At 41.0% G+C, this 249,809-nt stretch overlaps 2 protein-coding genes across 2 annotated transcripts; one reads left to right on the top strand and one right to left on the bottom strand.

Moving 5' to 3' along the window:
* The first annotated feature begins 110,177 nt into the window (after window positions 1-110,177).
* LOC130145064 (pinopsin-like) lies at window positions 110,178-202,687 on the top strand. Its single transcript, XM_056329520.1, has 5 exons — window positions 110,178-110,348; window positions 115,350-116,123; window positions 139,665-139,990; window positions 175,164-175,397; window positions 198,350-202,687. The coding sequence occupies exons 2-5, from the start codon at window positions 115,772-115,774 to the stop codon at window positions 198,575-198,577; spliced, it is 1,140 nt and encodes a 379-aa protein (XP_056185495.1). The 5' UTR covers window positions 110,178-110,348; window positions 115,350-115,771; the 3' UTR covers window positions 198,578-202,687.
* ST6GAL2 (ST6 beta-galactoside alpha-2,6-sialyltransferase 2) lies at window positions 190,995-244,878 on the bottom strand. The gene is made up of 6 exons (XM_056329519.1): window positions 244,668-244,878; window positions 218,237-219,239; window positions 213,527-213,624; window positions 210,270-210,371; window positions 208,985-209,159; window positions 190,995-196,073 (listed from the first exon to the last, which is right to left on the bottom strand). Exons 2-6 carry the CDS (start codon window positions 219,180-219,182, stop codon window positions 195,805-195,807), a joined length of 1,590 nt encoding a protein of 529 aa, XP_056185494.1. The 5' UTR covers window positions 219,183-219,239; window positions 244,668-244,878; the 3' UTR covers window positions 190,995-195,804.
* Window positions 244,879-249,809: the final 4,931 nt, after the last annotated feature.

Below are 249,809 nucleotides of genomic sequence, written 5' to 3'. Positions count from 1 at the left end.
TTCCTTCACAACCCAACCTTCCCCTTTGGTATGGCCTTCACACAGTTTCTGAGAGAGATTCTTTCTCACACTCGTCTCCCACAGGAGAAATCTGCAAGAACAAGTGTTATCGAATTAAATGACTAGATTTGATCATTTAGTTTTCTTATAGAAATACAGCTTGTTTATATCAAAGAAACTATGACCTCAGTCCAAGAGACCCACACAGTTAGCCAGAGTTAACGCTTCCTTATTGTGAGGAGTGGTCAGTCAAATGGGTGAGTTTTGGAGGGCTAAGTGCAGTAAAATGCTGTTTGGAGTGATTAAGAATATCCTCCTCCAGCCCAGAAAGTCAAAGTGACTTTAGTCAGGAAACCTTGACAATTGAAATTTCCTCACTCCTAACCCTGTCCTTTGATTATAAAGCCACTCCTTTCCTCTTGACTTTTGTTTCCTTTGATTTGTATTTTATATACTTTTACTTGCCTGTTAATTCCACTGCTTCTAGCTCTGTGGAGAAAAGGGAATGAAAATATCACCATTTAAAACACAATCTAGCATCATATTCATCTGCATAGTAATCACTGAGGTAGTAAGGGTTTTATACCGGGAGTAAATTTGGCCATCAAAAAGCTACAGCTGAACAGTACTACATGAAAGCTAGAGAATTTTACAGGAGTATTATTCCCTCCCTGCACCTCAAACTGCTATTGTTTCCAGTCAGAATTTTCCATAATGGTGTCTGCGTGCACAATACCAATTCCACAAGCCATTAGCAGTAGGCAAGACACTTTTAATAGTTGCCCTGCCCTAAGCTAGGCTGCACAATCCATGATTTGATCAAGCTGCCTACGTTAAGCACCTTGCTTGGCACCATGCTCAGTGTTCAGACAAATTTGGCTGCAGAAACATGTTGAGACAGGCTGCAATCTGCAAAGATGGGAAAAGGAGAGCAAAGGAGCAGGATACTTTATGGAGCTTCATGGTGGAGGAGACTGGAACCATGTGGTAAGCAGCCTGACCGTGCTTTCTACAAGGCCAGCTCTTTGTCACGCATGACACCAGGGCCAGCTCTGTCCACGCTGTTCTCCAAGTTAGCCAGAACATGTCTGACTTCACCACAGGGGGGTGAGCGTTAAGTCCATCATATCTCAACTATAACTATAGGCACGTACCTTTTCAGGACTACATAGTTCTCCAGGCATGTGATGGCCAGCAGTGGGGACACTTATTTCAGGATACAGCTGGTCACATTCACAACCTTGTGCAAAGGACTGGCACCAATAGCAGGAGTTCTGGTATGCAGTGCCTGCTAAATGTGCCAAGAGAAAGGCTGAGGGATGATACAGTTTTGAGTGCTGACTCTTAGGAGTGCGCTACAGACCAGGAAGCAGGAATCCATCTGCCTTCAGGTCTTTATCTTAATCAGGCTGATTGTGTGACTTCAGCTAATGGCAGCCCTCTCTGGGCTGATATGCAGGCAATGTGTCCTGTCTCCTGTACTGCAGTTTGCAACTTTAGTTCTCAAAGTGCTTTGTGAGAGAATTTTGATTATTTTTTTTTTCCACTAAACTGCGGTCTATAAAATTATGGGGGTTTTTAAATGATGGACTTTTTTTAATGATTAAAAATGTCGATGTGCAGGTGTATCAACTTGAACGACCAGTATGAACTTAGAATTCAGAGCACCCCTGCAACGTACTTTTCCTTGATACCAGATCAGAACCATGCAATTATCCAGCTGTCATTGCAGAATCAGGAAAAAAAAACCAAACCAAATGCTGCAATTTGCACAATTTCCATATGGTGCTGCATGAGGGAGACTCTTCTGCCATGTGGAAATACAGGGAAGATCGTGTCTTTCTGTCCCAGTTATGTTTTTGCAGGAGATGACATTCCACCATTTAATCTGGGAGACAGAAGTGGATGCTGGGCACTGAGACCAGAGCAGAGAGAACTGCTGTGCATGAGATAAAATGAGTTGCAAAGCACTGAAAAAATGCAAAACCCAAACCAAGCCATTTACCACCACACTACTATGATCACTTTTAAGGTTGGTCTCTAAGTTAGTTAAGGCTGGATGTAGCCAAGAAAGTAATAGAGTTGCACGGCTGTATGTGCATCCTACAGCTGGTGATACTTACCTGGGAGGATTTGTTCTGGTACCCTTCTCCTCTTCTAGTAAATCTACAGATGATTCTGTGGAGTAACCTTGTTGTACTGCATAAGCACACTGACTCAGTCATACAAAGCCCTAGATAATCTTGAAAAACTAATGGCATTCATGTATGCACAGATAGTAAAAAAGCCATTTTTTTTTTCCAAAAGGATTGGAATGTGAATCTTTTTTTTTGGTTAATTCTGCTTTTAATGACAGATCATTGTGAGGAGGGGAACTCAGTCAAAAATGAGTTAAAACTAGCAGTGTTTCTTTTCAGGGAAAGTTAGAAGTTTGAGGGTTTGTGTTTTTTTAATAAGACTAATGAAAAGAGAACATGCAGTTCTGGGAACAGAATCAATTCTTTTAGTATTAACTTCTCAAAAGAAAAAGAAAGCTGCTAAGTGCTTCAGACAGTTATTATTTATTATTTGGATGGTGATGGCAATAAACAGTTTCAAATACAGCTGGATCACAACTGTCCTAAGTATTACATGAATGCAGAATTGAGACAATCCCAGAACTTGAAAACATAAAAATTAAGAGACAGATCATCCAGTGAATGTGAACAAACAAGCAGGTGTCAAAGCATAATATGAAAATGACTACTTAAATATGGATTTGCAGAAATTAGGTGAATCATTTAATGATTTAGACAGCTATTTGCAAAGAATAAATTAAAACATATTAGGAAATAATTGTGTTTCAGACTACAGTACAGCTCATCTATTTTTTTAACTGTTTTTGTTAGATATCATGTGGGAGTAGTCCTAAGATTTCATTCTGTAAAAGTTGAGGCTATGTGCTTTACATCAACCACATAGAAACCCAACACACAATGCTACACAGAGAAGTTGCTTCAGGCTCTAGGCTTGAGATTGATACACTGACTAGATTAAAAAAAAAAAAAAGTCAAACTATGTTCCTAAATTGACTTGTAGCATTACCTACATAAAGTACTTGCTTTTCATGATGCATTTTTCCCCTGAGGTAACTGAAGACGGCCCTTTACATTTTCAAAGTTGGGAAAAGATTTTAAGGTGCTGTATCTATTCCAGAAATGCAGAATGCCACATGCAGGATTCTCTGGTAATTGGGTCAGAATGAAATAGCAGAGATAGAGGCTAAATTACCGATTATAAAAACTTGTGAGCAGTTGAAGGCACTGTTCCTCAAAGTTCTTTCATTATCCATCAAAGAAGCTAGTTTATTAGCCTAGGTCAGCACGTTATTAGTTCACTGCTGTTTTACTGCTGTTTTCCCAAGCCCTTCAGAGCCTTTTAATTGGCATCATTCTACCCGACAGCATTTGGGAAGTAGTAACTGAACAGATTTATTTTGGGCTGGATTCAGTCCAGATTATGCTGGAACTGGTACCAAAGAAGCCCATGGCTTCTTTGTCTGGTGGTACAGAGCAATCATAACTACATTCCTCTGTTTCCCAGTTTATCACTGGCCCAGAAAGTGAACAAGAATAAACCTGTCTTGGAGTGGGCCAGGGATGTATATGCATATAATATGCATGTGACCCAGTGGCTGAGGACTGCTCTGTTAAGAAAACCCATCTGGGGCTTACGCTGGAAGTCTGTGCTGGCCACTGCAGCGCTAGGAACAGGGAAGCCATTTTTCTTCTGCATCTTTACTTGCTGTAATACTAGCTGGATATGACTTTAGCTATTTTAGCAGCATGCTATATAAAAAGTCTGCTTCTGCTTTCCTCATGCAAGCCTCAGGCAGATGGTTTACAAGTCACCTCCCTGATAGTGTTTCTCTGTACACTAATATGAAGTTTATCAGCTTAATTGTGAATAAGGGGCTGATACTGAGTAACTGGACTGCAAGGTACTAGAAAACACATCAGCTCTGCAGTCTAGATACATCTATTGGTGTTCTATCCTCAGAGGTAGAAAAAACCTTAGCCCAGTTCAACTACTCTAATGCTGTCAATAAAGCAGAAAGTAAACAAGGTCATTAAAGGTGTTAGACAACTTTTACCATTGAATTTATAGAAAGACACTATAGGGAAGTGCCCATGTCACACCCTGTTGCAGCACAAACAAACTAGTATGCTGCAACAGGACTTTTATCATGACACACCAGGTTAACTTCAGTAAGTAGACCCTGCGCCTTGCCCCAGCACAACCACCAACATCCCACAAGGTTTCAAAAGTTCATCTACTGTCCATGCTGCTTCTCCTTCCTCCAGAGACCAGACCAGACCAGACCAGACCAGACCAGACCAGACCAGACCAGACCAGACCAGACCAGACCAGACCAGACCAGACCAGACCAGACCAGACCAGACCAGACCAGACCAGACCAGACCAGACCAGACCAGACCAGACCAGACCAGACCAGACCAGACCAGACCAGACCAGACCAGACCAGACCAGACCAGACCAGACCTCCCCCATCCAACCACCCCCTCTCCCCCACGCCTCAGTGCTATTTAACTACTTAGCAGGAAGGAGCTACAGCTGCACATCATCCATGTCAATCAACCCACTGCCTTCGGGGCAAGGCCACAGCTGCATATTGTCAATGTTAATTAACCCACTGCCTGCATCCCTCTACAACAGCCCAGCTGAAAACTATTTGAAGCGCACAAATTTCTACTGATGTTTGATATTATTCCTCTTCCACAAATTTCCCTGGCTGTAGTATCACAGAAGTTAGAAGGATGGCAGAGAGAACACATACGCTCACACATTTCTGGAAATGTAACACACAAGCATTATTAAGTTTATGTGGTCCATAGCTCTGATGGTCCATGGCCTTATGAAAGGTGATCTAGGACAACTGCAAATAGAAAAGCCTCATGTAGCAGGCTCATTTGAATGATAGGGCAGAGTGTACCCTCAGCAAGTTTGCAGGTAACACCAAACTGGGAGGAGTGGCTGGCATGCTAGAGGGTCATGCTGTCATCCAGAGAGATCTTGACAGGATAGAGAAATGAACTGACATGAACCTTTCAAAGTTCAACAAGGAGAAGTGCAAAGCCCTGCATCTGGGGAGGAACAAACCCAGGCACTAGTACAGGCTGGGGACCACCTCCTTGAAAAGGACTTGGAGGTCCTGGACACCAAGCTGAACAAACCAGCCATGTGCCCATGTGGCAAATACCGTGTGTCTAATGATATCTTGGGCTGCATTAGGAGAAGTGCTGCTAGCAGGTCAAGGGAGGTGATTCTCCCCCTCTGCTCAGTGATGGCAAGGCTGGGTACAGTTCTGGGCTGTCCAGTACAAGAGAGGCATACTGGAGAGAGTACGATGAACAGCTACTAAGATGATTAAAGGACTGGAGCATCTCTCCTATGAGGAAAATCTGCCTGGAGAAGAGAAGGCTCAGGATGGATCTCATCCATAAGTATAAATACCTGAAATGAGGGTGTAAAGAGGACAGAGCCAGGCTTTTTTCAGTGGTGCCCAGTGATAGGCCAGAGACAGTGGGCACAAACTGAAACACAGAAGGTATGCTCTGAACATCAGTAAATGTTTTTTTACTGTGAGGGTGACTGAGCACTGGCATGGGTTGCCTGGTGAGGTTGTAAAGTATCCAGCCCTGGTGGTCCGGCTTGAAGCAGGAGGGTTGGACCAGATGACCGCCAGAGGTGCCTGCCAACCTCAACCATTCTGTGATTCGGTGTCTACAAAGCAAAAGCACAGATCCACATATTTTACTTAGGTGTGGGCTTTTTTTCTTTTCCTGGATACAGTTGAACAGATACAAAACCAGGTGAGTGCCTGCCTTTATATAAATTTGCTTTAGTTTTCTCAATAGAAATATTAATGTGAGTAAAGACATTAATGAACTGCCTCCTGTGTAACCTTACACAGGTTTGCAATTACAGGTTTTAGAATTATAGCCTATGGTCAAGGTAACTTACCGTATCAAATTTCTGTTTTGAAGTAAGGATGATGAAGAATTTCCATATAAGTTTTCTAGTAGCTAATGAGATTTAACCAAATAAACCTTCATTGTTTCCTTCCAAAGTTAAATCATGGTCTTACATATACAGTAAATTTCCCTAGTGAATACCAGTTTAATGAATTTGGAAACTGTGTTGCAGCCCAACAACCAACCAACCAAATCTAACAAAAGAACACTTGAATTTTCTTGTTATACAGAGTATAAACTCAGTGCTGGTGAAAGCAATAGCCCATAGATTTCCAAATCACATAAAAGCAATGGGAACTTTTGAGTATGAAACTTATTCATAAAAAAAAATGTGACAGTTCTTATGTGCACACTTTTACCTTGTACCTTTCATTGGTACTGAAGATTTATTGCTGCAGTGCTTATTAAAAATAACCAACAAAAGACAGTGAAGGTCTAACACATACAGCAGTTGCATTATTAGATCCAAAATAATTATAAGAAATTTATCTTTTCATGTTATGCAAATGCTTCTATGGGAAGGTTTTATAAATGGGCAAGTTTACATTTATTATGGGCTCCACACTTAGGGACTTAAGCTGACTAGGCCAGGCTTGGGCAATGCAATATGACCTTAGTGGCTCATGCAACCTTCTCTTTTTAGCTATGGAAACAATACTGCAAGGTGAATGGTGAATTGAGAAGGAATGCAATGAAGACAAAGCTGGAACATACACCTGGACTATGTCTGGGAAGTATTCCTAGATCTTGAAGTTTCAACACGTGGACTGCTTTGAAGCATTCTGCAAAAGGTTCTGGAAAAAAGAAGTAATCCTATCATCAAACTTACATGTGAAGTTGGGGGGAGACTAGATAAAAAAGGTTTGGAAACTTTTCTTCTATGCATACATGATAGGCTGACTAGATATGGACAGGATCTCAAGGTCTAGCACCTGTTAAAAAGAAAATCAGATTCAGTATGTTAACTCAAGTTATTGGTAATTTCAACAAATATATGGTTTAGATCAGGGGTCCTCAAACTTTAACCAGGGGGCCGGCGCGCAGATGAAGTGGCAGGCAGTCATCTGCGGCTGCTTGGTTTCCCCCCCTCAACCCCTGGGGGGGTGGGGGTGTCTGTAAATACCGGGGGCCGGATTGAGGACCCTGGGGGGGTGATCCGGCCCACGAGCCATAGTTTGAGGACCCCTGGTTTAGATGATTGTCTATTGTACATACAGAAGCATTTCCCAATGTAGTTGTGCTGGATTCACTTCCAGATATTGCAAATGTGCCCACATAGATTATATTGGAAAAATTAGTCTTTTGGCAGGAACCTAAACTAGTTCCCTGAAAAGAATCAAACAATATCAGTAAGATGAGTTCTTGCTAGATATTTTGGCCTAATGTCTGTGCTGGTGATGGCTGCTAATTTTTTTTTTTAGCCTGAGTACATACCTGTATAAATGTATGTAACCATTCCTGTGTCTCTTTATGTCTCTCTCCCTGCTCTTCTGTCTTTCTGGTCCTTTTTTAATCACCAGCTTGTTTCATGTGAAATAGCATAGGTCTCAGAGATGTTAATTTCCCTATGCATTTATTGGTGGTAAGCAGGTGGAAAATACATAGGTTTTGCTTAAGTCTTATTAAACAGCAAAGAGTCCATGCAGGAGAAAGACATATGAACACTGTGACTATGAGAATTTTGGTCAGAGCTCACAATTTATTAGATATGAAACAACCCAACCACAAGACACAAATGCTTTGGAAATCGGGCTTAATTAGCTCTTCTGTTCCTGGAATTACTAATTGTTGTAGCAAACCTGAAGAGAAAAACTTGCAGTGCCAGCTTCCTGGGAGAAATGAATGGGGCCCCAGGAGGAGAGAAATCTGCAGGAGAAGATGGAAAGTAGTATGGAAAGGGGAAAGGAAGAGAAAATAGTCTGTTGAAACTAAGAAGCTATGCCCAAATATCTTGAAGCAGAAGCTTTAATTATCCATGTTTCTCTCAAGAAGTTTGAGAGCAATCCCAGGTGATAACAATCTAAAGTAGATTTCTGATCCCTTTTTCTCCCCACACCCAGTACTCCATGGCATTTAAAAAAAAAAAAAAAAAAAGAGGTTGTTTGTGTGAGGAGAGAAGAAGGAAGTATGTCATCCATGGTACTTGGTAGCCCTTGGCTCAGCCCACCCACTCTCACCCAAAATGAACTTAGCTGTAGAGACCGATTACTCACGCATCTCAAGCAGCCTTCATTTGCTAAATCCAGCCAACTGGAGAGCAAGTACAAGTAAACCCAGTTTTGTACTCCATCTGTCAGGCCATTTATTTGTCTTCTGTATGACTTTGTCACATCAACGGACATTTCAAAAGAAAATGCATTTGAAAGGCATTGTTTTCCCTTTTTGTTTTTTAAAGAAAATGACCCTACTGAAAGACTACATCAGCAAGCCTTGTGTAAAGATCAGTGTGGTCTTCTACAGAAGTTCCAGCAAGACATTCCTGACTTCCTGTATTACTTATTTCAATGTTTACAGCCATGCAGACTTACAATTTATAGCACCTAAGTTAATCTTATGAGACGATAAAATCTGAAATATTCTTACAAGTGACACCCTTTGTATTTGTCTATCTTGAGTAAAGACTGTGTTTATGAGCTAAGGTACCCTGGTTGCTGAATAGAAAGAGCTATGCCTAAACAAAAACTGTTATTAAAAACCTAGCTGTTAAGGCCCTCTGATGCCCTTCAACATGGTCATGCACTTTGGGAAATAGTTAACAGTTTATTACCAGGGACAAAGAAAACTCTTTTTTTCACGGTAGTTGCTATCTATATTGCATTCTGCTATTGGTTAAGATGCTGTCTATAGGGTCATTGTTCTTCACTGAGAGCTGAAGGACACTGTAATACCAAATTCCTGATGTTCCTCACCATTTTGGTCTCAGACCACCCATAAAGGCACCATTAGAGTGCTACAGCTGACACAACAGCAAAAAAATCTTTGTATTTCCCAGCTTTCACATGCCATCTAGTATGTTCCACTGCCAGTCTCGATGACTCCTGTAGGTTCAAATGTTAACAGCTCCTATTGGGAGCTGCCAAGTGCAGGTCCTGGAAACACCATAGTCAAGCCATAGAGAATGGCAGTAGTCCAGAGATGTGGACACCTGGCCTAAATTTTCATCTTCCCCACATACAGCTAAGGTAATATGTTGGGCAAAGTGAGTAAAATGGAAGGGTCTTTATGTAAGAGAGAGATACAGAGCTGGTGTGTTGTGGGTTAACCCCAGCAGGCAGCTCGGTCCCATGAAGCCGCTTGCTCTGCCTCACCCCTGCTGGGAAGGGGTAGCTAATCAGAAAGGTAAAAGTGGGACAGATCATAGGTTGAGATAAAGACAGTTTAATAGGTAAAGGAAAAGCTGCACGTAAGCAAAGAGAAATAAGGAATTAATTCACTACTTCCCATCAGCAGGCAGCTGTTCAGCCATCTCCAGGAGAGCAGGGCTCCATCACAGGTTACTTGGGAAGATAAAATGCCATCACTCCAAATGTCCCCCCCTTCCTTCTTCTTCCCCCAGTTTTATAAGCTGAGCATGATGATATGGTGCAGGATACCCCTTGGGTCAGTTGGGGCCAGCTGTCCCAGCTGTGTCCCCTCCCAGCTTCTTGTGCCCCCCCGGCCTGCTCACTGGTGGGGTGGGGTGAGAACCAGAAAAGGCCTTGATGCTGTGCAAGCACTACTCAGCAATAACTAAAGCATGAGCATGTTATTAACACTGTTTTGGTCACAAATCCCAAAGACAGCACCATATGAGCTACTGTGAAGAAAATTAACTCGGTCCCAGCCAAAACCAGCACATGTGTGCAAACAATTGAAGGGAGAAGGGCCCTGGAAAGATGTGGCATATTGTTTGGGTTTGTAGCACAGGCATCACAACCCAGCACATTCCACGCTGTGTAGATATGGCTACACCACTGAGAGAAAGGAGCTGAAAGCATGCTCTGTGGCCCTGAAGGGGGCTTTCCAGCTGGTGCTTGTTCATAGACACGCACTGCAGCCATTGCTACAATGTCTGGCTGGAAGTAGGGGCTGGTCAGGCTTTCTGTATGCTCACATGAAATGGCTCACTGCTCTTGCAAATGCTTCCTTCCCCTCTGTTGCTCCACTTGACTTGGAGACTCAGAAGGCCATTGATATTCATTAATCAAACAGGAAAAATGCAGGCTGAGAGGAGAAGGAGAGGGTGCTAGGATGAGTTTTGGTGTAATGACTTTTTATAATTAGTAATTTGTATTTCCAATGACTTTTTCTGCAAAATACTACTTAAAAACTACTTAAAAACTATGCTGAGCCTGTTTCTGGGTATTGCTTCTGCTTGAGATGATTTTTATTTTTTTACTTTTCAGCTTTTCAAGAAATAATTTTCCCCAAATACATAGACACTTCCTTCCTCAAAAGTCTTTCCTTTTGATACCCCTGGACAGAGTGGAAAGGTAGACTCTGAATATAGGGAAGTAACCAGTGCAGAATTTATGCCTCCCTGCAGTAAAGCCAGAGCAAGCACTCTACAACTCAGATCTTCAATTTATCCATTGAAATACTTTGCCTTGAACCTGCTCAGGTTTATTATTTGAAATCAATCATTGCAAGTGAGGCAGCAAAGGGATTTTTTTCATCCTTTTGATGTATATAGTACTTCCATTAGCATCACGCAAAAGATCTTCCCAGTTTACAGATCAGACTATTTCAAGAAGGTAAGTAAAGCCTTCAGAGCAATTAATGCAAGTCACTGAAAAAGTGTTCATGCCTGCATTATTTTTTTTTTTTAGACTTCAGTGCTTTAATTGCCTCTTGAGCCTGATGAGGTGTTGATCTCTGCTAGATTGCAATAGTTGAGCCTCCTCTGGCAATAACTTAGAAATGTAAATAGGCTAATTATCGTCTGACCAGCCAGTTTTCCTAATAAAACCTGGAGAAAAGTTATTTAAAATCTCTTCCATCAGCAGAAATGATCATACAGTTTATATAATTCTGCTTCAATCTGACAAAATTAAGAAAGATTTATTTGTAATCCACCTACTCACTGCTTGGTTTAGATAGAGGAATCATTTTATGTTTATGTTAGCACTGTCTCCCGCCAGTCCTGCAGGAGCAAGCAATTCAGCAAGAGGGAAGACAGGAGCTAAGGGGCTGCTTTTAAGTCAGACACTTCAATGTTTAATACGTTGCCCCTCTTCCAGAGTACACTTTTTAACAGTCTTTCTACTCCCTGTGAATTTAATGTGAGCTGTACATACAAAACATGCCTTTTAAGAATGTGGGTCACTGCCAAGCCAGTAAAGAGCCTCGTACAAGAAATTGGGTGAATTCCTTGAGGTACAAGTTAAAAGCAATGGAAGTAAGGAAAGTAAATTTCACAGGAATGAATCACTAGAAGTGTTGTAAGGAAAGTGTTAAGCCACATGTTTAATGAGCAGGTCATAGAAGCACAGAATCATTTAGGTTGGAAAAGACCTTTGAGATCAAGTCCAACTGTTAATCCAGCACTGCCAAGTGCATCACTAAACCATGTCCCTCAGCATCACATCTACATGTCTTTTAAATACCTCTAGGGATGGTGACTCAGCCACTTCCCCAGGCAGCGTGTTCCAGCTTGACCAGCCTTTCAGTAGCGACGTTTTTCCTAATATCCAACCCAAACATCCCCTGGTACAACTTGAGGCCATTTCCCATTGCCTGTTACTTGGGAGAAGAGACTGACACCCACCTCGCTACAACCTCCTTTTTGGGTAGTTGTACCAAGCAATAAGGTCTCCCCTGAGACTCCTTTTCTCAAAGCTAAAAAAACCTTAGTTCCCTCAGTTGCTTCTCACAGGACTTGTTGTCTAGACCCTTCACCAGCTTTGTTGCTCTTTCGATGCGGTGTAGGTCCCAAACTAAACTCTGGATTGGGGGTTGATAATGAAGGATCCATGAATGCTGAAGCAGAATCTTGTCTGGCTGTTCTAAGGCAAACTGCATCACTTCTGTGCAAACTTTTTCCTGTTTAAAATAAATATTAAAGCACTAATTCCAGACTCTAGTCCCACTACCAAACACCAATCCAGAAACCCCTAACCCTCCGTATTTTCCACTGAAAAATGCATTTGCTAAATGCTACTTGTATCCTATTTGCTAAAGGCTGTATCTGCAATTCATATGTAAGCACGCTTTGAAGCTGTCTGGTGACCCTGCTTTAGCTATAACTGTGTTGCAGGATAGAATGGCATCTAGTAAGTTGAAAAAGGTGAGTGGAATCTTCACCCACCCTACAGCATTATAGCAGAACAGTTAGTATGACATAAGGGAACTCCTTGAAGGTCCTGAATCTACTAGGACCACAACTTACCTGATGCCAGGACCACAGGAGACAATTTATACTTCATTGTTCAGATGGATTTTACCCTGAACTAGCTGATTCTCCTCATATATTATGCAAAGAACTCAAGGCACAGGGGTATAGCTTCAGCTTTGGAGTCAGACGTCTAAATATTGGACTCTGTGGTATTCACTTTTTAGATGATTACATCATTCATCATAATCTAGTTCTTTTTTGAACGTCTTTCATTCTGGCTGTCCCTCTCTTGCACCAGTTATCATCATGGGACTAGATCAAAACTATCTTCCCCCTTGTTTCATGAAAAAGAGGAAAACAATGGAGCAACCTATTGGAAAACAACTGCCTAAAGCTAAATCTGCATCAGACCTTATTTGGAAAAGACACAGCAGTGATCCATCAGCAGTTACTGGATTGCACTTACACACAAGATTATTCATAAAGAGGGAGTTTTACTGATAGCAACTTCCCAGCAATATCCAAAACTCACACAGACAGCAAATTAAAAAACAAAAAATAACAAATTACTGCAAGCAAATCAGCTCCACAGTGGAAATCTTGCTGTCAGACATTCACTCTACATTATGTATTCTTTGTGTTCTGCATACAGAGCTGATGTTGACCAGTTGGAAATAAAAGCATCAACACATTTGAGGCAAAAGCAGAAAGTGTGTGGAAAGAAAGAGACATCTTCCTTTGCATTATCTGTTCTGGAAACAGTGTAATTTTTGCAAGATTTTACAAGACTACCCAGAAAGCTCACTTATGTGTTGCAACCCTTACCTATCTGCTAAGAGGCTTCTGTCTCTGGGACTGTATTACACTAGGGCATTGGCTTACTCAGTGTGTGCACATTTTTCTGGAGGGTTTCCCACGACTACCTCAGCTCACTACTCATAACTACTGCTAATAGTCTGTCTTCACAGCAGAGTGAACTCAGTTGCTAACATAGTGAAAGTACGATATCAGACCACTCAGATGAAGAGTCTGATTAGGTCTGGAGGTCTTATCCTTGAGAGGCTGTAGTCCAGACCAATATGACTGTGTCCATAGAAACGCTGTCCAAGCCTAGTTGCTTTAAAAAACTACTGTTCAATGAACTCATTTACAAGGTGCACTCCTGTCTGCCCAGAGATGTCATCTATGGCAGTGACGTGAAAACAATGCTTTATGTAAGTAGCTTCCAAGCAGTTACTCATTATTAATGTAGACATTTCTGACAGCAAAAGCAAACAACATTTGGCAGCAAGAACTTAATAAGAATATCATTAAGGAATTCAGTCTGCCAACCAGCAAGTGCTTTGTAGTGCAGTGAGCTGACTTCCCCGCCTCTTTTTTTTTTTTTTTTTGGGTGCTAAACATAAAAAATGTCATTGTAAGTATATTTTCCTTCTTGATGTGTTTTACTGGTACCATACCACATCTTACCAGAAGACTGATGTTGGCTTCTGGCAATCTGCCCTCTCTGTTGTTGTCACAGAGATGGAACAGCAATAAATGAAAAATGCAGAACATGAGAGAAATACAGCAAAGAAATACAATCCCAGTAATGCAGGTGTTGAAACTCGAGGGCTAGCAGTATCAGCATTTAATTTCCCTGCATATTCATTGAATGTATTTGCAAACACAGGCTGTTACTTGTGTAGGAGCTTTGTCAAGTATTAACAAGTGGCAAAGAATAGCCGATACGGATGAGCCCTGATGAAAATTCCTGGTATTTCCATTACTCATGCTTATTCAGTGTCACAGAAATGAAACATGTGTAAGATTAAGGGAACTAAGTAATGTTTAAACCCTCATTGATTTAACTTGGCCTGGACATAGTAAAACATTTTTATCAAATGGCTGGAAAGAATTGATGTATCAATTGCTTTGGAAAGGTTAATCAACAAAATTGGCATGTGGCACTGAGTCTTGGAATGCCAAATAGCACCCTATGTGTCTGTACAGAGAGAAAATAATGTAGTGCTCTGGTCTTGGTCCAGATTCAGCTGCCTTTGGATCAGCAAGTGAGCATGTACCTACTGTTTCACTACAGATGACCTGCAAAGAAGAATAATCTTTATCAGTTCTCTTTAAAAAAAACCCACAAGAAAACAAAGTACAGAACCATAAATGGCCTCATGTTTGGAGAATGAGCAGCACTGCCCAGACTTTTTTCCTGCTTCACTTTCCAATGTTAGCAATATCAGGAGCAGAAATCTTGTCTCTTAGTTGAAAGCTTTATTCAGAATTTAGTTAAAAGAGCAGAAGTTTTGATTCATTCACACAGATAGTATTTATTGTGGATAGTTTAATTAAATGAATGTAAACTAAAAAACCCACAATGAATCACACAACTGAAGTGTTTCAAACAGTCTGAATAATGATCTCATTTACTTTACTTAATCAGTCTGAGTTCCTTGGTAGGTGTCTTATCATAGCTCTGCCATTTCTCTAGCTCTCCATTGAAACAGGGGGAAAACAAGCCCTGAAAGTGTTTGGTTTTTTACAACCCAAATAGTCAAAACTATTTTTTTTTTTTTCTTTCTCCCAGAGGAAGTCTTTCAGACCATCAACTTCACTATACTTTAACCCTCTCCCTAGGAATCATGCCAACTTGTGTTCATAGGATCATCATCAGCTACCTCTATTTGAAGTACAGAATGATAATTCACAAGATCAGAAATTGGTAGCTTCTTTCACAACCACCCTTTCTGATCAATACATACGCAATCAAAGTAAAGGAGCTGGGATGAGTAAACATGGCACACAGAACAACTAGGGAGTCACTGTATTCAGAGCTTGAGTGTCTCTGAGAGTATTCTTAAATACTGAATAGGTAATTGCTTCTGCTATGTTTTGTATTCTCCTAAGACTGAGAGTTTTTTCCATAGTTACAGAAAGAAAAATCAGTAGTACTTTGACCCCAAGAGAATTTGATGTTTGGTGGTGGTGATTCGTGTGCTTCTGCATCTTACTAGGTGGAGAATTCAACTCTATTCCTCACCATCCTTACACCACAGGATATTTGTTTTGGAATGTGACCTATCCTAGCTAAAGATGATTTTAAACAAGCAGAAGATCTGCTTTTTTTAGGCAGTCACTATCTGTAAAGATCCCTACCTAGATCAAGAATGCACAGGGATCCATATTAGTAGGCATCTCTTTAGAGTTGCTTGTGGTGTAGCAGAGTTCTTCTTAAGACAATATCCAAATGTTGATTCAGACTTGTCCCACATGCTTCCCTTTATCAAGCCCTCAGGCTTGGTAGCACTCATTTTGCACTGGTGCCAATGATTTTACAAGCTGCCTCAGATGCTGAACGCCCCACAGACACTGGCAGCCTACATTAAGGCCCACAACTGCTCTTACTCTACGAGCACGGGACTGAAGCAAAAAGAACAAAGAATGCCATAGCCTACTTCTCTGTGCAGGTTACCAAGTACTTCCTTCCATGGTGGCTGTCCCTGGCTACTCACCGGGTACTCAGCTCAAGTAAGGGAAGTAGAGCTTGACTGTAAGTGGCCTACCTAGCTTTGGACAGCTGAGCTGTTTAATTTTTGTTGTATACTCTAAAGCACCATACATGTGCTAAAAGTAGCAATCCTGCCTTTCATGCAGCTGCAGTGAACCAGACTGGGAACTGATCTGGTTGAAAATGCACTGATTTTTTTAGTGTGTTTTGGGGGTTTGCAGACAGCTGGGCTGATTATTCTGGCAGAGGAGCTGCCTTATGCAGGCCTCGCCTGTTAAACTGTGTGCTCAGTTTCTGGATACTGTAACATCTTCCAGGGACAGCCACAACCAGAGAAAAATCAGTTGTGCTGATTCCTTGGCTTTCTATTCTTGTTCAGTCTATATTTATAAATACATCTCGTTTAAAACCCATGGGTCCATCAGAACTGTGAACTTCCGCAGTTTCATCATTTTAGTTCTATAAATCTTTCTATGTCTACATGTTGAACAATTAGAATTAATAAATTACCAGCTAAACATGGCAAAGCTCAATTTAGATAACCAATGTCCAATTGGTACAGAAAGGATACATGTTTTCTTCTGGATTATTCTGCCTGTGCTGCTGCTGCTTTAGATGTTGTAATTGAGCTAACTAGTTTATTTTGCACTTCTTTCAAGGATTCCTTATGGGCAACTGAATTTTAACAATGCTAATTAGAAGCTTCAGAAGTGACCACTACCAGCACCTTTGACACTTTACACATCACCTGTGACTTTTTTTTGCTATTACTGAAAAAGTAAGGTACATAATTTTTAAACTCCCCCCTGTTGCCTTTTTTTTTTTTTTTGTCGTTGTTGTTTTCTATAGTCCTTCCTTCACTAAATTTCCCATCTTTGGAATTAATGTAGTTTGAAGAATTGTTGTTTAGTAGCCCAGTTCCAATCCCACTGAAGGGCAGAGCAGCTCTGTAGGAAAGCAGTGATACCTATACTATTAAGCATTAGTGACACTCAGGAAAACTGGGTCTTCTGAGCAGACTCTGCATGTTGCCAGTTCTCTCTACCATTCAGTACTAACGAAAGAGTTGATGCCATTGCTGCAGCTAACAGTTGCTGCAGGAAAGGTTGCAAGGTTATTAATTAGGAAGGCAAATACAGTGTATTAAGACTAATTGAGCATGCTGATTCCTGTTGCGACTGTGATGTTGCTGGTTTGAGAATGACACCTCTGCTGAGTTTCTGAAGACCTTCCAGAGTTCTGGCATAGGAGCAGATGAAAATTTCAGGATAGCAGCAATTTCTCATGTTAATGGCAGCACCAACAGTTCTCAAGACAATTAAACAGGGAAGAACAGTCTGCTAGAGTACCAAAATCTCCAGGTCTGCTCCACTGTGGAGAATGCTGAATTGCCGTCAGAGTAGCATGGCAGAGTTGGTTGGAAGGAGCCTTCAGGGTTCAACTATCAGCTTCCCCTACCCTGCATTCCTGGGAATTGTTTGCTGAGCAGCTAATGGGGACTCTTAGAGCTCTTAGGCAGTCTATTTAAGTGCTGCACAAGTCCCATTTCTTCAAATGGAAAGGGAAAGCTGTTATCTCCAGTACATTTAGTTCTTCAAAACAGTTTTTATTTCTAGACCAGATTACATCAGGAAAAATATTGTTTGCCTTGAACCAGCTGCTTTCCATCCAAGAGTGCTTTTTGGAGAGGAAAAACTGGTTCAGAAGCTTCACAAATGGCAGCAATTCTATCAGCAGTGAGGCACACTAGGACAGCATACCTAAGCTCACAGCATCTTGTGGTCTTATGCTTTTGGAAAGAAGAAGCAAAAATAACAAACCCTACAAGTCCCTAGTGGCAAGAATTTCAGAGAGGAGGAACTGTTCTCTTTCATAGCCTGTTTGAGTTTTTCTGCAGAGAAAGGCTTGAAAGCTGTTGCTGGGTCCTCTCTCCATAGTCTCTTCTATGGGCAAATTAGAAATACCCAATCTCTAAGAAGTACTCATTCCTGAGAGGCCCAGAAAGGTGAACACGGGTCTTCAGGACCATGGAAAAAAACGGCTTAGTACAGCATGACTCCTGTCTGCCCTTTGCCCTCACCTGAACTCTCTCTCTAAGACATCCAGAACATAGACAGCTGTTGCGTATATTGCAACTTGGCAATTATTTCTTATTTACTGACTTTGTCCAGGCATTACAGTCTGGAGGAGGACTCGCAGCTGGGTGGCACTTAAGTCTTGTCTTTTTCAGAATGGGGTGCTGTACAGCGATTTTTAAATTATTTTGATATTAGAACTTCTTTGCCAGAGGGATTTACTATTTCTTTTAAAAAAGGACAAAGGTTGATTTTTAACAAATTCTACCAGCACAGGTAATCATATGTCTGTTTCACAGATTGCAGCTCTGTATTTCTCAAAACTTTTAAAACTTAAGCATGAGTGGACAAGGTCAGTCACAAATTATGGAGAAGATAACATTCAAATGTTGAATCACCACATCCTTTTACAGGTTGTCCACCACCTCTTCTCCACCATAAGGCACTTCCCACAGCAGATGTCTTCTCCTTTGCAGCCATAACTGGCAGAAAATGTAGTATAAGTGTCAACAAATGCAGGTCTTGTAGCAGGCCCTGGAATTTACCAGAATCTAAGCTACTGTCCTCACAACAGAAGGAAAGGGAATATTTTTCAAGGAAAATGGTTATTGTGCTGCAGAACATCCACATTTTTCATGTGTTGTGTACTTTGGGATTTGTTGTATCTCTTTTAAACTCCACTATGGAACTATACCACTGAAAACTAAAAAACATGGTAGATTTACTTCTCTGGAATTGGTGTGCATCTCCTTGATACTGTGAAGTGAATGACTTCTTTGGAACCTTCAGCTTTGGTTTCTATTATTTTATACCAATGTTTTTATTAGTTTGGGTTTTTTCTAACCTATGGAGGAATTAGATGAAAATTCAGAAATTAAAAAAATACTACAAATAAAAGATCTAAGATTACCTTAGAGGTACTCATGAGAACTGATGTTTGGGTTTCTCCTGGCATGCTTTTCTGTATAGGTGAGACTCCTTAATTCAAATAAAACCCATCTGTGTTGTATGGTTTCCCATCTTGATAAATCATCTGAGGTTGCATCGAGAGTACAGGCATGAAATCCATACCAGGTAATGGAATCAAGCCTGGGATTTTGACCTAAGAAAGACAAGGACAATTGAGGCAATGAATTTTCATGAGGTTTTACATTAGGGCTTCTTGAAGAAGATCTTTCTGATTACTGAAATATTTAATTTCTCTAAAGATAAATTCTTTTTTGCTTTTCAGAATTTTTATTTTTACAGAAAAAATTGAGATTTGCTGCTGTTCATGATTCTGGCCACTTTGAATTGAAAATTTTAAAAATTATTTTTGTTCAAAATTTTCACACAGTTCTTTTAGCCAGCAGAGAGTATGTATGATGATTAGAGCACTAGTTTCTTAATATTTCCTAGAACACTGTCTTCCGTGCTTCCATGGTCTTAATACAAGACTGTGATGGTAAGTGATGCTGAGTCTTTGTGTAGTCTGTTAGTTAAACTGAAAGGTTATCTTGCATTCATAGACAGATAGTTGGAAAACACACTGACCAAGAATAAGCTTGAAAAATTTGTAACGCCTAATTTTTCACATTGCAAGTGATACGAAAAAATTAATACTGAAGCAAAGACTTGCTTAGTCATTATTTTTCACTTTCCACCTCAGCCTCATTTGGTTTGGCATCAGTTGCTCAGCATATTTGCCATGCTGAATCAGAAAGGAAACAGAAAGCAGTTAATTCCACTTGCTGATGCATCTTTCCTATTCTGCCCAGTTTTCCAGGCAGCGTTCAATCCACTGTTTACAAAGCAAATTTATTCTAGGGCTTTGCAGATAATGATGCAGAAAGTTTGAATATATATTTTAAACTGTACTTGTGTGGGACTGATTATTCAAATTGAAGCAGAAATTATGAAACCAGGTGTGTATGTGTCTAACTCCAGTACTGTAGTCTGGTTAAGACCGAAATTAATGGATTTTTTTATATAATCTAAAAAGGTCCAAAAGCCCTATATTGAATATGAAAGGCAACATGACTCCACAAGTCTAGTAATACATTTTAGTCCCAAACACATACAAAAAAAACAAGGGGCTCACAAATTTGAACTTCAAAATGCTGTCTCCAAAAAGGAAACTGAAATTCTACAAGCTCTACTTAGAAATTGAGATTTTTTATTTTATTCATACATTATCTTAATAATGCACAACAGCCCTCTGGAGGTGTCCCAGGAGAAGTTAAACAAGAACATAGTTTGTAGCATCAGTAACAGGAAGAGTGGATCACAGTTTGGATTTTGTTTCCAAGCTGAGAACATGTTGTGGAGACAGAAAGTTAATTCTAGAAAAAGTTCTCATGGTTGAAAAGTGATTTATTTATTTTGTAATGTGATAGACAATACTGGTGACATGCACAGTGAATAACCTTTAAAGCTTTTCAACCTGGAGAAAATGATTGAAGAATTATGCCGTTCCTCACAGATTCTGTTTATTCTGCTTTTAAAGAAAATTTCTGGCAAGCTGAGTTTTTATTCAGTGTGACTTATATGATTTGATGTCTGTCCAAAAATTAATAGGAAATCATAAAGTTGTATTAGTTTTATTGTGATTTTAAATTTAAGTAGTAGGACTCATTTTCACAAGCCCCTCCTCCCCACAAAAGCTCCTCATTTTCATGAATATTTTACATGGCTACCAGATATGAAAAAAGACTAACATTCACACCAAAATGTTATGTTTCAATCTCCAATTTTTCAGTGGTTCCATACTAATTCTCCCAGCATAAAGACAAGCAGTTCATACAAGACATTACTTGACATTTGCTCTAGCATGTTATGGGAATCTATAGCTGCATCTACATTATACTTTGCTTTGATATAGTATTGAAGCTATGTAGTGAATTCCTCTAATTGTCCCCAGCTGTGCACTGATTGATTTGGCTTGTAGAGCAGATGGATGTGTGCAGACCCAATATTCTTTTGATGAATATTAAACCAGAAGCTGTGCTCCTGCTGCGCATCTGTTGCACCCCAACCCATAACAGACCTAAGGGTCTGAATCAACTTCAGTCCACAGCCAAGAGGAAGGATAAAAGTAAAATTCCGGTATCATCTTGTCTAGCTATATAAGACAAGCATTGATTGCTTCCCTGCTGAGCCACTTCACACCCAAGTACTTGCTAAAGTTGATGTTGCCTCTGATTCTTAACTTCCTATGATGTATTTTAATCTCCTTGCACTTTCATCTCTTGCATGCCTCTTTGTTTCCCTTTTTTTATTAATATATACACTAGCCCCTTGCCACAGTATGACATACCTTTTCTGATTTGTTCTTGGAAACAAACCAGTGGCCTGAACAAGTTCTCCAGTTTCCAGTTTATACGTGCTCTTTAAATATAATTTATCACTTTCCTTTTTTTCTTTTTATCCTTCCTAGAAGGTTTTGCTTATCACTTTTGTGTCTTTGAAGTGCCCGTGCCCCTGTTAAGTGGAGTGGCACAGAGTGAAGAAGTTGCTTGCTTATAAATTACCTACTTCCCTTGACTTACATTTCTAGCACATTTTGCAATAGCTGGTGTTTAAAAATTCTTTGGTAGCAGCACTGTTACAGGGGACTCTCAGCAGATTGCTCACAGAGCTTAACATATTACATATTACAGTGTAGCAAAAGCATAACAAAGGCATAATTCAGGAAATGTTATTAAATTTTAATATGCTTGAAATAAAACTGCAGCAAGCTTTCATCTCTGCTCTTGACTGGATTTTGTTTAAATGTCACTCATACATGGCTATGGTTTGTGTAAGAAGTTTGTTTTTAGATCTTTTGTACTGTTTTTTCTTCAGTCTCCGTCCCGCACTGTCTTTAGATTGCCAGGCAGTGTAAGCAGGTGTTAAAACTTTACATGGGTTCAAGAGAGGGTTGTACAAATGGCCAGAAGCCACGTGCAGATTCCAGGATGCAGAGTGATAGTTGGCAGAGGTATTGTATGTGTTCAGCCTGCTACTGTCCACTCTCAGGAATCTGATTCTTATCACCCAAGAGCACTTCAGACACCTTTGCTGTCCTGTGGATGCCCTAGCTGCTGTGACATCGCTGGGCCCTGACAGCGGTTATCAGCTGCAGTTCCAGCCCCCTAAGCTTGTGCTTCCTCACAAAGTGAGCGAGTGACTTTTTTACTCCCTTTCCATCCTTCAGAGTATCTCTAAGGAAACCCTTCTACCCTTTCCCCTGCATCTTCAGAAGCAGGTAAACAAAATCCCCTTAGGGAAGAGATATTCCTTGAACAGGAGGAGGTGTCCTACATTTAGCAGTGGATGGCAGATTTTTTAATTATGTACTGTGTGGCTACTTTTAAATTTCTTGCAACTATTTTTCCCCTCAGATGCTCTGGAGCTTTTGTATTTATTTTTATATGCAAAAGTTGCAGTTTTGTGGATAGTGGTTATATAGAGGTACCAGCCACAACACACTCGGGTACTGGTACAGCCCAGCGAGAGACAGGTTGCATCTGATACTGTTTTGCAAATTACTTTGGAAGTTTGCAATAAAGTTACTTTGTAAGTTTTAGATTGGTCTTGCAGCAATAGCTGGAAAGAGAGGAGTGTATTTTCAGACATGCTGGGGCCTCCCTGCTCTAGGAATTTAGAAATATGCTGAAGTTAGAAGAAAACTCTTCCCTCCTGCTGTTTTGGAATGCAGAAAAAAACAACCAAACAAAAACCAACTCAAAAAGCCCCCAAAGCCTTCACTATTTTTAGTGCAGGACCAAGCTAAACATGCTGGCTACAAATCCATATAGATTATGTGCAGGATTTTTTGAAGGTGAGCTTGTGTCCTTTCCATCGCTTGGTCCTTGGGGTTTTTCTTTTAGGTAAATGGGAAGCTGTAGCCCTGAGTGCAGATGTTGGTATGGCAGCAGTAGCCAGTCACTTGCTCTACTAAGTGCTTGTTGTCCTCCTGAGCACCAGCAAGGAACAACAGGAACTCCTGAGAGCATTGCCTGCCTCTACTGAGTACGCTGATCTGACACCAGTCTGCTCATGATATGAGTTAGAAGAACTACGTTAGACCCAGTCAGGCCCACAAAGTGGTAATCTTCTCAGCTAACCTTACCAATCCAAATGTGAAATTTTTTGTCTTTTTTACCAGTTCCCCTGGTATGCCAGGGTATGAGATCACTTCCAGCTGGGGATGTATTCCACCTGCAGGTGCCTCTTTCCCTCTGCTTGCACAGAGGACCTTGAAAGACTGCCTTCCATGCTTAAATTCCCACCAATCCCAATGACAACAGAAATGCTCACCCTTATTAAGCTGGGGGGATGACAATACTTTAAATCAACTTTATTCTAGAGGTGTCTAGGACAATCCTGTTATTACTGAGGTGGTGACTGTGTACCCATAGTTACATCTCATTTTGGGTGCTCAGTTTAGACACAGCAGCTAGTATGATGCCAATTCAAGAGCCTGAGACCCATCTGATCACTGCTGTCTGGTGCTGCCAGGCCCAACCTCTCTGTGAAGAGAATCAGCTGCTAATGTGAACATTTAGAAACAGCAATTTCTGTCATCTCAGCAGCACCAGGCATAATTCCAGGGTTTCTTTGAAAAAATAGTTGAGTTCAGAGATAATACATCCACACCCAAATTAAACACTGTCAAGAGTTTTGGGGTTCAGCCCTGCAGCAAATTGAGTAACTTGTCCTCACGTAAGCAAAATGCCTCAGAAAGACGTCAAAACCCACAGGATTGCCTGACCTAGTAAGTGCTTTGCTCAATCAGTGCAAAACCTTCATATATTGACAACTTGTTCAGATATATAGCATTCCAATTATCTAGAACAATATTACCGTAATCTTTAAGATGAAAGCAGATGATTTCATCATAGTGTTTTAAAAACCTACTGTCAATAACCATGCTGAGAGGGAGTGCAGTAATTTAGCATTTACTTAAAAGGCTATTGCTGGGCCAGGTCAATGTGACATATTTATTCCCTTTAACCACATTAGTGTTATGTTGACAATTAACCTTTGATGATACAAAAGCCTTTTGAAATAACTAGTGGCACTATGATTCTATATTTAGATCTAATTAAAACTTTTGTTCTGAAGGTGATTTTCCCTGTAATGCCAGCTGCATTACTCTATGTATTACGAATGCAATCAGAATTGAATGGATTTGAAGTAGTAGCTTAAAAATAAATGGACATCTGAGTGAGGAAACACTTCAGGAAAAAATGAAATGGTAATTAGCCAATTAGTTGGCTAGCACAGTGTTTTTGTGTTGTTTTATGAAAAGTAGAATGTTGCCACATTCTGCATTTTATTTTCATAATGTCACCTCTGGCTTTTCCTATTTATGCTCCTTTGCTCCTTGGATTAATCTAAATCTAACTCTTAATCTAATTTTTTTTCTTCCCAAGGAAGATTTTTTTAATGCATATGGCTGCCACTCTCTTTGGAGTGCAAGTGACTGTTGGGTTGGAGACAGTTCTAATTGAAAGCAATGAAATGCTCACTTTGGCATCAGTGTTTTCAAGATATGCAGAAGGCTTAGCTATTATTCTGAATTGTTACCATTGTTAATTGTTTCCTGTGTTCTAATCTTACCAATTCTCTTTCTTTCTAAGTGAGAGAAATTCAATTCAACGACTCAGATGGACAATGTGGTTCATTTACATATTGTATTTACTCATACACATGTAAAAAACACATATATACTTATATACACACCTTTCCACTTCCTGACCTACCCACCCCCCCCGCCCCCAGTAATCTACATCATGAACAAATGAATGCTTCATCTGGTAACTATAAATTAGCAGTGGTTTTAGGATATTTTTGGAACGTGTGTTCATTAGAAAACATTAGCAAAAATAATTTTTCAACGTACGTTTGTTAGCAAACACCAGCACCCACATTTCATTTAAGAGAGCTAGGCTAACAACAAATTAATGGAGCAGTTGCTTCAATTTAATTGCTTCCCTCTCACACTCTGGTCTGACCGGAGGGGTCAGTAAGTAACCATGGGCACCTTATAACATAATACATGTCACTAGGTGCGTCATTCCCTCCACCTCCCACTGCCTGGGGCAGGGTCACACTGCCCCTGTCTCCTGGCCGACTGGCCTAAGCTGGATGGTGGAGGTGGCTTGGTCTGAGTGCCTTCCCCTGCCAAAGGTAATGGCACCCGAGTCAAAAGGGCAGACAGGTGAGAGAGAAAATGGGGCCAAGTGGTGATGTGCTTTCCTTCCTTTCATTGCAATGGGCAAGGGATGGAGTCAAAATTACCATAAAGGTGAGAGCATAATTTTTCACTTCTTTTTCCTATGTTGATGCTGTCCCATTTGCCTTTCTCTGTCTTTTGTGCAGATTTGGTACTTGCAGACAGGGAATTTCTGCCTCAGAATGGTACCCCAAAGAGGGACTGAGTTATTCCTTATTCCCATGTTTTTGAGTGGGGGTTCATTGGGATTTGCAAGAGCAAAATACAACAGGAAGCATGCCAGTGTTCCTGGCATTGGCCCGAAGGCTGCCCAGTTGTTTCTAAGTGAACTACCTTGAGTTTTTTTCATTAATAATTCTGTTTTTCTGAGGGAGGCAGAGTGCTTGTAGAGCAGAGGAATGAGGCAACTACTTTTGAGTCACCATCATAAGAAACCATCTTTCTCTTTCACTCAGATACTAGTTGTGTAGGTCTCTTGTGGACTAAAAACATCCACATGAAGGCCTCCCAGATTTTTCCTCTAAAAGGACACATCTCTGCGTCTGGTCAGGAGGCAGGGAGCGTGGCTGGTGAATGGTGCCATGCGAGGGGACAGATCTAAGCACCCACTGGCCAGCCGTATGTGGCATGCCAGGTGACAGCAGGAGAGTCTGCAGCACTGCATTGCCTAGCCATAGCGAGCCTGCCTCTCTGTGGGGCAGAGGAGGGAAAAGCCTGTCTGTTCCCTACTGAGCAGGAATCTTGACAGGCATGATATGCCTGGCAGGCCACCTTCACACTGGCTGGAAAGAGGCACGAGAGGGTATCTTTAGTGCCATAGACGTCCTACTCAGTGCCCACAGCTCAGGGGTTCCCTTGCTGGGAATTAATGGGGTACAGTCTTGCAAGTAGTCAGTGTTTTTAAATGAAGTACCTCTGTGCCTCTGCAGTCAGTCAGAGGGGCTGTTGCAAAAGCAAGAAACACGGATCCCTCTCAGATGGCCAACTCTTGTAAGCGTGGTTTAGGCAATGAGAACTGTCATACCAACCAGCAAGAAATAAATCTCTCTGTTCTGCCGCGTGGAGAAATAAGTATTTGCTCCTGGAGTGCGGTCTTTCTGCCAGTGACTGGCAGCAGCAAAGCTGCTCTGAATAGAGGGCCCCGGTGTATCAGTGATAAGCATTATAAAAAGGTGTTACTGCTAAGGACTATGCTAAGTACACCTTTACTGCACAAGGAAAGATAAGCGTAGGTTGTGAGGTGGCACATAGCACAGTTGTCACATAGTATTTTGAGTAAACTTGGAAGGGCTTGGGCCATGATAGAGGATAAGAGGATTAAAGAGTGTGTCTTTCTTTAGTGAACTACATTTTGCATAAAACTAGTGACTGATTGAATAAACAAGTTGTGTAAAAAGATGACTGCACAAATGTGATGTGAAGTTTAAATAATTCTCTTACAGGAGGTTCAAGCCTTCATATGACATCAACTATTCCAGGCAGATTTTGGGGACACAGCCTGATAGAAAGGTACCCACTTGTCCCCCAGATTGCACATAACAATTTGTTTCTCTGAGGTGTCAGAAATAGGCTTAGGGGACTGATAGTCTTGCTTTGACTCATACGGCGGTGACTTTGCTTTAACTCGGCTTGTAATTTCTGGAGAATGTAGCAGCTTCAGGATGATTTGGAGGTGTAGAAAGCCTCAAGGAGAGAAACCCAGGGACATGGTCCAAGGCCAGCCTTAGTCATTCACTTCCTGAAGGGGCACAGGAAAAGGTACTTTTCAGTGATGTAGTTGTAATTAACTCTTCAAAGGCACAAGTGCTACAGTCATAGAATCATAGAATCATTTAAGTTGAAAAAGACCTTTGAGATCATCAAGTCCAGCTGTTAGCCTAGCACTGCCAAGTCCATCACTAAACCATGCTGCTAAGCACCACATCTATGTGTTTTTTAGACACCTCCTCCCCAGGCAGCCTGTTCAATACTTGACCACCCTTTCAGTGAAGAAATTTTTCCTAATCAGTAATCTTATTCAGGATGAAAACTGTGTCTAATAAGACCGTCTGTCAATGAAAACATGAGAAACAAGTAATTCTGTGCACAACAGAACTGAAGTAGCCCTGTTTCCAGTGTCTGTTTCTCCTCATCCTTTCCCTGCCTCCTTACCCCTACTAGGGGAATTTTTGGTGTCTAATAGTCAGTAAACCTGGCCCTTAATGGGAGCACCAAATACAGAACATGACTCCATGACCTTTATTTCCTTTTATGACCACACTAAAAATAGGTAATTTTTTCTTTTTTTTTTCTAAATTAATTTAGAAAAAAAAATTCCTAATTTAAAAAGTTGATTACATGCTATTAACAAGGGGAGTGATGAGGGAGGAAGAAATACTGCAGGAACATTAATCTTTGTGAATATACAACAGTGGAAGACTAGAATTGCGCTTGCATCTGAAGGGACCTTCAGATTGGAGCTTACCTGCCTAAAGACTTTATGGTTTAACTCATTGTACATTTCATTTTGGTTTTGTTCCTGATCTTGCTGAAACTGGATAATTAGGTACTAAACTGAGTGCCCTCAGGGAGCCTAAAATGAACAGAGCTCTGCCCACATGACCTTGGTTACAAAATTCTAACACTCTAATGCAGGGGTCCTCAAACTACAGCCCGCGGGCTGGATATGGCCCCCCAGGGTCCTCAATCCAGCCCCCGGTATTTGCAGACACCCCGCCGGGGGTTGGGGGGCGAAACTAAGCAGCTGCAGATGACTGCCTGCCACTGCATCCGTGCACCGGCCCCCTGTTTAAAAACTTTGAGGACCCCTGCTCTAATGCAATAAGGTATCTCAGAACCATGTCACAACAATCTGTTCTGGTTTTATGTATGCTTACAATACAAAATTGAAATTCTTAAAAGATTCAGTTGTGGTATTTCTTTCTCCCTGTGAAAAACTTTATGTACAGTGAAACCATAAAAAGATCTAAATGTGAAGGCAAATAGAATTTGCAATTCAATATTTCTCAGCATCAGTCAGGAAGGAAATGTATGAACCCATCAGTGTGCTGAAAAAATATGTTTCAGTTTGTTTTTCATTTGATTCACTTCACATAGTTTAGTAATGTCAAAATTCTTGGGCTTTGTGGAGCTGTAGTTTTAGCGTGAATTTTGTACAGTATCTTGTATTGCAAGCTTTGCATATACTATCTCAGATACACTATCTACTGCTAGACAAGGGTCCAAAGGGAGAAGGGAAGAGAAGAGACCATTTTCTACAAGACCAGAGACAGAATGTTTGTGGTTATGCTTTATGAGATTTATTCTTTCACATGGCTTCACTTCTCCAGTGTTAGTGCTGTGGTATTTTGCTGTACATTGCTGTATTTCATTGCATAAGACTTTTGCAGTCCGTCCTTCTTGCAAATTCACTGCTCATGCTGTTACCCTAACTAAAATTGTTTTGTGAACCATGGGAGGAAATCTGTGTTATTTCATTCACAAACCCAAGTCCAAAAAACATCTTTCAGGGAAGCCCAAGGATTGTCATGTTACAGTCCATCTCCTATCCGGTCCCTTTTCCCAACTGAGAGAACGCAGGTCAAAGTGGCTGGACAGGAGGCAGAAATTTAGTGTCAGACAGTGACCAGAATTTGCATTATGTGTATAAAAGTGAAGAGTGGATAAAAAGCAGCACATACTCTTAAGCCAGAATGTATCAGTGAGGATATGGAATGGAAGACGTGTACCAGCTATTCCTAAGATACTGTTCAGTGTTCAGCATCAGCCACCGAGGTCTGCCTGATATAGTAATTCACACTGCACTGAAGTTATTTAAATCAATCTTTTGAAATTCTTTTGCATAAGTACCAGAGTGAATTCTGGCTAAAGATTTTGGGGCTTCTCCTAATGATAATTTCTAATTTATTTACATTTTCAAATGAGTCTGCTTAATATCTGCAGGGTGAACTTAAAAATTGCTTGAGCATTTATGGTTGATTTGAATGTGTATTATTCTGAGGTATTTGCACAGCATCCTGAAAGCTGTAGAAAGTACTTTATAACTCAGCAACATATCATCAAAATCTATTTTTGACTGAGGTCTTGAGTGCATTTTCAAAATTCCTACCCGAGTGAATCAGTTGCAGTCACCCAGAGTACACATGAATGATTGATTTTGACATCTGGAATGCTAAGTTTATTATAATAGAGAATAAAGCACCTGTGCCATTTCTGCCTTGAATGGCTGTTAGGGTAATAACATAAAGTAATTAACTGTCTAGCACAAATGGTTAATGAAAACAGTTAAGCTTTCACAGCCCAAACAGAATGCTTTGTGAGGAGCCAGATTTATAAAAAAACTGTCTCACAATGCAGAGCATCATCATTTTATATGAAAACCTACATAATCATGATTCTCACTTTCAGCTCACAGTACCCAGTACTGTATTTTGCATAATTAAGAGAGCATAGGCTGTTATTTAATATTGCTCAGCTGGCATACACACATACTAGTTACAGAAAGGCTTGCTATAGTAAGATTTCCAATGTTTTTGTAAATAACAAAAAGAAAGTGGTCCAAATCTTGGAGCATAAATAGTTCTGGTCAAGTCAGCGGAGCTGTACCCCACTGCCATCAGCTCAGCATATAGCCCATCACATCAGTATTTCTGATCAGTATCAATAAAGAAGCAATTAAGTTTTTCTGAAAAATATGTCAGCCTTTTTAGCAAGTGAATTGAGCATTTTCAGAGTTGTTTTTTCTTGTTCTTAGCTTATTAGGAAACTGGGTGTGTTTCTTACTGGTTTTGTAAGTCTGTGTCTTAGGATTAGGGAAAATCAGTCCTAGCCTTTATAATGGTTATTCCTGTTTGTTTATAGCTCCCCAAATTTCCAGACTAAATCTAGAAATACAAAAGCACTTATTCTATATCAGATTAATTCCACTTGTTTCCCTTGTTGTCTTTGCCCTTAGATGCTAGAGCAACATCTTGCTGGGCTTATATTTCTAATCATTTGCAACTTAATTCTTCACGTTCCTGCATGGTCCTATCTGTGACAGGTATTTTAAAAACAACAGCATTCTCCTAGGAGAAAGACCCAACGTTGCAGCCAAAAGACATTGGAATACTATGGGCCTGAAAAAGTTGGTGGTGTTTGAATCAGATTGTGGTTTTCTTGCTGTTTCAGCCAGTTTTGTCTGTTGCAAGTTATGTTCTTCAGAATAGCTAAAATATTGGCTGTTTTCAGTTAATCCATTTTGCTAGCTGTGCCATAATCTTCATTCTGTACTCAGGCATTTCAGAGAGGAAGAAATATTAAAAGTTTTAATAATGCTACTCAATAAAAATATAGGGAAAAAAGAGACATTCACATAAGCAAGAGTGGCTTAAAGATGTAGAAACTTGGTTCTGCAGAAGCAACTGGAAAGCTTGTAGTGTAATCTCTCTAACAAAACACTTCCATCCAAGACTGATTAGTGCACCAGAGCTGCCTAAAAAGACAGCCCCTTAATTCCCATTTGTTTGTTTAGAGTTTGAATGGAAATGGTACTGATGCAAAATACAACGGTACTGTAGAGGAATGAAGCTAGTTTAATTATCATTGATAATATATAGCTGTGGGCTGGCTTCAGGGGCGGTGGGTTGGCCGATGTAGATAAGGTGCAGCTGTGGCTGGTTCCTGCTAAGTGGTTAAATAGCTCTAAGTGGAATGGAAGAGGAGCAGTCAATGAAGAGAGAGTGGGAAGAAGCAAAGGGAGGAGTGTGAGTGTTACCTGGGTGTGGAGAGACAAGGAGAAGACAGCAGAGGTGAGAAGCAGAGGGACTGGCCAGAAGAGTATGAAGAAATGGCACCAACAGTAGATGAACCTTTGAGACCTTGTGGGGGATTGGTGGTCGTGCTGGGGCAAGATGTTCTAGCTACTTACTGAAGCTAACTTGGTATGTGATGGTAAAAGACCTTGTTGCAGCTGGCTAGTTTTGAGAGTGCTGCAACATGGTTCAACTCCAAGCAGGCTTCTTCTTGAAGTTTTCTAGCTTCACTTCCCACTTCACCAGTCTGTGTACTCTGAATCCACCCAAAAGAGAGCTTTTTTGGGGGGGAGCTCCAGGTATAATTGACTGTTATATAAGTTTTGAGACTTAACCTGGATAAAATCTTGAAATACAGACTTTGCTAGGACCATCTGTGCTTAAAATTGAGTATATGCTCTCTAATGGGTCATTTTCCAAGGATGGTTCCAGATAGTGAGGACAATATGTATAGGACTTGTTATTTATCTTGGTGAGTCTCCACTGTGAGTTACACTAAGAGTGAAGAAAAATCTGGTTTAGGAGTTTGCAAAGCATGTGTGAGTATTAGCATTTGCATGTGAAAGAACAAGATATTTATCCTCTGAAGAGTTAGTGTGAACCCTGGCCACCTGTTGTGAAGAAAGCCAGAAGCAAGGACCTGCCCTGGCTTTCTCTTGAGAGATGCTTTTAAGCTCAGGCTTTATTGCTGGCACTTGTGCTGCTGTGTCTGTGCCTGGGCTCAGATCAGCTTGCTTCTGACCTGGACCTGCTGGCTTGGCTTCCTGGCTTCACCTTGGACTTGCTGGATGATCACTGGAGGTGTCTGACACTAGACAGTGTCTTCTGACCTGATCCTGACTTGCACTTGCTGGCTTGGCTTCCTGGCTCCTTGCTGGCCAGGTTGCTGCTCTTGCTGACCTGCTGTCATACTTGGCTCATGGCTTCCCTTCCTCTGTGGAGTGCTGGCCTTTGCCACTCCATGACACTGACCAAGTCCTCCAAATGGAAATTCAGTATTTACCACCCAAGAGGAAAAGAAATCTTATTCAAATGAACTGAACAGCATTCAGATGACTGCACCAGAACTTGCTGGGTTTCACCCTAGCTGGGGATAGGTGGGAGCCTGCCAGAAAGATGCTATCCCTCACCACTTACTGTGTCTGAACTATTTTTTTCCCAGATAAAAGCAGCACATCCAGTTATCTATGTGACTGGGTATAATCTCTCCGCACTGGACTCAGTAAGGTCTTCATAGGGTTTAGCCTGACTGTGCCAGGGTCTGTTTCTCTTCTGCAAGTAAAATCAGAACAAACATGGGGCACAGTTTCATCAAGCTTTGTCTCTGCGTGGGCTGACTGGTGGTTTACATTCCCTGTACAGGATTTCCTTCCTACCCCTCTCCTTCCAAAGGCAGCCTTTCTCCTCTCATGAGGCTCCTCTGTCTTGCTGACAGGCAGACTGAGCAAAATTCCCTTTGCATCTTCACCTAATGCTCTTCTCACAGTTTGCTAGAGCACCACCAACACTGTAAAACACTCACTGTCAAGTGGGAGATTTCATTTTAACAGGCTATTTGCTTGTTAGAGTGACTCTTTCAGGAGAGGTCACACAGTTGGGGGAACTGTTTGTCATTTTCTTTCCTCAGACAGCAGGCCCTCAACAAAAGTGTTATCTCAGTAGACAAGGGCTTGGCAAAAAGCTCCAAACTCCATGGACAGGCTGTCTGGCAAGGCTGCCCTGCCAGCACCTATTGCAGCATGTAACCATGAAGCTGCCTCTCCTGTTTCAGTGCATGAAAAAGGGAGGCATCCATCACATCTGGACTTGGGCTGCTAAATCTTAGTCATCACAGCAATTCTTAATAATCTCGAGACAAGTATCTAAAATAACTAGAAGGAGTTGCCCTGCGGAGGTGCCAGTTGCTCTCTCTTGACTAGAGAAAGTCTTTAGACTGCCAGCTCAGACTGGAATCCTACCTTTTAGACAAGAAAGTTGAGTGATAGCCCACTAATAGCTTCTTGTATCATCCCATGTTCAGTTACTTCAGCTGCTTCACTGTGTTTTAGTCTTCCACTGCCTTCTTCAGCAGGTCACCTCAGCTTTGGAGCCACCCCTGCACTTGCCTGTGGCTGCAAATGCCTGGCCTTACCATAACTGTTATCCTCACAGTTGTTCTTGAGCATCACGAGGAATGAGCAGCAGAGGTGTGCGGGAAACCTTGTGAAACACATTAACTATTGTGCCATTCTCTGTCACAAAAAGGGGTGTTAATGGAGATCTATATGGCACAGCAATCTTCCCTCAAATGTGGACCCACTTTTCATCTCCTGTCAAAGACTGTTGGATCTGTTGTTTTCTTCATGGGATATCAAACTTTATTTTTATTCAGACTCTGGCCCTATCTCCAAAAAGGAAAGAAAAAACTTCTCATATGTAACAGAAAACATAATATGTCAGGTACCATGAAGTATGATGAAAGTTAATTCATAGGAAGGTGGTAGGAGAACCTATACTTTTAAACTGGCTTCAGTTACGAAAACAGGAACTACCTACACAGCCTGCTGCCACAAGGCTTGACACAAGAAGGTTCTGCCAACCTATAAATGAATTGTCTCTGTAAATTTTTTTTTTTCTGAGCTTTCTTTTTCATGGACCACACAAGTCTGCCATGACTGCAAAATATAAAAGGATTATGTAAGCCAGAATGGACTAATCTTAGTGATGGCTGGACATAAATATAGGGAATACTAACACAGATCAAGCAAAAAAACCCCACAGATATTTTTGCCATTGCCTTTGTAAATTCTTTCAACGCTTCAGCTTTCTATGTTTTCATTTGAATAATTTCCATTTGAAATTACTTTTATTGTTTCTTCTCCATTCCTAGCATCTCTGGCCAATGTGCTGTGCAATTATTGAAGGGTCATTGGGGTCTAGGCCACTTTCGTGGTAGCTATCCTAAACCCTGCCTCTAGTTCAGTTTTCCACAGAAGACACAGAACTTCTAAAAAATGAAACATGAATTTTCAAGAGTTCCTGAGGGATTTGCATACTGAATACTCTGAAATACTGTGTAAATTGGGCATCTAGTGTCTGTAAGAATTGCAGGCCACTTTCATCATTACTTGGTGACAAAGAGCAGGTACTGCAGGAGGCACACCTGTTCTACTTTGTTAGGTATTGTACTTTTTAATGATACCTACATATAATTATGTATTTATCCCTGTTTAGAAGTGTGCAGGAGAACTATGACTTGCTTCATGACAGAGTACAAAAGATGTTAAATAGAATAATTTCATCATTCATCTGAAAGGAAATGGAATGTCGTATTTCAATATAATGTTTTTAAAACAGGATGACTGAATAGATTTTGTCAGCAATGATGTGATAAAGGGCTGCCAAATTTCTGCTGCTGCCACTTCATAAATATTAGTAAGTCTATCTCTTTATGTACTGAAAAGTCATCTTTTAGAGACGTGACAGGTATATGTTATTAAACTTGTTTTTTACAGGTTTTGCTTTGCCAAAAATATACCGCTAGCTGAAAGCTGCAGAACTCAGTTGTGCTGTCATACAAAATGATGTAATGTCATTAATTCCAGGGCCTTTAAAAATATATTTTCTTTAAAAGAAGATATGTATCTCAAATGAGGCACATCTTTGACCAGTTTTTTCCTAAGAATTGATTCTAGTTATGACTAGAAACATTCTTTGTTTTATTTCTTATGTCTTCAGTTTTTATTTCCCTTTTCAGTCACTTAGAATTTTGCTTTGGTTCCATTTTACGTTAGCATATGAAGTATTTCTATTCATAGTTTTCTACAATAGTGATTTAATTTAATTTTTTTTCCTTTAAAAAACATGCAGTTGGTGTGTCCAGCACTGGGGCAGAAGCTGAAGAAAATCTTGGCCAATATTGTTTATTTTCTTAGGTTAAAAGCAAAATCTTTTCTTCATTTATCTGTATTCAGATGCTCTCTGATGTATTACTGCAAGTCTTGTATTTTCCCAGTATGTAGAACACTTGCATATTTGTATTTCCTCTCCAATGCTTTTCAGGCATGACAGAGTTGTGTTTCCAGCATTTACCTTGCATAGTAGCTGGCAATTTTCCAGATCCTCTTCTTGTTTTCCTGTGCACAGAAGCTTCTATAGAAGCACAGAGTCACCAAATATTTTAGTTTGGAAGGGACCTCTGGAGGTCATCTAGCACAATCCTCTTCTCAGAGGTCCACTCAGATGAGGTTGCTCAGGGCTGTGTGAGCCCTGATCACCTCCAGGGATGAAGATGCCATAGCCTCTGTGGGCACCTGTTCCAGTATTTTGCTACCTTCATGGAAATTTTTTCCCCTAATATCTGTTCAGAATTTCCCATGTTCCAACTTGTGCCTGATGTCTCTCATCCTATCACTGTGCTCCTCTGAGAAGAGTTTGACTTCATCTTTTCTCTGTCTTCTGATCAGGTAGTTGCAGACAGCAATAAAGTCTCTGCTGAGCCATCGTTTCTGTTGGCTGAGCAGAGCCAGCTGTCTCAGCCTCTTCTCATATGTCCAGTGTCTCAGCCTGTGACCAGCTTGGTGGTCTCCACCAGAATTGCTTCTGAACATCCTTGTCTTATTAGGCAACCCCAAACTGGACACAGCAGTGTGGTCTCACAAGTGCTGCATATAGGAAGCATCACTTCCTTGGTCCAGCTGGCTACTTGCTCATACAGCCAGGGATATGGCTGACCTTCTTCACCACAAGGGCACAGTGCTGGCTCATGTTCAGCTTGTTGTCCACCAGGACCCCTGCACCCTTTTGTGTAGAGCTGCTCTCCAGACAGTTGTCCCCCCAGCCTGCAGCAGTCCATAGGGTTGTTCCATCCCAGATGCAAGACCTTGCATTTGGTGCTGTTGCACTTCATGAGATTCCAGGCAGCCCATTTCTTCATCCTGTCCAGGTAGGTGAAGGACTGTTTCCCTTCCAATATGCAGCCTACAAGAGGCTAAAAGAGATCTTTGGCTATTTGTTACTTAGCCACAGAAAGTTTTAAAGGGATCTTGAAGACATTAACAAGAGTTACGGTTAGATTTTTACACACAGTTTAACCCAGGCATGAAGTCTAACGTTGCTTGTGTTCACTGACAGGCTTTGGGGAGAGCTAAATGCCTCTAGGTGATTCCTGCTATCTTCCCATCCAAAAATATGCATATTGTCCTCTGAAAACATCTCTTGTGATTTCTTGCTCTGTCCACTTAGTGCAGAGGGTAAGCTCAATAACAAGCCTCACCATTAGCGCTGGACAAAAGTGTAGGAAATACTGCAGGACCATTGCAGCCCAATGTCCTGAGCTGGCCAAATGCTTAAGCTGGGCGTTTCTAGGTGGAGAAGAGAGCACATCTCTTACGGTTATACGTTTTGGTCTACTCTGGTTTAATGTGTGACAGAGAACATACTGCCTGAAAAAAAAACCCTTCAGAGGTATCTGACAACTTGTCAGTAAAGTTTGCCTTGAGAAAGCAAAGTTTTTACCTAAGGGTTCAAGCAAAAGAGGCATCACATTCATTGTGCTCTGGGCAGCAGCTGGTTGCATTGCAGGCTTTTGTGTAACTTCTACCTGTATCCACAAGCAAGATACAGACTCTTATCAGTTTAAAGAATGTATCCAGCAGTCAACCTCAGAGCCCCACAGCCCTCTCCTGCAGACCTGCCATGACATGAGATATTAGGAGGAAATTCTTTTCTGTGAGGGTGGTGAGATTCTGGAACAGGTTGCTCAGATAAGTTATGGATGTCCCATCCCTGGACGAGTTCAAGGCCAGGTGGGATGTGGTTTTAAGCAACCTGGTGTAGTGGAAGGTGTCCCTGGCCATGGCAGGGGGGTTGGAACTAGATGATCTTTGAGGTTCCTTCCAACCCAAACCATCCTATGGTTCTGTGATTCGGTATTATAGCAGAGATGGCGTATTAACTGGGCTACTGCCACACTCATGGAATTCAGAGTATGTGTTTTATTTCTTTTTAAAAATATGTTGATCACTAATACTCCTGCTTTTTGAAACAAGCTGAGAAATGGCAAATCAGCAAGTAACTTGTTTGGTTTAATCTTATCCACAGTGACACTCTGCCCTAGATTCTTGCTCCTTATCCTGCTGTTCAGTTTTAGCTGAGAAAACTATTCATGGTCAGATTCCCTATGGAGCAGTAATGATAAGTACAGTGAGAAGCAGAAGAGCTGAATGCCATACAGAAAATAGCTGTTGAGCTGTTTCTTAGCTGGGGTGGTAACTCCTTAATTTTATTAAGAGTATTAATTTTGTAAGCACAGGGAGACTGTATTTATCAGAGGATAGATTCCTGTAGTCATAGCTGCATTCACTTTGACCCATGTGTGTTCACCCTCTGTAGTTTACTTGGATTTTTAAAAGTGTTTGGGTACCTCCTGAGATTGCCAGGGTGCCTGTTTGGGCTGCATTAGCCATTGATGTGCTTTTGAGTATCTGTGTCTGAGAGGCATGGAATATGAAATAAAAGATGTGTTCTAGCGTAATTGCCCTCTTCCCCAGTGCCAGAAGAGCTGAGCTGAGAAAGAGCGTGATGCAGTCCTAAAAAAACCAACTGCCTACCTGAGGGTTCCCAAAGCTGCTAGCAGAGATGGAGTTTAAAGAGTTGTAACAACAAAGGGCAACTTTTGGCCCATTTCTCCCCCAGGTGAGCAAGGTCACTGTGAGTACTCATCAAAAACATAAAAGCCATGCCTGGGCTTTTCTGTCTGACACTTTGGTACCAGGAAGGTCACAGAGGCTGAGCACTGCTGCAGCACAGGGAATATAATTAAAATATAAAATGACAATAGATAGTATTATTGTCAGTGGAAACGACTGCTGCCTGGAATTTGCTCTGAATCACATCAGAAATGGTAACATCAATGTGAATGTTCCCAGCAGCAAGAGCCACTGTGGAAAATGTTTATATCTTTGCTTAATTTGTGACAGTTAATGAGACCTACAGGGAATATTCACAGAGCAAAAAGCACCTTGTTTTGGCTTGTTTGCTTTCTAATGCAGAATATTTATTGGTCTCCAGTCACTCCCTGGTGACATTTCCCTCTTTCAATCTTTGGCCTCTGCCATTCCGGCTATAAATAAATAAGAAGAGAGCAACTTTGCAAAGCACTTTGAAACACTGTTTTTAAAACCTGTTTCTCCTGTGGGACCTGTTTGCTTCCATTTGTTAGGTATTTGGAGCTGTTCACCTTCCTGATCTCTGGCACAGGCTTGGGTCCTGAGCCAGCTTCTTCTGCTTCCATGCAGGAAAAAAGGCCTTAGGTCTGTGGCCTCACAAGTGCACCACAGCTCGACATGGATGGTTACACCAAGGCAGCATCGTGGTGCCTGGGACAGGACGTCAGCGTGAGAGCTCTGCCTCATAAGCTTGTTTGAAAGAAAGGCTGTGTTCAGTGAGAGGTGATACAGAGAATCCTTCCTGCAGAGCCCCTTGTGCAAACACAGATTAAGGAGGAAGATTTTGTTCTGCAAATAAATTTGCCCTCTTTTGCTACCTTCTCAGGACAGGCATCCTTCTCAGGCTGCCCTAGCTATGGCATGTACACACAGACACTGCCAGTGGCATAAACACTCACACACACACGGCTACCAAACAACCCGGGGGTCTAACAGGGTAGCATGACCACCCACATGCACAGAAAAAAGGAAATAGCTCTAAGTAGATACGCAAAGTTGAATCTCTCTTTGCTCAGAAAGGAGTGAATGTGACAGAAGCCATTTCACTTAGATGTCACATGGTTTCCCTTGGTCAGAGGCCTGACAATGATGTGCCAGGAGGTAAACGTGCTCTGTCTTCAGCTGTCTGTCCACAGATAAACCTGTCAAAAGGCGAAGTGGTATATACAAAATTCTTCTGTCTACAGTACTGCAGCTAGTGAGCACTGGTGCTCGGTGTCCCTTCCATTGCTTCAGACTATGAGGAGAGGAACCACTCCATTGTAAGGAAGATCATAAATGCTAATGCGCATTATTGGCTTGACCAGTGGAAATATATACAGAGGTCATTATGGCTTTGCCTGCCTGGTACTAACTTCAGTTTTCACAGCTGGTTGTGAAGGCTTAAGTGTACAAAACAACGAGCTGGTATAGCATTCATTGGCTTTTGTAACAGATATAGTTAAGCTACTGAAAAGGGACCGTATTGTACACAGTCTTATTTTGATGAGAAAGCAGATGGTTACTTCAGTTAGTAAGGATTGTGAGGGAATGGTTGGCAAGTGAGACAAACAGGAGTTACAAGACTTAGGTTCTTGTCTGCAAGGGGAAAGAGTGTGAAAGGAGAATGAAGAGGGTTGGTTGGGGAGCTGGAGGTTACGATAGAATGTCAGTACTGTGTGTGTGAAAGCCCAGCAAAGGGGAAAAAAAAATATCTTTTAACTTTCCCCATTTGTTCGAATTTTTTGTAGTTATCAAATTGAGTTTCATACCTCCTTTTGAACTAGTTCAGCTATGCCTAAATTCACTCCTTGAACTGTATTGGTGTGATTCACTATTTTGTTTGTTTTGCAGATCAGATACTCAGCAAATCTTAAGAAAAACAGTATGATGCTCTAGGGATACTAGGTCAACAGGCCTTCACAGACAAAGCTGTGTGAAGTTTAGCAGTTTCAGTTGGATAGAATTTCTTGAATCTTTTTTGTTCCTTATCTAAATGGTTTAAATTAGAAAACAGCTTATTTCTTAATGGAGAATTTCAGAGAAAAGTTCTTTGCAAATGTCACTTTTGACAGCTTTAGCTAAAAAGTTAATTAAAACAGTAATGCTATTTTGATTCCAAACTGAAGGCCTGAAGTTTTTATCCCAAAGTTGCTCTGTACTAAACTTATTTTTCTTTTTATAAAGCTCTGCAATACACTTGAGAGGAAAGACTACAGTGAAGTTTGAAGTGAAATGAATGTTGTTTGGCTTTGAATTGCATTGTAAAAGCTTTTCTTATCCTGTAACAGCTTCTTCTCCATAGAGAATAGCTTCCTATTCCTCCCAATTGTTAAAAGCTTTTCAGTTGTTCTTGCTTCATAAAATCTTCAGTGTAATATGAAAATCTGCATTCCATCTTTGTGAAATTATTACCCAAAAAGCAAGCATATTCAAGGAAGATCATGTCTTTTGAGCTGAAGGTGTACCTCTCTTTCTCGAGCTATTCTATATCTTTCTTACTTTGGGGGAGCAGGGGAAGATGAACCTAATTCTTTGAGTACAAGAGGCTGCAGAGAAAATCCATAGGCATAGGACTAATTCCATGACACACAGAGGACATTCAGATTCTCTGGTAGGATCAGAGGATAGGATAAGGCTCTGATACATTTTCTCATCTCCCATTTTGGCAGGTTGCAAAAACTGAAGATCTCTTCAGATCATCATAGTAGAGCTTATTCATCTTTTGTTGACACTCTTGAGGAAAATAATAAATTATTTATAAACAACATCAATGAATTCTCTGAGTGCATTTCCACTTTCAAATGAGAATATTTCTTGCTCCTTTGGATACAGCAGAGTTACAGATAAAGCAAGAAATGTATAATAAAGTCACAAAAAGAACATTTTTTCAATACAGGAATGCATAGCTTTTCAGATCTCCAAACACTACGTATATTGCAAGAGAAGAAATCTAATCATCTGAACCACTGCATCATGGAATCATTCAGGTTGAAAGCTTGGGGCTTGTTAGTCCAGCCACTTGGTTAAAGCAGAGTCAGCTATCTAATAAGATGAGGTTTGTTAGGACTTAGTTGTCAGGTCTTGAAAACCTCTAAGGACAGAGATTTTACAGCCTCTGCCACTCTTCAGGGTATTTCTCCATTGCAAATTACAGTAGAAATACCCAAGAAAACATACAGAAAGCATTGTTGTGTGTCATGGGAAGTGATTATTTCCTTTTACTTAGTGCATGTTGCACCATATCTGTATCCAGCTGATACACTGATCCCCAGGGAAAGAAAGATATTTCTGATCATATTTAGAGTTTTATCATTTTATTTCAACTAATTAAATTTATTTGGCTTATCTAGATCAAACAACTTCAGAAATACACTGGGGAAACTGAGCCGAGTTTTGTTTCTTGATGACTGACTTTTTTCTTAAGTTGTATAATCTTAGGCACTATAAATAGCTTAGACTATCAGGTTTGACTTCTATGAGATACTGCTGTCTAAAGATAACTGGGACTTGTGTGTTTTCCCAGTTGCTCCAAGACAAAGGATCTTTGTTACTGAGGAGACTGGATTTTTCTTTAAGCTGTACATTCCTGAGCAGAGGTCGTCTTTTATTTGGATTTTGTTATATAACTGTTGTGTACGTAGACAGTTGATTTTCCTGTGTAAAAAGTCAAATGCGTGTGAAGACACAGAGGTTTTGAACAGCTTCTGCAGGATGTTAATACTGTAAATATTAGAAAGTTGTACGATAGTTCCAGCATCCTGGGGTCCACTGGGAAGGGCATTGCCAGCAGATTTAGGAGGTGATTCTTCCCCTCTAGTTGATACTAGTGAAACACATCTGGAGTTTTAGGCTCCCCGGTAAAAGAAAGACATGGACTTACTGGAGTGAGTCCAACAAAGGGCCACTAAGATGATTAAAGTATTGGGGCATCTCTTGTGTGAGGAGAGGCTGAGAAAGCTGGGTCTGTTCAGCCTGGAGAAAAGAAGGCTCAAGGAGATCTTGTTCAAGTGTATAAATATCTGAGGGAGGGAATAAAGCAGTCAGGGCCAGACTGTTCTTAGTGGTGGCCAGTGACAGGACAAGGGGAATGGACAAAAACTGAAACACAGGAAATTACATTTAAACATAAGAAAACCTTTTTTTTTTCTGTGAAGGTTATGAAACATTGGCACAAGTTTCTCTGAGAGGTTTTGGAGTGTCCATCCATGGAGATTTTCAAACACTTCCTGGTCAGTGTTTAGCTTTGCTTTAGTTGACCCTGCTTTGAGCAAGAACTTGGACTAGTTGGTCTCCAGCAATGACTTCCAGCCTTAAAAATTCTATGGTTTTGTGTTCAGATTCTTTAACTTAACCCATTATTATAATTGACTACATTTCATATTTGCTATAAAAGAGGCACTTCCTGTGATCAGGCTATACTTCTAAGGATTGCTCTGTCTATGGATGTTTAGCGCATGTATGGATATGCTGAACAAGATAAAGCAGTGGGGGCATGTGCATAGGCTAAGGCCATGAAGCTACCTCTCTTCAGCAGAACACTTCAAAACAAGTCTATCTTCTAGTGTTGTCCGATATTTTGTTCAACATGTATTCAACTGGGCTCAAAGAACATAATTTGGAGTAAGAGTGTGGAACTTCCACCAATATTAAGAATGAAAGATCAAACCCTTGATTATCAGATTGCTATTTTTGAGTGTCTGGCATTCTGTCTTGGTTATAGTCTGACAATAGATTGCTATAGAAAAACATCACTAATTGCCATTATTTTTTTTTTTAATTAAGAGTAGAGTGGAAAAATTAAGTTTCTCCTCTAGCATAGCTATATTGTTTTTTCTGTCTTTTGGCAGCTATGAATGAAAGACAGCCAAATTTTGAAGATGAAACTTGGTATGTCACTTCCCTGTTGAGTTGACCTGAGTAAACCTGTTTGAATTGTGGGAAACAAGATTGTGAAATAAATCCACATATGTGCCAGTGAGTTTGTCCAAGACAAAATGTCTATCTCCTTTTATGTGATAGGAGAACTTGTGCCTTATTTCTTTTGTAGCTGGACCTTCTTAATGAAGTCTACAAAACAAGACAAGTCTGAGTTCATTTCTTTAACAGCCATAGAAATACAGTAATGGCTAGATCAGTAATCATAAGAACTACCACAGGTACAAAACCATAAATATTTACCTGTAACTTTTGTATGAGTTTTTGCTTTTCTTCTGACTGATTGCTTATTGTTATAGTTCAAAGTTTCTGTTTAATGTAGCAGCTTTTGATATTTGTAGGTGGAAACATATGACTGGGAGGTATCTGGACCATTGCATCGACAGATCCAAATGGGACTCATCTATAACCTTTCACTTTCCACCAGTGGGCTCTGGGCTGTGAGGAAGTTCAAGTATTTCCTGGTGGCTGCTTGCACTGAGATCAGTGTAAGCTCCATACTTGGTGAAGGGGAACTGAAAGAACCAAAATCCTGGTTCCTAGGATTAAAAACTACCAAATGCTGGATTTGAGGCTGAAATTTCATCCTGAATATACCACAAATCTCCCTCAGCCTCAGCTCTGCTCAGAACAGCTAACCATCAGGCATCTAGGGCAGCTTGGCAAGTGGCATGCTTAAGTGCAATGTTACAAATGGACTGTCAGGCTGGTCTTCTGGGCACTACCAGTACAGAACTGGAAGTCCTGGCTTTTTCTGAAAGGACGACCAATGTCTTCTTCCAGACAGTCAGACACATAGACCAGGAATCTTGTCCTCACACATGCGCCTGCTTGTAGCCTAGTCTCAGGTGCATGCATTAGCCTGAAAAACCTAGGAGGTTTTGGACAGGTTTTCCTGTTCTCTAGCTGGGGTAGCTCCTGCCTCTGTATCCGATTGATGTAATACCACGTGAGACCAAGGTTGTGGCTTAGGGCCAGCTAGAGACAGATAGCCACAAGTTTGCTATTAATCTGCTCAGCACGGCATTAATGATGGCATAAGAAATCACAAGTCCTTCTTAAGGACCTTGTCTTTATTTTTATTTTGGATTTCTTTGGATTCCCCCTTTCTTTATATTGAGATTCTACCTCTAGCCTTGACTGCACCCTGAGATTGGGTGTATGCTGTCAATCTGTGAGCACAAGTAGCTCAGATCACCAAGGTGTTCATTTAAGAAATCAGTGAGCCCTTTAAATCTTCAACGATAAGAAACCTGTCTCCCTTCTTATTTTTTTATATGCATGTATGTTTATATGTATGTGTAGAGCTACATACATACAAAATAATGTGTATCTATAATTTCCTTCAATAGTCTAACAAAGTTCTGCACGCCTAATTATTGCGTGCTACTGATACACCAGTGGAAATCACTGACCCCAAAGTTCCCAGGGTTTTATTCTTCTATTAAAACCCCCATATTCTACAGTCCTAGAATTTAGTATATAAATACTACTAGAATAAACATTCCTAGCTGTAGAGGAATGAAGCTGGGCTAATTAGCATTGATAATATACAGCTGTGGGCTGGCTTCAGGGGCGGCGGGTTGGCCGATGTAGATAAGGTGCAGCTGTGGCTGGTTCTGTTAAGGGGTTGGGAGCCAGTGAAGGGAAGGCAGCTGGGGAAGAAGCAGAGAGAAGAGAGAGAGTGTACGTGCTTGTGCCCTGGGTGAGGCAAGATGAGGAGAAGGCAGCAGAGGGACCGGCATGAAAAGTATGCTGGTATGTGATAGTAAAAGACTCTGTTGCAGCCAGCTAGTTTGGAGAGTGCTGCAACACCTAGTCTTTTATGTCCAGATTTTTGCAAACATTTAAATATACCCTCGAGTCTGCTACCTTAAATGAGACTTGCGATGCTGGCCTGAATGAAAATGCTTCCTTCAATTAGTACTGCAGCAATTTAAATTATCACCATGTTTACATTTTAAATCATTCTCTGATTCTTTTTTCATGAGCTATGTAGTAGCAAGTGAAAAAATTACTTACCCTGTGCAAGTCCATTCTTATCTCAAAACATCCATCAACAGAGATGGAAACATCCTTCACACTTGGATCATTCTATAAATTTTAAGGGTGAGTCCTCCTCTTTTAGGAAAGGAAGGCTTTGATAAAATTTGCGTGAGCTGGAAGCCCTGTTCCTTCAGGCTAATTAATGAGATCTGGCTCACATTGTTTAGGCTGGGGCTGAATCCTCAGAGGGAGTGAGTGGAGCTTGGTGTCCAAGAGCTTGTATGGGCAGCTCGAGTATCAGGACCTAAGACTGAAATAGGGATCAAGCCAAACCGATGGTGCATATGCACCCTCTGATGGTTGCTTCGATGCACTCTTTAATTTTTATATTTTAGAGAGAAAGGATAATCAGAGAGCTGTGGTAGGGAGTACTTACTGTGTCTCTATTATATCCTTGAAAACCAAACCAAAATGTTTTCCAAGCACAGGTTTACTTGAAAACTAATCTAAATTAACCTTCTTTCAAGTGTGAGTTCAATGTACTGCAGCTATTGCTGATTAGCTGTATGTGGGGACACGCTTTCCCGGAGACATATGCCTGTCTGTGTTTATCTTCATTCATTCTGAAAAGAAAAGGTCAGGAAGAGAGGAGTGGAATTGATTTGGATGGCAACATGAAATGTTATGATAGGAAAAGTGCTAAACCCAGCAAAAACAGCTAAAAGGATTGAGGCACTGGTAGAAGCATAATGTGCAAAGTGTGAAAAGAGACAAAAGAAACCATGGCTGGATGGTTCCTGTCATGGTGCTTTTATGGTCACCTATGTCCCTCTTCTATGCTGGTTGTGACCCCACCACAGCGTAATGCAGGAGAACTCACAGCATTCCTTCTGGAGGGGTAGGGTTTTGTCTTGATCCCAGCTGTTAGCTTCTTTCTGCCCACCAATACACCTGTCATTTTTACATGTCTTTTTATTCTTTTGAGATATTCTAGATTGAGAATAGAAATTTCTTTAGTAAAATTTTTTTGAAATAAGGAAATTAATGTTTCCTTTATAAGCTCACTCCACAAAATCAGTCTACTTTACTACCTGATACGGGTGTTCAAGCCACGTCTGTCCTGTGAGTGCTGGCTGAATTCAACTTGCCTATTAGTTTTGTTCAAAGATAATCAAATTCTGCTTGTTTATTTTGGTTCACTAAAATATTTAAGACCTTCAGTGCCAAAAGTACACTGAAGATAGTCATTAATAGTAATAGCTTTCAAGCCCAGAAATCTGCAAAATATTTGTCTCTTTGTTTGAGACAAAGAAATATTTACTCTGTGAGTAGTGTGTCAAAATAGCATTCTACAGCTGGTTAAATGTGCCATCATATACAAACGCCATAACGCTTCCAAAACCCTTAGCTTGCTACTGAAGACCAGCAATTTCCTTGCATACATCTGCATATATTATAAAAGTCATTCTCTGCTGCCATCTTTCCGAGGAGTCCACTTTTTGCTTGTAGAAAGCACATATTCAGTGTCTATAGCTCTAAAGTGTGGATGTAAAAGCAGAGAAATACATGAGAAATAAACAAAACCAACCCCTCCAGCTTGCTGAGGGAAGGGCTAGCCCTATTTTGAATGCAATTACTGCATCCAAATCACTAGTCCAGCTGTTGGGACTCACCTGAGGAGTGATGTCTTTGATGAGACCCTTCACCAGTCTTACTTGCAGCACGTCCTCTGTCTTGTAGAGCTTTAAGTCAGGAGTTTCTAGCAGTCACCACTTAGTTTCTATGTCATATCAGAGTTTCCCTGAACTTAGGAAAGCTAATGGAAAACTAACATTGTTAGACCAAAATGCTTACCTGACTTCAGCCCTTTGGTAATGAGTTAAAGAGATTTATTCATATCCCCACTGGAATCCAAAGCCACGTTGGGTCTCCTTCCTGGAAAACCTGCAGCTTCTTCTGTCCTTTGCTCTGCAGTCTTGCTTGGTAACTCCCACATAGCTGGCTTCAGCTTCTTCAGGAAATACATCTTGTTTGTTCCATGTGTCCATGTCACTGCCTCGTGGGAAACACAACTTATAAGTTAGGTTTGCAAGATGCGTAAAACTGTTTATGTGCTGGTCTGTAACATGGAGTTGGTATGTAAAATGGAGTTTTGGAAAGGGTAAGTCTATTCAATGAACCAAGCAGATAACTGGGATAAACTGACCCATAATGCAGCAAGAATAAAACAAGACAAGGTAATACACCTAATCACTACTACATATGAGTATAGTGGTTAAGAAAGTTGTATCACCAATTGCCTTAATACTTTGCCATCACCGAGATCTGCAGTTGGTGGAGAACCCCGGTTACAGCAAGGATTTGGAGAGCCTTTCCTGGCAACTGGGAGGGCCCACACAGTGCATCCACTTATAGGTGATGTCTTCAGAGCTGCAGTAATAGGGTCCAGCTTTTATACTGTTGAATAAACAAGCTCACCTCGTTTCAAATGCAGAAACATTTGGTTTCACTCTCCGCTTAGGTCATGCTGAAGCCTGGTCAGGGAGGAACCAAGGGAATCTCTCTTATCTGCTTGATTTTAACTACCAGTTTGCAAACAAGACCATGCATCTGGTCTCATAGCCTTGCCTGTCTGCCTTTAAAGCAAGGAAGGATGCACTATATCTTTGCTAATGATTATATTCTATCTAAGCTTTCTTTCATGAATGATCATGTATATTTTGCTAATGATTGGAAACTAAATAAATATATATAACATTTGGTTGGCAGGTTCATCTAGAGGTCAACTTTGGCTCAGGGCCTGTTGCTCAGGTATCAGTACTTCCGTTAGTTAGATGAGCAATACAGGAATTGTAAGCATTTTCTACACACTATGACCATTTGCTTTTGGGGAGCTGCAACAAGTCAGCTAAAAATTAGAAATTCATTAAAGCTGATTGCAGATCAAGACCCCTGGTGTCCTTCGTGGTGTAGCTCATCACAGAATCACAGAACAGTTGAGGCTGGAAGGCACCTCTTGAGGTCATTTAGTTCAACCACCCTGCTCCAGCAGGGTCACCTGCAGCCAGTGGCCCAGAACCATATTGAGATGTCTTGAATATCCACAGGGTTGGAGACTCCACAACCTCCCCAGGTGACTTGTACCAGTGCTGGGTCACCCTCACAGGGAAAAAGTGTTTGCTGATGTTCAGAGGGAACCTCCTGTGTTTCATTTTGTACCCGTTGTCTCTGGTCCTGTCACCAGGCACCACGGAAAAGAACCTGTCTCCATCCTTTTTTTACCATCCCTTTAGGTATTTATACACCTGGATGAGATCCTTTCTGAGCCTTTTCTTCTTCAGGTTAAAGAGTCCCAGGTCTCTCAGCTTCTCCTCAGAGGAGAGATGACCCAGTCCCTGAATCATCTTAGTAGCCATTCATTGTACTCTTTCCAGTATGTCCATGTCTTTCTTGTGCTGGGGAGCCCAGAACTGGACCCAGCCCTCCAGGTGTGGCCTCAGCAGTGCTGAGTAGAGAGGAAGGATCACCTCCCTCGACCTGATGGCAAAAATTTGTCTAATGCAGCCCAGGATGCCATTTGCCTCTTTTGTGGCAAAGGCAGCCGGCTCATCTTGGTGTCCACTAGGACCACCAGGTCCTTTTCTGAAAATCGTGTATCACAGGAGGATTTGGCTCTTGGGGACATGTACGAAACACACTTCACCAGGACAAGTCTAGTGCAGAGGTGGGCTGGCAGAGGCTTTCATCCTCTCTTGATAAAATGCAGTTATCGATTAATTAACATTTTAGAATACCAATTTTTACTCACTTGTGTCTTCTGCTCCACAACAAAAGGACCTTTGATTTATTCCTTCTATTGCTACTGCAATCATTTATGTAGTTTACTGATTCAGTCACAGCATGTCATTCACTGCAAACAAAAATCTCTTCTCACACTTTATTATCAATTATTTCCTGCCGGCAGGGGTCACACGACGCCCACAGCTTCCCATCGCTGCTGCTGCCCTAGTCACTGATGCCAGCACATCACTTCTGGGTAAGAGGCGCTTGGAAATGCCTTTCACAGTCATAGAAAAGAGAGCGGGGAATGAAGATCTTATTGCATGTGTGGTTTCTGGGAAAGATCCCATTGTATCTGTAGCATATTTTTTTAAGGTCTTTTATTAATTTATAATACTACCACATAATAATAATAAATTAATTTTAATATTAAATGTTGTAATAGTTAAGGTAAATCTTTCCATGCTGCACTTCACTGTGTTTGCAGGCACTGTTCTCTCTCAGTGTTGAACTTGGCTTAACAATTCCTGCTACAAATGAGTGTAAAACTCCCTCTAGGAAAGGAACAAAGAAGCAGTTGACTGTTGGAACCCCACTAGGAAAAGCAAATTGACAGTTTGGAATGGAAATAAAAAGTATTAATATTTTATGCTTTCATATGATATGCCTGTTAGAATTTTCTCCATAGTGAATTTTGCTTCAAGGAAAAAAGCAGTGAAAACAGAGCAGCTAAAGAATGAAAAGCTGTTACGGCATTTGAAAAAAACACTAGTAAGATGTTGTGTGAAATCTTTAGCTCACTTGTGCATAGTATTAGTATTTCAACTGTAAAAAAAAAATCAGGGATTCCACTGAGGGACCAGGGCTCCTTTGCACAGACACTGTGCACACAAATACCAGAGTGACAGTTTTTTTCCAAGGCAGCCAGAATCCTGAATGGATAGATAGAAACAGTGACTAGAAAAAAAATTGTTCTTGTTACTGTTAGTTATTTAAGGGATTCATAGCTGCTTCTTTTACAAAGATACCTGAATGTTGATACTCCGGGATGTTGCCTGCAGAATGACTGATAACGCTTAGGCTCCAGAGGGCACAAAGTGCTGCTCTCACCTACCTCTATACCTTGCATCATAAAATCTATGAGAACAGCATATTTGACAACAGTGCTGAAGTTTGGGTTTAAATTTGCAGGGGGAAATGGTTCAAGCTGTGGCTGTGGCAATACTGCAGAGGAGGGCAGGATCTCAGGGGTGGGCATTATCCTGCCATGCCAGGAAAGCTTCATGGCTCCATTCTCCAGCTTCAGTCGGGAAAGCTGGACTCACATGCAGGTCTGAGCTACAGGTAGCTTGGTGGTGCTGGGCCTGTGCTCCCACCACCATGTTTCTGCAGGCTGCAGGGTGTGTCTGAAGCCAATTTCCAGCCCTTAGCTGCATGAGGACTTACTCACTTAGATTTAGTTTCAAATAAACAGCATGCCAATATCTCACAAAGAAAAAGGGAAAGGAGAAAGAAGATTCCAATTTAGGACTGTGAAGATACTCTGAACTGTAATTTCTACTACTTGATTGCCCACTAATATTTGCTTATCTTATTCTTGGTAGTGAACTGAAGTGATTAAGATCAAAAAGTGCCGGGAGAAGGAAAATCAGGATTGTCAAAGGGTCAGTCTTTTAGCCAACTTTGAAAAGAGACAAGAAATGAGAGAATGAGTGGGCAGATCTGAAAAGAAAGAACAGAAGAGGGGTCAGTAGAACGGTGAGACAGACATGCTTAGTAATTACTGTAATGGCAGTACTAAGCAGAGATGTGGCAACTTGTCTGTAACAGAAAGCATGAGCTCACTAAATGAAGTTAAGGCTAAAACCTGCCTTACTTTATCTGCATACAACCCTACTTCTTCGAAAGAATTGCAAATGAGTAAATCATTACCGGATTAGACCAATAGTTTTAAAATTCACATTGTAGTAATTTCTGTGAAAGTTCTCATAACCTTCAATTATTCCCATGAAAAAGGCCTGAGAGGTATTAAAACAAATGGAGAGATGCTCTCAGCATTTCTCATTTTGAGACTTTTAAGACTCCATGCATTACTTTTTACAAACACTGAGACACTGAAGTGAGAACAACTGGTGAGCTTTAAACATAGACTTGAAATTGTAAGATGATTGTAACTAAAGAGGTGACACCTACAGAGCTCATTATCTAACTTCCTGTGATCTTATTGATGTTATTAATATCCTTCTGTCAAATAGCCAAAGATAATGTGAGATGCTGAATGACCAGATCATTCCAAGAAGAAATAATTAAACATCTCCAGCTGCAGATGCTGCTTCTTTATATGAAAAATGATGGCCTTTTCATGGTACAAGATTACACTACAAATGATGTTAATGTGAGATATGTTCTAATTCTGTCCTAAGCTGCAGGATACCCATGTTGGGGAAATTATCCATTTACCCAGAAAAATTACGCAGCACATAGCCTAAGAAAAAAGGCGTCAAACATCCTCCCAAGGGAGGTACCCGTTAACATTGTGAATCCTCTTCTATCTGATGAGAAGTCTCAAGCAGGAGGTCTGTCAAGATGAGAGTGTGAGAAAAAACTCATAAACACCGTAAGTGTAGTACCTCAGAAGACATTAAGATGAAGAGATGCAAGGGAGGCAAAGGACTCTGGGTGGCAAGTCTCAGAGAAATGTTTTCTACTGGTTGTGACCTTACTCACATTCAGATGGAGATAAAACTGCTTCTCCTGCAGGAAGCCTCAATGTGGCAACACCTCAGAGATGCTGAGCAACACAAAGTGAATAGGAAGGACAAATTGGTGTCATCTCCTCACCAGTGTTCATAAGGCTGGACCCTTAAAACTAAGACAGCTTTTGCAGAAAAGCATAGATAGAAATCAGAGTGGCTTGGTTCTTCAAGTGCTTTGACAGAAGTTACGTCACCATTTCTGGAGATGAGCTTGAAGTAGTAGCAAGGCACTGTTCAGCACTGTGTGGCAGCATGAGTTTATAATCCAACATCAACCAGTACCACACCTTGGTTCACAAAGCAGCTTCTCAAAATCTGGTTCTAAAGCTGTCTCTTGGGCTCTTCGCATCTACTGCATTACACCGTGAAGATCTGACCTCACTGTCCTGCGTACTTTTGATCTTTTGATAAGAGAAGCTGATATGAAGTTGGGTATGCGACAGACATCCTGAGATATCTGGTGTCCATGAGCCTCTGAGACTACCCAGCCCCCTGAAAGTTTTTGTGGCTGCTTTGTCCCTGTGGAATTTCCAAATTCTTTCTGTAGAGCTGTGAATGCAGAGACTAAAACCACCCTGTGCCCCATAAATTTCGAGTGAGTTTTCCTCTTTCCTTGCTTTGAAACATGTCTTCTGGACACAGTGAATCTCTTTCAAAGGCTAAGTGGGCGATGGTAATGAGCTGTAAAGTTTTTTTTCAGTGCATCTTAATGGTTTGTTTGTGTTTGACCACCACTTGAGGGAATGCTTTATGTGTCTATAAACATCATGCTATCCAGAAGATGCTAAGAAGATAGTACTTCCAGGCAAAATCTTTGAGAACCTGGGTGAAGTTACCTGGCAAATTGCGTTTTAGCACAGTGATGTTAATCCTACTGGGCACAATAATGTCTTTGCTGCTTGTATGTCATTTTGCAAAAGGAGGTCTTTAGACCTCTGCTTTTTTCTCCTCCCTTCTACTTTTATTTTTCTATTCTTAGAAGGAAAATAACTTCAACCCCTTGTGTTGTCCCAAATCTGGGTTCTTCACCCAGTGTGTAATAAGCCAATCGACACACAGAGTGAAGATATTTGTTTTATTTCAGTTCTGCAGAATTGAGTGTTAGGCATCTAAGACAGCCAGCACACCTTTTAGGAAACATGCAGTGTCTTTTATACAAAATGGTAACAAAAAGAAATTACATCGAAATAGTTGATGGGACACTTGTATAAAAGCTCATTTGTGCATGTCCTAATTTCTGTCTGGCTTATTATACTAAGGTGGTCCTACATTTTCATATAAAGTCTCCTCCTAGAGGTGTGGCTTTTTAGTATTATAATTACCTAAGGTAACTAAAAGTTCTATTTTTATCTTTATCCTACCAGCTATTGCTAAGTTACTGGTTAATGTTATATCCTGTTGTGGCTTCTGTTCAGATGATAGCTGACCACAAAGTAGGTACTGGCAGCATCTTATTTCTAAGGACTTTCTGCTCCTGTGCTCCTGTTGGTATGGTCTCAGGACATTCCATTATAATTACTAACTTTATAAAGTTTTAACCCCTTTCAACATCACTTGTGTGGAATAGAGCTGCTTAACTGGCATAAATGCTGACCTAGACTGACAGTGCTCATTACAAAGTTCAAAAATTGATTATTTTTTCTTCTGTTGTTGTAAAAGTAGTCATATTTACCACCCAGTTTTTTATACATCTGACAGACAAATTCTCTGCAAACCTTCCACAACAGCAACATCTTTTGTGAGGATTTATTGGCTGCCAACAGGAAAACAAATGAGCCTGTGTTGACTACTGAAATGCATTGTGGAAATATATACCATTCAGCTCTTCATAGTGTATGTCCACAATCAAGCATCTTGACTAATTTACAGTATACGGCAGAGTAGAATTATATTGCCTTTATCACCATGACAGTAATTCAGTGAAAGCAAGGCATTTTTTTGCATATGCATTTTTGTAGTTCTTGTGAATGTTTACAGAAAAAAAGGACTGTGAAAACAGTGCAGAGATATAAGATTTCAGAATACAGTTTACACCTTCTAGTGCTGCTCGTTGTACTGTGTGTTTTACAAGCTGCCAGGAAAAACAGAACATGGTGGGTACAGCTTGGCCTTTTGTACTTGTTTGTAGGTATTAACAACATGTTTTTTAAGAAACCAAATAGCATCAGTTCTCATTTTGTTCAGAGAAATGAGCAATTGATAACTACCAAGAAAGTTCTGTCTTGATTTCTGAAAAGCTCATTATATTCCAGAGGAAAACCCAAGCACCACCTAAAATTAAATCACCCTTCTCCTCAGGTTTGAAATATCAGCTTTCACAGATATACATGCTTTTGCAAAAAGAAAACATTAAGTGCATCTGAAGAAGAAAAAAACAGCAAGTGGGAACAAGTTATATGACAGTACTGGTAAATTAGATGAATGATAGTTCACAGACAAGTAGCACAGGAAAAAAGCAAACTGTGTTTGAAAAAAACCATGTAAGTGTCAAAAACGGCACCACTGCGAAGTTTTATCTGCACAAACAAAGTTAATACAAAGCTCAAGACAGTGAATGTATTCATATATATTTAATATACACCTGACATTACTGGCACCAAACCCACTTTATGGAAAAAAACTGAGATTCTTGGAATTTTGCTGTAGAGACATAAAGTCGTATACAAGCAATGCCCAGACCGGCAGCTTGTAGTGTCGTGAAGTCTCTTGTACGGAGAATTAACAGAGGAGGAAAAGGATATTACATTAGGTTAGTCAACACAATTAATCTTATGCTACCCTCCATTTGAGTCCAGTGTTAGGTTTTATCTCACAGTTTATTAAACACCAGGCAGTGAAGCTTTAAAGAAGACTCTGGCCATGGTTTAATTGTGTGGTGGTTTTGGCATAAGTACCACCACCTTGAGTCCTGCTCCTCCTCCCCGCCCATGGGCAGCTTTTTCTCTGCACAGAGGATGAAAGGGCAGTTTCTTCCGGTAAGAATAAATTGCAGTGGGACATTAGTGGGAGTCCTTATCCAGCCTTCACACCCTGATTAATGTAATAATGGAAAATAGTTTTGAAGGTTTTCCATTTGAAAGCAGCATTAAAAAATGGGATTTCCTGGGAAAAATATTTTCTGTTTCTAAAGGTGTCCATTATTTGGAAATCTTTTCCTGAATGGAAGAAAGCCATTCCTTAATGTTCTGTGTGATACAAAATTTCTTTATAGGCCATTTAAAGTATTATATTCTTTCAACTCTTTTGAGCTTTTTATAGTTTCACTCAGTGTTGAAAGTTAGAACATCTCAAGAGGGTGACCGAACCTTTTCAGTTTAGACACCTATCTTAGAATGAGATGAACCGCTCTTGGAAGTATTTATCTGTTCCTACTGATTCTAGAAAGGTAGTTCAGTTCACGTGTAATTTTGTAGTGGTTAAAGTCATCAGAGAGAAAACTCAGCCATTGCTATAACTTCGTAAGAATTATGGGATGCCGTAAACTCTAACAATTAGAAATCTTCCAAAGCAAGCATCCATCTGTAGTTGTCTCATGGCCTTGAATGGAAGTGATTCTGAAGAGGTCCTTCTTGTTTCCTTTTTTTCATTCAGATTTTCTGTTGGTAAACATCCATTGGTCACTCAGAAATTTAGACTTTCCAATGGCAAACATATAATAAGCAAAACAATTATTTCCCTAGTTTAGTAAGACTTAACAATGTATCAGAAGGAGAAATTATATCAGACTAAACAGCTGGAGAGAAAGGCAAGAAATCATTATTTCACTGTTTGTGGTGGCACCCAAAGCTAAGAAAAGTGCTTAGCAAAGCACTTTCCAAGCAAAAGAAAGCATAACCTTTGTTGTCTGTAGTTCACAGCAAACTATTATCCAATACAGAAGAAAAGGGGTTTATAGAACGTACGTAATGGCATGCTAACTGTAGATAAACCACAAAACCCATTGTCTAGTGCATTTTAGATCAGAACCACAGAAACTAAATAGCCATATTCAAATATGCATCTTCTAAACTACAGTACCTAATTAAAGTAAAGCAACGATTGTTCAGGTAAATAAGAAAAAGTGAGATATGAAAATCTGGACAAAGAAGTGTCCTTATGCCATTTTCATCCATCATCCCAGTTTCTTTGTGATAATGGTTTTCCTTTTTTCTCAACATATTATCAGTTTCAAAAAGAAAGACATATAATGAATTGTGTAAAAAAAAAACCAACCAGAGATAGAAAGCGTGCATAGGGGAATCAGATGTGTGACATTACGAATATATGAAAATACATTTAGAGAAGATCACTAACTTCCTAAGAATTCTGTTAGTAAAAAAATACATGCGTTGAAGAAGCCAGATTAAAAAAAAAAAAAAAAAAAAAAAAGGACTGAGAAGGATCTCTTTTAAGAATAAAGTTATCTGGAAAATGATTCCTCAACTAAGTTAAAAACAGAGAGAAGATGGACCCTGAAACGTTATGAAAAGGCTCTCCACATCTCCACAGCAGTAGGTCATGTAGACCTGTTTTCAGTGACAGGAAAAGCTATGTCATATATTTTTCAGGGTAAATCCTTCTAAAAAGTTCATGCTCCAGCTTCTCTATGAAGGAGAGTTTATTTTTTCACTTTAAAAATCACACTGCAGATAAGAGAGCCAGGGAAACACAGAAGTAGGAGGATAGAAGCTAGGGTTCAGCAGTAGCAATGCTTTGAAAGTAAGTTTCATATGAAGGTAGACTACAGGCTAGGACAGAAATGCGAATGCCTCTCTCCTCTTTCCCCCAAAAGCTAGCTTTCGTGCAAATGAATGATGGTTACAGTGATTAACTTTCACTCCTTGAATACTAGGGTACATAAGTGCATCATGGGCTTACTTCAGGCTGTTGACATTTCGATGGCAGAAGCAGACTTGCAGGAAGCAAATGCCTTGCTTTTCCCCAACTTCTGGCCACCTACCAGCTCACCTATGGCCAGGAAATTTCCTTCGTATTCTACATTGTTATGGATAACCTCAAATCTACTTAGAGAATGAGAATGAGCCTATTAGCAGTCCTACGACATTATGGGGTTTAGTTCCCAGCCTTGTCTTTTTGTTGACATTGGTAACTAGCGGTCTGAATTCTTTCTTAAGGAGTACTACACTGGACAGACAGCTTTCTGAATGTAGAGAAAACAGCAAAATCTTTAAAATGCCTAGCTTTAAAAGTTAAATTGAAATCCACTGCAGCACTCTATGCTTTTCTGGCTTATTAACACACATTTTCAGCTCTCATTATTGTTAGATAAGTTCAGCCTCAGTGTAAGTTATTTTGACTTAAAGGGATCTTTCCCTGGAATGTATTTAACCCTACCTGTCTCTGCTGTGGCTGAGATTTTCTGCAGGAAGCTTGAGCTGGATTCAGTGATGATATCTATGAATATGTTGTGCTTACACCAGAAGGAAATCAATTATTCTCAGAAGGAAGCTGCTTGGAAGAAGAAAAGATGTATGGGAAAAGGAGAAGGGGAAGCCTGGAGCAAATGTGAGGAATAATGGAATTTGGGAAGGTAGTTCTCCTTGATGAATTATTGCAGTGCCTTTAAATCAAGTGAGACAGCCTTCAGGATGACCTGCTTTGGAATATGGCAGCATGACGGCAGAGTAAAATGTCTCAGCAGGAGCATGTAAGACTCACATTTTCTGCCAGATGTGAATTGAAATTCAGAATAACACTTTTTCATGTTGGAAGAAAATCTTTGGTGTTTTGGATAGTGCTTCTGCCATTTTGTAAACTCACTGCCAGACTGAAGTGCCAGACCTCAGCCCAAGCAGAAGGGCAAGTGGATGGATGCTTTCAGGCAGGAGTCTATGGAATCTGTTCTGCATCATGGTTCGGGATCTTCACCCTTCATTTATTGTCCTGTGCCGGGTTTTGAAGCATGGAAATTCCATCGCCTACGGATTTAATTATCATGTCTCCACTTTTTGGATACTCAGCCGTATTTACCCCTATTACACAGACATCTATAAGAAGGACCCCATTTCTGTAGTTTATATTCATTATCTGTTCCTACATAAAATTGTTTCCTGCTGTTGACAATTCACAACTCACTTTCTAATCTTCCCTTAAGCTAACCCTTACTCTTTCCATTCACCTAGCAGTAAGAGACACACAGGTGCTGGAAGACTAAACCACAGTGATATAACCTGATAAAGGTGATTTTGTGAAGCTCTGAATTAAAGAAGATTGAATTTTGTGCTTCCCCCTGTGGATATATGTTTTTTTCTCCACATTTCCTTATAATACCTAGAGTTGCATTCAGTTGAGTTATGACTATGTTCAGAAGACTACAATGAAGGCATTGGGACTGTGCGGCAATTTTTCTGAAAAGAGCAAAGGTTTTCTGCCTTGAAAAAACTGTAATGTCTTCATACAGCTCCTGGTATTCAGGCACAGAGGGTGTCTTCTCTGGATTTCTCCACTGATGCTGGATCAATCTCCTTTCCCCTGTTTGGCTTCTCTGGTGGAACACGGGGAATGGTTTGCAGAATGCACCCAGCATGACACTAGATTGTAAGCCAGGTACAGAGATACTGTTATGACTTCTCTAAATTTTATCATCAACACTGTGAGGTAGAAAAATAGAACTTTCCTCCAGAAATACAGTTTCTTTCCTCAGCTCTTGCCCCTAATCCTTCTTTTTGGAGGAGCTATGGTTGAGCTGGTGTTGCTGTTTTCAAAGGGACCGTTGGGTCAGCTGTGATGGGAACCGGTCAGGGAATGGTTGGGGACCCAGGCGCTGTGTGTGGGGATGTGATAGGCAGGGCGGGGGCTCAGCATGTAGGAAGCTATGATCACTTGTGCTGGCACAGTGCATCCTTTACAGCTGTGCACCAGGTGTGCCCAAAAGCTGGATCCTGGACACTCTGCCAGAGAATGTGTGTTTGGGGGGGTCATAGGTCATAACTGAGTGAGAAAGGGGAGTCTTGTTACCACTTGTCCTGGGAAGGGACCAGGGGTGACGATGTGCTGTGAAGTGGCAGTCTTGGCTCCTGTTGATTATTTTGCAGCTCTCTGTGCTTGCCTCAGTCTCTTCTGTTGAAATCCTTTTGTGCAAACTTGTTGCTTGTGAACAGACAGGAACTTCTCAAAACACCTTAATACTGTCATTCATATTCTCAGCTATCAACTTCTCTTCCTGGGCAGTTCAGCCCCACCATGGCCCTTGGGCTGTGCTGGCACCAACATTTGTGGTGTTGGTCAATGGACTGGGTCAAGAAGCTCAACTGTTAGAGGCAGGGAATAAAACCTTCTTTCTGAAGAGCTTTTCTTCAGCTCATCCATTCTCCTGCTGTAGTTTATCACACAGCCCAGAGCAGGAGGTGCCATGGGGCTGTGCAGAAGGGTGATGGTGAATATGGTTGTGACATTACAGCTGTGGTATTTTTGTTACAACCTGTAAAAGTGGAACACATTCTTTCAGCTACCAGACAGCATCTAACAGAGTAACTGCACACACAAGATCTCTGCAGGGCACCGTCGATTGAGCACCAAGGGTCCTCACAGCCTGGCTTCCCATGGGCCACCCTGTGGTGCAGCTGGATGTGTGATTGCTGCCCAGAAATGTGCACTTGGGCTGTTTTTAATGCAGTGAGTTCTGGCTGGCAGTGGTGCTTTGTGCCTGATGCACTGCTGCCTTATTTAGCTGAAGCTGAAGTCTACACAGATATGATTTCTTTCCTAGTGGGATTAAAACAAGGTCATATTGCATGTTCAGATCTTCCTGGGGTGAGAAGGAAGATAAGGAGTGTTTTTGTGCTTCTCCGGAGCAGAAAGTGGTTTCAGGCCAACCTAAATGCTAAATATAACGAAGGCCACATGAATTGCTTTCAAAAGAAAACAATTGAATGGATAACATTAGCATAAGTGTAATGAGTGTCTAAGCTAAGGAGGAGCTAGAAGTTGTATCCTATTGGGAGCAGAAGGGTCAAGAGACCTTGCTAGTTTTAATGAGATCCTCTTCAGTGAGTGATTTGAATAGCTTGCAAAAGCAGGGAGCAGATGACATCCTTTCTGGATCTGACTGCGGGGAAACTGATTCACCTCCTCAGCTGTAATGTGCAGGTAAAAAGCAAATCCAGAGCAAAGCCAGAGAATCAGACCGGGGTGATTCTCTTTTATTAGGGCACGCACCAAAGGTAAGTGTTTCTGTAGTTAATGGGACAGAAGAACAACTTCTGTTTTGCTTTCACATCCTCATAAGCCTTTTAGGCTTAAATTCACTGTACTCGCATAGCTTCTCTATGAAATGATTACCATTTTTAAAGCTTAGAAGAAGGTTTGCTGAGCCATCTCTTGGTGTCAGGAAGTTTTCTCCACCCCTGGAGTGGGTGGACTGGCAAAATTTGCAGAACCAAGTGTATTATCATACAGTTGGTGTCAACAATGGTTACAGTTGGCTCCCTTCCCCTTCCCCCCAATTTTGCTTTCATAAATTAGGTCCCTGATCTTAGGCACTGGTAATCTTTTGATTATTCTTGAGAGGAGGGAAACAGCTAGTATGCATATTGAGCCATTACACTGAGCACTGTGTAGTATTGATAAACAATACGGTCAATGATTAGACAACTGTGTGGCACACGTGCAACCTTTGTGCTGCTGCTTCTGAGTGCAATTCATTGTTGTTATGCTTCTTTGTGAGGAGAAAAAGAAAACCCAGGAATCTCCAGCTTTCTCAGAATCTTTTAGATCACAGTTGTAAATATGGATGCAAAATCCATTTACAAATGTATATTCATAAATAAAGTGTTATTTAGGAATTAATTTACCTTCATGTTTATGTTACTGCGTGTGTGAATTACAGTACTATAACAAAACCAGTGAAAAAATATGTAGTCCTAATTATGAATAATATAGCAGCATCTGGGAGGCTTGGGTAGATGCCAACATGAAAGCTGATGTCATTTTGGTTTAAGTGCTGGAAAAGTGGTTTCTGAATACCGAACATCTCTCCTGCATGTTTTATAGCTCTGGGAACTAGTTATGTCAAACCCATTCAAGGCTTATGACTTGCATAAATGTTCATGGCATGAATTGGAAGGTAAGATTTTTAAGAACATGTTTAAAGTTAATTGCTTTAGGTTAGATAGCTCTGTACAGGATATTTAGCAATAAAAGGGAAGACATATTTTAGTGGCAGAAGGAGCGTAATCACAAAAGACAGACTGTTGTCAGAGTGGTGGATCAGTTATGCAAGGTGATTCTGAACCATCATATCAACTGCCTTGGTCTTTGCCAGGCAAAAATGTAAATTTTGATCATAGCAAAACCAAACAGAATAATATAACCCTATTTCGATTACACAAAAGGCTACATCTGCTCATGAAAGATCATTGAATGTCTTTTTTTGCAAACTAGTCTGAAAGAAATAACACAGAAGAAGATTTTTCAAGGATGTTAATACAGTTTAGTACTGTTTTTGTTGAAATAACAAACTGTTACCTCATCATACATGATCCATTTCATAAAAAGTATAGTTTTTTTAGTCATATGAATTTCCAGGCATATGCACAAAAATCACAACTTTGTAATAGTTTACGAAGTGCCTAATCATAGAGATTAGAAGTCCTAACAATCTGTATGTCTGTGCAGTTTTGAAACAGTAAGAGAAAGCAAAGCATAGTGCAGAATAGATAACTTGGTTACAGATCGTAACATGGAACAGTGAAAGCCAAGTCAAACTATTCTTTGTGCTTCCTTTAGGAGATGTGTCTTCCCTTCTGTGCACTTAGTGGGAAACAGCGATCTGTTAGTGTTGATTACTTCAGGGGAAGTCCCACCGCTTCATGTCCTTCCTCAGCCTTCATCTCCCAGAATAGCTATCAGCTATTTAATCACAGTTAAACCCGTGCCTGAAAAGTACGGAGAGAACACGTGTCCTTCTCATCTGGCACTTTCTCCAGAGCAGAAAAGATACTTCCTTTCTAGCCAGGGCATGATGGCAATGGCAGAGGAAAGCACCAAGCTGCTGCTCATGCCCAAGCATGCAGCCACGGGGTCCTGGAGGGGTCTGTGCTGACCAAGGGGAGCAGCATCAGAGGGCAGAGCCAAGGCACCAGCAGGAATACCCCCACTGGCCTTCCAGGCTGCAGCCTGTGCAGTGAAAACAGAAGATTTGGATAGGTGTTTTGTCATTTGTCTGTGCTTCAACAGGTCTGACTTTTCACTGTAGTGGAGGTCTGCTTATATTAGCAGTGTTAGATGGTATAACGTACCTGTCAATAATAAAAACGGTTTTTAAATATTGCACGAGAATGTGTAAGTAGAAATTGTGAGGACTTTACAAACAACTTAAAACACAGCATCAACAAGAGCATTTTAGTTCCGTTAGTATTACCAAGTCAGCACCATCATAAAGCCAAGAAATCATGCTAGATTTTTGGAGGTGCAGATCTGTGCAAAAATGCAAAATATCAATTTAATTTAAATAATTTTAATCCTGACTGCATATAGGCCAAAAATACTGCAGCTTGACTTTCTAATCCTGTGCTGAGTTTGTAGGTTTGGTAGTTAGAAAGCAGATTTGTACTTGTAAACTGCGAAGTTGGTAAGAAATCATTGAGAATATTCAAAGACAAAAGGAACATTTTCACTTGCACTTTCTGGCTAGAATCTTATGTTTATCCAACTCTTCTTATCATGATCTGTCCATAAAATTAAGCCAACTCCTCTCTATGTCTCCATACCAGCAGACATCTTTTTTGGATCTACCCAAACTATTTTGGCCTTGTTTATCACATTTCATCTTCACAGAGTAAATGCAGCAGTTTATAAATTTGAACTATGATCTTTTTATTAGTCAAGAAAACCAGGAAATGCTATTTAAAAAAAAAAATACCCATAACTGGACTATAATTATAATGATTAATTAAATCAAGTACAGAGAGTACTTAGCTCTGACTCTTGGTAGCAGACATCTCAGGCTAAAACACATTCCTTCAGAGAACCTCATTCTAGTAAAATCAGCTCTCAGTTCCTTTCCTTTCCACTCAGTTACAGAGAGTCCTTCTGAATTCTGGGCACGTTCTCCCTGAAAAGGAGGACAGGGCTTCTGCTCACAATAAAGGGGATTTCAGACACATAGCTAAGAAAAATCTAGTTTTCAAAAAAACTGAAAATGATACATTGTTGATTGAAAATGTTATTCATTGCATCTGCTGACCAAGGTAACACAGTGAAATAAGGAAATGTATTTGGTTAGGTACAGTACAGATGAAGTGTAGAATACAACTGGCCCAACTGATAGGTAATACATATTTTTTTTTAATATTAATAAAAATTTGAAATTGACTCTGTCCCTCACCATGTTTCCTTTTCCTTTTTGTACTGCCAGAAAGGCTAGATGCAAGATGTTGTAATTTTTCAAAATTTCAATAACAATGGCACTGTTCCACTCAGGCTATGACCCAGGTCAGGAACATTCCAGGGCTGTCAGGGAACAGCTGGTTGTTTCCACTCTTGTTCCCCACTTCAACCAGTCAGAAGGAGTTCTTGGTATGGACAGTGCCATTACCCACCTTAGCCATTCAAGAGTTTCTGGTATGACCAATGGGTGCTTAACAGCCCAACTCATTACTCAAAATGCCAAGGCCTAGCAGGAATTCCTGAGGTCATAGAAGAGGCCCAGACAAGAGGGAGAGATGCATCACCACGTATGTGGATACTAGTAAAACCACATCTTATCATAAAATACAATTATGTATCTGGGATTAAATGTCGTACAGAAGTATGCATAGAACAGAGGATAGAGAATCAAAGAGAATAGGATTCCTAAACATGATAAATTCTGTATCTGCAACCAAAATAGTCTTCTAAATATTTTTTGCTTATGAAAAAATTGACCAAATACTCCCGATGGCAATGGAGCTTTTTAGATACTCCATTGCACCCTTTACCAGAAGATGCAGTCCACTCAAAAGAAAGCATCACTGTTCTTTGTTTGATTATTGAGACATCTACTGTGTATTTAGTTATACAACAACAAAGACAGCCATTCTTGAAAAACAAATCTAGTTTTTCCATGACTTTCTGAAGCTGATGAACAACTTTTGCCTTTCTCTTCTTTAATTACATTTTTGTATTACTTTTAGTTTGTGTGTGTGTGTGTAGCAGCAATGTTATTCTTGCTTACTCCTTGCATAGAATTTCCTCCTTACTTGAGGAACAACAGCAGCTGACTTACCGTCACTCTTAGTGTTTATGTCCAAGAGATTAAAAGTCTCTGTGGATCAGGGATAGTACAGAGCTATAGGCAAGCATAAGGACTGAAATCGGTGTGCAGAGATTGAAGTTATTTTAGTTCCTAGAGGGTTTGCATGTCTTTTCAAATATAAAATAATTTCTCTGCAGAAGCATGACAGTTCATGACTAATTAAAATGCATTCTGCAGGCCCCTAGAGAGTATATCTGTCAGTTTACTTACCTATCTTCAAATTAAAAAATCCTTTAAAAATACAACCTCCTAATGGATTTTAAAAGCCAAGAATATTCCAGATATATTTTTCAGATGTGTAATATCTGATCACCTTAAAAAGCCCCTGACATCCCTTATAAAACTGAGGACTGCATAATATACAGTCAGGGATATCTTATAACGTTCTTATAGCCTGGGTAAAGGACCCAGTGAACACATCTGTAACATGAAGGGAAAATAAAAGAATTATTTGTATTTGTGCTTGCAAGGGGGAAAAATAAAGTCACATCATACCTCGTTGAATAATGTGTACCTATATAAGTCATGCAGTGGCTTTAAATGCTGCATGTATTATATATGTATTTATGTAACTTAAAAGAACAGTTGGATAAATTAAACTCCTAGTGAAACTAAGGAGAGATAAGAAGAATGGGAGGAGGTAGAAATAAAAGAGAGGGGAAAACAACGCTTGGGGTACTGTTCTAAGAAACTGTACTGCTCTGAGGGCATGATGGATCAGGGAAGTCCTGCCACTCTGCTATTGCCAGCCAGGGTGGAGGGAGCTGCCACATGCTGGTGTCCTGGCTCAGGTTCAAGCTCAGGTATGGGAGCTAAGGCTGGAGGCAGAATTGTTCCTGCATGACCACCATCAGATTATTGGGCTGCAAAGAGGATCCTGAAGCCAAGAAGAAGTTTATCCGAGGTGTGAACATTATTCATGGTGGAGGGCTGAGGCAGTGGGAGAGGGAAAATGTAGGAATGGGAAGTGTTTGCTGAAGGGCAGCTTGTGTATCCCTCCTGTCCCTGGCATGTGTCACAGTTGCTGTGTCCCGTTGCATCAACAACTGCAGTGCTACAGGACCTCAGAAAGTGGGATACACACGTGCTGTCTGTGGGAGAGGTGCAGACAGTCCTCAGCTGAGGTGGCCAAGTGCTATTTTGGTTCTTTGTGGTCAGAGGAGGAAAAAATTCCATGTAATCTGTAAGAGTGTCTGTTTATATTGCTTCTCCCCTTCTTCTTGGAGACATCTCAGTGCTGTATGTGGAGAGAGCAGAGCTGCCTTCTCCGGGTGTTGAAATGATTTACAGGAATGCCACCACTCAGCCCAGCAGCTCTGTGACCGCAGCGGATGCCTGCAGCAGGGACAGAACACTGTAGATGTTTAGTGAAGGAAAAACCAGACTCAGTGCAGATTTTATCTTCTTGAGTGAATAAATAGCCCTTTCAGGAGCAAAATATTACCAGTTCATGAAGCCTCTCCAGGAGCAGGCTTCCATTTTAGCACAAGATACAGACTTGACCCTAGGGAAGCAGTTTTTTACTTGATATCTGATTAATCTTATTTCCAATTTTTCAGCTGCCATTATGACCATATTCTGTCAGGCCATGGCTTTAGTATCAACACTTACATTTATAAGAATAATTTTGCTTTACATTGATACTTTTAAGCCAGACACAGAAAGGACTTTTTCAGATATTTGGATGGTGGAGCAACCTTTGCTGACATCCACAGAAGGTGTCTTGTTGGCTACAACAGGCTTAGATATTGACATTTTAGCTGGGATTAATCCCACTCACCTGAAAAGCAGGCTGCTTTTACAAGCTAGTCATGTAGAGAAAGGCTACTTTGCAGAGTAATTCATCCCATCCCAAGACAAGTAGCTGAACCCCGTTGGAGGTATTGTCTTTCCCAAGTACTATGAAGGTAGCTGGATTGAAAAATGGAGCTGAGGATGTAACTTGGATGGTCGAAGAAAAATGAGATAAAAGCCTTCCCTTAAGTGAAAAGATGTCCAGATACAGAAGTGTGTGTGCGACACTGAAACTCAGCCTCCTTCTGAATCAAATCTTTCATGCTTTGTGGTTTTATACCTTTTCCTGTAACCACAAAACTCGCACAACCTCAGTGTGGTGAAGTATCAGATCAAAAGACATCCAGCTCTCTAATGAATTAGGATGAACAATGCAATGTCTGACACATCTACTGAATTCCACCAGCCTTATTTTAGATCTGCACTATTTTCCACTTACAGCTTCTGAGTGCAGGCTGCACAAGATGAAGATATCTAATTGCCTATCTGCAGCAGAGAAGCAACTGAGACAAAACTATGCTGTCTTATATTCCCCAGGACAAAAGCCATCATCCTGCCTCATCTAAAAGCCATTGGTATTGTTCTTGTAATCATGTCAGCATGGACAATATCTCATGGATTCAGCAGTTCCTCCTTTCTACCCCTCCTTTGTGCCATTGGTCTCTGATCCTGTGCACACAGAGACTGGATGAAGGTTACTTGAGAAAAAAGAAAACCCTGCACCTACCCAGACCTTCATCTAGATTGTTCAGTGGAGCAGAGTAAACAGGAACTAGTAAACTCTTCTGGAATAACTTTTTTGAAAGGAAGCTTCAGATATTTCACACCTCTGCCCTCCTACGATATTATTAAATCCAGGTCAGCATAGTGGGGACCTCAGACTCTCTTGGGTAGCTCCCTAAAGAAGAAATTAGCCCCCTTTTCTCTGCATCACCCTTGGCAGGGATGAGGTTGATCCTCTTGCTGCCGCACAGGTCCCCTCCTGCTGCCTGCCTGCACCATGCTCCTCCTGGCCTCATGAAAGCTCTCACACCCCATGGGGCAAGGCCAGCTGGACCTCTCTCTATCAGGGCCTCCCTGCAGAAGGGCCAGTAGTTGCTTCTTTGCTCCTCAGGGAGTGGTAGCACCTCATCCTCACCCAACCCTTTGGGGACTCCCAGAGATTGCAGTGTTGCTGTTGGTATCATTTCCAAGAACTGGGCAAACTTTGATCATAGAATCATAGAATCATTTAGGTTGGAAAAGACCTTTGAGATCATCAAGTCCAACATGGTCTTTACCTGTGGTGGAGAGGTGATCACAAAGAACGCAGGCTCTGAAGGAATGTCTCGTCTTTGATCTTGCGCTCTGCTCTGCTGCTGAGTGTGATGATATCTGAAACTCAGGCAAGGAAGAGGGAGCTGGCTGAGAGCACACTGGACTGCTTCTGAAAGAGCCCACAGAGCAGAACATAGTGTTATATAGGATGAGAACAATAAGAAGTTTGTTTAATCAGGCAGGAGTTTTATTACACCTCAGGTAATGATAATAACTTGAACAAAACAACATTGTTTCTGTTTGGCGGATTAAGTTAATTATGTGAAAAATAGCTTATTTGTACTAAAATGGTTATAGGGGTTCTCTTATGAAATGAAGTTTACTTTCCTTTTTTTTTTTTTCATGTATGGAAAATATTTCTAAGAATTCACATACCAACAAGAAACTGTCACTGTATGCTTGAATCAGGATGAGACAGAAAACAAGCTGAGTCCTCTGGCAAGAATTTCATGGCAGAGACTGTATTTCTCCCAGTTAAGATTATGAATTGCTTGGACGAGTAAATTAACCTGGGAGAGCATCGAGGAGGTTTGTACTTGGTTTTGGAAGATGGGTTTACTTCAAAGCCAATAGAGTAGGGACTGTATAGGGGTGGCTATTCATATAGCAAAGCCTGAAGGATCACTGAGCCAGAGGGATCCATGGTTAGATAATATTTAGATCCCACACCTCAATAATATAGTTTTTAAATGAAAGTATGTTCTGTACTGTTTGAATACTATTACAAATGAAAGCCAGAGCTCTTCAATAGCTCAACAGCAAGGAGTTTGCTAAGTTTTGGATTTAGACTTAGCTGTGTTTCCATAGCACTCAGACACTCCAGTGAAGACAGACACCTCATTACTTGGTGTTATGTACACACAGACCAAGAATGAGAATGAAAATTGATGGGGAATTAGGCACCCAGTGAAAACAGGGTGTTGACACAAGGGAGTCCTCCCACCAAATTTGGTAATTTGGATTGCTGTCTGATACATTTTTGCTTCTTGCATGGGACACTGTAGTCAGTATTGATCTTAATTGATTTTTGCTGTCCTGTTGCATCCTGCTAGCTATTCACACTACTATAGCGGTAAGTTCCCCCTTCACGGGCCACTGACAAGGTCAATAGACAGAAACTGCTGCCAGTGTACATGTGGCAGGGCTGATGGTACCTGTGTGAAGGATCCCCATCCTCAGGGGCTGGATCCACTGTCCAGGAGATTGTTCTTTGTACAAGTACCTATGCGGCAGGTGACACTAGGGCTTTTTGATCTCCTGAGATGACCCAGATCATAAGACATTGAATATAAACATTATCGACTAGGTGGGCTTGTATTGCTTCTTGAAGTCCCAATAACTGCCTGCATACTATAATCCCTATCAGCCTCAAAATGCTGATTGTGATTGTTCTCATGGAAAACCATGTCCAAAAGTTTTGACAATTTTGTGAAAAGTGAAATACAGGAAAATTGTATTCAGCTACTAATTCCAAAACACTTTCTCATGGAGACACAAGTCCTTTCCCAGACTAACATCCACTTGCAATTAGAATGAGCAGTCAGAAATACAAAGCACACTCCTGAACTCATCATTCCTGAACTCAGCATCCTTCTAGCATGACAGAAATATATTCTATATATATCTCTCTATCTCATCTTGTGGTTCACACATTTATATAGGATCTGGATCAAAATGTCTTGCGTAAAGTAAGCCTTAGACTATCAGCATCACATGGCTGAACAAATGCATTATGAGCTTATCCCATCAAATGTAGGTCCCCAAATCAGGGGGATTATAGACAAAATTTTTATGAGTGCTGTTAGACAGAGAGGAAATAAATCCTTTGACTGTTACAGTGTACATCACTGTTTCATTGCCACAGGTAATAGATTTTTTTTTTCCTTAGCTTTACAGACTTGCAATTTGCAATTGAAATATGGTTTACAGCACTTGTACGGATAGTTCAAAGGAGACCATCCCCAAAGTTGTTCAAGTTTCTAATATGGAAGGACTTTTGTTTGTGGTCCTGATTGCATGAAAATACTGTACATGGAAGGTAACTCCCTGTCATGAGCTGAATTTCTATTAATTTAGTTCATCATTCACCCTTTATAAAAAATAACTTTTAATATTCTTATTAAGTGTTATAATGCCAGGTATTGATGGTGTCAGTTTTGTCATCCTGAAACACCTGAAAGCTAATATAAGATTTGATGGTTATTTCCCCAAGTGACATTATGATTTTATTTAGAATCATACTATTGTTCTGCATTGTATAAAACAGTATCTATGTTCCATTCTTGCACTATGCACCATACGTGAGTTGTCTCATTTCCTAGCTAACACTTGTGTCATGCACAGCAAATAAAACTGAAGCTATACAAGAATGCACATGCTAAAAATTTACTTCTGGAGCCTAGAGTCACCTATCTCATCCTGATCCCAGCAGTATGCATAGCTGATGGCATCACTAGTATTGGTAGAGCTAGCAAAGTCAAGTAAATTACCTTGTGCCTCACAACTGAATAGTTTATCTCAAGGTATAAGGGTATGAAGCCTAAAGCTGTGATGAAAGTTGAAAACAGCTGTTAAGTGACATAACTTTTGTGCTTGCTTGACTTCCAAAGGACTGCATCACATCTCTGCATAGTGCCACTGCTGGGACAGCCATGGGGCCACAGCACACTATAGGATGTGACATGTTCAGCTATGGGACTGTGCTGTCCCAGCTCAAAGCATAGCTGTAGGCAGCACAATTTTCGAGGCCCCTTTGGTGGAATTTGGTTTGAGATTAATACATTTGTCTGTAGTAACCTCTGTTCAGCGTACCTGCAAGCACACTGTTCTGGATCTCTCCTTACAGGCAATGGAGAGGTGGTCAATGCAGCCAGTGGAGCCTGGAGCACAACTCAACTCACCCTGAAGTAGACACCTCATGTTTACTCATCTGCTGTCTTCTCTATTGACTGTAGTGATTAGGGTCTTAGTTTGGTTGGCAACATGTAGGAACTGGAGTCATCTAAGGTGCCCTAGGATGTGACACGGGACATACAGGAAACCTGTAGTCTTCTAGATGGGCTGCTATGGCATGAGCTACGCATAGAAGCAATGGAACTGATCCCCTAGTTTGCCATGACACCACTCGTGTAGTCCTGGGTTAGGTCTTAACCTTGATGGATTCCTACCCTTCAAGCAACACCTATATTCAAGTTATGCATTTGGTGCCCACCTGCCTGTCCAGAACTTTCTCTTGGGCTCTAGCTCATGAACCCCAGCTTCCTACCCGTGTCCACAAACTGCAGACAGCAGATAGTAATGAGTGGGAGTTTGCAATCCGGGGGCACAGCTAGCACAAGCCACAGGCTGCAGGACTCGCTGGTGGATAACCAGACTGGGAAGAAGAACTGGTCACAGGCCTGCCAGCAGGAGTGGCTGGCAAAATGTATGATTCAGGTGCAGCAGTTTTCAGGGATGGCATCATCCAAGTCAGCATCTGGGTTACAGAAGCTGAGTGTTCTCAGCCATGTATAAGAAACTGCTGTGGGCTGCGCGGTGGCTACTCCACCTGCCAGTCACAGGGAGACAAAGGCTGTGTGCTGCAGGTTTTGCCTGGCGAAACTTCACATTCACAGATTGACTTCTCCTTGAGTTTTCTTTTTCCTTCTTCTGTTCTGTTTCAATGAGTTCAAATGCTCCTTCCACAGCACAGCTACCACTGTGAGAGTTTGTTTCCTAGGCTTAGTGGGGGTGCAGAAAAAGAAAAGAAGTGGAGAGGCTAGGCAGAACTCAAGCTGCCCTGCCCAAACGTTTCTTAAATACATCTAAAGAGAGGACTTAGTCCTGAGTGCCAGCAGCCACTGTCTGGAAAAAGGTTTCCACACATGAAGGAGCTGGGGCATCCTTAGCAGCTGTCCACAAACCTGGAACAATCTCATAGCAGCAAAGCACAGAGAAATGCAGTATACACTCCTTTTCCCACATATGCCTCTTCCAGAAACATCATGCATTAAAATCTCCGAAAACAGAAACCGCATCCACTGAACAAAATCAAGACCTTATTGTGTATTTGGAGGCCAGTGACAATATGCTGACCATCACTTATTATCTCCTGTTAGTCCCCACAAGGCAAGACTTCTCCATGCAAAAATATTAACCAAAATTTTAAACATCCATTTAAATTATAGTCTTTAGATTGTGAGTTCTCCCAGGCTTATATTGTAGACTTGAGGGTTAAAAGAACGGTATGTCCATCACTGCCAATGAAGCAGTCATTGCACTGTATTATTGCTTAGTTTGGGGGCTGTAATTAAACCATCCAAGTTCTCTGCTGTGCTGTTCTTTGGATCTCTATCTACTTGGTAGCAGTTGTAAAATTGTGGTCTCACATGCCATTGCAAAACTCTCTGGTTGCCAGGGGAAACACAGGACTTCCCACCTGAACTTCACTAGTGTCATGTCAACAAATACATTTATGTGAGAAATGTTATTTCTAAATGAGATGAAATGACATTTATATCAGTTTAAAACAGGTCAAACTCCATGGATTTCAATAGGCTTGCTCTTACACTGTGCTATTAACTCCAGATGAGTGTTCTTACATTTGGGTAGTGGTATTTAAAGTTGACTTGAATCATTAGATAAAAAATTATAAAATTAAAGAACATCTGTGTGGAAGGCAGAGCTGAAAATACCGAAAAGAAAATGGCTCTAAAGGTTTGTAAATCATTCTTCTCTCAGGAAAAATTGCACGTCAACTGTTGGTGACCCTACACTGCTTCTGCTTTCCCCAGTCAATAACTAGAGCAATGCACTAGAGCCTTTAAAAGAAAAAGGTATTTTAAGCTGAAAGTGCTTATGGTCCGTACAAATGCCTACAATGGAGCTGCCTAGACTGGGGCAGAGAGATGAGCTTGTGCATCTGGGGCAACGTACTTGCCCCATAAGGATAAGCAACACAGAAGACACTATGCATGGATTCAGAGGGTGAACCTGGGCTGGCCTGAGCCTTGGATGTCAGTGTGTGAGGGAACAGAGGCACTGCTCTCCCACAGCCGGTGGTAGTGGATATTTATTCAGCCTAGGAACCAACATACTCAGTTTTATTCATTGCACCCAGCTTGTTGAAAGTTGCTTCCTCTTTGCCCTGAAAAACTATCAATGCTCTATAAAGCTTAAAAGGTAATGAGTGGCAATAAAATCTTAAAATATTGCTTGTTGTATCTGAGTAACCAGTTAAAACACACATTTAGTTTTAAGTCTGAAAACCAGTGGTGGCTTCAGCAGATGAAAGATATGCATATGAAGATGTATGGCATTAAGGATTGTTTTCCCCGGTGAATAACCTCTGAAGCAAATGAACCATAAGATAATGCCATGTTGTTGGTCTGTTACTGGTATTTGCATCAAAACAATTAGTACTTAAGTAAATAAATGTCTTTTGCTATAGAGACGTCCTCTACCTGATAGGCTTTCGAATGTATAAAAATGGACCAATCATTTATTATAAACTGTGGTGTAATAACAATAATCTCTATAATGTTTTTTGCAGTTGCAGCCATTGTAGATGACAGATGTGTTACAGCAGGGTCGTTCTGAGAGAGTAATACATTAGATAGTCATTGCTCTGCAGGAAATTGCTCAGGTAATTATTATCAAGCTAATTAATGCAGACTTTGGGGGGTGGGGGAAAGGAAAAAAGGAAAAAAAAAACAGAACAAAGGGTAAAATACAGTACTTTGAGATAGGGAAAATCGTAATACATTCTTGGATATTAAGTTTTCCTTCAGCACTCCCTAGTGGTTCATTATAATGTAGCCACATTTTCAGCTGTTGCATACCAACGAAATAAACATTTACCATTTCTGAGTACTTTTCTGATACAACTGTGTATCATTAGGAAACATGGGGCGATGTATAGCCATGGCACATCTCTTTCCTTTTCTTCCCAGTCATCTCCCTGTGACAAGATCCTCCTGGATATGCTTTTAACTTTAATTCATTTCAAAGTGTCTGAGAGCTGAAACTACAAGGCATAAACTTTTCTAATTCCATTAAGTTATAAGGAATGTTATAAGCAACAAACATGGGCAATAAAAAAATGCAGCCTTATTTTGAAAGAGTTGCAGAGGATTTTTTTACATAATATCCATCAAGTGCAGCTGGCTTTACGTAAGCAGTTTTAAGTAGAACTGCCTCCAAATGTGCCACACGAGCAGAAACAATGGATTAAACTTCCTGTACCTCAGAGAATGTGTATGCATTTAGCCTATGTGCTCATTCAAGCAGGCAGCTATGAGAGCAGGGGAGCGCCCAACGTAACAACCATTCTGCTCCCGGATTTTGCTGCAAATCCTGCTGGGCAGGTACCTTTCTTCCCACCTCCCATAATCCCAGTGATTACAAGATCTTTGTCTGGGTTCTGCTCTGCCCTTGTGACCTGCCTTGCACTTTGCAGGCAGGGACTTCCAGCCCTTGCTGTGCCACCCTCTTCTTCTTGGTGAAAGAAGAAAGAAGAATCTCTGTGAAAAGAATTCAAGTATTTGTGTCTGTCATTATCTTTTTCAAATGCAGAAGCCACTGAGATCTGGAAAGCAGAGCCGGTCAGCCAGCTAGTTCAACTGTTTCCTTCCTTCTACAACCAGAGGAGGAGGGCAGCAAACCAACCAAACCCTGTTTGAGGAACTCAGGTGGGGCTGTACACGGGAAGAGGGAAAATCTGCCTTGGGAGGAAAGAAATCTCAGCTCCTTGAAAATATACGAACGGCTACATCATGTCATTTTAGTTGTGACGCTTATTCAGGGAAGTATGGATGTATGTAACTGCAGTCACCAGGAGAGCAGTGGAGCAGGTGCTCTGTGGAGCCCAGAGCTGGCAGATTCATTATACCGTGCATTCCTTTGCGAATCTGCTGTCTATTCCGGTCTGTCCATGGTCAAATCTATTTCCTTGTGTCAGGATCTGAGGGCAGAGTCAGAGCTCTAGCATGCATTTACCTCTGTGCACAGATAGGGAATGTTTCTTATGATCTGCACAGCTCCAGGATTACTATTTTGGGATGAGCGTTGTGGGTATTTGGCAACGAGAGCATGCAAAGAAGATTTTCTTCAAGTACCACCTTATCTCCAGTTGCTCAGACCCAATCAAATTCTTTCTGTGACCGCAGCACTAAAATGCCATGGTTCCTACAGGAGGTTGGAGGCCCAGTTAGTGCCTCAGTTTTCAGTACTACTGGGCTTTTCTCTGTTTGCTTCAGGTTGCTGCACTTCTTGTCTGAGGAAATCGGTGGGGTTTTAAGGATGATTTCTTGTCCTGCTATACTGATGCTCTACTGAGAGCTGGCTTAAACAAGAACAGGCTTTCCAAGAAATGAAAATTCCTCATTCAGTAACATTTCAGGCAGCCCACAGAAGCACTACATACTGGAGTATTTGGCAGGGGAAAGGTGGCCAAAGTGGCAGCTTCAGTTCCTGGCTGTATTTCTCAGATACATATGCCTCTGTCTGGGGTACATGCCATTTGCCAACATTTTAGGGGCATACCTCCTCATGCAGTCACTAGATATCAAAGGTCTTCAGCATCTGTCTTTGCCTTCAGTTCATTTTACATATTTTAAGGCAGAACTGTGTTATAAAGAGTACATCCCTTGCAGCATATTCCTAAATTGAACAAGCAGCACAGGCACACAAACAACCCCTTGCAGATATTTATCTCTAGTCTTTGATGGGATGCCTTGCCATTGACATGTTGTGTTTTTTCAGGCATTGTGCACACTGTCAAGTTGTATCACATTAAGTCTGCATATGACAAAATAAGGCCTGGAAAATATGTGACAGGACTTGAAAATATAGTAATTGTGGATCTTTTTTTAAAGAAAAAGGACGCTGAAGTTTGTGAGATGTGGTCGCAGCTTCCCATAATTTTCTTCAATTGCTTGCCAGGTTACATCTATGGCAGACAATTCTCTGTCAAGTCTGTTAAACCCTTATTGTTGTATGTGTGGTTTATCTTGTATGTCGCATTGATTCCCTTGCAATAATGACATTTCCTTGGTTCAGTTAATCTCATCTCAGGAATCTTGCTTTTTTCGAGCAGAGAAAAAACCTGCCTGGTCTCTGCACCAGTTCCTGTATATTTAAAATCAATTAGTTCCGAGACAAAATAGCTCTTTAAGAGAAGTCTGATGTAGTCTACAACTTTGTATTAATTCACCAGGAATTAAATGCGCAGACTGTGTTCTGTATAACAACAGGAGAGGATATAAAAAAAGTACCTCCACTCCTGCCTCAAGTATCTGTTGCACACTACAAAAAACCTTTCTTTCTTTCAGCTGCAGTAGATCATAAATCATCTGACAGAAAACCTGCATCATCAGCCTCTTTTATAGGATAAAAATTAAGTTATTTATATTTTTTCTTGGGAATTTTGATCTCAGACAGAGGATTTTCATCTGCCTGGAGGCTTGATCCAAAGACTGGGCCATTTTCACCATCACAAGACATGCACCCTCACAGTAAAGATGCAGAGTTTTTTGGACCTAGTGTGGAAACATGTTATTTTATGGCAGAATATATTCCAATAATCTTCCCAGAATGTGTTGGGAAATCAAGGCTTCCCTGTTTTGAAGTATTGTCAGATACAGTGTGCTTATGAGAGAATACAAATCCCCCATGACTGGACACTGGAATGACACTGGTCACGTGCAAATGCTCAGACACAACTGCCTTCTTTCTTCCGAGTAGCAGGATCTGCATGCAGAATTACTGGTTGTTGCTCCTTCTGATTTGCTTTCACCATCCTTCTGTAACTCTTTAGAATAGTTATTTTCCATATATCAATAGCATGTATTTCCTTAACTGTGACCTACTCTTTCCTTCCCTCCTGACACTGCCAACAAGTATCCCAGAGCCCGCCAAAATCAGCTGTATCTCAAAAGCACAGGGAGTGGGATTAGCCTTATTTAGCTTTAGGCATTCACAACATTGGTGTCAAACGGTTGGTGAAGAGAGCACTTCGCTTATATCACAGCTCCTGAGCCTAGGCTCCCTTCATCATTAGTGCGCAAGAAAGATACTTGGACCTATTTTAGGTGCCTACCTTAGGATAAGAAGTTTTGTGTCCCAGAAGGGCCTCCTTCTGTCAATGAGTGCAAAGGGATTCTACAGTGAATGAGGATAACGTTGATTTCTTAATAGATATTTGTTTCACCAGAAACTTTAATAAATGGTATCTCTGACCATGATAATTACTGATGAAACTTCATTGTTTTTAATCCCAGTGTGAGTCCCCCACTGAATTTTACTCGGTCTTGGAATTCACTGTTCCATTGATTTCATTTCATTGTAGCAATTTTCACGTTATTTGGTCAATCAAGATCATCTTTGGTGACATCTGATGAACTGTTTGCCTGGTGTTCCACTGTGGCAGTTTTCTTAATAACAGTGAAAGAAACAGTGTCATGCTGCTAAATGTTCACTGCTGCCCATACTTCTGCCAGTCTCTGCACAGGGTGTGTGATGGTCCATTGCCACAAACAGCTCAGGGCACTGGATCAAAATACTGTCCCTGCTGGCTTACTTTCTGTTGTATGCAGAGACTGCAGCATGCTGACCTTCTCTCTGGAGGTGACAATCCCATATTTTGCTGGTCAGGCTTTGGTAGCTGAGCATGCCTGGAAGCTGCCAAGCCTATGCAGGGAGCAGTGCCTTCACTAATGTCCTCCCTGCTCAGTTCACCCTGTTGATCACACGGTATTTGTCTGGCCACTCAGTTGGTTGGACTTTGTTACAATTCCTGGTGGGAACGTACCTTTAGGAAAGGTTTTTCCTCTCCTTTTATCTTATATCTCTCATATCAACTTGTAGTTCATCATTACACCTTGTATCTTAATCATGCTATTCTGCACACTGTAACCTGCTCTGAAACATCAACCCAAATGCAGCTATGGAGCACCTACATTTCATTACATCAACACTGTTCATTGCTGGCTACAGAAACAACAATCTCAGCACAGGTGACTGTTTCCTATTATGCTATTTAGTTCAGCAGTGAAACACTGAAATACACTTGGCAACAATATTCATGTCTCATTGCACGTTTTAAGACTATAGGTCTAGAATCAAATAGCAGAGTGCATGTTAAGGCTGTGGTTTTACCAGTATATAAAACAGAGTGCAGCTTGCATTCATCTTACTGAGCTGTTTCTTCCATACTCTCCACTGGGAACAGATGGTGGTCCACGCTTTCCCCAAGACCAGCTTATTTATTAATTCCTTGTACATTAAATGTAGGCAGGTATCCCACAGTATACTTCAAGGATTTTATTGTTCTGTTAGAACAGGATTCATATCACTTCTATATGAACAGCAACTCTACGGTGATAATAATATCAGAATCTGACTGAATCAGTATGTTAAAATACCGACATCAAAGTTAACTGATCCCATAGTTGCGTTCTCAGTATGCTTGCTGACAGGGTAACTCTGTTTTTGGTTCCACACACACCTTGCAACATATCCAGGTATTGCTGAATTATGCTTTTATTGCTAAATAGTAACTGTAGTAATAAAAATAAAATTATCTTAATTTTATGTCCAAGAATATTTATTAATCTTATTCTCATGTATCTCACAGGAAAGCTGTTGTTGTTTATATTCTTCGGAAATGAAATACTTCCCTATTTCCACACACATTGTTATACGTACTATCCAAGATACATTTCTGTAAGTGCAACTTACAAAACCACTACTTAGGCAGATCCCTCGGACACTGACCTGCATCTACTCCATGTTTAACAGTGCTTAAAAACTTAATAAATGCAGTGGGGACATTTTTCATTTCACACGTGACTGGATTTTTTGTCTCCTCAGAGCCTGTTCTCAAATAGTAACTGCATTGATCCTCCCTTTGGGTGTGATCTTAGGGCTCCACAGAAGCTGGTAAACATCCTCAGATGTCTAAAATTGTTCTCCTAGGGCACAAAAATAACTTCTTCTGACATCTGATGCCCTTACTGCCACTTCCTGGCATGTTGGTAAGTCTGTTTTCAGTGTCAGCAAAACAAAGACTTGAAGGAACTTCAACTTCTAACCTGTGGGTCTTGCCTTCAGCTTGACTCCTCACACTGCACAGCACAATAGCCTGTGACTCTCAGCTGCAGATTTTCATTCACATCTGTTTCCTCCTCTGCTTTCCTCTCCTTTTAGTTATTTCTCCCATTTCTCTCACAAGAAAGCTGCTATTGCTTATATTCTTTTGATTTTTAACACTTTCCAAAGCTTGATGACATTTAGTGAGTATATTTTAACAAGTTTTATTTCCTCGAGAAACCTCCCAATGCTCTTGTTTTAGATAAGTCCATCTATTTGTTTTTCTTCCACCCCTAGTTCAAGCTCATTGCTTTATAAAGCATACCTAACGGTGAAATGGTCCAGGGTGAAAAAAAAAAAAGTCATCTGAGGCAGTTACATCTTTCTTAAGTCCTTTCCCAAGTACCATGGAGTTCCGAGGCAGTATTAGGAAGTATTTCATCATTACTGTACATATAGAATAAATAAATCATACAACTGTCTATTATTTAAAAAAGCATCATTTTTAGTGAGAATCTATGCAATATATGGTAATAGTGGAACAAGTGAAAGTTGTATGTCAAGAGCAGAAATGAGTCCATGCAAGAATGTGACAGATGTAAGATCATACCTGGTTCTGGCCAATCAATGAGTTAATTGCTCTGCTTCTACTCACAAGCCCCAAGCCCCCACTGTTCAAAATGTTCAGGGTCTTCCCTTTCTTTTCTGCATGAGCACTGACAAAGGATCAAGTACAAATCCAGTCTTGCCTTTTACCAGCAGGTTTGTATGTTGGACTCAATGGAGGGAATGCTGGTCTAGATTAAAATTTCTATTGATACTTTTTTTTAATAAATATTTTATACCAGCAGGAAAAAAAAAAAGAATTTTTTACAGAATAAAGATAACAGTCATTTGGGGGAAAAAACTCTTGAAACGTATCTTGAATAACCAATATTCATTGTCTTGCAATTATCTTTTAATAGCCTCAGTACAAGGGACGTCGAAAGTCATGGTGGCCACATGTGGCGAACTCATACAACATGTACAGAACACATTTAAAGCACTCTGTTTCCAGAGAAACACCAAGCATGAAAGACTGTGTTCGTCCCTCAGATTCTTTATACAGCAGAGGTAAGAATTAGCTTTCGTAATTCTTGAAAGACATGTTCTACTAGAAGGAAGCAGCTTTGGGTTTTTTTCCCAGCAGGGATCCTGGAGTCTCTGTTGCAATCAGGGTCCAGAAGACATGTGCAGAAGGTGATGGACACATTTGTATTCAACAGTTGTGTCACCCATGCCAGCAGAGCCGTGTAATGCCTTTCTGTGTTAGCACAGGCAGGACATGATGGGAATCGTCTCTGCTTACTTTTGCAATTGACTTCACTGTCAGAAAGTGGTTGCAAAGCCTGCCCAGCTGGATTCTGTTAAAAATTATCGTTTCTGCCTGATTTAGCCTGGGCTGATTGATCTGATGTTGAGAAAAGGCTGGGCACAAAAAGGAAACAGTGGCTGCTTATGAGTGGTTGCTGAGACTGTTCCTCCAGGTTATCCATTGAATTCCTACCATTTTTAATGACATGATGAGCTAAGTGTGTCTGGAAAGTGCTTCAGGCTCAGAGTTTACCTTTTCTTGGGGAGCCACTGTGCAAGAGCTTAAACTGCATTTGCTTGCAGGGACCGCTGTTGCTGAGCTCATTTCTCATTGCCTCCACAGCCTTTATCACACAGGGATGAACTGTCTAAAGTTCTGTGGCTATAGCCTGCTTACAGCTCAGTCAGCATCCAAGATGCCACTTAATGTCTAATTTGAGACAGCAGGTACTGAGCTCTTGTCTAAATCAAAATCTTCCAATGTTAAAAGATTGCTCCTCTGAGTAGCCAGGAAGTAACTAAAAGAGATGCACCTGGGTGGTTTTGCATGCTCTATGGTTATTTGTTCCTCTGAGGAGCACTCAGGAGCTTTGTTGACTGTGATCCAAGTGGCTCGAATAATATGTTCCTTTCAGAGCTTCTTATCACAACGACTTTCAACTCATTCACTGAATCTACCGATCCTTTAAAAACTGTGTTCTACTTTTGGGTTTAAATGAGGTAGCTAAACACCAGCAGGGACCAGCTGCATAAGAATGCAGTTTGGATGCTGTGAACACACTCCTTTGTGCTTTTAAGCTGATGCACCGAGGTGTAGCTGAATTCTGTGTTTAAAAGCAATCTAAATTAAAAGTATATTTTTCACTTTGAGTTTCTTCAAAAATGTAGTACTCATGTCAGCCCTTCCTTGGATCTGGTTGAACTAAGCAGGGTGAAACCTGATCACTATGAATGTTCTATATACTTTCCATAATTATGAAATGAACATTTGACATAACAAATTTCAGCACATAGCACATTTACAGGCTCTGTATTTTGACTGTTGGCTGTTCATTGTGTACAAATGCCTATACAAATAACGTGAAGTAAAATCTGAATTCTGAAATCAGTTAAATACAGATCTGACAGAAACCAAACTCCTTCATAAGGTGTCCTGATATGTCGCCCGAGCACTGAATAAGGCAAGGCTTCTCCAATGAAAATAGCGTAGAAAGATACAGTTAACATTTTCTTCACAATATAAGGGGCTCAAAATGGGTTTTCATGAGTGACACTCATTGTGTCATAACATTACACAAAGATATTTGACTTGGTCATAACAATAGTGTTCTCAGAAAAAAAACAGTGATTTTTACTTCTTTCTAAGTTTTTCTATTCACTTGTGCCACCAGCACAGTTTTGAGCCTTCAGACTGACAACACATATTTTGGTCATTTGACCTTACAGAGGCAGCATTTAAATTGTGGATCTGGGAATACTTCCAAATGCCTGGATCCAGGTGTTCACCCAGCTAAACTGTAACCTCCTGTTGGACATGGCTTTGCCCTGATTGCTCCATCACATCTTGGCTTCCAGTGAAGAGAACCCACCCGTGAACTCACCAGACAGGACATGCTCCAGTCACAGCCCAGCTCTAGATTTTGCCTGATGGTGCTCTGGTGTCCAGATATTCCTCTGCTGATTCCTTTCCTTTCCGTACATTCCTTTCTATCTTTCTGATGTGGTATTTCCTTTTATTAACCTGTGGTTTTTTCCTTGCCCCTTTTTTCCGATGTCCATACTGCTCTTCTCATCCATCTAGCTGCAGTCTTATCTCCTCTAGCTCCCCTACTCTTTTCTGCCCAGCTGTGGTCTCCTCATGTAGCCAGTTACCTTCCAGGCGCCCTATCACTTCTCAGGCTCCTTCTGCTCCCTTTATTTCTCCCAGACCCATTTTGTTATATCACTTTTTCTTCCTTTCACCAACACCTTCAGAGGCTGACACCCTCTTTCCTTTCCTCTCCTTGTCTAGATTGTCGTCTCAGTCGGTCCCATTTCTTCCTGCTGTTGGCTCTTTAGCCCCTCATCACTATTATTCCTCACCTCTTCTCCCTCTTTTGCAATCCCAGCTTTTTCCTCTGTCCATTTAACCTCTACAGAGCCCCAGTTCTCTCACTGGGATTGGTATGACGCGCAGTTCTCACCTCCTTGTCCAACTAGTCCATCTCCCTTCTCCACCTCCATTCCATAACTACATGATACATCTTTTACCTCTGTGGACAGTGATCCTGCCTTCTCCAGGATATGTGTTCTTCTCCTTCAATGAGAAAAGTGCAGCACCTTTCTCAGCCTTGCCCATGCACTAGCAAGGAGCTGATGAAGACCCATTCTCGGCTTTTCCCCTGGTCGCTTGCTTCCCACCAGCCATGAGAGCTATCAGTCATGCTTCTAAGACAGGAATGCACTAACAGTTCCTCAGCATTCCTTTATACTTCGATAGTCTGTCCATGTAAGAAAAATTGCAGTTCTTGGCAACTCATATAAAGGCTTAATTTCCATAGCAAATGGATGGGTAACATTTATTTCTTCTTTTTGTGTTGAAGAAGGTTCTCTGTAATGTTATCCCTTTCCCCTCCGTCATAATTCCTATACCTTTTCCCCCAATAAGTACTACACTATGAAAAATAAAATAGCAGTTTTCTAGCTACTGCTGGACTTTTAGCTAACTAGGTCCAAGCCATGCCCCACGGACTTCAGAAATTTATCTGAAGCTCTTGTTTCATTCATTTTTTTCCCAACTAAAATTGTAAAGTGAAAGTTGCCCATGACAGGGAAAGGCCGGTATCTCTTATTGCCTCAAGTTATTCATTGAAGTCAGCAGATATAAAAGGTAGAAATATATAATTTGGTCGGAAAAAAAAGCAGATCCGCCAATACTATTCCATGATGGTGAGACAGCAGAGGAGAAAAGAATGGGATCAGTGTTCACATGTTATAGAGAAGTCCCATTTGGTGAACACAGTCAGGGCAGGATGGACACTGCGATTCCACTGACCCTTCTGGGATCCTTAATCTTTTTAAATATGGAAGCCATCTTCTACTTAGTTATTTTAAACACAGCCTACTCTAGGCCATAGTTTTAGGGAATTCCTGTGGGATTGTATCCATGAAGTCCTTTGTTAGCAGTTGTAAGAATACCAGGAAAGAGGGCTGCAAAGTTCTGCCTTCTGGACATGAAAAGGTTGGGGTTTTGACAATTATTTCCTAGCAAGGACTCCCTGTTTTAAGAGTACTGTTTTAGATCTCCAAGGAGTTGCCAAATTCAGTACTGTGAAATTCTCTCTGAATTAGGCACAGAGGTGTGCAGTATATATTTAATAGTTCAAGATACTGATTCCATAAAAAACATAGCAAGATCACAAGTTTGCAACCTGAGTTCTTAAATTTGTGTTGATAGCAGATGATGAAAGGGAAGTACAAATTAAAGTTTTTACCGATGTTTTGCAAATACACAGGAATGAATTTTAGATGAGCTCAGCACAAATGGCTGATCAAATGCCATACTCTACAACTCCAAAGATAAGTCCAAAGACTCACTTGAAGGTCAACATCTCTTTAAACCCTGCAAAAAGCGATTTAATGTGACAGCAAATCTTCTTGTGATGTACAGCAGAATTATACAAATATGTGATACAACTTTATTTGTCTGGCGTATTGAGATAGCATGTCATGTTTACAGCTTAGTTGAAACTGAGGGGGGATTGGGAAGCACGTCCTATTCCTGAGGGTAATATGTAATTTTCTAATAAGTAAGGAGCGAGGATGGATGAAAATGTAAATCCCTCAGACATTCTGAATTCCGTCATGACTTTGATAGATAATTGTTTAATGATTTCCAGAGGGAAAAATGTCACCTTGTATTTAGAAAATAGTAATCTGGAAAATTTGGTGAAGGAGATGTCCTAGAAAAATTTTGTAGGAATGCAGTGGTTCTTCAGGAGATGTAGCTGCTTTTTGTAAGGTAGCCTGTCTCTCAGGTCTCCTTTTTTATTTCAGGAATAATGCAGCCTTCACAATTAAACATTAGTACACCATAGGTTTTTGAGCTGTTAAATCTACATAGCACTAGGGGAAAAATACTTGGGGATCAGGAATCTGCTAGAATACCTCTAAGCACCTCTAGATAGCTGGGTTACAGCCCAGCTGAAATGGAAGCACTGATCCAGATTCTCCTCCGAGAGGCGCCGTTGTTCCTTGGTGCCTCCACAGAAATCATAGTTATCCCACACGCTTATCGATAAAAATAAAAGATGTGTAAGAAGATTTATAATACTTGACTTGATTTTTCTATTCTCATTTTTTTCCAAATCAGCCATGAACTTAATTATCACATGCAGAAAGCATTACAAAAGCAAGCGGATTTTTTATTTTGTTCCATATGTTATTATCAGCAATATCAGTGTGAGATGGCCAGGTCTGTTTGCTACGGCTGTAATCTCAAGTGTGTTGCATGTGAGTCACTAAAAATCTAGATATTTTGCACTGGAAGTGGCGCATCATTATAACGTGAATATCTGTTGATTTTTGGAGGCCTTGTCGTGCCAGGAATCCAGCCTTCGGTGCACCCATAATGATGTTTCACTTTGGATCAGCAGCGCACTCCTGAAGCAAGCCTCTCACTGCCCGCCCTGCTGTGCCCCGGCTCCCGTTGCAGCCTGACCTCCGCCTGTACAACCTGGATCCCTTGTCAGCCAAGCCAAGTACAAGGCATCCTCCAGCAGACAGCCCATAACCAACTGCAGCTGCAGGTGGGCATTCAGCTCCCCAGCTTGGATGAGCATGAGTTGAAAGTAAACTCCCCCGAGCATGTACCATGCGCTCTGTTTCAGCTCTTTTGGTCTACAGAGCCATTCCCGTTGTGCTGCTCTACTTGCTTGCGGAGGAGTAGCAGGGCACTCAGCAGGTTACCAAATGGAGGTGTCTTTTGAAGTGATAACTTACTAGGGCTCAGGCAGTTACTCAGTCTTCCACCTGTCACTAAGTCACCCCTGGCTTTAGGTTTTCATTAAACAATTGACCTTCTTCCTCCAGTCGTGAGCGAGTAAAAAGGAATAGCCACGAGACTATCTGGAAATAAAGAGTATGAGAACTTTGAAAGTATACACTACTCTTTCTACCAGAAACTACAAGGGAAGAGCAAAACCTTCATATGTGTCATTTAACTCATTCTGTGGCTTGCAGGCCTTGGTATGCAAATAGGGGGAGGAAAAGAATGGGAAACAGATGTACCCAGAAGGTACTGGGCTTTCTTAGGAGACTGGAAAAGGATACCATACTAGATTTTTTTAGAAGCAAAATAGAGAACAGAAACATTCAAATGGAAGTAAATAAGTATTAGTAATGGGGTCGTTACTTCCTTTGAAATGAATAGGTAGAAAATGCTAAGCTGAAAAGATTACAGTAGGGCTAGGGTTTCCACATGGAATGTTTCAGGATTTTAGCAGGAAAGGTGAAATATAATGTTTTGTTTTGAATAAGTGAACTTTACCTCAAGGTATTTGAGTTTACTGAGTAGAACAGAAACCGCATTATGGTGTTATGCTGCCACAGTGCCACCGGGAAATTGTGCTTGGAAGGCTGGCTTCTGGGCAGGCTCAGCTCTGGACTTCATGCCGCACTCTTTTCTCTCTCTCTGACAGTACAGGGTGGGAAGCATAGGTAATTCAGGCAGCATGCTCTGTAGGAATGTAAAAATGAAGAATTCCATGTGGAAGCTTTGCTTTCACAATACTTACTACGTTTTCTTTCATGAGAGTGTCATACTGTAAGAGAAAATTTTTAACCATTTAAAATGTTGGCTGATATTTGGATTGTATTTAATTGTCATTGTCCGAATTTCCAAAATTGAAATTCTAAATTTCACTCAAGATTAATCATGAATGTATGGCAAAGCACCCTGTGAAAACATCTTTTACTGTCAAAACAAGACTCTGACAGCCTCAGATTACATGCGTCTGTAGCATATCTGGCATGGGTAGTAGCAACGAAGCATACCATGCTTGCTGTTCTTTGCGGTCATTCTGGAGGGTGACAGCTGTGAAAGGCAGTCCGAGCTTATTTCTTAGCCCTTCACAGAAGTTGCCATTAAGCCACCAGCTTCTGAGGAGGGAGGTGGTGCAGACCTCTTTGTGCAAAGTAGCGTTAGGAAGACTCACAAGTTTCACACTCGCCAGTGAAGAATTACAGAAGTGGCAACTTCTAACTGCGTAGGTGCAAGCTATTGACATTTGTTGGTACAGGCTAATGAATTAATCCAGTCCCACAAAGCATAACTGAAGTGTCACTGGTACCAGAGAAGGGTGAAAGGGTGGGTTGTTCTTGATAATTAAATATTATGAGAAAACATCATCCTGAATCTGGGCTCCTGCAGCTCATGGATACTTGCCAACTTTGGCCACTCTCTGCCTGTAACTCCTTTCCTCCATTTTAAATGAGGAAAAATATAATTGAAACAAGATTAAGGCTTATGACGCTCTCGGTTACTATGGTGGGAACATCACAGGTTCATCAAGTACAAACTTTTGTGTTCAGTTTGGGTGAAATGTGCTAAACTAGTCCCCTCTGAATGACACGAAGAGAAACACTGAATATCCAGCTACTGCCCAAGACAAAGTTCAGTGAAAAACAGCATATGAGCATGTAATTAAAGATTTATAGTGGTTTATGTGTAGAAGGGGCCATAAGGATACTTTAGAGATTTCTTAAGTGTGCAGCTTTGCAACTTGCACATTTTTAATACAACTCTTTTTTTTTTGTTGTTATTTTTCAAGTCATCCTGTATTTCAGCACAGTAGCAGGGAAAGAAAATGAGCAAATGCTGCTCCTGACAAGACTGTCCATCTGGCATAGTTTTTCCATGTAATAGTGTTAGGAAATGTCAGCTGTCACTTGTAAGTGAATGTGTGCAGGTTCAGCTGCCTAAATTTATCATCGTGGGTGACAGACCTAGAGAAATTTGTCCAAGGCTTCATTTCCAACAGCTGCCACAGCTTAGGATGCAGCATCTATTGTCTATGGGACTCACCACCCACAGTTAGGCAGCTGCTAAACTTCAGCCAGACCCACTGCTGTGGTACAGCTCTCCCCAGCCAGCTGGGCAATTCCCCTTTGTGCCCACGGGGCCACTTCGACGTGGGGAGGTTGCACCCCAGCTGAAACCAAGGCATTTTGGCCTGACCTGGCCAGTAAGGCAGCCTTGTGACAACCAGCCATCTACAGCACACGTCCAGTGCCATGTCCTTGTTTTTCTCTGCTATTCTGTGCAGGTGACTGAAGATTGGGGTGGTGGGTAAAACCCTCTGACCTCCTGGGACAGGGGGGGAAAGGGCTGGGGGAGGCAGTTAGACCATGCTGCCTGCTCTCTCGCATCTCTGTTTTTGACAAGACACCGGGATCCAGCAACATCTTTAGCCACGCCAAGACAGTCCTACTCACAGCTGCCTCCTACCAGGTGCAGCCTTGGGAGTGAGCATGGGCTCTGCTGCACATGGGGGAGGCTCCCTGGTCCTGGGGCTGCCTCTGGGTTGTAGTCCCACCCTGCCCAGCCCATGATTTAACACCTGGGGGATGATCATCCTCCTCAGTGCCTCCCACATCTTTCTCTCATCTTTTCTGACAGCTGGGAGTGGCAAACATGAGCTTTCTTTTCCTGGAGGGCTGCGCTAACACAGAGCAGGCTGCTTGCTGGGATGAGCCCCTGCAAAGGACAGGACTGGACTGGGGGAGAGCTGCCCAGCTTGGGCCAAATCCAGGCAGCGTCTGCACCACAGGAGCAGGGGCTTGCAGGACTGCCCCAGTTCATAGCACAGCACTGCTGAGCTTACCAGTACAGCTGGTGAGGCTGCTGCTGGCAGGCAGGGTGAGCTGTCACTTTGGGAGGAGGGGGCAAAGATGCTCGCCCAGAACTCAACCATTATGCTTGTTCATAGACTGAAGATGCAGAGCACATGCTGACCTAGAGCCAAGTGCTAGAATTGTATTTAGTAAGTTGTGAAATAGGAAAAAATGGACCAAACCCAGCAAGTTTGCAGAGGATGCCAAATCTATTTAAACACAATGCATGAATGCACAGTCTTAAGTTTAGTATAAAAACCTTAATCACAAGAAGCCTGAGACCGAGGTCTGAGGAAATTAAGCATAAAAGTGTGAAGAAAAGGAGCAAAAGAAAAGTGATATCCACCACAGAATATGTTTTATTACTACTCCAAGTTGAAAACTACAACCGTTTGGGGGTTCTAATATCTGTTCTTATTCTGAGAAATGGCTTCCCTATTGAGTCTGCAGGTAAATCTAATAGCAAATTCAACAGCATGATAATTCCTGTATTCCACAGCATCAGTAAGAATTTATTGCTGTATTCAACAGAATTTCTGTCCCTGAGGGCCATTGCATCTTCATTGCAGGCATTTATTGAACAACATCCCTGCTTTGCTTAATGGCTCACACAAAGCAAGATGGATTACAGCATTTCTGAGGTGAAAGCTATGGGGGTTAAGGTGTGATACAAACAAATAAAAGGAAATCCCAGACTTGTTCCCAACAGCTTGCATAAGTGCCACTGACAGGAAAGTAGAAAATCAGCTATTGCTTAAAAATACCACCTAAACATACGTGTGAATCATATCACAAGACTAAATACTTGCGCAAAAAGACCTCAAAGGTATTCCTACAAGAAAGCTCCTTGCTGCACAGGTGCAATGGAAGTAGCCAGCATATTTTTGGAACTGGGCTTTTAATTGCAGATTATCTGTTTCACATGGGGTTAAGATTAGGGAACAATGTGAAACTGCTCGGAAATGCAAAGCTCTAGTGGAAGAAGTTGATATTTGGCTCTTTCAACCAAAGCCCTCTAAAAAGCAGAATCAAGCATGAAAATCTGGATTTGCAGCATAGGAATCTGTAACCCTGTTGTTTCCTTAGCTGGAACTGATTTTTCTTCAGAACGAAAAGATGTGAATATCCCAGAGCAGGGCTGGGGAGGAACAAAAGCTTGTAACATGGAGGAATTTCCAGTTCTGGATGTATTTGATAGTGGAATAATAAATATAAAACAAGAACTCTCAATGAAACCTTGGCATGTTAAATAAATGGCTACTGAATACAAATATAAAAATTGAACAGACACCAACACTTTGAAGTCCCTACCGTGTCAGACAGTGTTCCTGACTCAGATGATGGTTGGCTGTGCATTGTTTCATTTAGAGATGCTTAAGAGTTTTCCATCAGAACAATTTTCTGGAAGAAAAGTAAAATTTACCTTGGGGAATTTTCTATTTTCAGTTTGAAAACAACAGAAACAAAAATAATTTTCCAACTAGAAAGAAGCTTCTCCTTCTTAGGGGCCATGCACTTTTTACTTAAAACTAGTAAAATCAGTAAATTGCATTTTATTGCTAAAATCTTCTAAAAAACCCAGCAAAATCTTTCCAACCATACAGCTCACAAACTCCAAAATTTCCAGTTCAGGGCTGAACCATGCTTTTTAAATATGTAGATTTTCAATAGGATTAAATTCTATTTTTCCACAAGCTCTAGACAGAACAAAATGTTATCAAAACTTCACAGAGTAACAAAGCAATTCTCACATCAGTTCTAAACATGCAGACTTTATGGATACTACCACTTCTAAACTGCTTCTGATACTTCTGTGGTGCTGCAGCACACACTGCAAGATGCAGAGAATTATCTTGCCATTTAAATGAGCCGGCCAAAGATTTCAAAGCTTTTCTTAAAAACTGAGTTGTACTTACAGTAACTTTGAAAAGTACATCTTGCGTTTCAAATTATATTTTTAATGCAGCAAAAGTGATTAAATCTACTTATTATCAGCCTTGCCTGCAGTGAAAAAGTATGCATTAGCCAAACTTGGTTGCTTATTCAGCTGTTTCAAAAAATCAGAAACCAGGAGGGTGACTTTTGGTTTAAAATGGTGTAATTAATTGGCTCACATTTACCTTGATATGAGAAAAATACCTTCAAAGCCATCAGATAGAAACCAGTGCAGACCATTAGTAAGAGCTTTGTAAGGCTAGTGGCTGAACTAAATGCCATGCGAGATCAGATCTGAAATAAGATCAAGGCAGTCCCAGGAGAAAATCAGAAAGAATTATCAGATGTCTAGACAAAAGGGATAAGGACTGGGAATACTAGTCTGGAGAGGAGTTGATAATACATGGGATGAGACTCACCTTACTTCGTCCCAGGAGTTCACTGTGTTGACAACCTCATCTGGGCATACTCCCCATGATAAATGGAGAGAAAGGCTTTTCTGGGACATCATTTTTCCACTGTAGGTACATCTCAGTCTGAAATGAGCAATTACCTACAACTACATCTACTACTATTGCTTTTATTGTAGATGTCTAAAGTGGGACGAGATACATCCTACCATGGGTATTCATATTAAAGATGCTTTATAGAAGAAATAGAAAATACTTTTTCTTCAAGCACTACAGAGAGTACTAGGCTATTTATGAGTATAGGAGTTTCTCAAGATGCTTTGCTGAGCTGGGCATGATTACTTGTAAGACTTTTTTTTAAACTTCCCTGTAAAAGTTTTCCTTAGATGAGGTGTGCCACCATTTCTGGGTACACTTGTGTAGATGATCATGTTGATAACCCTAGACTTCCTAGTTAAAGTGATGGTTTTCAGGTGCTGCAAGAAAGGTAGCCAGGTGTCTCAGGGGAAGCTGAGCATAAATAGCCAATATGCTTACAGTCAATCTGAGTTTTGTGTGGTCCCAGCTATGCTATAAAGCAACCAAGAAAAACATACTTGAAGGAGAAGCAAAGGATACAAATAGCCTTTAGAAGATGTGTTCTTCATGCTACTGTTTACATGTGAGTTAGCATCTGTTTTTCTTTATTTCAGCTGCATGTAGATCCCTTTGGGTATGAGTATCCAGATGAATTAGAGTATGGCTTTTCTGATGACAGAAAGAGTAGCCTGAATTTAAGAATGCTTTATAGGCTTTTATGTTCTATTTTACATTTCTGGAATTGTCTCTACAAGTTATTTTTCATCCTGCTCTCTCTTCTGTGCACTTAATTTAGTACCAGAAGGTAAAACTTTGCAGAAAGTTCTTTGCAACAGGTGACACCAATGAATGATCTTACCTTTCATGAGATTTTATACACTGACTTTGCTCTGACAAGGTCTGAATGCCCACTGGCTTTTGACTTCCTGATGAACCTTCCTAATGAGCTTGTCCTTTGAAGAGAGGACTATAGAGGAAAGAAAATGGATAAAAAAAAATGAGTGAAAAGGAAGGTATGATTAAAAATAGTAAAATGTTTTGATTTTTTTCCTGAATGTATTCTGAATAGTTTTTAGCTGAAAATGTTGTCTTTTTTTTTTTCTTTGCCTATGCCACTTTGAGGGTTTGTTTTTTTTGGCTTAATGTATGTTTGTCCAAAGTTTGGCAGAAAGCAATCTCATGAGATGGAGATCCAAGCAGCTTCCCAAATTTGTTTCTATAATAAAGCTCTCTAAAGCTCCAGCCTTACACAGCTCCCTCTTAACTGGGGTTGTGTTGCTAACATATAATCCCAAATGATGACTGATGCATGCGTGTGTGAGACTCTGAAATCTACCTCAGCTGAGTTCATGGCTTTGTTTATCACTGCTCAAAAGCAGATCAATATGCAGCTTACTGCTGTTAGGTAACAAGATGTGCACTACAACCTCCTCTCTCTTTCCTGACTCCAGGCTTTTATAACTCTTACAAAAATTACTTTCAAGCAACCTCTTCTCCAGTTACCATTTATTATATTCTAAAGTGTATATGGTCCTGTTAGAGCCTATAAGGTACAGTTTCATGAGTCCCATGTGCCTTTCTACTAAGGAAAGACTGTTTTCTCTGTTCCTCTTCCTTCCTTCTTCCTCAGGGACACGCAACCTGAATACTTCAATCCCCCACCTCATTCAAGGTCATATCTACACACCCTCTTCTACAATGCTTCATTGTTTGAAAAAGACAAAAACTGCAAAACCTGACCACAAATAATGTTAGTACAAAGAAGTCAAGACTGCTTTTCTGTGTTCTTTTCTCATTTTTCTACAACGCAAGAACTGTTCTTTGGTATGTTTATTGGAATGACAAATTTTGGTGTTGCATTTGCATGTTAATTAAGTTGTCTTGAAGGAAGGTACCTAATACTCTAAACACACACAGCTACTTGAAAAAAATACACATAATTTCATGTGTGTGTGTCTTTGTCTGAGAGAGACGAGACATGTTACAGAAAGTTATGATTCTTTTGTGAGAACAGCTGACAATCAGAAAGGGACTTGTGAATTTCAAGCATCAAAGCCCTGCTGTTGGTGTGCTCGTGGACAGACCCTACCCTCTCAAGAGCCACTAAACACCACACATCTCAGCACAAAGCAGGGAACTTGGTAATAACGCTTAAAGCCCAGGTCTGCTCTCCAAGATGGCAATTTTCCAGCTTACATCAGTAACAAGGCAAATTGGAACCAGACAGATTTATTTATATGGGTTAGTAAAGACTTCTTATGTGTGATAACTTTCCCATAGGAACAGCTTTTGAGATAGCTGCCAAATGAAAATTGAATGCCATGATACCATGTTTATTTATGCATCTGTTATCACTGCTCTTATTTACATGCTCCTGGTAAATTTTTGTGTTTTACAGTGCAGACACATCTTTATTGCATGTTTGAAGCATTAAGTTCATATTGATGGAGCTAAGTGATAAAAAAGCCTTCTGTTCAGCCTTTTTGAACAGAATATGTGTGTTCACACGTTTCCCATGGGAGCTGAGAGTTCACACAACTTCACAAGCTCCTTGTGCTCTTCTAATCTCATCTCAGAGATCATTTTCATGAAATCCCATTCTGATTCCCACCCATATCTACAGCTATATTCCACCTCCGGATGGTGCCAGGAAGGTGGATGGGAGTGAGATATCAAAGCTATCATGTCAATACTGCAAATCGTTTATGATGAAAGCTTGAAAACTCTTTGAAAGTTGTTATGTCAAAAGAACATGGCAGAAATCCAACAAGGGCAATAATGCCAGCTGAGGGACATATTGGGTCAGGCAGAGCAATCCATGAATGCATCTATAGTGCTCTTAGGTTCCAGCAGTTCAATCTTTGTCCTAAACTGTTTGTGCATTTACTTATTGCAATTGGTACTAGAAGTCATCCATGATAAGCTCCACTGAAAGGATAGATATCCTTTAAATATCCACAGTTTAGATAGTCTAGCAAAGCAAATGCTGAGGGAGGATACACTTGCTCTGTTAAAATACCTCATTGGCGTAGATACCATGGGAAGATGAAATATTTATATAAAAGAGGAAATAAGATCAAATGCACAGTTGCCTAGTAATGAAGTTGGTTTCTATTCTGCCCTCTTGAAAGGGGCAAAACAGTTTGAAGGTGGAGTTATACCAGATTATGAGAGAACCCAAAATAACAGGTTTTCAGAGGAAAGCAGGGAATGGATTCAACAACCTAATAGGTTCCTTCCAGAATTGTGCTTTTAGATGGTTCTGTGCTAGTAATTAATTTTCTCTGTCTCTCTGGCATTATTTGTCATCTTGTGTTCTAAATGGTTCCCATGGCTTAGTGGGAAAACATCATGACTCAATCAAAGGAAGCTTATTTTAGACAAATGAAATTAACAGCAGTATTGCACTGGTTGAAACCCCCAACCTTTTGGCTACAACATAGACGAGAGAGAAAAAATGTCTACAGTTTATCAGATTTTCACAGATGCATTTTTTTTCCTGTGTTTTAGAACAACAAGCCATAAAAAATTAGCACACCTTATTTCAACAAGTAGTATGAGATTGGCTATTTAGATTAAAATGAACTCTAAATTTAAAGACTAAACAAGGCTCCTAAACAGATGTTTGCCTCTTCTGTACAAACCTGGAAAATCCCAAGGCTTAGTTGATAGATAAAATGTTGGGTGTTGAAGTGTAGTATGCATCAGATGACTGGTTCCTACACAGATTGTAATCCATACAGAGCTCCTTCCTGGTTTGGGAATTTTTTTTTTTATTAAAGAGTTTGTAACTTTTATACTGTATTTTTTAATGGCTGTAGATGATCCTCATGCAGAGCTAGCTCCAGCAGAATCCAGGTATGAAGTCCCCGTCCAGTACTTGTTTTGCACACTCAGAGGCAGAGCTGGGTTGCAGGAGACTGAGCCCAGGGAAGGATGAGGACTCCGTGCTCCAGGTGCCCAGGTCAGGGCTGGGAGCAGGCACATTTGGCTTTGTGTTAGCAAGGATATTGTGTGGCACAACAAGGAGAGTCCTGTAGAATGAAACAGCTGGATCTGAGTATCTCATATTCACACTATTTGCATTTGGGGGGGTGTGTGTGTGTGTGCTACTGTGGACTAGGCATGCTAGGTGTGCTCTGGCTGTGTGTCTACTGGCTTCATGTCATCTGCAAGAGTTCATTTTGAGAGACCCCTCTGCAATGCAAACCAAAGTGCAGTTAAATAGTGACAATTGAGATTTCCTTGAAAAGTGTACCCCTGATGTGAAATGAAACACAAATGCAGACCTCCTGCAGACTGTCACCTATTGCTGTCACCTATTAGTGTCATTTGAAGAAACTGAGGGCTGTCTAAAGCTTTCTTCTCAAATTCAGGAAAGAGACAGTGTTGGTATCCCATTTCTTTTTGCCCCATATTCTGCAAGTTATCCATGTTCTGAAGGTCTGTATTATGCCAGAGGTGTGGAGGTTTGCAAGCAGGAGCACATGTTTCTCTGCTGTGCCTTGGAGTAAGCATCAGGCGTATAGGAGGGCGTACAGCAGGAGCTGCTTTTTCACAGTGGCTGGATGCTGCCAAATAGGTGATGTTGCCAGCAGGGAGGAAGGTGATGTGAAAGCAGACCAGAGTGCCTCTACCTGAAGCAACAGCAACAGCTCATGCAACAAAAGGTAGTGGTACACACTTAAGAACCATTTGCCCTTCATCACCTGCTTCAGACATGACCTCATTCAATTTATGTGTGTATTTAACAAAACCTATTTATTTAATAGAAAGGAATCACAGAGAAGGTGTAAGAAGCTCCAGCTTAACTTGAAGCCCTCCACCACCAAGGAGATTGACAACTGCCACACAATGCCCCTTCACCTTCCCAGTGAAGGTCTGCCTCTGTGCCAAGGGATTACAAGGATCATGGCGTGCGAAGAGAGGACCCCCGAATGACTTGCATTTCATGGGGGAAGGGTTGGAAGTTTCTGCTTTTGTTTTACACCACGCTCCATTCAATGTCAAAGGCAAAGATGCCATCAAGGATAAATCCAGGAATCCAAGGATGGATCCAGCATGGATGAAGACTCCTCCAGTTGAGTTTGTTCAGGTGGGAACCACCGTCTCATGCTGAGGCAAATGGGATTTGGCTTCTACGTGAATGTCTCCATTGCAGTGAGGAGTTAACATGGCTCGCTCACTCTGGTGCTAATATGCTGTAATACTGCTGCTGGTGTGAGAACTAGCTCGGGTATCTCTGCCCTGCTCTTCACTGCACTCTCTCAAGTTACTGCTAGCTTCTGAGACACCAGCCAGTGTGAGCCACTTACTGTTTGACCAGCACCATTCTGGATGGATGCATAAACAGCCACAGACTGCTTGGTAACTTCACATCAAACACAGACCTCTAAGATCCTCTTTGGAAATCTTCTGAGTTTGGTGGATATGGAGCAAAAGTCTCAGATTCATGCATTTGGATGTTGCAGCCAAGTCCTGCCAAACCTTTCTTTGGATGGGAAACTTATTTTTTTTTAAAGCTTAGTCAACTTCCCCCATCCAGTTCAATGGCAGTGGCAGCACTGACTCGAACAGAGACTTGGCACAGCAAAGTCCTTCAGGAGGACAACATCAATTGTTACAGGTGACGTGAGCTACCCTGCCCTGCTGGCCAGCACAATTTTTAATTAGCAGCTAGAGTCACACAAAATCCTTGAGTACATCTGACTAATTTATAGAAAATGTCTTAATAGAAATGTATGACTGCAGTATATAATTGGGTTTAGTGCCCATTTTAGCTGTACCGGGAAGAAAGCTTTATGCAGAGAGACAGCAAAAGAAAATGTAATCTGCTAATCAGAGGGATTTAACGATCTATGGTAGATCTTTACCAGCTTTTACTTCTCAGCTACTTAACTGGAGTGGTATTCTTTCACTTTTTATTAAGAATTGCAGACATCTTTCTGACAGGCCTCTTGAGAAAACCAAGGGAAAGCAACTATTATTCTTTATGATAAATGGAAATCTTGGAAATCTTATCCTTGATGGATAATCAAGGATGCTAATGAAGTCAGTAGAACTTTCAGGTGGAATTTTAACATTTTTGGTAGCCCAAATATAATTAGGGGTGAAGTAATGGAGAAATGAACGCAAACAGTGAAATTCTGTAATGCGTAAGACACCCAGTACACTAATTTTCACACATATAAAAAATGGTTTGCCTTCTGTTCTGGTGGTGGAAAAATTTTAGGTGCAATAGGCTACAAATGAGGAACAAACTATGGCAAGTATTGAAAAATTTAAACCTACTAAACGTCATGAACTTTCAAAACTATCAGTCACTTTTCTCCAGTACTTCTGGGACTGTATATATAAAAGAAACACCTGTGACAAAATGACCAATTGGAACATACTCTAAAACTTTGGGAATGAGGAAAACTACATCAACCTATTCGCTTGTCCAAATGGAAGAAAATCAGGGTCTTAAATCAACACCTGAGTAACACAAAAATTATGGAAGGAGGAGGTTGTTCGTTCATTTTTCTGCCCAGATACTGTGGTGTCAGAACTGCATAAAAAATACAAGTTTTTCTTATAAGTGACACTTTTTAGGACTTTGGGTCCCAATCAAAGTGATACAACTCAGTAGAAATATGCAAACACAGAACTGTGGCATACAAAAATCTTTCAGAATAATTTTATTTTCCATTTTTACCTTCTCAGATTGCTGCCCCTGCCTTCCTAGGGGAAGGTTCCCAATAACTATGGGGTAGAAGCATGGGGGAAAACTGCATCCAGTGTGTATGTGTTCTCCATCAGCTCTGGTGTGGTCCATATTCAGAACAGGGTGGAATTTAGGTTACAAATAGTAGAAAAACTACATTGGAGAAGAACAGCTCTGCAGTCTCCAGGAAGAGTAACCATGTCTTCAAACTGGCTTTGCAGAAAGAGGTGGACCCACAGCTTTGCTTTCTTTCCAGCTGCTTGCCATTGGAGATCTAACAGTTGTAACCTACAGCTTCTTTTCCGTTCCCAGTGGAAGCTATGGCTGGCAGAACAGACAGGCTCTATGTGCTCACTGGCCATAAACTAATCTCTAGACAATATTTGCTGTGTTGAGAATTATTTTCAAATGGATTAACTCACTCTGTGTGCCAAGACCTTATTTCATGAGATTGTGATTTCAGCTGCTCTCAACTTTCCTTTGACAATAAAAAAAATCTCAAATTAAAAGCAATGGATGGCTTATAAAACTGCATAACAACTCTTGTATTGATTCTGATTTATTAACCCTTTTGAAACTTGTAATCTTGTTCATTTTCCTCAGCAGCCCACAGCTTGACTATTTAACCTCACATGGCCAAAGCTCAGCACATCAGTGACGTTATTCCCCATTGCTTCAAAGACAAGTGAGTGTGCAGTTTGGCCTCCAAGGAGCAAAGAGGAGACTTATCTCATGTTAACTAAGTCACAGGATCAACATTGAGGACTTCCAGCTCCCCTTCATTTCTTTTGTCCCACAGGGCAGTGGTTGCTCACACCCTCAGTCCCATCTGCCTTAATGATACCTCTTTTCAGTTTCCCTATAGCAAAGATGTAAAGATCACATGAACTTACAGGGGTTGAACTGTCCTTTACACACAACACTAATTGTTAATGAAGTTCAGCCATAAATAAAGTATGAAAAGCCTTTTTGGTAGCATGAGCTGTCTTTGTAACATCTTGTGAAATGATTTCCTGAAAACCTTGAAACCCATTGCTAGTTCATGTCAGCAACTTCAGCTGCTCTCTCACCCTCCGGCTGGATTTGCTGACCATCTTTAAACTTCCACACAGCATGTTTTTTTGTAGGGTTTTTTTTTTTTCCTGTGCTGCAAAACAGCTTGTCATTAGCTGGGAAAAATGTTTTCAGCTTTACACAAAAGTGTTAAAAGTTGATGAAAACCAGCAAACAAAAGGACTGCACAGTGCTGGTGAAAGCCTTTTACTCACAGTCCCTGTGGGGATTCCAGGCATAGTGAAGGATAACCTATTGCTGCCAGGCTCCATGAACAGTTTGCAGCTGAGTGCCACTGCTGCAAGCACAGACACATACTCACACGAGCTGAGAGGGCACTGGTGCGCTGATCCAACAGTAGCAGGTGCAGACATCTTCCAGGCATCAGAGATGGAGTATTCAGCATGCATCACCCAGGCTGCATTTGCAAATTGAAATTTCAGCCCTTCTAATTAGGCTGATAGGCCTCAAAATGTCAACTAGTGCCCAGGAGGCTTTTTGAGCATAAAGACAAACAGACAGCAGATTTAAGAATGCTTTCTGTTCCTTCATCTGAATTAGCTGAGTGACTGGGAAAGGTTTTAAGACAAAGTGTCAGTAATGTTACTGCTATTGCACACCAATACGCTTAAATCCAGGTAAACTTAATCAAGTGTATGTATTACAGGTGCTGATCAGCTATGTTGCCTATGTGAGGTTGCAAATATCATCTGGGTATTAACTGCAAGCACTTCAGCAAATCCATTAGCGTTCGTAAGTGTGTGGGAGAAAAACTAAAAAAAAAACAAACCAAAAACCAAACCAAAAGTTAATTATTTTTTAAAACTTAAGATATAAATAACCTGATGTTTTTAATAGTGACAGCTAAGCTACCTATTTTTTTAAAGCTACTTGTATTTTTGAGAGGTCCCTTTATAATGTGGTCCAGAAGCAAAGGCAATTATGTGCATAAACTCATAGTACAACATCATGAGTCACCTCAGGCTGAGTTTTCAAGCCTGTTTCACACCTGCAGATGCAGAAGTGTTTTGTGGCATTTGTAATAATGTCTGCAGATACCCAAGAAGAGTGCCAAGAAGATACCTGTTAAGAAGCCAGATAACCTTATTTGCCTCGCTTTCCACATGCCTGTGACTGAAATAATGCTGATCTGCATCCACATGAATGGAAAGTTTGCTAGAAGTCATAAATATTAAACAAAAAGTCTTTATAGGTTTCACTGCAGAGAAAGCTCTTATGGAATTGTCAAAATTTCCCATGTCCCTCCTTTCACATGTCCAAATTTAACAAAACTGAATTTTAGGTCTGACTGCAGCTGTGAGTTGGTGAGCAACACAAAGGTACGCAGAAAATAAATCTGACCACACTAAAAAAACCCTCCACGCCATTGTGTTCCCAGTCTCCCACAACAATGGTTCAACAGTTTTAAGTAAAATTGTTGAAAATATACTTTTCCATTCTTATGGTATAAAAGCATTGTGGAATGGTTTATATTTAGCAGGGATCATGAGAAAATCCTGACTACCCCATTAGAAGCTGCATTTTTTCAGTCAGCCTGTAAGCAGTTGCAAGGTTCACACACTAATGCCGCGTAAAATGCTGCCATCTTTTGGCTGCACTCGGCAGAAACGGGTAGAAAAGACCAACGAGATTTTATCTTGGAAAAGACAAGCAGCAGTTGCTACCTCCACAGTAGTTGCTCCTAAGACTGTTGTCAGCAGCTGTAATCCCATTATCCTTGTCCTTGGTCAGGGACTGTAACTCCATAGGTGCTGTACGACCCCTGAACAAAGAGCAGTCGTGTTCCCAAATAACGGAAAATACCCACCAAAAAACCCAATACCAAAACCAAAAAAAAAAAAGCAAAGGAAAGGCAGATACAGGCCGATGTGGAAGCACAGCAAAACTGTGAAGCAAATGTAGGGATAAGAGGTGGTGGTTTCAGTATACCTGCAGGGCTGAGGAAAGGTTTCTAGACACTAAATGGATTCTCTCAGCTCTAAAACCAAGGTCCATGGAACCTGCTTTTTCATGACCTTTAAAAAAAATAAAGGTTTACATTAAATAAGTGGTGGGAGAAGCCTAACTCATTTTGATAGGAATCATTCTGAGGAAAGCATGTCTTGAAATTCTAAATACCACCACTGTTAGGTTAAACTTTTTTATCCCTGGCTTTGCTTTAGTGGTAAAGCAAGACTAGCACAGACACAGGCCTTGCCTTGGAAAGGAAATTCCCTGAAAATAGATTTTTTTTCCCCACCTGAAGGCACCAGGAAGACTGAGCCCTGGAGCCACTAAAAGCAGCTCTCTGCTCAGGGCCGCTTCTGCAGGTGAAGCCACTCGTGTGCACTTGCTCTAATGACTTATTTCAGTCATTTATAGTTTAACACCTTTCCTCTTTCAGGAAATTACCTTCTGCTACTTTAGTTTATATGACACGACATTACTTTTCACAGGAGAATCCATCTAATGACAGAAAATCCTAGGATACAAGCAAAAATGCAAGGCTGTTTTTCCTCTCCTTCCATTCTGGAATTCAACATTTTTGTTTTTCATGTTGACTACAGCCCCAGGCCCTTCCCCTTTCCTACTGTACACAGATGACACCTCTCACTTGCAGACAACTGCAGCATGCTACAGCAAAATTATCTGGTTTTAAAACACAACAATCCATAAATCCAGCTGATGATTAAGCGCTACTGTTAAAATATTTGTTATCCTTCCGCATACTAATGAATAGAAAATATTAATTGCCTATTCTCTTGTTAAAATGTAATTGCCAGTCGTACACCCAGCAGCAGTTAGCATCTGCCCAGCACATAAATATTTCCCAAGTCTCCTTTTATATTCTAATACTGTCCAGGGACTCACTCTGTCAGAAAAAATTAATGGCTATGCTTTGCCTGGATCATTGCTTATTAGGTTGAGGACTACTCATGCATGCATACACCTGTATTTAAGGCTTTTGTAGAATTTAGCTTGCTAGTGGTTGAGTTGCATGCATTACACATTGGAAAATGATCACTGATCGGCCTCCTGCAAGCATTCAGGGATCCTGTAACACAGACTGGTATTTTCTGAGACAAACTCAAAACAATATTCACCTAGAAAAAGTACTCATTTCAAACATATATAACTCAGATTAAATATATGAATTGTTAACACAAGTATTATTCCACAGGTATATATTTGTTTTGTCCACATTTTTACTGAACTCAGCCTAATGTTAATCATAAGGGCTAAAGCTTAACTTTCCCACCACTGAATCTGTAAGTCAGAGACAGATGTTTGCTTTTAGCCCATGGGAGCAGCTGCATCCAAGGTAAGACTTGTTCCAGGGGGAAACAGCTACCTCCAGGTTGTGGCACTTCCAGGTTGCTGGCAGAAACCTGGCTGAGAGAAGCTCTTTGTTGAGCCCACAGCCTGATCCCATTTGCATCCCTGAGCACAGGTCAGTTTCTAGGGTAACAGCAAACAGGAGATGAAGTCAGTTCTGGGAAAATGGTTCAAAATTAAACCCCGAAGAAGTCTCTTCTCTTTGACTCTCAAAGCCCAAAGACACCAACGTTTTAATGCTCTGCTGCACTGGAGTCATGTCATTGAAATGAGTCACAGAAGCTGTAGTGGTCTGCATTGTAGTAGTACCTCCTCCTTACACAGTCCTCTTCTCTCAGTCTCTATAGCCCATTGACGGTCAGAACTTAAAGACACATTGATTTCCACCACAGCTGGAACACAAGAAAGCAGCATCAGCAGATCTGACCTTCAGAAACATCCAAGTCCCAAGGCCAGGTACCTGAGCACTCATTAATGCTTGCTATCTGGATCATTACTCTGGATTAGGAGAGGAAATAGTGTCTGAGGACACATCCTGAAATGTCACAGTGATCCTGCTGTCACATCTTCCAGCAGATCCCAGTGCAAGGAAAGCATGCCACAGCCTCCCACTGATTCACTGAGGAGAGAAGGAAGTAAAACCCAGGCATTTGCTATTTTCACACATACCCCTGTAAAACAAACTTCTGCATAATGAAAGTGAACACCTCAGTAGCCCTGGCTGTATTGTCCACCTCCATCATTGCGTTCGGCACAGAACTCCACCTGATGTTTACCATACGGGTATTCACCCAGCTGGTTTCCTATCAGCCAGCTAGTTCTACTATGGATTTGCTGGTTACATGCCCAGCAACTATCTGACCGAGTTGTCTGTTCCTGTTTTCAGGAGGAGGTAATGCTAACTATGGAACATGACAACTATTTGGCAAGTTGTTTTTTGCAGAATGTGAATGTTGATCTCCTCATTCAATTACATTTTTGGCCGGGATTGTCATACAGCCTTCAAAGGGTTCTTTTAGGGATTTGTAATCATGAATGCCAAGAAAAAACAGCTGTCATGTTGCTAAAAAAAGTGCTGAATTTTGTAAGGAACCTTGCTCTTGTATAACATGGCTGCTCTTGTTGGCACCATGTATTACATCCGTTGCAAAATCTTGTTCTACAACTAGATCTAAAATAGGAAATAGAAAACATATATTCTAAAATGATTCCTGCCTAAAACTTGCATCTGAGCATACATACTTCCAGAGCGTAACAGTCTTAAATCCCTCTAATACCTGAAACATGGGAATTCAAAATCTTTTTAAAATATAATTTAAGTACAAATGATGCCTTGGATACATCTGAGTGTCAGATGTGAACTGTATGGGCAAATGTTGATGGGCAATTCAAGTCAAAAGATGAATGTGATGCATGGATGTATTGTTCATGAAGAATGTTAGTGAAAGCCAATGTCAGTTTTTTGTAGGCAATTAATGAAATTGTGGGAGGTTATAGATTCCTAATTCTGGAATCAAAGGAACAATAGCTATCTCAGCTTCTCATAGAACAAAATGCATACTTAGCATTGACTTGTAATTTAATTAAAGAGGCCATCAGTGTCACTGCTGGACATGTCTCCACAGACCAGCTTCAGCACTGTCATCTTCTACAGGTTCACAAATGAGTAATCCAGAAGTACGGCAAACACTGTTTTTCCCAAGTGGTGAAAAATGCCATGGAGCTGATATTTTTTGTGGGACATCATCTGATACATTTTTCAGAGAGAAACATTATGAGAATGAAACCATCTTCCTGCACCATTTGTACCAACTTTATTTTTTAACCGCTAAACTTTTGGAGAAAAAAAACTTCAAAAGATTTGTTTTTAATTCAGCTGAATTGAAATCTTACCCTGAAAATGGAAAGCCATATTTTAGTACCGCTCTATCGTGACAGGCTTAGAAGATTTGAGATTTTACCTGCCAAAAGGTTATACAGGAAGACTAAGAAAATGGAACTTTGGGGGAGGTCCTAGGGAAAAAAAAAAAAGTGGAGCTAAAGCAACAGAAAGACATATGAGAGATGCATTATCCATTCTCCACCTATATTTTTGACAAGAATAGAATCTACCTCCAACTAGGATACAACATTTCTCTAGCTGAGAAACATTTTGCTGGAGGGACCTGTGAGCACGGGAAAAAGATGATCTTTTTCCCTAAGGATAGGCTGGAGTGCTAAGTACAGGGATTGGAGTTGAAAGTATTCTTTTTAAATTCGCTGAGATGCCTGCTCTTAAGAAGTTCAGTTTGTGTTTTATGGGAAATCTTGTTACTATGTTTTGACAGATTGTGCTTTGCTTTGAAACGGATGGAAATAATTTTTGTCCTCCAGAAAACAGAATATGTTGATGGAAAAACTACTCCTCCAGGACCAATTGCTAAGAAAAAGGAAAGAACGGGACAGCACTTTGAGAAATATAGATTCCACTCCTGACTTATGCAGACACAAAAATTCACTAGCTAGTAATTTTGAGTCCCTACCCAGATTCTTTGAATATTAATGAAACCCTGAGAATGACACAAAATGTGTCTTTTTTTATGTGTGTATAAACCAAAAGAGTATATCCACTGTTGGGGTTGTTGCATATTATTCCATTTTAAAACCAATAGTTGCTTCAGCTTCATTTAACTTCTGAGTTTCCCAGATTTACTTACATTGTTTGACATTTTCTAAATTACCTTTTCAGAACTAAATATATATATAAAGCCAGTAACTTTGAAGTTCTTTTCCTGTACTTTTCATCAGCCAGTTTTAACTGAAGTCATGTTTGAAACATCTTTAAATAAGCAAAAGCTTTTGTAAGATATATTTTTGATTCTCACAGAACTAAATTAATATAGATACTAGAGATTTAAGTAAAGAAAAAAAAAAGGGGGGGGGGAACCCCCAACAATAAGCCTCTCCTTTCACCAAGGAAATCATGACAAAAAATACAGTACTCATCATCAGGAACATAAGGAAAAAAGCTGTACCTCTGTCACAGCACTCTCCAGACTAGCCAGCTGGAACAAGGTCTTCTACCACCACATACCAACATACTCTTCATACTAGTCCCTCTGCTGTCTTCTCCTAGTCTCTTCTCATCCAGGGTATGTGTTCTCTCTGCTTCTTCCCCAGCTGCCCTCCCTTCACTGGCTCCCAACCCCTTAACAGAACCAGCCACAGCTGCACCTTATCTACATCGGCCAACCCGCCGCCCCTGAAGCCAGCCCACAGCTGTATATTAACAATGCTAATTAACCCAGCTTCGTTCCTCTACATACCTCTACTCTAGCTTAAGTCCTGATTCGTGGGGATGACCCTTTATATCACCCAGAACATAAGCAGTAGGAGCAGGTAGATTCTTAGGGAGAGATCCAAAACCCTTTGTGCCCTTGTTCCCACCATTTCTATTACACAAAACCCCTTGTGCCTTTGTTCCCACAATTTGTATTACACAAGTACTACTCAGTCATGATGTTGACATGCAGCAGTCTGTGTCTCAGCTGATCATTGCTTGCCTTGCAGCTCCTGGTTGACCATCTCAGAGATGTGGATGGGGTCACTTGGGACAAGCAGCTGATTTATACCCTCAATTCTCCTCTTAAACCAGGAAGTCAAAAGAGCTGTGGGCTGACTCTTACCCTTGAGGGGATCTAGGACTTGAACAAGGTATGTTCTGGATCTCACAGCATGGAAGGTCTCTGTAGCTATGACAAACCCAAAAAGTCCTATATATGTGAGAAAACTTAAAGAAATTGGAGCGGGCAACCATCTGCTGTAAAATGCACCTGATCAGTGTTGGGAAGTAATGGACCTGGTTGTAAGCGCATTAGTGTGGGTAGCTTTAGCAGCGAAACCATGGAAGCAAATATTTCAGGGTTTGTATAGAACCAGCCAGGCCCAGATGGTTGATGGCCAAGTCAGCGTCGCTTACAAAAAGCTGTTACCCAGAACAGCTAGGATGACAGGAACAAAAGCAAGTGTCCACAGGGTAGAACTAAATTTCCCACTGTAGTGTAGACATAACCTTCTAGCTACTAGATAATCTCTATGCTGCAAAACAAATTTAAGACTTGTGTCAATCTTTTAAGACATGTTTTCATCCTCCTCTGATCCTTTTCTTCTTCATAGTCCATTCTTCTTCTGTACATCTAATTCTGATCTTGGTGAGCTCTACAGCTGCCTGCCTCCTGCTGAAAACAGATTATCGGTTGAAGGAAGCATCAGCCTCACATCCAGTATGGAAGGTAACTGCTGTAAAAAAAAAAATAAAATCATTTTTCATTCAAAGGAACTGCTAAGTGGTTGCTAAGAAAACTTTGGCAAGTTCAGAAATATGAAACAGCTCAGTGCTCTGCCTTCTCCCTGTGGCAGATCTGACCTTTGTGTGCGTTGCTGTCTTGGACTGACAAATTACCCAGTATTTTCCATTAACGTGTGCGCTGCCAGGTCTTTTAATAAGTAGAGAGATACTGGACTTCAGCTGAGCTGGAGATGATGTTAGACAGTAAACTACCCCAGCCATCTACCAAATTACAAACAAGCTCTGACTGCTACCCAGGTTGTCTCAGCTGCTGGTGTGGGTTAGGGTGGCCAGACAGGACAAAAGAGAGAAAAATAGCACTAGCACTTCCCCATCCTCATCTCAAGAGATGGTCTCTGAATAGGAATCAGGAAGCGTAGAAGTTTTGTTATTTTTCTATTTCCCAGGAGAAAACTTTTCCTCAAAGGAAAATCAGAGCAGAAAATGGTGCAAGGGTGAAAGGTTCTGTGTCTTCGCCTCCTGCAGCCCCTAGGACTTTGATAAAGTGGATGCAAAACTCCTTGAGGTGCAAGAAGGACTGACATAAGAATCTGGGACGCAGACGTGGTTGGTGAGGAGAACTGTTGGGCTGTAGCATCACTCTGAAGAAGCAGATGTAGGGGAGGCTGTTTAGAGATAGCGTTAGTTCCTGGGTACACAGTGAACAGAACGGATACGTTTGCAGCAGCTAAATATGTAACAGTGAGCATTGCAAATACCCCTTTCTCTCTGCCACTTGCACACGTACACAGGCACACGCCTACCTCCAGAAGGGCAATGCAAGCTGAAGGCTCAAATAACCAAGCCTTTGTTTAAAAAGTCCTTTTTGTTGGAGGGAGTCTGATGTGATTTTTGAGCCTTTATTATTTGGCATATTGCAAAATACAATCCAATATCCTGCTTGTCTCTGAGCCACCTTTATTGTGGCCAGGCAACAAGGGAAACAGAAGGTGTCTCTGGGTGAGGCTGTGGCCCATCTGATTTCCAGCAGAAGCACTGGGAGTGATGGAGCTGACAGAGTGTGGATGGAGAGAGAAATGCCTATAATCTGTTTTTCAAGGGTACACCCCGGCAATGAGGCAGGATGAAGAATATCTCCGAGGGACTTCTGTTGGGGAAAGGCTCTGCCAGCCAAATGGAAATACACAGAGTGCCTGACCTGTATTCTGTAGTCCTTTGACCTTTTTTTCTCTGCTGTCTTTTATCTTCAACCAGCAGCTGCACTGAACATCTGCCTTCCCTGGACCACTGTCAGCAATGTATGCAGTGCTCTCCCTTGGCTACCCAAGGAGGAGAGAGATGCCACTAATGGTTTGGAGGCTGAAACTTGTGCCGTATATGTTGTGCCATACACTCAGGACCAGCTGTGTGGCTTTGCCACCCCTGGTTTGGCTTTGGTCAGCCCTGTTCTGAGTGACAGCAGGTCAGAGAAACACATGATCGTCAGAGGGAACAAGAATATAAGCTAACTCCCATATTGCACAAAAGTAAGGGAAGTTGGATAAAGCCCAAGTAAGAGCTTCCTCCATAGTTCCCACTCTGCCTTTTTGAACAAAAAGTTCCTTCTGCTGCCTTTGTTTCCCCTTTAGTGCAGCAAAGAAAGGCACTCCTCATATGTCCCCCACTACAACAGTGGAGTGAGGCGCAGACGTCTGTGTTACCTGAAGTCTCATGCCTTCTGAGGGCAGTTCTAACTTTGTGCCTGGATTTCTGAAAGCTTTCCTGTTGCCTTCCCCTTACCTGCTGATGGCAGGGGAATCTGGGCTTGAGTTGTAAATAGAAAAGATCATCTTTGGCAACTTCAAAATAATCTGAAGTAAGCATTTATTGAAGTGCAAAGCTACAGAATAAAATGGTTTAAATGTACTATAACCTTCAGAAAGAACGCTGCTGGAAAGAGAAAAATTCTAATACTGCTGCCTGCCTAGATATGCTGTGTGGTGCCCCTGAAGCTGGAGTATCCCTCAGGCACCCGAAGGAGGGGCTCACTGAGGTGGCTGGATAAAGAAGAGGGGACATGACCACAACCGGTGTTCCCCCACTATGGAGTCAGGGAGCAGCTGGGATCTGCTGTACAGATCCAGACCCTGGGAAATGCTTCTCTGTCTCACAGCTTAGATGCATCTTCAACATCTGTAGGTAAATTAAGCACCAGCTAGTTGTGGTTTAGACTTTCAGATGAAGTACAAAAACAAAAAAAGTTTTTGTAGGCATTTCAGAGCCTTGCAGAAGCCTAAGCAAAATCATCCCCCAGAAACAAGACACAGCTGAAAGAACTGGCTCACTGAACTGTTGTGTTTCTCTTGCTGTGATAGTCAAAGGCCAGGTAAAGCAAGGTTTCTAGAAAGAGGTAGTGTCTTTTATTGGGCCAGATATTACACTTGGAAAATCAGATAAGCCTTACACACACATGTTCTTGTCTCAAGTACAGGTAATGTCTTTTATTAGACCATCTCTGGAGACCCACACTCCTCTGGTTTAGCAGAAGAGGGTTGGACAGGATTCTCAAGGATGTCTCAAAACACATAGGTACCTCTGTGTGAGTAACAGAACCTAAAGATTGTTTCTAAGTAAAGAACATTGAGTTTGACTCACAAATTCTCTCAGTTTACAACAAATAATATTCCTCCACCATGTTCAGAAAGCATTTAAAAATCTTCTGATGGTGGTTTTATTATGATGCAATATACTCTTCTCTCTTAATTCCAAAAGAGGAATGACTAAATTTTTGTATCTAAATTTTAGTAGCTGCTTTCAGGGCCTTGTCATCATAACCTTTGTGCAGAATAAGAACATGAGCAATTTCAGTCTTGGACCCATATCAACTGTTCTCTTTCCAGACTCACCAACTGTGAAATCTGTGCCACCCAAACCATCTAAATCTGGAATTGAGGCCAATGCATTTGTTATCTGATGCCATTTTTTTATAAGTAATCAAGTAGTTGGGTTTCAAAGTATAGGCTATGGGATATTGTGATAAATCTGAGGATACTTTGGGTTTGCTTCCAGTATTCATTGGTACATACCATTGCAGTAAAGATCTTAAGAATTGTAAGTGTTTGCAGCTGTGGACAGGCAGAAGGGAAGAGTTTCCCTCCCTTTCCCTTATGTTTCCACCTTATTTTATCACTGTAATGCAAAACAAAGTTGTTGCAGTGTTAATGAAACAACTACTTGGCAAAACCATGCAATGTGCCACAACTCTAGTATCTCAGGGTACACACAATATGTCACGGAGCTAAGCAGCTGCTCATCATATATTAAGCCAATGGAATTATGATGACTGATGCAAATTTGACGTGTCTTTAATAAAACCAGGGAAAGAGTCAGGAAATTCTTTTTTTTTCTTTTGAGAACATCATAATGGATGTTACTCCTCAGACTAAGCTGGAATAACTGGGTCTTTCTCAAAGAGTAATGGGAAAGTTAGAGAGATAACATGCGAGGACACTAAAAGCAGTTCCCATAGGAACGTAAGAAAGTAACTTAAACATCTCTTGGGTTCTTTCTAGTTTAAGGGCAGTTTCTGAAAGCAGGATATTACTAGCACATGGACACAATCTCAATTTCACATGTGAATCCTTATCCGTTGCCTGCCCACCTGGCTTACACGTTGGTGTCCCCCCAGTTCTCCACCTTGCTATGCATCTCCAGCTGCTGCAGCCGGGGAACTGGGGCGGTGAGCTCTTGGGCATCACTGTGAAGGACAGTGCAGGCACAGCTATTGACTGCTGCACTGAGGGAGCACAACAGCAGGTGTTCTCAGTATTGCTCCCCACTCGATTCATTTACTGTCCCTTCTTCTGTACGATATTAGACACTTTACTAAAACAAAATTTGTTTGGAAGCAGGAGGTAAGCAGGAAATTCATGGGAGATGCTGGAATTCCCTAGCAACTTCTATTTTTTTGTTAAACGAAACAAAGGATTCAAATAAAATGCCCCAGTTTAACTTCTGAAGCTCCACCAGGTCCTCGGAATTGCAAACCCAAATGGACACCCCCCAGTGCATGGCAGCCTGCCCGCCCTTCACTGACACGCACTGGCAGTTCCTAATGCTGCCAAAGGGCTCTGAGTCTGTACTGGGTGAAACAAAAGGAGTTTCAATGAATCAGGTAGGTAAACTGCCTGACGATTTGTTTGTGTTGACAAGTTTTTTGACAGCCCACTTTTGAAAGCTTCAAAGTTCATAACAGGTAAGTGAGCTTCGAGCCATTTTTTAAGCCAGCTATCTTTAGTAAGTGGTTTCATTTGACTTTGCACCAGGCAATGAAGTACAGTTTAACATCTACGGAAGCACGTTTTCATGCTGCCGAAAAATTAGTAGAAGGATATGCGTTTGGTAACTGTGGCTGGTTTTGTAACTAAGTGCCACAATGGAGGATTTCAGAGGTACACATTTCATGAGTGACATTGAAAAAATGACCCTTTACATTTTTGTTTTTAGTTAGGCATCTCTAAAGTACACTTCTGTGCTCTCTCTGAATGTGACATTAGCACGTCATTTTTGGTTTTGTTTTTGTGTTCTGGGAGAAGCAGTTCTTGTTTACAGTGGAGGTCTAACCAGCAAAATTATGATACTGTGTATTTTCTGAAAGTGATGATATCAGATGTATTCCTCATTTATTTCTTTTGAAGAGTCTTACTTTTATTTAATGAAATAGATTTACTTAAGCTGAATTTCGGAACAAAATTTTGATGTTAATACAACAAATAACACCTAGGAGGTCTGCCTTTAGGCTTCCAGTGGGGAAGAGATTTTATGAAGAGACTCCACATCACCTTTGTTGCTGGGCTGTTTTTCTATAATGATAGGTGCATCCGTTTGAAGGTTAAATCTAGCTGAGGTAGAATGATCAGACTATGAATATCACTTTGTAGGCTTTAACTGTGATCTACCAATTTAAAAGACTTTTTAGAAGTTCAGCAAGAACCAGAACTAAGAGATGTTCAACAAAGCAAGGTATGCTCCAGAATGTGCTTCCTTTAGTGGATTTATCCAGCAATTCACTCCTCATACTCTCTTTTTTTTTTTTTTTCTCCTGTAGAAAGACCAGAGCAGTAGAAGTCTAAGGGACTAGTAGTAAGGAGTAGTAGTAACAGAAAGACATATCATTACGATTTTCAAGCCGTGTGCTATTTCGGTGACACACATAGCTCTGAAAGCACAGATTTCAGCATGCAGTCACTAGTGCTTGTTCGGTCTGCAAATGCTTAATGTGTAAAGACACACGTGGAAAATATAGACAAAGCAGACAACTGGTAAATTAGATGCAAGACGTGTCTGTTAACGTTTTTGACACATTTTTAAATTGCATTCCTGATCGGCTGCTGAACAGGTATTTACACCTGCTTGCTGACAAAAAAAAACCAAACAAAAAAACAAAACCAAAAAAGTCTTTCATAGCAGTAAGCCTGCCAAGAGCGCACGACCCAGACCTACCGAGCAGACTGCCCCTCGGCCAGCGATGCAGGCCCCGCGGGGAGTGCGGGAGGGGGCAGCCCGAGGGTCCCGGCGCCCGCTGTCCCGGTGCCCGCTGTCCCGAGCGGGGGCGGCCCCGGCGGCAGCACCGCCCCGGTGCGGGCGGGGCGCGGCGGCGGCCGGGGCTGCGCGGGGAGCCCGCGGGCGGGAGGGTGCGAGCCGTGCCTCCGCATTCTTACTTTTTTATTTATTTTAAATTTATCTCCAACATCGGTTTATTCTCCCCCCGTGCCATCCCGATCGGAGGTCCTCTCACCCCGCCGGGAGGGGAGCAGAGGGAAGCGGGCGGGCAGGGCGAGCCCGCCGCCGCCGTCCCGCGGAAGGTAAGCGGCGCTGCCGGCGGGCAGCCCGGGGAGCCGCGGCCCCGCGGGCGCGGAGGGAGGGCGCGGGGGATCCGCGGTGTGTGTGTGTGTGTGTCGGGACGGCTTTTCCGGAGACTTGGGTGGCTTTTCCCCCTTGGGTTGCCCTAAATGATAGATGTAGGTGGGTTTTTCTTCCAGTTTTCTGTGCCAGCTCCCCCTTCCCCCATCCCCTCCCTCCAAATAAGTGTGAAAAAAAGTTTGTGAGGGAGAAATCCTCAGCTGAGATGGGCGGCAGAGGGTTTTGCTTGGTGTGATGTTTAAGGGCTTGGGAGACCCGGGGCGCTGGGTATCAGATGCTCCTTGTTCCCTCTGCTGCAGCCGTCCCGGCCGAGACTCCGAGAGGCGCTTCCCATCCCCGCAGCGCCGCGCAGGAGCGGGTCCGGCTCCGCGGTGGGCGCAGACACCTCGGTGCGAAAAATCCCTCCTCGCACATAGGAGGGGTTGCCTCAACTTTTTAAAATCCTAAATAAAAGCAGCTTTTATTTCAAAAGCGACGGCTTAGGGTTTTCTCGCACTTTCACCACGCCGTTAGAATTTGCCCTCGAGGAAATGAACAGCACGGCTTTCCAAAGTGGCAGACTTCACATGCATTCTGCGCTTCTGTTATTCTCGTTTTCATGTCTGTCTTTTTCATGGATGTGAGTCCCTAAAAGTAAGGCTTTAGGTCTGAATGCAAAAGGTTCTCCCGCAGGCAGCAGGTTTTGGGGAGCTGGGAGATACCTAAACATCTGGACCATAGAGCCTCCTCTCGGTCTTCCAGCTCACTTCTGCAGACCTGCCTCTGGGTCTCCAGACATCTTGCAGTGTGACTAAGGACATGGAAAAAATAGTCCAGAACAGATGGGAAATTTGCCTTCAGTGTTGTGAAGCCCCATGCAGTCCCCTGCCTACCAACTGTGCCTGCAAGTTTTACTTTTTTATTTTATTATTTATTTATTATTTTAGGTAATACCACTGGTTTTTGGATGCTTCCTGTTAAAAAATAATTCAGTTTCTCATCTGGAAGACATGGTTTAATGTATGAAAATTTAAAAATATAGTATTCCTGCTATAATTCTGGCATCAGGCCAAAAAAATTGATTCCTCCTGCATAAAATTTCATCTGGGATTGTCTTTGAAATATTAGGAATTTTTTTAAATTTTAACTTTTCAGTAGAAAGCTGAGTTCATAAATTAAGGACTAATCACTATTTAAAAATTGATTTTAATATGAACTGAACAGCAGATTGATTAAGGCTCTGTGGATATGTTTTTTATAGCTCCTATATATCACAAGAGAATAATGTAAGTACAATGTAAGAGAGTAATGTAAATTTTATAGCAATATGATTTTGAAGTTTTATTTATTTTATGCAATTTCATCAGCTATCAAATATTTAAAGCAAATTAAGCATCATCTTTGGCATGTTGCACAACTCTGCAAGGGAAGATGGTAAAGAATCTGCCAATTAGAAATAATGAATGAGTTCATTTAAGAAAAAAACCAAAACAATCTGAAACCCTTAAAGCTAATGTGTTCAGTAAGTTAGTACTAATTTGGGGGCAAAGTGAGAAAGAAAAAACAGCTTCAGTGGCGCAGGGTACTGCTCAAACTAATGTATGGTGGCAAGTGCAAAAAGAAGCCTTACACTCTCAGTATTAATGCCTGTGTTCCCAGAAGCTGATATAACATCTTTTGAAATCTATTTTTCCAACAGACTGCTTCAGAGAAAAGTGCAAGCAGTGATGGGTGTCTGTTTTGCTGTATCTTTAGCTTACTACTGTCAGAACCAGTTAACAGATGAAGCATTTAATAACTGGTGACGTCAAATGAACTTTTGGCCTGTTTCACCTGGCCATATGTTTTGTATCACTTTGGGTACGTTTTCCCTTCCATGTCAACTCAAACAAATTCAAGGAGACAAACTGGATGCTCATTGATTTGTTTTGAATGCAATTGTATGTTTTATTGGTTGGGGTTTTTTAACATTTTTTGAGAAGAAGAATTGGCAGAATGAGGTGGAATTCAGTTCCACAAGCTCCTGAGTTTGCTAGAAATTAGGAGGGTTCAGGATGTCCTGCTAGATCATGGAGACCTGGAGAGTGCAGTGTCACCTGTAAGACAGATTTGTCAGAGTTGCAGAGTAACCTCTATTAAACCAAGATAGCTGTCTGGAGGAAAAAAGTAATCAAGTGAACCTTCAAGCACACAAGCCCATCTTTGGCTGTTTTTCAGCAATAATGTTTATTATTCATTTAAATGATAACATCAGGTAAGAATGAGACACATTCTTCAAGGGATTTGTATGGGAGTTTAGAAGTTTTATTGAAATCTGAAAGTGGCTTGTACTTCATCCAAAGGTGTAAAAAACTTAGCACTTTATACATGAACTGCTAATAAAAGTTACTCCCACACAGACTGGATCTTCAGATGTTTTCCTGTCTCTTCAGTTCACCTCAAACTTTTTCAAGCACATCTTTGTGCGTCCTTTTTGTCATCTTTTGATTGCAGGCAGCTGCATGGCTTGACCTTTGCAGTCCGCTTACAAGCTTTTAAAAGTGTATCTTACATTGGATTGCCAGGGACTGCTCCTCTTGCCTGGGCATGAAGGTATCAGTCACCTGCGCACCAGGGCAGAACTTGTCCTGCTGAAGTTGGCTGGGTGGCAGTTGGTGGAGAAGTGACCTGGGCTGTGCCTGCACACTTGGTGTCAGACTGCTCAGTTTTAGTCAGTTGAATTTCATCCAGGGGGTAAACATCATCTTATAAGCACTGTCAATATGAACTCTTAGTACATCTTTAAGAATGCATGATGTATGTGACTGTGTATAAAAGATCTACATTTTGTTATTTGTATTTTGAGCTTAATAGGGATACATGGGTAAAGTTATTCATATTTACTAAGGGGATTATAACCTTTGGCTTTGTTTCACATCAAGGCTGTGATTCTTTAACGATAATATTATTCAAACCCTTTGCCTGTGATTATTCTGGCAAAGTTAATTCCCATGTAGAAACATTTATGATGGCATACTATAATCTTTGCAACAGGTTATCTAGATGTAACCAGTTCAGCTGGGGAAAAAAAAAAAGCATCTGTAACTGAAATTAATCAGCATATATATCAGACTTCTGTCTCTTCAGATTTTGAAGCCAGATTCTGCAATATGCTTTGCAGAAGGGAGGAGCAGATAGGACTACCTTACTTGCATTCCGTCAATAAACAGTCACATGTAAACGGATTAGACAAAACTGCCTTTGAAGTGGTGGAAAAAAGATTAGTTTGGTAGAAGCTAGGTGTAAGCAGACTTATTAAAAAAAAATCTAGAAATGATTACTTATTGAGTTTATTTCACTGTACATCTTGTTTTCCTGTGAGTTCTTCTTTCTGAAGCTTTCCGTCAGCACGATGCCATGATGCTTTTTGCCTACCAAAATAAGGTACAGCTATTTGCCTTTTCAGTCATGCAATTGGTGACTGAGGTATGCTCAGCATCATATTTTTTATTCGGTTGTTAGATTATTTGGGTTTTATTCCACTAAACTTTAACTCTGTTCCTTTAAAAACAGTTATGAGTAAATATAAAATATATTGACAGTTACTCCTAGTTAGTTTTCTTCTATAACCTGCAACCAGAATTGGAAAGGGGTTAATTTTTTTTCAAAATGGTAGAAAGAGGATTTCAAATGTTCTTTCTCTTAGATATGCTGCCCGAGACCCTTACCAATCTAAATTACCGTGTACCTCCCCCCTAAATGGGGAAAAAACCAGTAAGCATCAGCCTTTCAGATTGTCAATGACCAAACAGTTGAACATCTGCAAAGTGTACATAATTTACTCATCAGAAGAGAAAGTAAAGACAGACTGTATACATTAGAGCTCAAAATCACCACACTAATGAGATGTATTTAGCACAGTGAGTTTGTGAAAGTAAGGAAATAGTAACAAGAAATACTTACAAATGTTTACCATGACAAAAAGATATGATAAAGGAAAAAAACCCAAACAACCTCTGTCTTCAGTAAACTCTGAGCTCCCATTTTTCCAGTTGGTTAACACATCTTTTCCTACAAGTTCCAAAAAGAAGTGGTTAGGAGTAACACAGAGGATGCTCCATTTTAAAATGTGCATAATCATTCTAGGGATGCATGAGTCATGAAATAAAAGTTTTCATATTTTGTAGTTCAGCAGACTATGGGTGTCATGTATTTTGCACCAAGGAGTTGAAATTCCTACACATATATATCCATCTCCGTTTTTATTGAAATGTCTGTGCAGAATTTGCCCGCAACCATGAAAGCTGGCTAAGCGGTTACACATCCACATTAAGCACTCTGCTGTTGCTTCACAAAATATACACGGAGTCTATTCACTGTGTGCAGATACACAAATTCATGTCTGTGGTGAGAGATGTGAGGCTTTGGGTGTTTGGCTGCTTTATAAATAATGAAGGGGAACATCTGTCTGCTGGTAAATGTGGCAGCAGTGAAACTGGTATCACAGCCCTGCCAACCTTCGTAAGCATGAGGGCTTCAGGGTCGGTACTTGAAATTATTCTTTGTGGGTAAAGAAATACTTTCTCCTTCTAACATATCCATCATTTTAATTAAGGTCTAGCCAAGACTGAAGTTTTTGCTTTGTATGGATTGACTTAATGTGGAGGAAGATAGAGTTCTTCCTCTGGAAGCTACTGCAAGAATTATGTCTTACCATGCATTGTCTCACCTGAGGAACTTTGCTAGGAAGGTACAAATAACCTTCTCCATGCTAAACTGTGAACCAGGGAACAACTTTAGAACAGCCAAGGAAATTCAACAAACTGAATTTTCTGTTGAAAATCAGAGAGAAAACTGAAAAGACAGAAATATTTGTCACAGTTCGAAAAGGGAAGAACTGTTAGTAAATAGTGTACCTACTTTTTGGTCTTGGTATGGAAGGAGTTGTTTTGTTTTTTACCATTTGTTTTCTTCTGTGCTTTCAGAAAGACACCCACTGTCAGAGGAAACAACAGTAGCTGCCCGTTGATGAAAGGACTGCCCATTTGCTCTGAAGGAAGAGACCATGCTGAAGCACATTTTTAAGATGCCTTTCATTCTGAGCCTCAAAAAAGATCATCTAATATGATCCTGAGTTTAAATTGCAAAGATGAATTTGAGGTGATTGTTTACTTGCTTCTGCTGCCTTGGAGTTAGCTGCAGAGTGAGCACTGGAAAGGCACAGTGCAGGAAAATATTCCTGTGCTGCAATACAGTATTTCGTACCTGCATAACCATCTAAGAGGTATCAGCTGAGTGAAGATCACAAGGCTGCTGAGATGATTTGACCTGTGATGGAGGGACGCCTCTGGTAAACTACTGGAGAACATCAGCACAGGGCACCTGGTGTCTCTGCCCTCACTGATCCATGTCAAAGTCCAAAATGAACCGCACTTGGACATACAACCTGAGCTTTGGTGCACCTACAGATCCTGTTGAGCCAAGGGCTGGACTCGCACGAAGTGGGTACACAGTAGTGGCTGTTTTTCTTGGATTTATCTTGTTTTTTGGTTTCGTGAATAACTTGATTGTCCTCATCCTCTTCTGCAAGTTTAAAACTCTCCGTAACCCGGTCAACATGCTCCTCCTGAACATCAGTATCAGTGACATGTTAGTGTGCATCTCAGGCACTACCCTCAGTTTTGCATCTAACATCCATGGCAAATGGATCGGAGGGGAGCATGGTTGTAGGTGGTATGGCTTTGTCAACTCCTGCTTTGGTAAGAGTTCAGAGATAATTCTCTTATCTTACTCTTTTGAACACTGGCGTGTGAAGCAACTTGGATCAGTGAGCTCATTGCTGCTCTATAGCAAACGGATGCTTTGATTACCTTGTTACGGTCAAAGACAAGTGAAATATCTCGTTTAAAATGTTTCAACAGAAAATTTTGTGGAAGAGTAGCACAGATCTGATAAGTGTTTCTTAACATACCCATTTTTTTGAAATTGCTTGTTTTTAAAAGCTAAAAATGGCATCTAGAAAGAGGCAAGCCACTGGAAGGAGCTTGCCTGTTATGAACATATATAATACTGCCCTCTTTTTCAGGAAAATCTGTGCCAACGCTGAGCTACAGGCCCTGTAGTGCTGCTTCTGCCTTGAACAGAGCCTCTTGAATGTACTCCATTTACCATTTGTAATTATCTATCAATCTATAATATGAATTCTCTCGTGTCCCAAATAATGACAGTTTTCATCATTAGATTCTTTCTGTTCTCCCCCCAAGCAAAATCTTTAGTCTAAAATTACATGTTTGCAGATTCAATAGTGAATTAAGTCATAGGACTTAGTTGGAAATATTCAGTGTGCATAAGCCGTGATAAAGAAGTGTTCAGTGTTCTTCTGTCCAAACAAAACTTATCCTGCATCAAGCTTTTGAACTGCTAGATTTGAGTGTTTTAACTGAAAATTATTTTAATTATTAAAAAAAAGATAAAGGAAAAAGCACAGTCAGAGGGCAACCTTCATCCCTCCAAGGTAACCCATTGTTTTAAGAATTACATTACCAAGCACTGACCCTTTCTGCACTTATTACTACATTCAAATAAAGGTCTACTAAAGCATAAACCAGCCTGTGGGTGCACATCTAGATGTGATCCTTATCTCATCCAGACTGGGGGACCTGGCTCGCTCCCTCTTGCTGTATGTCCTTGCTTTGGTGCCTCGAGGCCACCAGGCCAGGACAGAGTGCATCGCTGGCTGTTCTCCCACGCTGGAATTGTGGTGTGTCTTGTGCAGGCACTTTGGCCCAAGAAGTGCTCCCACAGCTCTTGGTGTAGAGTCGGGCTGCAGATCCAAATCCACATTTTCTGCCTGAATTATAAGCTCTTGATGTTTGCAGTGATGTAGCTGTTGGTACCCTTCCCTTCCTTAGATGTGTGCTCCACTGATGACAGTTAGCGCAGCCTGGTACCTTCCCCCGGGGAACTGCTGCTTTGCCCCAGGGGAGCTCTCAGGAGTTAGCAGTGTTCTACAATATGAAAGCACTCACTTCGGCCACCCCAAAAGAGACCCCATTATCAACAATATATTGGCTGGTTTTGGCTTGGTTTGTGCAGAGCACAATGATGTGCCTTCTCCCACGGTTCATTTCTATTTTTGTGAATTTCATGAATTTGAATACTTCAGTAACTAGTCTTCTCAGGGAGAAACAGGTTAAGACTGCTTTTTCTCCATCCTTTGATTTAGCTTCCTTTTTGTTATTTAGGGCTGGGCTGGGCTAATAACATTTTAAGGGACGAGAAAAAAAAGTATATGTTTAAGGGATTAGAACAAAACTATGTTGAAGGTGCCCTTTGAGCCCGCTGGCTTCTGTCAGATACAGTAACTGGAATTAAACCAGTAAACAGGTAAGTTTCTCCTGGGGTGACTTGCTTATGGAATAATTCTCCTAAGTCAGATCTTTTGTCTACATTAGACGGATTGTGGGAGTGCAGATTTCTGTGCTATAATGATACCTGTGTTCATGTGAGAGTTTCTGCTATCATCATAAAATTGATTAGATCATTAAGGAACAAGCAAGCAAACAAAACCACAAAACCCAGAAAGCCAAAGGTGACCTCAGCTCCTCTGAGTGGTGGTGGTGCTGTCAGCAGTGTTCTGGGCAGCTGAGGCAGCCTAAATGCAGGTAGTTATTGAACCGTGCCCATGGAAAATTCTCATTATAGTGTTAAAAAAATTATTTCTCAGTTTTTTTCTTGAAGTCTTGCAACATTCAGAACATTTTTTCTTTCACTAGTGTGTATAAAGGGCATGCTGAAGAAGTTTGCTTGCAGTTGTAATTAAAAAATGTTTAGTGGAAAATGACATAAGTAAAAGCAAATAAGAGTAGCAGGTTGCCTAACATTTCTATGTCTCTGTGGACAGATTATATCTGCTGATCAATACCATTATTAATCAGGTTGAATTTTTGTACTCCAAAGTGTGCTAAAAAAGAGCTACTGTAGGTGTGTAGTGTGTTGATGGCTTCTCCAGGTCTTCATAGCACTTGAAAACAAAATGCTCAGGTATACAAATTGGTGGTTTTGCATTTAGCGTGTGCTGAAAACATCACAGACTCAACAAGGCTCCATTGAGTAGAATGGTTTATTCTTTTTTTTATGGCGACTGGAAAGTGACATGAGAGAGTTGTGAGCTTTTTTTTGAGACTTGCAGGTATTCTTGCTAAAAGAAAAAGCAAATGGCATCTCATTCATTGTAGGATTACTTGTTTTCTGTGAACTTTGGAAAAATTGTATAGAACTTATCAAAGTGATTCAGAAACTCAAGAGGCAGAAAATCAAGTATATTCTGTGTCACAAGCAGGTATCTTAAGACCTCACTGATCTGTGCAGTGTATTTACTGAGGATAAGGAAGCTTTTTGTCAACAAGAGGAGTGTTTGACACCTGAGCAGTCCAATTTGGGTTATAGCCTTTGGCCTGTTCACAGTGACTACCTTGTGAGTGGCACAGCTGACTAGCTTTACAAACATAAGAGCAAAAGCTTCAAAGACTACAAAATACTGTATGAGACTGTGGTATCAAAGGAGCATGTAAGAACACAAAAATGGCAAAACTGTATAGGCTGGGAGGAGAACATTTATTTGTGTTATTTAAACTTTCTTAGCTGTTCTTAAAACAAATATATATACTTTCTATTTGCTAAAAATTAGCTTACCGTCCTTTGTGCCTTATGTCTGATTTTGGCCCGTCAAGGCTAAGAGGGATGGTCCTAATAGTAGGAAAGGTAATTAAGAAGAACTGAAGTTCAACATCAAGCTTTGTAAGAATAAACATTTCAATATTCTTTTCCTTTTTTTCTCATGGGGTAGATCCTATCCTACTTGGATAAACATCAGTATAGGCCAGGATTTCAGATGATGTTACGGTAAGTTCACTGGCTGCAGTAGAACTGCACTCTCATGTACCAAGTGGAAGTATGTACCTTTTTTTTTTAACTGCAGTGTTTTCCTAAATCATGAAGAAATTGTGAGTGTGCAACTAAAGTTCATAATTTGGTGAGTATTTGGTGATGTGTAAAACACACCTAGGCCAACTGTTTAACCAACATGTAAACTGGTTACCAACAGGTAAACTGTTAAAATATTTTTAAATACAAGTAATTTCTAAAAGGCTTCTGAGAAGCACTGTATCTTCATGGGTTTAGTAGTTATTTTTTCCCCTCCCACTTTGTTTTGTGATGCTGTGAGAGCCTCTTTCCTCCTGTTTAAAACCAAATTGAGCATGAAGGTATTATCCCCCAGGTCTGTGACCTGGATGAAACCTGAGCCAGTGAAAGTAGGAAGCTGAGATTTGTTTCAAATGGAAATGCATGATAAGACATCACTTTTTTTTTTTTTTTTTTTTTTTTAATCTAAAGTGTCTTACCTTTTTTAAAATCACATAACTGTTACCCTGGGAGGTGATCTGGAAAGCAGATCTGATTCTCCTCCCAGCAATATCAACAGGGCAATGTACGTTCATGGTGCTTTCTGTGGAATTGAGCTATAAGTTCTTTACTGGGCAATCCATTGCCTACCCCAGGCACTTAAAAACCATGATCCAATAACCAGCACCAGGGGGTTGCTATGGGCACAGTGGAAAAAAATATGGACAATGTATGGGTGGAAAAAAATATGGGCAAAGTATAGGTGTTCATTTTATTTGCTGCTTTCCACATGTCTGCTTTGTGGTTTCAAACCACTTGCAGAAAGCAGAAGTTTCAGAAGCTAATGGGAAGTACAGATGCTGATCAAGAAACAGGTAATAGGGATTTTAAGGAGAACATTAGATACCATGAGACCTGCTATGGAAGCATTAAAGCTGTTTGGTCTTGAGCTGGGGGGGCATTAGGGATGGAGCTAAGAGGAGGAACAGCATGGGCTGTTCCCAGCGTAAATGATTTTACCCTGATGCTTGTGCATGTTTGCAGCTCTGTCAAGTAGGTCACTGCAGTGGAAAGTGCACATGTCACTGAGCTGGGGAATGGATGGATTTGCAAAATTTGCTCCCATTACCCACTACTTAGCCATGGTTTGACAGGCTCATGGTTATACTTTTAAGCAAACATGGAAAGGGACACAGGGACAGGACACATTTTCCCTGCTGAACTCTGAATAAACTTTGCAAGCAAGCTGAAACACAAACTGATAAATATATCATGAAATGATTAAGCATTAGATTTTAATTTAGGAGAAAATACATTATTTACTAACACACTCCCATAGAGATCATATATACGCAAAGAGATACGCTATCCTAAGACGAAGTTCGTTATGCAGCTTTGGCTATCTCACACATAATGTCTCCAGTGCCTTATTAAATACTTCAAATCTCTGATGAGATGAAAACTTTCAGAAACATTTCAGCTTTTCCCAAGATACTTGAACTAATGTAGACTTCCCAGACATGTAGGACAGGAAGAATTTGGGCTCAGATGACTTCTGGAGTTCATTTTCAGAATTGCTACTTTATGCTATGCCACATCAGGATTAAATATTAAATAGATTAATACATATGGGAAAGACAAAGTTTTCTTTAGCTCAGGAAATCCAATACTAGATTCTAATGCTGGAAAAGTTTCAAGGCACATCACTAGCAAGGATATTTTTGTGATTGTTGAATTCTTAGCTCATGTTTTCAGATGTCTGCAGTTGTTTTCTGTTCCTCAACCTTCACAGTAGTTAAAATTACCTGGCAGTTTGCCCAAGAGGTTGATTCCAATATTTCATTGTAAAAATAAATTAAATCAGATTAGTGTTATGTAAGTGAATATCACTATTCTGGAGGACACAGAGATTTCTATGCCATGTGAAAGCTGTGCGATTCGAGGCATGCTTTCCTGCACAGCATCCTGGCTGTCCTGGATGCAGGAGAGGGCTACGATCTGAAACCTCTTCTAACTGAAGTAAAGCATGTATATGTGTCTTAATGTCTGTTGATGAACCAAGGTCCTATCTAAACGAGGACTTTAAAACTAATCTTTTTAGAAACCCCATGGAATGCAACTATATGGGTAGGTAATCTTTTTGGTCACATTAAAGCAGTTTTTGATTTATTCCCTTGGAAACTGCCAGAGAACACACTGAATAAGGCATGGAGCTGTTCATGATTTTGTGACCTTAAGCTGCCTTGTGACTTTAAACAAATGATTCTCTTCTTGATCTTTTACCTCGATTTTATGTGCTGTGGCTTAGACTCACTGCACTAAACTAAGGTACCTAAATTTAGAGTACAGACTTCTAATGTACTGGAAACACACTGTTTATGAAGATGCAGTTGAGACCTCAGGTGAAATGAATGGCTGTTCTGTGAGAAGGCACTTGTATTTCTGGGAGTAAAGACATCATCCCCCTTGGCTCGATCCTGCAAAAGCTCAAGCCTGAAGTTTTCTGAGCTCTGATACAGCAAGTACTCACCTCCCACTGCAAAACCACTCTTAGCAGCTTCTCACCTGCCCGCTGAACATGGGTAGCTCCTTTTCCAGTGGACTTCGGATGGGTTTAAAAGCATTGTATTTATTTTAATACAATGCCATAACCGATGTTTTGTCCTTAATTTACCCCCTTAATATCAAGCACCTGGTATGCGTTAGAATGGTTAGTAAATGGAAACACAAAAGTACTTATTCAGGAGATATATAATCTGAATTCCTCTTTGGCAACCCCTCTCTAGGGAAGCTGCAGTTAACCTGCTGTTCTTTTCATTTAAATAATTAATCAGTGGGGCAGTGGTGTATTATTAAATACATTTCTGAGGGCCATATTTACATGGGAAAACGAAATGCTGAACGCCTTAGAGACAGATGGGAATCATCTGACTAAAACCAGACTTTTTCCAGTCCCCCAGGCTTCTTTTATAATCAATAGAAAAACAAATTTGTACTGCCAGCATGCAAATTTTCTGACATATTTGAGATGTTCTCTTCAGGGTGATATGAGCTGTGCTCTACAAGCACCAGTTTATCTCCATCGGCTATGAAAGGAGCCCAGGCTCAGGGGTAGATATTTGCTCTGTTCCTCTGGAGTCAGGAGGTGACCCTCACAAATGGGTGCTTATTGCTTCTTTTGTCTTTCTGTCATTTTCTTGCTTTTGCTTATAATTCCCTCCCCACTTCAGTGTCCTTTTCCGGAGTGTTTGGTTTATTTCTTAGTTTATTTCTAGTTCCTATAGGCATTAAACACTGTGCAATGTTGAAATCACTTGGAATAGTTGTCCAAGAGTGAGTATATGGAAGACATCTTTTGTGTTTCCATGAAGAGGTGCCCAAGTCCTCTTTCAGAGCTTAGGATCCCACATTCATCATGTAGGGAAAACGCTGTCTGCTCCTCATACAGATAACTTGTAGAGCACAAGTATTGGGCTTCTGTGTTCAAGAGCTTGAAGCAGGAAGTCAGCATGGGCAAAAGTTTTGGAAAACCTGACAAAGAGGGAATCACGCCATATAGAGACAGTGGAAATGGAAGACCTAATGTCGTACTTTGAGAGACCTCACTCTGGCAGGTGCTTTAACACCAGTTTAGGGTAACAGAAGGTTTTGCCTGCATTACAACAGAGCATCACCTAAGGTATCACCGTTTGCCTGTGTTTTTGAGTCATTACAGGCTATGGGCGTCAATGCTAACACTATTAGGTTGGACCTTGTGGTGTGCAGTCACTGTCTGTATTAGCAGGCATGGTTACTTCTCTTCCCTGGTCGAGGCAGCCCCAGATGAGCCCCATCTCCATGACACACCGCAGTGGGACTGTGGGGTGCACTGCTCCCTAACACCCACTTTCCTCATCCTCGCCCCTCACAGCTTCCAGCACAGCTGAAATGCAAGCATGTGGCTCAAACAGGAGCTGGAGTGTGCTCTGAACAGGTCATTTACCCCCAGGTGCCCTCAGCTTGCCCATGCAGCCATGTGTAGGTTGAGTCATCATTTTTCCCTTGGCCGCCACCCTTAATGTGTTATGCTGTGTTTTGTTGTGTGATAACCTAGAGTCTATTTTCCTAATGCCTGACCAAAAGAAAAGAGCAAAAAGCATGCAGAGGTACCAACAGCGAAGGGTGGACAGCAACTTGTGAGAGTGTCCCTGGAAAGAGGAACAGGACAGAATGCTGTTCTTGTCAAGGAAATCAGTAACTTCTTTGCCACTTTTTGTGCATAGTTGTCAGCTGTCCATGTAGAAAAATGCTCTGCCCATGCCCAAAGTCTGTTTCTGTGCGTGTGCAAGTGACCAAGTGACTACAAATTTCTGCCGGTGTTGGACCCTTCCTTACTGAGCAGCCATGCTCACTGTTTGGTTGTGTACCTTTGGTTTTGGAACATTCCTTTACGTTATGGCCACATGTTGCAGAGCCCTAAGGACTTTATGCAAGGAAGTACACAAATAGCATCACTTTATATAGAGACCTGGAATAAGAGCTTTAAGGCAAAGACCACATCAGATTTCCTGCAAAATTTTCCTGATGGTGGATGAGTCTAAAAGGTCATGGCTGTAAGCTGTGTTGGAGATGATGGAACTGCATTTCTGTCAGAGTTAAGTTTAATCATTTGCAGGCCCTTTTCCCTAATCCTGCATCTTGATATTATCCCAGGCAACACTATGCTTGATGTCAGTTTTCTATTACTTTAGGAAAAAGCAGAAACCAGCTGTGCTGGTAGTCAGGCCACACACTGAAGAAATGTGTTATTAAAATGTAGCTGGGTTTCTGGTCCCTCGGTGGGTAAAATTAAATAAAATAGAGCACAGTAAATAAGCAACGTTCAATCAAAGAAAGTATATTAAAGAGCGATGGACTTTGCTTGTGAAAGGCTATTAGATTATTTTCTATTTAACTACGTGTTTAACAGTCTCTAGTATCTCTTAATATTATCTGCGTGTTCCCACACCTGAACAGAATTCATAATCTTTTGAAAACACTTAAACTTCTCGTGTAGTCCCAGAAGTATACTAGAGAGAGGATATTACCTCTGGCTATTTAAATCCAAGTTTTATATTTAGTGGCTCTCTCTTAACTGATGACGTTCATTTTCTATGTCCATTTCTTTTTAGGAAGCATTTAAGCAGAACGCTACATCTTCCAGTTTAGTAAGCAAATGAATACTTACAGGCTTTTCAGTGATAAAAGGGATACAGGACCATTGGCATAGTTCCAGATAATGACATAATAACAGGTAATAACGATCAACTTCATTTTGCTTCCTTTTTCACAGCTGTGGCCAATACTTCACTCCTAAAGTAATCACTAGGAGGTTTTAGTTTGAGGTGGGTTTTTTTTCCTGTTAGTGTGTTTGCCACTTTTCTGATCAGCAAAGTCTATTAAGATGAGAAAATAATTTGCAGTCGTTTGTTAGAAGAGTGTGCTGACATGGAAAAGTAAGCTTCTTTGAAAGCTGGAGCCATCCTGTTTACATCTATATTTTTCTAGGTATCAACACTAGCTGAGAAACTGTTTCTGAAACTAGAAATTCAGTAAATGTCTATTAAGTTAATAAACTACAGCCTCTATTGATGTGCAGACCATTGCTTCTGTTGATTTCACAACTAACGATTCACTGCTCAAATAATCCAAATGCCTCCTATTATTGCAAGGTTTGTGGGTTTGGTTTTGTTGCGGTTTCTTTGTTTTGTTTTTTAATACTAAGCCAAAATGACCTCTGGCTGCTGTAAGTTTTTCCACAGTGGTTAGAGGCAGGGGGAACATTCGATACCTGCAGAGAGAGAATAGAAGGGAGCCCCACTTCAGGTAGCCACTTCTCCCCCTGGGATCCCACCGTTACTGTTCTGTGATGTGGCCTTGTACTTTGACTCCCAGGTGGCTGGGACCTCGTTGCCCCTCTCTCCCCCCATGCTGTGCTGGCCCAGCACGGATCAGGGGAGGCAGATAAACGACGGGTCACCCCATGCAAGGATGAAGCCTTGGGTTCCCTGGGGCTGCTCAACTCCCCTCTCACCCTTCAGTGGTCCAGGTGGCAATGCTTCTCCTCAAGGTCATGCGGGCACCAGCTTTAAAACTGCTGTGTTATAACGGTGCCAGACTTCTCGTGCTTCAGCTGAGGGTTTCTCATGCCAGCTGTCAGCATCAGGCTCAATTGCTCTGGGCAATTTCAGCCAGCAAGTCTTTCCAAATTGTGGTAAAGTTGTGTTACTTCACCTGTTTGCAGTTTCTTAAACCTGTTTCACAGACAGATGCCAATATGTTGGAAGTACAATCTCATCCTGTGGCCAGAAACAAACTCCTACTGTTTCTTATGAAAGCATAGCAGCCAAAATGCAGAAGGCTAGTGAGTCACTGGGGTAAGCTGTACATCTTTACATATATTTTTCAGTGTAATATATAATATTTTCAGTCTAATAAATAAATATATTTATTAGAAGCAGACATTCACTACGTGCTAATTTTCTAGTGCTGTTTTTCAGTTGTATTTTCCATTCTGTTTCTTTCTCCCCGCATTGTTCTATTGTATCTATTGGTTTCAATAATGCAATCCAGAGCAAAAATAGTAGATAACTGTGGGAAGAAGGGATCACATTAAACAGGTTTCAAGTGAGTCAATAGATGGAAACTGGTTTATGCTGAATTATTTTTGTAGAGATTTATAACGATAAAAGTTTGTTCAGGACCAAACAACCATCAGAAAAAAAAAAGGTAGAAAAAAGCAGACTTGATTGTGAAAATGTTTCATAAGGAATAGCTGGATCATCTTTAAAAATCAAAAGCAATGTAAAACTTTGCTTAGATTTGGACCCTTAAAAATTTTTAAGATTCAAGACCATTAGTTAATTCAGAATGTGGCATTTTATTGCTTGAATCTAGGTGTTGCCCGAGTGTAGTACAGAACTCTGAGATAGTACTGAAATAGCACACTAATCTGGCAAGATTTGCTTTGAGCTAAGAAATGGTACGAATTTTACAAAATCATACATAATCCCCTTTAACTTTTCATTACAAAAATATGAGAACACACAATGGTTGAATGCAGTTGGGTCTGCATTAGACTTAATTCTTACATGCATATGCACGCTGAAGCATCATTTTTTGCCAAATTTACAGTTGGTGGGTAATTTCTGTTCCGCATTCAAGCTGTTTATAAAGTTACCGGGGGACCTTTTTACACTGACACATTTAATCACCCTAATGAAATTATGCAAGCTGTTAGCACACGGCGCAGCAGGCAGCACAAGGCAGAGTATCCTAGAGCAGGGATCTCGTGGGGTGGTCGGGAGCACTGCCTTCCCCTCTGCCACATGGGAGGCTGATGGCCATCAGCATGAGTTAATTAGAAACAGTTCTAGGGTAGGAAGTAATATCGTAGGGATGAGGAGTTACAAATTCATCAAATGAAAGGGTGGAGTATCTACATGGTATTTGGATGCGTATGATGGTGTTCCATACGCTGACTATGACGCACAAAGCAGCTCTTCTCCATGCAGTCTTTTAACAAATCCCAGCAGTTTGCCCTAATTTATCCACATGGCCAAATTTTGTTCTGGTTTTGGTCTGCTCAGTTTTCAGAGAAAGAGTGTGTGGCAGCAAAAAGGGCCAAGGTCCAGTAAAGGCGGTGTGAGGATGTTGAGGATTGTTCTACTGTATATACTTCTTAAAACTGAAAGCGTATTCCTATTTAATATCCTTGTGAGAGGGAAAGACTGCATCAGAGGAGTAAGATAAAAGGCTGCTAGATAAATATGCCAGTCAGGATTTAAATGGTCTTTTTCTAATGGGTAGAAAGCAGGTTATGAAGCAAGACAAAGCCATAGTTTAATATTCTTTGTGAGAACAGCAATACCCATTCCACCTTATGGTTTGCTCCATGTAACAGCTTTTCTCTTGTGGTCAGTGCATCAAGGGGTGTTTAACAAGGAATTTGAGGATGAGAATAAGTAGGAAGTTTACAAGTGTTAATATATTTTTTGGAGTTGGGGGCACTCAGACCATTGGGAAAGAAATATTAATAGCAGATACAAGCAGGTAATGGCCTCTTACTGTGCGGTAATTGTTTCTTCTTGTCATTTCAGTAACTAAATAATAGTTGCACCTTGCAAAGGGTTGTGTATATACATACTAAGTATTTGCCATTCAAAAATGTGCTGCCCAGCTATGCTTCCAGAACACTAAACTTAAAGTTAGGATAACTTTCAGCATCTAATGATATTTTCCCAGTATATAGTCCCAGTAGCCTGTGATTTGTGGTGTAGGGACTTCATCCCTGAAGTAGTACTTTTGAGTCTGATGGGTCTCCCTGCATTTTTCTCCCAGGCCGCTTGCTTTCAAGAACCCAGCAAAATTTTTGTATGCATAATATAATATGTCAAAGAATTCCACTTACTAACCATGTACTATGCAAAGAAAAGAACCTTCTCCTGTTCCTTAATTCTGAGTCTGCAACATGATGATCTTGTTTGAACACCCAATTCTTGTATTATGAGAAACACTAAATAATCTTCCCCCATCTACCTTTTCACATTTTCTCTTCTTTTCTCTGTTTTCCTTTTCTAATAAGCCCTGGTGTTTGCTTTTCTAAATGCTGCTTTGAGCACTGCTGCTTAGTGAAGTGGTTTGCATAAAGCTATCTATCAAAACTCTCTTTGCAGAGCAGTAAATCAGTCAGAAACAATCACTGTGTATTTAAAGCTAGGACTGTTTTCCTCCACATATGGCAATTTACATCAGTATTGCATTTCGTCTGCTCAGTGACTCAGTTTCATGTGGTTGTTCTGCAGTACTTCGCAGTCAGCTTTTGTTGATTTTGAGTTATTCAGTGCCGTATAATCAGCAAACTTCACTCTTTACCATCTTTTCCAGATCATTTATTAATGTGATGGATAACCCAGGGCCTAGCACAGATCCATAGGGGGCTTTGCTGGCCAGAGTTTCCACTGAGAAAACTAATTATTTTCTCCTTTATTTCCTGCCTCTGATCAATTATTTATCCACGTGAAGATTTCTGTTATTGCAGGGTGGCTTAGTATCCTCAACAGCCTTTGGGCTAGTCAGAGTTGTTTGGAAATCCAAGTAGGCTTTATTGAATGTATCAACCCTGTCTGCACAGCACTGCCAAGGACCTGTAATGAATTAGTAAGGCATGGCTTCCCTCCAAGCCACGCTGGCTTGTCCCAGTATGTCATACCTCCTTATACATCTGCTGCTATATTCTCTAGTGCAATTTCCACCAATCTACCCAGGGTTGCAGACTAGACTCATCAGTTGGGTGAAATTTACTGCAAAGGATTTCTGTCTGCATCAGTTACAAATCATCTCTTAATGGATGTATCAAAAGATCTCCTCTTCTGAGGTCCTTCTGAGGGGTTAAGGAATGGACAATACTGCTTTTCCTCCCTGCACATCCTTTAGCCAACAAAGTGATCTTGGATGGAGATAGGAGCAGCCTTCTCTAGTTTTTCATCCCGTCTCCATAGCACTTCAGGTTGTTGGGCTGTAAAACTGCACAAGAAATTCTTGGCCCAAGGGCAGTGTGAAGGCTGGTCAGCGTATTTTGACCCTACATTTATATTATCAGATATGACTAGTTATTTACCGGTTAATAGCTAGTTATTATAAAAAACCAAATTTGACCACTAGATTTTATGACAGAAACTTGACTGAGAACAGTAATTATTTGTAGTATTCCCTCTCTAGGAATGGTAACTGCTGAAGAACACAGATTATAAAATAATTTTCAAAACTTTAGAAATATACCGTTATTATTAAAATGAGCAGTTGCATTCAGTGAAAAAGCAGAGGCTCATAGGAAGGACATTAACTAGGTGTGCTCCGGTGGAAACGTGGCTCCCTGACTGGTAGATGATAATACTCTGTAATTTCACCTCTTGGCTTACTTGGTGCTATATCCCATATGTAGAAAACCCCTGAGATTACATGCTATGTGTTACATCTGTGCAGATGCTCAATTTGAAGGCAGGTCCTTGGGATCCTACTGTTTGGAAAGCAAAGGAGCAGTCCTGGCAGGAGATGGGGGGTCCTTCAGAACAGTGTGGGCATGGACATAGGGATGCTGCAGTGAACCTGACTGCCTTGAGAGCATCCTCCTACTGCGCCAGCCCTGTACACCCATTCCTACTTTCCACATGTGCACAAGCCCCAGATTTCTCCCGAGATGTTGCTGTACAGGAGCTCCATCTAGTGCTGACATTATTTCTTATTTTGATTTCCTAAGGCAACTGGATTAATACATTGATATGGAAGCAGCCAGTTTAGAAGGCTGAATTTGCAAGTGCTATCCTGCTTTCCAGAATGCAAAGGGATCCTGCATAACATATGGAAAGTGGGACTGAAATTAATATTCGTTGGGGTTTTTTTTTGGTTTTTGTTTTATTTTGTTTTGTTTTTTGTACTGTGCTGTTATCACTGAGATCCAAAAGGGAATTCTTTGCTATGTTTATGCCACTAGGAGTAGTTGTTAGTTGGTTGATGGATAGGCATATTAATAACATAGCAGAAAAGCATAGTACTACTACTAAGTGATGCACATCAAATCACAAGATACAGCTAAGAAATAAGGTCACCCTTAAAGCACAACAAATACACATTTAAAAATTCAGCAAGGGGGGAAAAAAAGAAAAAAACAGAGTTCCTTACTATTAAAGGTAATACGTACTGTCTGTATTGAAGGTATCACCAAACACGAAAGGAAGAGTATGTCATACGAAGGAGGAAACAGAGAAATCACTGTTGGGAAAAGAGCAGGGAAGATTTACTGAACAGGACCTGGAATGTTTGCTGTCAGATTTGTCCCAGCAGGCTTAGTTCCAACAGTGATTTCACAGTGATTTCTTTCAAGCACAGAGTTAAACTGTGACTCTCATTAGAATTAAGCAGGAAGAGAATTTTTCTGGGAAAGGAATGACTGCCTGCTCAAACGGACTCCTGACTACAAGTTATCTAAGCAAAAGAAAACAAATAATTGCAGGCATTAGCTAAGTAGCAACTGGTGTATTAATTTCTATTCAGAGTGAATTGTTGGTATTTGAAGTAGCCTGTATTTTGAAAGCCTAGACTGCCAGCATTTATAACCTGGTTGTAACTGCTAATGTGTAACAAATGATTGTGAGAAATACTTTCTTAATTTTAAATAAGTAGAAGTTCTTTTAATGCCTTAAAAATCAAAAGGAAATGGTGAGCTGATCACTAATACATGGGAGCATTCAAGGAGAATATGAGTCACCAAATGCAAGAATATTTAGATTTTTTTAACAATTGATTGTGTGTTTATTGCATAAATATTTAATAGGATTATCCAAATACAGCCAATAGTGTTTTGGAAGCATGTCCCATTCTCAGCTGCTTCTGTCAGTTATTGAGCCATCCATGCACTCCTCTGCATTCGTATCATTTATATACTAGCACTGAACTTACCAGGAGTTGTTATATTCACATTGTGATTTTGCTATATTGTAAAACAATTATGATTTGTTAACGTGCTGAAGTGTAAATACTGAGCTGTGAAGTTCAAGAAAGTCAGGCTAGTACTGGTTGGTTGTCCACCAAGGCCAGTGCTCACTTTGAGTCTGTTAATCTTAACTCTGGAAAGTCTTCTTAGTTGAGTGGGCTTTCTTTTTAACTCTGGAAATGTTTGGGGTCTTTTGCCAACATCTGTTGGCAGCTGGATTTTGGCCCAGAAAATATGTATCTCTTTTTTTGTTTGGGAGGGAAAAGGAAAAATGGATAATATTGTGGGGGCTGGCGAGGAAGGAGCAGCAATTGCATGTCTACCACTCTCCAGACCTGTTTATGTCCCCTCTAGCTATTAATTTCTGCTTCTGAGCTCAAAAAATGCCCAAAACCCTTGATAAAAATGATTTTGTGAAATTCCATATTCACAGTCTGTCACTTGTTCCTCTCTCAGATTTGCTCATGTGATGCGACCTTTCCGCTAGCACCAGTGGCTGTGGAAGTCATTAACTAACTTAACTGTGTTCTATTAGTTTAGCTGTGTTTGTTTCATTGGGGGCTGCCTACCCCAGATTTTGCAGGACAGTCAACATCCTCATTGCCACTCGTGGCAATTCCAGTATCATGCAAGAAGATTATGTACCCTGCAGAACTTCACCAGAGACTGTGTATGAGACAGGTTTCTCTCTGTCTTGACTGTAGGAATGAAGTGTGTGCTTTAAGGCTTGGAGCTAGAAAGCAAAATGGACTAAGGTTGGGTGTTTTTTTTAACAATTAACAAGTTTTGTTCTTTCTTCCTCCGTGATGCTGTGCCTCAATAGTTCCTGATTTTTTACAAAAGGGCATATGCTGTGAGGAGGTCAGGGATCAGGTCAACAAAGCATAGAAATGCTCCTCTGCTTCTGCCTGGTGAGTCAGCTTTTGAAAGTTTCTGCTTTTATCTTTATAGTATTTTTATCTCCTCACTTGCAAGGAAATATCTGATGACAGCACCTGCTGTCGTGGGAATTATTGTATTTTTATGGAAGAAATGTTTTGACTTTAATGTAAGCAGAGCCCAGTAGTTTCATTTATTAGTATTTACAATAACTAGTACTTAAAAGATAGAAACAGAGCTGATGGTATGATGGCCTGCTCCATGTGCATGCTGATAAAGTCTCCGATGTCGTGGCAGGTGTTAGGTAAGGTGCTTTGGCCCAGACCTGACAACGTTTCACCTGAAAATTAAGGTACTATTAGAAAGAGAGCTGGTTGCTTTTCTCCCTCTTGCTGCTTCCAAATGTCTCATGTGAGTACTAGACCTACAAACTGTATCTCATTCACAGTCCCTGAGGAATGATACTAGGGTATGTTTACAGAGAAGCTTCTAAGGAGATATGAAAGTGCAAATATGTTGGAAAGGTCACGTCTTTTAAGTTGCTTAAATTGTTTATGTTTCATTTCCATGTGTGCAGTATTTTATTTCTCTAGAGAACTAATAGAAATTCTCTTATTTAAATCCAGGAAAGTTATCTCCCTTGAAAACAGCACTGAATCACTGATCAAGCTAGTTTTGTATAACTCAATAACATATTTATGTCATACCATTTGGTAGCACAACTTGGAATTAAACTAGAAACCTTACAATTGAGGTAGTAAGAGCCTTCATTTGAAGGCTGTTTCTTACTGCTGTTCTGTGTTTACCTCTAAGTCCTCGGGCAAGTGTGATGAAAGATGACAGCCAGAAGAAACAGTAGAAGAATTCCCCAATATTCCCAACTTGGTGTGCATTTAGTCACAAAAACCTTTTCTTCCTTTTACATCTCATCTCTGACTCATAGTGCCACAGAGCATTTTAGCATATTCTCCAGCTAATGGAGCAGCAGATTTAGCAGCTGAAACCCCAGGGACTAGAGAGAAGGGAACGTAGCTGTGTTAAGACACATAACATTTCTGAGAAACCTACCTGCTGCTTATGTTGGGTATTTACCAACACAGCATTTCTGAGTGGAGAGCAGGGCATGCTTCTTCTAGCCCTGCAAATGTCCTTGCAGCACTGTGCTTTCTTGCTCGCTGTGTTCCCGAGTGCACTGTCCTCCACTGCATGGTAGCCTGGCTTCAAAAAGAGAAAAAGAGAGGTGCAAGGGATAACTTCTGGCGAGTCCTAGCCCACTGGCTCTCAGTTCATGCTCCTCTCCCACTTCCAGGTACATGTGGTCCTTACCAGCACATTATGTTAAAGCTGCCTCATGGGAATAGGTATTATGTACACGCATGTGTATGTATGGAGTCTCGTGAATATATGAAACACCGTTTTCTCTTCCTTCAGCAAAACATGTAAGCGGTGGTGGCTGGAGTTGCTGTTGGTTAACCTTTGCTGTTGGCAGGTCCCTCTGGGATTAGCACAGAGTCTGTAGGTGGCGCGTGGGAACCCCAGCACTCAGCGTCCCCCCGATTTCCCCTTTGCACTTTACACCTTGCTGGCAGAGAGTCTGATGCATGTCCAGGGGTGTTCAGTGGGCTCTGCCACGCTTTAGGGCAGCAGCGCGGCCAGGCAGACTCTGGTTCCCTGCCTTGGAGCAGCCTCACAGCTGGGTCTTGCCCTGGCTTGGTCTCAGCAGCTGGGTTTGGGCTGGCCGTGGGCTGCAGTGATGCGGGGAGGTGTAGGGACCTGCCGTGGAGATTGATACAGCCACTGTGTGAAGGGAGAGAGGTGTAAACACTTGAAGAAACCACAGAAGAGTGAGAACAGCCTGCGGAGGTGATGAAGAATGCTGATCCCAGCGGTAAAACTGAGCGTGTTGACTCGGGCAAACCTGAAGGACTGTGTGCTGATAAGAGCGCACAACAACTCATCAGTGGAAGACCCTGCGCCTCACTGAGAGGAGCATGGCATGAAGGGTACAGCACATCACACCTGCCATTTCTTTCCCTGGCAGCTTGCCATGACAGAGATAATGCTCATGCAGGTGGCTGTTCTAGGCAGAGGTACCTTCCAAATGAGGAAATGCAAACAGGGAACAGCAGCCCTGCCTGGCACATACCAAGGTTCACGTGGGCAGGATTCGTAAGCAACGGATCGCTTCATAATGACAGTGGACTCCTAAAATGTGTAAAAGCTCTATCCAAAACCCACTTTGTTGCCAGGGAGGTACCTGTAAGCAAGAGGTTTGACAAACTGATAGCCAGAGTCCCTCGTTCTCCCTGTTGCACAAGAGATCCTGGACAGACCTCTTGAGCACAGATCCTCGTGCTTGTGGGTTTGTGGGTGTCTGTGACTGAATGAAGGCTGTGAGAGAGCAACTGTGAGTGGGTAAAATCAGCCTGCATGGAGACTGGGTGCGATAAAATCATCTTGGCCTTAGATTTAGTGAGCGCTTGGATTTAGTTTTGTTCTATTAATGTCTTGTCAAAGATGATGCTATTGCATTTCTCCAAGCTCAATCTGCCTAAGCTTACCTGTGGCTTCTTTTCATTGCCCCTGGTCCTTGCTAAGCAGAATACTGTGCAGGATATACATTACATCATGCAACTGTGATGCTTCAGGACTCTAATCGTGATGTAGGATAATGACCTTTGGGAGCTTTAAGAGGGCAAATATACATAAATTAGTAGTCACAATGTTTACCCAGTGTAGGCTGAATCTCTGGGACTCTCAGTTTTTCATAACCTACAAACCATCAGCAAGCAGCATCCCATTTCCAATTACTACATCGGTGATCAGCATAAACCAGCAAAAACTAATATGAAAATGTAATGCTCTTAGCTGGGACTCATAGGAACAAAGCATAATGATTTGCTGTGTCCTTCACAGCATACTCTGTGCTGTGCTGCCAGGAAGAAATGTACAGGTCTTTAAATAAAAGTAAATAATAGATAATGTCTCAGATGATAGTCTTATAAATGAGTGCCTGTCTTGGTTTATGGCTTGAAATTGAATTTCTTGCACTCTACTCACTGCAACTAATTGCTGTGTAGAAAAGGTTTGTGCCTCACACCCAGCTTGTCTCAAAGTAATTTATTTCCATGGTTAATTTTTGAATAATTATTTGTTCCTGTAATGCAGTCCGCTGTGGATTTTTATGTCATCTTTCAGTACTGTTCAGTGAGAACCTCAGCTTTATTCCTGTATATGCATGAAATGGTGGGGAAACAAATTATATTTCTCACTGTGATTGACTCCTATGGAGCTACTTGCCTATGTACCAGCTTGAGGCCCTAAATATTTGTTGCAGTCAAAGTCTATTTAGATTTGCAATTCCTGAACTTAATTTTGTTGCAATTTTAGAAAACATGACTCATCTGAAATTAATATCCGCAGTCTACCCGGTCATAAATGTTAGTGCAAAATAAGAATGAAATGTTGGCATTAAGTGTTGTGATTAGCTTTAAAATTATAATTATTTTCTTCTTTTTATAACTTACATTATTTTTTTTACTTGTTTTCTGGTTATTAAGACTATGGAGATTACATTGAAGTCTCTTCCTCAGCCATAATTCCAAAGTATTTAATTGCTTTTTGTTTTATAGCTGAGATTCTCACTAATTCCTGTGACTGCAATAGATAGGGCGTGAAATAGAATATGAGATAACTGCAGGATTTCTGGCAAAGACCACAACAGTTAAATGCATATGACATTGAGAAAACTCTGATGAACAAAAATAGGTAGCACAATGAAAAGTGAGAAGCTTTATTCTATTTTATCCAAACTGTATTACAAGAAGGGCATGAGGAAAGACTGAGGAAACAACAGACCTCTTAGTCTAACCTCAATACCTGGAAAAATTATTGAGACTATCATACTGGGCGTTATTGAAAGGCATGCAGAGGACAAGGCAATAATCACTTTACTGGCAGCTCATTCACTGTTACACACTGATCCCTGTTTTTCACTTCCACCCGCTGACAAACTAAATACTGAACACACAACCTGTTTTTGCCTTTGTTATGAAATTATGTTGGGTTTAGTCCAATAAATTAGCTCTGTGTATCTAGTAAAATTGATCAGATGATAGTGCTATCTTCCCAAGTTTCAGCTATTGAATTGATAAAGGAGTGAGATTAAAACCTCCCCACTTTTCAAATTAAAAAGTTGAGGATATTCTTAGCAAACAGAGGAACTGAAGCTGATAATCTACTGCAATATCAGAGCATGGTTATTCCTTGGTGTGCATCCTGCTTTGGTTTTGTCCAGTCTTTGTTTCTGTGTTAAAGTGAAAGGCCCATCATCAGCAAGGTTGGATGGAGCTGCAGTGTTGGGTCCTAGAGGGTCAGGACATATCACGTGACTTTGTGTATACTGCGCAAGGTCACACAAAGTAGACAGAAAGGGTTGCCATGGCCTTTGTGGCTTCTGGTTTTTCCTGACCTGGGTATTAGATGTTTTGATTACTCTCAGATAATTCAATCAAATGTATCTCACTGTTGGAAAAAGCTTTCTTTTATTTAAAAAAAAAAATTGTTTATTTTTAGTTTTGACTCTTAATTTCATCCTTCTGTATCTTGCAAAACATCAGTTTCATTCTTTCTAAGTACTTCTAATTTTTCTAAAAAGTTATTCTGGCTTAGTAAATTTTAGCCACGTGAAGAACATTGAATTCTTTTAATATCTCCTATGAACTACCCCTTCAGTGCTTTCCTCTTTTTCCCTTGTTGTATTGAAAACATTAGAAATCAATGCAGAGTAGTGTTAATCTCAATGCTATTAAAAGATTCAGGTATAGCACAGACCTTGAAGTCTTACTGTGGCAAAAAAATACTGGGTTTTTTTCTGAACTTTTGTTGTCTGGGGTTCCATACATCACAGTTCTTGTCCTCCAGAGAAAAACGTTGTGTGTCATGCCAGGGGAACTCAATAATAAAAGGTGAGTGAGGATGAAATGGCTCCTGCCAAGATGCGTAGTTAAGAGTCTCCAATTTTCTTCTGTACAGAGAAGAAAAATTATTTGCTATAATTTAAAAGCAACTTTTGTGGTTCTGTCTGATTGGTAATATTTGGTTTATTCTTGACTGACATCACCATAGTCCTAATTTAATAACTGAGCATTAATTCTGTGCCAGTTAAAGACAAGACTTTTCTTCAGCTCAAAGCAAGCAATATTGCATTCATGGCCAGTTATCTTCGGATCTGCTCCATAAAGCCATCCATCATAAATAACAGTGTGAGATAAGCTGAGCATCTTTCTCCTGTCAGGCAACAGGCAAAAATACGAGGAAGTGTACATGAGTGCTATAAATCCTGACAATACACACCCTAAGAAGCTGCTGGGCAGCAGTATGGCCACAGGGACGAGCAGGCAGAGCTGGCAGCCAGACTTGACCACAGACCCTGATGGCTACAGCAGCTACGCAGGAAGCAAGGCCCTGAGCTGGCAAGGTTTGAACACCCCATTTGGGTTTTCTAGGTACCACCCCCCCCAGGACTGTAGGATATTCTCAACAAAAGTACATCTCACCTACCACCTGGTCAAAATTGGGATGTTGTGCCCTCAGAGGTAGAGCAACAATAATACAGCCTTGCTGCAAGGTACTCACCTGGGAAGGGAGGGATTTCTTGTTCTCAAGCCTGTTTTCTGTTAGTACATGATGGTCTCATCTAAAAACGCAGAAATGGATCTATATCACCATACTGAGGCCTAAGTTTCAAATACAGAAACTGGATTTTTGCCTTAGACACCTATATGAGGTAAATGTTTTTGATAGCAAGAAGCTCTATAGTCAAGCAGATAAAAGCGTGGAAAGAGGCAATGCTATGAAAATGAAGATAAGTAAGTGTGGGCTGAAGGCAAGGAGAAAGCAGAACATTCTTTGCTCTTGAGCCTGTAATTGAAGAACTCGCTGGTTTTTTTTTCTATGTTGAGATATGTATTTAATGCAGGAATTATGGCCAAGGGCTTTCAAGAGCTGTGTTATGCAAGAAATCAGATTAGCTGGGAGATGATCAGAAAGTCTCCACTGCCACTAAAATAGTGTAGCCTTAAAGCAGGTTTAAAGTTAGACTCTTAAGCAGTATCATCCAGTAAAATTTGGTGGAGCTGTGTCATTTTACAGCCATAAGCATATCTACTTTTTAGGTCTGACTTTGCAGTAATATACAGAAAACAATTTAGTAGGCTTTTGTAACAAGAAAGATGTTTTTTTCATCAGAAGTTGCCTTCTCCTCACACATTTTCACCTTCTCTTCCCCTGAGAAATAAGACATACTACTGCAGCAAATAATTCTTGCTTTGCCCCTGGGTCCTTTGCGATACCCAGCCCTACACAAAGCAAATTGTCAGGATGGCCAGAATAGCTGCACCTGCATCCAGCTAAACAGGAACCGAGTCACTGATTTGTAGTGGAAAGAGAAGAAAAATGCTGTGCCTGGGGAGAACATCCTACTGTGCCCTGTGTGGGTATGCGCTACAACACAAGCAAGCTATCAGGCTGTAACAAGGCTTTACCTTTGGCCAGATTCTACTGTCCATGCTGTTTCTCCTTCCTCCAGAGGTCAGACCACACTGCTCCTCCCCCACACGCCTCGGGACTATTTAACTACTTAGCAGGAAGGAGCTACAGCTGCACATCATCCATGTCAATCAACCCACTGCCTTCAGGGCAAGGCCACAGCTGCATATTGTCAATGTTAATTAACCCACTGCCTGCATCCCTCTACAAGTATCTAGATACAGGATAGGTAAGTGCTATCCCCAGGGCAGTCTCTGACTCACCTTTATTCCACACCTGCAAAGGGCCTATAGGAGAAGCTGACAGTTAAATAGGGAAAAATGGATCACAGCTGTGGATTCTTCTGGAGGTCATCTTTCCTGCTAACAGATTTGCTGGAAGTAGGTACTACTCAAAATCAAAGAATCTGGCAGTGTAGATCTCAATGCTACTACATAGTTGGCTGTTACTAATGGCAAATATCATGGAAAAAAATATCCTGCAAAGAGGTGGACTGACATTGGTCTATTTAGGTTTTTCATCTTACAGGACCAAAAGAAGGGGCCTGGAAACCATGGGAAAAGATGGTGTTAAATTCTTCCAAGTTCCTTTGGTCATAAATCCTGGGAAGTGATATCCAGTGGCATCCAGTGTTGCATCACCAAGAACTGTAAGGAAGCTGCAAGGAGAACAAAAACATAGGAAACAGCCAAAAAAACCCCCCATTGAGTCATGACTAAGAATCTGCCATGCAAATCCATAAGGATTTGTAGAGGTGGATGGGACCCTGAACCTTGAAAAAGAGAGTGGAAATGTCTTATGACCCAGATTTTTGAACCTTCCACTGGGAGATATAACTGGTCTCTGACATCTAGATCTCTAATATTAACCTAAATAATTTTTAAACTTGATTATATGATGTATGTGTAAATAAAGTTATGACCTGCAATATCACGTCATGTCAAGGGTTGTCTGTTGTTTCCATATATGAGTGGTCAGAACTGAAGATATATCTGGCTGATGGGGCAGAAGTACAAAGCTTCTCTTATTTTGGGGCTCTTACTTGAATATAAAGCCTTTTACATGTATAAAAGTCAATGTAATATTTGAAAATGCTCGCAGATGTTAAAAATTGAATACTTCATAGCAAGGAAACCTTTCAACATTTTATTAGTTCATGTAGAAAATAGATTTTCCTTGGGTAATACTAAGACCAGCTAAATATGAAAACCTGCCTAGAAGAAGAATATCTCTCAAGTATAAAAATCTTCCAATATAAGATAAATATGAGTTAAACAAAATTTGATATGGCAGAGAGAGCATCCAGGTCCAGTGAGGATTTAAGAGTAGAGAATAATGAAAATTTTCACTGTTGCTTCAAATATGTAATAACCAGAAAAGCATCTTGGTTCTTGGGGTTTCAAATGGATACCGTGCAAAATAATGAAAGTAAGCGTTTAAATTGCTTGGTCCATTGCAGGCATTGTGTCCCTGATCTCCCTGGCTGTCCTGTCCTATGAACGCTACAGCACTCTCACCCTGTGCAACAAGCGCAGCGCTGACTACCGCAAGGCTTTGCTGGCAGTTGGTGGTTCGTGGATTTATTCCCTGGTCTGGACTGTTCCACCTCTGATCGGCTGGAGCAGTTACGGGGTAGAAGGTGCGGGCACAAGCTGTTCGGTACGTTGGTCCTCGGAGTCAGCTGAGTCCACATCCTATATCATCTGTCTCTTCATATTCTGCTTGGTTATCCCTGTGATGGTCATGATGTACTGCTACGGCCGCCTCCTGTACGCTGTTAAACAGGTAAGCAGCTACGTGCTATTGATAGTGCAAACTGCTCTGAGGCACATGTTGTATTTCTCTTCTGTCAAATTTGGAAGTACTGACGGATGATAGAGAGCAAAACAACAAAGCAAAATGAAACTAAAAAGACCACAAAAGGCCTCAAGGAAGGGGCAGGAGGACTTCACCAATCTTTTTCATTCTCCTGAATGAAAGTGCCAGTCAGAACAACCAGATAACATCCATGTAGATACTGATTTTGCAGTTTGGAAATACTGTGTTCTAGGAAAACCAGCATATCTGGGTGAAGGTTGCATTTGTAATGAAGCCAACACACACCTGTCTATAAATAAGACATCTGTGCAAACATTTTTTCTTGGTTCTTCCTGGATGGTGACATATTGCTTCTCAGTCTGTGCAGACCTAACTCTACAGTAATGCAGTTCCACTGCAATTTGCAGTTATCCCAAGGATCAGCTTCTCCTTGTAATTCTAGGCCACATTTAAAACTACTACTGCTGCTGCTACAATGATGCTCCCCTGACTGGTAAGGGGTACTGCATCCAAAATGAATGTTCCAAAAGACACTGCCAAGGGTGTGGTATTGTGAAGTTTGGATACTCTTAGGACAGTAGCAAAATGGTTTAATGATGGATAATGCGAAAGGAATGAGTGTATAGGTGTTCTCTAAGAAGCAGTTCTCTAAAATACTCAGATGAATTAACTAAAGGTGTTAAATTAACAAAGGGAAAAAAGGCAGTAAATCCCTGAGTAGAGACTTTCATACAGAATTAAAATGGACGTAGTTTACTTTTGATTAGTCATAAAGAATTAAGGTTGTGTGTTTCACATGATTTGTCAAAACTTTCAGAACATTTGAAGCCCAAGTGGGAAATCTTTTCCCGCTTGAGTACTGAGTGGGTCAGTAAAATCCTTTGATGAGTCACACATTAGTACTCCTCTTAATGCTATGCAGTAGTAATACAGAAAAAAATTTCCTTTGATTATAAACCATTAAAGTGAAATTGCAGATCATATCTGGTCCCTGGGCAGCAGTATTCTTTGCCATCACCTTGAAGAAAGGAGCAGGATCTTGGAACATGTGCTACTAATAATATGCAGAAGAAACAACTTAAACTTTTGTCTCTTCTTTCCTTCAGCCCTCACTGCTCTTCCTGACAACAGCCATCACCCACAACACACAAATACTTGTATGGCTGAAGTTTCTTTAGCATGTGCTTTTAGCTTCCAGTTCTACATGTAGGTGTGGTTTTTTATTCAACTTTTTTTTTTTTAATTCGGTTAGATTAAAAGTAATCTCACTGATCTGCTTGATGGGTCTCAAGAAGTTGTGGCAAATATGCTGAAGGAACAAATTATTATAGAAAAGATATGTGCAATCTATAGCCATTTTGTATTTAGACATAAAGACTGGGTCGACTAGGGGGAAAACTAGGTTGATTGATTTGATTTACTGCCCAGAGGAAAAAATGGGAGAAGGAATAGCATTTTCCACAGTTGTCTCTCCTCCATCCTCTGTATGCCTTCCAGAGTGATTAGGAAGCTTCTGGGGTGCTGAGGTTAGAGGTTCCTGGGAAATTACTTTGTAAACGGTGAAAATGAAAAAAAGCTGAACCTTGCCTTGCATGACCTGTTGGAGGACAGGTCTGAAGAAACAAAGGCTTGTTAAATGCAAAGGAACTGCAGTGAGGATTAAATCATATCTCCTCTCTAAAGTTGTTATGACTAAGGGTCACAACAGCTGCCTGAGCATTTCTGAAGTCTTGGAATAGCTAAACCTTAATTTTTTACACAAAACATCTAATGCTTGCCAGGTGTTTGTTAAATATTTCCTTGATAAGTTGTATTTCAGCAAAAAGAAATCAGAAAAATCATCAGTCCTCAACTTTCTGTGATGTATCAGAAACTGTTTCCAGTACTATAATCCTGAAATCTTGCACTTCATAAATTTCCTGTGACATATATACATAAATTTCCAAAGAATGTATCATGACACGGTTGCTGAAACACAGACTGTTTTCCCTTTGATCTGAGGTCCTGTAGCTATTCTGCAATAAACAGGTTTAATTATGAAATGCTAAAGTACGTAATGTTTCAAACTGAAGGAAGAGATGAGAAATACACAAATAAAAATACAGTAGCTCTTACATAAAACTACAAAAAGCAGGTAGGGTAATAAAAAAAAAGTTAAGAGAGGTTGCTACATCCACTGTAATGCTGTTAATTTCTCATGTGGGCAAAAAATTATCTTGCAATGTTCTGGCCTCATAGATTAAAGTCCTTCTGTGACCCTCTATGTAATGCATTAGAAGAAATGTGGGAGCATTGCAAACACAGTAAGTGCATCATCCCAGCTTCAGCTGCTTGGTAACATTTCTAAAATATGCATTTCATATTTTTGCAAGACATATAGAAGTTTTTATGTTAGAGCATTGTAGCGTTAATGGTATTGCAACCTGAGATCAAGAGTGCAGGAGTTATGCCATTATTAATAGCGCAATGTAAATTAATTGAGGTGAAAGAAATATCTTAAAAGATCTGAGATAGTTAATGCAAGAATTGGCACACTGCCTGCATTTTCCCTTTGCAGGGACAGTAATTATAGGTCTGCCTCTCTCTTTTTCTACTCTAAATTTACTCAGGTGCTGTAGCATTCTGTCACTCAAGGCATTAGTAGATCCTACGAGATCATCTGCAATCCGTGTAATAGTGAAAGACGCAAGGATTGCAGTAATACAGGTTTTATAAAAGACAATCTTTTCAAGGAGTTACAGGCCGATAGCATCCTGGTATGAATAATGTTAACAGCAAATGCCATTAAACAGTATTACAACGTGGCTGCACTATTATCTCAGAGCTCTTGCCATTTATCAAGCTCAAAGGCCCTTAGGAATTGCTCAAGTTATTTTCTTTAAAGGTATGGGGTTTTTTCCAGAATGGCTTTATTATCTGGAGAGTTGAGTGTGGTTCTGCAGATAGTCTTTGCTGCCATCCTTGTGCACCTCGCTCAGAGGAGGAAAATACTAACTCTGGATAGTGAGAGCATTTCAGAGATGCTAAGCAAAATAATGCTCAAAACAGAGAGCTGAAGAAAACAACTATGGTTTCAGAAGCTGTTAGGGAACTTGACAGTGCATCTGATTTTAAGACATAGAGAAACACAAATATTTTATTAGACTTTTCTTCCCCCTGAGTCCATATTTTCACTCATGCTGATCTCGTTTCCTATGTTTGAAACCTGTTCTTCTATTTCTGCAGATGCAGAAATTCAGGTTTTTGTTTAAGTTTTCCTGTAGAGGTGATGTGCCTGATACTTGTAAGTAGACAGGGGCAAAGTTTTCTCCCTCAAAAAATAGACACATACATTTCATTGATGCACATTCTAAAGAACAAGGGAAAGAAAGTGAGAATGGTTTATTTCTCCTAGTGCAGTTAGGTTTTGGGGTTTTTTTCCTAGTTTTTGGCTTATGATGCTTCTCTGTGACTCTATCATTGCATTCCCTCTGGAAAAATGTTCCTTATAAAGTCAGTGTCAGTTGTTTACACTTTGAAAAGTGAGCTCCCAAACGTGGAATTATAGAGATTAGCATTGTGATCACTGTAGTGCAGAAGGCACAATATGATTAAAATCCTCCACTGAGGGGCCCAGCGAACTCATATGAACCAGCCTAATGAAAATTAGTAAAAATTTTAAAAGAGATCTCTTCAGTCTGCATCTCCCATTTGCACACAGAAATCCTCCCCAAGGACAATAAAGGTCCCAGAATGTTGTTTCAAGAAAAGTTTTCAGATTGATTTTGTGGAGACACTCATCTTGGCTCAGCTCATTGCCAGTCTCCTTTCATCAAAAGCTGTGCCTGAACAAAGCTCAGCAACTATGTATGGAATGTAGCTAGGACATGGAAAACGATAAAAAAGACTGTAAGCAGAGCACAACAACTTAAACACGTAGTGTAATACACATCTGACCGTGCAATTCTTGCTCAGTGCCACAAATAGTGTGTTAAAAGTGGGCAAAGGGCCGGCCAGTGGTCACACTGTCTCGTATGGACTAGATGGACTTGTGACCCCTGACCTGATAGTACTACTTTGTAGGATTTTTTCTTTTCACTTGAGCACAGTGAGGAAAAATAAGAGATGAATAACATTTATTACACCCTTTCACATCATCACCCCAGTTCTACTTTTACTTTGTTTTTTGACAAAAAAAAAAAAAAAAAAGTTCAAGGCAGATTCTAAGACTAGCCCATATGAGGCAGAAGTTGGCCTTACCAGTATGCCTTGTGCTCCACCCTTTGGTCCACCTCATAAACTGCTAGTTTAACTGGTAACCAAAATGTGGGTTCAGGTAATGGAATTACCTGACTATTTCCCTTTAGAGCAACTTTTGTTGTTTCTTCTGAAAAGTGCCACATGATTTCTGACTTCCATGTGTCACAGGAGAACCAGATCACCTTTTTTTATCCCATCCCCTAACCTTCCTGAGTCTTGTCACCTTGTAGGGGAATGGAAGCAGTAAAGGTTGCACTCTAGAGCTGCCTGGTCCTTTCTTACTTCTCTTCCAGACCTCAGAGTACCAAAATTAGTGGAGGTAAAAGGCTTCTGTCTCTTATTTAAGAAGTAATGCCCCAAAGAGTGAAACTGAGACTCAATTACCTGAAGAAACTAATTTTGAATTCTGCATGGTGAGATTTTGACTCTAGTATATTTTTTAAAGCGCTGGATATCAACAACAGTGGTGGTTTCAAAATCTCCTGTGCCCACAAAGAAAGTCTGAGAGAAAAAGGAAAGAGTAGATTTTTATGACTTCTGATTCCTTAATACTTTTTTATGTCTGTACTATTTTGTACAGTTAAAAGTATCTGTAAAAGCAATTATTGCATCATTGTTCATCAAAGTAGTCAGGAAAGCATTATAAAGTAGAAGGAACGCTTCTGTGACTGTTTCCAGTTCTCCAGCTCATTTGGAAATGATTGTAGGAAGACAAAACATTAGGGCAGAATGCTCAGCGATTTAAACTGAAATTAACATAATACAAAGAGTAGGATGGAAAAGTAATAATTTTTCCATCATCCCTTCATATGCTTCATATGTCTATTTATAGAGAAACTTGATTTTCAGAAACTTTATTTTTGATAGCACTGAAGTTATGACTTATGTTGAGAAAACCAATAAAGCAATTATGTACCATTAACTCTTATCTTCTAAAAGCCCTAAATAAAAACAGATTTGTAGTCATAGGCCTTATTTTAGAAGCAAAGCTCAAAATCTTTCCAGTTATTTAATGAAACAAAGAAGTCTTGTGAAATGTAATTCAGGTGCAGATGATGTAGACTTGATCCTTTGGTTCCTGTAGCTCATCCCGTTCAAATGTGATTAAGTACATTTGGGATTTGACTTAATTCCAAGTATTCTTGACCCTTAACTACATCAATGCTCAGTCAGACAGCTATACTCATTAGACAGCCATATCTCATTATTTTTTACTCTGTGTTCATAAATTTTATTTCTTGCATTTGGGTCTTCATGTATACTTTCTGTCCTAGCTTCTGGTGGTATAGAGGAAGAATGATAAATAACTTTGCCTTTCCTTTTTCAACCTTGCCATAAAGATATAATGATTACATATAAATCACAAGCAAAAAGAGATTTAATTTGCATATGAATAGATAGATGTCATATCGTCATGAGGATATTGGAACTTCATTGAAATAAGTCTCAAGTTAGGCTGAGAGAATTGGAATAAAACTTAGCAAAACGTAAAGAAAAGGGTCTGCTGGATTATCAAAATTTATAAAATAATTTAATCATATAGCCTATAGCTGGCTTCATCAACAAAAGCATCAAAACCAGTATTTCCAGATTTTCTGTACAGCCTTCAACTGGCACACAGCAATCAATATTCAACATCTGACTAGGAAGTTGTTTGACCTTTGCAAAATTCTGCACGTACAAGCTATTGCACAGCTAAACAAATCTGGCAACAGGGCATTTTTTAGATTCTGTGATGACAGGAACATCCTGTTATACCAACACTCAGGACATGCATTTTTATTGTTTGGTCTGGGATTTCGGTATAAGAATGAGCTTTAAATTATGAGAGCAATTGACATTCCTATACAATAGTATTTTTTCTCTGAGTTTCTAAATAATTTCTCAGGTTGGAAGGCAAAGCAGCTGAGGAGTGCAGAGAAGCACTGAAATCCATTAGGTTGCACATAGTATGTATCAGTGATCAGTTCTTTGAAGATCTGGTTATCCTCAAGTCTTCTTGGCTTCTGCCATGAAGAAATTTCTCAGAGTCCTGTAGGTGAGGTGATATCTAGGACAGCTATTTTGAAAATTATTAAAAAAAAGTCATAGAATACTTGAGAAAAAAAGGCAAAAAATCATTGCTCTTGCCTTTTCTTGAGGAGCTAATTAATTCTGTTGATTATGTAATTTGTTTAGAATCAGGTCACTATCTGTAAATCATCTTACATAAATATAAACATCTTTGCATATCAACTCTTCCTGTTTAAATTTTTTTCTGATCTTTGTGTAACCACTGCCATCTTTTGTAGACCATGAGTCCCATTGCTTCCTTTTTCTCTTTTACCCTGATGCCATTTTTTGCATACATAGATCTTATTTCTGTCAGTGGAGAGATTTTCACAGAATTTTTCCTTTGATGGCTTGAAAATGCTATGAATGTACATAGATCTTCCAGTGCTTCATACAGCTGATCCTACAATTCCTATTCTACAGAAGGAAAGCATGTGGTATTGAAAATTTGACTCTGAGAATTCAAGGCATTTTTAGCATCTATCTAGCTTAATTTTATTCTTTTTTCTACATTCCGTCTTTAGACAATAGAGAAAGAAAGTCACATCCAAGGAGGTTACTCTCAAAACAGGCAACTTTTATCAGCCAGGGACATGTAAGATGAGTCCCACTAAAAGAAGCAAATTGTGTAATAACAAAACAAGGAGACTCTTTGACCTTGAAAAGAGGATACAGTGTATTAGTCATTTATTTTTTTAAAAATAGTACACGTTTTCAGTGATTTTCAAAACAATGGTATGGTAGTTAAGTGATTATGCCATTATGTTGTTGTTACTTTGTGTCAGGTCGTAATATAAAATACAAGCAATACATAACTTTTGAAACAAAATCCATAGCATTTTGACATTGGATTTTGGCATTCATTGGATGAGGATTTTATGAATACTGGTTTTCACTTTCATAAAGAACAATTCTTAGATGTTAGCATTTCACATTTCAGACCGTTCTATTGTTACATTTCTGTTCAAGTATATTATAATGAAGCAAGCACTGAATATTCCTGTTAGCTGATTTTTTTTATTTTTTTTTTTTTTAATGGAAAGCCTGATGGAATAAAAAGTTGATTTGATTAGCTCAGAGAAAGATTTACTAGCATGCTTAATTTTTAAAGACCTACCTTATTCTTGTATTCTTTCATAACTCTTAGGGCTTGCCCAGCAGGTGAACAGATTGCTATGTAGCTATCATGAAGACACTATTAATATAACATTGACTTTTGGGGTTCACTGCTTTCAACTGTAAAAAGATTTCAGTTTTGCTCGCTACATTAACACCAGCTTTTATTGAAAGAGTCTGTCTCAAGGGCATAAAATTCAGTGTTTTCTGTACCAATGAAGAAAAATGGGAAACCCAGAGAAATAAAGGAGACAGCTAACATTTTTTCCTTGTGTGTAACTGTGAGGCTTGTAAGTTCACTGTCTCAGCTTTTCAGAGAGTAAAAGTACGGTGAGTCAATCCAATGTAAAATACCTTTCAAAGTGTCTAGTGAGTTCAGCTGCTGTCAGATCTTGCATAGACACGTTGAACACACGGGTAACAGGTATGTTCACTTGGGGCCGTCCCCTGTATTTCTAGTTAAAAAGTGTCAACTGACTGTTGAAGCACATGTGACAAGATTAGTCTTCATTTCTTGAGGTCTGAGCATGCTGGAAGGGGAACAGGCGTGAGCAAAGATTATGATGTTCTTTCCCCTGTGCTTGCATAAGCATAAATCATTAGCTAATTGTTTGTATTTTGCAGAGAAACAGTGATACAATGTTGGCATAAATCAGGCACTGTACAAATTCATTGTAAATCAAGTTAATGGCTGGTCAGAAAATAGGATTTCATTGGGTTTGCCATTTTTCATTCTTTAGATAAACTAGGAAGGAAATAAGCCTGTCACAATCTTTAATAACAGGCTAATAGAAATTTAAGATCTGATGCGTTAATCCCTGGAGTCATTATGTCCATAAAGAACAGGCTGCAGCCTCACAACTCTTTCGGTTTACAGCAAATGGTGTACAGCAGGACTAAGCACTCACTTTGTCTCAGTTCAGGTGGTAGTTTAGTAAAGTTTTTTCCTGATAGGTAAAAGCATAAGATGTTTTGTTTTGCTCCCCAGTTATAAAACTGGAAAGGTTAAATGCAGGGTAAAGAATGTGGGGGTTTTTGTACTTATATTTCAGCATGGAGAACTGAGCCACACTTACTCACCCGTAGTTTAACTCCATTTCAGAGACTAACTTGTGACCTCAGGCACAATCCCTGGCAGAAGACTTGGAGCAAAATAAATTGTCCTACATGTAGCACTGCAGCATTGTCCCCCAGAGTAACACTTCTGAGGGTGTACCTGCAAAGGAACACTGCTGTGCAGTGAAGAAAGAACAAATATGCACTGCCCAAGAGCTTCCCTCGCTGGCGACTGTCATGCGCTTGGTATCACATTAACCGTGCCATGTGTGAGAGTCCTTATGCCGGTCCCCAGTCAGTGCACTCTGGGTGTGTGTGTGTGTGTGTGTGCCAAAGCAGAGGGCTATCACTGCATGTAAACCATAATGTATATAGGGAAGCCTTCAGTCACAATCGAAAATGCAGTTCTGCTTTTTCCTGGTGGAGCAAAGAAGGTTAACAAGGATGTTTGCTCTGACTTTTCCCACCCTTATTCCACCTCCATGTTAGTCCCATGTTACTTACAACTACAGGGTTTGCCCACAGACATTTGTAGTAGCTATTACCATTCATTGGTTCCTTGATTTTACCCCTCTTCCACTGCTGAAAATCCTGAGAGCTCAAGATACATTGCCTGAGGCAGTATATGTTGGCAGTAACAGAGGGAAAGAATTTTACCTGAGAACTTAGTCATGTAGTGAAGAACAATGGCATGCCAGTTTGACATGACAAATCGACATGGTACAGCGATATGAAATGGATGTGAATGATGATTATACACTTACAGAATGAAAAGCAAAAGCACCTAAAAGAAGAAAGGTGAATATGTAAAGTTTTGATCAAACATTTTTTCAAAATTCTAATCCATTGTTTCATTAGTTTCTAATACTACCAGCTAGGTAGGATTTTTTTGCTAACTCGAATAACTTTCACAACTGCATAGGAACCTATGCATAAAGACAGATTCAAGGTTTATGGCTGGAGGAATGCAACTGAACTGTCAGGCTTTTTTAATCTTCATAATAAAATCTATTAAACTATATAAAGTTATGAGATTGATCATTCTTTTCGGCCACAATTAAAAGAAGGTAAAATTTAGATTCCCTGGCTACTTGGCACTAAAGCTGTTTCATCCACAAACAAAAGGTGAAAAAGGCCAGTTCATCTCTGTCTTACATCTCCAATGTTTTCTGATCCTATAGCTTCAGCTTAACCTGACTAAAGCTAAGGTGGCCTAACCTGTCCGTAATCGATACTTATTTTGTTCAACTACTACTCATATTCTTACATTTTTATCACCTACCATCCGTTTTTTTTTGTGGTGAACATTATACCCTGCTAAGACTTAAACTTAAATGGTACGTGCATGCTTCTTCTATGAAACCTACCTTTATTTTCAGTGGAGGCAAACCCAGGTGTAATAGAAATATAACAGATTAAATGAGAATAAGTACAAAATTTTGGTAGTGATGTGAGGTTATGTTGTCTTCACAGTTTATACTTCAATACTTAACATTTATGTGAAGTGGGCAGGTCGCTCTTTCAGATCATACACACTCTAGAAGCTGAACAAGTTTCTTTTTGTACTTGTGTGGGCTCCATATGCAGGAGCATGCATGCAGGTAGCCAAGGAAGGTTCCTGACTGTGTAGAAATGTGTCAACATTGCCCTGAATAAAATAGCTCTGTGAGGTAACTAGGCACCAAAAGCCCAGGCATTTTAGATCTCTGTAAGGCATATTGTCAAGGAACAAGAGAAGCCAGGGAAACTTGGGTACCACCAGAAATGTCTCAATTTGCGTGTTCCCACAGGATGTTTTCATTTTTGTGAATCAGTTTCCCAGCACAAAAATGTCACACTAGGAATAATTTTGACCTTAACTGATCTGTAATTTGGCTCTTTTCAAATGAAACACTTCTGTTGTTGCAGAGCAGCCAGCTTATAAAATGCCAAGAGGGTTTCTGTGGTTCTACCTAAACCTTTTTCCACCTTCTCCTTCTTCACCACCTTGTTCAGTATGCATGACATGATACAGTAATAAATGTGCAGCTCTCACATTCATGTAATAGTTCATGGCCCTTGGGGATTAACAAAGGTAGAGGTGCAAATACTGGTATTCAGCTTTCTGAGATCAGTATGACAAAGTGTTGGAAAGTCACACTAATTTTGATGTTCTAATTATGCATTCTGTTATGTTCATACAGTCAATCCAAATCAGTATTGTTACAGTGTGGTTTATTTGGGGTTTTTTTGGTCTAGACTTTTTTCCTTTGTTATTGAAATAAACAGCCAGGGTATTTTACGGAATTCTTCCCTTTTACTAAATCATCACTGCTTTGCACACTACTTGGCTCTGTCTCGTGGTGAGTCAGTAGAAATTAGCTTCTGTGTTCTGTAGTAGATTAAAACTGCAGTCATACTTGAATTTACAAGTATCTTACTATGCATCTGGCTCTTAGTTATTTCAGCGGGCCTGATGGTAAAGTGAGGGCCACTGTGACAAGTGAAAAATGATGGCAGAAATACCACCAATAATATTTTAAAGACAGAGACTTTTTTATTTTGTTATTCTGAGTCAATGAAAATTAATTGGAAATACTCTGAGTGCCTTTAATTACTAGCCTTGATAGAATGTAATCCTACAGGACTCAATACCTTGTGTAACTCAGTTGGATGATACACTGAGGCAATCAGCTGGCTGAAATTTTTTGTTTGTTTGTTTTTGCACATATGGCAAGGGGATAAGGTGGGAAGTGGAGTGGGAGGAACGGAGTGGTGCCACTGCCTTGACAGCAGCAAAGCCTCCAAGCAGCTTGTGCGGGTCGGGCAGCTGCACCTGGGCAGGTCTGGGGCGAACACACTGTGCCCTGACAGAGAGCCGCTTCCAGCAGGATGAGAACCACCCTCAGAAATACCTAGAGTAGAGGCTTTTTTTTTTTTTTTAATTAGGTACTAACATATGGCTCTTCAAAACATTTGGTCCTGCTGAAAGAAAAAAAATACTGTTCAGGCACTTTCCAGTTTGCACCTGATACTTGTTTTACTGGGAGCCTCCTTTGCTGAAGGAGAATCTGTCCGAACCTTCCCAAGAGAAATAATACCAGTCTATCCCACCACACACAGAGTTTTACATCTCTTATCAGGTATGTGTTTCATCTGAATTTCTCTTCCCTAGTAATGTGGTTGTCAGATGAACTCTTCAGCTGTTTAATCGTAAGATCTTCATAACTCAATATCCCTCTGGACATGAGGATATGAGAGAAAAAAATGTGATTGTATCTTTTTAACAGCCCAGGTTTCCTTCAGAGAAATAGGCATAAGGTTTATTACTCTATTTCTCAAGTTACTTCAAGAAAATTGTGCCTAATCTGTTGACGCTTTAACTTTTCTGTTTCATACAGTTTTCATTGTAACTGAACCACTGTCCCCTTTGTGGCCTTAATTAATTCTTCCTTGTTATTAAAGATATAAAGCTGAAAAGAATGAACATTCACTGTTAGTTTTTAAGATTTAGAGGTCTGAGGCTTCATTTTCCTGTTTGTTAAGCATCAAAACGTCTGCACTGTATGCATCTTAAAACAACAGTCTCTAGACTTGAGTCTAGACTTGAGTCAGTCATCTGAGTTTACAGTGAATGAGTGATTATTTGACTTTTAGCAGTACAACTGACCTGCTAAACTGCTAGCTTAATCACAGCTGAGTATGTGCTGGGGCTGCCTTTGGGGTCTATTCCAGGCCTGAAGTATTGAAGTGTGGTAATCTAAATCCAAATGGGAGATCTCTCTGCTAAGAAGCTTCTCAGCTAATAAAAGGCACATAAGGTGTTTACTAAGGGAATCTGTAATACTGGACTGTTTTGTTTCTAGTCACATAGGAGGCAGAAGAGGCACAATATTGCAGTGTTTGAGAAAGCCATAACATCCATTTTATCTGGTAATGTAACACTTTGCCTAAAACTGCCCCAAACATGTGGAAAGAGAAATTTCCATTTACCTGAGATCTTGTCACTTATATCTTATATATCACCTATTAAAGATGAGATATAAACAAAGTGTGAATAAAACCAAGTTATAGCATATATAAAACCAAATTATATTTCAGCAGAGAAGTAGAAGAAAAATAAATCCATAAAAATTCTGAGCATAAATTAAAAAGAAAAAAATTAGGCAAACAATTCTGTGATGGAGGTTTCCCTACCTAGCAAACACTGAAGTATATGCATTTTTTTATTCCTATTAGTAATCCCTTTGAAAACGCTTAAAGGTTGGTTATGTCTATAAAACACTGCATACAAGCCATTGGCTTGCACAGAAAATAGAATGAGCGCTGCCACTAGTTTCTGATAGCAGCTATTGTCAGTGAAACACCAGTAGCACTCTGCTCTCGTGCCTTTGGTAGGAGCTGAGCCTTTAAAAACACTTATCACTGGGGAAGTTTAGTAATTCACCTGGGTATTGCTTTCTAGTTTCTCTGTTGGCATAGCTTGAAAGCGCTCACTAAAAGCCTTTAAAGGCCTTACCTGATACTTTTCTCTCTCGCTTGCTGAGCAAGGTCAGTTTATCAGTTCAGTTTAAATGTCAAGCTGAAAGAACTGACTTTCACATCGTTTCAGCCTGGCCTTTCTGCATCAGTCTTTGAGCTCTTTATGAAGAAAATTTGTAACTGTGGTTAGCAATCTGGCCTTGGCCTTTTATTAATTGCACACTACTCTTGGGAGCCTTTTCTTTCTGCATGTTTTCTTTCACTATTCAGCAGTGAAAAAGCTCTTCTACTCTGCTACTGCTTCTGCATTCCAGGATGGTCAAGGCTTAGTAGGTGTTACTCATGTCAGCCTGGCACATTTTGGATTTTCTTGATATAAAACTAAATGGATTTGCTTTGAGCTCCATTGCTTGCTGAGTAAGTTCAGGTTGTTAATTCAGTCTAAATGTCAAGTTAAAAGAAATACAATTCCAGCCTGCTGAATCATCTTGTTAACTCAGTATTCTTTTTAGTTTGACCTTTCCTTAGGGAGGTGCAGGTATTGCTCGATTAGTTTCAGTCTTTCCAGAAGAATGGTGGAATTTTATAAGACTACGTCATCCTTTTCCCTCTGAAGTGATAAAATTCATACTGAACCGGCTTTATACTGGCTCTGACTATATCCATCCCTACTTAGACTATATCCATCCCTACTTACTCATTGAACTCTGAAGGATTCTTCTGTCATAAAACTCAGAAATGAAAGTGTTGCTCAAAAGTGAGCTGAATTTGCAATATCTGTATTTAACAAAGACTGACTTGAAGGGGCTTGGGCTAATTAGTGAATCATTGCTAGAGTAGCTTGTATCTTGGTACTAACTGTCCCAGACATGTGTTGGGCCCCTTGAAATTGGAATTAGAAGGAAAACTAGAGAATTATTTAAAATACCTGTGTCACTTTTCCTGGGTGTAAATATCAAAACCAACATATCTAATGCAGAATTAGCTGTAGAAGAATGTTACAGTAGTGCCAACCTCTTCTTTGGAAGATAAAGGACATTTTTTGCAACTGGGAGTTGTACCAATTTGCAGACTGAGAAAGTGAAACAAGGATCTGACCAGTTGCCATGTGCAGGGATGCAGAACCTCCATCCCCAGTGTGACATTCCCAGTAGTTCTGTTACACCTTTAGCAGATGTGAAAACAAACAGTTATTTTAGCGAACATCCATGGAGACCATCAGATGGGAAATGAGTGCAGTTGATCATGAAAACAAGGAACAGTGGCCAACAACGATTGTCTGAAGCAAGAAACCTGGGAACAAGGGAAGTAGCTTTGGCAACGGTGTTACAGATTAAGGGTGGGGTGGGCAACACCAGCAGTGGTACTGCTGGGAGGAGAAGAACCAAGTTGGCAAAGCCTACAAGGGCAGTAGGTGCTAACAGCACCTGAGGGGCAATTATTTGTGGAAAAGTAACTGTAGCATATATCATACATCATACATACACGTACATATACGATGAAGGGCTCTCTGTTACCACTCTTCAAAGAGATCGTGAAGTTAGTGTGAGTAATTTCATGGAAAAATTCAGTTTTCTGTTAAGGAAACTCAAAAGAATAAGTAAGAGATTAGAAAGTACAAGGAAAGGGATTGAGAGAAACATCCACAGTGTTATATCATTGTATAAACTTGAATATTGCAAAGAATTCTTGTCATCTATTTGAGAAGGATATAGAAGAAACGAAAAAGGCAGAAGAAAGGGTAACAAGTGCAATCAGAGCTACAGAAGTAGCTTTAAAGGAGAGATTAAAGTGAGAGAAACATCCTTAGAAACCAGTGTTCAAAAATTATCATCTTTCAGTTGTGGTGCTACATTTCAGAGTAGTTCCATGTTTTGACCCTGTCCTTCATTTTGGTGCTTGTGACACAGTTGTACACATAAAGAGGAAACACACACAAAAAAAGGTTGAATCATAGCAATTAACTAGTGTTTATAATTGGCTGTATTTGTGATTCTAAACATAATCACTTCTTTTCACTTAAATTGCCTTCAGTTTCAGAAAACTAACCTGTAAAGGAAAATGAAGCTCCAAAAGTCCTGTTTCTTTAAGATGGGTTTTCTACATTGTTTTTGTTGTTGTTTTGTTTGCTTATTGTTCATATCACGCTCACACATTTGGTTTATTTTAGGAATCTTATTTACAGTTTACAAGAATTCAACTCCAGAAAGGATTCTTAGATTATCTAGTCTTCCAACCTGTGGCCAAAATGCTTCTCCGAGTTCCTCCACATTCAAACTGATACATGTTTGACAAAGCACAAATTCATCATCCTGAAGTGCATCCATACTTGATGTAAGGAAATCACAAAATTTTCTACAGCTTTCCTGGAAAGCCTGTTTCAGAGGTTAACCACACCAGCTGATAAAAAGAACAACCTTTATTTTGAAAATGTTTTTTTTCTCACTTCAGTTTCATAGCATTGGATACCAAGTAGTGTATGAAATCCTTCAGTTTTGGCATTTTCTGTGGCCAACTGGAAAATTACAACACTGTTAAGCAGCAATGTGATTCCAGATTAAATATAATGGAAAACTATTTATTTACTCAAACTTACTATTTATTTTATAATTGGTTCTTTATGACCAAGCTTATTTATAAAAATATTTACATGAAAAGATTTGTCTGTGAAGGATGTAATGCACTGACCCTTTCATCTCAGCAGAGAAAATTCATTCCAAAACGAATTTAGGCAACTGATTAAGAAAACAGCAGAAATGTGGCTCAGCATTTCCTTTATCTTTAAAGTAAAACCTGTGATTAATTTTTCAGACCTTTTTAATAAATAAAAAATAATCAACAAGTAAAAAGGATACAGGTCATACTGCTACATTGCTTCTTTTTCAGTATGCCCTTTGTAGAGGAAAAGAACAGACGTAACTGCTGTTGAGAAACTGATCACTGAGCTGGCCAGTCACTTCATCACTGAGAATAACTAACCAGGACCAAAAAAATTTATTTTTTTTTCTGAAAGAGACAGTCAGCTTCTTCAAGCTGAAATCCCAGACTCCAAGATTATAATACGATCTAAGCTGGAAAGCAGCCTAATGTCTATACAGTCCCACTGAGTTCCCTACATATATAGATAATGTTATAGAAGCATGGCATCAGCTCTGAATTTCCATGTACACCTCTATAAATGATCAAAAGCTGTGTCACACCAAATCCTTTCTTCCACTTCCCTTTCCTTTGTTCCTTTTCTTCCCTTTTCCTTTCCCTTTTCTCCTCCTTTCCCCCTCCTCCCCCTCTATTTTCCCCTTCTCTTCCATCCTCTCCTATCATTTGCCCTCCTCTTTCCTGTTCATGTTAGTGTCAGTCAACAGAAAGCTTGCTGGTAACAATTTTTTTCATCTAAATTAATGCAGATGTTAAGGTATAACTACCTGATCATGTTTGCTGACTGAATCATTCTAATGGCACTGTATCTTTAACCCCTGTATTACTCTTACATTGCTCCTGAACAAAACCTGGCAGCTGTATGAACTGATACCTTCTTAGGTATAGTCAGTGGTCTCACTGGTAGAAGACCAGTTTGTTATCTGCTAAACTGCCACTTCACTCTTACAAGGCTTTAACGACCACACAGAAATATTAAAATATGCTAAAGCATACCCATCATCTAGTTTTAATTCATAGAAGTCTGCTACTGCGCTCTTGTGTTTATCCCCTCAGGGTATGTGAGGATGTGTGGCAAAGAGCTTAAATGAACCTTTACAGTATGCTAGCAATTTTTCTGCTTGGATACAAAATTTGGAATCTGTATTGATTGTTTTCACTTGCCATCAGTGCTGTGTTATTCTTGTTCCCTTATAACCCACAAATCCATGCTGCCTGCAGAAGTCATTTACAAAAGTGCTACCTTTTGTACAGCAGCAGAGTAACAACAGTATAGTGAAGCACAGCATACTCATCCCCCTCCACAAACTAGAAACAAATCTGAGGGAAAACCAGTATTATTTAGAACTAAAGTTCCAGTAACAGCTGTCTTACATCCCCATCATCTTTCAGTCTTTTTCTTACTGAAATTGGGGTTTTGCCTTAATAATGCTAATTTACAAGCTCAGAGCACTTGGATCTGTCAAGATTCAAAAGAATGAGTAGTATCAAAGATATAAAATGTGATGGGCTATTGGTGTTTTTCATTGTTTTTGTCTGAAGTGAGTCTGCCTATCAGTAGCCAGTCATCTTGTATGTTTTACTTTACATATGATTACAGTTCACAGATAAAACTGAAATGGAGTTTGCCAACTAACCAGTTTTTGCAAAGTTGCACATTCTAGTTTTAACATGTAATATGTTTCTTTTCCCTATCAACACCATCATTCAGTATCAGCATACTTTACAACTGTGCTTCAGCCCTAACTGTATCATGCTCTTTCTGCAGAGGAATGGCAAGGTTTTATCTAAGTATGGTAAAGTTAACGCAGCTCATCACTTTTACAAATGCTTGGCTCTCTCCTAGAAATGCCAGTAGGTCTCTAGCTGGGCTATTAGTGCTATAAAACTGCCACTTCTTCCCTAAGTGATGATGGTGTCTCTACAGAAATTACTGACCTGCCTTAAAGCGAGCTGGGGGAACTTTGTTTCAGTGAAGACCAGTAGCAGCCTGTTGCAAAGTCAGTTGCAAATGTTCTGTAGGTACCCCCTTCTCGAATGAATGCTCTGTGCTATGGGCAATTGTAACAATTACCTGGCAGTGATAAGCATAGGAGCTGTCTAGCCTCTTGTTCAAGTTACTTCCACAAAAGTATCTTTGAGAGGAAAAAAATAATCTTCTGGTTTTGTCTGTCTTCTTCATTGTGTGTCCACAAGATGAAATAGTTGTGGCTGTTGCCTTCAGAGGAGGATTAATTTATTTCCTTGATGTCAATAGCATACATGTAAAAAAGAGTTATTGCAAGAACAAGCAACGATGGTGAAGTAAATTATGAAGTTAGGAGTGCCTCTTCAGCGTAAAATGACACATATAACATCTGTTATTCTGGAATACAAGTAGATCATGGATGGGGATTCGTCTTAAAGATCCAGAAAAACTTTAGACACAACAGCTGAATTGTTCATGATCTCTAGCTTATTTTTTTTTCATACAAACATAGCAAGGCAAAGTCTACAATGAGACCATTGTGCTCTATGTTGAATTCTGTATGCAGATTCCCTGGTCATCCCTCTGATACATAGGAGTGCCTAACCAGTGGTCCATCACCTTGGTATTCCACTCCTGACAGTGACTATGGCAGATGCTACCTAGGAAGTGTGTACAAACCTGTCCCCTCTCTGCAACCCATTCCCCTCTGGTTCCCAGCATTCACTAACGTATTTATTTGGTCTAATACTTCTTGCATTTTTACTGGAAATTGATCTAGGTCCTCTATTATATCTATTACGAAGAATTCACAGGATCTGCCCAAGATCTTTGGCAGTGAAGACTGATACAAGGAATACATTAGACTTCTGCCCTAGCGCCTTCTCAGCCCTAAGTATATCCTTTTTACCATGATTGTCATACAATTCCACCAGTTTTCTATCTGACTTCCTGTTTTTCTTGTATTCAAAGAACCTCTTAATGCTTAGACGGATCACATCACTTTTATAAAGAGAGTTGGAGACGATATGCACTCACGAGAAGAAAGAGCAATTTTACCCGTTGTGGAAAATAAGGATTTATAAGAGAAGACCATCTTTGCTATCCAGCAGTCTGGGCATTTACTGCAGAAATGTCTGCCAAGGAGTTTTGTTTCCCAAAGATTCATTACCTAGACGTTTTCAGCTACCTCTTTTCTATAGATACCCCATGAAGTAATGGTTGGGCTATACTGAACAGGAGGTAGAGGTTTGTTTTCCTTTTTTAAGTTTGTTCTTTCTCTCACAACTCTTAACAAAGGCTTCAGACTGTTTGCAGTTGAATATTCTGTGTCAAAACTGCCAGCATGGGTTGATCAAAAGTTGGCCAAAATAAACAGTACTCATTTCCATTTTGACAGATCTAGTGGATAGAGGGCAAACTGTAGTTGTGATATAACTCAAGTTCTTGATACATGACATGCTCTTAGCAACGAGGGAAATACTGTCTTAAAAGAGTCCCTATAAGGTGCCATATCATGGAGTTCTGTCAAGTGCTTTCAGCATTTTCATTACCAGTTTGCACGATGGAGTAGGAATCTATGTCCAAAGCTGTCAGTGGACAATCACGGTTGATGATGGCAAGTGCAGTTTTGCTTAGATGGCAGAAATCTTACAGGATGGATAAACACAGGTTGGGAATCACTAGAGTCTAAAGGATCTAATTGGAATGGTGAGTCACAAATGGTATGTGGGTTTGGGAACACAATACCTTTGCAAACAGAATAGATCTTATGGTGGGACACTTGAGCTTGGATGTGCTCTTTTCTGTGTGCTGGTTTTGTTAAACCAAGATATATAAATATTGAGAACAGACGTGAACCGTTTTCAAATGTAAAAATGTGGCTACTAAAGGAAAGCAGTTGTGATTAATTGTGTTTGCGGACCCTTACACTAATGGAAAGAAAAATGAAACAATTTCTAGAAATGAAGGTTTAGATCACATGCTACTGAAAGGTTTGTAGGATGTAAGTATCTAAATCATGGAGCAGGTGGTTCAGAGATATGAAATGTCTATTAGACAGCAACTATCAGGCTGGTTGAGGCGTACTTGTCCTGCATTTAGTGCGTACTGTGGACAGGGGGGTGATGGACACTGCTGAATCTCCTAAGAATCCTTCCAGCCCTCTGGCTGTATGATTTTAAATGCATTAAAAAAATCATGGCATTCCCAACATTTATTTGCGAAATTGTAAAACAAGCTCATTAAAGTAGCAGGAAATTCAGAGTACTAGAGTATTTTATGGCAATATGAAAATGAAATGGTAGAAAAAGCAGATAAATTCAATCCTTTGCCTTCACCAGCTGCTATTTATTTTAATGTGCATCTGACAAAGTAAAACAAACTTTCAGAATGTCAGATTTTTGAATATGTAATAACGGCTATAACCCAAAATTTTGCAGAAAGAGCTGACTGTCATGCTTGGCATTCATTTTCAGTTAGAGAATACTTTATGACACAGTTATTATACTTTGTGATGCATTTTTCAGTGTTTCTGTTGCATTTGAAAACCTGTATTTCCTTCTTTCTTCAAATATTATTTCCAACTTTAGAAGATAGACAAAGGAAAAAATCTGGCTTAATCTAGAGGCAAAAAATCACATTGACTGGCAAAAATATAACTCAGACACATTTTACTAAAAAACATCCCCACGTACATATGTTTTCTCATACTCCTTTGCTCTATTTTGTTTCTGACTCTGCAGGAAAGACATCTAGATGGCTCCACTTTCAGTCATGATTTGGTGTAAAACTGAAACAAAGCAAAACATGGCATATGTATCTATAACTTACAAGATTTCTTGCATCATTTCTTCCACAGACTCCATCAGAGGGGATACATGGGGTAGAAACTGCAAGTTTGTCAGCAAACCAATCCTTTTAAGTTGTAAGCAACTGGAAAACTAGAAGGTTTTGACCCATACCATGAAGCATCTTGGTTTTGTTGGTCTTGTTCATAATTCTAACAAGGAATAGTAAAACCCAGCTTCCCATCTTTTCTGTATTTTGTGGGACCCATAGTCTGTTTTTACCCATCTTGTATTGTATATCACAAGCCTGTGGTAAGAACATCTAAATGAGCTATGCCACGTCTCCAAGTCAACCGGCCATGGATAGACTCCTTTGTATTTGGCACTACGACACTTGTTTTTTCTGCTCGCCTTCTTTGCATGTCATATTGCTGCCCTCCAGCTGCCTTACGCTGTATCTGACACCTTCAAAATCCTTCCCATCATTTACATATGTTTTCCTGGTGGCTTCTTGTCCCTTTTTGGAGTAGCATGTCTTAAAAAGCCTGTAAAAGCTGTTGAAGTTTATGGGTTTCTGCAAATAGTGAAGCTTGCCTTTGTGAAGGCCTAATGATCATGAGTGTCGCAAGCTTGGACAAGTCACACCCACAATTTCCTACGTCTTTTTTCATGCAGAGTGATGGCTGGCTGCCCACAGTGAACAGGATTCTTCCCTCTTAGGGAAGGTTTCTGGCTATGTGTGTATATTCAAGACTGAGAGATTTAAGAGGGCCGCTACCTTCCCTTTTTGTTGGGATGTAAAGATGCCCTGATGTGAAGAAGAATGCTGCTTCATGGAGGTGGTCCTCAAAGCAGTGTTAGAGGGATAGTCAGAGTAGATGTTTCAAGACTGAAGACCTGATGGTTCTCCTGCAAGGGCGCAAACACCATTGGGAAGGGCAGCATTACAAGTGTGGGGCCTGTAGCATCAGAGTAGGAAAACCTCTATGGAGGAATCACTAGAAGAGGCCACATACTATGTGCTAGAGAATGGATGTTGCTTCCTCCATGTCTATTCAAACATTCTTTCCTTCCTTACTCTGTGATCTGTTCCTCACAGCTTTTTATGCTATCTTCCCCTTGTAGCATCAAATCTTTGGTCTAATATTGGTCTGTTATTATTAATATCCCAATTCCAGTATTAACTGTTTATTTTGTGGGGACAGAAATTAAACTTTTAACTTAAAAAGCAATTGCTTGAGTGCTTTTGTTTGGTTGTTGGTTTTTGTTTAGGTTTTTGTTTTGTTTGTTTGTTTGGTGGTGGGTTTTTTTGTTAAATAACTATATTTATTCAAGGTAGATTTTAAAATCAGCCAAAATACCTCATACTCAGTTTATTTAACATAGCCACTGAAGATACAGCTTCTGAACTCACAAGGCAGGAACAATTAGTTTACTGAATGTTTTTTCATAAAAGAGATTTGTTTTACTTGTGTAGGAGCCTCTTCATGAGTAATAATTCAAGAACTGAACACTATTTTTCCATCTTTGTTATACCTGTACCATCTTTATTAATAATAAACGGGTTTGGGGCCATCTCTATATATGCAATTCTACCATACCTATACATATATCCAACATAGCATCAGCTTGTGCAAACTGACCAGATTCAGAGGACTATTTGTAATGTACTGCATAACCTTAACTCTCTTCTAAAAAAAAGCCTCCTCACCATGCTGTTCATTTTCTTGCAGCTTAGGTGTGCCTAGCAGGTGGTGGGACTGGTTTGTATCTGCATGCGGACTGTGTTCTGGAGACACCCTGCCCTCCTCACCTGTCTAACGGGTAGGGGGGGTTGGAGAGAGGATTACAGAGTATTTAGTATGGGTTTCAGTCTTGCTTAGTCCTGGATTATTTTGTGTTTAATCACAAGCACAGATTGCTGCACAGTCAAAGACTGCCTTATGGGGTAATGTATCAAACTCATAAATTTTTAACAGTTTGGTTTTGCTTACCTTGCCTTTTTAGTAATGTAAAACAAATATGATGCTTTACCACATTTTAAGTATAATTTTCCTAACTGAAAGTCTTGAAACAATACATAATTTATAGAGGGCTGTCTGTAACACACCAGCTACAGAAAAGGAATTTATCTTCATTTTCTGTGAACTAACATAAATATTTATAAACACCCATGCCGGGTACAACTCACTAAGCCAGTTTCCTCTTGCTTACCCTCTCTGGCATATCAGTGAGGGCTAGAGAGACTTAACTTCTTCAGGTACAACACAGTCCCGGGTACACAGTCTTCTGAGGGGAAAAAAATATTTACACCTGACCTTCAGTCTTACTGCTTAAATCTAATTCATCTAACTTAGCAGTTTACATGTTATTTCTCCCTCCTACTTGTCATTCTGTGTTGCAAAAAGGATGACGTACTGTAGAGTAAGGTTAAAATTCAGGAAGGTGTCAAGGCTCCTATTGAGAGGAGAGGGACTGAAGATTTCCAGACTTTGCAGGGTTTGGTTTGTTTCGGTTTGGCTTGTTTTTTATCAAGTACACCTGTGCCACGATAAGTGTGTAATAATTTGAGGGAAAGGGTCTGTCATGAGCATGGAGGAGAATGCTTTCAGGCCAGTTCCAGCTTAATTGCTATATTTTTAGAGATGCCAAATGAGACAAGAGCTTTGAAACCACTTTGGATTTATATTCTGTGTAGAGTCTACAGAATTTGACAGGCAGATTCTGAGCACATATGTTAGGCTTATTTAAATATAAATAGCTACAAATCAAAGGCGTACCTGCATGTCCTTAATGGTGCCTTGCTTCATCTTATATGTCAGTAGAAATTTTTAGGAGGGTGGGATGGGATTCCTCAGTAAAGTGTAGGAAAACTTGATCTCTTCCTAGGAAAAGGGGTAATTGTGGTTAGGTGCTGAAAGACTGATGCCTGGGATTTTAACATCTAATTTCAGTGCAAGGAGAGCAGCTACCAATCCAAAGGAAAGTAAAGCTCAAGTTCTCACCCACATGTGCTAGCCTGGTGAAAAGTAGCGTAAATGCGAGTGAGAGCTTTATACATGCATGCAAAAATGGATTTAAGTGAATACCCAAGCTCCAGTTTTAGGGAAAACATCCTGACACTTCTTTTTTTTAAAAAAATTCACACCCCAGATTCAGAGGAGGTATTGGTATTAGTGTGGAAAAGGTTGTTGTTAATCTAATCCGAGAGATAACGGGGGCAGTGAGTCATACTTGCATCACAGCTTTCTCCTCTAACCTTGGATGACCCCTGTGAAAGACTTCTCACACAATTACGGACATATATAATGTACAGTGTGTGTGTATCATGTATAGTGTATAGATATGTATATAAAGCATATACAGTATGTGGTATGTATACATTTTTTACATATATGCATATATATATTCATACATACACTGCCTTTTTCATTAAGAAGGTGGAGTGTGTGCAAACACACCTGAAGGATGGGGAGAAGGTTTTCATGTGTTCTGGTTCCAGCTGAATAAGTTTTCCGATCTCGGCTGGCATTGACTCTTACATTTATTGTCCTTGCCAATTACAACACACAGGCTGTTATTTCCTACTTTAGCTACATCAGTGTTCAGTCTTTCGAAGCATCACTTTTTTTCACCTTTGATTGAAAACACTTTTCCTTTAGATGCGGGCCAATGCGTACTCCATTTCCTATGTAAATGGTACCATTTTATTGCTTAGCATCAAGTAATAACTTTGAAACCTGGAAAGAAATTTTACACCTGCCAGTTCCTCTCTTTTGAAGAGTTCAACCATATTCACAATTTTTTGCAGATACAGACTCTGCATGGTCCTGTCTGTGGAAGAAAGTACAGGGAAATCAAGAAGGAATTGACATCTGATGTTTTCTCCTGCACCAGAAATTCTTCAGTGCAAAACACACTGAAGTCAGCTTTAAAAAACAGAAATATGTTTTCATTTTTCCATTCCCTTAACTTCAGCTGGGCTGTGGGTTAGTCATAGCCATTTCAAAAGTTATTAAAAAAAACCCAACAAAAAAAAAAACCCAACAAACAAACCCACCCAAACCCAGAAGTGGGTTATTGGAAAAGTAAATCTTTTAAAGATATAATTTGTTGGCAAGCTTTTCAAAAGGAGGGGTCTTAAACTAAATTACTGGCTTGATTTTCTGAAAGTGATCTCAGCACCTTCCACCTTTATAATAGCAAGTTGTGTTGCTAAGCAGCAACATATATAGTAGTATTCTTACATGTTATCTTTACGAAACTAGCAGCATTTTTATTCTTGTATTGGAGAATATCCTTCAGACCTTCAGCTTTTCTCTCCCCAAGGTGGAATTCCTCAGTTTCACCCCCACAGGCAAACCTAGTATTCTGTGCCATGGGTACAGGGTCATTCTGACTTGGCTCAGCAGCTGCTGAATCTCCTTCAGGAGTCTGTGTTGTATTTGCTGACAAAACATCCCTTTTATTACCTAATTATGGTTTAATTCAACCACGTAAAAAAACCTACTTTTTTAAAAAATACCTACTCCACACTGTTACAATAAAAGCAGCCTACACTTATTGATGTCTTACCATGAAAATCCTCTAACCATGGGATAGATAAATTTGGACACCAACAAGCTTAGTTCCCCAGAGCCTGTCCAGTGCCAGTCTTTTGCCAAGTCTCCAATTTTCCTTCTGTCCCCCTGAAAACCACATGATTTTCTGTTTTTTAATACTTGTTTTGGCGATGTTATCACTTTCTGGACCTATACTAGTGTAAAATCTCAGGTTTGCTGGGTACTATGCAATGGCAAGAGGAGTAGCTGCCTCTCTGTCCCCTTCCTGCTCTTTTCTGGGTGAGGTTCAGCTTGCATAACCTGAGCCACCAGGAGATCAGGCCAAATTAGTCTTCTAGGCTTCTTCTGCAGTCTAAAGGAGGAGAGCAGATTTGCTCAAGCCTTGTAGTTCTTGCTGCCAAGTGACTGACAGTTGCAGTCTGGATGCTCAGCACCAGGTCAGAAAGGATTCTGGCTTTTGGCCATCAGAATATGTACTAAAACTCCCTTTCCTGAAAAAGGTGCAGATAGACCTACATCCAGATAGCTGCAACACTACCTGGGACTGACTTTCAGCTACTTTGAATGAAAGGACCAGAAAAAAACAACTGGATTTGCTATCAGAGAGGGCCCTTCTACATTCAGTTCTTCCAGGGCTCTAAACTTTTAATGCTAATCCCTACATAGGGTCCATTGCACCTTTCACAACCCCCAGAACCAGAGACAGCTTTGGTTTGTCAGGCCAAAATCGGCATCTTCCTTGATCAAGGAGGACTCATCCTCTTTGTAGCGCATGCTGGAAGCAGAGTAGTGAATCTTGCCTTTAAAGCTTCAAAGTTTCTTTATCATCCATAGGATATAATCTGGTTTTAGGTGAATTCAGGCCAACATGATCTTCCTGAGCCCATCGATAGGTTGGTGTGAGTCAGGGCTGGTTATAACATGCTTGCTAGAACTGGACTCAGACAAGCAATCAAATACAAGCAAATAATACAGTTTGTGATTGCTATCAGTTTGGGAAAATTAGACCTGATGGCTTCAAGGGAATGACTTACTACCTATTACAGTCTCTCAAATGATCTAGGGAATTCATAAAATAGAGTAAGTCATGTTACACACATGAAACTCCAACAACCTTAATATTTTATAGCAGACAATTTCTTTTGATCATCTGTTTGATACAAAATTAATTAGAGTTTAAGTAACTTTGGACATAACATTTGATGCTTCTTACATCCCCAGTTTTTTTCAACTAACTGTATCTTCCAGATAGCAAACACGCTTCACTGCCCTTTCAGTTTCCATTTTCCACATATCTTATTTTCTACACATTTGATTTGTTTCAGCCAGTAAGTGCCATAGAAGTGTCACTGCCAATATCAGAGAGAGCAGCTCTGTGCAGTCCCACAATTACTGAAGGACATACATACAAATAACATTTTTGAGAAATGCATATCATCACGTACAATGTATCTGCTTAAATGAGCTTCCAGGGCTGGTGGCTCTTCAGTGGTATGGTGATTCTATTTCACCTCAGAAGCATTTTTTTTCTTTATTGGGCATAGTTCCAGATTGCTATACTTGTCGCTGTTGTATCCATTCAATGAGTCAGTTCCTTCGCATGAGTCACTTTCTTGGTGTAGGCTCCCTAGAGCATGCCGGAGGCAGTGTTTCTCCTGGCTCTGTGCTTGCCATACCAGAAACAGCAGCCTCAGCTGCTGGGGGCAGCTGCTTGGGTCTGTCTGTCCTGGCTGCTGCAGGGGGAAGCGCACTTTGCCTGTATCCCACGTTGGTGAGATATAAGGCAGCTGCAGACCTCCCATGTCTGTGTTAGTCCACTGCTGAGCCCAGGGCACAGGCTGACTCGGGCAGGCCAGGCTTGTTACTCATGGCCAAGTGCAGTGCATGCTCAGCTCTTGCATGGGAATTGGCTTGTGTCCTGGCAGCTGAGTGCATGGGTACTCTGTCTGTAGCTAGAGAGAAAAAAGAGATAAGCCCCCACTTGTGGAAGGTATGAGTATCTAATGTACTTCTCTTTCTACAACCAAATTGTTAATGCTGATTGAATGACAGCTGTGCATAATGCACCTTTAATTTTCTCATGCACACTGATGCTAGAAAATCCACAGACGGGAAAGAAGGTCAGGATAAAACATGAGTTGTGTATGATGGAAGTGACACCACGAGCTGCTTCTTTAGTGCATGGGAGTGTGTTCACTGTGTAAGTCAAATTGCTGCTAAAAGCCCTTCAGCTAATGCAGTGAAAGAGTTCCTGCAACTAAGAGGATTATAGTGTTCCTTAGGTCCACAACAGAACTCCGCTGATATTAACAGCAATAGCAGTTATGCTTCAAGGGCAGTGTACAAAGCCATAAGTTTTGTATTTAAAACATAGCTTCACTTCACCTTGAGGCAGTAAGATGACTATTCCCATTTCAATAACAAAAATCCCAATAAAGCCGGAGTTCAGTTGATAAAATATACTTCCCATAGACTTCAATTCCTAAACTTAATAGTGACATCAAAATAATTAACTATAAAGCCACTTGTGTAATTTTATGGCATCCTCCCTCTGTACTTGCTGTTCTTAACTCATTATGTGGCTGCAACTGAGCAAAGTGCTCATGTGCATGTTTAAATCTCAGTACAGTCAGCGAACTATAAATGTAAATGTTTTGTAGAGTGAGGGCCCATTGGATTCTAAGATGACCCAAAGCAGATGGTTCTGCTTAGTCCCTGTTTCCACAGAGACTATACATCTCTTCAGTGTTCACTCTTGTTTTGGACTTAGCCACCTAAATGCTGATAAAGAAGGCATTTATTTTTAAGCAAGTGAGCTCTCTTCTCCCATGGTTGTATATCTTAAACAACAAACAAATTATTTCATCTATCTTAGTATTAATCCATAAAGTTATAGTTCTGGGGTAGCGCACATTGAAAAGAAGATTACTTGGAGCTTCCATTTCCAATAGCTTTTCAGAGCTTTTCGTGCTTTGGAGTGAGTGGTTTTGGCTTTTTTTCCTTGTTTTCGCTTGAGAACAGAATCCATAGAGATGGGAGAGGAGAAAGCTCATCATAACTGACATCTGAGTCACTGCTTAGTTTGAGACACTCATGGGTTTGGTAGAGGGTTATTCATGCCAATAAATGGAGGAACAAATTTTCTTTTGTTAGAAATGTAACAGAGGAGACTGTCTTACTTGACTGGTTCATGAAGGAAGAAGAATGAAGTTTTCCCAGCTTCTTCCTCTACTGCAGTTTTTGCATTAAAAAGACTGTCTCCTTTCTGTTCATTTCAAGAAGCTGTAGCAGACTAAATGTTCAAAGATTGGCAGACTTCCCTCAGGTGATTATGAATATTTCGTTTGTCTCTGATTTTGGTAATACTGTTGAATATTTGATCGTGTCAAAACAAACACTTACAACAGACACCTTGGCAACAAACACTGCTACTCATAAATAGCCTTCTCTTTACTGTGTAGTTCTGAAGTAGTGAAGAAAACATGGTTATTTGAGTGTAAAATGTACAAAGACAGATCCAGGAATAATGCATCAGTCATTATTAAAAAAACCTTTTGCACCCTGTTTCAATATTGCTTGTTTAGAGTGGGCTAGGTAAAGGATGGTTACAGCATCCACTATTTAGATACAGAATATAATAATTGGCATTATTTTCCATCTTAATAAATAGCTGGAGAAAGAGGAACTGAAGTGACTGACAAAATGCATAAACAGCCCCCTTGATGTTTAAGATGCTGTGGTGCGCATCCTCTACTTGAAGTGGCTCTGGATGCTGGATTCTCACTGTGTAGTCTCTCCATCTAGTGGTTACATGGATGGGATGCCATATATCCTTTCTAACCTTTTGAGGTGTTCACAGCTGAAGATGACTGGGAGCTCTTAAAATGTGAAGCAAATGCCTTATGAGAGAAAGCACATAGCTACATTAAGGAAGGAGGAGAGACTAGGGTAAATGCTAAAAAAAAGGAAACAGGAATTCACTGAAAACAATCAGATTAGATCTTCATCACTGAAGCTTTGCCTTCTTAGTAGCTAGCTTTAGTCCAACTCCCTTACCTTACATATATATATATATATATTAAAACCCAGCTTGCCCATTGGTGTAGTTGTACAACGTAACAGTTCTACATGTTAATGCCTTACAGAGGTAACCTGGATATGTGCCTCTGGCACTGTGGGCCTCACAGTTGCTGCAAGATTCAGCAACACAGCTGCTGTGTACAAGTATCCTTCAGGTCTTTCCTCACACCTGTGCCTTCTGAGCTGGTGAAGTGCCACCGGTACTCCCTTGGTCCCACAACTCATGGCTAGCTAAATCCAGAGGGAGCTGAGCAGCAGCTACAGTAGGTCAAACTTTTGGGTCTGGAGCACAGGAGGGGTCGTCTTGGGCAGGGCACTGCCCAGGGCTCTTCTCCCATACGGAGCCATGTGGTGGCTAAGAAAAACATTAAAAGCAATCAATGCTTCACCAGATGCAGGGAGCTGCTGCCCTCTTCTGTATGGACTGGAAAGCTCCAGTGTTCAGCCTGACAAAAGCCCGTGGGCTGGCTCATCTATTGTTGCCACCTGGCTGCTCCCTCCAGTAAGGGGCTGACTAGACTGGTTGACTTGGCCAGTGGTGAGGTCTGGACCAACCCCTGCATGCCTAAATTGGGTAACCTGTTACCCTAAAGTCATTTCATATGGCCCATAGCTATATTCTTTCCCATACCATTGTACAACAACGTTCATGTGTTTGGAAGGTGCTGGCTTAGCTTTCTGGAAGGAGAAGGACAGACCCATTCTCTTTTCCCTTTAAGGAAATGACAGACCCGTTCTCTTTAGGGGGAAGATGAGTTTCCTCTAGGCCAGGGGTCCTCAAACTATGGCCCGCGGGCCAGATACAGCCCCCCAGGGTCCTCAGTCCGGCCCCCGGTATTTACAGACACCCCCCCTGCCAGGGGTTGGGCAGGGAACCAAGCAGCCGCAGATGACTGCCTGCCATTGCATCCGCACGCCGGCCCCCTGTTCAAAAAGTTTGAGGACCCCTGCTCTAGGCTGTGGCTTTTCCCCAGGTCCTTGTGAAGACAGGCCCACATGTTTGCCTGCTCCCAGTCTAAGTCTGTTCTCTGAGGTTCCTGGCAGAGTACCTGGCTTGGCAGATACCTGGGGTCCTTTTCTTGAACCTCCAACCTAACAAGCTTCTCAGTTACAGCAAAAACTGTCTGCATCCCTTTACTAACCCCCTTCATTTTCTATTGTAAGGTCCCATTTTCATTGATTTATGACCCCGCCAGTCTTTGACCAGTGCTGTTGAAATTTTCCATGCTCTTCCCAGAGCTCCCCAGTTTCTTCTTTTCCAGTGCATGAAATAGCACTGCAGCCCATCACTTGGTAAGTGAGGTGTCTGCTACATTGGGGGATGCAGCTTTTGAGGTCAACCAAACAACACGTCACTCAGGTTCTTTTTGAGGAAACTTCTGCCACTGCCATCCTCCTTACTGAATACCACTCTGCCTTCTCCCATGCTCCATGGTCCGTCACATACAATGTCCCTGCTCAGCACACTGCCATAGTCATCTAGCTAGTGGTGTCTTGCATGTCAGATTGAGTGGAAAAAAAGAGTATTGGATATGCACATGGGATGCATGTTGGCTGCAATCCAGATGAGGGCTAATTGGGCCAGTTTTACACTGAGTCCTGAGATTAGACAAGCTTGCCTGTTCTTGCCTCCAGCTGAGTTCTGAAAAAACAAAACACTTCTGCTGCTTTCCAGGATGAAAGTAGGGGAGACGCATAATTTTCTCATTAATGAATGAAACCTCAACAACACACCCCTTCCTTATTTTCTTTAAATATAGTGCTTTCCCCACATTTAGACTACCAAATTTGGCAGGTTGTGATCTTAGTTCCAGAGAAAACAGCTGAGTTTACAGCAAAGACATGTATTTTGCAGCCATCCTAAATAAATACCTTTTGATCCCAATGGGCCAGTATTTCTCATGCCATTTTAAAGATGTGGTTTAGATCTCCTGTGTGTTTTAAATGCATATTGTATATATCCTATATGTTTACATTTAGACTGGATTTACAAACTTGGCTATTCTAGAAAATTATTTGAATCTATTTTTTCTCATCACCATCTGACGCTTCTCTATCAGCTGGCTGTCCAGACACTAGGCATTTCTGAGAGGCGCTTCCATTTGACTGCTGAAAATACAGTGTAGCAGTTGCATTGAAATGTCCAGTAGTTTTAAAATAAGAAATATCATAATTTTAATGTTTTTCATAATGCTTTTTCACCTGCAAAACTGTAATCTTTCTGTAGGTTACATCAGCTATGTTTTGCTGGAGGCCTTCCAGCACCTATAAACAGAGAATTATTAAAGATAACACCTTAAAGGCAGGCAGCAAAGCTGTGAAGGCAATGAAACCAAGAGTGTGTAGATAAATGTAGTACGTAGTTTCAAAAACAAAACTCTGGGGGCACTTCCTACAGAGTAGCCTAACACTTCTTGAAATCGTCTGGCATTTCTTGCATTGTTAACATATCCCAGAATGTACCAGTGTGATACCACAGCCACGCTGAGATTCTGCTGCTTGCCTTCACCACTATCAAAACATCCATGTTTGTGCTGCCATGTCTTGGAGAGACAGAAGGAGCACAGCAAACAAGATCACGCAGTTCAGCCACTCCCCAAGATATGGCACAAGGCTAGTCACACAACAGCCCAGCAGCATGCTCAGAGGTATCAGGCAATACAACTGTTCTCCCACCCCTTCAATTGTGCAAGCACAGCTCCAGCACCTCATGTGTCCTACAATTTACTGAGATTAGAACACCAAGAAAAAGTGAGATTACTGACACAGAGGGAGCAGATTAGTTACTTAAGCATAAAATATAGTTAACAGCTATAGCAAATTTGAACATCAAATAAAGTCAGAGAGAAGCATCAAGTACATTAGGGGTTCATTGCAAGAGATGCCTAGAAGTCATTTGTCCTTTGGACTTTTACTGTCCTTGTCCTCTCTGGAAAGCTGGGACTTCCAGGTCACCTGGGATTTAGGAAGGACATACTTAGGATCTTTCCTCAATTCTGCTCCTTTGTATTTCTTACTGCAATTCTGTGCTTTTAATCTCCTTTCTGCAACAGTGGGAACAGAAATTACTTCTGGGGAAAAAAAAATCCTCAAACCCAACAACTTTCAAAAAACCCTAAAGTTCTAATTTGCTTGTCCCCAGGATCTGGACTGTAAATAAATCATATTATAGAGTTATAATATGAGGCATATAAAAATCAAAACAACTGGCTGTGTTGGTGTAAACATGGAAGTGAAAGACTCTGAGCACAAGAGCTAACTAAGTTTGCTTTCCAATAGGTTTGTCTCATGACAAATGAGTTTTTAAACTCAATTATAGAAGACTGCAGCGGAAGGTCATCCTTAATAGATACTGGGGACACATTAAGGATGTCCTGTTTCAGGAACAGCTGTGATCAGAGCTTTCTCCTTTTTAATTATCAGAAGATGATGAGAGGAAAAAAATACACACAAAACAGAACTTAAATTAGAGTGGATACTCTGGTGTCTAGTTTGAGTTCATTTCACATTGCATTAATAATGATACTTGTCCTCAAGTGACATGTGAAATACTCGGTGTCAGAGACCTCTCTCCACCTAATAAGTTTCAAAACCTCAGTCAAATTTACAAGGCAGATATTGGGACCAACGGACAGAGCTGACTGATGCCTCTGCCTTTATTGAAGATCTTTAGCTGTGGGTGCCATGGCTAGATGGGGCTTTGCGTTCCTTAGTTAATATTAAACATGTTACATAGCTGAAGCTAACATGGTATCCTGTATCCTTCAGTCAGAGAAAATTCCCATTAGTCATGAAAAATTTAGTTCAAATAAGCAATACAGGATTGGACCATTATCTATTATTAATCCTTTTTTTCAAGCTAAAGTAATTATGAGATAAACAAGTTCTGTTCTCGCCAAAAAAAAAAAAAAAAAGTCCCTAGTGTTTTCAAAAAGGATGGGTTTTATTTTCCAATTGCCTTTTTGCAGAAAATCATGAGACTAGGCAGGAAGAATACTTGTTATTTTTTGGCAGATTAAGTTTATGTGTGTTTTATTTACTCTCAACAGGAACATTTCTACTGAACTTCAGGTAGATCTAGAAGGCTAGAATCATAATTAACTAAAAAAACCCCCAGTGTCACCATCTTATTTTCCCTTCCAGATGTAAGTAACTGTATTTACACCGGTACTAATATGTTTTTAACTCACAGTCCAATACATAAACACGTATGTTATGCAAAAGCACCCACACCAGAAAGAAGCAGGTAAAGCTCTATTTTCCACTGCAGTAACATGTGCAAGTTGTCCTGCAGGCAACAGGAGATGTCATTTGACTGGGGTGATTAGTGGCTTCCACCTTTAACTGTGTTCTATTCATTTACAGTTACACATATCAGTGTTCTCCTGCATCAGCTTAAACCCATTAGTTTCATACTTTTTTTTCTTAGGTAAAGTTCGGATGGATTGCATTCCAGGGAGTTGCCTTTTTGCTCATTTATATTTGTAGCTTTACAGGGCTTAGTTTCCTCGGATGCAGTTTACTCTCAAGTATCGCATTCAGGAGGCAAAAAGACCTTGAAGTGGATGTAAATTACATTTGACTGAGTACAACACTCAATTAATATAGTTTAAATATTTGAATACTTCCTGAAATCCTGCTGGCACATGTGGGTTTGCTAAGCAGATGCTGGGGAGAACCTGAGGAATTAACCATAACCTCGGGAAACCAGTGTGCTGGGGCTCCATCTAGTCAGTGGAGAGAGAGTGGCTCCAAAGTTAGCCTCCTTGCAGAGTCTGCTTATCCTTGCTGGCCGCAAAGATACTTAGAGAGAAGAGACCAGCTTTGCTATTCTGGAGTTAATCTTTCTGAATGTTTCCTAAGAACTTTTTCATAATCCCTATAAAATCAGTCTAAGTGCCCAAATCCGATCTGTACCCCACCCAAGCTTGTGCTGACTTCTATGGGCTTTGGATCAAACTTAATGGCCATCTCACAGAACTACTGCATGGGAAGCTTGCTTTTAAATGATTGTGCATAGCACTGAATGTGCATTCTGTGTAGGAAATGAAGCTTGTTCCCCACAGTCATCACCAATACACTCAGCAGTACAAACACACGGGGAAAGTGTTCTGTAGCTGCAGAAAAATGCTTTCACACCAAAGTTTAAAAATAAAAATTGGCTGCTATTTTAATATTTGACCTCCATCTTAGAGCTCTAGACTCCAAAAGGGCATGATGCTTCAGACCAGAACAGGTCAAAGGTGAATACATTTTGAAGCACAGACTATAAATACTTCCATAGTGGAGTTGGGTTTGTCCACAGACTGTAAATATTGGTAAATTCATGATAGCAGGATGGGCTGTTGTACCATCACTTTGAAACTGATCATTTAAATCTGTGCTTCCTGTTTACCCAGTTCTACTCCATTTCCCCAAAACCCCCAAGGCAATAGCTGAACTATGTCAGTATTAGGCACACTTTTAAAGAGCACAAAATCCTGGTTTTGGTGATTATCAGGAGTGAGGTCTTTTTATCAGAATTATAAAATACCTGGAAGAAATAGTGTAGAAAGGGTGAATCCTACAACTTAAAACTTCATAAAGTGTTGTTTGCAAGGCTTCTCTAGCGTCCCGCTCCAAATGCAACCATTGCCAACACTACACCAGGCCAGCTGAGGCTTTATCTAGCCAAGCCATGTAAACATCCAAGGACACAGGTACTAAGCACAGTCCTAGATTTGCTGTGCTCTTTCCACACCCCTAACAGAAAATGCTTCCGTTGGTTCACTTGTGCTTTGTAATGCTTCTCAATCTCAAGCAAGCCCACTGTACTAGAATAACCTGAGTGAAAATGTACAATTATACAAAATGCCATACCTGAAGAGCAAGCGGAGGTGACCTACCAGCCATTAAGGACTTTGTCACCTTTCTGCTTTTCCTCCAGCCTCCACTGGGGCTCTGGTTTATGCTGGCATACAGCCTGATGCCTGCAGGCCTTCCCCTAGTGCCTGATGAGGACAATGAAGCCTTCCCACTGCATTCACTCACTTTTGGGTTTGTGTTTATTATGCTTCTGGAACTACAATGTTGATTATCATTGCTGACCCAAGACCAATAGCTGATAAAGCAATCAATCCAACAGCTCAGTTTCTTAAATTCTATCTTTTATCACATTTCCTTAGGTTGGAAAAATCCACAAGAACGCTGCCCGCAAAAGAGAATTCCACGTACTGTTCATGGTGATCACTACAGTTATCTGTTATCTCGTGTGTTGGATTCCCTATGGAGTTATAGCTTTACTTGCAACATTTGGTAAGCCAGGTGTGGTGACGCCAGTTGCAAGCGTCATACCTTCCATCCTGGCAAAAAGCAGCACTGTTTGCAATCCCATTATCTACATACTTATGAATAAGCAGGTAAGACTTCTATTATTTTTGTGTTTTCGTCAGGGTCTGTCCGGCATACTTGACCGCTGTGACTACCAGTCCTAAGGTGTGTCTTTACGGGAAGGACATTCAAGGCTTGTCCAAATGATATTACTGGAGGCTTGGGGTGGAAGTGTTTGCAATCAACAATCTATTGCTAGATAGGAATAACAGATAAACATTTGCTTACTGAAATTGCTTGTGTTCTTGTGAGGGCACAGCGGGTGTTAATTTGTATGCTGCAGAGTTAGTTGCCAAAGGCAGGCATCTATTTACAGGAATACTGAAAACATTGTGTGTATGTGTCGGGGAGGGGAACAGAGATGAGAAGAAGAAGAGATTTCATTACCTTGAAAACAATATAAAGGAGGAGACCATTTGCATGACAGATCACCTTGAAAACAAATGGTCATTGCAATTACAGTTCTTGTGGACTTCTACATCCTTCCTGTTAAATTCCCAGTTCACCTATATGCCAAAATAGTTAATTAATTTTGTCTCATGAGGACCAAGGCCAATTCTAACACTTTGAAAATGCTTACATCCAGTTCAGGTCCCTCATTCCTGTAAATGGCTTTTCAGTACATGAAAGTGAACTTCCTAATGTTTCTGTGTTGACAGTTCTAAAGTTTGATAATGGCAGATCTGGAAGGTTTAAAAGTGTTTTGCAGTGAGGAATCTGGAAAATATGCATGTTCTGTAAGAACACCTTATCTTTTTATTACATTGTGTTTTAGAGGTTGTTCTCAATTTCCTTTCTTCATTATCTCCATTACACTATTATAAACAAATAAACCTCCTTTATCCTTTCTTGTTCAGTGTATGCTGGAGCTTGCCCATAGTATTTATCAACAGCAGTATTATATTACTATGGAGCTGAGACAAGGGAAAAGCTGAATCTAACAGCCAAGTACATTCCAATTTTGCCACAGCCTGAGATCATTCTTGGTCTGGTTCATGTAACCTAAAGTTCTTAAACAAGGAATGAATCTACTCCTGGAGTTCAATGGAGAGATCTCAGGCAAGCTGTGAAACCTCTCTGAAATTAGAAGGAAAAAGTACTATTGCCTTCCCCAAGACCAATACTTCATTTCCAAAGTTTAGTTTGAGCTGATGTTGAAAAAGATAGAGAGCTCCATTTGAAAAGTGCTAATGCTGAAGCAAAACAGTAACTTTTTCTCCGTCCTCTTACCTTTTATTGTATTTCATATGGAAACTTCTCAACAGCAGCATCTGTCTTGCTTCTTTATTCTCCTTGCATTTTGACTGAGGTCCTTGACTTCCGTGAGATCATCTGACTGTGCTGTGGTCAACTGGAGCAGGCTATAACAGGGATCACAAGGACATTTTGGTATTGTCTACACATGGAACACATCCCAAATAGCAAGAGCATGGATGCCAGGGTAAAGAGATGCATCCTAAAACACATGAACTCAGCACAGAGCCTTGGGTGTCTTCATATGTCTCAAGAACAGTCACATGCACAATTACCTGTGCTGACAACCGTGCAGCCACAGATAATACACAATTAAGGCTGGTTTTATATTCTCAAAATGCTCCTTGCAGATATTGAGAACTGTGTTTTCTGCAGCATCAAAATCATACGAGACAGTCATGCTGCTGTGGGTGTGCTGAGACAATAAGCAAAGGCTCACTTGTTAAGAAAAAGTTCATTAGCAAGAATAAAACCAGGGTGCTTGCACATCACAGGAATGTAGCACGCTGTCTAAAATCACTCTTTCCTTGCAGTAGCTGCCTCTTTCAGCTACAAAGGAAATACTTCTGAGTGCTTGTTTCTCAATATGGGGTTTACTGTTGATCCAGTTTATCATCTCTTAGAAGGACGGATCAGTGTGGAATGATCTGTCTGCAAGGGGGAGACCTGTTAGGACAGTCTTGAGGCAAAGCAGCCTGTTTTCTTAGTGGCAGGAACTGAAAAGGCTGTGCAACAATTCAGGAGCACTATGGCAGAGTTTCTTAAATGTCTGTCCTTAGTCTCCAGTCACATGCAAGAATGATGTATTAAATTTCTCTCTTTGAACACTGAGAATGTTCCATTTGTTTCCCACTGCCTACTGTTCCACAGCTGCCACCATTTAAGAAAAAAATGCAAGGGGGCAAAGTCAAATCAGTCTTGGATGGTGGATCATTAGTTGTCAGCTGGAAATCACTGTATGGGTTGGGTTTTTCCATAGTTAGCTGGCTTACTGTTGCAGAAATCAAAACAAAAGTCCCTCCTGAAAAGGAGCTCGGTCAGATGTGGAGTAAATATGTTTCACTGTAATAAACCCAAAATACCAGCTAATGCCTAGCGTTAATCTACAGCTCTCATTGGCTGTGCCACTGTGTATTAGCAGTAAAAAGAATTGCTTTTACCTGACACTGAGGAATGAGCTTCACTCAAAAGGGTGAAACCATCTCTCCGTCTGTTCTCCTTCCTTTCAGAACAGGAAAAACAATGACATCCTCATCCGATGCATCACTGGTATTCTCAGCACCTCAGCTACTCTCTAGTTGTTCTCATTCTTTTTTTAAAATTTAACATCTTAGAAAAAGCTGTCTTCTTCCCGACACTCAGCTTTTCTGGTCGTCATGCTTAGCTGAGAATTTCATAGTAGGCTGGTGCCTCCCAACACAGAAATTATGTGGGCTGCATTTTTCACAGCGCTCTGTTCAGATGTGAGACACCCCAGTAGGCTATTTACTCTTGCATCTTATAAATACACTGGGAACATATGGCTTAATTTTTAGTTCTCCAAGCGTAAGATAAATTTTTTGCTTTGGGACATGCACTGACGATTGCAAAAAGGCATTGGTTGACTGCAGCTGTGGTGATAGCTTCCAGCTATCATAAATCAATGTGGAATACTGGGGAACCACCAGCCTCTGAATCAGCCTTAAAACTCATCCTGCGGAGCACACCCTTACGTTAACTCTCAAGCAGGTCCTGAGTCACTTTCATAGTCCAGGAACCCCAGATAAAAAGTTTTGTCCCTCCCATTGCCTTTTACACTGACCTGAGGTGGTAGAATACTGAGGAAAATGGTGAATTTGACCTGCTGGAAGACAGCTCTACAGACAAGGACCAGGGAGTTCTGGTGGACCCCAAGCTGCCCACGAGCCAGCAGTGTGTCCCCATGGCCAAGGCAAATGGCACCCTGGGGTGCATGAGGAGCAGCATGGCCAGCAGGTCGAGGAAGGTGATCCTCCCCCTCTGCTCTGCCCTGGTGAGGCGACACCTGGAGTGCTGTGCCCGGTGCTGGGCTCCCCAGTTCCAGAGGGACAGGGAACTACTGGGGAGGGTCCAGTGGAGGGGTGATGAGGGAATGGAGCATCTCCCTTGTGAGAAAAGGCTGAGAGACCTGGGGCTGCTTAGCGTGGAGAAGACCAAGTGGGGATCTGACCAGTGCGGACAAATATCATAAGGGCGAGTGTCAAGAGGATGGGGACAGGCTCTTTTCAGTGGTGCCCGGTGACAGGACAAGGGGCAATGGGCACAAACTGCAACAGAGGGAGTTCCACCTGAACGTGAGGAAGAACTCCTTTACCTTGAGGGTGATGGAGCCCTGGGACAGGCTGCCCAGAGGGGCTGTGCAGTCTCCTTCTCTGGGGACATTCAAACCCGCCTGGACACGACTCTGTGCAACCTGCTGTGGGTGACCCTGCTGTAGCAGGGGCTTGGACTGGGTGATCTGCAGAGGTGCCTTCCAACCCTGACCTTCCCGTGAATTTCTTTCCAGGTCTGGGGACTCCCTTAGGTGGGTTGGCATGGGACACCCCGCTCTCCTTCTTCTGCTGTCCTCCAGGAGGAGAGAGATGCACTTTTTTAAGCTGGACTGTTGCTGGGCTGCTAATATCATGCCAGGCAGACATTAAGCTTTGTTGACAAAGCTGTAAAGCACTAAACTGCCCAAGACCGAGTGATGTTTGGGGGGAGCTGGAGGAGACAGTAGAGAAGAAGACTCCATTTTCCCTGTTCTCTTGCTATGGATAGCTTTTTTGCCCCTTGGCTACAGGGCCGTATGTGCCTGGGGCAGCCCTTGTCAAAGGATGGGTCCCCAAAAATGCAGCACACAGGCCCAAGTAGCATGCGGGCAGGGCTGGCACTGTGCCCCAGTTGCCAGAGCAAGCTGGGCAGGGTCAGCATGCTTAGGCTTTCAGTGCATCAGTCCTTTATATTTATACAGTTAATGTGGTTATGCAGATTTTCTGTTTCATCTTCTCTTACTTCTCTTAGTGCCTTTTATTCCTATCACAGCTCCCTGTCAAATTTGCATTGTCGCTCTTCAAACTTCCATCTGTGTAGCCACCTCAAACAAATTTCTAATGACAGCTTCAACTACCTTCCTTTTACCATGTCAGTTCTGACAGAAACTTGCTTTTGTGCCACATGCAAGCAAGTAATAAGCATTCACCCAAGAGATATAGAGCTTTCTTGTAGCCATGGGCTTGCTGTTGAGGAGACGATCACTGGAGGCATCTTGCTTTCATGGATTCCACAGGAACCATGACATAGAAGAGCTTTCTGCCTAGTGTAACTACGTGAGGACGTACTGCACTGATTACCAGGGATCATTAGCTGGATAACATAATGGTGTAGCAGCTTTTGAGGTTAAACTTATCGTATGTATCAGAAGTTGACTTTTTATTGATACAGAGAAGTCAAGATATGAATAATGAGTGCTTGAGAGGGTATGGATGAGACAACAGGGAGATTGAGAGAATCTGCACTCACTATTTCACGTAATTTCCAGTCAGCACTCAGAGAAAATAGGAATTTGCTGCAGTGCTACTGACAGCCAAATTTGAGCCAAGTTACACCTGTATCACTCAGAGATCTACAGAACCAATTGCTTGGCAACCACTGATCAGATTACCTAAGTCACAACCTTTTTTGATGTGAAATAGCCTTGCTCCACTGCAGCTCGTGAAGGGCTTCTGGCTAACTACTTCCACACTTCAGTCACTTCAGGTAGCACACCTAAGGCTCCCTGGGCTACCGAAACTCAGGCTAGCACATCTTACACTGTTTTGCGTATTACAATTGGGAAGAAAGTCCACTCAAACACTGAATCAGCAATGTGCAATTTCTGGTGTCAGAAATGCCTCTGAGCAAAAGGAGGGAGATGCCTGCGGGCCAGATACGGCCCCCCAGGGTCCTCAATCCGGCCCCCGGTATTTACAGACCCCCCCTGCCCTCCCCCCGCCGGGGGCTGGGGGGAGGGAACCAAGCAGCTGCAGATGACTGCCTGCCACTTCATCCGCGCGCCGGCCCCCTGGTTAAAAAGTTTGAGGACACCTGCTGTAAGGGAAGGGATGTATTATATGTGAGCAAAAGGCCCTGATTAGCAGTTTGATTTCTACTCTCTGTCTTCTTGTATTAAAATCATTGGACTTTTAAAAATAAAAGCTGATGCTGTCATTTTCCCCAAGGATTTGGGGAAGTGATGCTGAAAAGGGTATATGCACTTACTTGAAAATAATTAATATTGTGATCTTTCTAGATCTATCATGTATTGTAGGGGGGAGGCTGGGTGAGGGACAAATTAAATAGAAAGAATGGAAAAACTAAGCCAACTGCAAAGACTTTTTTTTCTTTTTCTGGTGGACAATGAGTTTGGAATAATAAAAATGTACTTAAAGAGTGTTCCTCAATGAGACCTGAACCTCGTGTGTAGAACTGTTATGCCTTTGTAAAGTTGAGAGGCAAAGACAAGAAAGGTCTCAAGGACACCTTTGCTGCTGTCATAAGGTATAACTGCATTTCACACAGTGAGCTCAAAATTACTTTAGGAATTTCTCTCGAAGCTCATGACAAAAAGATCAGTTCAGGTAAATAATCTGGGCATTTAACTAGGGTCCCAAGCATCCCAAGCCAGCCTTCATGTTGCCCCAGGCTACATCCTTGGTACAACCTGTATGAATATGTTGACACGGTCTTTTCCAACCTAAATGATTCTATGGTTCTATGAGCTCAGCTTTGTCCTGCCTGTCACGTGGATGCTCTCTGGGGATGAAACTGGCTTCAATATCACAGAAGGGTTTAGGACTTGCTTCTTTAGACCCAGGGCAAAAGTAGGAAGCAGGCAGCCAGGCCACCTCTCATGCAAGCAAAATATTAAATGAAGTTGGAAACTAATACACATGAATGAACACAAACACAGGATAAGCTCATGTGTTTTAGACTATGTAATGACTTAAAACTTATGGCTAGGGAATGCAGTAATGGAAATGAGATCCAGTTAAAAGATTTTCCTTTCTGGAAGACACAGAAGGTAACAGGCAGCAATATCTCTTTACTTTATATATGATTTTAAACAGCATCTAGTAAGTTGATGTCTCATCCTATATTGCTCTTTTCATAACAGTGGAGAAACATGGGGCTTTGTGGAAGTGGGAAGAGACATCCATATTAGATGTCTCTGGTCTTCAAAATAGCATTGCCAAGCCACACTGAATGGATGTTACGGGATCTTCTGTTGCAGTGATCTCAGCTGCAATGCCAGGTCAGGAATCAGACTGAATTTTACCCCATGCCTTGGTCTCACTAAGGTCAAGCATTAATTTAGCCTCAAAATTCCCCATTTTAATTCTGATGCTTCTGCTTTCCTATAATATGCGCACATTTTACAGGTAGGACTCCAGCTATGTATTTGGTGCAATTTAGCATTTCAAAGCTGAATGCAGGCACAGGTCAGCTGAGGAAAAAAGAATCTCTAATGCAATGCAAAAGATTATGTAAAGAAAGAATTTAGTTGCTTTATGAGGACAATCAAATTCAACAGATGAGAAAGATTTGAAAAACTAAGTGTAACCCTGGAGGTAATAGAATCTCTCATTTTCCTCTCCTGTTCAATTACTGAATAATCTCTACTGATGTGGCAGTGGCATAATACTAAAATTTTATCCAAAGCAAGATGTTTTTTGTATATTTTGTGTCAGCTGACATTACTTCTCAGAGTTTTACTGTGTCCACCAGGTATATCTTTGCAGTCGTGTATCCAGCTAACAATTCAAGAAACAATCATTTCAGATTAGGTGGATGGAGAGAAAAACAAAATGAGATTTCCTAGTCAGGGACTTATTTTTTGGCCTTTATGTAACCTCCTCTAAACAAATATTGTTGTGGATTAAATCAATTAACATTCTTGTAAAGCAGTTAATTATCATCATCCTAGTTTTACAGCAGGAGAAATTTGAGGATCAAAGGTTAGATTACTGCTCAAAACCTCATGAACTTGCATGGCAAGTCTAATTCAAATCTGTAGAACTTTATGATTTAATCATGATGTTCTTTTTCCTTCAGGGCAAAAAAGCCGTGGTACTCAAGGAAATAATGGTTGCCAGGGTATGGAAAATACAACATAAAACTATACTGGGCCTGTAATTCATTAGAATAAATCCCTTTTCATTATAAACTGCATCATTTAATGCAATTCAGAAATTTGACAGTGTCCAAATGAAAACAAATTTGAAGTTCCTTGTCTTGTGAAGTAGATGTTGCAGAGCTTTGTTACTGTGTTTAGCTTAGTAACTGCTTTCAAACTAAATTTATTTGTAGCCAGTTTGTAAACCTTTATTCCTGATTTACTCAAAGAGCCCTCCTTCTTTAGTAGTTGCTTTCTCTTCATACTTGGACACCGCAAACAGTTAACCTTCTGTCTCCATATTGTTAGGCTGAACTAGTTTTAATTCTTTTCATTTCCCCCAGTGACCTAGGCTATTCATCTTTGCTGATCTCTTCTGCCCAGTATTCAGTGACGGGCCATGTGGGAACAGTTCAAAGCTGCATGAGGGGAGGACCAGACTAGATACTGGGGTTCATTTATTTACTGAGAAGCGATCAAACACTGGAACAGGCTTCCTAGAGAGGCAGTTGATGCCCCAAGCCTGTCAGTGGTTAAGAGGCATTTGGACAACGCCCTTGATAACATGCTTTAACTTTTGGTCAGCCCTGAAGCAGCAGACAGTTGGACTAGATGATCACTGTAGGTCCCTTCCAACTGGAACTATTCAATTCTATCCTATCCTACTGATGTCAAATCTAAACACAATTACAAGAATGTTTAGTACTACTCTTTGCTACACATAATCTCATGCTCCAAAGTAGTCAGTGCTCTTGATACTGGGCAAACACCTGTGACCAAGAATATGCCCAGTTGCCATCACTGTTGTGTAGTCACGGCAAAAGCAGTACTGCAAAGGTCCTATCTTTCATTAGTTGTATCCCATTGCTTTGTAGGCCATGGATCACTCTTGTGGCATGGGCATGTGGTGGCAAAAGCAACACTCCAGGGAATGACACATTGGCTTCATAGTGCTTTCCTCTTCTATATTTCCCCTGTAATAACTCTTAGCTTTCTGAAATTATGAAAAATTAAAATAAAACCCCAATTATTGCAATTTTATAACCCTTTTGGTAATCATGCTTGGCACCATGTAGTTCATCTGTGAAACAACTTTTTAGGAGTTCACTGGATGTTAGTAGAGGACCAACACTTCAATGCATTAGGAGTTATTTCCTGTTTCCTTGTTTTCTTCTTGCAGTGCTTAACTCTCTTTATTATTATTATCTTCAGAATCTGAACTGAAAACACGAACATCAGCTCTGCAGTGACTTCTTCAATCCTTTTATCTAAATTAGGACCAGATTTTCAGAATGGGTGTACGGAAATATGCAGGGGTGCATTATATAGGGTACAGCTACTGTATACGGAGCACTTTATGGATGACCCTGCTTCAGATGTAATATTTTATCCCTTTAGGGGAAATACTTACTCAAGACCTTGCAACTCATCCAGGGCTTTATTAGACTTCTGTGTGTGCTGGTTTTAGGCCAATAGGAATACACTACAAATAGAATTCAAAGGTTAACCAAAAACATATATAACTTTTCTTCCTTTTCACTTTCACTGTCTTCTCTCTCAGTGATGACCAGCATCAAAATCAAGGAATTTCTGTGTGAGTTATAAAACAAAAACCAGGCAGTTTTTAATTTGCTGGGCAATTTCCCATTAATGCATTTTCTCAGTGCAAAATGTGGTTTCTGTAAAATTAGAAGCTGATAATTTTATTTTAAGCATGGAAAAAAATAAGGATGAAACGTCCCATTTCAGGCCAGATGCCCATGCCTAATCCTCTACACAATGACTGCTGTAAAATATGTCTTCAATGAAAAACACTGTCCTTCACCCAGGCAAATCAAGGTCTCTTACCAGACTGCATCCCCCATGCACCAGTGCAGGAACAGTGGTGGCTCACTTAGGGGATGACATGCAGTGAAACGTAGCCCAGCCCAGAGACCTAGCTTATAGGGCAACAGGCAAAATGAGGCTGAACCGTAATTCCCTGAAGGCATCTACCTGTAATTGGATATTTTGAAAGTCTAAGGTTTTGTCTGGCTTTTTTTTGATAATTTATTTTGATTTTGTCTGAGATAAGAAAGAAATTGTAGAAGAATTAAAAATTCTGTCACAACAGAAATTCTGATTCCCCAACCCTTTTTGTTCTGTTGTTGTATTACTTACACATAAAACCAAACTGCTACCAAAACACAGTCACAACTCAAACCACTCCTTGGTAATTTCTAATTCTGTCTTGTGTAAAATCAATACCTAATTATCTGCAAACCAAGATAAAGATTAAAAAAAAAAATACCACAACAGAAAGACTTGTTCCCATCCCTTATAGCCACTTACTACACTCCAGTTCTTATTGCCTGAAAAACAGTGTGAGCTCTATAATAAGAGCCCTCATCCAGCAGCAGGATGCATATCTGGTAATTAAAAGGTTCTTCTAGCATACCCATATCAGAGTGCCTCCAGTATGTCAAATATAGCAACTGATGGAAAGGTCATATTAGACAATAGAAGCTGTAGCAATGGGGCAGGTGGTATGGGAATCTGGGGGAAGGGAGAGCTCATAAGAACCTCTGTTGTAGCCAGAGGCAGAATGAAAGATAATGCTAGGGAAGACTCAGTAGATAACAATGCTCAAGAGCTGCTGAGGCTTTTGTGTGTGTGAGTGTTAGCAGAAAGCAAGACAGTGACCCACGCTTAAGCAAAAAGATCCTGAGTAATTCACAAGGGAAAACAGAGAACAGTATCATGCTACAAAAAATAATCTCATGATAATAAGGCTTTGGATTTCCTTGCGTGGTGTTCTTGGTCTCGGCCTAAGTGAAACTCTGTAAGGAACAACTGGAAGAACTGTTCCCTAAACACGCGTTACACACAGAGCCAAGAATATGCAGCTCATAACCCACAGAAAAAGAAGAACGCAGTAAGATCACATTTCTACAAGTATATATTAATGTACTTTAGACATAGCAGAATTGTGGGCTTATCCAGAGTCCACAGGTGAAGAACTGAAAATACAAGAAGAAACTGGGGAAATGAAAATGCAAGAATAAACACATTTTCAAGTGTCAAAATACTTCTCATTGTTATGCTTTGAGCTTTCAGTAAAATGGCAGTTATTTCAAAATGACCTGCAATCACTCATCCCATATTGCAGTAGTAATAGACCCTTCATTTTTCCTCATGAGCAAGATGTTACTGTAGGGACTGGTATATTTGCTGCTGCCTCAGTCAGAATCCATCAATCACACTGCAAAGCCCTAAACAATTCTGACTTAATGAAATGGGAATACGAAATAGAAGCAGGATCCATTTTGTTGCTATTCACTGAAGTTTTTTCCTGGTTTTGTTCCTCACATTGCTTTAGGAAACTCTTCTTAAGTTTCTTTTAGGTAGGAGGAATTAACTTCACATACGCTACTTCTTTTGTATACTGAATGGGTTTTAGCAGCTCTGCTTAAGGCCAGGGAAAAGCATGTGTGAGAGAAACAGGACAACTGGTCTTTTTTTCCTGCAGTGATAAACCCCATTGAAAGCAACAGTGATGTGCATTGAAGACATAGTAGCATTGTTAATATTGTGCTTTCATGTGCAGAACCAGTCCTTTTGAAGTTCAGCAGCCATGCTGGTTACATTAAAGTATGGGTAAAGAAAAGTTCCTCTCTGTTTCCTTTAAGAAAATAACTACCCCCGGCTTATGATCCCTGCAGCTTTGATCTCTCACTTTGTTCACTTCATGTGAAAAAGCATATTTCATAAGGAGTTATCTAAAAAGAATACTTTTACACGATCAAGGGTTATCTGAATACTATGCTACATTCCTGAAAATAAGGTAATATTTCTGACATTGGTATATGCTCTTCTGTTTCTGCCTTCTCTGCCCTTCTACCATAGAACAACTTCGTTAGTATTATTTTGGTAACAGCTTATTGATTTTTTTTTTCTTCTCATCTCTACTATTCTTGGGATGCTCCAGCTGCGCATTAAAATGCCTAATGGCCTGATAGCTACATTCAGCCCCGTGCATTTGTAAAATCTAAATTAGTTCCATCAGATAGCTTATAATTTAATTTATATAGAAGAAAACAAGCACTGAAAGTAACTGAAAAACAACTCGACACCTCCAGAGAGGAATACTGCTGGGGAAGGAAAATAATGCTTTGTCCAGTAGGAAGCTCCAGCAAATCCTCCTGTCCTCTTTTCTGAAAAAGCAGGCTCAGAAACCAGTCAAGAGCAGAACTTTCCCCACCTTTCCCTCCCGGTGATCTGCCCATACACCTGTCCTCAGGATATAGCACCTTATAGAGCCTCCTGGCTTACGTGCCTCATGGGCAGTAAGGCTGGACCTAGGGGTAGACTTCAGGCACTTTTAGCTTGCACAAGAAACCCATCTCATGTTTCTTGCCTTAACTTGCCAAATGATTATTCCCGCTGTCCCTGTTTTAATCCAGGGTGTAGATACTTTGGATCAGAAATGTCACTTAGTCTACAAAAGAGACAAGTCATGAACTCTAGCTTCTTGAGGCATGTTCATATTACACCTTACTGAACTCCTGTAAGCATGACTAAACTATGCTTAAAAGAAAATTTTTTTTTTTTTTCTAGCTTTATAGAAAACAATCCAGAAACCCCCAAACTTCTTCCATTCCCCACCCACCCCAGCCCCAGGACCTCACCAGCAGAGGAGACATACCTGTTGCACGTAGTAGCAACAGTGCAGGATGAAGCCAGTACACCATTAACCAGCACTCCAGGACAGAGAGTGGAAAAACCCCACTGTTCAGAAGGTGGCCAGCAAGATGTTTTAATCAGGGAGGTCACTTGCAGTCAGATGACTGTCCGGGAGCAAGGCAATTAACAGCAGCTGAAGCAGCCTGAAGTCAGTACTGGTAGCAATTTTCTCCTCTGGCTGCTTCCATAAAATCAAGGCAGCTGTGGTGGCTGTTGCTTGTCCTCCTGAATCCCTCAGGGTTTCTGGAGTCCTCTCACAAGCATATAAAGAGTTGTTGCTACAGTAATTACCCCTTTTCTGTCAGCATCCTGTAAGCAAGAGGGTATTTGATTTGTATTTGTCTGTGCACAGAAACAGATCACCAGAGGAAATGGGTTTTCTTATTTCAGTTATCATACAGATGACTGTGAGCACATGGGGAACACTGTTCAGTGTAGCAATGTAACCCTGTTAGTCTTTCCTCAGTCTAATTCGTGGGATTCATGAGTTTACAAAGAAGCTGAGCACCAGCAGAAGTCAATTACTGTTCTTAACTCTACCTTAGTTCTTCTTCATTTTAAGGTCACACAGCAGCACACTAAACCTGACAGAAGCAAGATAAGCACCAACAGATGAGTTGGGTTCCTCTCCAAATGTGCAGAAAGAAAGACAAAACAAAGAGCCAAAACCAATTAAGCAACTATTAGGAAAGAGCAGCAGTTCTGTCTTTCCATCTGGTATGGTACCTCTCTCTAGACGTTTCTTTCTCCCTCCTTGCTGTGTTTTGTCATTCCTTTCTCTCCCTTCCTTGCCTGGACCCATTTCTTACTTTTGTAATTTTGAAGAATCCAGCAATCACACCATCAGTCTCCTCCTGTGATTTGTCACAACCTGCTTGCACTGCTGGTTTTCTGTTGGCTACTGTGCCTCCAGTGAAAAACCCACACCATATAACTGCATTACGGTTAGTTCTCTATCATTTTAATATATTCAGTTAGCATTTCCATCAAACTTAATAAGCTTTTACTTGAACATTAGCGTATTTTTAGGAAAAAGAAGTAAGAGGGCATGCACTTCTAACTTGCCTTGGGTATCGAGGCATGAAGCTAAGGGGTCAGGGTGTACTTCCACAAAAGTGCAGTAATTTATTTGAAGGGCTCTATCTGGAGAAACTTAACAAGGAAGTAGAATCTGAATATTAAAAATAAGGAAAGATACATGTATGGAGTGGACATCGGTAGGTTTTGGGGTGCAGCAGATAAATTCATGCTATTTTAATGAAACAATCAAATTATCCACTTGTTACCCTGGAAAGATCAAGATGCCAGGAGAGCTAGAACAGAAGTCCAACCAAACCACAAGCATTAGTGAACTCTTTATACTGACTGATGAAGTAGTCCCACAGTAAGTTACTACTAAAACACTGCTGCAGGTGCAGTTTCCTGCAGAAGAAGTTGGTGGGTGTGATGATAGCAGAAGACTGGCTCCCTTGCTTGTCTAGCTGTTTTTACTATATAGTTAGAATAGTTTGTGTTGGAAGAGACCTCTAAAGATCACCCAGTCCAACCCCCCTGCAATGAGCAGGCTCATCTTTAACTAGCTCAGGTTGCTCAGAGCCCGGTCCAGCCTGGCCTCGAACGTTTTCAGAGACGGAGCATCTACCACCTCTCTGTTCCAGTGTTTCGCCGCCCTCATTGTAAAAAAAAATAATCTTCTTTGTATCTGGTCTAAATCTACCCTCTTTTAGTTTAAAACCATTATCCCTTGTCCTGTTGCAACAGAGTCTATTAAAAAGTCTGTCCCCATCTTTCTTATAAGCCCCCTTTAAGTACTGAAAGGCTGCGATAAGATCTCCCTGAAGCCATCTCTTCTGCAGCCTGAACAACCCTAACTCTCTCAGGCTCTCTCCACAGGAGAGGTGTTCCATCCCTCTGATCATCTTTGTGGCCCTCCTCTGGACCTGCTCCAACAGGTCCATGTCTCTCCTGTGCTGAGGGCCCCAGAGCTGGATGCAGCACTGCAGGTGGGGTCTCACCAGAGCAGAGGGGGAGAATCACTTCAACAGGTTCATGCTGCAGTCAGGACAGAAAGTTGGAGCACTCATCCTGACACGTCTTTCAGCCAGATCACAATAGGCAAGCTAATAATGCAGATAAAATGGGCCAAAATGCCTGTATGAAGTTGAACCTGTCAGGGAACTATGCCCTTCAGCTGCTCAAATGAAACACAGATGACTTCTATGAATAAATAGATAAAAGATACTTCCTTCAAAGGCATGTTTTTCAGAAAAGGGCAGTCAAATTTTGGGAATAAACCTGAAAATGAGTTGCCTTCAAGGTTCCCAGAGATATGATCAGAAAGGTAATGTCACGCCTCCTACAGCTGTAATTGCTAAAGAATAGGGAGTACAGCAAGATGTTCTCTGTACCTCATCCAATATAGTTCATGGGTTTCAACCTCCTCCTGTAATACTGGTTTGTTTGCAGTAAGAAAAGAATGTCCTCTCTCACACTGTAGACAATGAAGTCGACTGAGCACTTTATTAGATGGAATAGTGATAGTGTTTTGTTGTTGTTTTTTAAATGGGAAAAAAATACAGTAAAAGCAAAGTTGATCAATTTGAAAAGCATCCATTAGTTGCTTCGTTCATGCATCCCAGCATTCAGTTTATCCCCTAGCGGAGCTCATTGTTCTGCATTTTCTGAGAGGTGTTACTTGCATATCATGACATATAGTAATTAGCCCCTCAACACTGCCTGCCAGGAGCTGGTGTAATACATGGGATGAGCTGCACGATTACTGGCTGCCGGGAGTTTATGTGACAGCAATCCAACTTCCATTGTTCCACTAATGTGTAACTAGCTTTATTGTCAGCATGGACTCACGGTGACTCCCTGGGATGAAAACAATGACTATCACCTCCACCGGCCCAACTCCGGCCACTGCACAGTTCAGACTGCCAAAAGCAGCAGAATGCCTCACATTTAATGGATGTAAGCAGACTTGTAGTGGTAAAATTTTATGGTATTTCATCACAAACTGAATGGCAAGTTATGTTTTCCCTTTAGGAAGTTGTTTTTCATTTTAATTAATAACTGATAAAAAGGTCTGTTCTTATTCTTTAAAACATGACACTGGATTCCTTGAATGGGTGGCACAGCCATTTAGCTGAAGTTTACCAGAATTTTGAGTACAGTATCAAGTCATCAGAACGTGACCTCCTTAGAGGGCTTGACTAGCCCAAGAAATTTACTGCCAAACATAGAGCAGTATGGTGTATTCTCTCAGGGGAATCCTAGAGCAGCTGCTTGGGTAGACATACTCATTTTGAAGTAAAACTGGCTTTACAATATTTGCCTCTTTTCTGTAGTTTACTGTGAAAGCTACTTGTCAGTCTGTCTGTTTCCATTTGAAATTTCATTGCAATTGTGGGCAGAACAGACGGGCACCTTCCCGTTTTGTTCTACCTGCAGTTCATTGTCATTCACTCAAGGCTATATGAAAAGACCAGCACTCCTAAACAAATGAAAACAAATGTTTTATTTACAGGAAAAAATCTGTACACTGTGCATACATAAAAATATACAAAATCATAATAGAAAATATAAAAAGTGTTAAAATGTATACAAACACTGCTTAAAAATGTGACTCCTGTAAAATCTTCAGCTTTGTTATTAGAGTACACATTCATTTAAAAAAATCATCATACAAAATAATTCTCAAAGCTATTAAAAAAGTACACAGTCTATATTTGAATAGTTCAATGACTACACATTATAAGAGTGATGAGATGATATGAATAAACGTAAGGCTTTTACACACAACTCTTTATTTCAAGAACAACACTCTGAACCTGATCACTAAGCCAAAGAGAAGAAATTTGCAGTGTCAAAATTCATTCAATGATGCAGGTACGCCCAGGCATGGGCTACTTTAAATTTCAAACAGTTAAATCAGGTATCCTCCTTGTGTGTGAGAGGGTACTCCCGAGAAACATTCAGATGCTTTCTAATGACAGTCTTCTGAATTACCTACTTCAAAACCCAATTTCATTTACTCAATAAGCATCAACTTTAGAGAGCATGAAGGGAAGAATAGTAGCCATTTATTTTTGCAGTCAATGCATTTAATATTCCTTTTCATGGTATGTCTGTATCACTGTCCAAATGGCATTTATAATCCTTAAAAATTGCTGAAGATAAAGGAACTAAAAAAATAACCCCCCCACTATGGATTGGATTGGTCTACAAGAGTTTTGAACTGTTTAATTCAATCTGTCTTTAAAATGACTGTGTTCAGTCTATGCAACCACTGAGGGTAGACATTTGTCTTCATTTAAGAATAAAACTGTATCAGTTTTCCTGACTTTGGCAAGAGATCTACAGCAACAAATTCAGAATTTGCATGTTTTTACCAAAGATGAGTGTCCTAACCAAAGACATGCAATGATTTATCTAAATTTGTACAGAGAGAGTGTGGATCAGACTGTATAAATCACCCCTCTCTCTCTCCAAAGGTACGTATTTCTTGTACCATGGTAATTTCATTGGCTTTACCAGAGTTTCAACAACATAAAACTTCACAGCAAGGTGAAAAAAAGAAGATGTAGTAGTTTATTCCAAGGAATGACCGACCGAGCTGTGAATTTACACTCGGGTAACCTTTAGAACTATAAAGTAATGGAAAAAATAGTATTTTTTCCTAGCAAAACCATTTTGGCTCAAAATGAGGCAAAATCTTTCATATATTTTTTTCTTGAATAAACAGAAGAATACCTTAATTTAACCATCCAAAGGCTGAATGCATAAAATGATAAGCACCGCAAGTCAGAAAAGCTACAGAAGTCACAGTGGAAAAAAAGAGCATAATGACATTCAGCATAAACTCAGCATGTTCGTTAAGCTGCTGCTGTGTTTCCAGTTTCTTTCAGCTAAGTTCAACTGCTGTCCACAGCAACAGGGCACAGAAATGAGCCTCAACAGCTTTTGAAGGCAACTCACTCCTACTTGCCAGTAAAACTCCATAAATTTTAAACCTGCATTATTGCAACAAGTGTAAAGGGAGCTCAGGGGCCCAACAGCAAAGGCATTTGCTTGGCTGATGATGCACCTCAAGAGCCGGGTTTATGCAAACCTCTCTTGTCCACAGCGCCGTTCCATTCTGTTCATGTGTGACAGCCACACGGGAGAGCTATGAAGCCATGCCTGTTATCTTTTTCCCAAAAAACCCCAAAATCTGGGGGGGGAAATGCATTTCCTTTCACATTGTCTGTATTTAATATACGTATCTGAAACTACCATTCTCATGCATTATTATTATTATTATTAAAAGATACACGGTCCAGTGTTACTACACGCTCACTGTTTTAAGTTCACTGAATGTGATTCTTTGTAAAGATCTCCCTACCCTCATGAGGGATGGGGAAATGCCCATCAATGCAAAAATACTTGGTGGGCTCTTACAAAAGCCAGCAATGCTAAAGTCTCAGAGTGTAAACAAGTGGCGAGGGGAGCACCTCTGTAGGTCCTTTACATTCCCCATTTATTTCTGCTCCTTCCCCTCTTGCAGCAAGTGGAGGTGAGCCCCTCAGCAGATCAGGCACGCTTGCACTTGTGCCAAAAACCAAGGGAGGCCAAGACAAGGTAGGGGAGTAAAATCAGTTTAAGCAGCCAGAAGGTGTTTGAGCAGGCAGACCAGTGAAACATCACAGTGGAAACCAGTGTTGGGAGAACATGCCAGAGATGCTTATTTTTTAAAGATGGGCATCACAAATTGGTCTTCCTCCTCTGTGAGCAAGCACACTTTTGCAGCACAGCTCTGCGGCATCTTCTGAGGTGATGGCGCTACAGCACCCACATCTGCACTTGTAGAAGGAGCACTGATTGCTGTATAAATCAGGATACAGCAATGAAAAAGTTTCTGCTGGGAGGGCTTGAATGCACACGGTCCAGTAAAATAAAAATGCACAGTTCATTTTATAACATCTCAGACCTGGTTCTGCATTGTTATTTAAATGATGTATTAAGTAGGTACGCTGAGCACTTGTTAAATGAAACTTTATAATTTGCCTTGTTCTGTACAACAGCTATGCTGATTATTCTGACAAATTACTGAGGGAATAATACAACATAGCCCTGCTGTGGGTAGTTGAATAATGCAGTTAGTATTTTTCTTCTTTGTGGAAAACAAAGTAAAAGGTTAGTGGCTTCAGACCAAAGTGGTATCACTTTTTTTTCTTTTCAGAACTGAGGATTTCCTGCTTATGGAAAAGTAGTATACTCACTAGTCCTAGAAAGCTAATAAACTCCCTTCCTTTACAAACATGTGGTAGCTAACACAGCATACAGGAGGGACATGTTTGATCACACTGTTCAGACTTAGTATGTTTTGCAAACAGGGTACCAAACATATGGAAAAATAGAGATTAGTTCCATGTAGGTTATCTATTCTCCACATGATTGAAGAACAGTGTTACTGACTTCAAGAGTAAAAGTTGCTGCCATACATAATGTTAAAAAAGAAATTAGTATGTAATAATATATCCAGAATCTAAGGCTAATATGGGTAAAACCTATTCATCTTGACATGTACAAAAATGATTTATGGACATAACCATTCACACAACACAGAAGTACAGTTTTTAGATCATCTGGACATATTTTCTGTCAACAAGAGGAATCTTAAGAGGATCATAAAGCTCAAATTAAGAGACTATATGCAAAAAGAAGGCTAAGTCCTATATAAGACACATACATATATTCCACTTTTGAGGAAGTAAAATCAGATGCAAAGACCAGAGTGAAAGAAAAAGGATTTTTTGATTATACTTACATTAATATTGAAAAGGAAATAGTGATTAATGTTTTTTGCACTCTTTTGCCTTTCTGTTACTTAACACAAAACACAAAAAGTACTTTCCACCACAACCACTCAGCTATTCTTTTCAGTGCATCTTTGAGCTGTCTGCTTTTTACTGAATGGCCATGAGTAGGCTATAGCTGTGCTTTTGTGTACATACATTCCTGCTGAACTTACCCTAAACCAAACAGTACAGTTACAAAAAAACCCCCAAACTCACAAAATAACATTAACCTCCTTCTACTCAGAAAATCTGAAGCTGAAGTCTTGCCATGGAACGTAATGTTTTAACTAGATTAGCAACCAGGTGGATTTTTAGAAGTGCCTTAGAGAATATTCTCATTGTGTGTTATGAAGGCAAATATCAAATTCTCCATCTGCAATCCACAGTCAGTTTTTTTGCAGGCATTACAGCTTCTCTGGGGTATAGTCTTGCAAGTGTTAAATAAAAAAAGCTGATATCCTCTTCTTTTGTCAGAAAAATATACTTTCTTAACAGCAACATCTTGTGAACAAGTGAGTTTGATTCAGATCCCAGTGAAATACCTAACAAATTATGTCTGTAATCCTGAATGCTATCTTTGCTGCACAAAGGTGAGCTCTCTCTACACTTGCTTTCAGTGTGATGTGAGTGCTGCACAGACTCCCTTGGCTTTCTCTGGATCTTTATCAATGCAGACCAGGGGAAAGCATCATTTCCATTTCACACCTTTTGATAGGCTTCCCAGAGAGATATTTTTCCTAAATGCGTTAGAAATATATTTGTGGCTCTCTAAAGAAATGAGACATTTCTCTTTTCCCTCTGACCTGTGCAGTCAGTGTAAGCATGGGAGTCTGGCATCAAAAGTACATCCAGTAGTTTAACTGGTTTAGCTGTGTGTACGGCCGTCTCCATCTGCACTGATTTCGTAGCCACAATAAGGCCCCCTACACAGTTGGAGGCCTGTAACTGAGCCTGCGTATGAAGGGGAATTAAAGTCTACTCTAGTCAATGACAGCACAGCTCAGAGTAGTGATTACTTCATTCTTGAAGAGTGAAAATCCCATAGAGCCATGAGAAATGCTGCATTGTTCGGCTGGCTGCTCTCTGCATGAACAATACAGGCTGTTTCACAATGCCAGGTTTGACACTTAAATTTTAAGTTCATTAAAAAAAAGTTACAGTCTAGCATATGTGGCATAAGAGACCATCAACAAATTCTTACAGTCACACCCACAACAATACATTATATTTCTGCCTAAGTATGTCCTTTGCACCTTTCATGAACTAAGCCTTTTTTTTTTTTCTTTAACTATTTGCAAAGCAGTAATAAATACTCAGGCTCAGAAAAGAAGTATTTCTCATGTCTGCTACTTAATTACAATTTATAGACTCAAGACTAGATTGGTCTACAATACATTTTTCAAGTATTCTCTTGTTTATAGTACGACAGTAGTACCTTATTGCACATTGTTTCTGAAGGACTGTCTTCTACAAGTGTGGGAAATTATTTCGCTCAGGGCACTTGACAGCTTTGAACCCTGGCAAAATGACTTTCCCCTTCCGATACAAATCATCCTGCAAACCTTTGTTCATCCTCTGCACCAACAGCTTCTCATAGAGCAGTGGGTGGTAGGCCCCTAAGGTACAAGCTGCATCATAGTAGAGCTCATGGTAGTGACACAGGTCAGTCTGTCGGACTGAAGGGATGTATTCGTACACGTGTACTTCATTACACATGGACATCATGATGAGGATACCTGGAACAGAAAGTGAAAACAAAAGTGAACCCCAAATTTCAGCTTTCTCACAGAAATTTCCCTGTAGTCATCCAGTCCGTTTTTCTTTCCTGCTTTCCTTTGCTGTTGCACACCTGAAGCATTACTCCTGTAAAATCATTAAGCGTTGTAGTAGTTCCTTTTATTAAAGCAGCTTTCACTTGTACCTGATACATAAAGACTGCGATCCCTGCAGAGCTGACAGGGTAGGACAAAAATCATAAGGAAAGAATAAAAAGCCTATACAGGGCTTGCATAGCACCATCAGCCTCCTCGAGTGAGAAAACTGTTCTCTCCCACCTTCCCCCCATTTACCCTATCCTGTCTACTGAACATCCCACACAAGAATCAGGGACCTAATACAGCTGCATGCTGATTTTTTTGAGTCAGCTGATCATTTTTCTTGGTTTTCTTTTATATTATCAATTCTTGAAGCTAGTTAACAGGACAGTTCAGGTCTTTACGTTTGCTGGCAGAATACAGAACACATACATACACAAGTGCAGCTGTTTTTCTATGGAGCTCTTCTTGGTACTTCTACCACTTCCACAGCTAAATTCTGATCTGCCATGTACAAGAGATATAAAAAAAATCCAGGTATGTCCCTTCAGTCCTCCTCCTCTATGCTTTTGGATATCTGTGTCTTGCATATATTTACACACATACTAATCTTCAAGGCTATGAAGAATCTGATTGACCTCCCGTTACGTTTTTGTACACCATGGCAAAGGGAAACAAGAACAGAGAGATGGGCCAGTGTCACCCATGTTTCTTCCCTTGACAACTTTTGGGTGGTTCATTCAGATCATTGGCAATGTTAGGGCATCAATGTACTCCCTGAAACATCTCTACCATATTACAATGTTGGTCTTTCTTAGTCTGGAATTGAATGAATTCCACTTTTCCCATCCACTTGCTTCTCCAGGAAGACAACACCAAGAAGGCAGCCTAATACATGCAGAAGGGCATATAAAGAAACATCAGCCATGTAGCGGTGGCACAAAACTCCACAGCTTCTGACAGCTTGGTGAAGAGTTTCACAAGGAGAGGCTGAGGAAGGTGAATTCCTTCCTAGAGCAGTGCTGTTATGAGGAAAAGCCCCTGACCACCTCCTGCTCGGCAAGCAGGAACCCACAAAATAGCAACCCATTTTTTCCTGCCACATGTCAATGGCAGACTATCATTTGCAATGTCAACAGAGGCTAAAAAAGGCCATGTGGAAATTAATTTCCTGTTTAAAGCCAGGCAAAGTTTCACTTTGATCTTAAGATGCTGTTAATCCCCTTATCCCATGCTCAAGATCAAAACAAGACCAGGACAGATTCAGGAGGAAGATAGGTGGGCTTATGCAACCTTTGTTTTCCTGCAGCACAACTGTAAAACCATACTAACAGAAGGCCTTTGTAGCTTTAAAATGAGAAATCTTGCTGTTGCAACTGCAACATTTTCAAAGGGAGTAATACCACATATTAATCAACTGCAATACTTTTCACATCAATCACAGCTTCCGGGAGCCTTTTTCTGTTTCACTTAAAAATATGTAGAAAATGTGTGGAAGTACTTGTTGCGCTGCTGGTATCCCTACCCGTTGAAAATGACTGTCAGTTCTCAGAGGAGACAGCTGTATAATTCTGCTCACTTTGCACTTACCAATGAGATCTGATGGAATTGTTTTTTTCTGTACAACAGCTTTAGAATCATAAAGCATCAAAGGTGTTTTGGGTAGCTCTCACAAGTGAAATGTATTAACATAAAAAATTAGTTTGGTTCATTAATTAAGCAAAGCCATTTTCTGAAGTTTAGTTTGCAGTTCGGGAACACAGAGATTTCAATGGCTTGCTAATGAAAAGAACCTTATGTTCTCCCTGCTGTGTATCATTAGATTATCAAAATGATTTTTCCCTGCCTGATGTGTGAAGTAACTGAAAACCAATTACTTCTGTGATTAAATCTTCTTTTAGCATAAATGAAAGGTTCTGAAAATGTTTTAGATTGTTCTACAGCTTTACACTCTACAGTCTATGGTCTCAGAAAAGCTAAGCATATCAGTTTCTAAGGAAAAGTCCACAAATTTAAGTGAACTTTAGTCTCAAGCAGCAAGAAACACAGATTCACAGTGAAAAAATACTTAATCCCTATTTGAGCAAAAAGTGTGAGCTTAATAAACCATGTTTCCCTGCCTCCAAGCTGTTACAGAGATGCTCTAAACTTCAGCCTGCCTAGCAACTATGGCTAGAATTGTTTGTTTGTTGTTTCAGTTTTACAAATGCTTTCGTCAGCTTTTCCACTGCCAGCGTCCCTCCTCCACTGATGGAGAGCACACCTGTCACTCCAAGGTAACTGTTATCCAGCTGAATCAGAGGACGGATGGTGGGAACGTGTGCAATAATGAACCACGTCCAGAAAAAGACAGTAAAGCGACTTCTCTCCTGCACCCCGAACCAAGCCTGGAGCCAGTTTCAAAAGCTGCAGCACCAATGTCTTAGGAAAACTGGCCCTGATGGAAAGTACAAGCCTTAACTGGAGTGTGTTTCATTTCACTGCCATATTACTCAGCTAACCTTGAAATTAACAAAGGGAGTTGCCATTTGTGGAATAGGAAAACTCTCAAGAACAAAAATTGGGACTCTCATAATTTTCTTAATAACAGTAAAGATGGCCACATCACTGCAGGTATGGTTCAATAATGACAAAATTTTAAGCATTATCATTGATTTTCCTGTAAATTAGTTAATGGAGCACTTAGAAGCGGTAGAGTGTTAGGGAGATCAACGTCCTCCAGAATCAATCTAAAAGGCACGCTGGGCAATCTAGTTTAGCTTCTTGCCTTTCCTGTCTTGTCCATCCAGTCATTGTCTTGTGATTTCAGATTAGGTTGCTCATAAATAACTTATTTTTTGATAGTCCGCTCAAGCTTTTGCTCATGCTAGGCAATAATGTTTCATGGGAGGAAAGACAGTGACTTAACAGGCTAGTTTCTGAGTGGTAACAGCTAATTTACAGCACATCTTTGTGTTGAAGTCTAGGGTCAACAAACTGAAAGATGAGCTTGAACGATGACTAGAGATTACCACATACAGAGGTGTCCTTGGGCTAAAGGCTTACCTGTACTGGTGGAAACGGGAGTGCTCCAGAGACTTCCAGACCCAGTGCACGTGTCAAATGCTCAAACACTACTCTGGGGAAAACCCATGGTCAGTGCCAGACTTTTTGTCCTTTAGCACCCCTAACACTACAGACAAAGAGACCAACAGTGCAGTACAACCATCGCCCCCATCCCAACCACCTATGGGTGAGATCCCTGGGCATGCAGGATTACACACTCAGTCTACATGAACATGAGGAGGTAGGTCCCTCCGCAGCCCCCAGACTGTCCCTTGGAAATATATGCTCCTGCTGTTTCATTCAAAAACAGAAGGTAGTATAGTATTATTAAAAAAAGGGGAGAGGGGGAAAAAAAAGATAAGTCTTTTTGGAAAATAAGCTGTTTTCTTTGTATGAACACAGTCCTCACTAAAACAGGGGAAAAAATGGGTTCATTTCTGTCTTGTGCATTAGAGGATGTGAATGCCCCTCCACAGGGGACAGCCCTAGTGTTGTAGAGCTATTACTGCCATGTAAGTTTACAAAAAACATTATTTGGAGCATCTTTAAAAGAACAGCAACAGTTTAGACCATGAGGACATTTAAACCAGTCCATGGATTAGGATATATCCAGTTTTTATACTATTTACTTTCTAATGCCATGTCTGGCTTGTTTTTCTTAAGTCCCTAGAATAGGGCTGCCAACGGATCTCCCTGGGCTACGGGTCTCATGTTCCAGCCCATATTTTATAGCATCACTCTTTCACTCAGTTTCTCTATTTGCTTGGTATTAACATTGCAGTGAGTTACTGACATCAGTATCCAGCAAGTATAAGTGTGCCAAGCTGTCTGTATTTTCATCTACCTCACAACTCAGTTTTTCCATCTTCCCTTCTCTCCTCCAGTTACCTTCACTGATCTTAACATTTTTTTGAAACTACCAGTAGCTTTTTGGCACTTACATGATCCCCAGAATATTTGTTACATTACAATTGAAGCTTCATGCTTTGGATGCAATCTCAAAGATAAAAAAAGGTATGCACCTGACTGCTTACTGACTTGATCTTGCTTCCGTTAACCTGTTTTGCTTGCCAGTCTACTCTGAGTCGTCCTACATTGTTTCCCGTTTGTTATCTTTACACAGCTCTTTCTGTATTAGCGCTTCCCAGGTTTCTCTTCTGCGGCTGAATCTCTTCATGTTTCCTCCTGCATGTATTAACCTGTAGTTTCCAAGTGTCACTTGTTTAGTTCCTTTCCCTGTATTGCCTGCAGAGTACATGCCTATCTACTTATTTTGGCCATGTACTTTTCACATCACTGCCCAATTCAATATTATCTGCAAATTTGTTTCACATCTCAGCACTTCTCCTTGATCATCAGCACCGGTATGAATGAAAACTACACTGTTTGATAGCCTGTAGGGTGAAGAATTTCCATATGATACACTTCAATATTTGTCTTTGCTCACAGTCCTTAAGTTAGTTTCCAGTCAATGCACAATTACTACTTATAAAACAGCAGATTGGCTTACACATGACCTAAGGAGACATTAATGAGCATGATGAGATGGTCATTGTCCCAGCACTTTATAGTCTGGACAGAATTAATCTTGCTGAGATGTTCATGCCCATCTCTGACCTAGCTGGTCTCAAGCACTCTTTATAGACAATGCAGGAGATGGGCATTTCTAGGGCACAATTCATCTGACTTATTTTAGATGCCTACTTTAGGATGGGATGAATTGTTCCCAGTAAGTGTTCCTCTCTAGTGACTAGGCAGAAACTGAAAGTACGAGTCTGGCTCTTGCTATCAGGCACCTTCTCCTCCACTCTCCTAGGTCAGAAGCTTTTGGAGCTTTGTAAAAAAATAATATAATTGGCTTTTCCAGGAGCACTGTGAGAAGAAAGGAAAACAAGGTGTAATTCACCTGACCAAATGTGCCCACTGGTGCAGTTACCCACACCTGAGATAGGTATCACAGGCTCCTTTGCTGTCAGTACAAGAAAGTGGGCACCTTTAGGAAGCCGTACATGTCTACTCATCCCAGAGTAGACATTTAAAACCGGATCATACAAGTCATACCCCAAAAGTTCCTGTTTCTTTCTGTTGACTGTACAGAAAGCCTGAGCGGCTGCATCGATACCTGTACTGCGTAAGTTCTACCTGCACTCCCAGTATGGGATGAAAATTTCACATGTAGAAGGGAACACAGGTCTTAAGAGGTGCCCATTTTTTGCTCTACTAAGTCTGAGGCTGACTAACACAAATACGTACCTGCACTGGAGACAGCTAAAGCTAGATGTCATGAGTCCTGTTCTCCGACTGACTTAGCCATGGACCATAAAGAGAAGTAAATTTTACGTGCAATGATTAAGCTGAGAGGAGATGGTTGTTGTTTGGTTGGTTTTTTACACTCATAAGGATTAAGTTACAGGAATAGGAGTGAAGGCAGTGAATTACAAAGTATTTAGGGAAGGCAAGAGGACATGCACAGCTTAGGAAAAACTACAAAGTGAAAGGGAAAGCCTATAGGCTATCTATAGCATGCAAACATCAATAAAGGGTGAAGTACTCCTTAGAAAGAATGCCGAGAGAAGTCCATGGGGCACAGCACAAAGTCTGCTTTTCATTAGTGGGCCCTAAAAAAGCTTGTAAAAACTAGGTTAACTAGATTAATTGGTTTAATCTAGTAGTAGCAGTATTATTACTGTGCCTAGGGAATCTGGTCAAGAACCCGTTAAACTCCACTACAAACCAGCAGAAATGTTGCCATTTGTCTGAGTCATGACATTGCCGTGAGATCTGTGGAGGGGGTCTGGAGGGAATTGTACGGGCAGTTCAGAGTCCCCTCAGAGCAGGGACAACTCTGAAGTCAGACCAGGTCGCTTGCGGGCCTGTCCAGCCCAGTACTGCATAACTCCAAGGATGGGAATGGAGCTGTTGAATCTTTCCAGAAGTTTACTGAAGCATGCGCAACTCATACTGTAGGCATGACTCTGAAACCAGCAAGCCCATGTGAAAACGACCATCAGACTTGGTCTCTTCCAGATCTGATGTTTAACCTTTAAAACTTTTAGAGCTTAAATATCCAATCTAAATTTCACAGCAATGAAAAAGTCAGGATATCTGGCATGATTTTAGCTTTGGCAACTATGACTGGTGCAACCATACACTCAAAATCACAGCTGAAGGTGTTTCTGCATAGGCCACTCTAATTCTAATACCCTTGCTGGATTTTTGAAAGTCCCATTTGGATTACAACTATGAAAATGGAAAAATGGAAAATAATTCTGCCTGTGTGCAGAAAAGTTGTTTTATAGTAGATCATTCAAATCTGTGCTTTATGAATGTTTTATAGGTGAATGGCAATGTTCCTGGATACCACACTGGACAAAAAAAAAAAAAACCAAAACCAAAAGGATTGTGAGCATAGAATATTCTTTTAAAAATATTTTCCCAAAGAAATGATGTGGCTGTTAGAGAAACAGTCAACCTGCAAGTTTGTTATAACAGTAGAATATTAGATGCTAATAAAATATTATATATTTAAAAATATTATATTCAAATACTCTAAACATTATTTATAATATTTATTATATATGTGAATATATATTTGAATATAAATATTCAAAATATTAGTATTTCAGAATCCTTAGAAAGATGTGTTACTTTTTCCCCTTATTTGGCAGATATCTATGGTGTCAGGGAATGTTGGGTATGGCTTAAACTCAGTCCAATTGGCACAAATAAACTCCTGAGCTTTTACAATCTGCTCTGAAAATATTTAACTCAGAATTAAATTAAAATTAAATTCCTTGCATTGATGATTTATACAAATGAACATATAATCTGGATTCTAATCAAAAGGAGAAAATGTTTTTCAACTTGTTCTTCGCAATTGTAATGACTCAAGAGGTTTTGAATTTCCAGCATGCATCCCTTGTACAGTACAATTAGGCTTTGCGGTGAGCACACTAATTTAAAAATAATGTTCTCTAGTTTGCAAGTAAATAAAATATAGTTTAATATACCTGAATACAACAGATTCTGTATGAAAGCATCTAGAATAATAAGTGTAATTCAAACATTCAGCAAGAACTCAGCTTCATTTCAACAAAATGTAAGAGATACTGAAAACGTTTAAATACATATAATGTGATTATTATACTCATAATGTGTCTCATTTCACACACACCACAAATTTAGTTACAGAAAACAATTTAGCCAGACACACTAGTAAGTTTATGTTTGATAATCAGTGCACTTGAAAGCATTATGAATAATCATAAAGCATTTAGAATGTACAGTCTTCTATGTGTCAGTCTACTATAGTCTCTCCTGATTGCATTTCAGGTCCCACAAGAAAATCTGTCACCCCTTGAAACTGGGCCAAATCTGCCTCAGTTGTTCATTGGAAGAGATAGTAAAAGTAGTTCTGCCTTTTAAAATACTGTATTTCTAAAAATTTTTTCTTTTACCTGTTTAGTTCATGAACTATGACAAATACCAAGCACAAGAAAACCAGATAATAAAGAAATGTAACTGTCACCAAATGGCCCTGTGCCTAAGCTTAATAAATTGTGCAATACTTGTCATCTTTGATGTACAGAACTCACATTATATAGTGGACCTATAAAATGACATATTTATCACTTAATGTTGAACGCAAAAAGCTATGTTAATCCCAATAATATATTCTGTAATATGAGCGTAGACTGGAAAATGCTGGCCAGTAATATCATATAATTTTAAATGCATTATTCAAATCTGGGTGATACACTATGATAGTAAAGATTTTTGAGTGATCTGGGGTGCTGTAAGAGAAGAGTTTGCTCTTTTATCTCTGTATTTCAGGAAGTTGGAGATGCTTAAATTTTAGAGTGCTTTTTATTAGAGCAAGAAGAATTTCAACCTTACGTCTTTGGAGGTATTATTTATTTGTGTGATAATACCTGAACAAAGTTGGGCTGGAAAGAGTAAGCACTGTTCTGTTCCTTTACCAACTGCTGGCGAATAGCAGAGTAAGTAACAGTAATAAAGGCAACTCTTGGTATGTCAAATTGTTTCTTTCAGTTCATCCAAGCGTATTTTTTGTAAGCAGAGCTGGAGATCAGCTGCATCCTTCTACTCAACGTGCTCTCTGAAGCCATTTTAAATTTCAGTTCTTAGTCATACAATGATCTGACGATGTCGCAGTGTAATGATAGTCTTGCTTGTGCTATTGTCTCGATGCATGCAAATGAAGATTAAAATAACGTTATCAACTATTAACGATGCATAACTTAAATCTGTAATGTCAACTGTAAAGCCTCAAACGAGTCTTTCTTTCTAGCAACAATAAAGTAATCTGGGCTTAATTATAACTTTGCGTTTAGTGGTTCATATGTGACACTTAAAAGCTACAACACGCGGCAGATTACCACCTACACAGACAACGTAAAATGTAAAAATCTACACAGGTCATGTTTTGATTTGGGAGTAAAAAAATAAAAAGACAGTAAGAGCTTTTATATAGCTTTTTAAAAAGATATAAGCTGCTGAGTATATAAGGGGTATATAAATGTGGATTTCAAGTAAAATCACCTCTTAAGAGGTAAGCTAACAAAATGTACTGACGGACTATAGTAAGTAGGAATTAATAGAAAATCCAGTTAGTAAACAACAGACAGAAGCAAAATCTTTATAGAAAAGCTTGTCTATAACCTAGACATTATTAACAAGCCTTCAAACTTTCCTAATGCTAATGTACCATCCCTTCCAATGCACACAGAATGCTGCTCTTGAGAAACTCAAGAAAGCAGTTACCGTCTTGGTCTTCAGGTGACAAAAATGTAAGGTCAGAACTAGATTGTTTACACATTCTTCCAAGGAAGTTATAGAAACAGTTTTCTTATAGCAGAATGGTAAAAATAGAGACAGGCAATTTATTCATTATCAGACTCAACTAAAACCTGAGCTTTCATATGTTCAGAAAATGGGGAGGAAGACCGTTCATATTTCACAGTGAAAACTGTATTATAGGAAGTGAAGAGGTAACACTTGTCTGTACCAAGTTAATCCTTCCTAGACATTACACCTCCAGAAGTAACACCTAACAAACGGGATGCAACCTGGAAGGCAATGAGTTCAGCCTACTTTCAGCAATGTCCTGAATTTACACCCATCAACAGGTTGGATAGAAAACAATGTCAAAGTGATAACAAATTTAGCCGAAAAGACTGTGGTCAGATGTGGGTCTGTGTGTGTAGGTTGTTAAGGTGCAGCCTGGCACCAGTGACGGATGGGATGCCGTGAGCTGACATGCTACTTAAACGAAAACCAAAGACAGCAACATCTACAGTTTAGAACCAGATGGAGCAGAACAGAGAAACTCTGTTCTTAAAGGAAGCTCGTCTATGTTGGGTAGTATTCATCTGACCTGGTTTTAGACCTCCATAGTGTATGCGTGCTGTGTGTAACCATTTCAGAAGTGGCTGGAAGCACTGACATGTTTAAAATGTTTCAAACTGTATGTGAATGTACACAAAATGCGGTATTACTGAAGCGTTCAAGACTTGTGCCTCAGTTTGTACACAACCTGTAGAGCATAAGCAATCCTGCTCTGTGCCACACTTCTCTCCCCATCCTCTCCTCTCCACTCCTCTACAGCTGGGACATTCCCTTACCCCAGCCACCAGATATCACAGTGCTGTTGCCTCTCATCAGCAACATGCTGGTGCAGAGCTAATGTACACAGGGTTTTGGGGAGCCAGGGGCTCCAGGAGAGAGTTATGCCAAGACAGGGTATCCCATACCCCAAAGGAAGTGCAGAAAGTGTTTTCCTCCCTAGCTCCCACGCGGTGGAGCAACCAGGAAAAGGTCCTACCTCTTCTCACTCTCTCATTCCCCTGAAGTCACAGCACGTGAGACTACCTCTTCCCCACAAACGACCCACTTGCCCCTTTTGCAAGAGAAAAAAAATTAATAATATTGTGAATTAAGTACTTTAATACAGCTATTATAACAATGTTAAAAGATTTCCCTGACATCAATCACTGCTGAAGGATGCTGACTCACTGCTGCAGTTCCACGAAGCATCCTCCCTTTTGGAAGACTCTTGTTTCTTATAAATACTGCTAAGCAGCAGAAATAGATACAATTGTCAGGTGAAAAATGTAATTACTGAAGAAACAGGCTACCGCTACCCTAAAACATTCCTGACATTCCTGAAAGGCAAGTCTGATGTTTTCATGTTTTAATTTATACACTTATCCAATTTTGTAAACTGGGGCTATAGAGAGTTAAATAGCTTGAAACAAAATGCTTCACTTGATCTAGAAAATTTTATTGTTTTTTTTTTTACCTTTTCCATGCTACTGGCAGCAACAATGATTTGAGGAACTACTGCTCTTCTTCCACAAGTAGCTGCAGCTCACAGAGAGCTCCCTGACCTTCTGCTGGTGTAAATATGGACAAACTAGGTCCTTGCACAGAGCCTGCATTTGTTCTAATTGCACAGCATTGCACACAGACTTGCAATAAGTTACTCTAATGAACTGATTAGAACCACTATGGTCCATGCTATATGCACACAGACTAACAACAAATTATTCTAATAAAGTGATTAGAATCACTATGGTCCATGCTATAAAGAGCTCAGATTCAGGGATACAAGTCCCTCGGTGAAACTTCAGACCCTCTGTTTAACAACAGCCTATTTTCCTTCACACAGCTGTTTTGAGCACAATGGTATGAGCAGCATGGCCATTTAACAAACCATCTTCTCATATGTTCTTGAAATCAAGACGCCCATATTTTATGATGGCCATCACTTACCCATTCTTTCTATTAATTATACAGAAAAAAACTTCATAGATTTTATAAGAATCAGGTAGAAGCTCAGTATTCAGGATAAGCCTTTCATATAGGTGCACTCGGTTGTGCCTGCCAGCTTCAGTTCCAACTGGATTATTTGCTGCTTGAGTTGTTGAGAGAGACCTGATTGGAACACCAACATGACTTTTCAGTTTTCTGCCAAGCTGCATTATATTTTTTACACTTTATCTTGCACTTTATGTCCAGCCTTTTCTGTGCTGTCTCCCAGTTTATATTACATGTGTAATGCATAGGCGTAAGTTTACCAAAATAGGAAGCCTCTCCCCAATAAAATATTTAAAATGCATCTCTCAGAACAGCAGCTAGTTATCAAATGAGGTGGATATGACTCCCAATAAGCTTGTCTTACTGTATGGTTTTCTTCAAGCTAATAATAGTATTACCAAAATGTCTAAGCATAAAATTCCCATTAGAGGAGAAAGAGTCAAATTTGCATTTGTACACACAGAGTACATTTATCTGTACAGCTTTTATTGTTAATGTTTTTGCTTGTTTAATGATTGATATTTTCAAAGCTTTCTCTGCTTGAAGGGTATTTTTTGTCAGGGACATTTAGATTTGACGTTGAAGATTACCGTTCTATTCTTATAGTGAAATTAACTCCACTTCTTCAAAGAAAGCTTTAGAAGTATTTCTTACATATGGTAGAAGTACAGATTGACAGCACAGTGATGCTCTTTACTATTCTTACTATCAGCAGCTGTTAACCTATTTTTATCAACTTCAGACTCCACGAAATGCTTTTGCAAAATGTGAATGCAGCTGGTGAGATCATTCCACAAGAGTAGTCTTCTCCTTATGAATTTTTACAAGCAGGTTCCAAAAATTTCACTTCAAGAATTAAACAACTGTCAAACCAGCTTCCTCTAACATACAAACCTTCCTCTTCTTTCCACTCATGCTCCAGGTAAGTTCAACCCACTCAGGTCATAGATGAGCATCCCCTAGACACCTTCATGTCAGCCCTCTGAGAGCTTCAGCACCCTCCCTAAGGCCTTTGGTTGGCTCCACCATATCCTGGGATGCCACTACTGCACACAGAGCCCAAGATAAGTGCTCAGAACTATTTTTCCGATGTCAGACGCAATACCAGGTATCTTTGCTTGCAGTTTCAGATAGAAAGAATAAAAAAAAAAGCATTTTCTGACAGCAGCAAATACATAGACTAATATTACCATGTCAAAGAGGAAAGGATGGAGTTTCCAAACAGAAGACAGCATTTGGAGTTCTATGGCTCTCTGTGCCTTTAGAAGCATGAGTAAGGAAGACCCTGACTCAGCCTTGCTACTCTTGATTATTTGCATCCACCAGACATTCACAATCAGGACCTGCTATACATCAGATAAGTCGTTATGCTGTATGAACTGTGGGCACAGTGCCAAATATCCCCCAAGAAATACTACGGAAGGACAAAAAAATACAGTGAAACTCTGCTCCTTCAAGTGTAAGAAAGAAAAGGGATGCTTTGGGTGCTTACAGATTGAGCACTGGAAGCCATGACTTGGCATGGGAAATCCCATTCCTTGATCTGTGTGGGAAATACAGCTTGGCCTGCCAGTGATTTCATCCTCTCTCTATGATCTGTCATATGCTTTCACTTGTCTGATGCATCTCTGCTCTGTGATCCCAACAAAGCACTTCAGAGTTGAGCAGGTTCTCAACAGATAAATTAACACGGAATAATACAAATTTCTCACAGATCTACATATGTTTTATAAATCGATGTAAAGGGCAAGAAAGCAGAACATTAAATTTACCCAATTATTTTCTAGCTCTCATACTGTGTGTTTTAGCTAGCCATTGTTTCCGTATAGAGCACCAAGAACAAACAGTATATGTTTACGGACTTGATCCTCATGCAATATACACATTTACAACTTCTAAATTTTATTTTAATCTATCATGTCTACTGAGCCCATCTTTGATACACCTACCAATAAAACCTGAAGAAGGAGGATTGGGTTGTATTTTCTCTTTAGTGTTCTCCTGTATGATGTCCCACAGCTGCCATATAAACTTTGGATGGAGAATGTAAAACGGCTGGTTTGGATGCTTCCTGCGATGCTGTACGTAGGGAGTGAACAGATTGTAGTCTGGCTTCTTATACCACTGGGAGGAAAAAAAGGTAAGAATTCTTTTAATCTTATAGTATCAAATGTGTTTTGAACACTACCTGTACAATAATGTGAACTAGCTTCATTTGGGTGCTTCAGAACACAACCAAAGGTAGCAAAGCAGCCTGCATTGGTGGATGCTTCTTCTAGAAAGCCAATCCTCAGTCTGGGCTGTTCCGTTGCCTTTCTCCATACACAGACTCCCCACAAGCAACTCACTGCAGGATGAGCCAACCCCATCTCCTCCTCACAGGCCCATGTTAAACAAGGGGTTCAAAGAGCCCTGACACAAGACCCGGGCATGGGGGTGAACCTTCCTCTGAAAGCGTCCCTCTCCCTGATGGAAGCAGCAGCAGCACGTGAACAGGCTGACATCAGCCTGTGTAGGAGGCACGCAGTCTCTGGCATCTGTTGCTAAGGGAGTTCAGCAGATGAAGTTTACTTTCTACTTTGCAGCCTGCTCAGACCCGAGCTCCCCCTGCCAAGAACCGTCAGATCAACTGGTCCACTGGAGCTGCAGCACCAGCCAAAGCAGAGACTCCCCCAGTGACAACCAGATGGATGTCTGCTGCTCTCAGTGAGGGGGCAGACGGCAGGGCACAGATGGCTGTGGGGGAGTAGACACAAAGGGAAGAATAGTGGGGAGGAGGCCTGAGAAATGGGGAAGGTGCCAAGAGAGGTTTTCATTAAAGTGTTCTATTTTGTCTGGGAAGGCAGAGGGTAAGGTGGGAAAAAATGGATGCAATTCTTCACCATTCCTGATAAAACTTCCTGAAATCTAGCAAATTCCCTCCTTGGGAAAGACAGAAAACTCATTGTTAAGTGAAAACAGCAGTCTTTTATCAAAAAACCCCACCATCATCCATTTACCCTAGCATCTCAGAGCAGTTCATTCCAGTACAAGTGCTGGCTACTAAAAAGCTTTGGACCAATAAACCAGTTTTGACCAATTCATGCAGAAATAGTATTCCCCACTCCTTAGATAAAGACAGAACTTGGGGTTCATTGTGATCAATGAGAACCAGGAGACTGCAGTACAAAATACATTCATTTTCTTCAGTGTTTTCAGAGTGATTGGGAAGGAAGGTCCAAGCAGACATCTTACCACATTCAGATTTGCAGAGTAGGGAGCAGGATCCCAGGCTACTAAGATAACATCTTTGTACAAGGAGCTGTCAACAAAGTGATGGTTTGGATTGGTGAGAATCTGCAAACACAGATGCAAAGAATGGCACAGCATTAAAAGCAAGTGGGATAAAGACAAATGGCATCCTTCTTTAAAATGAACACTCCTCCTCACGCTGCTGTTTGTCCTGCTTTAATTCTGGTTCATTTTAAGCATCTTGTTTTGTTAAAAAAATACAAAAAAAAAAAAAGCTTAGCCATAAACATTCATGACAGTTTGAAGTAGCAGTATGCTGAATTACTCTCCATCTGTGAGGGATGTGATGGGACCACTTGAGATGCTGCATAACTGTTTATCAACATTAGTGTGTATCCTGGAACTTCAAAATGAAAGCTACAGTATTTCAGACAGCCTGCAGGATCCTCTTTAGACTCAGAGCAGCTTTCTTTGAAGGGCTACAGCCCCCAAAGATAACGTCTTTCCCTGCCTGCCCCCACCCCCGTAGCCTTCGGTTGATTTCTCATTTCAATAGCAAGTCAGTCTCTTTTTAAGTAACTCCAAAAAGGCAAACAGACCATGACTGTAAAAGCTGGTATACCTAGCAAAACAATTCCAGGAACAGGCACATGATAGGGCTATTTTGGAAGTCACGTTGCTCTGATCTACTGCTCTCATAGAAGTCCCTCCCACCTCTGCTACTCTGCCTGATCCTCCTGCCCCACTGGAAGTTTCCTCTTCATTCCTCCTGGCTCATCCCTTCCCAGACCCTCCATGCCGAACCAGATCTCTCTGATCCCTGGTGTATCCAATCTCAGGAAGGATTGAGCTGAATGATTTCAGCATTGGTTGAAACAGCATGAATCTGGCTCCAGCTGTTAAACTAATCAACATTCCAGACAAATAAATTCATACTAATTTTCATTTCCCTTTAGGATCCAATGAGCCACATTTGATTATGCGTATTTTTCTTCAGAAAAATAATATTGTTTCCATGGCAATATTCTTCCTACCATAAACTTTGAGCTTAATGACTTTCCATCAGCCTTCTACAACAAGAACAGAATTAGTCGTGCTGCCATCAACATCCCCAACTCCATTTCTCAGAGCAGTTGTCGCTGAGAATGTAAACTCCTTTTTTGAGAGTATAGAGCAAACAGACCAAAAGGTCAAGCTTTTAAAAGCTCAATTCCACAGTTATCACACAAAGGCGCTCTTACTTGCCTTTCAGTAAGCAAGAGCCCTTTGGAGGTGTTGTCCACACAAATTTCAGTCTTAGTGAATCTGCATTCATATGTATGAGATGAGTTTCTTCTGGAATAACAATATCTGTTGTGGCTGCACCAGTTTCCTTCACCTCCTTTGGGCTTTCACAGTGGAGAACATGAGGGAAGAAGAGGGCCACAGCAGCCTTTTAATCAACTGAATGCAGGAATTTCCAACAGCAAGGAGGGAAGGAGAGTCAGTAAACATGTATGGGTAACCCATCTTCAGTACTGGTAGGGAAAGCAAATTTTATTAAGTGGCCTGTGCAGATTTCACTCTGGGAGATGGGAGGACCAGTTTCTCAGCAGGTGGCCAGAGCATCATGGGTGGCTTCTGACCTCTTTCTTTGAAGGAGCAGAAAGGTGGTGGGAATACGAACATTTGTGAGGTAGCTGTGTGAGCTGTCCTGCCCTGAACTTTAGCCATGCCCTGTGTTTTCTTGAGAGGCCTTGTGGAAAGCAAGCAATGTACAGCACAGCAGAGAATACCATGGGACCCTCTGTTACCACCCCAGTGGGAGAGTACTGCAGCAGCTCCGGGAACCAGGAGGACCTCAGCTTGCCACAAGCAGCGGAGAGCAGGACAGCAGCCTAATTGAGCCGTTTAGTCCCTCTGAATTCACTATGGAGCTAACAAAGCTCAGAACACTCCCTAGAGGCATTTCTCTCTTCTCCTACAGGGAGCCTACTGAGACTAGTCAACTAAAAGTTTCTAAACCCTCCTCCCTGCCTGGCACAGAAGTTCAGGCATGGTCAGCACCAGGATGTTTGGCTAACAGTAAAACAGAGAGCAGGCAAATATAAGGAAAAAGACCCAACAAAACCCAAAAAGTAAAATAAATGACATTAAGATCAATGTTCTTTGATACATGAATTTCAGCACTAAAGCCTGAGGAAGGTATTTCTGCTCTCTCCCCTTGAGCGAACGAAAGGGGGCATATTTAACCCAGATGACTTCAAAGATCTAGTCTGTCCTTGCAGCCTCAAAAGAGCTACAAAATGAGTGTGAAGGGAATAACAGTGAACAATCCTCTCTCTGGTAGCAAAGAACATGAACTTAAACACACAGAGAACACACCCACCAAGGATGGAATTTGCATGGGCATCCTCAAAGAATAAGAAATTGATTCATAAGAAATACAGTAAATTAAGGTTTTGCTCTCATTCAGCCAGAATCAGTATGTATAGAGCATGCTACGTTGCCAACCATACTACTGGTGTTAAGTAAACTCACCATTTCAATCAGTCATAAAATTTTACAGCAATTCTGTTGTTGGTTTTTGGCTGCACTTTCATAAAGAGGAAAGCAGCTTGGTTTGCCCAAGACCAGAGTGCAGGCAAGTTTTTTCAAAATTGAAAAACTACTCTCAACCATAAGGTGTCACTGTAGCTCAATGCACAATTATTTGTTGACACCCATATGCAAAAATTCCCATTTTCCATTTCCATTCAGATGAACAAACCCATCTTACGTGTAATATGCAGTGTACATTAAAGTTTTTTACTAGTTCTTTCCACATTTTTAAAGAACAATTGACTTGCCTAGAGTTTTGTATTAAGAAAACTTAGTTCCCATTTCTTTGGCCTTCCAGTGAGGAAATAATTGGGGATCTAGAGAATATGAGAAAAGAGCTTTGGGATCCCCACAGCTCAGGTTTTATGAAGAACCCTGAGTCAGTGTGGTGAAAGTTTTCTGTACTGATGGCTCTGGCATCCTGCAGAGTCTTTACCGATGTAGGACAGAGGAGAAACTTTACAGACCAATTCTTCTGAAGCAAGGATATCAAGTAACTACTGCAATCACTCCACACTGACAGCAGTGTGAACATTCCTGTAAGGGAGAGCTTTTACCTGCTCTACGTCATGACTCTTAAATCACTAGCTGTTTCCTAGATTACTCAACACTTTCTCAGAAGTTATTAATTTACTGTACAGAAATGACATTGATTTGAATTCACAAAAGGAAGATCCTACCTGAGAGTTAATGATCCGCATGGTTGTTTTATTTCCAACATCTTTTTCATAGCCACGTGTTGGAGCAGAATTAAATCTTAGAACGGCATCATGAGAATCTAGGTGCATAAATGAAGGAGTAATTTGTTTTTCTTAGTAACATAAAACAGTAAAATAAAACAAATTATCTAAACGAATGTAAAACTTACACATTCCTAATCTTGATATTCTAAGAATGATAAATGTTCTACTATGTGCAAACAAAAATCCTCTTGCATCTTACATACGTTATTAACATTATCAAAATCCACTGGAAAAAAGTTCAGAATCATCCATTCATTAATTTAGCTTGCAATACTTAAATATTTCTCTTAATTGAATAAAGTTAGTATGGGAAAGTTATTAGTACACATAATTGCTCGCTATTTGTATTGCAAAATCTACACAGAATTACTCCATGAAAAAGCATGTTAATTGCAAGGATATCTAATTGCACATTTGAACAAATAACAACTTAACTCTAAGCTTGTGGTTCACAGGCTTTTATAATACTTGAAAATCTCAGACTACCCTAAACCTATTAATCATACAGTGTACTTACTCTCAGTGTCAGTACAAGTCTTAATGAGTCTCTGTAGGGAAGTCAGTCCACAAACTTGTGCACACACAGAAACCAGAGGATCTCCCTTGGTAGCAAAGATCTAGCAGAGCTGAACTGTCAAAGTCTCCCCCCCGAGCTGTTGACCTCCAAGTCATGCAGAATAGAAAGCAGCTATAGGTCAAGTACGAGTCAAGGGTGGCACTATGGGCAAGCCTCCACTGGATAAAAGATAATCACCCTTCAGTTCTTCTCTTAAGGGGATCTCAAAGCCCAAAAGGCACTGTCCCTGTCAATAGGCCCTGGTCTACTTTTATCCCTTCTATCAATGGAAGCAGAGAATATGATTCAGGCCAAAACAGGCATGTAATGCCTTAACCTATAGGTAGTTTATACAGATGGTTTTCCCTGATCACTTCAAAAGTGTTTGTATGTAGCTGAAAGATGGAGGAGGCAGAAGTTTCCATAGATAACCACCATGCTTCAATGGAGTTCAGATCTGCTCCTATCAGACTGGGATTTTCCATCCTTTCGTACCTTTAGTCCACATTTCTTGTACTCCAGACAACAAAACATAGTGTGACATAAAGCCAGCGGTCCAGCCTCAACGATACTTGCTTGCTTGAACATGCTGTGTCTGAAAAGAGAGATTTCTGCCATATCTCCACCAAGCCCAACTCTTCAGAAGCTAAGAAGTGGAGACTTTTTCTATGTCCCTGTGCAGGGACAACCCTAGCCTCAACACCTAGCCTTCACCTGCCTAAACATAAGCTTCTTAATTGTGTAGGAACTAGAGAACATGAAGTCAATAGAAGCTGCTGGTACTCCACATTTTTGGAGAAGGAAAAGAAAAACAAAGGTCCTTTATACTTGAAACCTGCTTATGAATTTAAGGACATAAATTTGGACCTGTATTTGACAAGTTTTTGTCAATCTGTTGTCTGAGAACTGGGAATTGGGTCAGGCAATGGGAACTGTATGGTTCACAACCTAATTGAAAGACAGTGTGCTGTATTTCCAACGTTACCCGTGCTGGTTCTTCATATCAAGATATAAAACCTCTCTGTCACCATAAAACACATGACCAGGATGCAGCTGAACACTGATAATAGCTGGTTTTAAGTCAACTAATTTAAATCTTATTAAGTATTTGGAGATATCCACTTTAAAACCATAAGAAGTCTGGGGTTTCATCACAGATCCCTGTTACTTTCTGATGATGCCAAAATAATTGGGTCTCCCATTAAACAGTATGACCACAACGGGAGTGTTTGCTGTACCCATGTGGTATTTCCATAGCTAATTTAATTCAAGAACAATGGGGGGAGGGCAAAAGGCAGAACAAAAATTAATATTTCTGCCTGTGTTTCTGATAGGAACACAGAAGAGGGAGCTAAAGGCCTATGAAGAGAAAGGTCCTCTGCTCCTGCCTTCTTAGGCCTGTTTTTTTCTTTTGGGAGGATAAATACTAAAAGCCTTTTGCCTGCAGCAACTTCACCAACCAAGGCTGTACAGCCCATGGCTCAAAACTCAGAACTCACACATGGGGTGTTTTTTCCCCACCGCCTCATGATGCTGACTTTGCTGTGCCTCTGCGGACACACCACAGCTGCCTGTGGTTACCTCCGAACTGGCAGGTTGACTTGCATTTTCAACCAAGAGCTGGTAGCCCTGGTGCCAGCTCGGGGAGAGGAGAGTCTTCTTCTACAGCTGTGCATGCACAAGGGGAAAAGAGCACTTTGTACAGTCTGATCTTTCTTTTCCTGGTCAGACTCTTCTCCCTTTTTCAAGGACTAGAAGGGAGGAGTGGAAAGGCACAGCCAAGAGCTCAGCTGTAAACACGTACTGTCTGAACTCTGCAGGGGAAGCGTAACTTCCTCCCCATGAGAATAATAATACAAACAGATGCTGGAACTTCCATTTTCCATTTTAAGTGGGGAAACACTGGCACAACGTCTCCAGTATATCAGCACTTCCCAGGAGCCGCACTGACCACTAAGATCCGTACGTTTGCACCAGGCCATGCTGGGATGGCTGTAAGCAACCAGATGGCGCCCCTCCTAGCCCCCAGTTGTGGGCCAAATTCTCTGCTCAGTCACAAGTACCTGTCAGTGTCCTGGAAAACACTTAGAAAAAACCTTCTGTGACAGAATCGCAGGAAGGTCAGGGTTGGAAGGCACCTCCAGAGATCACCCAGTCCAAGCCCCTGCTACAGCAGGGTCACCCACAGCAGGTTGCACAGAGTCGTGTCCAGGCGGGTTTTGAATGTCCCCAGAGAAGGAGACTGCACAGCCCCTCTGGGCAGCCTGTCCCAGGGCTCCGTCACCCTCAAGGTAAAGGAGTTCTTCCTCACGTTCAGGTGGAACTTTCTGTGTTGCAGTTTGTGTTGCCCCTTGTCCTGTCACCGGGCACCACTGAAAAAAGCCTGGCTCTGTCCTCTTGGCACTCGCCCTTATGGTATTTGTCCGCACTGGTCAGATCCCCCCTCGGTCTTCCCTTCTCCAGGCTAAACAGGCCCAGCCTGTGACTCCTGCTGCCTCACGCACCATCCTGTACAACAGGTAGGAAGAAACCTGAAACTTCTTTGTAGGCCTTACTAAACACCATCTCTTCCCTTCAGGCAGCATCAGATGACAATTTCCCAATTAAATCAAAAGCTCTTCCTCAGAGAACAGCATAAGCTTTCTGTGCCCAGAGTGCTCCTGAGAAACTGTGTATACACAGGAGCACACAGGCTCCAGGTACCACGCCAAGCACCAACACCCACACCCCGGCTGCACCCGCATATGCAAATATGCCATGGCACATGCTGTAACATGTAATTATGCAAATATGTCACAATGTGCTATGGATTCCCCAGTACAGCACTAATCCATACTGGTGTAAACCGGGTGTACTGGGGAACACTGACAGAAGATTTTGTTTCAATCAAGATAACACACTGGAGAAGGAAGGAACTGTTAAGCTTTTTAACCCCAAAGGTTTCTGAACCGGTGAGGCTCCCTGTGAAATTGGGGCCTGCCCTGGTGTGATTTTAGCTGCAGGCTGGCCAGGCACCCATGCTCTGCTGGAAGCTTATTAGTTTGATAATGATAGCAGCTCTAATACATTCCAGAGATTTAAAGGAAACCCATCTGTGTCAAAGAGATGATACAGTGCCATGAAGCAAGTACTGGGATGTGAAGTCCTGGAAGGTAGGAGGATTAATGAGTGAACATCAAAAGGTTTTTGTAGAGAACGGAAGGAGATATCTCTTCTTGCTCCAGAAGCAAGTCTGAGACATACATTTCATCCTTCTTTTAGTGCTTTTAGCATACTGCACGTGTACTACTAAAACGAAAAACTACTGAGATGTTAACATGAGTAGCAGCACTCGTTCTTGAAAACTGAAAATAAGACTGACCTGGATTAGTTTTATGGCTCCACAATCCTTTTCTGAATAGCTACCAAAAAAATCCCACCTTGAAGTAGGGAATTCTGTGTGACACTTGTAACCTCACTGACTCAGTGCAGCCATGGAAAAACAATGGGCAGAGATACTTGAAATCATTTAAATTCACTCTTGGAAAAGAGGTCAGGGGACTTGACATCAGCGTATGAAACTACTCAAGGGTCTGAATTCTACGTCTGTGAACAATAAACATGCAAGAGGTGAAGAGGATGCTCTGCTGCTTCTTGGCAGGGAGACAAAGTTCATTCTGGGACAGCAATATAACAAACAGTTTCTCTAGGAGCCACCACAAAACACAGACAGGTGTAACACAGCTTTGCAGAATAAAACCTGAACATGGCTCTTAACCTGCTGAAGAAATACATACTGCAGCAAAATGTCAAATATGGCAGATCTGATGAAACCAGTGTTTCCTTTATGCTACAAACTGTAATATGATAAGTTGGCATCCTTGTTTCCTTTAAATCAAATTATGACTTCAGGCCTGATTCTCCTTTCAGTTATATTGTCACGAAAGGGAATAGCTTCACTGAAGTCCACAAGCTCATATTCATATAATGCTGGTGAGAGAGAAGAACCAGACTTTACAGACCTATGCCTGAGAAGAATGAACCCTTTGAAAGACAAACATACACACACACATGTACATACATATGCACATGAATAGATGCATTTCACCCACCTATTTCATCCCCTAGAGAGGAGTTCAGTATTGCACCAGCAGACATAACTACGGCACAGCTCCCAAAGCCATGTGTATATAATTTGCCCAGTGGAATTTGGGGAACGTGCTTTTCCCATCCAAGTGTGGAGAAGGGAGCCTCCTTGCCATCTATTGTTTTCACATTCACCCTTTCTTTTAGCTCACAGAATAGCTGGTCTCCTGTCAACTTAGAGTTTCGTTTCCCCTTGAACCGCACCCCATGCTTATTGGTGCTCAAATAATCTTTCATTGCTTTCTGCAGTCGAGGGTTTAGCATCTTGGAAGAGACATCCCCTTTCCAAAGCTTGTAAAGAAAGGATTTTGACATTGTGGAATATAGCCCATCCCAGTCATCAGATTCATCAAGCATCTGGCTTCTCCTGCGCTTTGTGCTCCTTCTCCTCATTCTTCTCTGATGGCTCCAGTTGTTCTGTAAAATATTTACTTTTGGATTATCCTCATCAGCTGAGATTAATTTTGCTATCTCTTGAAGGTGGTTGTGTGACCGAGGCTGACCAGCAGCAAATAAATAATTGTCATTCACTTGGTAGAAAGCACTTTTTGATTTTCTTCCTATCTGGGATGGAAAAAACTCATCTTCATTTCTAAAGGCATCTTCCAAGTCGGTCCATTTCTTAATACTTCCAGTCCCCGATTTAAAAGTACCTAAGAGATCTTCATTAAGAAGTACCTCATTCCCATCAATGTTTTCAGAGAATGATGGATCATGAATGGCTCCCATGATGACTCTCTGCTTGCCCTGAAGGGGCAGAAGCCTCTTAGTTTCAATGTAAGAAAAGGAACTCGGAACTGGTTCAGCAGTGTTGCTATCTGTAAAATAGATGAATATCACCAGAAAAAGGAGACCCCATGCAAAGATCCCAAACAGCATGAGTTGTTTCCATTGCTTCAAGTTAGGTTTCATGGCAATGCCTTTACCAGCTCTTCTGTGTCTTGAAGTATTGGTGAAGGAAAATGAAACCTGGAAAGAACATCGAATATTAATCAAGAATGGTTCTAAAATTAGATACAATTCAGAAATACCTTAACACATTTTGATAGAAGCTGCAGAATTAATCTCCAAGCTGTAGCACAGAGGATTCAGAAGCAGAAACAAACTCCAGAGCCTGCAGACACTGCAGGAGTGACATGCTTTGGCTGTAACCACACCATGACAGCTGCTAGCTACAAAAGAAGCTGGTGGCCAGTTTCTACAGTAACACTGGATCCTGCCTTCAGGGAGATCATGTGCCTGCCTGCTTCTGCTATACTGAGCATAGCATTAAGACAGCAAATGCAAAACACATGTCTGGCTGTACGCACAGTGGGGACAGTATTAGCTGTCTTCTCTTTTGCCATTGAAAGTCCTTATGCAGTGAGACTGTGAGCAAGCCTGTCCCCAGAGGGACTGGGCAGGGAGGACAAAACTCTCAGCTGAACAGCCCTCTATCCACAGCCCGGAAGGGATGGTGCTCTGTGGATATCATCATGGGGGAGTAGGGGACAGCATCACACCAGTGGGTCGGAGGGGAACCTTTTCCTCAGCTGGTATGAATGGGCACAGAGTCAGTGGGCTACATCACTTGTTGCCCAGGGTCAGACATAAATAAGAATGACTTTTGTACCTCTGCTATGGATGCTGCATGTACACTGAGGTGGCTTGAAGGTGTTCTGCATGTCAAGGCGTGAGAGGTTTGCATTTTCCAAGAAGGGGGATGGATGGCACAGATAATTAAATATATGCTTTTAGGATAACCATAGACATGTACACAAAGGAGGTGGGCAGGGAATGTCAGACCTAGGCTTGGCAATCTGTGCTCTACTAATACCTGGGGATTTTGGACAGCTTGTGCATCAGTGGAGGGATGCATGGTCCAAAATGAAAGAAAGTCTCACTGAGGGAGGTCGTGTTCCAAGGAAAATACACTAACACTTTGCTAGACCGTTATGCACACTATGCCATTACATGAACTCACTTGCTTAATCAAGTGGTACGGGCATCGATGGCAAAGCTGGCTGAAGAAAGTCTGGTCCTCCCCCATCATAAGCCTCCCTGCACTATAGTCATCATCAGTCTTGGTTGCTGCACTGCAGTGCAACTCAGTGTACTACTTAGTGATAGATCACTTACCTGATCTGGATTAAAATTAAGCCCCTTCTTCTGGAGTTTTCTTTCTAACCCCATTTATTTCAATGACCTCTTACTGGTGGGACTTAAGAGCCACTTGTACCAGCCAGCTGTGATCAGAAAAGGGGAATGGGAGTGGGAGCAGGCTTAGCTTTCATTAACAGCCCATGCCTCAGGAGCCACCATCTCATCACATCGCATCCTAACAGTACACACAGCTTACACAGATCTGATAACACACTGCCTGCTTACACCTGACCATCAGGAGGGACCAAAACCACAGTCACCATATGCTATTACCTTTCTGCAAGCTGCTGAAGTACATCAAAGCTGAGTGCAAAGTTTAGACTGAAGCTGTAACTAAGGCTGTGTTTTCACATCAAAAAGAAATCAGCAATAACACCGAAGTAAGGAGTTCTCTGCCCTGTCCCTCATTCCTGCACTGTGCCTCTGCCACTGCCAACAACCCTGCATGTGGGGCTGGCATATTACAAACTGGACCAGTAAACTTGATACAGCAGGGGTTACAGTGGTGAAAGATATCTTACAGGGTTTTTTGTTTTGGTTTGTTGGGTTTTTTTAAACTGGGTCAGCCCCTTTATGCACTTAGTGTGGTCACACATCCAGTTGTTTCAGCACAAACAAGGAGATTTCCTACCACAATGCAGAGGAGAGAGCAAACCGCAGGTGGTATTAGCAAGGATACTTCAGGCTAGCATTTCTGCTGACCTCCTGGGAATGTGAGGCCACAACATTACATTTCCAAACACAGGCTATTTTAATGATCTAGACAAAGCATAGACCATTAAAGAAAGCAAGCTGACTTTGGGACTCAAGGCAGTGTCCAAACAGAGAGAGGATTCATAATGTCACATTTGGATGACCAAATTTCATTGCAAACACGTTAGTTGCTAATACACCTAAAAAAAAAAAAAAAATCATGAGTGTGATAACCCTGTACTCCACAGTCATTTGGCTTGGCTCACACAAACCACATGGAAAAAAACTATTACTCCAACTGACCCATTTCCTACTTGCACTCCACTGCTACAAGATTGCTCTCTGCAGCACCTCGATGCCCCCCCCCCCCCCCAACCCCTTGCAATTTTAAATCACTGCAGGGGATGTCCTGTGGGAGTCAACTTACAGTATATGACTGTTGTGCAACTTAGATCTGCCCTGAAGTTATTGCAACCTGCCCACTCATCAGTGTTCACATGGTTTGCATTTTTAAATCAGCATTCTTTGCCCATCTGAACTGCTTTCATCCCTTTTTATCATTTTCCCTGCTGTGTTTCCCCAGCACTTTTCAACACGTGGCTTCCAAACCACTGTGTAAGTTAGTCTTTGCTCAGTCAGATGTTTCTCCTGCTGAATATACATTTCTTACAGGATCCAGAAAGGAAGCATCTTGCAGAATCTTTTTAACAAGCTTGCAGGAAGTTGAAGCTACAAAGGAAGAGGTCACTAGTATTTTCCACTGAGTCACTTAACAAGTCCAACCACAATTTAAAGACAATCCGTTACAAAATTTCACATTTTTCTAAATTTTTTCTAAGCTTTGTTGTATCTTTGTAACTGGAAATTGGTAAGAAATAGAAAGGGTTTAGTCTTAATTCAGTTGTGAGACTATGAAAGTTTCTGGTGCATGTGCTTGTTGCAGCGGACTGCCATAGCATGAAGATTTAGTCTGGACCCATAAATTTGATATTCAGGTTACAATCCGAAAAGGGAATGAGTTGCATTATATATTATTTTTAAATTAAAGCAAATGGATTTTTCCCCCCCTAAGACTTACAAGGTCATAAAAGCACACTCGTTTTTATCGGTGTGCACATACATGCACGCACATGATTACCTTCTTCATGCAGCAATGTGTAAAACAAAAAATCAGCATACAGCACTGTATATGTCAACACCGCAAGTAGAAGGAGAGACACTAGTGAGAATAAATCTGAAAACTTTACACATTAACTACTGCAGAAGCTTATCTACGATCCCTTGTTGAAAGTGGGGCCTCAGAAAGGATACTGAAATCTCTTGAAGACCGGAGTTATGCAGGCAAATCTCTGTGCTGCTTTAATGTTTTTTGCTCACAAGAAAAGCCTTGTCCTCCAGCAGTACAGCTGAGCTGGAAGCGAATTCAAGGTCATTACTGTATTAGTTGCAAGAGGACCCCTACAACCTCACAGAATCTTGAAGGCTGCACATGGAAAGCTGTAGTAAGTCCAGAAAAATATCAATTTATCTTATCTCCCTCTGCACTAAACATCCAGTCCTCTCCCCCTCAGCTGCTGCGGCTTCTCACACCTCAGTCTCAGCTTTGGGGAAGTCTAGGAGGAGAGGGCAGCCCCTCTGCATCCTCTCCACTCCCCATTGGCAGAAGACCCCTCTGCTGCTCACTGGAGAATCTCCCGCCCCTTGTACCACCTGGGGATGTGCTCCGGCTCATGCCCTGTGTTGCTGGCAGTGCATCTCAATTGCAAGGAGAAACACATCTGTGTAGGAAACCAGAAACGATGATCATAATGAATTACACTGACTAAATAAATAAAAGCAGGCAGTTTCATAGGTGTAATTATTGAAGTCCACTGGATGCTTCAGGAAGAAACTTCCACCCCTCTCATCTATGCTGATCATACAGCTTTCAAGCTGTTAAAGAAATTCTACACACATTATAAAATTATCATTCACATTGCTCGTTGCCTCCACCTTCACCATCCCTGCTGTAATAATCCTCTTCACGTACAAAGAATGAGACCACTGGAGTCAAAGCTCCTGCCAAGCAGGACCCGAGAAGTAAGTCTGCACCTGGGGACAACACCCAAGACAACGCAGCCCAGCTTCCTCTTCAGCAAAAGTAATAAACCTGTTTAACCCAGAGGCTGAAGATGTCATTTTCCTACACATCTCCTTTCTGATGGGCTCTTTCAATCATTAACTGATTTAAGCTCCGACTGCCATATGGAGAGGGGCTTTTTTCTTATCCAGTCTGGTTGTTTGCATGAAAGCCATGGAAAACATGAGGTAAGGTACAAACCAGGGAAGTGGGCAGAAAAGGGGAACTTACTTATTTGCTTAACAGAAGTACTAGCAGCAGCTATGAAAAAGAAAGGTAAACCCCAAGGGTATCTTTGAAGCATCCCAAGAAATAAAGCCAATTCCCCAGTGGAAATTAAAGGCAAATTTTCCAAAAGCGGCACCCATTTATAGGAAATTTCATTTTGCTATGCTAAAATGCAAGAAAAATACACAAAAATGTGCTCCTCCTCCCCTTACACAGCCCATTGTTTTGCAACAAGGAACACTTCTAATTTTTCTGAAGTAGGCCTCCTGACTATCTCTTAAATGAGAAGAGATGGATGAGGGAGATTTTGTTATTATTATTCCTTTGAAACATTCCTCCCTTTCAGCACTGTCTATTGTTAAATTAATTTGTACAGACCCCGGCAGCTCAGAGGTCAGGATGGTTCAAGTTGATGTTCTAAGATGTGCACTGTTATGTTAAACAGGTTTTTTCTTGGCTGCAGCTTTACAGCGAGAAGGTCACCTCAGGGTTATGTGGGGTAGCAAATGTTAGCTGTGGGCAACCTTTCCCAAAGGGCTGAGAATCTGACCAGGGTTTATTTGATGGAAAGCTTAGGTGGCCTGAAGAGATAGCAAATGCTCCTTTAGTTTGCTTCATCTCTTAGTCAGCTAATTCCAGGGTATTAAGAAACCTCTGGCATAGGGCAAAACAGCTGGAGGCTGCATTTCCAGGGTGGGGAAACAGTGTCATCCTCTCACGTGGGAAGTGCCAAATCGGTTTTAGCATTATTCACATCATTTCTGTGGTGCAAGCCATACAGTAGGCAGCAACAGAGAGGCAAATCTGTGGGGAGTGGTCACTGCCAAAAGACGTATATTAGTCTGTTGATGGCCTGGGCACTTGTCTTATTGGCTGTGATTAGGCCTCCTAATTAATGAATCTCTTTTGGACAACTTGTTAGTCCCAATAAACCTGGCTCCTTCCTTCAATGTTATTTTCAGAGGAGTCAAGCCACATTCAGTACTAGCTGTAGCAACACAAGAGAATGTCTTCTGAAACAAAAAAGAAACATCCAAACAACTCAGAAGCAGGATTTATTTTTTTTTTCATTTTTTCAGTATTGCTCAATGTCTTTTAAATCTATATTTAGTTATCTTCTTAGGGAAAATTCCTTGGGAGGTATGCAAACAATGGTATTGCTAACCTGAATCACCCATTAAATGTGAGCCAAGCATCCCAAGCCAGGGCATTTGGAAAGCAGTCTCCGGTTCTTGTTTGCTTTGGGGATGCAGGCAGTGTGCCTGTTCTCAAGTCCTCTGATAAAACCTAGGATTTCAAGTTAAAGAGGGTGGGGGTGGAGTGGCTTTTTTTTTTTTTTTTTAATTATTTTTACTAATGACCCATTTCCAGGAGCTCAGACTGCAAGAAAATTACCAAATATAGTGAGACTTGCAGTAAAACTCACTTGAGCTGGCAACCCAGCAGCTGGAGAAATGCTCAGTGGGGTTTCTGCCAGGGAACATGTCCTAGATTATTCTGTAGGATCACAGGAGCTTAGATGCATCAATCTCCAGGTTTTAGTGGGAGGTCAAAGCTATCTTCTATGCATCTGATACCCACTCTCCACACTCCATCATCAAGTTCAAGCTGACTGGCATTGAAGCCAGCTATCACTTTCCCACAGCCCACAGTGCTGCCTGCACAGCCCAGAGACCACATACAGGTTATAAGAGTGTGGGCTGACAGGAGGGAAGTAAAAATAGCCATACCAGCTCTTAGCCTTCACAGGCAGATTTTCCCACTCCCAATGGAAATGTTCATCACAGCATCAAGGGCCAGAGAAAACGGGGCTTTGCAGTGACTGACTGCACCTCTCAGGTCAATCTCCATCTACCCAACCTGCAGCATCTTTTCTCACAAGCCATGACAGCGGCTCTCACTCTGATACACACTAAGATTCAATACTCTGGCCAGAATTTCCTCCCAAATTTCAGGTCAGATACAACGCAACCTCTTTGTCTTTTACAGACTGGTTATGAGCTCATCACAGTCTTGTTATCATAACTGAGGGATTCTGTAGAAATGTACTACATATCGCTGCATGTGAAATTCAGGACAACTTCAGTGTAAATCACTTCCAGGCTCTCCAATCAAAACTACAAAGAAGGGGCAGAAGCATCATATAGTTGTGCTGAAAATAAGCAATTTTCACAATGTAACTCAAATCAGCCCCTACAGCCTCTCAAGGAGCCCCTCAAGGAGCTCCTCACATAGCCATGTACTACCTGCATTCAGCCTTACCTACTTCTGACCCCTTTTTTTTGCTATTTGCTCTTGCCATACGTTTGCTTTGTCCTGGTCCTGTTCACAGCGAGATGCAAAGGTTCAAGGCTGCTTCAAGCTGCAAATGTCAGCAGTGCTTCGTTCCACCATGGCACACGGGTGCAGAAACCATCACTGTGACCACAGTCCCCAGCATGTCCTCACAAACAGCAGAGATGCAGCTAAGGTTATCTTGTCTGCCCTTGCAGAACAATCAGAGGGCTGTTCTAGACAATTTTTGGTCATATTTCAGCTGCCACAGCACTGTCTCTTAATCCAAGCACCAGAAAAAAACAACCAACAAACAAACCTCTTATCTATGTTAGTATAAAACCACTGCAAATATCCAAAGACAGCCAAGTCACTTTTCCAAAGTGACATTCCGTATACCACTGTATAATCACGGAGGGATCCAGCTTTGTACAAACACCATCCCAGCTGCAAAGCCTTGTGGCTCAGGCCACAGAGACACACATGCTTTTTCTGCACCACCTTTCTCCTAAGCTGTAGGTTGTAGAGGAACTGCAGTCTTTCCCAGGGGACCTGATCAGCATTAGGGTCCTGGGAAGCCAAGTGCTGCACATTTACATGAGACATGCACGCTGAAACGGCAAGCTGGCTGGAGATAAAAGTGTGGAAACACAGCAATCAGATTGATGGCCATCACTTACTTGTGTATCCTCCACTATCCTCCGTTCATACATAGCCACCTTATTAATGTATTTACTTTTATTGCTGAGGCGAGGTCAGTGAGGAGGAGGAAGAAGCAAGGACTGGGGGGCGCTGGGATACTGGGCTGGATGGGAAGGAATCCTGGCTGCAGAGCAGCATGGGGGCAGGAAGGTAAGGGTGAACAGCAGAGAGTCTGAAAAGAAACTATGCCCGCTCTGCTAGTGAAAGAGTAAAACACCACTTGCCAGAGGCAGGGACACCTCAGCACTGAGGGGGTGAGAACTGGATGCAAAAACTCCCTCCCACTGGAATGACCACATCCTTCCCTCCAGAAAAGCACTGGGTGAGCCCTGCTACTGCTGAGGGCAGGCTCTGGCCCAGAGCATCCTACCCGATTTCTTCCAAGCAACAGATGGGAAAGAGGCCACCCCCATGCTCCTGCAACAGACAGGAGGTCTGGGTGAGCAGCGGACCTGCGCTGTGCCCTCCCCCCTCGTTCTGGGAAGCCCTTTCCAGGACAACGTGATGGTTCCCACCATCCCTGTGCATGGGAAAGGGGATCGTAGAGCACTGACAGCACTCCTCACAGGTGGAGGAGCATGGCCCTTGCTCCCCTCCCACCCTATGTACCAGGGCACCCTTGGACTGAGCTTTGCAATGGATTAGCACCCGAAATAGCTGCACATCTTTTCCCCTCTTCTACCCTGCGAATGTTGCTTCACCACCCATGCAGAGATGCTCCAAACTACTGGCATGGCTGGTGCCTGAGGACCCACAACACAAGCAGGAGTTACTGTCCATCTCCAGCACAGCCTGGCTTTCTATGGGACTGATCCTTCCCTGCCCACAGAACAAGGTTTTAATCCCTTCTCCCCTGCAAAAGCACAGCTCAGGAGCAGCCCATGCCTATGTTCTGATGTCATGTGTAACTGAACGTGATGGCAGGAATCTCTTAATGTCCCAAAACAAGACAGAGAGGCACAGAGAAATGGATAGTCTACTCAGCGTCTAATAAAACATAAGAAAAAAAGAAAAAAAACCCAAAACAGCCAACATACATAACTGTGTTTCATTCTCTTCCCTCTTTTTAAGGGACAGCTTTTGATACCGTTATTGCAAAAACACATAATTCAAAAAAGGAAGGAAGTGCTTTGAGGGGTTTTTATTTAAAGCTTGACAGGATAAACGAATCACAGTCTCATTAAATCACACAAATCTCAGGCTGCACACAAGACTAAACCACGAGAAATAGGACGTTACAAATCCTCATGCAGTTCTACACTTCCAGCACAACAGCTCATTTTATTTCTGCTCTTGGCAAGGTTAGAATAAAAGGCTCCTTTTCTTTGCTCCATAAACGTTTTTAGATGCTATATTACTTGAACTTAACACAGCAGTAATTGCACTGAAAAAGGGCAATCTGAATTGCTTCCTGAAAGAAGGAAACGTTTATACTAACACACACACAACAGACAGCGCAGTTACAAAAGGTCTGTTTCAATCCTATCACAAAAAAACTGACCAAAGTCACAAACTCTTCCAGGCAGAAAGGGTTGGAGAATTTTGATTATCCACTCTAAAGCATCAGTGCTTCTGAGATATACTGATTATCTGTATCTCACAGCAGTAAATTTTATATTCACAGAGTATGTTTCTACTGTGTGTTCCGGTAAAGTAAGTCCTATAGGTACTGTGTTGGGCTTTGCTTTTTATTAGACTACAGTTTGTCTTTTTACATTTGTGAAAAGCAAGCCCTTGTTTTAAAACTCTAAAAAAAGAAAAATGGTAAATAAATTGTTCCCTATTCCTCAGCTCTATCTCACTGCCAGTTCCTATTTGTTTATGTTAGCAACATCACCCTAAGAGAACATTTAGACAATTATCATTGCTAATGCTCATTTCTATATACTCATATACATACATATAAAGAACACGCCTTCTATAGGCTTACTTGCTCTAGGCTAAAAGCTTGAATGAAAAGTTTCACCCTGGAAGAAGGCCTGCCAAACTGAAGGATGAAGTCAGTTTAGCCCTTGTTACATTACAAATACAATCCAAAAGTGAAATTTCCTGGACTAGAACAATTTTCCTCCTTTTTTTGTATATTTTGATACTTAACATGACTATGCTGATGATAAGCCAACCTACATTAGCTGAGATGTTTTGTTTGGCTTCATGAGGCAAAACAAAGCGGTATTAGTATTTAAGTTTGGGCTTTTTTTTCCCTTTCCTTTCTCTCCTCCATTCTGGCACTGTTTTATGCATGGCTCAGGGCAATATTAGTTTAAACTATGACTAGATCAACAGAAACCTCTTCTCCGGGGGATACAGCTGTTTGTAACCTGACACAAACCACTGGAACTTGAATCCTACCTGTCTGGAAATTTTGCAGAGAAACAGGATCTCTTAAGAACTACCATCATGAAACCAGTATGAGGAATAGTGACAATTTAATCATGGTGGTTGGTTGCATTCTTCATAGATTTCCCCACTGTGCAGTCATTAGTGACCATGTGCAGTGCACAAGAAGTCTTCTTTCCCAGCACTTCCCATTCACTCCCTACAAGTAAATATGACTTTACAAGGTGGAAGGCAGCAGAAAAAAATTAAGGTCTCTAGAAGCTCCGATACCATTAGAACACTGAGAAACTGAGGCAAGTGAGAGGCATGATAGAGCTGGCTAGTTTGCAAGATTATTTGCATTAGTTGTTTTTGTTAAAAAAGCTGAAATGACGGGATAAGATTCTGAGCCCATCCCCACTGGATACAACATTGGAATTACTATTGGATGCTAATTTTCACCATCATAAGAGACAACAGAATCTGAAACCTTGTATTTTGAGATCTACAGGCTACTACAGATGAATCTGTGAAAGAGAAAATGCTATTCTTATTAAGATACTTGGCAGAGGTTGTTGACATGCTTTTATGGCTAGAGAAAAGTCTCTATTTAAATACTGACTTTCAAGTCTGAAGCTCATCAGTACACATGTAATATATTCCTTTCCTTCAATTCTTCAGCAAGTGGGATTCTCAAATCAATAAAATATTTGTTAGTATTTCAAATGCTGGCTACATCTTTTTTTTTTTTGGTTTTCAGCCAACAAGCAGGCCTTTGAAATATCACCGATTTCATTAAAAAGCCCTCCTTCTAAGACTGCCTTTAAGTAGCCAAGACATTGAAACCTCCTGCCTACTTTTTCAATGCTGTGCTTGGAAGATGTGGATGCATCTGCAGATGAAGCGCATCCTCTTGCCCGGCACAGAGCACAGCTGACCTCTCAGCAGTACGTCAGACATGTCAGAAATTCTCTTTCTCCCTCTCTTCTCCTCCCTTGCTGCATACTGGCAACTCTGCACTCATGGCAGCAGACCCCTTCTGGCTGTGGCAAGGCTCTGCCCATGCTCCCCCAGCATACCCGCCTGTGCTTGCTTTCCTGGGGAGCCTCTTCTGAGACTGTGCTTGCTTGTCTTCAGGTTCGTGGCCCTCCAAGAAAACATGAGTTTTCCCTCAACACCACGCCATCTGCCATTTAGGAAGGCTACTGGCAACACTCAAGCCAACAATTTGCAGAATCAGGAGAAAAGTACACAAGGATGGAGATGAACTTTCATGTGGTTTTGCCCCTTGCCTAGCATAATACAGCCCTAGTCCATGTCGGCAGCTTTTAAGTGCTAAAGGCAGAGGGCAAGTAATAAAGTGAAGCCAATTCACTGCCTTAAATCAATCAGAAGGTTTTCTCTGCCAAGATAAAAAGAGACTGTTCTGAAAAAGAAATCTTTGTTTTAACATAGATTGATTCCTTAGCAACACCCAATCCTGTCAAACCTGTTCTGTTGATGGGGTTCAGTCCTGCTTCGATCCTGTTCAGATACTAAATAAATGAAAAAAACCAAACCAAAACCCATTTAGTCTCATCTAAAAACTAATGCTTAACGTTTCTAACATTTTCATGATTCTTGCTTTTACTTCCTGATTTGCATCTATATTTCTAGTCAGCATATGTTAGTATAGATGTTTTACTAACAGCTAAAACTGCTATAGTAGGTATAGGGTATATTACACAGGATGACTGCAAGCAAAGCAAAATTTTCCTACTTTCATCAGATTGGGGTTTTTTTAACTGTTGGAGAAAAATGCATTGAAGTTCATGCTAAATATGGCTATAAAAATGCAAAAAGATATACTGGCAGCAATCATAAGTGATGCCGAGCAGTGATGAGACTCTTATTCTGGTGTTCAGCTGTGTTCAATCTACTCCAAACTTCTTACATTTTTCAGTATCTGTTCAGAAGATTCTGTTGTGCCTGCTCTGCTGTGCTAAAACAGTAAAATTCTTGTGAATCTGTATTTGGACATGAGGCACTATAGCAAAGTGCTGGTAATCCACACCCACTGGTAGGAACTTGCCACTAGTAGCAAACCTACCAATCACCAAACCCACTTTGGTGAACTGATTAAACAAAATTTACCACTCTAATAAAGCAGAAGAAACTCTACATAGGAATAGTGTATTTCCTTAATTCACTGTAACTTGTACTTTATTTTAATGCACTGTACAATTTCATAGTACTTCCAGTAACTGTAGTGAATTGTATGGTATAAAACCCATAAATATGAAATCTGGTATTACTTCTAACAGACCCTGGAGCGTGGTGAGAGACATCAGGTTATTGCCAGGGAAGAATGTCACAGATCTGCATGTTCCCTTAACCCCACCCCTGTGCTGACACAAAGCTACAGCAGAATCCTGTAGCATCTCATTTATGATATCTCCATTTATGATGAAGTGTCCTGAAGTGACATTTAAGCAGACGAATAGAAAGATTTTAAGATGAATTTATGAGCAGTGGTAGACTGGTCTACTTACAAGCCACATTTACTCAAACACACCTTGTACCTAACATTCTGCTTTTCAAAGAGCCCAATTCTGTGAACAGTAGCAGCCACACAAGCTGGGGTTTCTTTGACTTCAGCATAAGAAAATGAGCACCACTGAGCTGTTCTTAAACACCAGACAGACAGACAATAAGCTGTGCTCCAGAAGAACCAAAAGAAATACTGTTCAAAGTTAGTCGGGGAGAAGGGAGCACCCACAGACCTGAGGTCCAGCTCTGGGTGCAGAACCTCACTGACTGCACTTGCACTGAAGCACCGACTGCCAGCGCACACCCCGAATTCACAATGCAAATCAGGTAGCTGATACCACCACATTTTAGTCTAAAGATTCTATACTTTCACAGATTTTCTTTTTCCTCTATTTTAACTGCTTTTTGAGATTGCTAAATCTCTTCAGATTGCTCCGAAAGCAGCAGAAATTATTAACAGTGAACTAATTTATGATGAAATGGACTTATCATACTAACTACTGATAATTTTTTTAAGCTTTAATTGTTCAAATTTGATACAGCTCTTTAAGAATCCTATCCAATGTAGTTTCACAATTCTCAATGGATACTATTTATCTGACTTATTTACTAATTACTTCCAAATTACAAGTGTCCCTCAGGTCTGAATCATTTTTGATGAAAGAATGAGCACACTTACATAGTTTTATACCATGAGGGAACAGAAATTAAAGGAAAAGAATTTGTATAACTCAGATCAAGCAAAGGGAAAGCTTGATTTCTTTGAAGTGTTTTCTAACTTTATTACCACATGCAGGTAACAATTTGTGTCTGCTAAACCTTCCATGCCACTATGTGCCAAGGTCTCTTCAGTTTTGTTTTTTTTAGTAAACAGAGATTATCATTAAAAGCTATGGCAAAAGCAGTATTCCAGAATGCCGATACTGTAAATGTCACTGTCTCCATAAAGAAACCAAGTATGGACAAGCACATGAGGAATAATCTCTTATTTTCAAGCCACTTAAATAAAACATACCCAAGGGCATGCTATAGAGGAGCCCACGTTTCCGTCAGTGGTAACATATACAGTTTCCTTTCCAGGAGGTGGAGAATCCAAGTTTATGGGAATTCTAATACATCACTTTTCTGCCAAGCAGACTGTTGTAAGAAACAGGCACATTGGTGTCGTTAGTTTAAAATCAATTTCACTTGGCCTGGGCATCAGAGAATCGGGGAAAAAATAGACTTTAGTGCATGACATTTGCTTTTTAAAAGCACTGTCTTCTTGGAAAATGTAACATTGTTAATATAATACATTACTCTCTCTACAGCTACTACTTCTCCAGCATTTCAGCCAGCGACTGATGGTGCCAGTTGACAGTGGTGTGCTTCCTCCAGCATCACCATGTCACTGCAACCACCTTTTGATTTCCAAAACCTCAGGAGGAGTAGCATCCCTATTTTGAACCATCTCCAAGACCTATGAACCACTGCTCCAACTCTTGATCCAATCTGCCTTTTTCTTGATGACGCTTCTACTCAGCATGCCCGTTTCCGAATCACTTGACATTTTCCCAAGTACTCCTCATACATGGGAGTTGCAACTTTCTTCTTTTGTAGCCTCACTTCAGATGGATGGAAAATAAGGGGAATCTTTTGCTTAGAGAGGTATTGCATTTCAAAGAACAAGAATATAACTGTTTTGTTTAGCAAATCTGAATAAAAATTCAATTTCAGCTTATATCCCAAAACCACAGTGAAACTGATGTGGTATCAAATATTACTTTCTGAGGAACTTGGATGGTGGGGTAATGAGCAATTCTCGTTGCTCTGCTATTACTGACCACATTTCTGCTTTATAGCTGATTCCAAACAACCGGGGGAGGGGGGAGAGCGGTGGAAGACAATCACATATAAAGAGGCTGGCTTTAATCCAGTGGTAAGGTAAGGAAGACTTACATATTTATACATATTTATCACTTATATATTTATACATATTTATCACATATACTTACTGGGTGCATTCAGCACTTATAATACAGTACGGAGTCACAAAACTCCAGTAGTGTCCATCTAAAAGCTGTATTGCTTTTGCACTGCTGTATCATTGTCTGGCTATTAATGTTCCTGCCTCATTTACTTAAAATGTTAAAAGTCAGTAAATAAGGAAATAATATCAAGAATTGAATGGGAGGTATTTTACTTTTTTATTATTATTTTAAAGCGTCATACTTTTTAACTATTCTTTAGAATGTGAGCAAATTCAGAAACAGGCTTAAAGTGGCACCACCAAAAAGCAAACTACTGTAGAAAGATGCCTTTACTTTCTTGAACTGGATCAGATGTCTATCTTAGCCATGCTGAATTTCTCAGCCAGTCAAACCTACGAACTGTTATTGACTACTCGACTGATTAGCCATGGTGCTGGTATGCCTGAGACTTTCCAAACACAGCAGGGGTTATTGCAGCAGTAGACAATACTGTAATATTGCAGTATTACAGGCTATGCAGTCTTCTATCCTTTCTCTCAGCTTGTGCAATAGGTTTATGAGACTCCTTGGAAAGCTTCTTCTGCAAGCACAGGATGGAGTAGCACCAGTAGTAACTCAAAGCTTTGCGGCTCTGCAGCCTGAAGAGTGCAGGCACACTATTCCTAGAAATGCCAAGAAGATAAAAAATTAATTGAGGTGACCTCCTCCATCAGGAGCCCTGCTTACTGAAAAAGTCATTCAGGGAGTCTCTATGCAGAGCACTACAGTGCTATGCAGTGATGCTTGAGCTAGCTCAGGAATGAAAAGATACATCCTCATTCATACCAATATATTTTGCTTTGCATTTCCTCTTTGATAGCTATAGTTTTAGTGCCATCAACAACTGAAGAATCCTCAGGGCACTTTCAACAGCAAGTAGTCATTGTTTTAAAAAAATAGCGAGCCTCTGTGCCACACATGACAAAAGCAAAGTTCCAGATATACGGTGTGCTCTAGCTGTGCCCTTACTCACCTCATGACAACCTTGCAAGAAGAGCACTGTATATTCCAGTGACTGCAAGGCTTAATTATTTTAATTCCGTGGTCCAGGAGTTTTCAGTGGGGTTTCTCTACTGCTTGCAGCTTCTGCAGACTGTAGCAGTATCTCTGATCACTGTTTTAAGTAGCTGTGATCACAGTACACCCACGCTGCACTCTTTCCATTGGCTGCCTATATGTGGCAGATTGATTTTTAGCTGGCTCTGTTGGTCTTTTTAGTGCTCCTAATAATAAGACACCTGAGCAAACAGAAAATCTTCTGACAGGTATTTTATACAGACACCCTTTTCAGGAAGCAATCCATAACAATCTACTGTATCTTGACAGACAGCTGTAGGTCTGGTGTGGGCTGGGTTAGGCAAGAAGCAGCAATGCCCCTCTGCTACAGATGCTAGCCAGTACTGGTACAGATGGCAAACAGGATAATGAGTGCACCCTGCACAGACATGGAGCACCTCCTGGCCTCAGGAACTGCAGAGCTCAGCAGGTGCCGGGTGATCCCGCTTGAAAGAGTCCTACCAAACAGTGAACAACAGCACCTTGCCTCTTCCAGGAGCAGCACCTTCTGACTTCTGCCGTCTCCTGGCACTTTGGAACTGGAGTCCTGGAGAGAAAAATACAGTCGAGCATCGCCTTCAAACACTCACAGCCCCTGCATCGGGGTGAGGGCTCATTCCAGCTTGACATCTGTCCAGCCCTGCTTGTTCTGTCTATAGTGATCCAGTCAAACTAATTCAGTGCCTTTAAAGTAGTGTATTTACAAGCCTTTGCTCATTTGGTTCCATCTAACAATTGCAAGTAGCTGCAATCGCATGCTTTGTCTTCACACCATTCAGAAAACAGCACTCGGAGCAGAGGAAAGGGCTGGTACATAACCACATCTCACTCCTATAAAGAATTGAGTCGCAGCTAAGGTGTCCCTAACTTGAAAAAGAAAATGCATTTCCAGGTCCACAAGCATTTCCTCTGTATTTTCTAATGCCTATCTGAAATTTTGCAATTTTGGCAACTAGACCTTTCAGGCTACAGATGTTCAGACACAACAAAGAGCAGCTTAAGAGCACACACGAAGAACACGGATCCCAGTCTTAGGCTACTGCCCCCTTCATGGCTTTCCACAGCAGGAGCCGCCACCAGGGAAACCCTGAATGACAAGATGGCTATCAAAGAGAAACCTTTTTTAGTCTGGAGGTGAGATTATGACTAGGCCACCAGAGACACTCCCTCCTACCAAGCAGTGAGGGAAAGGCTGTATTAAACAGTGAGAGCTCAAACCAGACACTCCAAAAAAGCTCTCCAGTGATAGCCAGGTGGGAGTAGGACTCCAGCTACAACTCCTTCTCCAGTGGATACAGGGCTAACGCTTCTGCTTTACCACACGTACCCTTACATAGACATGCACAATTTGGCTTCATGCTATCTGCTCTGAATTTATGCTTTTAGAAAAACAAATAAAATAAATAGCCAAAATACAATCAGCCTGAACAATAAATTGCAGTAAACAATTACAACGGAATGGATATCAACTATGCAGAAATGTTTCTAATGGAGAGATTTGCTTTCTATAACAAACTCTGGTTTTAACCTTCATAACTTCAACAAAGTAAAACCCAGTCACATGAAATTTCACAGTCATGGTCTTGTGCCAAGGAAAGCTTCTCTGGAAACTTTGAGGTAAATCAGCCAAGGCATCTTGGAGATATGAGAGTTCCAGAAAAAGTGAGGTGTTCTCCATTTCTTGGACTGCTTCCTAATTTTTTTTGGCTCATCATAACTTAAAAATGGTTGGCTTAGACATTCTAAATTTGCTTGGCAACTACTGGTGCCTTTGACTAGTTGCAGGCTATTTTATTACTAAATGTGGGTTTGTGCAAATTCTGAGTGCTGCAGTTGTTAACACCACATGTTGGCTTGTATATAGCATGGGCAAGCCAGCCTGGCCCACTGCAGGCTCCTCAGTCACCTCATCAGCTGTGCTCAGGCGGCAGCACCACAGCCCAGGGCCCTTCCCTCAGGTCCAACTGGGTGTAAGAACTTGGCTGGACTTCACATCCTTTATGGACCGACATTTTGTCATGTTGAATAGAAATGGTCCCAGGATGCTTCCAAGCCTTGCCAGTACCAAAGTGCCTCTCTTGGAAAGGTAAGCACACACCAGGCACAGATGGTTTCTTCCCAGACTTACTGTCATCCTTTCACTGCTCCTTCAATCCATGATTAGCCTTACTCTCTGATGTGCCCAAAAATTTTCCCAGGGAATGTCCACATAATTCCCAAGTACCCTCTCCTCCACAGAATACTGATCCAATATATTTTTCATTTCCACGGTGATGGGGTCTGCGTGCCTCTACTGCATCTTATTCCCTCTCCCTGCTCCACTCCCTTGGTCTCTAAGGCCCTCTTCTAAACTGGGAGCGTTATACACATAGACACAACACACCACATCAGACTTCTGGGCAGGAAAACCCAGGGGGAAGATCTTAGCCCTCAAGAAGCAATTTTCCCCTATGCAAACTAAAAGCTTTCGTGAACCCTGGAAAGACTGTGGGTAACAAATTCACTCCTGGTGGGAAGTGCTGCGTTCACAATCTTGATTTTGATAATGAATACTATGGCAACATCATGTATCTCTTGACAGCCTTCAGCATGGTCAACTGCTTTAAACAATTCTCCTTAATCTTTGATATTTCCTTTGACAATGACCATCACCTGCTGAGCTGTAAGGAAAACAAGCAGTGCACAGCTGATCAGTGGTGGAAAACATTAGGACATTAAAAACACTTGCCGGTGAAGTATGTTTCTACACAGAAACTGCCTCAGTTACAGAGACCTATTCTTTTTGAGATGCACACATGCATGACTCCCATTCAGAGGAGCTATGCGAGTGCATCCAAAGTAGAATAGGCTTGAAAGTGCCTACATTTACCAAACATTGATCCCACACAGAAGTGCCTTTTAAGAATGACACATCCTTTGACCTACTGCATCTTACTTTTGCTCTTCAGATACAAGACTTTGCAATGACCACGTCACCTACATTTCAAAAGCAAAAATGGTGATATGAACACACACAAAAATACATAAAATATAAATTATCTGCCTAGTAGAAAGTAAGAACTGATGTTTTTTCAACATTTCTTATCCCATTGCTTATTTATCAGAGCTCTTATTTGTTCAGGCTTCATATATCTGTTCCATCACCTTTTAAAGGCATATAATCTACCTCAGAGGTTTGCTCTTTGCAGGAGACACCAGGCAAAGCTCTGCCAAGTTTTACAAAACACATGCTCCGTGCTGGGTTGGCACAAACTTGTGGAGTGCCAAAGAAAGCTGCAGAAGGAGGACTTCTCGCGGTCTCCCACAGAACTCCTGCCTCCACTGCCCTTTGGGAAGGGCTGTTACCATGCATCTTGCCGGCCACCATGTGAGCTAATAAAATTTTAGAGCATGAAGAAGATCTGCATGCATTTTCCTCCCTTTCTCAATCCGCAGAGGGCCAGTCACAGTCTGACCCTAACTTAACACTCAGGCTGTAAACTTACTTAACACTTGTAGAAGAATTTATTTTTTTCAAACACACTGATGGCAGCATATGGCCCATCGACAGGTTTATTATTGTAAGACACTTTTTTCCACCAGGTTATAGTCTTTTTTACAAACATATGTTTCAGCACATAATAAAACCCCTAAGAACTGTTTCTGAAACATAATCACTATGCAGGCACAGAAACTACTTTTCAAGGTTTGTCAAGATAATGAAAGAAACAATCTTTTAAGGGGCTTCCATTCTTCTAAATGTCTTTTTCTAACTGTCTTTTAAATCTAAGGGTACTGAGAGTTATGCACGTAAAACAAACCCCCCCAAAAAGAAAGAAAAATAGAAGTGAATTCTCTTTGTTAATGCCCCGTTATTCTCCATTTTGTCAAAGCAATCATTTTTATACGTAGTAAAACTTCTCCTTCTGCTAAGTAGACCTTTTAACTGTGCTTTAAATCAGAACACGTGTTTTATGGGTGAATGATAAGCTTCTGAAAAAAAGGTGGCATATTATAAAGAAAATGTCAACACCACACTGCTACAGTCATGCAAACTAATCAGTATAAAACCCACCCTTGATATTCTGTGCCCTTCAGCTGTGTTAATAAAAGGTCTGCGTGTGGAGTCAAGGTAGTTAGATCGCAGCCTTGCATCCATCTGCAAGACTACATCCAAGTTAAATGTCTACGAACGTGTCATTGCTTGATTTTCCTATAAACCACATTTGTGTTCTTAAGAAATAAAGCTTCTTGTCTATGCAGCTATAATGCAATTTCTATGCTAGCACCACAGTCTTCAGAAAAAAATAAATCACTTAGTGTACACTGCTTTCTTCAAAAAATTCCTGCACTCCTCTTATTCTCAATGCTTCCTCTCTAACGCCTCATGATACACTTCACCCAAGCAGGATTTGTTTTCAAACCAGCTTCTTCAACACATCAAAATATGACCCAATTCATGTATGTTTGCTGGGAACTTTGTTTCCGACCACCCAAGTTTATTGCCTTCTGTTGAAAGGAGCCTGCTGCTGGAATACAAACTAGGACTCACAGGGGTCTAGATCCAAAGCCCACTTAAAGGCAGTACAAGACCTGTCACTGAGTTTATGGGACTGTATGAGGTCTGTAGTTCACTGAAGACATGAGAGGCCTTCCAGACTGTATGACACAATACATTATATACTGCTTAACAGCCAGAAAAGAATTTTGCAACAACTTTGAACTTTTCATTGGTATCTATGAGTATTCTGGGGGAGAAAGAGCACTTCTGGTCCCTGTCACCCAATGGCACTTCCACAAAACATAGATGTTTTAAAACACCAACAGATTTGACACTGTTCCTAATTCATAAACAAAATAATAATATAAATAGAATTCCTAATTCTATCATAGGCATACTGTTACAACTGGCACGCGTAAGCCTGCAATCAAAGAAACCTCATTCATTAAAATTAACCATTGACTTCTCAGCCAATTTGTCAGTAACTATGATCAAGTCTGGACAGGATTAGCTTCACTGGGAGATACAGGGTGCCCTCTATAATGCTTCCACAGCATGAAATCCTAAACCCAGTGAAGCCTTTGAATGTTTTGCAAGCAGCTTACTCACACGGAGCCAGGACCTCATGGATGCTGCTGTAGGTTCTACTTTTTACTGCTTTTACAGATTAAGCCTTTCCAGAAGAGCCAGGCCAACAGCTCTGACAATAAAATGCACTCTTTCTCCACCAGCAGACAGAGCACGATTAGCAATCACCGGTCCCTACGCTGTGTTTGGAAACACTTAACTGCCAGCATTGGTTTGAGGCTAAGATGAGGCATGATGTGCTTGTTAGCCACACTAATGAGTCTTTCGACAAGGGGGCTGGCTCTGCGCATCTAATTGCGGTGGCTGCTCCTGTGATGTGGAAACCTGTCTATTAGAAATCACATTTCACAGGTGACTAAACAGCCATCAGATGCTAGCAGCTTTCATTTGCTACTGACCTCCATTCCCGGCCACAGCACAAGGGTGAACGGCCCGATAACCCATTACCAGTCCAAAGCCAAACACCTCCTGCTCTGCATAGTGAATTATAAAATACCTACAACGTTTTTCAGATTTGCAAAGCACTCCGTTGGAATACCACTCTGAACTAGCAGCTTCTTGTCTAGGAATCGCCCTCGTAAAAGGATGTCAAATTCTGCACTGCCTGGTTATGCGAAGATTGAGGGCATTTTGGACCATGACTGTAGAGCACATCACTATGTTTTTACACAGGGAAGGCATTTACTTAGCTCCCCATCCCTCAAACAGAACATCATGGACAGAAAAGACAGTATGTCATAGACAAGGGATCAGAGCTTTTGCTGAGGGACAGAGATGACAGTGACCAGACCAAAAGCAGTCCTTCCAAAAGCCAACTCCATTACCGAAATGAAGTACAGACCTTAGCGTAGGAAAGCTGCTATAAACTGAGGATCCTATAAAGATCCCTCATCAAATTTTACACCCTCTGGACCTCCAGCTCCATCAATGACATAATGGATTCACAAAGCCGCAGCACAAATCACCCCATCTCACTAAGTCCTCTGCATCTGGTGGGCCACATACCTTCCACCCAGACTGACACGTATTACAAGGGAAGAAGAAAGTTTCCTTTCCACAGGTAACAGCCCTTTGGTTCACGTGATTCTGCGTTCAGTCCCCAGAGAGCACTCGCAGTCGCTTCAGAACCCTAGCTACAAAGAGCCTTAATCTCAGATAGTATTTATACAATTTAACACAATAAACAGCGGATTGTACAAAACCTGCGGTGAATCCCACTCTGATGACAATCACAGAGCTACGCAATGAGTAACATTTACTTTTCATTTACATTTAGATTTCTGCAGTGCAACCTTCCAGAAAGTACAAGGCAGTAACACACACAACCAGCCGTATGGTTGCATCTCCAATGAAATGTAACAGCAGTCCAGGTCACTACATCCCAGAGCCCAGCTCTGCTCCGCTTCCCCAGCTCCCACCGAACCTCTGGCCATCTTCAGCAGCATGGAAGACCTGGCCTCTCCAAAGGGACTGATGTTGAAGAGGGCTCTGAGGGCCTGCAGAGCAACAGGCTCTGTCAAAGCATCTGTCAGGAGCCAGTTCCCAAGGTCAAGGACCCTCATCAAGAACACTGGCAACAGTTGCTCCCCGACATTGAACCCTTCAAGCATTTATCCTTCTAGAAAGAGATGATCTCTGAAAAACGCATACAACAAATATAATGATTTTGGCATACTTTGCCCTCAAGGCCAACTCCTGAAGCACTGTTTCTAGTCTATGTAAAATCTTCAGCCTGGATAAAAATAATCTCAATTTCTTTACAAAACAGCTCTCCTCAGAAGTGTTACTGATCAAGAAAATCAGTTTTCTGTGGTTGCGCCATAGAAAAGACTGGATCTAAAATACAAAATGTTCACAAAACCAGTAACAGGTATCTGGGTTTTTTTACATTATTCTCAGAAATATGTTTGTTGTGGTCAGCTTTCCATACGATCTTGTACCCTAAATATGACACCATGTGTTCCACTGTAGGAAGACGGCATTTATCATCGAATTAATATATGTGTTTAAGGACATGAAGAAGGGCTTGCTGTATCTGAACCCTTTATTGTAAATTCTTTGTGCTGCAGATTTCATCCCATGCTGCTACTTTTACCTTCTTTAAATCATTTTCAAGATACCCCATGTCACTGGAAAAAATACTCTTAACTTCAGTAACCATTTAAAAACTTTCAGGGGAAAAAAAAATAAAAATTGCAACTTTCCCATTTGCAACATGGTTTGGTGGATACCTAAACATGAATGATAGCGTTTTGAGGAAGATGAAAACATATTATCATGTGATGGCATGCAGAACAATTGCTCTGAATTACTACCAGCAAAATCACAATGCAACTGCTTTTAGTTATGCAAATTGGAAATGTAGCGGCGCAACTGCATAGGAGAGCCTAAAAAGAGCAAAGTTCAGGGAAAAGCTATGCATGCAGCTGCTCCAAAAATAACCATGGTCAGATAAAAGTCTGAAAGCAATTATTTGGGCTGAATATTGTACACAGACCACTGCACTAAGCTTCTATAATTAAAGAAGACAAAAGTTCAGATGGTGCCTAATAAACCATTTACTACATTAATTATATTCAAGTGCGGCAGTCTAATGCTTGGTAATAACTAACAACAAGGGAAATAATTTCAAGAAACTACCTGATGTCGTAAATTTCTTTCTTCTGCATCCATCGGTACCAATGTTACTAGCCAGCCTTTCTAACACACTTCAAACACATGAAAGGGATACTGCTTAGCGTCAGGAAGAGCTATTTAAGGGTTGTAAACCTTTACTCTGAGGAAGCCAATCACCTCACTCGATTGACAAAAATTATTTCTGCACTATGAAAGCAGCAACAAAGCCAGATTCTCCATTCCTTGAATCAAGTCCTTACACATTTGTTCCAAAGTTATGGTACTACAGTGGCACCTAATTTTTTTTTTTTGTAGCAGCAACAGCATCTCAACAGGCCTTCACAGATCAACAGATTTCCCACTGACTCTCTTCCCTGGATTTGCCTTCACACTAATCACACACCATTTGTATACATCTGCAATTTTAATAGTATTTGCAGCAATTTCTTACCAAGATATTTAATATTAGAGGTATTTAATATATTGTGGCTTCTTTTAATGCTCTTAGTAGCTAAGTAAATGGAAAATAAACCAACACCATATGCCCAAGTGCTTCTCTGTAGACTGCCAGACAATTGCTTAGCAAATACAGAGAAGTTCCAAAAAACAAACTCTGAAAATTGCTGCAGAGAGATTTGCATACAATTTCTGATGGACCAGTAGCATTCCAACAACTTACGTAAAATCCAGCATGTTCCACTAGTACATGCAGTAACTAACACACAGAGCATCAATCCACAATGCAGTCATTAGGATGCTACCAACAGGATGCTGTTTTATCTCATTTTGCTAAGCTGAAACAGAAAAAATAAAATTCTGTAGGATTTCAATTACATATTTTCTATTTTGCTTTCTTAATTTTGAATCAGGAAATGGTATCTCCAGACTTTATGTAAGTACAACTCTGTGTTTAATCTAAGAGGGCATATAACAAGCATTCTGCAGATTTCAAAGAAGCAAAGAGATAAGGGAAACATAACTTTATCCACAATGCCTTTCTACCGGGACGTTTACATATGCAATCCTAACATTCCTTTCAGCTCCTTTTTATAACACTTTCCCTATTGTTTAGCCTTTCTTTTCCTTTCCTCCATAGAAAACTCATCACAAAACAGCTGTAGAGGTCTGCAACTTTGCAACAAACCTCTAACATTTTATATACATCCTCCAACTCAATGTGGCATGTGGACAATGCTGGGAAATCCTGTCCTCTGCCCAGATGAACTGTAAAAAAGTTCTCAGACTCCCACATCAGGAGTTGCGGAGGTGGTACGCTCCATCACAGAAGACTTTTGCCTACAAATAGTTCAAAGTCCTTGCTTACAAGATCTCAAATCCAGCACTTCCACAGAATGGCAAGTGGAACCCTGCCTGCTTCAGCAGAGGTGTCTGCTAAGATGCCCCTTTGTTGTCAGCTGCAGAACCACTGCTGAATATCCCTGGGTTTGAACACACAGGCAGGACCTCACCTCCAGACCCTTCCTCACAGCTTCCTGTTCAGCAAAAAATAGCACATCTTTTCCCAGTAGTGCACCTTTCGCTCTTAGAAAGACACAGATGAGACCAGTAGTTAACCCCCGCAGGATTTCCAGTCAAACAGTAATTTAATCAGAAAGTGTATATGAAGGAAAAATACCTCTAAACTGTACTTCAGATTTAGCATAATAATAAAACTCCTGCTTTAAAAAGCCTGCAAGAGCTTCATCTTTAAATGGAAAAAATGTAGTAATAAAAATATATCCCCACACCATCAAAACCAGCCGAATTACTTTTGCACGAGTTTTCAAAAAAAAAAAAAAAAAAAAAAGCAGCTACATATATATATATATATGCGTATGTATTGAGATTACCTGGATGCAGTCACCATGCCTGGAAAGTTTCATTGCAAAGGGTTAAGGCTTAGAAAGTTTGCAAGACTGGAAAAGGAAAATCAGGTTGAAAAACGAGCAAAATCCTTAACCTTGAGGTTTGCTGCTGCCTCCTGCCTATCACTTTAACATTTCTCGCCACATGAAGAAATGAGATGACTGAATCTTATTCCAACAGTTACCAGCTAAATTACTTGAACGAGTAATCTAATCAAAATTTTTTCTAGTACCAACTGAAATGCATCGCCATGACAAAATAAACTACAAATGGTAGCTGAGTATTAGGGATGATAATGTGCCCGATAAAATACATGAGACCGCAAAAGTGATCTACACCGCTTATTAGAGGTAAATTCGCAGAGACCATTTATTTTCCCTCTAAGAATATCGATTTTTGTATGCTAATGCGACTGCCTAACTATTTATAAGCGCAATCTGCAAAAGCAAACAGAGAACTAACAGAATAGCCTCGAAAAGCAACCACAAAAAAAGGTCTCATTTAAATTCCTGGAAAGCACTGCTTCTCCAAACATATCTATTCAACCTCTCTCGGGCAGGCCAACCCTACTAAAAACACCCCCTGCACTCTCCCCGCCTGAAAACTGTTAAGCCAAGAAGCCGCTAAGCCATGCCACCGAGAATCCGTATGGCTTCACGTATAGGATTTTCCTTCCAGCAAACGCTGCACAGCAGCAACCCTCCGTCCCTCCCGCCCCCCACCCCCCCCAAAATAAAAATACCCCCCCGACGAGAAGCGCGGGCGGCCGTACGTACCGCCGGGCGCTCAGGGCTCTCGGGGGGGGCAGCCCCCCGGGGTGCAGCAGCCGGGGCGGCGCGGGCGCTCCGCCTCGCCGCTTCCCACGCGGCGCCGCTCCCCCCGCATGGTGCTGGCCGCCGCACGCACAAAGCGCAGGGCGCGGGCAGCCGCGGGGGGCGGGCGGCACCCCGGGCTCCCGCCGGATCGCAGCGGCACCGCCACCGGCGCCGGGAGGTGACACGGGCGGCTCGCGGCGGCTGCGGCGCGGCGCGGCACGGCACCGCCCCCCGCCCCCCCGGGCGCTGCCCACCCCCGGGAGCCGCGGAGCCACCGCCCGCCGGGGCCGCCCCCGCCGCTGCCCGCACGCGGCCGAGCGCCCGCCGCCCCGCCCCGCCCCTCCCGGGATGGGGGCGCCCCCGCCCCGTTACCTCGCGGGCGGAGCCGAGCGCTACGGCGGCGGGGCGGGGGGCTGCGCCGGCTGCCGGGCCGGGGGGGCCGCTTGCCTGGGGCCGGGGCTGCCCCGGGGCCGTGCCGCGCCGTCCCGGCTCATTGTTCGGGAAGGGCGGCGGCGGGCGGGGCGGCCCCGGCGGGCGGGGCGGGCGCTGCGGCGGGCGGGGGGCACCCCGGCGAGGGGGGCAGCGCCCGCACCTTCCCCGCGCGGGCGGGAGGCGGCGGGGCAGCTTCCCGGCGGGGGCCGGGGCGGCGGGGCACCGTCCCCCGCTGGCCGGGGGGATGGCGCGGGGCTGGAGCGGGGGGAGGGCGCACTGCGCCTTGCACCCCCGTGGTCGCGGCGGGGCTGCGGGGAGCCGCGCCGCACCTTCAGGGGTCTGCGCTGGAGAAGTTCAAAGCGGGAGGCGGGGGGCGGGAGGCGAGCGGGCGGGGGCCGGGCCCCCTCGCCTGCCGAGCCGGGAACGCGGCGCCCGGGGGCTCCGGCAGCGCCGCGGCTGCCGAGCTGCGGGACCCCGGGGGGCCGGGCAGGCGGCGGGGGTCGCCCTCTGGGCGGCCCGGGAAGTTGGAGGCGGCACGGAGCGGGGCGGCGGGGCCGCGCCGCCAGCCAGCTTCGGCTCTTGAAGATCAGGCTGGGTTAATTACGGAAATATTTTAAGCTTAAAGGTCTCCTGAGAAGAAACACATTAACTGGCTCGTAAAGCGGGTGGAAACAACAGTGCGGTGCGGGACTGCTGGAGCAGAAAGGCGAGGGGGGGACCAGAGAGATGCTGAAGGACCCGTGGTGACTGGTCCCTCCCGGGAGCCGCCGGACCCCAGCCGTGCCGGTCGCCCTGCCGCGCTGCCGGGGTCCGTGCAACGGCACGGAGAAAGGGGAATGTTTGCAGTGCAATCGTTGCTACCCTTTCTTCGGCTTGCTGAACAGCTAAAGATACCTCAAAGCATATTTTACTGTCTTTGTTCTGATTGAATAGCAGTTTAGTTTGCAAATAGTCTGAAGTAAGTCTTCGCTTACAAATAATCAGTATAATGATAAATAACCTTTATTGTGCGGAATCTGTGCTCTGAGATAAGCATCTGTGTGAATGCGTCTAAGACTGGAGCTTCTTTGTGCCCGGGTTTGTAAGGGGTAAGATGATCGGAACAATATGCCTGCGAAAGGCATGCCTTCGAAGCTATGAAACAAGCGTGGAAATCAAAACAGTTGGTACGAAACTAAAAAAAAAAAAAAAAAATGCAATTTGCTAAATTAAGAGGTAGCATCACAAGGATGCGGAAGATGAAACACAATCAAGAATAGGTTAACAGTTTACAAAATACGATTGCTGAAATAGCACTCCATGCCAAAGGCAGATGATTGTAAATCCCAGAGAAGTTCATCCACTTATTCCATTTAACTGAGAAGTTTCATGAATTGCAAAGCAATTAATGAATAAAAATAACATTCTTTTCCCCTCAGCCCAGGACATTGTGAAAACAAATTTCAAACCTAGAGCTAATTTCTCCAAAAATATAAAAATCCTCATTTATCGGCGTAATATGATGTGATGCAAATGGGTTGTCTTACACACGTGATAAAAGCAACGGAAATGCTATTGAAAGGGACTGCAATGTAGATACATCCACAGATTGGTTCTATGGGCACACTGCTGCTTGGGGGGTAGTCCTGTATAGCATTCATTCAGAAATCTAAATTTATAAACATAATTAGCAATTAAGGGATGGATATTTTGCCAGTAATTTTTTTGCCTGGGCTTGCTGCATCTGTCTATAAAATGATGTGCTGGCTCATGCAATAAACCATAAGCACATCTTTTAAGAAATGAAGTGAAAAGTAGATACTGCTTACTCAATTTTTTGAATTTATTTAATTAATTTTGAAGTAGGAATCTACATTTGTAAAACTCTACAGATTTCTCTATGTGTTACTATTTTAAAATGTGCTGTTCTTCAGTAGACTCATTTTTAATATACCAGTGAAATAGAATTTCAGTTTGGAAGAGAATGTAAATGAATAACATAAATTAAGTGAACGTTACAAGGAAGCTGTAGCACTAAGATACTCTACATGGGAGTCTGAGATAGCTTAAACACAGTATCAGGGGAGCTGGTTGCCCAAAGACTTCCCTCTCTTTCAGCAAAAGCCTTCCAGAATGGGCCGTCGGGTTGGTGACAAATTACGCTGGTTGAGCACAATTTTTATTGACTGCAGTGGGAGTCACCCCTACACATCTAAATGTAAACTTTATCTGCAGAAGGCAGGCAGAGTTAGTCTGCAATCCAATAAGGTTTGCTTCTGCCTTTGACATTCTGCTTTTGGCTTCGACTCTGAACTCCAAAATGGAAGAGCTCTGCGTCCTGTATTTCTGACCATTGGCCCAATTCTGTCTCCAATTTTAGCACTTTAATAAAGATCAGCTTCCCTGGAAACCAGGGAAGTGAATTGGGGTATGGTCGGTGACATCAGCATCAGGCCCCCGTGATGTTGAAGCAGCCTGGGGAAGGGTTTGAGATCAGAGGACAAAGTAATTGCTGGCAAGACCAGAATGGTAAAAAATATACTTTCACGTATTCACAGCTTGAAGAATTTGTCTTTTACAGAAATTGATAACAATAGGGTAAAGTTACACACAGTTGCTGTTGCTTTGTTATTGAGTTTGACAACTGGTATAGATGCATCTATCACTTTGTTTTGTTACAGTGTTAGAGCAGTGCATATAAATAAAGAGGATAAATAACCTAATTTACTATGAGCAAGAGTCACAGTATATTAAAAATGGTGACACAGAGAAAGCTTTCGCCTCTCCTGGAAAAAGTTTTATAACAGATCTTTGTAGTCATCATTTAAACTGGCAGGGTACAGTACACAGAGATCCTTAAAGCTCAAGCAAAAAATCATTCAACCTTTTCAAAATATATCCTTGGCTAATACGGCTCCACCGATGTAAAAGGGATTATTTCCATTGACTTTACCAAAGCTGAGTCTCATCCAAGTAATTGCAATTTTATTTCAGAAATACTCTGGTTTTGGATGAAAGAGTTGCTCTTAAGGCTACATCAGTGAGTAAGCACTGGGTACCCACAGGTCACGCATCTCCCACTTCTCGTGATTCCCCAAGACGGTTTTCTGCCATTAGCCTGGGAGGGTGGTTAGGTGGGCTACTGCTCTTTTTCTGCTATCCCTCAAACCCTCAGTTTGCGGGGGGCATGCCACCCCTGTTTGGGACAGGGGAGGAAGGAGCATGCGGCAGCCTGTTCCCTTCGGCACCTCTGGAGGTGGTAATCTCCTAGTTCTTCAGCAGCACTGTCTCTGGGTACTCTTCTGGCCCAGCATTTCTGTCCTGCTGTACCCAGAGGGACCTGCAGTCGTCACATGCTGTGTTTCTCATTAGTGCTGACCTGCCTTTTGTTTCTAATCATCAAGCAGGATTTTAATAAGCTGGAGATACTGTTGGCTTCTGTGCACCTCAGATGCATTTCAGTGTTGCAGTTGTTCAGATGCGGATGTGGATTTAGGATCGGAGCCTACAGACCTCAATTAACAGCTCTCCCTGAGGAAAGAGAGTGGCCTGGTTTCTTTTTCTCATATTGTCTCATGGCAGGTGATTGGTAAAATTGCCTTCTCTCCAAAGCAAACTGTTCCTTTGCCCTTCAGAAACATTCTGATGAAATCCTCCCTGACTCAGTGGGGAGGTGGTTTAGTTTCAGATGCATGTGTGTATTTGGCTGGGCTCACAGGGCTTGCGGCGTCCTGGCTGACGGATACTGGTGTGTGCACAAGGTTTTTCTAAGAGCTCCTTTTGTTTGCACGGAACAGACGGGCAAAAAACAGAAGGGGAGGGTGCTTGCCAGCATGGCATACACCATCCCTGGAGGAAACATGCATTCTATTGCATGTGTTTCTGAGGGACCAGCCCGGTTGCAGGGCAGTGTTCATTGTGTCTCAGCAAGGTGCAGTAGGAAATGCAATTTGGGTGTGAATTTGGAGCCTCCCATTGAGTGTGTGCTGCACCGTCTCTGAAGCAGCCCCATACTCAGAGATATGAGGGACACAGTTTCTTTCTAGTTTTCTCTGCTCTTGAGGGGAAGTGCTAACTTACTGTTGACCTGACCTGTATTAATCAACAGTTCTTACTCTTCAGTGCTGGCTCAGATGTGGAAGCCAGTAAGCAGAGAGTCACAGCCTATTCCTTGCTTTCTCCCTCATGTTTGCCTGAGAAAGGAAGCTTGAACTTCCATGTCTACAGTATGGACTTTCAGCCACAGCAGGGTCACCTGCCTATTTACTCCCTTGCACATGCAAATCACCTCTATGACTTCTCCTTGTCGAGGAGCCAGATTCATAAGAAACAGTAGAGAGCTGAAATGAAAAGACCAAGGTGCCTGCGCTATCTTCAGCTTGGATTTTTCTGCTCATTGTCACATTACTGCAGAAGTTATCCCCGAGCTTCAAAAAAGTTAACCTTCAGCTGAATCTGTAAAAGAAGTGAATAACAGGGTAGGGCACTTCAACATGAGCAGGGCAGGGAGCTCCTTTCCCTACCCTCTGGTGCTCCATCCCACCCATCTCAGCTGTCGTTCTCTAGCCGGTATTTTCATGGCGCTGCATGAACATCATAGGCAGAGTCACACAGTTAAAGTCACAAACACTGTAAATCCCTGTCCTTCATGTTAATGAGATCACAGAGCCTTCACAAGCAAAAGACTGTAGC

Source organism: Falco biarmicus, chromosome 2, assembly GCF_023638135.1.
Source record: "Falco biarmicus isolate bFalBia1 chromosome 2, bFalBia1.pri, whole genome shotgun sequence".
Classification (NCBI taxonomy): Eukaryota; Metazoa; Chordata; class Aves; order Falconiformes; family Falconidae; genus Falco; species Falco biarmicus.
The sequence above is the reverse complement of the archived record's forward strand: the minus strand, read 5'-3'. Positions and strand labels throughout refer to the sequence as shown.

Excerpts from the sequence above, each read along its gene's own strand:
- ST6GAL2 (XM_056329519.1), bottom strand. The coding sequence starts at position 219,182 with ATGAAACCTAACTTGAAGCAATGGAAACAACTCATGCTGTTTGGGATC. Across the intron at positions 213,625-218,236 it reads CTCTCTAGGGGATGAAATAG|ATTCTCATGATGCCGTTCTA; the intron begins GTGGGTGAAATG and ends TTATGCACCTAG. Across the intron at positions 209,160-210,269 it reads ACTCTGCAAATCTGAATGTG|TGGTATAAGAAGCCAGACTA; the intron begins GTAAGATGTCTG and ends TTTTCCTCCCAG.
- LOC130145064 (XM_056329520.1), top strand. The coding sequence starts at position 115,772 with ATGTCAAAGTCCAAAATGAACCGCACTTGGACATACAACCTGAGCTTT. Across the intron at positions 139,991-175,163 it reads TCCTGTACGCTGTTAAACAG|GTTGGAAAAATCCACAAGAA; the intron begins GTAAGCAGCTAC and ends ACATTTCCTTAG. Across the intron at positions 175,398-198,349 it reads ACATACTTATGAATAAGCAG|TTTTACAAATGCTTTCGTCA; the intron begins GTAAGACTTCTA and ends TTGTTGTTTCAG.